The sequence below is a fragment of the Solea senegalensis genome, linkage group LG21, assembly GCF_019176455.1.
Source record: "Solea senegalensis isolate Sse05_10M linkage group LG21, IFAPA_SoseM_1, whole genome shotgun sequence".
In the NCBI taxonomy this organism is placed as follows: domain Eukaryota; kingdom Metazoa; phylum Chordata; class Actinopteri; order Pleuronectiformes; family Soleidae; genus Solea; species Solea senegalensis.
Window position 1 is genome coordinate 13,935,439 of NC_058040.1, and position 288,358 is coordinate 14,223,796.

A 288,358-nucleotide genomic window follows, 5' to 3' on the forward strand; every position below is an offset into this window, starting at 1 on the left:
TGATATTTACTCGGTGCTTCGGAAGAATTATTATTCTTTCACGTGCCGGGAAGTCTTCACTCCAGCGCATGGACTTTACCCACACACTGGTTTTATTTTCTGTCCATGACCTTGAGGAGGAGAAAATAAGCTCCATAATTCCAGGAGAGAATGTTCTCATCACACCTGCTGTCAGGCATTTATCTGCTATAGTCTGTAGTTCTGTCACAGTAGTTCTTTAGTATATCTACTTGTTTTTACTCTGTAAAGAAGAGTACCTTGCATACAAATTAATATCATTATTCTTATTCAGGTGTGGAAGTACACCTTTGTATACACAAAGACAGAGGAAGTCGATGATAAATGACTGTGATGTGTAAAAAGCAGCTGTTGTGAACCTGTCGACCTGGAGACCAGTCTCTGGGGGAACACAGTGTTTTCCTTCAATCTGCCTATTTATTGCATTTTTTTTTTTTTTGTTCCGTCAATTTCTGTTTGCAAATATAACCTCTTTGCTTTGCCTTGCTCAAAATGCACAAGGGAGCAAGGAGAAAATGATTTACTGTCTGGGCCGAACGTGGCGTGTACACAAATGTGCTCTCTTAACTCTGACACATACGAACTTAGGTTTTCCAAAGGTATTATCATTTATGAGCACACTGACTGCCGGGGATCAGGTGACAATGTTTCACCTCAATTGTCATGGGAAGATGGTGATTTGAGGCAAGATTTCAATTTTGTCTCATTCCACACACACACACACAGAAATACAGTACTAACCCATGACTGAAATCCTGTCTAATATCAGTCCTGACAATGACCTCCATTATAATTATCTCACAAACAACATCTACAGTTTCAGAATCATCTCTCTCCACTCTTGGGGACTTCTACAAAGCTGATTTTTGATCCGGGCGGTGTTATTATTCTGCCTTGGTTTGGTCAACACAAACAATGTGACATTATTTGTATGCCGTGTCTTTGAGGGAGTGTGTGTGTGTGTGTGGGCGTGGGCAAAAAAAACATCAAACTGCTGAACGAAACGTTATGTGTGTGCTTTCTTGTGTTCACATATTAAAGTTGCACACTTTAGCTTTAAAACCTCAGAAAAAAAAAAGGTTGGGATGCCTGTTAGAGGGAGCTGTGGCAGAAAATGGCCACTAGTGTAATTAACAGACTAAGAGTGCTAAGTGTTGTGTTTTCATGTGCGTGTACTCGCATTAATATGAGTGATAGTGCGAGCCACAGAGCTGTAAATGAGTCTGTGATTATTAATTATGCTGTGAATAGCTCATGTCAGTCAGCCAATACAGTCCCACCTTCAGTGCTCTACCTGGGGGGGATAAAAGAAGCCATGTTTCCTCTCGTGTGAGCACTTTTGGTCATAGTCTGCATGAGAAACTGAAAATACATAAACGACAGGTCTCTTAAATCCAGTATACACTGTGTGAGTCCCAGATAAAAGCTGCCCAGTATAAATCAATCATGGCAATATCTTTCACTGTGTCTCCTTTCCTCCAAATTTAAATATTTCCACGGTTTTGTTTGCCTCCATTGTATGGAGGCAAACAAACGCGTATATGAGATACAAAATGCGTATGTATTGATTTCTTTGGACATAAATAGAATGCCATCCAGAGAGAAATTACAGTACATGTCGTAGTCGTTTTTTTTCTTTTTATTCATATTGCACAGCGTGATTTATGTAGGTAGTTATCTTAGAAGATAGCTCCAATCTCACTCTGCAGGAGGTAAAGCAGTGGCATAATCAAGGTACAGTAAATATAAATCTATTTAAGCTGTGATGGGTAAGAGCAACAGCTTGTTTTGCTTCTCATTCAGTGACAAAAAAGCCTTTTCTCTGCTCCAAGATGAGACTCACTAATGTTGAGGACTCTGACGTGAACATGCAGCAAGATACGAGTGTTGTTATGATACAAAGTAGACACAATCAGCCATACGGGCACTTGATTTGCCAAGAAAACACACGCGACAACAACATGGTGGTCTGATGGTAAACAGGACAAATAAGAGACTACGTGAGAGACGACATGAGCGACCGTGATCAGCACATAAATGTTACACACTGGACCTTTAACGTCCACCTGACATTTGAGTGGACAGATATTCCCTTACGCACACGCACACGCACGCACACACACACACACACACACACACACACACTTTAAATGCAGGATTTCAAAGCTTTGAGAAGCATTTGCACTGGTGCAGAAAATTGGCAGGAATGTGAGAGGATTGTTCTGATATCATCAATAAGATGAAGCAGTGAAGCTTGTCACTCCAATAATCTAATATAACCCCGCCTAATCCATTAATCACACACACACACACACACACACACACACACAACACAAGATCCAGCATCATACAGCCGAGGGTGAACTTTTACATGAACAAAACATTGCTCAAGTGAGACATGAATGCATGAACGTTTTTTGTTAATTGATGACATTGCACTCCTGATTAATGATTGAATCATATGCTGCATAATTAATCTGTCCTCTAACTGTCTGAAATAGGAGTGGGAATCGCCACGTAACATGTAAAGATATGTTAGGAAATGATCAGCCCATGAATACAGCAATTCTGAGATAATCTGCATATTGCAAAACAATCATGTGACGAGACACCACAATTATGTATGTCTCAGTGAAGAATAAAAGACAGCCCTGAAAAGATAAATGAATGCATTTAAAGGAATGTACGTTCCTTTCACGGCTACAGCTTCACATCTCCCTCCTTCCTGAGACAAACACCACAATCAGTCAAAAATAGAGCGCCATATTTCCAAAAATACAATTTCATTATTATCATTGTATATATACATATATATGTTTCGTCTCACGCCTAGTCAGTAAAGAACAAAACTATTTTTGCTACAACTTTTCAGTCCACGTTTCAGCTGTGAAATTATTCCTTAATTTAGGACAGTATAATTAGCCCACATCCGTCTAATAAGACAACCCTGGAGGTAAATTAAATTTGCAAATATAGCAAACACACAAGTCCCACTGGGCTTCCGCATGCTGAAATTGAAACAAAGGTGTGTTCAGGTACAGGCTGAATTAGAAGCATCTATTTAAAATGTGCCACGGCTGTCTAAAAAGTCAACAGGATATGGACATAAAAATCTGTTTTAAAAATGAGAGTGGAGGCAAAGTCCGTTCCCTCTGGACAAAACATTTCTGCTTCAGCAATAGTGTTGCACTTATCATGAGCAATAAACCTTCAAAATGGACAAGCACAGGCCACGTCTGCAGGTTAGTGGCTGTTAGCATGCTGGGCTGCGTCATCAGCCTTGTATGAGGCCAGTGTGCTATGAATATCACAACCAAATCTTAAAGTCCTTGTAAACCAATAAAAGAATAAATACATAATCTCCTCTGACTTTGTATCACCAAAGAAAATATGTGTTACAAACTGCCTTGCCAAATTTGTCTTTGAAAATAGCTTAATTGTCAGCATGCACATTGCCTACCCTCTTTACCAGAGGTGGAAATTAATCAATTACATTTACTCTTGTTACTGTGATTGAGTAGGTGTTGTGTGTACTTGTAAGATAATAACTAGACTATGGAAAGTCCAGGTGTATAATAAATGTGTCTGGAAACATTATATTGGCGACATCTTGCATTTCTCCCCTGTATTTGAACAGGAAATGTGCAAATTTGGAGATTTTGAGAGTAAAAATGGTCACAATTGTTATTAATCATGGATTATGTCAAACATAAACATATAGAGCTGTCTCAGCTAGAGTCTTACCTTCACCTGCAGCCTCACAGCAGGAGTCTACACTTCTTCTCTACTTCATTGCCTTATCTTTAGGAAATTTGAAATAAAGTGTGTTTTTGCATTGAGGTAAGACTGTACACATTTTCAACATGAAGGTAGTAGTGTAGGAGCAGGTGCATTTACTCACGCGTGAACGGTCACAGTACATCGTCGCAGTTTTGTCACCTACTGTTTTGCCGAATGTTGTCGAGCCATGTTGTCCGACAGGGCTAAAAAGTCCAGAACAGGAGACGGAAGAAAAACTGTTTTCAGTTTTTTTACTCCATAATTTCTTTACTCCACTGTTGTACATTTCCACATATAAGTGTATATATATATGTCAGGACTCAGTACTGAGATGTGTTTCTGTTCCTGCTCCTGTTTTGTTTGGATTACAGTCCACTTCCTGTTCCTGGTTTTTATTTAGTTTTCCCGCCATTTACCTGAACCACACCCACTTCATGTCCCTGCTCTTTTCACCAGGTCAACCTGTATATCAATCCCCAGCACATGTTCCTCCACCATTCACACACAGTGGTGTGCAATTACCTGTTGGAATTCCTGGAACTAAACGTTGGTGAAAATGGATGAAAATAGCCACACACATCAGAACTGGTAAAACATTTTTTTATAAAATACAGGTTATACATAAAAGTGGTATAAAATGGCTCAGTAGCGCACCCAAAGGTGAAACCCGGTAGGACAAAGCCGAAACTAAGTTAAACCAAATTTTACGAAACTTGGTGGGAACATGTCACAGCCCAGGATGAACAAAAAAGTCTATTGGGAACTCAACAGGAAGTCGGCCATTTTCAGAATTTCAACTATTCACCTCGAAACAGGAACGGCATACGTGAGGCAAGAGACTGGCCAGAAATCATCAGTACATGCAAACTAGGTAAAGGGCATAGCACCTGCTGCTTGCAGCTTTATTTGGCTTTGGGATTTGTACTTGAATTATTTGCATGGTTTGGACTGCTTTGCTGTGAATGACTTTTCCTGTCCACTGGATTAAAGCTTTTGAATTTTCTACATCTGGGTTCTCTGTCACCCAGTCTACGTCACAGTAGAGTGTGTGAAGTGGAGATCGTCTGTATTTGCGTTACACACTTTAAGATAAATTCATTTCTTCTTACTTTCTCTGTTCAGCTGCCAGGTGGACTGAGAGGTGATTACCCCTGGATTTTTTTTTCACTTTGCTGAAATCCATGCGGATTAAAAGCATGAAGTGGACAATCTTAGAAAGCTCCATGTTCTGAGGTACAACAATTTCCCAAAATAAGATGAAAATATCAGCCATTTTATTTTGACTGTGAGGTACTGTGAGGATGAGGACTTTTGCCTCTCTACTGAACACCCTGCCTTTTCCAATTCCGCTGTGGTTTGACAACGCCATGGCTCAGGGGAGAAAGCATCTGGGCAGAAATTGTGCACTCGGTCTCAAATAAAATCATGGGCTGAGCAGACTATCATCTCTGGCTTCTATATGGGACCTGCTTTTAATGTAAAAGAAACTGCAAAAATACCAAAAGTGGGTCGGCACCCAACCTCTCTCTGCCTGGGGGAAAAGCCTTGAGGCAAGCGAAGCAAAAACTCTTTTTTTTAAACAGAATATTTACCAGTTGTGATAGTGTACAGCTAATGAATCCCCTAAAACCTTTATTCCCAGAGTGTGGATGACAGCCCCCTGGTGGGTTATGATGGCACTAATTTTCAGTTTTTCATTATCATGAAATATTTTTGATTTGATCTTTTTAAAAATTGCTGCACAAATTGTTACATTGTGTGGACATTTTTTTTATTTTATAGAGCACTTAGTGGTGTATACCCTACAGCCATGGTTCTCAAACTGTGGTACACCAGTGGTACGTGAATACTTGGTATAAAAACTTTAACAACCTCTGCTCTACACTATTGTATTTGACTGCTTTTTGTATTTTATTGCCTCCTTTAACTTTATTTTAGCACGTAAAGCACTTTGTTGCAGGCAACAGGGTTTGTTTTGAAATGTGACATTTAAATTAATTTGAACTTTGACATGGACTTTACCCATAAACAAGTTTTGTAATTAACCTTGTGTAAACAACTTCAAAAAATCTTTAAAATAAACTTTATTTAACAAGTAGATGCGTTTAAAGCTATTTGTTATATTGACCAGGCAATCAATTTCCTATTTAAATGTATTTATCACAATTTGAGTCTAGATGTCTGATTCAGGGTTTAAATTGTTGGGTGTTTTTTTTTTATGCCTGTTTATGAAGTAAATATTACATAATTTAACGTGTTGCAGTAGATTTTTGCAGTAGAGGCAACAGCAACATTGCGTTTGTATGAGACAGTACGACTTAAAAACACAGAGACGCACTGATGCAAAGTTTCTTCTTCGAGTAATTTGAAAGGATGGACTCCCTCAGTCAGGTCTGATAGTATTGCGTGTAAGACGCAGCAAACAAACATGTTACATCATTTCAACAACAAACATCACGAGGTTACTCAGTCACGTTGACCCATGCATCGCAGTATATTAACAGAACCTGGATCAGTCAACACTGATCAGGCTGCTAATGGAGGCTCAGCTGCTCCCTAATAAGCAGATTATATGATCGTGAGTATCCACTGTTCAAAGACACAAACACAATTCATCACTGCTGTGTTTTGTTTAGTTTTATTCATTTCTCAACTCTGCAGGATATATCCTCTGATCCCTCTGTTTCCTAAAAGTCAGTTTGACAATTCGGGCCCCTTTTTCATGAGATGATTTATTTCACTTTGCACTCTGTACTGAAGTAAGGAGTTTGGGGAAATATATAATCTCTTATCCTGTTTGCTCTTTTTTGGGGCGGGTGACTGCTGCAGGCAATGTCAGTGCACACTCTTGCATAAAAACAGGGATAAATATTTTATAATAATTCTATTAATGATGTTTTTGATAGAAAGTCCAAAGTGGGGTTAACTGGTGGTGTTTCCTTATTTGATTTTTCATGATCATAAAAATCTGATGATTGCTTGTTTATTTTTTGCTGCTATGCTATTTAAAATGAAAATAATGTGTTACTAAATATTAAAAAATATTAGATTCATGAAATAAACAAGTCATCAGAAAAATAGCTTTTAAGTGAAAATAGACTATTAAAAATGCCAACAAAAATCAGCTTAATTAAAGTTTTTTTATACCCTTTTTTTTCTTAAGCAATCACAGTCATAGTTTATAAAACTTACTTTTAAAATGTCAGAAAATACAGTGGAATTTGAATTTTCCAAAGCAAGTTTACATTGCCTGTTTTGGCAGGACAAGCACTCCACACCCTTATTTATATATATATATATATATATACATATATATATATATACATACACATGTATATATATATATATATCCAATTTTAGAATGAAATACAATAGAAAACAGCAGCAAATTGTCAAATTTGAGAATCTTTACATGTTATCACCTCCGAGCAGGAGTCTCCTGTATCTTGACAAAAACCCAGGTTATAGTAAAAGCCTCTTGAAAGACTCTTGGCCGCGTGGATGCCAGGAGTGTGTATATTTGCCATGGCAGCACCATGACGACCACCTGCGCCATCCTCTCGGGATGTATGAAATCATCTGAGCCTGGATTGGACACTTGACTCAGCAGAGAGGCTGCAGCTTTGAGGTTTGCAACTGCTCGTTTGCATAAAGAGGGAGAAGAACCCAAGGTGCATGAAATTTGAAATTTCAAGCGTGTTGTTTGATGTAGTTGCAGTTTCAATCGACTCTTCATTTCCACTCATTAGTTGATTTGTGAAGAGTTAAGAATCTATCCTCTTATATGGTGTGTGCCACTTAGACGAGCAAGGAGGGCGGTGAAGCCGTGCTCAAAGCGCCCCCTGTTGGACAACTTGGTAATTACTTCAAACAGAATGATGTGCTTCTAGGCTCAGTGGTTTTTAAGGTTTTTAAGTTTGAACGGATATCTGAAATGTTGGATAAAAATTGTGTGTGTCTGTATGACTGTACATGTACTTAATACCTGACCGCTGTCTCCCTCCAGTGCTCTGCTGCTCTCTTCTCTCCCATTATCTGTCTCTTGTTGTTCGGAGGCAGTTTGTTTGAGTCTGGGAGAAAAATGATAAGAGTGATATCCACACACGTGGAGCCGCATGAGCAATAGGTCACAAAGTAGAAGGCTGCTGCAACCAAAACAATCATGTGCCATTCTTCCATTCGGGGGGGAAAAAAGAGCTCATGCTGAGCTTGTTATATATTCACTTTCTATTTCCTCCCACTGATGCTGGTATCACTTTGCCATAACTGCAATCATGCCTCGGCCATGACAAGTCATGAAGAGAGACAAATTTGTTTCTCAAGCGCTTTTTAACCAAGTTTATTCGTAGCTCTTGCAGAACTGTAAACACGTCCAATCATTTCGATTTAGACCACATGGATTGTTGCACTGGCAGACCTGTCCGTCCCTCACTAACTGATCTGCCTACCTGCAGTACGCGACCGGAATAAGCAAAACAGAAGCAGATGCAGCAGCCGAAGACTTATTATGTTGACTTGTAGCCTGTTTTTGTTCGTTTTTCTAGATTTACTAGCCCTAGCTTTAATGAACTTGGAATTCTAAGCCAGACTGTCATCTATCTCTGAACAATACCGAATCATATTACCATCTATTGACTTAAACTTTGATTTGTTTTTTTGCAGCAGTTATTTCTAACAGTTTTACTAATGAAAATGTCGCCCATGTGACACAGTACTATGTATGTATACTCTACTACAGTATACATCCAGTAATGGCTTTGTGAATGAAACCAATATCAACTGCAAGTGTTAGAGAATACACCTCAGAATTACATCATTTGTGTTCTGTAGTAATTTCTTACTTCCTGAAGGTTCACACACACACACACGTACACACAGTGAGCCAGAGAGTCATTAACCTCGAGTTTGGATGCTTTCTTTATTTGAATTCTGCTGACACGTCCTCTTACTCAGAGTGACCGCGGGCAAATGGGATTGCAAACAGGTTCAAAGCTCCGTCTTCCAATAAAGCCGCCTTGCTCTGAAGGCAGGAGAGAGTCGAGTACATGGTAACCTGAACGTAGCTGGTGTGGTGTCACGTCACATCATCAAAACACAAACACAAACAAAGCTGCATCTGCATGAGAACCATCAAATAAACATTACTGTTCATAACGTAGCGGTGGACGTACGAAGCGTGGCTTTCTAGAACAGCGGCTATTGTTCTGTAACCAGTTACAGAAGGATTTGCCTATTTAGATTCTAATTGAAGTCAATTTATTCAAAATGAATACATTTTACGTTCTCGGTATCAGCAATTATAAAAAAAATGCAACTCATTGCGTTCATTTAAACTAAAGTTGGCACGTTATCTGAACTTGTCTTTAAATAACTTGTTGACTTTGATTTTGAATCAACCTCATTTGGGTGTTACCACTTGATAGATAATAAAGATAATAAATAATAAACGTGCATTTCCACATTGTGTGAAAGTACAATATAGAAAAGATATTAACAATACTACTATAAAACGTTCAAATAGAATGTACATTATAGTTACAGTTACCAGAATATAGACAGTATGGCCTTGGTTTACACTATAAACAACGATTGAACATGAGATATTGTATATATGTATGTTGCACTTGTGTATATAAGTATATTATAAAATGCTCCTTTAGACATTGAGGATGTTTCTGTCTGTCACTGAATGAGCTACCCAGAACTGTGATGGTGTCCTGCAGCGGGATGAGACCACCACCTCCACTGGGTCAAGGGAGCATCCAAGGACAGAGCTGCACTCCTTAAGACCTTAAGACCTCAACGGGTCATTATCTCATGTGATTGATCAATAATTCCACCGTAACCTTTCAGCATAAAGTAAATGAAGTGATCTGAGGGAGAACTAGACCTCTTCACCTCACGTGGTCTCTGTTGAAGAGCATAAATGGGAGGCTTTGACCAATCACGGGGAAGGTCACAGAGAGAGGCGGTTGCTCCGATTGACTGTTCAAAAACCTTGAAAATGGGAAAACAGTCTTAAAGAGAGTCATACGATGAACATCATTTTAAAAAAAGGAACTGCCAAAACATTGATATTGTAACAACTTGCAGATTAAACATGAACAACTAACTAATCTTCTAATCCTGGAACACACTGAAACTTTAGGTCTTTCTGTTAGTTTTGGCACAACGATGTGAAACGATGTAAAGAAAGGCACCTTTTCAATTATATTCACTTAGTGTTTTAATTTAGAGGAAGGTGCTTAATTAGATTCTTTTACACTCTGTTTCCAGCTCTTATAGCCTGGAAAACAGCCACAGACCATGAGACTTGGAAGGCAGTGGGGGCTCTGTTTGTTAGTTGTTAGTGAGATATAATGTACAAGTTTGTCCTCTGTCGTCGATTCTATCAGTAGTTTGAAACCAAAGTAAACAGATTAGGAATGTCTCTATATGCCTTTCTCTTTCATGGCTGTAGTTTAAGAACAATGCCTCAAGTGTCAGACTCACGGTGTGTCCTGCTTTACATACAAATGTAATACAAATGAATACAAACGAGGTTTATATCTGCGTTATCTTCACTTAACCTTCCAGCCTCCCCGACCATTCATCAAGAGGACATGTGTGCTGAGCAATGATTAAATGCAGGACATGTGAGCAAGGCCTCGGAGGTGTATGTGCTGCCACATGTGGGTGGGAATACATTAAAAAAACACTTGAGTGGGATTTTCACTCTTCTTGCTGTGTCATCATTTGTGTAGTGAATCTGCCTGTTCTGCCCTGGCTGAATGTCCATGTGTCTTCAACGCTTTCATCTGCTTTCTTGCAGTTATCGCCTTTATTTCCAACATGTCCGGCTATATAATAATCTTTTTTATCAAATGTGCAGCACACACTGTAACAAAGGGGGTTCAAGTGAGGAATAAAAGTTCCTCTGCTGCATTTAAAATGTAAGTAAATGTAAGTGTTCCCACTTTTCGACAATAGACACTTGCTACATCTTATCAAGCAAGCAAACACTTCCATATTACCTTAATTAAACATTTCATAACATTGGATTATTGCATTATTATTTTCATTACAATTGAAATTTCTTTAATGTTTTCCTTATCTGTAAGTTTGCTGGTTTTCTTTATCAATATTTGTTCATATAATATAAAATGTTTCTATGTTCCACTTCCATGTTCCGCTCAGCACCAAACATCAGTAACATTACAGTTTTAAAGTAGCATTTGAATGAAAAACCATATATATATATATATATATATATATATATATATATATATATATATATATATATATATATACACATATATATATATACGTATATGTACACATATGTAGCGGGTCCCGGCTTGTTCCCCGCTGACAGATATATAGACAATCCCTCTGAAAGTTAAACACAAATCAGCAACGCAGAGTACATGTTGCTCGTTCTCCATTCAGCTGGATTATCTTTATTTACATATTGACATTTTAACATTTTAATTACAATCCTGAATTATTTCTGTTATGTTTCTGCATTAAAACACTGGTCATAACCACATTGTTAATCACATACTCACATATGTCTGTTTCATGTACTTTCACACAATCAAGAAAACAAATATCTGTTTCAAAACAATCATTCATCTTTCTCCTATCATGCATTCAAATCTCTATTAAACATCTCTATTTCTATCTCTTTCATCAAGAGTATTTATATTGTATTTGTACATTTTATTTCAAGTCTGTACTTGATTAAACAGAATAATTCTTCTTTCTTGCAATTAAACATTAACATGACTGAAACGAAATCAAAATGGCTGACAATACTCGCCGCTATAATACCTGACCTTAAACTAGGAATGTGCATCCTTACCGAAGGCTAATCTGCACATTACCTTTATCTTTCACAGATCCGAACATATTATACACAACTAATTTTCATATATATAAAAATAATGCACAAATGCCCAGGAGCCGACAGAAACAAACACAAGTAAAGTGACTACGGCGGCGGACGCCATTTTCCCAAAAGCGCCGGTCACGTACCACGACATTTACATATTCAAAAACTTAAAACACTTGTCACACAAATTACACCTCACCGGGGATTCGTAAGAACTTGTCAAACATTTTAAGTCACATAAAAACGATAGATAACTGACCTGAAAGTTAAACACAAATCAGCGACGCAGAGTACATGTTGCTCGTTCTCCATTCAGCTGGATCATGAGCTCCATCTCCGCGACGCACTATGACACTTCCAGTCACTCTACTGGTCAGTGCTGCCACCTACTGTCTGTTCGGTGCAACAGCATGTTATTATGTTTCTATTTAAAATACAGGCTGATACAAAAACAACACAATAAATTAAATAGTGACTTTCACGTGAACTAAATAAATGATATCTCAACAAAATTATTATAGCTTATTTTGTGAGTATCACACATACATTATATGTATATATATAAAAAAATTATATATGTATATATGTACATATATATATACATGTATATTATATATAATATATAATTACAATATGGACAAGATTCCAAAATTAGTCAAGACAATAGGTAACTGTCAGTTTAACTTATGACAATATGGTAACTTGTGCTTAATGTCCAAAAATAGACATGATACGGTCTTGGCAGGGTTCTGGCCTGGTTCGGACAAATATTTTGAAACTAATTGTAATCTGGTTAGGTTTTGATCCGACTCTGTCCCATTTCTTGTTACAGCATGAGAGCGCATACTGCCATTTGTACCTCAGTCATTTACACTTTACATGTTTGTACACAGCGTAGGAAAAACAAACAGTAACCATGACAACAGTTGCTGTCACACTCAATTCTCCAGGAGGCATGTGTGGCACCCATGGTTCATGCACGGTACTTGAAATCTTGAGAGCGCTTGAATTTTGAGGTTGTGCTTTTCCAAATTTCAATAATGTGCTTGAAAAAGTCGCAGTTGGCTCATGAAGTGGAGAAAGGCGGTTGTGCAGTGAGCAGGTTGTCGAAGCAGCTTTCATGTTGATGATTATGTGGACGTTAAATACGGTCGTGCTGTTGCCTCCGTCCGTAAGCTCTTGATTGTAGATTCAATTTTAGCTTCCGTGTCTCCCACCACTGAAATGAAACTTACTTCAAAACAGCACACGGATATATGAAACAGTTAGTAATCTGCTTTTCGTTATTTGCTTTTAACTCGTTTAAATCCGTTGTAAATAAAGGTAAACACAACTGTGTAAATCGAGCTTTGGATGAAAGTGAATATGGTAAAAAGGTACAAGTACAGGTGATTATGGGGAAGGAGAAAAGATTACAGAAAGTGAACAGGTATGACTGAGCTTTAAGAAAAGAAGAGATTTACTGGGACTGGACATTAGTTCCTTTTAAGAAGCCCCGAGCCAGAAAGGTGGAGGAGCTAGATACGCACGAAGGAAGGGGGCCAATCATCGCCGAGAGGGAAACGCACAGAGAGAAGGACAGACAACCAAAATTAGCTCCTCGTCCCTCACAGGTCATTTGAGTGTCACTCCAGGCATTATTCTTATGCCAAGGTTACCAGTGACAGTGATGACACTCAGACTTATCAGACTGAACGGATCCAGCGTGTTTAACATTCCACAGAACGCAGAGGCAGTGATTTGGAGCCCGAAGACAATGCGAGTCTAATGGGGTTTCGGAGGGAGGCCAACTCACTTTCAATCAGCGTCACATGACGAAGGTAAACAACGACAATTACAGTAATTAGTGTTGGTTTAAATTTCACTTTTGCCACACTCACACTTCGCTGGAAATACAATTGTTTGTAATTGAATGAATAATAATGTGCCTTTCTAGTCTTGGTGACCACTCAGCGCCGCTTCACACCCATCCACTCACTTACCCAAGGACACAGCTGGGAATTAAACCCACAACCTTCAAGTTGGAAGACGACTCACCCTGCCACTGAAATTTTAACACATAGAAAACATATTGTGTCATGATATCACAATAAAGGTATTCATGATCGTATTCCACAGAATTTCAAAGTAAAAGTATGTGTTTTGAATATGGAACAATCAAACTTCACAATAATAACATTTAGATTGCTATATGAATCTAGTAATAGCAAAAACAGGTAAGTAAATCTAAAACGTAGTATATTTATATATATATGTATATATATATATACTTATATATGTATATATACAGTATATATGTAATTTAATGGTGATAATGTGATAATTACAACCAAATATCTATTATAAAAATGTTGCTGGCTAATATATTTAGTATTATACTATACTAATACCATTCTAGTCTATTTTCTTTCGTCAGTTGTGTTTTCATTACGACATGATAATACATAAGTGGTGGCCACATGTAATTGATCGTGGGGCCGCACGAGCCACCAATTTGACACCTGTGTGTCCAGGTAACCCCTGCGTGTGTTTTTTTAGATTTTTAATGTCAAACCAACTTTACACAGTGTCAAAAAGGACACAAAATTGTCCAGGTCACCCTCAGGAAAGAGATTTTGATTTTGATCTGATTAAATAAAGGTTAAATGAACACACACACACACAGGGAAAAAATGCAAACTTCACACAGAAAAGCCTTCAGTGGACCCGAGATCCAAAGGAACGTTACATACTGAGGCCTTTTCTGCTGCGTCATGAAACCTCACCAATAAAAGTTGCTACATTTTACACACCACAACCTTAATATTCAAATTTCTGTCCAGAAAAGTGGACAGAAATTTGTTCAGTGGCGTCTGTCACGGCCGCGATCATCGCCGCATCCTGGAGTCAACGAGGATCATCTGCTGGCAACTCGCTGGCTTATGTCAGTCTTGAAAGAGCCGCCTTGAGCCACGGTTCAGGGTTTGCTGTAATCATGTGGCCTCAAATGACAACCGTGCTCAAATCCAAGCAGAAGTGTAAAAGGAGCGATGAATCATACATTTACGATTAAGCACGGGCACACATATAGGTGGCTGTGCAGCGGCGGCACCTGTGTGAGGTTTGTCACTTCACCAACAAGTGTCCGGAACAGACACAGTTGATTTTAATAATGACATTTTAAGGCCAGCGTGTCCTCTGAAGTGTCATCAGCTCCCCCGTCTGTCACGCTGTGATTTAGAGCTGAAATCTGCCCATGTATAATTGATTTATGAATGATCTTTAGCTGCGGAAGGACGTTGGGCAACTGAAAATATCACAGTTTTAGAGTGTGAGCGGTCTGCTTTACAATGATAAAATAAATATGCACCAAAAAAAGAGCTGACAATGACACTAAACTTGCCTTTTGATCTCTTTGTCTCCTGGATTTGGACCAAAACAGGTGAAAATAAATGTTTGATTCACTGTTTTCTCCCCCAAAGAAATAGTAAATATTTCTACACCCGCATCCTGCGTCAAATTAGTGTGTATGTTTTAAAAAAAAGGAAGAAGCAGAAGAGCATTAAACCACGATATCATAATCAGGAGAGAAGACGGAAGATAGAATCTAAAATAAAAAATCTGTGTTTTCTTGTCTTTTCTTTACTGTTTTCATGTTCTTCCTTTGTACAGGATGTTCCTGTTGTTTCTTTTGTTATCTAGAAATGAATGTTACTAAGAATTGATTTTACTGCCGGAACTAAAGAAAGTAGTAGCCGCTGAGTCGGCACTCACTGACGTTCTTAACCCTTTAACACCTAACCCTCAAAATGTTGCTTATTTTAACCATAAAAGGACCAGAATATGTCCTGTGACTAAGTACTTTTGCCCATTATAACATATATCTGGCACTTATTTACAGACAGACAGACAATGTAAGTGAATTTACAATTCACTACACGTTAAAATAAGGTCTTAACTATTTCAAATGAAGAAAAACACTGCCGTTGTAAATAAACAACAGATTTTGCATGTTAAATTTGAAATTTGCACAGTATAAATTCTCCTCTCTGGTGACAAAGACGTCGATTCGCCGGCTCCCTGCAACAGCGCTAGTGAAATTACCGTAATACCCAATGTTGGTTTTGACATGCGACTTCTCAGCTTTTTGTTTGTTCTGCTGCTAAATGTCATGTGTAGCCTTTGGATGCTGCTATTATTGCTACGAACATTACTAATCCACTGGCGGTGGAAGAAAGAAAAGCAATGTTCCGAGTGTCCCATTCCACTCCAATGTGCCTGAAATGAAATGCAAAAGATGAAATCATGAGTAAGTTGTGCTGGCAGCTTGTTACGAGACTTAATGAAACTGTACGAGGCAGACGGTCGGAGAGAGAACATGTGAATAAGAGCCAACACACCTCTCTGCAGCACAAATATCCTCATAATTATTCAGTCAGTCGTACAGAGAACACTCGTAATCCTTTATGTCACAATATCCAGTGTGAGATGAGTACAGGGTGGACTTTATTGCACTTTCATTTATATTAATTTCATCTGTTTTACTGGGAATTCCAGCAGCCTTCATCTGTATCTGACAGACAAACCTCAAGGCTGTTGACATTTTGCTCTCACCTTCCATCGCAGCTCAGGCCAGTATATTGTATTTTCCTCGTACTTCAGTGTGTGTGTGTGTGTGTGTGTGTGTGTACACGACAAGTTGCAGCCGGAGTATTTTGACATTCACATCACACATCGGGGATATGGTGAACACAGACAGAGACCTTGTACGATTCCCTTACTCATCTAATCTACATTTCATATCCAGTGTGCCTCCGTCTTTTTTTTTAAAAACAAACAAAAAACAGGAAGCTGTGCATATTTTAAGGGCATTTTGGTGCAGAGAGTTACTAAATCTTGTGAGGAATAGAGCATTTTTTGTGCAGTCACTGAAAAAACTTGTCCCCATATTAATTTTAGGTGAATAATGAGAAAGATTTTCCATATTTAAAGCTGCAGTATGTGACATCTGGTGATTTGTTTTGTTGTTGTTGTTGATATTGTTGATGTTCTCCCTCTGTTTGGTGTTTGTGAACATAAATGATGAGGCAAGCAATATCATCAGACACACTTAACAACTGAGCTTTTTAGCAGTAGAACTTACTTCTGAAACATTTCACAGGTTGTGTTTTAACCTGTTTGAAGCCGTATTTCTCACCGTTTGTGTTTTATATGGATTCATACGGATGTTGTGGAGTAACATGAGCAGAGATGGGACTAAGTCACGAGTCTTAATCTTCAAGTCACAAGCCAGTCCAAAGTCATTCTTACAAGAATCAAGCGAGTCTTAACACATCTAGAAGTTTAATCTGTAACATAAACACTGTATTAGACCACACAGTGTAACGACTCGCATATAACTGAATTGTTTGTATAAAAAAGATAAAATGAGATAAAATGACAATAAAAAACAAAACTACAGATTCTAAAATGTAAAGAATACTGACATTAGGCCTACATTCAATGGAAATGTATTTCAGATATATATATCTATAAATATATAGATATATATATATTAGGTTAAAAAAAATGGCAACCAACTGACTTCCTTTGTTTGATTGGATTTTTTAACTTATTGTGATGGTAACTCCTCAATATTTGAGAAAATGGAAATATTCCATAAGTAATTTTGAGTAATTTTACTCAAGTCTAAGTGGAGTCGAGTCTTTTACCAAAATGAGTCAAACAAGATTTGTGTCCCCCAAATCATGTGACCCCACCTCTGAACATTAGATCTCAAAACATTTTATTGAGAAACAGAGAGACGAGTGTGCAGCTTAATCAATATTTTGTGACCTCATTGGACAATGTTTGAATGTAATGGACATTTGTTTACATTTAAAAGTTACTTTGTACAGTTTTAAACTTAATTAGATGACTTGGTTTTTTTTTTTGGTTACTTTTTAACTGATTTAATGAATACTTGAACAAATTTAAAATGAATAAACAGAACCGTCGACCACTTTAATACAAAATCCTTATTTAAAAGTAAAGAAATGTTCAAAAAAAGATTATTGTAAATGGATTGTAGTCTAAAGATAATGTTAAAATTCAGAGGTGATCGCTGCCACAGAAGCTTCTACGGACATTTAACCTCATTAACAGTATGAGATGAATGCGCTGGTCTGAGAGAAAACTTCTTTGGGCGGTTCGTTTGTTCGTTTGTTTGTTGTCTTGAACTTTTTTGCATGTCCAGAATAAGAATGTTCCGCTTCCATTTCTGCCACAACCCCAATTTCTCTGGTGTCAGTGATCCTGTGCCTCGCCGTGCGCACAATTTAATTCACAAATCACACAATTACAGCACTGACAGAGAAGTTAATGAACAGTGCTGTGCCACTGTGAAGGACTCCCAAGGGTATGAGCTGTTTAGCATTAGCAGCAATCAAATCGTTTGGTTTTATTTATGCCAACTAGTGACAATGGATGTGAGGTGGAAATGTGGCAGAAAGTGGAGAGTGGGGTCTCAATCGTTGCACCAATCAAACTTATAAACCCCCCACTTCAGGGCAGTGTCCTGTGTGACGATGGAACAACGATGCATTTGCATATTTGTCCAGTTTAATTTGTGTCAAAGTCATTCCTCAAAGCAGCAATGATCATCATTTTTCATTGTGAGCTATTTGACGCGTCATTGTGGTACTGTGGCTTTTTAAAGCAGTATATTCTTCAGCTCGTTGTTTAACCCTTCATGTGCCGCAGGTGCTCCCATGGTAAACTGCCGTGGGAATAACACTCAACTCCTTATATGGACATCCTGGGCCTGTGTACTCTTTATAGGTCACATATTCAGGCTTTAAAACCTTCTTATGTGTTGTTGAGTCAAAGTCATGATTTATTTTATATCACATTTTTAGGAGTGATATAAAGTGGCAATATTTGTGCAGAAGTCACAAAAAAAGACAGTTTTTATTTTATTTTTGTTCATAAAAACGAGCCAAGTGAACTTTGAACTGTGAAGTATTTCCAAAGAACCTATTTACTGCTATAACATACATTTCCAAGTAAACACAACAGCCGGGGTCAGACTCTCTACATCCCACAAAGGTCAATTTGGGTCCCTACTACGTAAATGTAGGGTGTTTTCATATGTAACTTGTTTTTCCTCCCCTAGATACTGAACACTGGTATATCACCATCCAGGGATCCACAAATGTCACACAAAATTGTAGCATCGTAACATATTACGCCCTAAATCTGAACAAAATACAGGTATGAACTATGAAAGCGCCCTTCAATCATCTCCACAGTGGTCTGTGCAGCCTATATAGGGACCAACATAAGGGTGTGGTGATACTCACCATGTTCTGCATGCGTGTAAGTGTCTGCGGTTCTGTTTGCACTTAAAAAAGTCAACATCGCTGCAGCATTCCACACATGCACACTCGAGCTGACGTTCCACTGCAGCAGCATCTGGGATTTCTCACGAGGAAATCGCCCTCTTTTTTTCCCCCTTCCTCCGAGATGTACGTTTGTATGTGTGGGCACTTGCAGACTTTCCTACAGAACCTCAAGCAAGTTTTCTTGGTAAGCACACACATCATTGTGTCTTTTGGACCAAAACAACAGGAAAGTGAGTATGATCCACCCTGAACAGGTGAAGCATGCAAAAATGACCACTTTATTTCCATGCTAACAACACAAGCACAAAGAAAAACCAGAGTCCACAGGGTTCAACTGTGTTTTTCCTTTTCTTTCTTTGGCCATTTCTTTCTCACTGAGAACATAGAAGACAACCTGGAACACAGTCATCTTTCAATCCAACATTTCTGTGTTTATATGAAATAGTTTCTGAACTGTTTTGTCTTCTCGGGCTTGGTTCCAGATGTGACTTTCAACATTTCTGTTAGATAATTATATTCACTTTAAAAGACGTGACCTTTGCTTAGGCGGAAAGTATAATCCGTCATTATCATTTACTCTGACCTGGTGACACCTACACTGATCTGTACACCTTAGCAGAAAGTATTTATAAGACATTTAGTAGTTGCAGAGCTATAATTTTACAGGCAAATCTCAATTCCACCAGGAGCATCAGAAAATGATACGGCAGATGAATAAAACTGGAGTCGTCAGAAACTCAGGAGAAGTTAATATAATGTAAATAATTGATTTTGCACATGAATAAGTAGGCCTAAATTACCAATTAGTGATGGAGTCACAATGGATTAACATTAATTGGCAATTAACATGCGGCATGTATTGTGACTGACTATGCTGTTTATATAAAACAAAAAGAGGAACTATAAATAGCTCTGATATGTCAGATTTATTCATTTTTCCTCTACTTTGTAAAGGTTGTTTTCTTTCCTTCTGCAGAGAAGCTCGTGCTGTAAAGCCATGTTGAACTGTACCTGTTTTCTTCGTGACATTTAATGACGATCACTCGGCGGGAAATCCATCACAAGTTGCTTTTTTTTTTTTTTAATCGCATGGCAGCTGTAAAAGGTTGCATTCGGGGACTTGACATGCTCAATACGGGTCTAAAAACCTTCACTCCGAGGTCACTGAGGCCGAGAAAGTCAATAACTGTGGCAGAAGTGGACGAACAAATGAAGTGGATGAGACTTAAATTTTATATCACACCACATTAAACAACTCTGGGCTTTTAGTTTGTGAGATTCACCGTTGAACGACAAGCATTTACAGTAAAGCCTTGTCGGAGGTGGTGCTTCTAGCACTGAGAAGCCCTCTGAATCACACCGGTTGTCGACTGTTCTCGACCCACTGAGCATTATACGATTATATAACACCCGGCTTTTAATCATGAAAATAAAAAGGCAATTAAAGCTGCACTGCACTGGGAGTAAACCCCGACCCCTGCCTGCCTGCTTAATTAGCTGGTTCATGTTTAGGGGGGGCTTAAAATCACTTCTCCGTTAACCACATATGTTTTATCATGGCATTCTAATTGATAATGAAAGGTCTTGTTTAAACATAGTTAAAAACTAAATAAATAAAAAAAGTAAAAGCAGGTGCCAGGAGTAGGTGAAGTGTGTATGTTTGTGCACGTGTGCTACAGAGGAAGAGTTGGAGGTCTGCATGAAGGCCACCACGTTCATTTATCACATGAATAATTCAAAAACCAGCTGATACCTGATCCGTGCATTTTAATTGTAGCCATTTTCGCTGCGACGAGATTACGCGGGGAGGGAGTCGACGCGCCGGGCGACTACAGCTGGACTCCCGCCGCCGCTTCGCTGGGGACTCATCAGCAGCAATGTGACAAAATTGCTTCCCGGCTGCCTGCATGCCCGCATGCCTGCCGACTGCTGAGTTTAGCCGTCCGCGAAATCACTGCTAAGCACGGCTGAGCCTGCCAGCAAGTATGCATTATTGATTTTCATTGAAAACAAGGAGAAAGTGTGGACTTCTGCTTCTCCACTTGTGGATTACGGTTTAGAGGATAAATTCCCCTTTGGAGCCACTTCTGGTTATGCATAATAAAAGTATTCTAGTTTGGTTTTGTTTTGTTTTATTGGTAACACTTAATTTTAAACTGCCAGTGGTTGGCCTTTTTTAATGTGCGTGTATAAGCACTCAGTCATTCATTTCTAGGATCGGTGAGTGAGAATGATCAGAGTCGGGATCAGAGTCAGGTTATTAAAGCGGCGCGTGCCATGTGGCTGAGTTTGTTTACACCGCCATGTTGGCAGGAAAACAGTTCTACAACAACAAGGACCGGCTCCAGGAGCAGTTTCATGCCGTCACTGAGCACTTTAAATCCACGATGATCGAACAATATATCGCAGATCCTGTCACGCTGAATATGATTGACCTTTATGATGCCCCTGCAGTGCTTTACACTATTATGGAAACATGCCAGAACATGCATTACACTCTGGGCGAATGATTTAGACATCTTAAAGCTTGTACACGTTGGATTCTGTCGCTGATATAGAAGTGATCACACAAGCAGAATCCGTTGCCTGTAGATTCCCATCGCTGCGTCTTCTCCGCTCGCTATATATATACTTATATATACATATATAAGTGTTTTTCATGCCAGTGATCCAACGCTGTGCCCTCTCTCAGGTTCTTTGGGGGTGAAGTAAAAATGCTCTGCGGTTTGCTTGTCCCCTCCTGGGAGACTGCAGCTTTTACACCTTCTTCACTTTTTATGAAGTAAAGAGACAAATTGCCTAACATATTGCCCCGTGTATATGCTGCCACTTATACTGAATATGTATGTATATGGATTTTGAACAGCTTCCTGCCAAAATGGTGTAGTTTTGGCTCCGGGTATTGCGTGACAGGATTGTATAAAGTCAGCTAGTGGAGCTCTATTGACCAAGTACGAGCGCTAACACAAAGACTCTTTTGACTTTTTTCCTTTTCTTCATTTCTCTGTGTATTTAAATTGTGTGGTTAACCTTTTCTGTACATTTGTTTCCTTAGTTTTAGCGAAAGACCTTTACTGCTATTGTGACCATTTCCCTTTGTTCTATTATTTTCAGGTTATAATTCCTGCTTTCTTTGTAAATTTTACGTTTTTTTTTTTATTTTACGTCTGTCCTTCCTGGGAGAGAGTTAAGGTTTTTATTCTAATTGATTTTTGCTTAAACTCAATATTTCTTGTAAGATTATTTTAGTAGATTTAATTTAGTTGTCTGTCTTGGATAAAAGTTAGTTCAAGCTTTAGTCAATTATTCCTGCATAAACTGCTCTTTTGAGTTTAGTTCCCTTATTATTTGTGGCTCACTTTCTTTTCACTGCATTTATTAGGATTTGTTTACTTTTGTCATTTTTTATATTTCAGTTATTTTCATCTTTGTGGGGCTTTTTTTTTGCTCAGTCCCTCACACTGGTGAAGTGTTTTAGTGTCCGTTTATCTTGTGCGTTGTCTGTGTCTGTTTGCTCGTGTCTTTGTCTTTTTTAATTTTACGGTCTATGCGCTTTGATATGGCTTTCATTGTTTTGTTTTTTTACAGTATTATCGCCTTGTTTTTAATGTTATAAATTCATTTCTTTTAAGCTGCGAAGCACTTGGTGTGAATTTGTAGTCTCTGCGAAAGAGTCTATAGTAAATGAATTCACGATCCTCCTCCTGCTCTGAACTGAAGCAGTTGTACAATGACTTATAATTATTGAGGAAATGATAACCACTGAAAGATGTGCTCTCACAACTGCATTATCAAAGTACAGGTATTGATTTACACTTAATGCTTAATGCTGCTCACGTTCCATGTCTGCTCTGCGGTCCTGCTGGCTGCTATGGCATGCTCTAGCACCACGGTTCTCAAATTGTGGTAAGTGGACCACCAGTGGTACGCATGCTTCCTCTGGTGGTACTTGATTGCTGCATTGAATCCAGTGAAAAAGTATGTCGTTTTTTTTTGCTAAACTCAGATTAATGACGCTGGACTTCAAGCGATGCCTCGGAAGTAGCATGGAATAGTCGTTGGTCACCGGGGGCAACTTCATTAGTTGCAAAAAGAACTATATACAAATAAATGGGAAAATTAGCATAACGTCTCACTTGATTTATAACATCAGTAAACAAGAGTTTCCGGAAGAGTTCATTGCCTCAATCTTCAGTGTCACATGATGTCAATCTTGTCAATTGGGTTTCCAATTTAAGGAAAAGTGATGATAAAGTACCGCACATACAGTATGTGTGGACGCCAGTGTGATTGACAGTTCTCAAACTGTGGCACGTGTACCGCCGGTGGTACACAAGTTTCCTCTGTTGGTAAATTCAGAAATACTGTTCTGCTGTATACCAGGGTATGTGGATCGGAGTGGAGCTGAGGAAGTGTGTAGGGAATGAATCAAATCACCTTATCTCTCGCTCCATCTAAATCTAATTTCACTATACCAGTGTGTGAAGTATATACTGTATATATGTGAGGAAGAGGAGGAGGATGAGAGAGCAAATTATCTTACTGGGAATAAATCTGCCTCCTGTGAAAAGTCCGTTTAGCTGACTTTGCTCGGCCAATTTATTTACACCACTGTATGTATCTTAACGTTGGCGATAATGATGTTACTTCAAGACAGAGCACAGTATTTTCTCAGGTGCTACTTGGTGCTAAAAAGTTTGAGAACCTCTTTTTCTTGCATCTTAATCTCCATCACTGTTAACACAGAGAGCCAAGGCGGTGTGGCTGCTGGCACACACACACACACAGAGAGAGAGAGGGAGAGAGAGAGAGAGAGAGAGAGAGAGAGAGCTGGCTGCTGTTTATGTTTCTACATCAGTGTGGACTGGACAGGTTCCTCACTAGTAATTAGTAGTTTATTGTTGTCTGGCCAAAAACAACACAATTTCCTGTGCCAGTCACGGCAGGTGCTGCCTGCTCAGGTAACTAGTCAGCGGTGACAGCGTTTGTTAATGAATTGTATTCCTCCTACAACTTATTTTACAAAATAAATGTTCATCACCACCACAATATGAATGTGATAAGAATAAGTATACGGAAATTCCATATGTTCTCCCTTGCTGACTGTACTGTGGTTTCAGAGTGGATTAGGTATCAAGTGGATATAGATTTCTCATTATTAAATCTCATTTAGAAAACACAAGTCTATTGAATTACAGTAAACAGCTGATTCAGGTATTGGTTAACATACTGTACTCTGTGAGGCTAGAGAGAAAAAGAGAAGGTGCATTTTTCCCATTGTCCCAGATTTTGATGTTGAAGCGACCTCTAGTGGAAGAAAAGAAGAAATGAGGGGGGAAAAAAAGTATATGAATACCTGTTATTGTACAATATATATGTATATATATATATATATATATATATATATATACATATATATGTATATATCTACATATATATATATATATATATATATATATATTCCCATGTCTCTGTTGAATGAATAAAACATGGAGTGCAGCCTGGAGAGAAGCACGATTACACTTTGTCCAAGGTAGTTCTTTTTTTATATGTTACATTTTATATCTAAAGATGGATTTGTATTCTGATCTTTGGAGAAAAGGGTAACATTCTCACCTTCAAATGAAAGGTCAGAATGTCATTATTATTATTATTATTATTATTATTATTATTGTTATCATCTACAGCCGCAGCCTAAATGATGCTGAAACAGTAAAGAGTATTTTTTAATGTTTGAGCCGTCCTTCTCTTCGCACAACCTTGTGTCATTTCAGGATAATGATTAAAAGACGAGGAAGTGACCGAGCAGCTGTTTTACTGCAGGATTATTACATGCCAGTTAGTGAGCAAACATCGTGCCACACCCTGATATAACTGTGAGGAGCCATCTGCCTTCAGGCTATTATGTCAAAATGTGCAGCATATCCTCACACGCATGTTAAAGATGAGACTCTCGTATTTTAAAGTTGCACAAAACACATACAAAATAACATGTTTGTCCACTTTTTCCCACAAAGGCTGATTGACTCCTATACTGTGATTTATGAAAATGACAATTCAACAATATGACGCATAAGCCTCTGTTCATTCATTCTGTGGTGGTTATAGACCAAAACATCATCAATAGTCAGTAGAGTCTTTACACTGTAATCTGTAGTGGAATTAAATCTACAGCTGTCAGACAGAGAAGCAGAAATGTAGGCACATTATTTTCCAGTAAGTCAGCACACAGAGTACAAAACTGCTTCAACTTTCTTTTCTTTTCCTTTTTTAAACACTTCATAATGGATTATTTAATACAGGTGCTTTTAGCCCGACATAATGGCTCTGAATCAGACCTTGATAATGCCTCACCTCTCCAACATTTTTAATTTATATCTACACTTGGGAGCCATTTGGATAGCAACCATTTATCCAAGGACATTTTTTTTTTTAACCACAGTTCCCTGTTTGAACAAAGTTTACAAAAGTATATTGTATATGTAGGACCAGCTTTTTATTGCATTATAGCAAATTGAGGCAGTTGTTACACTTAGAAAAATTTAAATATACACATTTAGAATATGCTATTTGTACCGGTGTAAATGTGTAAATTACATTTTCTGTGTTAAGCACTTTCATCCAATGACACTTTTGTCAGTCATGTTTTGTATAGTTTGGATAACAACCCACAGAAAATAAATATGAATTACAGTAACAAAGTATATGTACTTTGTTACATTACAACACTGTACATTTTATATCAGAAAATTACTTTTGATGCTACATTACAGTAAATATATATAATATACTTTAAGATAAGATAGGATAGTCCTTTATTTGACCCGCAGTGGGGAAATTTACATTGGTACAGCAGCAAGACAGTAAGATAAAGATAATAAATAATAAACATGCATTACCAAAAAAGAAAATAAAAAGATATCAACACTTAGACTAGAAAAAAAATAGTTAAAATAGAATGTAGAATGTACATTATAGACGTTTAGCAGAATATACATAGTATGGACTTTACAGCACAAATAAGTATATTGCACTTGTGTACAGTATATACAGTATTGCAAGTAGATTATTGATTATTATTGCACGTAAGACTTTTAACTTTTCTAAATATTGTCTAAAAAGTGACTTCAACTTCTAACAAAGTCATATCCTGAGAAGATACGTGTACTTTTACTCAAGTATCCCTTTAAGGTACTTTACACAAGACAGCCTAAAGTGAGTAACTGAAGTTACTCCTCAGTTCCATTTTCAGTTGCACCTGCAGTTTTGAAACACAGGGGGCAGCATCACATGAACGCTCACAGTGAGGTCATTTGTTTCCCCGCGGTGACGCGCCTGCCACCTGCGTGCGTGCACGCGCTCCGTCTGTCTGACTCACACACACACACACACACACACAGGTGAGAACAACAGAGCGAGGACAGACCGAAGCAGCAGGTGGAGGTCGAACGTTAACGTCACAACGGAAAGTAAGTACGGAAATAACCGTTAGAAGATGTCGACTGTTTAGTTTTGTTGTCGCTGTACAGCGGGAGCTCAGTGTTTGCGTCGCCATGTTAGCACCGAAACACTTTTTTAAACGTGGTTAATTCACTTTTGGTCGCGGCAGAGGAGGAAATGGCTGTGGTGTTCCTACAACACGAGCGACGTGTGTGACTCGTGTTGTTAATTGTTTGTTATCAAATATAAACTGTTTATAGTTAAATACACGACATTAACGTTGTTGTGACGTGTCTGTGTGTGTGTGCAGGAACAGGTGGAGTGTTTTTTCGTGGTCAAAATAATCCCCTTTATTTGAAAAAGGCACCAGCAGGAGTGGGATGACATGACGAACCTAGCAGAGAAAAGGCGCAATATGGAGGATTTTTTCACAACGGTAAAACTTCCCACAGCCTAAGTCTAGTTTTTTTTTTTCAATCTTACTTTTAAAACTAATGATGTTTTATTATATGTTGTTGTTTTAAAATGTGTACTTTGTCTTGTTGGCCCAAATCCTTTTGTTCTTAATGAGCCATACAGTATAAATAAACATGACAGCCTGTACTGTGTCTGTGTCTGTGTGTGTGTGTGTGTGTTATGTCAGGTGGCAGAGGTGAAAAGCCTCATTGAGAAGATCTCCAGCCAAGCAGAGGAGCTGGAGAGAAGTCACGGCGTCGTCCTCTCTGCTCCAAACCACGACAGGAGTAAGTCCAGAACATCTTTCCCCCTCCGTAAATGCAGCTGTAATTGTTTTCACAAAGATGAAATGTGATGCCTTCACCATTGTGCTGATGAATTCAAACATCTACCTCCTCCTCCTCCTCCTTCGGGCCATACTACACTGAAAAGACAAACACACGCAGCCTTTGACAAACAGACTTGTCTCGGTTGTAGACAGAGGGGCTTATATTTCTCAGGGTTACGTTATGGAGCAGTGTTTCCCAAATGTTTGGTATACCATGACACAACTCTAACGACTCAAATTCACAATATAGGAGAGCAAATTTGTGGTTAAAAAATGAATGAGTCACAACTTCATGTCATGCAAAACAAAGCGGTGTCATCTCACTTAATATAAGTGATATCAAAGTATCCATACAAGCCACAGTCAATGATAATGGAAATATTATGTAAACAAGCCAGTTTTCTAACAAATTATTAAAAAGCTGTTTGATTTAGGCTCAGTTAGCTAAATTGTAGGAACACAAAAGAAGATATGAGAATATATTCCACATCTTTACATGGAATATGAATAAAAAATATTTGAATTAAATATAAGGACCTCTTTCATAGAATAATGAGTAGAAGACCTATTTGATTCTGTAGATCAGTCGATCACAGGGGAATTTTTCCGAATCTGACAGAATAAGTTTATTTTTTCTCTTTGAAAATGTCTGACTCAATTATTTAAAATGATATTAGGTTTTACAGGAAAGTTCAAAAAGACAAGCGAGAAATGTCAAGTAATGCAGTAGTTTTCTTTGTGCTGGGTTTTGTCGTCTTGGGAAAAAAACCTGGTTACCATGTAAATGAAATTGGGAGACACACGATGTCTGTACACGATGGTTATTTTTGCCACTTTACTTGTTTGTAAAATACTCTGTGAGGTGAACTTGTTATTTATGTTGTTTTTAGGGAATAAAGAAAAGCTGGAGCAGCTGAACAGCGAGATCAAGAGGAGCGCTGACCTGGTCCGAGCCAAGTTAAAATGTGAGTGCAGTGTTTTTGTACAGTAGATTTATCTCCTATATTTCAGATGTATGACATAAAAGTTAGTCCAGATGCAGCAATGCTTCATACCACACTGATAGACATGTGGCTGTTTGTTAGAGCAACGAGGAACTGAACTAACTTAATGTCAGTGAGGTATTTATCATCTCTAACTGCTTGTTTTGTGTTTGTTTAGCAATGCAGAAAAATTTGTCTGCGGAAAAGAACGGTAAAAGTTCCTCGGTAATCCAGCGAATAGAGACGAACCAGGTTTGTGATCATTTTATTTTGTTAAATAAGCCATGGATGCTTCATTTCTGACATGTTATTACAAAACAATCGTTGTAGTTCTATAAAAAGTGGTTGAAAAGATGTGTTTCTGAACATTTGAATCAAGAACCTAGGGATGGACATAAATATTTGATCACTCATTTGATTATTAAAAAGTCCATCAGTTAAAGTGACAATTTGTGAGTACATTTAAAAATTGAGATTGTGTTGAGATTATTAATTCGATCGCAGCAGATAGCAGTGCATTTCATTTACACTGGAAGGTGGACAAGGGTTGAAGTTCTTGTTGAAGTTGGACCCAAACATATCTCAGGCTTGGTAGCCATCATTAGCAATACCAGTCGATGACAACACTGTACTTCCACAGGGAAAAATGTATGGCTGATGTAATCTGAATTAAATTAGACAAAAGTGGAATTTACTGTGAAAGTAGTGTCAACTTGGAATCCTGTCTTGGGGTTTGCGAGGATACTCCTACTTTCCGAGTTAGAAATTCCAGTTGAAACTTCCAACTGGGAACTCCAGCTGAAATATTCGACTACAACAGGAACACACCATTATACCCAGCCACTTCCGATCAGCAGTTTTACTTTAAATGTCCTTCCCACGCAAAATCACTACCTGACAATGGCCTGTGTACGAAATAGTAAAACTTAACTTCCCTTTTTTTTTCTTTCATTTCTGTCTCCTTAATCTGATGTGAAATCCTGTTGCCTCCCTCTCCCCAGCACTCACACCTGACTCGCTGGTTTGCAGAAACCATGCGTGGCTACCACAACGCACAATTATCCTTCAGAGACAAATGCAAAGCTCAAATTCAGAGACAACTGGAGATTGGTGAGTTTCCAAAAACAAAAACAAATCAAAAACCAAAATGTAAATACTTTCTACCTCCTGCTTCCGCTCAGGAGGTAGGAGTGTTTTTGCAGAATGGGTTTCACATCTTACATCCGCTTATATCAGCAGCACGTTTAGGAAGGAGTTTCTGCCTTTAACAAGCAAGAAGTTGTTATTCTACTCATTGCTCCACAGATAGGGAAGTATTGATGGATCAGTTCTGCTTCCCAATTACAGGTTAGACACCTAGTTTCTTTTTAAACAGGGCTGCAACAATTCATCCATCACCAACTTTTTGGACAATCGGTTAGAAAAACAAGGAAACCTATTTCCCGCTATCCTTTGCTCCGCTATTTATATTTTCCTCCTTTTTTTGTGGACCAAAACAAGAGATTTGAGGACATCATCATTTTGAGGTGTGGAAAAAGAGCTCAACGTATATCATTTTGAATTTATTCTACAGGTGAGAACTATTTATTTCTGGATTTTATGGAACACACAAGTAAGCAACTTATCGGGAAAATAAATAAGTATTTTAAATGAATTTTTTTTTTTTTTTTTTTTTTTACTATTAAGCCTCTGTTCACATAGGTCCACTACAGCCAGTTCTAATATAGATTCAGAAGAGATAACACATCTGTTACGTTACATGAATCTTTTCAAAGTGTCCTGTCTGCTAAGTTAGTGAATTATAAATGGCTTGAATTCTAAAAGTGTTGTTGTTGTTTTCTACTTCAGTCCCATAAATAAACAAGGTCTCATTTTACCTGCAGGTTACAGCCACACACACACACACACACACATCCTGAAGTGGATGGTGGCTGATGCCAGCATAGCACTTAATTGATTTTGTTTGGACAAAGTGGTTTAGCAGTAGATGTGTAGTACCGCCATCCTGTGGTGAACATGCAAAAATACATGTTATTTCTGTTGTGTTTTATTTTTTACAGTGTGAACTGTTTTTTCTTTGTTTTTGATTTTCTTCCAGTGGGAAAAGTGACAACAGATGAAGAGTTGGAGGTGATGCTACACCGTGACAGTCTTACCGTCTTCATATCTGATGTTGGTGCCATGTCATGCACAAAAATAATGACTTTTCAATATTCAGGAATGTATTTTTTTGTTGTGGATCAAAAAGAACTCACCAATGGTTTTTTTTCTTCCTTTTTTTTCTTTCTTCCTCAGATCAACTGTGATGTTCAGATTTCGAGCCAAGCTCTGAGTGAGATTGAATCTCGTCATCAGGACATTGTTTGCTTGGAGTGGAGCATCAAAGAGTTGCATGAAATATTCATTGATACTGCCATGCTGTTAGAGAGTCAGGTATGATAGCTGCCTTGTTTGGAAACGATGAATATTAATCAACATAAAGAAATAGGCCTAAACTTTTGGTGATTATTGTTGTTGTTGATGCGGTTATTCTGCCTTTGTGTGGCCTTCAAGTACCAAAACAGCATTGTTTTTATGTGGTGTCCTTTATCTGACACTAGGCTTTGTCAAGCAAAACTATCAGACCTGACTGAAGGGAGCATTTGTGTGTATACAGCAGCAATGCAGCAAACTTTTGTTTTTGTCTGACTTTACTAGAGCGATGTTGCTGTTGCTTCCCTCTGTCTTCACATAAACCAGCTCCGTGTAGCTGATGGGCTCAATCTGAGAATTTTGTTTATATTATATTATTATTATCATATATTATAAATTACACACTACTGTTTTAAGTCATAGAACAAATGTCTGACAAGTGTTTTTTCTTTTCTTCCATCAGGGGGATTTGATCAACAACATAGAAAAGAATGTGAGCAGTGCCGTGGACTATGTTGACATGTCCAAAGAAGAGACAAATAAAGCCGTGGTGTACAAGAAAAACCCATATAAGATCGCATCTCTTCCAAGCTTCTTAAAACCCTTCAAGAGGCAAACATCTTTTAAAACTGCTATGGACCAAAACCCCTCAAACTCCAATCATAATTGAGCTCCTGACTCACTCTTCTGGGGCATAAACTACTCCAAACATGCTTCATCAGATCACAGTGCAGTGCCGTGTTTGCCGCCTCTGATGCCTGTTTTGTTTTTTTCTAAAGGCAGCTGTTAGTTTTAACTTGATAATGAACTTGAATTTGAACTGCTTTTAATAATGTCCTGTAAAATGAAAAGTGCCAAGGCCGTGGACAAGCCTTGCAAACCAGCATGTGAGTCTGTCTGTGGACTACACAAAAGGAGAAATAAGTTACTGTTGTCCAAAATGATAATTATTTATTTGTTTGTTTGCTGACTTCTACCTTTTGACTCTAAACCCAGTCTCCTTTTCTTTTCACAGAAACTCTTACTCACTCATAGTTGATTTTCTTCTTAGTGGCCAGTAGATGGCGTGAAAGCTTCAGATGCTTCTTGGAAGCAATGCCACGTTCTTCCTCTGTGCAGTGCTGCTGTAGTTGTTTTGTTTTGTCTTTTAATCAAGCAGTGTGTTGTCATGTTGTCTGATACACCACAGTGCAGTGTTGAAGTTGCACTAAAATTGTTGAGTTTAACACCGCTCCAATTTAACATTCCAAATTACTCTTTAATGTTTTCATCAACACTGCAGAATTTACTGTGTAATTATTTAATTGCCAATTGTTTGATTGAAAAAAACAAGTGCTGTGTCAATGCTAAATAAAATTTTTTCTAAGTGGTACTTTTAACAGTTTGTTTTTGCTTTTTTCAAAACTCAACCTGAAGAGAATCCTTTCAGATCTGGTGCATGAGATCTCTTGCACTCACTGAATTGAATTTGCGGGGCCAATTGTCAACAGTTAGGGTCACTGTGACTGTCTGAGGAATAAAATCTCAGGAACACATTGAGATTCATTTTACACCGGTCAAAACTTAGCTTGAATTTCAAAATTATATACTTAGATTTAATAAGATCATCAGTACGAAGTGTCCTTACATTTGGAAGTGTTTCCAACTATAGGGACCCAAGTCCCTCCTTACTGTTGAAGTGGGTGGATAAATGATGAATGGACGTGACACATTCAGTAAATTAAGTCTTCAGTCCATTCAGTGACTCACTAATGTTCTGTAGACAAGACATAGAAGCCTCTCTCAACATGATAGAAGTGTTTTATCATGGTAGGAAGACAAGTCATCATTGATTTGCAGTGATGCAAGCGGAGCCAAACACTCTCACTTACTCATTGCCTACCACTTAATCCTCCACATGAAGGTCACAGGAGGCTGGAGCCAATCCCAGATGATGTGGGGCGAAAGGCGGGGTACACCCTGGACAGTCTGTGGATAGAGTATGCAAACTCCTCACAAAAAAGGCCTTTGGTTGAACCAGGGTTCTTCTTACTGAGAGGCAACCATGCCACAAATACTGTGTTTTGACATAAACCCTGCTATATGTCGTGGTTATAAGCAAACCTACTTTTTCACAGTTTTCCTCCTTTAGTGTTATCTGTCTGGGTTGAAGGATAGTGCTTAAAAAACTCTTATTCTGCATCATGGGAATGCTGCCAAGATGAACCTATTGACTCGTCTCTTCGACTCGGTCTCTTTCTCTATCTCTGTTTCTCCTCTTCCCCTCCTCCCCCCCACCACCACCACCACCACTCTGCCTCCTGGATAAGATTTCACAGCACCTTTCCACTTTGCTGAAACTACTGATTTCCGAATGAGCAGCCACAGAAGAAAAGGTGTGATATGTAAGGATGACAATGTAGTTTGAAGAAGGAAAAAAAAAAAGTGAAGGAGATATGAGACGTTAAAGGTAGAATCAAACAGCCACAAGCTTACATAAAAATGTGGTTTCTTTATTGGTTGTGCCAGGGTGCTGAAGCCCTCAAAATAGGGCCTGACCACAATTCAAAAGGGCTGAGTAATGCGAGGCCAGGCTGTCTGCTTGGATTGACAGGCCATTCCTCTTTCTATGATTTAAACAAACAAGGCTAATGTGCTGGAAATGGCTCATCTCCAAAAGAACCATTAACAATTTTCCCCCTGTTGGAATGGACTACAAGGATGGATAAACGATAGAAGGAAAGGTTGAAGGACAAAATTGGGAAGAGTCATATTTTAGTTTCGGCCTCCACTTGGAGCCTCCAGAGCAGGCTTACTTCTTGACTTTGCCCTGGGCAGCCACGGCCTCCATGGCCTTCTTTACGGTTTCTTCGTCGCCGAGGAAAGACATGGGCTTCACGGGCTTCAGGTTTGCGTCCAACTCGTAAACAATTGGGATTCCTGTGGGCAGGTTCAGCTCCATGATGGCTGCATCAGACATACCTACAGATACGGGCGGGAAAAAGAACACACAGGCAGATCAGCAGACAGAACAGCGGCAATATAACTGGTACTATACAACAGTGTCTGGAGCCTTGCAAGACATACAGGGCAGACAATGATCTTTAAAGTGACAGTCTAGGTGGTGCCAGCATAATTTTATATATGATATCTGTAAATTAAAGCTAAAGATTGTCCACTCAATATCTAAGTCCATAGAGAAAATCAGAAATTTTAGCTCACAGGGACACATGAGCTGCTGTTCCTCTGCTGTCTCCTTTGCTAAGTGTGTGTCAAGTGAATCTGGATGAAGAATTTCATACACCAAAGTCACAAAATAACACAGTTTGGTTCTTACGGAGGCAGCAGTGGATCAGAAATGTAACTTAAGTTTCCAGCCAAAAATGGTTGTTAAAATAATGTAAAAAAAATATTGTTGGCTTAAGCTGGTGCAGATCAGGTGAGACTTGGGTTGAGTGGTTACAATCCGTTTTTCTTTGTGCCTCCTTGGGCAGCCATGTTTGCAATCACTAATTTCATTACTTTTACTTTTACTACAGGAATTTGTAACATGAACTGGTTATACGTGACCTATCGTTTCTGTCTAGGATTTACTTTTGCCCTTGAGACGCTGTGACTGTATAACTCCCTTATCCGTGTCTGGCCACTGCTTGAAAAAGTACAACCTTTACATAAAGGTCGTGACTGTAACGGGAACCGAGCTCCTGACCCTCTTCCCTGTCCCTGAGTCCTTTCGTGCTATTTTTACACACTGTAATCCACTACTGTGTGTGGGAGTGGGTGTTAGTTACGGACTGATTATCTGACTCTTCTCCTTGTATGCAAGAGTCATTATTGTAAAAACTGATGTTACCTTAAGACTGCAGTGTTGTTGTTGTTGTGTGAAAGTGAACGCATCAGTCACATCTGCCTGTCACTGCAGCACTTTCTTCTTCATTCACTCTTTTATTGTCCACCTGCCGACTGCAGTATACTCACCCTCTAAGTGCTTGACGATGCCGCGGAGGCTGTTGCCATGGGCAGCAATGATTACGTTCTTGCCAGCTTTGATTTCGGGGGCAATGACGTCGTTCCAGAAAGGCAGGGCACGGGCAATAGTGTCCTTCAGTGACTCGCAGGTAGGCAGCTCACCGGCTTTCAGGCCCTTGTAGCGTCGGGACTGGAAGTAGCAACAGCAGTTGAAAGATGTCACATAACTGATTTTAAATCAATCGGCTGTGAAATAGTTTGGATTACTGACAAAGAGCACATCAATGTGTTATTGCTTGGTTGTCTCACCTCGCTGATGATTTTGTGGTAAGGGTGGTCCTTGTCCATGGGTGGAGGTGGGATGTCAAATGAGCGGCGCCAGATCTTCACCTGCGCCTCACCGTGCTTCTCAGCTGTCTCGGCCTTGTTGAGGCCAGTGAGGCCTCCGTAGTGGCGCTCGTTCAGGCGCCAGGTACGGATCACGGGCAGCCACATCTGGTCTGTGCCCTCCATGATGGTCCACAGGGTCTTGATGGCACGTTTCAGCACTGAGGTGTAGCACACGTCAAACTTTATGCCGGCTTCCTTGATGGCCTGGGCCCCGCGGGTGGCCTCCCCCAGGCCCTTCTCACTGAGGTCAGCATCAAACCAGCCACAGAAGCGGTTCTCCTGGTTCCAGGAGCTCTCGCCGTGGCGGACGATAACCAAACGATGTACGGCAGTCATGCTTGCAGTGTTTCCCTAACCCAGACACGATAACCTCAGCCCTTCTAAGTTGTGTACGCACACACTGGCTGACAACAACAGTGAACCCAGTACAGCATACCACTTGCTTTTTATAGCAGCCTGAGTGGTGGCAGTGCACAGCAGACAGGCCTCCTTTACTGTCCACCTGTGAGAAGCATTCACACGCTGATGGACACACGGGATCAGCCAATAGCACCAGAGGATGGGTGGACTCCTGGGACATGTGATGGTTGGAAGGCCAGAGGTCAGATATTAAGCCAAAATAGCAACATGACTTTTAAAGTGAGATCCGTGGTACAAAACTGTAAAGATCAGGTTAGGCTGCAAAAAGGCAACTCGTCTCACTCGCTAATGAACTACTTCATAACTGAGAGAGAATGAGAGTCCTGCTCATTCATTTAAATAGATACTATGTTGTTCTGTGGAATAACACAGACACTGTGGACTAGTGTTGCAGGAAAATCCACAGGCAAGTTGCCAAAACAAAGCTGAGTTGGCAGCTGGTTGCAGTATGTACGGATTTGCTTTCTTCTACTGTACATGTAGCTGCCAGTGCTCACAACACAGCGTCTGCAGCTTCAGGAGCACATATTAATTGTAGGAGGTTCAGATTGTAACATTTAGGAGGGTTCACTGACAGAAATTGAATAAACTACCCGTGAGTATGTTTTTATTAGTGTGTAATCCCTTTAAAATAAAAATAGGTCAGTTTCTGAGCCTTGTAAATACGTTTTTTTTATTGATTTTTGGAAGCCGCCATCTTGCGCTGCAATGTTTTTGCAGCAGCTTCGCCCACATAAAGCTTGTGCATAAACCAATGAAGAAGAAAGAGCAGAGAGAGAGAGAGAGAGAGGTGGAGTAGGCCACTGTAGTTCCACGATGCACTTGTGAAAACGTGAGCACACGAGTGCATATGATATCAGTAAAATCTCATTGTTTAAAACTTTAAAACACCTCTCAAAGGTGCTCTAGTATCATATGCACTGTATATATACATACATACTGTACATATATATAATTGTATAATACAAACCATTAGTCCTCTCACTTATATAAATGTATTGCTACAAGCAGCAACTAGCAAACTGCAAAATAAAAAAATTTTTTACTACTATAGTGTAAATAAAGTAAATACTGATTTGTCATGCCTGCACGAAATATTATACCCCACTGACAAATTGAATCAAAGTCTAATATTCTATAGTATCAATCATGAAATGTGATCTTGGGAAGCAACAGTGCAGAGAAACTTACAGGACACAGAAAAGTGCTGACGAAGCCTGGAAACAAATCCATAGCGTACTGTAAGTGCTGAGCTGTCACGTAATCAAGTCAGTGTCTCATCTTGTCCCCTTTCGAATAAAATGTATGGTCCATATTTAGAAATAAAGAGAAACACGATCATCTGATGCTGTAGTATTAATAGAGATCTGGTGTCGGCCTGTGTCGTATGATCATGAAAAGCAGAAGGTTTTTTTTATTGCACATAAACAAACAAAAGCTGCAGGAAAAACACTGAATGTGCCTATTTCAAAACAAATTCCCATTTTAAAGCTTTGAGATTTGTTGTCCACTCATATGCGCTGTCCTTGAACATAAAGTTCTGTTCAAGTGGAAAAAGATTGAGTGATTGAGACAATTAACTCCTCAGGAAAATGTTTTATGACAATATAAATCAAGAAATATCAACCAGCAGAGTCTCCCCCTAGTGGCTAACTGCTGCTCCCACCATATTTCAAGAAAATTACATCCATTTTATATACAGTAATAAAGCAAAATCTATAAAATCTCAACATCAATTATTGTTGTTTTTCCAACATTACAACATGGATATCATCCATTTTTCCCCACTCTTCCCTCAGGTGTGTGATGCAGTCAATTCTGGGAGTTCCTAGAAATCACAACAGTCATAATTTTTCATTAATGCGGATAATGAGGTGATTCAACTCTACAGAGAGCACAAGCAATGACCTCGAAATCAGCACATTAAGTGGAAAGAATTGTCTGTTTCTCTGTTCCCTCCCCACCAGCTTCCGGGGGGGTCTGAAATTGCTCCGTGCAGATTGTCAGACTGCTGTTAAGGTGGGAAAAGTGCACACATGGTGTGATCACAACTGTTACGATGACTCAGGCCGTTGCAGGACGTGTGTGTGCGCCTCTCACTGAAGTTGCCCCCCAAATCCCACAGTAACTCGTCTGTAAGTACTGGGAGCTTTTGCCGAATTGGCAAATTGCTGGGTGTGGATAATACACACACACACACAGACGTTCACACTTCACACAAAGACACTATATTACTGCAAAAGCACTACATCTTACATTTCATTTATGCACAAACCTCAAAAAGTACAAGACATCTCCAAACATAATCCTCACTGAGCCTCTGCATTTTTAACTTGGACAAAAAAAAACTTATGTAACCGAGCTGATGGAGAATGTGCTGTGTGCTGCAGAGGAAACTGAATTAATGATACAACATGACAAAAAGAAGAAGCTATAATGCCTTTTCTTTTGCTGGTGGAAAACAAAAGCAGATTTAAATCTAGTGTTTGTGAAAAGATACTGTTAATGTCTTGCAACACTAATACAGACAATGCAATATATCTTTAATTTAAGGTTTTAATTTATACAAAATGAATGAAGTTACTGCCAGATTGAAGTACAGAACAAACACTTCCTTTTCTGCAGGGAGGGAAAAAGAAATGAGCAAAATTTTTAATGTTTGTAAATTTAATAACAATTTAATTGTTTTTTTAATCTTAGTCTTTCTTTAATCAGGAATTAGAAATATCTGAAGTAATCTCTCATCAAAACAGTTAACCATTTACAGTTCAGTTAGAATAAAAGGCAACACATAAACTAAACACAAAAGCCGAGACCAAAACCACTTCAACTAAATCAGCTGCAATTTCTGTTACAAAGCCTGTAAACCTAGATTATAATTTTTATAAAAGGATTATATGGATTATATCATTCACACGTCTGATCTGCTGTTTTCTGTGTTTCCAACATGGCACCTCGTACTGTCTGCTCTGTTTGGGTGGAATTGTTTTCACTGCAGGTCTTTTGAGGTTATGGCTGCAGTTCCACTCTCCGCCACCGGGAGAGATGCTGTGTCATGGTGGTAAAAGTCAGGACAACCCCTCCTCCTCCTCCTCCTTCTCCTCTTTTTCCTTCCCTCTCTCTCCTGCAGTGATTCAGCCATGTTTGTATGGGATTTAAATCTTTAAGCTCATTTGTTTTGCATTAATTTAAGTTTCTGCCGCAAGCAAACCGTCATAACTCAGTTGTAGAGTCGTGGCATCCATGTCAAAGTCTGACGAGTCACTCGCGCAGTTTTTACAGCTTCATTATAAGTCATTTGTGCGACCGCTTCCCTCCTCACTTTTCCTCTCCGTCTCCGTCTCCTATGGCTCCTCCCGTTCTCGTTTCTTGCAGTTGCAGTGTAAGCCTGTAGAGCCTGCGTTGTCAGAGTTTGGACAAAGCGCTTGCGTCAGAGCTCGGTGTCCTACTATAAAAGCACCGGCTGCTGCAGCAGAAAGCAGTCAAGGCTTAAACCTGAGCCCTTCATACATCTCCACACACACACACACAGAGGAGAGGAGAGGGAGAGCAGCCAGTGCTCCCACAAATTCAGCCATGAGTAGCATCGGGTATGACCCATACTATCCCACCTCGTCTTACAGGCGCTGGTACGTCGAGTCTCCCCCTCGTGTGGTGGTGAACAGAGGGAGGACCCACTCCGTATACTCGTCCCACACCTCCCCACTGTCCTCATCCCGTGTGCAGTACTCCTCCCCCGGCCGGGTGCTGCTCTCCTCCTCCTCACCAGCCTCCTCTCTGGAGCTGGAGCTCAGCCAGGCAGCCCAGATCAGCTCCGAATTCCGCTCCGTTCGCACCCAAGAGCACAGGCAGCTGCAGGACCTCAACGACCGCTTTGCCGTCTTCATCGAGCGAGTGCATGAGCTGGAGCAGCAGAACCGGGCTCTGGAGGCAGAGCTGCTGCTGCTGAGGCAGAGGCACAATGAGCCGTCCCGCCTGAGGGGACTCTATGAGCAAGAGGCCCGCTCCCTGAGGGCAGCTATGGAAGAGGCCAGGGCAGACCACCAAGCCGTCCTGGGCCAGAAAGAGCGACTGGAACAAACCCTGAGTGCCCTGCAGGGCCGGTACGAGGAGGAAGTGCTGGCTCGTGAAGAGGCCGAGGGCAGGCTGATGGAGAACCGCCGCGAGGCCGACCAGGCTGCGTTAGGAAAGGCTGAGCTGGAGAAGAGTGTTGAAACTCTGCTGGAGGAGCTGGCCTTCCTCAAGAGGATTCATGAAGGTGAGGTGGCCGAGCTTCAGTCCCAGGTGCAGCTGGGAGTCCAGGTGGCTGTAGAGTCTGAAACCGCCACTCCAGACCTCTCTGGAGCTCTCAGGGACATCCGGTCCCAGTACGAGAGGCTGGCAGCAAGGAACATGCAAGCAGCTGAGGAGTGGTTCAGAGGGAAGATGGGCTCGCTGACTGAAACTGTGGCCCAGCACTGTGACGCAGTCAGAAGCTCCAAGGATGAAGCGGGAGAGTACCGACGCCAGCTCCAGGCCCGTCTGCTGGAGATTGATGCGTGCAGAGGCCTCAATGAATCCCTGGAGAAACAGCTGCACGAGATGGACGAGAAGCAGAGCGCTGAGATCTCAGCCATGCAGGTCTTTATTTTAATTCCGTTGCACCTTGTGTGTCCTTGTGTCTTTTTTCTTCTTTTTTTACTCGTATAATACTTCACACTTTGTCTTGCATGTACTGTAGGACACCATCACAGATTTGGAGAGCGAGCTGAGGGGCACCAAACAGGAAATGGCGCGCTACCTGAAGGAGTACCAGGACCTTCTGAATGTCAAGATGGCTCTGGACATTGAGATTGCTGCATACAGGTGAGAAGCAGCCGCCGGAAATCTGATTAGAGCTTTATGAAAATTCTTGAAAGGTTATTGGAGGTGACAACGTTTAAAATGTAAAGGATGTCGTGGCGTCTGTCAACTCCTCTAATCTCTCCTAAGAAACTGTGGAAACGATGTTGTCTTCAACAAGTGTGTCCCATATTATACACATGTTTTCAATTTCAGAGACATGTTCTTGAGTCATTTGTTTGTCTGGCTGCTACAGAAACATGGCAGTTTAAGATGGCGACCTCCTTAAAGCAACGCCCTTTACCTGTCATACTTATAAAAGGCTTATTCTAAGGCCTCAAAAAGTAAACAATTATTATTTTTAATTGATTGTACACTCCTGCAAACATACTTTTTGGTAGCAAATCACGTTTTTTGCCAATTAAACTCTATCTAAATTGTACACATTGGACCTTTAAATGAATGTGTTGCATCAAGGCTCAACGACTAACTTTATATCACAAGCCACAGAAATTTAGAAATGATGCTTTTCGATTGTCATCCCTGATTTGTCACTAAATCCATACTAGGAAGCTTCTGGAAGGGGAGGAGTCTCGCTTCAGTGTGGGCGTTTCTGGGGGCGTGTCCTCTATGTACAGCCACAGTCTGTCAGCGCCCCACTTTGCCCGGCCTGTCTACTCCAGCCTGAGCTCCGGCACCTCCTACCTGATGACATCACGTCTGCTCAGCTCCAGCACCACAGAGGGCCTCATCTCTGCCAGCCACGCCCACCAAGCAGAGGCCAGCCCACCTGCAGAGGAGGAGGAAGAGGAGAAGGAAGAGAAGGAAGAGGAGGAGGGAGGAGAGGAGGCAGTAGAGAAAGAGGAGGAGGAGGGTGAAGAGGAGGCTGCAGATGCAGATGAAGAGGCTAAAGCTGAAGAAGAAGGTTAGTTAATTATGTTGTTACATTACTTTATCACAACGACAGTGAATAAAACTTGAGCATTAATACAGGTGGTGATGAAGAGGAGCAAAAGGAAGAGGTGACAGAGGCTGCTGCTGAAGATGAGGAGGAGAAAGATGACACAGCAGAGGAAGAGACTGAAGGCAAAGAAGAAGCACAAGAGGAGGAAAAATCCGATGACGCAAAAGAAGAAGAGGAGCAAGTCGAGGCGGAAGAAGTAAAAACAGGTGAAGAAAAGGAGGATAAAGCTGATGCCAAGGAAGAAGACAAGGCCGCTCCAAAAACAGACGACAAAGCTGACGTCAAGAAGGAGAAAGCTGAAGACAAAGCCTCCAAACCTGCTGCAGAGGAGAAGAAGTAAACAGGACGTTTGTCTCTGCAAATCACAGTTCAACACCGTCCACATACATACAAACCACAGCTCAGTAAAACCAGTAGAGGCCTCAGCGCTGCGCTCTTTCTCCACTCTGCTTGTTAACATGGTGCTCAGTGAAAAAAAAGCCCAACGGCCATTTAAAGCAACAAATCACAGTTAACCGCTTGCCAATATCCACAGTCGTCCATAAACAGTGCACACAGTATACAGTATGTGCAACTGCTAACCGCAAACGTGAGTGTGTGACTTTCTGGTGGTGAAATAAACACTTATCAAAGAGACACGCGTGTCTGTCCTTGGTTTTTGAGTCGTGTACATCGTGCACAAATCTTTATATGTACATATATATGTATATTGACAACGTGTACAGCAAGTGGCTCTACATTCACCTCAGCAGTGGTTTATGTGTTTGAAGCACTTTCCTATCACGTTATACCCTCCCATGGAAATACTGTATTTATTTAAATCTTTAGAGGTCACATTTAACGAGGAGAATATCCCTCCCAAATTAAGAAGAACTCAGTTTATAAGCAGTAAAATCAATCTCATACACTAGAGAAGGCCTATGATTTACACTGGCCAATATTTAATATTAGCATTATATACATTACTGTGTTTGCAAATATACTGTTGCTTATACAAGAGGTTACATTTTAGACAATTACTCACAACAATAAAACTTACTATACAAGGATCCCCCCCCCATTTCTTATATGATGTTTTAAAACCACCAGTAACAGAACAGAACTTTGTACTGTTAATAAATAATGAATATATACATATACAAACAATAATAATAAATAATAAACTGAAATGTATAGCTGTATATTTGTTTATTCAAATATACAATATAATTAAATAACAATTTCTACATGATTTAAGACAAAGATGAGCAAAGCCTATATAATGAGGGCAGATATCCAAAAGAAAAAAAATGCTGTGTATTTTAAAGCAAGTTACCCCAGTTAATTATGGCTAATGACAACAAGTAAAAGGAAAATAAAGAGCATCACTTCTTACAAACTCCACAGCCTCAACTATAATTCATTCTCTTATTTATTTAGATGTATTTATTTCTTTTTATTTAACCAGATAAAAGACCCATTGACATCAAGACCTCTTTCACAGGGGTGACCTGGCCAAGAAAGGCAGCAGCAGCACACGTCATAGTTTGTTTATAAAAAAAAAACTAAAGAAAAAACAGGGAGATAACAGTTACAAAATGAAATATAAATGTGCAAGTAAATGGGCAAACAAAGTGCAGGAGTTATGGTACAACATGCACATGTTTACACTGTGATTTAAGTTGCCTTATATTACGAATACTAACTTTTGGGTTGTTGTTGAAACAGCGGCCACTGTGGCCACAAATGACAATTGCGAAAAAGACAGGAGTCATGGAGTAAAATGACTCAGCAGTGTCATTTATGATCAACAGCAAAATTCTACCTGAGGTTTGCTGATATTTGCCGCCATCAGCTGCAGGTCCTGATGGAAAAAACTGACTTTGCTGGGTTTTCTTTTGCTTTTCTTTATTATAGTTCTCTTTTTTCCTGCATGGTGACCTTACCGTTTGTCACTTTATCAGCATCTGTTGGCGCTGACAAGAAAAAATAAGCCCATACCTTATTTAAAAGCTCCTTGAAAACTATAGTTCAGCAGCACATCCATCAAATATATGCTGTACTTAAGAGAAATCTCTTTTAATCTCTTATATTTACATAAAAGCAGAGAAATAAATCTTGGCGAAATAAAACTTGACTGGACTAAATGTCACTTGACTTATTTGCATCTGAATGAAATGATATATGATGCATTCTTGGTTGATAGAAACTTTATTCCTCATAAATTATTATTCTTCAAGAAGTAGCTGATGTGGCTAAATAGAACTTCGTCTTGTCCATGACATTGTAACCAGTTAATATCGTTGCACATGATTATATTTAAAGTTTATATTTATGTTTAGTATATCTTATATGCTATTAAGGAGTATTTCAGCTGCTATTTTCCATTAATGTGCAATATAGAGGGATTTATATCCTTTATTTCAGCACAACAGAGGCATTCTGATGAAAAAGAAAATATACAGTATAAACACACCAGATCAAAAAGTACTCAAAATGTTTAAAATTGGATTTAATTTGTGAAATTTGGAAACACGTCACAGTTCACATGGTTCATTTTTATGAACTATTTTGTGACTTCTGCACAATTATTGCTACTTTATATCACGACTAAAAATGCGATATAAAATGAATCATAACTAACGAAGAAGACGAAAACAACACGTTTTTTTTTAAAGCCTGACTATGTGACCTATAAACACACACACGCCCCCAGGATGTCCATATAAGGCAGGGGTGTCAAACTCATTTTTGTTCAGGGGCCACATACAGCACAATTTTATCTCAAGTGGGCCGGACCAGTAAAAATAGTAAAATAATAGCATAATAACCTATGAACAACAAGAACTCCTTGCTTTTTTTCTCCTTTGTTTTACATTTAATGAAGGATATTTTTACAAAACATGACATTTCTTGAGAAATATAAGTGCAATTTCAACAATATCGTGCCTAAATGTACTATTTACACATCACACTGGATCTAAAATGGCACAAACATTTAGTCACAGGTATCTGGAAGAGAAAAATATTGTATTTGACATTACGTTTAGATTGTAATCGTAGTGTGAAATTTTAACAAATTCATCCTGTGGGCCGGATTGGACCCTCTGGCGGGCCGGATCTGGCCCCCGGGCCGTATGTTTGACACCCCTGATATAAGGTGTTGGGGTTGGAAGGGTTAAATATATTAGTTATGTGCATTGCATATTATGTAGAGCATATTAAATATCTTGGCTAGTAAACTGATATATATGTATGTGTACATAAATAATATGGGTGATTAGTTTAATGTGAATTTGTGTTTTTGGTTCCTACCTGCCTGTGTTGTTGGGGGGGAGAGATTTCAGTGACGGAAGTGTGTGTGTGTGTGTTGTGCGATGCATACAAATAAAAGTAGAACGTTGGAACTGTCGTGCCGTGTCAGTATTAATTATGTCAGTGTATGAACTGTAACTGTATTATTAGCTTATTTGTTTATATACTTCATCAGTTATCCTTTGTCGTTAAGTAAAATAGCTGACAACATTTGTATCTGACATTATATTTGATTATTTTCGTGAATAAACACAGTAATTATCACTCTAAATGTGAGAGTGAATGGTTGTTCGACCTGTCCACGTTGTGACCCCACTTTTCACCCAGTGACCCGCGACAATGAACACATGAACAAACACAGCCATGATGACATACGTACGACTCAGGAGAACAACAACACATGACAAAGACGACTTTTTCTTTAATTCGTAATGACATTTATTGAGCAAATGCTGCTGGGAAATCGTTCATGGTGAGTCATGTCATGGGATTGCAAACAGTAGCACCTCATTTATTTCTGTATTTAAATTCAAGTCCATCCTATGCATACAATAATGCACGAGTCTGCATTTTATATATATATATCTCTATATCTCTATATATACGTTTTTGTATTTTCAATTGCACTCAGGTAAACATAACAGACACTGATAAAAAGCATGTTTAAGGCTAGGAAGTTTTCTTCAGGTTTTCGTTAAGCTGTAGTTTGCGTCTGTTACTGGATGTGATTATGGTCGTGTGTGTTTTTTTTATTCTTTTTTTCATACTGCGGCCTGTGTCTTTCTTCAGTCGATGTGTATTCTGTCATTAAGTTTCTTTTTGGCTCAGTTGGTATCTTCATGTGTCAAGTAAGGCTTCTTCATGAGTCTCTACCCGTCAAGGACCCTCCCTCCCTCCTGCCCCCCCCCCCTTTTCCTTGTTTCCCTTAAACTCAAAAATCCTAATCCTGAACCCTGGTAATACAGCATGTCTCTCACTCGCCCACCCACATTGCATTTATTCCTTTTGTTTATAGCTTTACTCGTGTATTTCTACCATACGTACAGATAAGAGAGGAAAGTGCTCCCCTCCCCTGAGCTAGCATGCAGCGACCCCCCGCTCCCTCCCACCTGTGAGCTCACCCATGAACTGCGGAAAGAAAGAAAGAAAGAAAGAAACAGAACAAGGAGGATTAAAATGTCTCAGTCACTTGCTTCTCAACCGCGTCTGCAGCGAAGCCCGTTTTTAAAGCTTTCTCTCAACATGCATTTTTTTGAAACTTGTAGCATTAACGTTTTGGCGTCTCTCTATGATTTGTTTCGTATGTTTGAGAGTTGGTTATCTGTAATTACATCGCTCTAGCTGTATGTTTTTCTTTGTTATGTTAGTTCAGGGTTGATTGCTTGTCATCGCGTACTCTTCCTCCTCCTCCTCCTCCTCCTCCTTGTCCGCTGGATCCGCCGCGTGGTGTCCGCTCAGTTGCCCTCTGTCACCTGCTTGATGGACTGGGTGGAGTGCTTCTCCGTCTTCTTCGTGGAGACCACCTGCTCCTGCACCACATCCTCCACCTCCTTCACCGTCTCGGTCACAGTGATAGATTTGGTGACGTGCTTGGAGCCGTCCTCGCCGGTGGTGATGGTCTCCACAGTCTTGGTGATGACCACTTTCTGGCTGCCGTCGTCCTTCACGGGGCTCTCGTCCACGCCGTTGGCGATCACGTCGGCTTCTTTCCCCTCGTCCTTCTTCACTTCCTCCTCAGGGCTGCTCTTGTCCATGTCGCCGTTCATGGCAACGTCCTTCTTTTCTACCTTCTTGTCTTCGGTGGACTCGCTCGGTTTCTCAGATTTCTCTTCAGCAGCTTCGGGAGACTCAGGCTTGGTCTCTGTCTTTGGGGATTCAGCTTTAGGAGATTCAGCTCTTGGGGATTCAGCTTTAGGAGATTTAGATTTTGGGGATTCAGGTTTAGGAGATTCTGACTTTGGGGATTCAGCTTTAGGAGATTCTGACTTTGGGGATTCAGCTTTTGGGGAACTAGGTTTGGGAGAGCCAGCCTTTGGTGAGCCTTCTTTAGGAGACTCAGACTTGGGAGATTCGGCTTTAGGAGATGAAGGCCTAGGAGATTCAGATTTGGGAGATGATGGTTTAGGAGATTCAGCTTTAGGAGATGAAGGCCTAGGAGATTCAGATTTGGGAGATGATGGTTTAGGAGATTCAGCTTTAGGAGATGAAGGCCTAGGAGATTCAGATTTGGGAGATGATGGTTTAGGAGATTCAGATTTGGGAGATGATGGTTTAGGAGATTCAGATTTAGGAGATGAAGGCTTGGGAGATTCAGCTTTAGGAGATTCTGGTTTAGGTGATTCAGACTTGGGGGATTCAGGCTTGGATGCTTCTTCCTTCTTAGCCTCAGGCTTGGCAGCTTCTGTTTTCGGAGCTTCGGCCTTGGCTACCTCCTTTTCTGGCTTACCATCTGCTTTCTCATCTTTCACCTTTTTCTCATCTTCCTTTTCCTCTTTCTCGTCTCCACTCTTGGATGCCTTGTCAGAGCCTGCATCTTCGTCCTGATCACCGCCCTCCTCCTCGTCCTCCTTGGCCTCAGCTTCCTCTGCTGCCTCCTCCTCTCCTCCACTGGCCTCCTTTTCTTCAGCCTTCTCTTTGTCAGGAGAGGCTTTAGACTCTGGAGCTTTGGAGCACAAAACTGTCTCCTCAACTACCTCCTCCTCCTCTCCTCCCTCTTCTGCTTCTGCTTCTGCCTCATCACCTCCCTCTGCATCATCTCCCTTTTCTCCCTCGTCTTCATCCTGTCCCTCACCTTCCTCTTCCTTCTCTCCCTCCTCGCCGCCTTCTCCCTCTTCCTCTTCATCACCTCCTTTACCCTCGTCATCCTCTTCTTCCTCTTCCTCCTTGGTGGGTGCGCTAGCGCTTACTTTTGCTTCACTGGCGGCTATAACTTCCTCCTCCTCCTCCTCTCCTTCTCCGCCGTCTCCCTCTTCCTCCTCACCCTCTGCTCCCTCGCTATCTCCACCCTCTTTGCCCTCTTCCTCCTCCTCGTCTTCTTCTCTGGCCTGTCCAAGCGTGGCAGACAGCTCCTGTGCGATCTCTTCCAGGGCCTCGTCGAGGTCGGCCTTTTCGTCCTCCACCCTCGTCTCCTCGATGATCTCCTCCACAAACTTGTGCTGCACCTTCAGCTTGGGAGTTTCCAATTTAGGCTTGGAGATCTTGGTTGAGGTGACCGTCTGGCGGTAGGGGAAAGTGCTGAAGTGGGTCTCCTCACCCTCCAGGAGTTTCCTGGATGGACAATAAATGTGTACATGAAACATTTAAACCCAAATGTTGATAAAAAAAAAAGAGAAGAGACTGTAAATGTTACTTCTAAAGTACTTTTCCCTCGACAAATCTATGTCGGAATATACCTGTATGCAGCAATTTCAATGTCCAAGGCCATCTTGACATTCAGGAGGTCCTGGTACTCGCGCAGGTGGCGAGCCATCTCCCACTTGGTGCTCTTCAGCTCATTATCCAGCTGGTGAATTGTCTCCTGAGAGAAAACACAAGCAAAAAAACAAAGCGTGCTTGAATGGGCGTAACACAAATTATTTACAGCATATGCGGCTTTTAATTTGCCCGCTGCCTTGATATAACAAAAAAGAAAAGAAAACCATGTTCATTCACCACCGTCCTTTTATTGTAAAAGGATGGCGGTCTGCTGCTGTTTTAATAGAATCTGACGCAATACAGTATGCTGTGGGGATGTTGAATGCCTCTCCTTCAAGGGCAGCCTCCACACGCTCAGTCCAACTCCCCCCCTCCTCTCCAACCCCACCCCACCCACGCCCTGTAATCTGTTTGATGTAATGCAAGGAGAGCCAATGAAGGAATCGACCCAGGCCTCTGACTCAGCAAGATTCACGATTCAGAGAGAGCGAGAGAGCGAGAGAGAGAGTCTGCTGCAGTGTCTCCCTCCCAAACCCTTTTCCCTCACACTCGCAAATCTGTCATTCATGCGCAGAAAGTGAGTGCTCAGTGTTTGCCAGAGCAATAAACCGCTGGTAATGATCATTATGCAGCAGAAACACTAGTTTTCATTCAATCCACTCAACCCCTGATGCATAAATGTGACGATGTACTGCTATTAAGTGACTTTGCAGTGTTTTTACGCATTACAATAAACACTGCGTCACCAAGACAGAGCAGATTACTTCATCAAAAATCCCTTATTATTAAGTTTTAATGCACCCATTATAATACTTGATTATTTTGTTATAAAGACATTAAATAAAAGCTAAATGTAAAGCTATAATATGTGGGAGTCAGTTTGTTGTATTTAGTCTGTCTCTTGCTTTTTACGCACGGCTGTGCGTCTCCCCCTCACCTGCAGACTGGCCAGGTCGCTGTTGTGACGGTCCTCGATGTCGTTCAGCTGCCTCTCCAGTGAGTCTCTGGTCCCGCGCACGGACTCCAGCTCCACGGTCTTGGACTGCAGCTGGCGGCGGTAGTCGGAGATCTCGTCGCGGGCGGACTTTATCGCGTCCTTGTTGCGGTCCGCAGCCTCGGTGAGTTTGGAGTAACGGCACATGAACCAGTTCTCCACCTGCTGCAGGTTCTGGTTGGAGTGACCCTCCAGCTCGCAGCGGATCTCCCGCAGAGCCTCGGTGATGTCTGCCTTCTGCAGGTCTTTCCTCTCCACGGTCACCTGTGAAGCCTGGATCTGGGCGATGAGGTCGCTCACCTCCTCCTCGTGGTTGTTGCGGATGAAGGCGATCTCATCCTGCAGCGACTGAACTTTCTTGTCTAACTCGGACTTCACCAACTCCGAGTCACCCGCGTCCTTCTTCAGGACACGGATGATGGCCTCCGTCTCCTCCCGGATGCGCGCCTCTTCGTCAAAGCGGTCCCTAAGCCGCTGGATGTCCTCCTCGATGTGGTCGGTGTCGAGCTGAATCTGCGCCTTGTCATGGTGGATCTGCTCCAGCACGGAGCGCAGCTCCTGCAGCTCCTGGTCGTAGAGGTCTCCCAGCTGGGAGCGCGACACCTGCTTCTGCCGCAGCGCCTGGATCTCGGCTTCGATCTGCTTGTTCTGCTGCTCCAGGTAATGCACCTTCTCTATGTAACCGGCGAAGCGGTCGTTGAGCCCCTGAAGTTGCTCCTTCTCGTTAGAACGCTTGTAGTCTCCGTTCATGATGGAGGTTTGACTGTAATCAACGCTGTCGGCGGAGCTGAGCACCGTGGAGCCGTAAGCCCGGGACACCGGCATGTTCACGCTCTTCTTGTAGGATGCGGTGATGGTGGAGCCGGGGCTTCCCCTGGACCAGGACTGGGAGCGGAAGCCGCTGGAGGGAGTGCGGCTGTAGCCGTAACTGCTGCTCGTCCTAGTATCCATAACTCTCCGGAAGGGGCTCCCTATCGTGTCCACCGGGTAACTCATCCGGTCAGACTACAGGGGATGTGCGCAGGAATGAAAAGGGGGTCCTGTGGCGTGCAGGAGGCTGGTGGGTGGGTGTATGTGTGTCGGTGAGGGGTGTATGGCATTCACAGCGACTCAAACATCCTCCGTCTGCTCCTTTTATATCAGAGACTCAGAGCAACTCCAAGCAATTTTGTTCCGTCCATTGAAGGCAGTGGGAGGGAGGGCGCTTCCCCCTCAGGCCGTCTCCTAGTGGTCCGGAGTCCCGTCCACTCTGAGCCACGTGGCCTGGCCCAGTCATTTCAGCACCATGGACAGCAGACAAGGTGTTTCCACGATTCTCCTCACTGCGTTACTCAGCAGAGTGTAACACATAGGGACGTGGGGACAAAAACATAGGTTTTTAACCAGTGTTGTGGGGACATGGTGATGTTGTGAGGATATTTCATCAGGTCCTCACAAGTCGTAAGTGTTTTTTTGTTTAACCATTGTCAGATTAGTTCACACAATGATGATAAAGCATATCAGGCTATTGTACAACCTTGTCTGTTGGTGGTTTTCCATCACACTGTTTCATTTGCTCACAGTGACATCTGAATGGGAACAGACCATTAAAAGAAGAAATTCTTACTGCATAAAAGTTTTTACACATAAAGGAAATGGAAAAGTTGGCACATTAGTATAGGCTAAGTGAGAATGAGTGCAATGGGTATAGATTCAGTGGAATGTTTCTCCAGAAGCTTCTTTCCCTGAAAAATAGCTGCAATATTCCCATGCTGTACACAAGAAGAGATTTTTTTTATGTGAAGACAAATGGAGGCAACATTAGTAAAGCAGGTCAGCTGCAAACATGTTTTTTTATTGCATAAAAAAGTAAATATTGTTACATTGTCTCTGTTCACAAAGACCAAACAGAGGCAGAAGAATAACATCAACAAGAGCTAAAGTCAACAAAAGTTGCACACTGCAGCTTTGACTCAAGGGTCATAGTGAGAGTAAATGTTGGGATTGAGCATTTAGTTGAGATGGTTAAGATTAGATCATTGTAAAGATTACGTATTTACAAGTTCATCAGGTTTCATCCTCTTATTTTTGATGAATTGTTTGTACTTTACATGTTTTTATTGTGTGTGTGTGTGTATTTATTACCTCTTTAAGACCTTGTCTGGCATAAATGTGTTACCAAAACCTGGTCGTAGCAAGGAAGAACCTCATTTTGGTTTAGGGTTAAGATTTGGGTTAGGCAATAACTGGTTAGAGATAAAGCTTTGCTCTGGTTATCAAATGTGTTTTGTTGCTTTGATATCTGGACTGAACTGAACTAAGAAAATTAAGTAACTTTAAAAAGTTTTTAAGTTAATTTAAAGTGGATACATTATGTCAACACACTTCTCACATAAATTGGTGACTGAACAGTTTATCCAGCCATTGTCTTTTTTTCTGTGAGGGATTTGTTTGTGGCATGTGTTCAAACATGAGTCAAATGTGAAAGGTCAAATGAGGGTAATTTATTGTAATGCCTTGACTTGTATAATGCCGTATGGGGCCAGCATTTGCATACATGTGTTTTAATGCGAGACCACCCACTTGAATGGCGGTGGCTCGGCCTCAGTGACACGCCATTGATCTCCTATCGATCTAGTCACTTCGCTCTGATCTCAGGTCGATGTGAAACGATTACCAATCATTTGAGGGTTTAATGCAGCAAAAAAAAAAGAGCTGCATCAGTTCTTTCTGAGGACCCTTCAATTAATGCAGTTATCCACAGGTGTGAGCGGCTCTTCTTCTTACGCTCTGATTTTTATTAAACTCCTGAAACATGTTGATCAACAGAAAGAAGAAAGAATCTCAGCTTTTCACCATGGAACTGGACTTTCTCCATAAAACACATTCCACTGTATGCAGAGTTTTATAGGCCAGCCAGTTTTAGATTGCTTCACAGACAGAGAGAAAAACAGAGGAGGGAGGGAGGGAGGGATGGCGTTACAATCGCTGTGTGTGAGTGTCTGCCCATTTCAACCACAACCAAATATGCATTGTAACTAATAAGCACAGTCTCGCTCACTCGCTGCCGTTGACAGTGTCCTTCACCACTTGCCTCACATCCACATGTCCCTGTTCGGACACATGCTCACTGCAGGAATTCAAACAAACAGATCCCATTGTTGATGCTGGTCACTCAGGTTCCTGGAGGTGCTTTTGGGACGTCCTGTGAAGGGCGGTGGTGGTGTGATGCACAACATAGAAGGAGGGTGTGTGTGTGTGTGTGTGTGTGTGTGTGGGCAAAAACAGGGGAGTCATTCAGCATCAGGTCTGTGCTCCAGTGCACTGCAGAAGGGTTGGAGCGTTTTCAAAATGGCACTGCAGCACAAAACAGACGAGCCCATCCCAGTGAGGTCCCAGTCTGCCCAGACAGCCTCTGATCTGCAGACACCAGTGAGTGAGTGAGTGAGTGAGTGAGGTCAAGGCGCTGACATGTGTAGGTGACACAGTGCAGAGTTGTGTTGTTATATTATGCTGATATATAGAAAGTGCAAGGACAGGGCGACCTTTTATTCAGCTGTTATATTGTCGAGTCGCACATATGATGAGCAGCGTTTGCATTTTTACTGTGGATAATTGGATATTTGTATGACGTTTATATATCGATATCCCATTGTCTGCCTGACAAGGGTTTAAGGCAGTGGTGTTAAACTCGTGGCCCATGGGCCACATGCGACCCGCCAACCAATTTTATGTGGCCCACCACTTAATATTAAGATTTTAGTTATTTATATATGTTTTTTGTTTTTTTTACTTACATTTTGCATCTTGAATATATTTATATTTTGAACTATAGATCAAACCGTCGCATAATTACGATAATGCAAACATGTTGCCTGCGATACGCTCGGTGTTAAAGGGTTAATGCTTTAGATTTGAAATTCTGTGAAATATCACAAATATTGTTACTGCTATATCATGATGGAAAATTGTATTTTTAAGATCATATTGTCCAACCCCTACTGAACAGTTGCTTTTTCCCAAAATGATTGACTTTTTTCACTTGACCGGCCCCCTCCTGACCAGACTACAGTAGATGCTCAGTCCCACAGGACATTTAAGTTTGAAACTCCTGGTTTAAGGCCAAAGTTAGGCTTTCAGATATCCAAAGTCAGAAGTCTTCATTGTCGTTAAACGGTACAACGAAATTATATGCAAACAGAGCAACTATAGAACTATATATCTTACTAAAACTATGTACAAGGATAAAACAGATATAAGTTACTGTGGCGTGTAACCTTTAAATATCACAAATGTCTGTCACATCGGTCACACGGCCAGTGTGAAATGTAATGTTGTGATACTAACATGTGATGTGTTCCTGCATATGTTTGCACCTTAGGAGCTTGACAGTGTTGGATTAAGATTATTGCGTGTTCAGCACCCATCTCAGGTTTGTTGTGTATTGATCAACATTGATTGACATTTTGTTTCCCCAGAGGTCTTCAAAGCTCTGCCGATGCATATATTGCCCAAGAAAGGATGTCTATATAGCACAACAATGAATCTGCAGAGACATAAATATCCTTTAACAGCTTAACTTAAGAACTAAAATCACTGAAGTTGAATGCACTTTTGCACAAGACTGATTTAAGAATGGGATCTTTTGTTGTAGTAGTAATTGGTTTCACCTGAAAACAGTGAGTTGACGAGGTTGGTGTCGTTGTCTTTGTTATTTCCCCACCTAAAACAGCTTGGAGTTAGTCAGCACACATTACTCAAATGGTTGTTTTTGGTGTTTAATGATCTGTTCTGTCAATCTTGAAGCTGCTGTGGATAACTGTGGGGGATTTTTGTAGTTGATTTTATTATTCTGCCTCTTTTTGCTCTATGTGAACAGAAATGATGTTCAGTTTGTGTATATGACAAGAAAAAGGTCCTCATTGTGTTTTAGTCTAGACTAAAACCAGTAAACAAGTTAGTCCAACTGAAATTGTACTGAACTGAATTTATCGAAGTCAAACTAACACGCCCAGATAATGCAATTGGGAGTCAAACTACTACTGCATGGATTTCTCCATTCTGATTAGATTCATGCGACCATGAGTGTTCTGTGCATGCACCAGTGTTTCCACTCCCGATTTAAACCTGGAAGGAAGAGAATAAGCCGCTACACAAAAAAACTAAGACAACAGCGGCAAAAATTTTGCAAAATTCCTTGGACAAGGGCAGAGCCGTCTCACTTTACTAGCACATTGTGAAAATCACTTTTTGTGTGCAGTGTGGGAATGTCACCAATCTAAATCTAAACCCCTCAACAGTGAGAAACACAGAATAAGTGATGTTTTAAGGTGATTAACTTGATCAGACAGTGGTTTGAATTTAACATTTGCTACATTTGCAGGTCACACAATACATTAAATATTGTATGTTTGTTCACCGTTGAATATTCTAAAAGCTGTCTCTTTAACGGTGAACGAATATACGATATTTAACGCAAAAGTCGGAATCAGACTCAACAAAGGAGTGAGTACGCAGAAAGAATCATGAATTTATGAACGGAGCTTCAGACTGCAGTATTCTGCGAAAGGCGAAACCAGCTGTTGGCTCTTAAGGATGGATGGGTGAGAGTTGTAAGGTTAAAGGGAGCAGATAGTGAGGTGGGCAGGCTGTGACAGGCTGTAGATGGCTATATGGGGTGATGTTAGTGGGAGGCGGTGACGCCATGGTGGATCGTGGCCGGACGAAAAGAAAAAGAGCAACAAGAGCGGGGGTTGCATAGAAAATGAGAAAGGGAGGGCTTACACTGGGATCTGCAGTTTATCTGCAATGCATCAGTAGCGCTTGCTTTCTCACTCTCTCTCCCTCTCTCTCCTCCCCCTCTCTCTGTCCATACCTTGGGCAGATACAGCATCTTTTCTCACAGGTGATCCTCTAAAAAGGGTGGACAGATAAGTCGCCACAGGGAACAAAAACTATTACACATTCTCCTCACACACGGGGGGCGGGCAAAAGCTGGCAAAAGCCCAACAGTGTAGCTATGTCACCTCCCACACACACACACACAGAAATAATATTAAAGATGCCATCAGGCTGGACCTGTATGAAGCCTGGGTGTGTCATGATTTATGATTTATACACACACACAAAGAAATGCATGAGATTAGTTGAGAGACCTAGTTTAAAGATGCACAAATACATAAATCACATGCTTCTAATTGTACGCACATACTGCAGCAGGTACTTCCTCAACACGTTAATGGAACTCGTATATTTTCCGTTGATATCCAAGTTTAATTGGAAACCGATTTATCACGCCCTTCGTATTTCGCCCCCAAAACTTGTACTTTGAATTCAGTGCCAGATTTTGTTCAACAGATAAATGATGCAAGAGCTCTGAGAGTATCATGACCCTGCGCCGCCTCAGGACTCGCGTCGGTCTCTATGTTGTAAATGTCTCTCGCTTTTTTTTTTACGAGAGGTCGACTGATGTGAGTTTTGGGGCCAATTTTCTTTTTTTATTTTCCGTCTGTTAAAAAATATAAAAGTTGAATTTCAAATGATGCACAAAATTGCCAAAGTTGAATAAACATTAATAGAACGACATCAAAGGTTTCTGTCTCCAGTTTGCATTATGTGTCTTCACTGCAGTGCACTTATGTATTTGATGTTCAATAATAATAATAATAATAATAATAATAATAATAATAATAATAATAATGCAAAAACTAAACAATAAACACATGGAAAAGGTCATCAAAAATAACTTCAACAGTTGTTTTTAATTAACATTTCAGGGGTTGTTCCAGTGACAAGAAACGTTACTAAGAACTGTCAGTGATAGTACGTTTAAAGCACAACTGTCCTCAAGAGATTGTCTTATGTCATCAAAATGATTTTCATGTCAAACTAAAGAATTTTTCAGTGAGCTATGTCTACCGAAGTCTGCATATATTGTTTTTCAGAGTAATGCTCTCACAGCATAGCGATATTGCTCTGTAACATTTAATATGGGCTGTTTCCTGTACGCGTGCAAAGCGTTCGTTTGAGCGTGTTTGAGCCGCTCTCTTCTACTCGTCCCCGAACTATTGCCAGCACATGTTGTGAGACTTGCTTAAGATGTCAATACGTTAATACAGCGGAGTCATTGAGACAAATTTGTTTACACATGTAGCAGCTTGCAAATAAATTGACCTGAGAGGGAAGATCAGCCGTCACGTTGCTGCTGCTGCTGCTGCTGCTGCTGCTGCTGCTGCTGCTGCTGCTGCTGCTGTTCTTCACGGTCATCCAGAACAAAAGGAGGAGTCTGATATTTGGCTGAACATACACACATGACAGGGTCCACACACATGGTACACGGCAGACTACTGTCTGTCTCTCTGTCTCACATGCTGACAAGGCCTCGCCTCACAATGAGTATTTAAAGCTGCAGTCAGCAGCTTTTTCTCCTCTGGGAGAGGAAGCGAGTGATCAGCGAAGGCAAAGCAGATTAAAGTGAATTACCCGACTCAGGGTGACCACAGTGAGACCCCATATTCAATTATTCCATCAGTGTCGGGTTTCACAAAATGAAACTCATTCGAGGGAGATTATATTTTGAAAGCACAGTGACTCGGCAGTTTTTTAGCATCGACACGCTGCAGCCACTTTATTGGGTGAACCTCTTAGCACAAATATCTAATCATCATATGGCAGCAACTCATTGCATTTAGGTGCATAAGGACAACCTGCTGACCTTTAAAGCGAGCATCAGAATTGGGAAGAAATGTGATTGAAGTGACTTTGAACATGGCAGGGTTGTTATATTTCAGAAACTGCTAATCTGGGGTTTTCATGGTCCAATGAAAGGGAAAAATGTCCAGTGAGTTCCTGGTCCCTGGTTCCAGCTCAGAAGAGAATCACCAGACTGGTTTGAAATTATAGGAAGTCAGAGAGAAGAAATGAATTATAACTAAATTCCATCCGAATGAACAATATGTCAAACGTTGCAGCTAAAGGGACTAAACCGAGTGCCACTCCTGGCCTTTTATGACTTGTCCTGTGTACAAGTGGTCAATGAGTTTAAACACTTATCAGTGATGACGAGCCAATAAGATGGGACGGCCCCTCCAAGTGTCTGAGTCATGCTTATGCTCTAGTCATCACGCACGAAATGGCGTGAATACTATAAACAGACAACAGACAATTCTGTTTGAATCCATAACATAACAATAAACGATGATATCTGTCCATCCACCCAGACTTTAATCATTATTTACGGCGATAAGAAAAGCAGACGTTTTCAATTTCAGGTAAAAATATTTCACGAGCAGTTCATCGGCACGTAAACAAAAAAAAAATCCTGTGTTCAGTTCTCAGTCTTCTGTGTATCCTCAGTATCCTGGCTCACCTACACAGTTCTGACATCATGTTTCTAATCTGCAGAGTCACTCATCGCCCATTTCCTCCGCAACCCTCCTCCCTCCTCTGCCGTCTCCACCTACACAGGAGGCAGATTCACTGTCTCTCCTTTTTCTTTTTTATGTCTCTGTACCCGTTCGTCATTTCTGGACATTTTAATGTGATGGCCCTCTGTGGGTCGTCTCTTCAGTACCTGTGCCTCAGGAAATGACCTCACTGCATTGTTTTATTTCATTGCTTGTTGCTACAGTGCAGCAGACCGAGGGTGAAAAAAAGCCGACTTAAACTTGAAACTTAAATTGTGTTCAATTATATTTGCAAATGTGCTCATAGATGACAGCTGTGCTGCTACATACAGCCATAAAAGTATACGTGCACAAAGGTGGATATAAAAAAAAAGTTTTGAGCTGTTAGAAGGACAAAGAAACAGTTATACTGAAGTTTTACCTCGTTTGACTTGGATGACTCAGCCAAACATGACTCATCAGCTGTTGTACGCCGTGCGTTTCTCTGTGTGTTTGTACCACACAAGTGATACTCGGATACTAGCAAGTTTCAAAATAATATAATAATATCAACCACTACTTTAGAGCAATAACAGATAATAAAACAACCTTGCTGTCGTCTTAAGGATTAGGAAATCAAGCCAATGTGGAAGTGCCTGACACCTGTGTTCTCTTTAATGGCAATTAGTTGGCAATTTGCAAAGAGAAGTCTTTTTATATGTTAATAAATCTGTTAGAAAATAACTTGTCACTTGATTTATTACATCATTAATACTTTTTTTTCGAGGCGTTAATGGTCGTGATCACTAGTTCCAGGTCTTCTTTAACACAGCATGACGTTACTTTTCTCCTTGGTATATGTTCCATATGATGTAAAAAATGAAAGCCGCAAGTTTAATTACAAACATTAAAAAAAAAAAACATAATTCAACCAAAATCAATGATGTAAATAAATAAATAATACATTCAAAATCAATCAGTCAATTGCACAAAGTCAACAAGATTGTCACGAGTGTTGTCAATCAAACGTCTTCTCTGCTGTAACAGCAACAACATGTTTGAATGACGGAAATATACTGAGCTAAACTCGAGGCCTCAGAGCAGCTGGTGAGTTGACCTTTGACACCAATCAGGCCGATCAAATCACGTGACGGGAATCAGGTGGTGAGTTACTCGTCTCAGGTGTGGAAACAGCGATGAAGCGGTCACACGCGTGCACGAGGACAGGACTTTATTTTTCTAATTCAGTGGAAATCGAACAGAGCCCTAATGCATGATGCATGTCTACGTCAAACCAAGGGACGTCGCTCGAGGTAATCGGCCTGTCTTTATTCAGCTTTATACGGTGTTTTTGAGCACTTGCTTTTCGCCCTTCTCTATGGCCTGTCGCGAGCTGTTTTACGGCTCATAAATCAAGTCAATGAAAACACATTTTTCTCTCCTCCTCCCCCCAGATCCATGCAGAGCACAAACACAGAGATGCAGGGAGAATGTCTGAATAGTTGGTGCTGAAGAAAATCAAACTCTGTGTGTTGTGTTGTTTACACTATTTCCAGCTTTAAAAGGCCTAATGGCTGCACCGGGACGTAATTAAACAGCCTGTCTAGTTCTGACAGCGTGGTGTGCCATGTGTGTGTGTGTGTGTGTGTGTGTGTGTGTGCACTGGATATTTAAAGCCATTCCCAGTATTTCTCTTGGAGTTGTCAGCGATGGCTGAGGTGCAGAGAGGAAAGTGGAGTCATGCTGCAGAGGCTGAGCTGCAGAATCATGATAGAGCTGAGTGAGGGAAGGGCACAGTGGGGGGGGGAGAGGAGAGGAGAGAGAGCAATGGAGAGTGAATCCAAGAGAGGGAGAGAGAGAAAGGTACTAGGGTTTATACTGTGTAGATATGTCCGTGTTTGTGCTTGCATGTTTTGTTTTTTTTATAAATCTTTTCATTGCAAGTAGGGCTACGTGTACACTATTTCACAATTACATGCTTTTTTGTGTTTTTTTGTTCGGTAAAAGAGTGAAATAATCATAACTTCTCTAAGTACAATTAACAAAGTAATAGGACATGGCTGCATAGAGGTAGAACACAGGTAACACATTTATGATCCTGACCCCCCCCCACACACACACACAGTATAAAGATAACCCACCCCTCCCTCCCCTAACACAGAGATTACCAAACACTAAGAAGGAGGAGAAATAAATAAGATAAACAATCAAATGACCGGCACACCATGAAATTAGTCACAAGGCAATCGGTGCAGGAGATTAAAATGGTGTTATGAAAAGTTGCCCCTTTTGGTTGAAATGTCTCCCTTGCGCCTCTTAATGTATATTTTATTTTCTCCAGCGTACGGAAAAAAAAACATGACTTCTTTACGCTTGCATGATTTTACCATAGACGGCATTTAAACATGGACGTAGTCTTCCAGTTGCAAAACAAACTCCCTGAAGTGACTGGAAATTTGCAGACGTCATCTGCAACCAGGCTGATACCTGCTGTCAATCAACCCTGGGGTGCACTTTTATGTGCCATCATTTACAAAATGTACATTGTGTTGTATTAAAGAAGACTTGAAAGTAATGATTTAGACCATTTAATACTCTGGGAAATGTTTCCTGACATTATGAATCAGTTGAGTAGGCTAATGTCCCCGTAGACTTTGCATCCTACTTCCTGTGCTTCACTTGTTTTTACACATTTTGTTTGAAGATAACTCCCGACATCTGCACCCTTTTCTTCCGTCAGCTGCTAAAATGAATTCGAAATCTGACCAGGATTTAAACTTCAAGCACATAGTCCAATTTTGCTTGCTGATATCACTAAACATTAGTGTTTCAAACACATTATAAACACCTCCCATAGATGCTGTTCTCCTTTTACACTAGAAATTGTAATATTTCAGATACTAAAAACACACTAGACTCAACACGGGGTGAACACCGTGTCATGGAGCCTGAGAAAAGTTTATTCAAGGCCATAATAATGAATTGGAAAGATAGTAATAGAAATATATCTGCTGTAACCTTATGTTCTATTCTCAGGTTTTGTTATCAGTATAGGATTGAGTTTTTTTTGCTCCATGTTTGAAGTCTTCGTGGTCTGCAGCAGCAGAACCATCAAGTTTCGGGGGGCTCTAGAAGTAAAGTGATTGTAATTCAGAGAATGGCAGGAAGTTAAGCAGAGGGTACATTTATTTTCCAACGGTAATAGGTTCAGTAACACAGCACCAGTGTGGGACGCCTGTAGCCAATCCTGCTAAGTACCACTTAGTATTCTGAGACAGTATATAATCCCTCAACTCAGAGGGACTGTGTGTGTGTGTGTGTGTGTGTGTGTGTGTGCAGTTGTGACAACAGCATTTAAGTGTATGTGAAGAATATATTTCTTGACACGGGACAAAATTGAAGGCGCGATAACATTGCACTTCATCTGCCTTTTAATTGCATTGATGTTTGCGAGCGCTGATGGATCAGGTGCTTTGCAACATACAAGTATAACAAGCATGTGAACGTATGTGCATGTGGTTCGTAAAGACTGGCATTGGGCCATTTTAAACCTCTGCTGATGAGGTGTGGTCAGGATCAATGGTCAAAAACAGAAAGCAGGAAGATTTGACCAATGCAGCAGAGGTTTCAGAACATTTTGGCACACACTCACCGCTCTCAATGTTTGTTTGCGGGCTCTTATTCAGGGGTGTCATCCCCCAGGGCCCAGCCCCTCTTCCTCCTGGCATAATCACTTTGGCTTAGGGACCACTGTGTAGTCTGTCGTGTATTTTGGTGATTTGTGGCTCTGCGATCGCATAATCTGACACAGTGACCGTTGAAACAGACATCCGACGTCAGCCGAAAAAAAAGACAGTAATCCAAACTGAATAACAACCATGTTTCAAGCTTATTCATGGCCCTGACTTAGGGCACATTCACATTCTTCTCTTTTCTCAGAAGAAAATGTACACATAAATAAGTATATATTACATTCACTATGTAGTGTTTTCATTCATTCAAGCTTTTCCCTTTCACGTGTTACCTGCAGCCCTGCTCTGCACCGTCTCTTGCCTGACAGTGCATTATAACTAGATATGTATATTTTTTATATATATATATTTTTTGCTTGTTAGTGCAGAAACTGCTCACTGTGCTTGCTCAGACTTTTTTTTTATAAATAAAAAAAATAATACTATTATGATATGCAGCTTATGGCGATGCGTTAAAGGAGAGGCAGGGGTGTAGCGTGGATCGAAGGAGGTGACGCAGGGTGAGGAGTGTTTCCTCAAAGCAGATGACTCATTGCATCGACGCTGCACCTCGGCGTTTGAAGAATCCTGCAGTTCTCTCTCACAGCTCACACTCTCACAGCTGCTTCTCTAACTGTTCACCCTGTGCTTTGAGTAATTGTTCCATAGTGTGATTCGTTAGTGCTCCATTATTTGATTGTGATTTACACTTTGTTGTTCCCTTTATGTCAGAATATGATAATAGTAGTTTGCACTTTGAAAGCGAAAATCCTTACTGCAACCACAATTGATAACCTATGCAGACAATTTAAGAATCATCATGTAGGGGACTGTGTCTTTTCCTCATCTAGTCCTGCTCTAATTGTCATGTGACACACATTTTTCTTTTTAATAAATCATCTGGAAGTACAGAGGGCAACAATGAAACATAGCTGTCATATTAAAGTGGGCTCTGAAGTCAAAAATAGACTTTACAAACTGGCACAAACATAGTACGTCACTGTCTTCACAGAAGCCTGGTGACAAATAGAATTTGTAGTTTTCAATCAATAATCACTTTTTTTCTAAGGCAAGTGTATTGTATTATTAGAGATTTGCCTGTGTATTTCTTCTTTGGGGCCCTGGTTACCATAGCAACACATTAGGCAGCAGTGTTTATGTTTACTTGGGGTTATCCCCAACAAGTTTCCCTGAAGTTATCCCCAACAAGTAGTTACTTCCTGAATGAATCCCCCAAAACAGTAAAACAGCCACACACAAAAAAGACACTTAACAATTAGAAATATTAGACATAGGTTATTGTAGAGCAAGGGTCTCAAACTCAAAGGACATGGGGGCCTCTGAGCATCTAGTCTCGTCAGGAGGGGGCCGGTCAAGTGAAAGAAGCCCAAGTTTATGGAGTAAAAGCAACAATTCATTAGGGATGGGTGATATGTGCTTAAAAATATATATTATAACATTCCATCATGATGTTGCAATAGCAATATTTGTGCCAGTAGTTGACAGAATTTCAAAATAAAAGTGTTTGTTTTAATCTATTCATTAAAAAAAAACGTACATTAGTTGATATCATTTGGAGGGCCACATCAAATCAATTGGAGGGCTGTATGTGGCCCACGGGCCGCGAGTTTAAGACTGAATCATGAGCCTAAAAGGAAAAAAAAAAAAAAGTAATTCAGAAAAGTTCAAGCATGTATGACTAAATATATGAAGAAATGACTCTGATTGTGGCTATACGGCGGAGTAGTGGCTAGTACTGTTGCCTCACAGCAAGAAGGTCACCAAAATCGAATCCAGGTTAGACCGAGGACCATTCCGTGTGACATCCGTTTGTGTGCGCGTGGCTTTTCTCCCGTTTCCTTCCATAATCCAAAAACATGCAGAGGTTATTTTGACCGTAGATGTGAATGTGACTCTGTATGTTGGCGACCTGTCGTGGGTGAACCACACCTTTCACACTGTGTCAGCCTTGGGATTGGTTGGTGGAGGATAAATAGTTCAACATTCATTTCATATGTAAAAATGTTAAAGTGAAATTATGTTCGTCGCCAGCTTCTGACAAAAGCAAAATACACAATGTACTAAAACCCTTAAATACACAGGACAAAACATACAGTAAAAACACACAACGCAGTAACGGACAAACACACAGTGACCTTTTTATTGAGCGGCAGTCCTCCAAAAAGAGGTATTGTTTTGCACTCGTCTCATCATAAATGGTCACTTTTTTCGATGCTACTTTAATTTAAGTGCCGAAAAATCATTATACAATGTGGCCATTACAGATTTGGCAGACTATGATGTACAGCATAGAATAGGGTGTGGAGATTCCAGTAATATATCTCAGTGCGCGATAAAAAACCTGGGCAAATGTTATTTGTAGTAGTGTAATTTGAGATAATATGGATCTGTTACTGAATATGCTGACGCTACTGTTACAGTATATAGAAATGTCTGCACTCACTCACTCATGTTGAGGACATCAATACGAGTGTCAAGTTTATGTCAATTTGAAAACCAAAAACACAGACAAATCATGACACTTTCCTCCTCCTGTAATCCCACTTAGATTAGACTTGTGCTGTGAGCCAGACGTTCAGTGTCGCGGATGAGTGCGCCGTCGCCTCAGTTTTGCTCCATGAAACTTGCAGTCACGCAACCCTGACTGGCGCATACGGCAATTACAGAGGTCAACTTTGCATATTTCATGAGAGTGGAAACTGCAAACTGTGACGACTGTGTGTGGAAATGAGAGTTGGCGATCCATTCAGTTTATGCCCTGAGGTTTTTTTTTTTTTATTGTGTTGTTTTCAGAGTCAGAGGGTGGAACAAAAGCACCCATTCAACAAATATATCATCATCATCTTGACCCGTGAGATACATTTTCTGATGCACCGACACCAAATATTGATATTTTAATTCTAAAAAACACAGTCAGTGTCTCTGCTGCAGTGATGTGTGTCACAGTAATGTAATGAGAGCAGATGTTAGAGCTGCAGTGTGTAACTTATTATTATTGTTATTATTATTATTATTGTCATTCCGCTTCTGTTTGGTCTCCGTGAACAGAAATGATGTAATATTATTTCAATGCCATGTGTGTCTGAAAACAGGCTCTGACTTGACTGGGGAAGCGTTTGTTGTATATACACAGTCATTGCAGGATTTCAGGGGCGGGTGGAGACAAGTAAAAACTTCTTCAAACTTCTTCATTTCTTTCATTTCAAATTTTTACGGGTGCTTTTTCGTGTTTCTTTCAGTTATATTCAGCATGTCTCGCTTTACTGGGACAATGTTGCTGGTAGCGCTGTCTGTCTTGACGTAAAAAAAAAAAGCACTTCCTGTGTGCAGTGCTGGAATGTCGCCGGGCGACACGAGATCTAAACACCACTATACCGAGAAACACAGAAATTTGTAACAGACATTTGATAATAGTTTAAAGTTAGTTAGACTAGTTACACTAGTTTTAATTGATTGAAGAAGAAGTTGACAGCAGGACAGTGGAACAAAGGAGTAAGAAAACCTTTTACAGAAAAGTTAGTACATTTAGACAAATATTGTCATATGATTGTTTTTGCAATAAGTTGGTTATTGCAGAATCACTTTATTGTGATATTGTGTTCATGGGCCACCTTTTCACCCCTATTTATATACAATTAACTGAGATAAAGAGTGATTTGATTACATAGAATAGAATAGATACTGCTATTTAAAACCAACTCCCCTCAGTGGAACAAAAAAGTAAAAAAGACATAGATAAGAAAATAATTTGCAATAAAAAAAGTGCATTTACATTTTTATACACAAGCACAATTTAAAGTTTAAAGTGACATTTTTATTATGTAATTTTGTTCAGGTCTCTTCTGATCGATTTTCTTCAGTGTTTACTTTCAAACAGCCCCCAAAAACCACATTTATGGGCTGAGTGATTTAAAACTTAATTAATCCGTTTTATGGCTGCACAATATACACGTATAACTGTTTTTTATACAAAAAAAAAAAAAGAATTCTGATCATAAATCTGAGCAAATCCAACAGCTCAAAGTTAGTCCTCAGAGCTGGAGTTAAGAGACACAAACCATTTAAATATCCCATCACACGTCGTGGAGCACACACTCCATCACAGGCTATGAAATATCACTGGCTTTCTTTCTTTCTGAGTTGCCTGACTGACTTTGATGTTTCTAAAATGTTTTCTTGTCTCGAGGCAGACGAGACGCAGCGAGCGGCTTCATCAGCATATCTCATTTCCTGTGAAGAGGGAGAAGGACGCGTGGGAGGGGGTGCAGTGTTTTTGAATTTCAGGAGGGGCAGGTATTCCCTTGTGCATGATGATGATGAAGTTTCTTCACAGAGTGTCAAAACTTTCCAATTTCTTTTTGTTATTTATGTCCCTTATGTGTGTTGTTGTTGTTTTCTCCAGACTTTACTCTTCGGAGTGAAAGTTTGACGGAGATCGAGCTACGCAACATATCCCCAAGATTCAAAATAGAAATATACAAACCTGACATCAGTGAAGTAATATATTGTAAGTACAAATACTTTGGTACTGTACTTAAAATTCACATATCTGTAAAACTTTTACTCCACTACATTTCCTCTAACTATCTTTGCTACTCGTTACTACCAAATAAAAGCGGCTTTACACTATAGTTTTGACATTCACCCAATCATCATGAGGTTAAGTGTCTTGCTTAAGGATATATATATGTAGACTAGCAGAGTCAAGAATTTTACTCATAACCTTCCAGTTGAAAGACAACTTGCCCTACCACTGAGCTGCCATGGCTTAATCCTTACTCCTCACGTATGTAATACTCTTACCTCTAAACCTTAAGTCTTTTGATACTTAAGTACAGTAAATGTCATATACTTTAAGACTTTTACTTAAGTAATATTATTAAAAATGTGACTTTGGCATGCCTAGACCGGTTGGGGTGAAAGGAGAAATGGGAAACAGAGGAGAGGAAGGGGAGAGAAAAGGAAAGGAAATGACATGGTACTTGCTGCTGTCTAAGATTCACTATTCACTATATCACACTGTGGTGTATTGTTGCTCGCACGCCACAGTGTCATCACCACAGAGAGCCGGGAGCTCTCATCTATATTTAATTTGGGCACATTGAAGCGGTGAAGCAGGTCTGATGCAGTCAAGAACTGATGCTGGAAAACCCAGAATTTGTAAACAACTGCATCAGCAATCGTTCACATGGGGGAGGAGGAGGAGGAGGAGAAGAAGACAGAGGGGGTTATGACTCATGTTGTTTCACCTTGAGCTGAATCTGAAAATCTTATTTTCTTTTACTGTGATATAGAAAATGTTCACATATGTCGTATTCCGTGTCGTACTGTTCCTTGTGTTGTGCATCACTGCCTCTTTATGTTTGCATTGCTTCAGTGCTGCTCTGTAGGTGAACTACAGGAAAACAAAGCTGTCTTTCCAGCTTCTGTTCCCTTCCCTTGGGCTACCACAGTAAAGTGGTATAGTACGACGAGATCGTCAGCCGATTGATTAACCGAGAAATTCACGTCACGTTCCTTGCTATCAGTGTAAAAATTCCATGGAAGGCCATGCTACACAGCTATGTGCCACAGCCCACACTCCGCCTACCTAGTATAAAGTACCTAAAAGTTGATACTTGAGTAAAAGTACAAATATCTTACCGGAAAATGACTGTGGTAGAAGTTGAAGTCACCTTTTTATAATATTACTTAAGTAAAAGTCTTAAAGTACATGACATTTACTGTACTTAAGTATCAAAATAGAATAGAATAGAATGCCTTTATTGTCATTATACAAGTTGTACAACGAGATTTACTTGACTTCACCTTGAAAGTGCATACAGCTAACAACGAAGAACAATAACAACAACAACAACAACAACAACAACAACAACCAGTGTATGGGTCAAGGACATTAAAAAGAAAAAGTGACCCTAGTTAACGTGAGGTGGGTTTTCAGTTGCAGCGTACTACATTAAAAGGATATACAGCCATCAAATTCTTATTGCACAATATGAAATAGCAGGTCTGTAGCAGGGTTTAAATATAAAAAGTGCATTTCTATGAGACGTGACCCATAGCAGGGTATAAAAAATAATAAATAAGACTATTTCCACAGTATGAAGTGTATTTTTTTTTTTTTTTTTTAACAGTATATGAAATATAGAAATATAAATATCACAGTGTGAGATATGATTTTAGCAGCATATAGAATATAAATATCACAGAGTGAAATGTAATTTTGCAGTATATAAAAATAGAAATATAAACATTTACACAGTATGAAAGTGATTTTAGCAGGGTACCATTTAAAAATACAGATATTGCACAGTTGGAATGTAATTTAAGCAGGATAAAAATCTGTATATACAATATAAGTAGTGCACAGTATATAAGTATTGCATAGTGTGGAGTAAATTATTAAATAAATAAGCATTTCAGCATGAAATGTAGAGTATTGCACATGCCAGAATGTGTGAGAGTATGTGGTAGAGGTAGGATGGTCAGTGCATGTCCATGTTCAGTGTGGTTATGGCTCTGGGGAAGAAGCTGTCCTTAAGTCTATTTGTCCGAGCTCGGACACACCTGTAGCGTCTGCCAGAGGGCAGCATGTCGAACAGATGAAAGCCGGGGTGGGAACTGTCCTTAACAATGTTCCTCGCTCTGTTCAGGCAGCGAGAGTGGTAAATGTCCTTTAGGGAGGGGAGAGTGCAGCCGATGATCCTCTGTGCTGCGTTGATGACTCTCTGAAGACCCTTCCTGTCTGCTTCAGTGCAGCTGGCGTACCACACTGTGATGCAGTACAGCAGCAGGCTCTCTATGGAAGAGCGGTAGAAGTTCACCAGCAGCTTCTCATCCAGGTTGTTTTTCCTGAGCACTCTCAGGAAGTGCAGGCGTTGTTGGGCCTTCTTGGTGATCTCCGTGATGTTCGGGGTCCAGGAGAGGTCAGCCGAGATGACGGTGCCCAGGAACTTGAAGGTCTGGACCCTCTCTACACAGACACCGTTGATGTAGAGGGGAGCTGGGTCTGCGTGGTGCCTCCTGAAGTCGATGACGATTTCCTTTGTCTTTGTGGCATTCAGTGCCAGGTTGTTCGCTGAACACCACGTTGTCAACTTTAGGATCTCATCCCTGTAAGCAGACTCATCTCCCCCTGAGATTAGTCCAACCACAGTGGTGTCGTCTGCAAACTTGACGATGGTGTTACCAAGGTGGGTTGGGCTACAGTCATGGGTGTAGAGGGGTGTAAAAGTCTTGAAAAGCGTGAGTAAGGATTTAGGCATGGTGGATCAGTGGTAGGACGAGTTGTCTTTTAACTGGAAGGTTGTGGGTTTAATTCCTGGCTCTTTTAGTCTATATGTGCCCTCGAGTAAGACACGACCCCATGATGAATGGGTGAATGGTAAAATGAAAGTGTAAAGCAACTCGTCACGACTAGAAAACAATACAGACCATTACCACCTCATCTTCTTCTTCTGATTTTTATTTGATAGTAACGAGTAACAAAGATAGTTACAGGAAATGTAGTGGAGCAAAAGCAAACTTTGCCAGAAATATAAATAATAAAGTAAAGTAGAGATATGTGAATTTTGTACTTAAGTAACAAAGTGTTTGTACTACCGTTCCAAAACATGCTGTACCAAACCGTACGATAATGGAAACACAGCATTATTATATGGTATATTATGTGTTTTTATTAACTATAAATTTGTACATTTGCTCTCACTGCGTTAGTGAAAATACAGTCAGAAACATAGAAGACGTATGGCAACAATTGGAAATGAATTGAGACTCCTCTGTTTAGATGCTCCATAAATTGGTTTAACAGCATGTCAAGCCAAATAAGAAACCCTCTATTATTTATGTGCATGTATGTAGATATAAAATAATTTGGGTTTTTTTGTTTGTTTGTTAGTTTTTTCAACATTTGTTGTATTTAGTAAACCAACAAATGTTAGAATTAATAGAAAAACAGCTGCAACTCTGATTAGAACAGCAAATGTAACTCCAAGAAGGTGTTTGACATCAACAGCTGAAAATGTCAACACAAAATGCAGTCCGTGCACGTGACAGAACACTGCTGTGTCACTTCTGAACTCTCTAAATTGTCTCTCGCTCGCGCCGTCTTTCATGTTTCTGCCTTTTCACGCTCTCTCTCCATCCCTCTCTCACTCTCCAGCTCCTCTCTTTCTGTCTCTGTCTCGTTTCCCCTTTAAAAGCAAACACAGCTCTCTTGATAGCGAAAAGCAGCAAGCGGCACCATTATCAATTACTCCCCGTCTCCTGCACCAAATAACCCCCCCTGCAGACACAGCACTTTTTTCCTGGCCTGAGGAGAGAGGGAGGAAAGAAATAAAAGAGGGAGAGAGGGCGAGTGAGAGAGGAGTGGAGCAAAGAAAAGCTTGAAAGAGAGGAAAAGAGGGAGTGAAAGAGAGCGGGACAGCAGCAGAGCGATGAGAAAGACAGAGACGGGCCAATTTAGAGAGGACGTTAAAAAAATGCTTACGTTTTTAAACATTATATTGTCTTTCTTATGGTGAAATGGGTGATAAGGGAATTTGTTACTTACACATTATTGGTTGTCAAGTGTGTATGTGTCTTTGTATTTGTTACCTCTTTCGGACCAGTTCTGGCATAAACACTGACCTTGTCAGGACCAGTAGTCCTCACAGAGACCAACGCCTCCTTCTCATGAGGCAGAACCTCAATTCTGAGCAACTTGGTTAAGTTTAGGATTAAGATTTGAATTGTGGTTAAGTGAAGGTTTGGGTTAGGCATTAACTGGTGGTTAATGCTTTGTTTAGGCTGTACAAATGACTATAAAGTCAATGCAGAGTCCTCAGAAGAATAGCTGCACCAAACAGGCACCCTATATGAAATAGAATCACAGCAGCGCCGATGATCATTCCTGCGGCATCAACAAAAAAAAAACAAAATGCGTCTGCTAATAAACAATTTATGTCCATTATCCAAAGTCCCATTGATGATTTATTGGTGTTTAATTGAGTGCAGGAATGAAGCAGAAGCAGTAAGAAACAGTCAGAACGAGTGAAAGTGGAGGAAAATGATGCAGCAACTCAGGAATTTAAGTCCTACTCACTATTTTTGAACTATTTTTGGAAAGAAAAATTAAACTCTTACTCTGAGTGAAGAATTCGGCACATGGGCATGTGGCACTTCAGAATGACCCAATATGGGCTTAAGTGCTTCAAAGCTTTTCTTTCATTTTTAATGACAAACGAAGTGAAATTACTACATTTAATGTTTTTTTAGGGTATCTTACATTAAGTTCCACAAATGCTGACATACAAGGAGTCAGATCTTAATTTTAGAACATCAGAGTAGGTCTGTGTACATATGATATTATGATAAATTGCATACAATTTAACCATAGTGTATATCCTGTATGAGAAAACAAGTTATTCTTTCTGTAAAAACTACAAATATACCTCAAATATACATATATATAATACAAATATTCCCTTAAATCGTATATAGTTAAGTTTATCATGTAAATATGTCACTTGTGTCATTATAGTATAACTTAAAATTGCATTTACTGAGTGAAAATGATGTTTTGCAGTATTTTCTCTTTAAAGTTGTTAGTTTTGCTAAAAGTAGCACATATTTCTAGATTCCAGTGTCCAAACTGTTATTTTGCACAGTTTACCAAGGTAACCTTGAGCCTATACTGGAGTCTTAGCAGGCTTTCAGTTACTCTGTCATATTTTTATTCATATCTGTTTCTTTCTCTTTAACACCTTGCATCTCATTCCCCCTCACATTCATTCTGTTTCCTCTTCATCAGGCCTTTTATTGCCTTTCTTTCTGTGTGTGCGTGTGTGTGTGCGTGTGTGTGCGTGCAGAGCCAACGCCCAGTTGCTGCAGTGCAGCTCACTTCCACTTCCCTGTTTCCCAAAAACTCTGCCTCCTCCCTCTCCTCATTTGAATACCTTCTCTCCCTCTTCCTCTCTCTTTGCCTGGGTCTCTCTGCAGTAAGGCAGCGAGGGGGCAAGGGGACAGATGAGGTGAGTTTTTATGCCACTCACCGTACTCATAACTGCACTGTCCCATAAACTGATACAGTTCATATCTGCAAATAATTACATAAACACACCAATAAACACACCAAAAAAAGTTGATTTGAGCAGAGTACGAATCCTCCTGGCTCCCCCTCTGCCTCTCTGGTGTAATCTTGACTTATTAACAGTCGTAAAATATGTATCTGTGAAAGAAACGCTGCAGCAGACGAGCATTGAAAGTTATATTTCTCCTCCCTCCCTCGCCGGCAAACTCAATGAACCCCAAAAAAAAAAAAGAAAAGAAAGAAAGAAAAAGTGCATGTCATTGAAGTGGGAAGACGTAATGAAGAGGTTGTGATGTTGTTTAATTCTCAGGATTGCCCTTATTAACATTATTGACTAATGAGTTAAAGCACTTTGTATTTTGTTAGCCCAGAAAAAAGGTGTTAATGGGATGAGACGCTCTGTGCCTCCGGGGGTAATTTAGAATAAGATCAAACTTTGTTAATTCCCCCACAAGGGAAATTCACGAGTTGCAGCAGCTTAGCAGTAGATAACAGTAGATAAGGAGTAAAAATGCTGTATGTATACATACAGTAAATAGTGTATATACTGTATACAGTCACTGTGCTGTTGGGAATCCTTACAGTAATGCACTAAAGGCTGGATCCCTGACTGCTCCTTGTTTATTTTTTTTGAGTTATTATTTAACCTTTATTTAATCAGGTAAAAGACCCATTGAGATCATTTACTACGGTGACCTGGCCAAGAGGTCAGTAGCACACGTCTTAGTAAATAATCACAAATACAAGAAAACAGTATATTACAAACAATGCATTACAATAAAACAACAAAGTTCAAACTTTAAGATCACAGGCACTGGTCAATGGTCATTGAGCAGGGAACACGAGGAACAGTCAAATGATACATTTGCTAAAGAGAGTAATTGTGCAAATATGACACGTAATACAACGATAACAAATTATAAATGTATTATTATTATATATTATAATCATAATCATAATAATAATAATAATAAGACAAACACGTTATATAATTTCTGCTGCCGCTAGGTGTCTCTCGATTAAAACAATAACATTAGACCTAGTTTGAAACATTGAGACGCAGTATGGCATCATGGGAACTGTTGTCTCGCTTGGTTCTATGGTGCGTTTGCGCTACATAGGGAGAGCTTTGGTGACAGAACACACAGCGAATGGCAAGAATTAGTTGTGTATTAGTGATGAGTACACACCGTGAAATGAAAAAAAAGATTGAGTGGCTAACTAGTCTCTATTGAATATTTCCTTCCTCACTCTGATGTGAGCAGGAACGTAAAATGTCTGTAACCTTGTCTGTAACTGTAATCTACAGTAAATATTGCATTATTTTCTATTATAAATGCTTCAATTGCTCAAGAACACGTCAGCACACAGAGTTGATGAAGCTGGGGATCAAACAACTGACCTTTATATGGCATTTGAAACTCAGATATACTTCATATTCACTTGATGTTTTTTACAACTTGTTGGAGTCCACCTCCCATGACGTGATTTGGAGCAGCACATCCTGAGATCTCACACTGCATGTCAGAGTAAATCCCAAAAACCCTGAGGTCAAAGGAACTCCCTGCAGAGCTCAGAGACAGGATTGTGTCAAGATCTGTAAAAAAAAAAAAAAAAATGCTGCATTGAAGGTTCTGAAGAGCAAAGTGGCCTTCATGTGGAACAGTCTGGCCAAACCCAGCAATGAAGACAGAAAGGTCACGGAGAACCTGATGGTCACTTGGCCATGATTCTGTACAGACAGGGGAGAAACTGCCAGAAGGACAGACGTCACTGCAGCATTGCACTGTTCTGTCTTTTATGACGGAGCAGCCAGACAGAAGCCTCTCTCCTCAGTGAAAGACACGCACACCAATAAAGCATGTGGGTGGCAGCATCGTGCTGTGGAGTGTTTTTCAGCAGCAGGGACACGGGAGATTATTTAGGGAAAGCTGAACAGAGCTAAGTGCAGAGATAGCCTTAATTAAAACTGGGTCCACAGCGTTCAGGGACTCAGGGACTGGGCTGGGTTGACCTTGAGCTCACAGCCAAGACAAAGCAGGAGGCGCATACACGTGAACCACATTCACAAGACCTGAAAAGATCAAATAAAGCTCCCTGTCCTGTCAGTCAAACTGGTGTCTCCACTCCATATGTGTCAAGCTTTAGCTTTCATTTTCATCAAAATGGGGAAATGATTTACTAAATTGTCATCATGCTCTGTTGAAGAAGACGTGAAACTAGCGATTGAGACAATAACTCTTTTTACCAAACACTTCCGTGGATGCAAATTGAGTTCATTTTGCAAGTGTTGCCCCCTGGTGGCTAAATGTTATTTCTGTCCTACTTCTTTGGCTTCATTATTTACACTAGAGGACTGAGTCCATTTTTATTCACCTGGTTCTGGCAGAGCTTGCCCCATTATACCCAAGTTTCACACTGATGTCCCTGAATACTCAGCCTATGTGATATCTAAGTTTTTCCTTTAATTAATTGAATACATTCACTTCCTGCTTTGTCTTTTTTTGGAAACAAATCTAAAATAAGGTCAGATTGCTCTCTAAATGAACCTTATACGATGTAGCTGTGATGTTATAAGTGGTTGAAGTATTTTATGATCATGAGATAAAAAAGTAGCTAATTTAAGTTGTACTTTGAGTAAAATGACATTTAAAATATATTCAGGGAGGTATCATGTGTGATTTTAAGGTTAGATCGTCCCATAAAACGTAGACTATTATTAAAAAAGTGGCTGTATAGTCTGCCAGTGTGTCTAATGAAGCCAACCAGGAAGTGAGAATATATTGAATAGCCAGCAGGGGGCGACCCCACTGGCCGCAAAAACAAGCCACTTCTACACATCATTTACAACATCAGGACATCTTTTAGGTCTTTTTCAATAGAAAATGTCGGTCAGTTTTATAAATGATGTTCTCATTTCTAGAAAAATAGCACATGAGTGGAGATCAGTGTGATTGACAGCTGGTATCGTCCAGTAGGAGCCGGGTTTGCAGGTCACTTTTTGGTTGCAAACCCCAAAATTATTTAAAATAGTAGGTTACATGGTTGAGGTCACGACTGTTTTTTTCCTCTTGCATTGAACATTTTCAAGCTTTTCAACTCTTCAGGGAGTGACTGCACACTCTCCACCTCTGCATGTTTATTATATCACATGGCAACATGTCCAGTCATTTCCCATCTCTTTATCATCATGATGCAACATAAACTGAAGGCAGACGAAAAGCACTTTGCTCTGTCGTACACCGTGCAGCCACTGGAGGAGGACTAGACCTCTACACATCTCCGCTGTGCCTCCTAATTTATGGAACAACCTGCAGTTTACAGATCCACTGCAAAGCGGACACATTTACTGTAATGTAACCCTTGTAAAACTAAATAAATAAATAAATAAAAAAAGGCATAGTCAATGAGCATTGATCGGAAAGCAGCGCAAGTCGTGTCCTCAAGTGCATTTGAGCTGCTCTCTCAGGCCCTGGCAGGTAATGCAAGACTCAGAGGTCAGCGAGTTTCCCGGCAGCAGCAAACCAGGAGGGAGGCGAGGTCTGCAGGTTCCACATACTGTAGTGAACAAGACAAATTCATCTGGTGCTCAGATTCACGGGTGATTATGACGAGTCTATCATCGCCTCGCAGCGTGCCTCGTACTTACTCCTCCTCACACGCTCATGAGCGAAACCTATAGACAGTGATGGGAGGGTGAGGAGGAATCCAATAACGGTTCAAAAGCTGATAAATATGCAAGTCACACACCATCATCAGCTGCTCACCGAAAGAGCTTTGACAATGAAAAAGGAGACTGTGTTATAAGCAATGCAGAAGTGCCGTGTGTGCTCGTCTCCTCATCAGCATTTCAGTGGGGAAAGGGAGAAAGTTTGCAATATTCTTCTTCTTGACAGGAAGCTGGTCTGCAGTATTGTGGCGTCTTGGCTTCCACGGAGGTGACTCTGAGATAATTCCTGGATGCCGGCCAAGCTTTCACACACCCACCAACCTCCCTCAACCCCCCTGAAGCACTTTGATTCTCACAGAGTGGCTCAGTCTAGCACGCCCAGTTCTGCTGATCAGTGGGTCCTAATGGAGGAGCAGTCATGCACAGCATGATGTGGGGAAAGAAAAAAGAAAAAAAATCTACGCTCTTCGTGGCAGCATAAATCAATCAATGACATTTTATCCATGTAATATAATTTTTACTATCCCTTTCAATATGCAGGCGCCATTACAGGAATGTGTTGTAAAATATTTTTAACTTGAGGTTTTTTATTTTTTGCATCTGTGCACTATAAAATATTTGACTTTTACAGTAAATAAGTGGCCTCTCGTTGCAGTACTTACACAGCAAAGTACTGTGTAAGACCTCTGTACTATTATATACAATAGTACATGCTGTAAATTCTCTACTTTAACTTCACATTTTTACCATAACTGTAACTAAGCAGTGTTTTCCCAGAGGTGGAAAGAGTACTGAAATATTTTACTACTATTCTACTTTTAAAGCACTGGTCTAAACATGTACTGTTAAAGTAAAAAAGTAGCTTGTTTAAAATGTAGTCAGAGTAAAAGTTACTTAGTTACTTTAATAACAAGGTTGGGGTCCTTTCTTGTGTCGTGCGAAAGGGACAAGGGGACACAAATCTCACATGAATTGTATCAGTCAAAATGGGTCAAAGGTCACAAATGTTTTAACTTTCTCATTCACTCAGGGACCTAAATTAACATCAATTCACCTGTCCAACATTGTTTGTGTACAAGTACACAAAAAGCTGACTCAATTACGGTAATGCGAGTAAATGTAGTTCCTTACTTGCCATTATATTTTTACTACAAGTACTACATTTAAATGTGCAAATTGTTAAATTTGGCAACATTTATTTATGAAGTTACATGTTGCAGCCTTCATTTAGCATCAAAACTCAAAGGATTGTCCACTGTGGGCTACTGTGAAAACATAGTGGTCCAAAATGTTGGCCTCCACAGAGCTCACCCAGCTCTGATACTGTTGTAAAAATGACTGAACAGTAAAAATTACACTTAAACAAGTTAAGAGAAGTTCCCTGTAATGGTCAGCAATTTCACAATAAAGCACAAATGATTGAATAATATATATATATATATATATATATATATATATATATATATATATATATATATATATATATATATATATATATATATATATATATATATATATATATATATATATATATAGATATAGATAGCCTGGACACATAAAGACTGTAAACATGAGGAGAATGTGGCTGCCTGACCAGTCAAAGCTAAATATAGACATAGATATCTACAATGATAGTGAAAGCAAAGTCATTATAGAATAGAATAGACTCACCACTCTGCAGCCATTTTGGCATCGCCACCGGTCAGTTATTTCCAGTTTACAAGAGCGGGCTCCATCTAAATCAATGGACGAAAGAGTTATATCTGCACTGCAGTGCACAGTGAAAAGAAATTAAAATGGTATCAAATGTCAAATATGATTTAAGAAATGACAAGATAAAACACAAACAGGCTGTGCATCATACTTAACAATTGCTTGTGTAGTAGTTCAGTCCATTTTCAGTCATGTGCTTGAAGCCCTTACAACCAAAGCTTTCAAGGTCACATTCAATTATATATTTAATGTTTCTTTTAATCCCATTTGTGAGTTCCAATGGATAATTCTGATACGTCTAGGGTCAGGAAGGAGCACTGAGAGATGGAGATGTCCAGGCGGCAGGAGAGCAGAGGAAAAATAGGCAGCAAAAAGTCTTTCAGATCTTATGTTTATATTGTATTTGAACAATATTTAACATAAAAGGCTGCTGCTAGAATGTTTGTTTAAGTTCCTTCCTTTGACTATTTATGTGCCAGAATGAAACACACCCCAGCCTATTGTCTTCACAGTGCAGTGGCTATAAATTGCTGATAAAACTAAAAATTTAGTTTGTTTGTTTGTGTGTGTGCATATTTGCATTGGTAATGTGTCATTTCTACTGTGCTGAGCAATGTTTAGAGCCAGCAGTACACCTATAGTCAAGCTATACCATACCAGTTATTGTGCTGCTGATTTCACACAATTCTCACAGTATTTCTACAAATTGCAATTTTAAATTAAAGTGACACCCCTCACAGAACAGAGCCTTCGTTTACAGCAGCAGATTAGCAGGTTATCTCTCTCTCATGTGTGTAGAGTCATACTTTTCTCCTCAAAGGCCTGTGCGGCTGAGTCATGCTGTGTTGAAACTGTGCTGACACCTACAGTTTCAAGTGTGTAAGTGAGCTGAGTTTGTAACGGACTAAAAGGCAATCATTATAACTGCACCAGCAGCAATAGTTGTGGTCGTTAGAGGCAGTGCAGAAACCTGATAGCAGTATTTCTCTGTCCTTTATTTTAAATGACTATAAATGTGAGGTCGTATATAGGTCATTACATTAGCAGGATCATTATACGGTATATTATATTGGTGATAGAGAAGTAAAAAACAGACTCCAGCCTCCACATATTCTGTGGTAAAGAAAAAGAAAGAAAAATCATCAACTTGTACTCTCCTTACCAAACAGTAAATGTCCACAGTCCCATGTGCCGGGACCATGTGTCTATTGTGTGGAAAAATGAAAGACCTCACATCCTCTGGCTTTATTTCAGATACCACACAGTTCATGTTGGAAACAGTAACAAATGTCTGAGTACCAGCTTTTGCCCCCTGCCTTTTCTTTTCTGCTGAGGGAAGTGCAAGTCACTGTCAAGGGCAAAGACTAGTGGATGCTGAGCATCTGCTTTGGAGGTCAGAGGGACAGAGAGCATGAGATTCATAACAGCACGGCAGTTTGGAGATACAAACATTATTTATTATATTTACGCACATAGAGGCCTGGTTTTACATTTACTCAAACAAAATCATATATCATATAATGTTTTTGGCAACATGTTTCGGGAAAGCCAGTACCCACATAGCAGTTTCAAGCAAAAAAACAATACCATCGCAATAACAATTAGCTGCCACCTGGTGGTGCTATAACACAGTGAAAAGAAGGCATTTTTTTTCTTGTGCAGTTTAAGGGCTTTAAATGGCAGCAGTCCACTTGTTCTATAAATATCACATAGCACCAAAGACTCACAAATCACCTTATACTCAAACAGAGTCATCTACTCAGGTATGCAGAGCATCACATGCTGGTGATAAATATTAGACTTATTCTCCATGCTGCACCATAACGAATCAGGACTTCACAAATAAGAAGGAAGATGTTCTGTATTTCACTCATGTAGCAACTGCACTACTGTCCAGTTTCCTTTCATGTGTATTTTTTACATTCCTGCCACTAACAGTGAATAATTATTTATACACGATCATGTAACATCCCCTGGAATCTTCTAAAGCAGATTTTTTTAAGTGTGTTCTTTTACATTGTTATTAGTCTAGTCATACTAGTCCTTTGTAAATAAGGAGTCATTTCCAAATACAACATTTCTAATAGAAATTGATATAAAAATGCTCAAAACTATTTGTTTCATATCTTAGGTTTCATACATATAAATGATTTAACCTTCGAGTTCAAAGTTCAATGTTAAGGTCACAGGGTTAAATGTGTGTTTCAGGTCTGGAAAAAACAAAACATAAGAAAAATACAGATTTTTGGTTGTTTAATCAATGACCTTCATTTTTTTTTTTTACCATTATCAACCTTTATTTGTTTATTTCACTCCACAGAACAGTGTTGTCACAGACGTGAGTCGACCTCAGGTAAAACAGAAGGTGAACATTTTCGACTGCTTCATCAGTTTCCATTTTTAGCACACCACGGTTTGGCTGAGGGACTGGTGGAATCAGCGGAGTGCTGTCATCATTTTCATCCATCATAAATCTCAGCACTATCTGTTGATGAGAATACGGATTCAGGAGTGTATTAACACTGTGTGAACCAGCAGCTGGAGGACACTTTGCTTGACACGTCATCACACAGAAATTATGTAATTCTTCACTACTGTCATCAATACTGATCGCACAAGAAAAATTCAAAATATTAAAAAAAATAATAACACATTATATAACATTATTAAGCTTGGCCCCACATGGTAAGCGGTTTTAACATTTAATCGGTAGACAGGATATTCATTATACTTATATCTGCTATTCAGTTTTTTACTAGTCTGAATGACGTCACTTTTGCTATTCTTTTATATGGGGTTTGTCATTATAGAAATATATCTATGCCACTATGACTAGTCCACAATATCTTTATTTATCCTCAGTTGAAGATATCTATATCTCCTTTTGAGATATCTTGAATTAGGTTTCATACAGAATGAAATTGTATATCTCAAACTTCAATTGGGACTATAATGATGTTGTAGCTATCTGAAACTGGAAATAGAGATACAGTATCTACAGTATCCCCAAGAGAGTTGTATATATAGCTATATAGCTCTAATGCCAACCCCCAAACACATGAATGGCAAAAGATACGTAATTTTGACTAGTAAAAACTGAACTGCAAATATCTGTATTTGGCACAGATATCTGTAACGGTACCTCCAGGTAGTCAAACTTGGCGGTTAAATGCCATACTAGTTATTATGACTAGTAAAAACTTAATTACGGATATTTGTGGCGTCCTTTTGACTAGTTAATTGAATTACAGATATCAAAACTAGTCGAAACGTTTGACTAGTAAGAATGACGTCGTTGATATCGGTAGTGAATATGTCGTCGACTCATATTGTCATAGTTAGCTAGCAGTATGGGTAGCACTAGCCTGTCATGCTAGCCTGTGAGCAGAGCCGGTAAACTTTATGGCTTCCTTACTAAGCAGCGTGGCTACCCAGCTAACAGTTTCTGGAACGTTCTGGGAACGCTACCTTTTAGTTGCGTGAACGTTCCCTGAAGTTTTGCCCTAGGTTGTCCTGTGGTTGTCATGGAAAGTTTTCCTAACGTTTTCCGAACGTTCTTTAACTGCTAACTTGGCAGCATTAGGGTAAGTACTAGTTAGCTACTTAACGTGGATTGTACTGTATTATTGAACTGCAATGTATGTACTAATAGAGTGTAATACTGAGTAAAGACCTGAGGTAAATATATTTACATAATAAAGTCATTGTAAAGATAACAAGTGATTATCAAAATATGTGTTTTGTACACCTCTTGTTAATAGCATACTTTTGTATCATGATTGTTTTTTTTGTGAGAAATGATGAGCAGTTCTGAAAACAGTGCGCAAACGTCCTTGCAAAAATTGAATTTATGGCAGCACAGAGATGTCCATACACGAGACTGATGTGTCAATGGTGGTTCAATTATAAAAGTGTGTCAGTGGGTGGTCATAGAAAAGATTTGTGTCTGCCAAAGACCATTTGAATCACGTCATGAGGGCAGAAATCTTATGCAGAGCAACCCTTCACCTACTGAGTCATTTTGATGTGCATATAGTCTTCACTGTGCATGTTCATCTAATGAAAGTAACTCCAATGTGAAATTTAGAAAAAAAGCTCTGGTTACAATACCATTCAAACCTGTAAGCAAATGTAAGATGAATGTACAATGAATGTTATGGCATTTATACACTTGCAAATAAATAGAAAACAGAAATAAAGGCATATAAAATACACTCACCATCACCAGCCACATTATTAGACACACCTGTTCAACGTCTTGTTAACACAATATCTAATTAGTCTCTCATATGTGAGCAGCAAGTCATTGCATTTAGGCATGTAGTGGTTAAGACAACCTAGTGAACTTCAAATTGAGTATCAGAATGGTGGCAAAAGGTAATTTTATGTGTTTTGAATTTTGCAGTATGTCAGAAAATGATGATCTACAGTCATCTACTTACATTCGTACATTCTTCTCACCAGAGCACCAGTTCTCTTGGCGCCATGCCATGTTGATGCCAGACGGAAATGACCAGACTGGTTTGAAATGATGGAATGGTCACAGTAACTAACATAACCACTTCTTTCAACCATGGTATGGAGAAGACCATCGCTGATCGCACACGCCTGCCACTTTAACTGTCCTCTGTACCTAATAAATTGGCAGGTGAGTGTATATCCTCAGAGATGCTTTTATTGTTGGATATCCACTTGTTGTATACTATAGCCACTATATTTGATTTTACTTGCATGTGTGTTGTGTCTCGCCAGTACACCTGATTTATGAATTACTTGATATGATTGTGTCTCTTTGCAGATGGCATCTCTAAATTTAACGAGTATTTATTCTGGGTCTCATGGCATTTCCTCCTTGCTGCAAATATCTCATGTATCAAATATTTATACTTGGTTCCAGTTTACTAGAAAAACTGAAACCAAAGTAAGTAACATTCAGTAAAAGTATAGAGAGGTACAGATACATGGTATTAAATGTAGAAATAGGTTTACTTCAATTTATCAGTCACTGCAGTTTTCGTCTTTGGTTTTTACTGTCTCTGCCTACTGTTTACTCATGCACTATTGACTTGCTGCATGGAACATCCATGCATTTCCTCCTGATAGAATAGAAAAAAGGAAAGCAGTGGAAAGAAAGAGTAGGATAATGCATGCAGTTTTTATGAAGCATTCATGTTGTTGATGTTTTTTTTCTTCCTGTCTGCCTCAAGAGGGAGGAGTGTAGGCTGGTGTTGATGATAATGCATGGCACCATATGTGTATGCCACCTTAACGTAAGCATAAAATACCTAAAATTATAAGAATCATGACACAGAAGAACATGCACTGTGTATTAGATAAAACAAATAATGTCCATTTTAATTGAACATGGTGTTTTTGTCGATCTATTTCCAGGAGGGAGGTGCCATGGAAGAGCCGTGAAAAAGGCAAAACATGAGGAAAAAACCCCATCTGAAGGCATTCCGCAGCTCTGGCGCCCTCGTCTTTTGTCCCTCAGTTATGCAAGATGCAACAACACCTATTGTGAGAGAAAAGCGTTAAGCAGAGGTAGAAACTGTGGAAAAAGAAGCAGAGCAGCAGGAAGAGGGGGACATTTGACAGATACAAAGAGGGTGCGATGCAGCAGGATTTCCCACTGTGCCGAACACAGGACTGCGTGACAGGTCTGTGCAAGCACAGGGGGAGAGGGAGGAGAGAAGGAGAGAAGGAGGGAAGGTAGGATGGAGGGGGAGGGGAGGCAATTCAGCGCAGTGCAAGCTGAGTGGATGAGTAGCAGCCGCGGCACAGGCACCAGCATCAGCACCACTAGCTGTAGCATCTTTCACTGTGGCTGCTAGAGGCTGTCCTCTGCCTGCAGTAGCATCAACATAACCCACATACACGCACACATATCTGGACTGAGGCATTTCCATCGCTTGCCTTTTACAAACACAGGTCGTGGTGGCCACTAGAGGAGCGCTAGTGAGTGACGGGGGCTTGGGGGACAGCGGGACCAAGGGAGGCGGGAAACAGGGACGACCAGAGGTAGTGTGAGTCAGAGGAGGGCTGGAGCAACGGCGACTGGGGCAGCAGCAGCAGCAGCAGCAGCAGTAGCAGCGGCACCATGGCGCAAGCCGCCAAGCAGCTCCGCAAGGCCAAGGATTTCGCGGAGGCCGCCGCCCAGGAGCAGAGGGAGAAGGAGGAGGAAAAGATAAAAAAGAGGAATCGATCCAGGGACCGCAGGCGTAAGGTATGGCTGGCTGTCTCTTGAGACACAGGAGGTGACGGTGTTTCTCACACCCCTCTTTCCCTCCTCTCACCTGTCTTTCTCTAGAAGTCTCTCTCTCGCTGCATTCATTGTGCAAGATTGGCATGGATGCAGGTACACATGTATGATCATTACTCAATGGGTGTTGCAGCCTCAGCTGGTGAGAGTGTGTGTATGTGTGTGAGAGAGTGTGTGTGTGTGTGTGTAGGCCAACCAGTCTGCCACTTATGCTCCAGTGCAGGTTGTGTTTGATTCATTAGATATGTGTCTTTGGGGGGAAGAGAAATTAAACTGATAATGATGATGACTGTGCTGCTGGAGTTAAGACCAATACAGGCTGTTGAACAGGATGTCATAGTTTTTTCACATAAGAAGCATTTGGGTTTCCTTGCATGGCTGCAGCTCATTCATATTAATGCAGTGCAAGTTCAGTGAATCGACACGTATTTTTACGCATATAATCACACTGACACTGATATGTTCTGCATACTCTGAAATGGTGTTTGTAGATGTGGTGTCTATTCCCTGATATTAGAGATATTAGAGATTTTTGTTTCAATAGGGGAGAAATGAAATGGAGGGCGAAAGATGGAAGATATTAATCTATGTTGCTGTTTGGGCTCACAACATGTCAGATAATTCAGCCCTAATTATTTGGTGTTTCTAATTTACTAGTTTACTTACTTTAATTTTTTTATGTGTAGGCACACAGTATCACACCCCATAGGCACAAGAGCTCTCATTCACTCTTCCCCCGCACTCTCGCTCTCGCGCTGTGCCTTTGGGTGCAGATTTTATTGGGGTTGTGCTGCCGTGCTCTCACACTTGGCAGCTCTGATATGCTTTATATAAGACACTTGTTGAACAGTTTAAAACATCTTCTTTTTGTTTTGTATGCAATTAACCAAATTATAATGTGTAATTGAGCATGTAACACAAAGAAATCATGGTTTGTGAGAAAGACATGCACATGGGAAAAGAGGCAGCCGAGTACAAAAATAATCATATTCTGCTCTAGAGGGCTGGGGTTGCTCATGAGTTGTAATCTCCTTTTCCCGTTATTATTGTTCAGTCAGCATCAAACAGATTGTATATGTATCGTGTGGCTTTTGCTGGGGGTTTTCTGAGATCTTTCGTTGTATACTCAGTCTTTTCCCTCATTTACTTTGCATTCATGGAATCGCTCTCTATTTCGTTCATCTCTGCATTCTAATCGTGTGATTTTCAATACAGAACAACATGCAGAATGCGGCATAGTTCGATTAATAGGAATAAAATGACACAAATTGACACAGCATCAGACATTTGAAGGTTACATAACTCCTTTACAAACTCAATTACATTGGAGACACCGCAAATTGGTCTCATCCTTTGCTCATGTTTGTTATGTAACAAGGCTAAAATAAGGTTGGTGTGAATTTGACGTTAAGATATGATAATTAATGCCTTTCTTCAGGTTTTGAAAATTGAACACTGAACACACTGAGCTGGAAAGCTAACTTAAATAAAATTGATATCTATACTTTTATGCCATGACTGAGTACATCAACCAGGATGATAGTGGTGATGTTTACCAAGATACGGTTTTGTGTGTTTTGGATGGTCAATTCAAGATTGACATAATCACACCTGCTGATTCGTTGAACGGCTACAACATATGCATACTGTAGGTAGGAGCGCTCTGAATGGCTTGAATGTGGCTTACAATCAGCTTGTTAGATAACGCCTTCATAAACAATCAAAGAAACAACCAAACTTATAATTAGGCAGTGTGAGGACTAGAGGTGTTCCGATACCATTTTTCCCCTCCCGATACCGATACTTGTGCTGTGGGTATCGGACGATACCGATACCAGTGTGTTGAAATATATATCATACTAAGACTGCATGACTGTGATATGATTATCACATTATTATATGGTAAGGTTTGGCTCAGGTTAAACCCTCTGTAAAACATGAACGAATACAGCAAATTTATTTTTTACCAGTGATATGTTATTATTATTATATAGTTTTTCAGCTTGTACGTTTGTTTTGACTCTGGTCCAAACAACGCAGCACTGGCAGAGCTTCATGTTTCCATGACGACTGACCGGGAAAGGACGCGTGTGACTTAATTTTTACATGACTCCAGATTGTTAAAATGAGTCTCTGAAGTAACGCTAAACTTTAAAAACAGAGGCATACATACGCAGGACACAGGTACGCTGGTTAGTTGTCATGCTGCTCTTTTCGTTTAATAAACGAGCCGCTCCAGTTTGACTGTAGGCTCGCTAACGGAGCTAGCGTAGCTAACAACGCTAACCGAGCTAACTGGTAAATACTGCCAAACCGCTGACATGATGAGCTAACGTTAGCTCCTTGTTTACAAGTGTCGGGTGATCAGTTCTTCTTCACACCTCTAAAACAGCACAGCGCAACTGTTTCAAGAGCGACGAAGAAGAACCGTGTCAGAGCTAACGGAGCTCTAATAAATTACGTGGTATCGGATCGGTGCATGGACTCAAGTACTCACCGATACCGATGCCCACATTTTCGGCAGTATCGGAGGCATTTCCGATACCGGTATCGGAATCGGAACAAATCTTGTGAGGACTGATACTTTCGGATTTTTACCGGTCATGCATTGTAACATACCAGTGTGTTGTGTCTCGCCAATATGCTTGATGTTAAATCATTATTTTAGTACATAAAAATGACTTGACCTTGACCTATCAACAGTATTGTTGAAATGTAAAGAATTGAAAATAAATCCAAGATACCCTGATATGATATGTAATAGGCAACTTAAAATTCACTTCCCATGTTAATTTTACCATTGAAGAATTGACCAAGCTTGTGCTCATTATTTGTAGAGACTGAGTAACTGAGAAGCAAGTCACAAAGGGAGAGAGTGAGAGAGGAAGCGGCACAGGCAGCAGGTCTTAATGTCCAGGGGATGTTAATTGGCTCCATTCAATGTAAATCAAACTTGGCAACGTGGTATCTCTATTTTCTTCTACTCCCAAAGGTCATTCACTACAGTGCCAACAGAGATCTGTGATAAGTGAGGAATGGCTTGACAATAATCTAGTTAGAGAGTACAAAGTACAGTTGTGCTCGGCTAGCTCTGTTGACTAAGGTAGATGTCATATGACTGCTGAGAAGGTTTGGAATAGCCCTAAGTCCTGGTTCATACTAGATGTGTCGCGTGAGCATCACTGCTGTGTGCAGTGACCACTGAGTCTCTCTCATGTATGTGTTCCCACCAGCTGTGTGTCGGCTGCGTCTCTGTGTTTTCCCAGATCACCAATATGTTTATGACTGTTTCTGATTCCTAATTTAGACAGAGAGAAAATCTGCCCTTCTCCTGATTAAAAAATATAATATTTATGTTTTTCACATATTCAGATTCAGCCTAGACACTAAAATTAGTGTGACAGGTGTCAGGTTTATGAATTATTTTTGATAGAACACATTTTTTTTCTGCCTATTCTTGCTGGGAACCCGAAAAGTCTCCAGTCCACAGAATAGCTACATGATAATGAGTTTGACATGTATAAATCGGCAGTTAGTGTCTAATGTTTCTAATGTGGAGTATATTTTGACCAATAGAATTGATGTTATATGTATATATATACATATATATATGTATGTATGTATATATATATATATATATATATATATATATATATATATATATATATATATATATGTATGTGTATATATATATATATATTCATATATGTATGTATATATATATTTATATTTATATATATATATCTCTATTCATATATTGAAGATGACCAAGCATTTCTACTCCATTCACATTATTCCTTTCTTTGTGTTTATTCTTATTCTATCATACACTTGCATTTATGAATTGCATGGGTTTGCAATGTGCTCATTGGTATGAATCACATGCCAGTGAAAGTGAAAGTTTGTTTCCAACACTTAAGGTTTAATGCATACATTTCTGAGCCAAACTTATAAATGTCAGTCTTGAGGCTGATCCAGATGTTCAGGATTTTATATTGTTATAGCTAAAACAAAGCTTAGATAAAGGTTGTTTTTTTCATTTACCCTACTCCATTTGCCTATTTATAGTGTTGTTAGCCTTTGTTATCACACATCTTCAGGACTGGAATCACATGAAACATAAGGTGGGCCAGATTTAGCAGATCAGTACCTCAGTGTGTCAGAGTCACATCTTAAGTCAACACTTGGACAAATATACTGTTAGTAAGAGACTGGACACAATAAAGGACCTGAATCGAGACTGAGACCTAAGAAAACCTTGATCAGGACATCCATTATTCAAAGCCGCAGGACTGTTGTGACATGTGACTGGTAAACATACAGTGGGGATCAATGATGTAAAGTACACACATGTATGTATTTATATATGTATATATATTTATATACACTCTGGATCAAAATTTTAAGACCAGTTGAAAAATTACGAGAATGTACATTTTGCACTGTTGGATCTTAAGAAAGTTCTAAGTAGTGCTTCAAAATGCAAAAAGAAGAAATGGGAGTGAGACAAAAAAAAATTGAGTATGCAATTTATTGCAAACAACCATTAAACTGAAATAGGCTGTTCATCTGCGGATCAAAAGTTTAAGACCACAGTCTTTAAAAGCCTAAATCTTCGCAAAAAATGTGAATTCAGTACCATTTTCTGTCAGGTATCCACACTGTCATGACCTCCTGATGGCAAAGGCAAAAAAGCTTTCTTTGAACGTGGTTGGATTGTTGAGGAGCATCAGCAAGGCCTCTCGCAGCGTGCCATTGCTGCTGAGGTTGGACGCAGTAAGACAGTCATTCAAAACTTCTTAAAAGATCCTGAGGGTTATGGAACAAAAAAGTCAAGTGGTAGACCCAAATAAATTTCACTGGCCCTGAGCCGGAGGATCCAAATGGCTGTCTGTCAAGACACGGGACGATCCTCTGCCCATACATCATTGATCCCCACTGTATATTTACCAGTCACATGTCACAACAGTCCTGATCAAGGTTTTCTTAGGTCTCAGTCTCAATCCAGGTCCTTTATTGTGTCCAGTCTCTTACTTACAGTATATTTGCCCAAGTGTTGACCTGAGATGTGACTCTGACACACTGAGGTACTGATCTGTTAAATCTGGCCCACCTTATGTTTCATGAGATTCCAGTCCTGAAGGTGTGTGATAACAAAGGGTAACAACACTATAAATAGGCAGAGGTAAATGGAGTAGGGTAAATGAAAAAAAACAACCAACCTTTATCTAAGCTTTGTTTTAGCTATAAGCGATTCATTAAAATCCTGAACATCTGGATCAGCCTCAAGACCGATCTTTATAAGTTTGGCTCAGAAATGTATGCATTAAACCTTAATTGTTGGAAACAAACTTTCACTTTCACTGGCACGTGATTCATACCAATGAGCACATTGCAAACCCATGCAATTCATAAATGCGATGGACATTGCTTGGGTTCATTTTCAGGTCTTTGTAGCCAATGGGGGCGACTAATCTGGGACACGAAGGCTTTTACTGTAGGAGCTCAGCATGAGCCTCCTTGGTCATGCACATTTTACTGTTTCCTTCAGGCCTGCACTTAATACAATGGAGCCAACGATCTGCTAATGGATAGTGTGTGAACTTTGTGTAAAACTTGTGTGTGCTTGCTTGAGTTATATGTGTGCATGTGTGTACACGCAGTTACTGTTTTTGTGTGAAATAGCAGGGCTTCAGGGTTTTATCTAACCGTATGGATACTCAGCCCTATATAACACTCCCTTTTTTTGTCACTCCCTTTTACATTGACCCTCTGCCCATTACTGTCCTCAAGCAAAACAAAACTGAATTACTTTAAATAATATGTCATTTTGGTAATTGAAAATTGTGTCATCTGCATATACGATATCATTTCAGTGTTAGACTGAGGAAAAATGAATACCAATTTGGCTATTATAAATATCCCAAATCTTTGGGTGCAAATTAGCACCTCATTTTGGTTGTAATTCATGTCACTGCCGTTGCACAGCAGAAAGCCTCTCATCTCATCCAATTGTCCCATTCAACCCGGCGTGAATGGAATTCATTCGCCACAGGTCAGACGATTTAGAACTACAATAAGCTCCGGAAGATAACACGCAAAAGTATGAATACTGTACTCCTCAGTCATACATCTTCATGTTCATATATGATAGCTTTTCAGTGCACATGGGTCAGCATTTATGTTAGACTTTCGTCGCTTTCTGCTCAGATGCTGCCTTTGACATTTTCAGCTTCTTTTTCTTGTGTCAAACCTTTGCACACAGCGACGCAGCTCTGCCGAGGTTTAATAAAGTGTTGTATGTTGTCCCACATTCAGCGGAGGAGGTGGTATGAAGAATATGTGAATTCACTATGTTTGTGCAGAGAGATGGAGGAAATTGAGGATGTTTATGTGAGCCCATGGGAAAGGCACTCTTTAGGAAGTGCCCTAGAATCCTAGCGACTGATGTTTGTGATTCTTTGTGCAGTCTTTTTCTGTAAACCTGTACAGTATGTGAATAGATCTGCACCAGTCACTTTTAGGAATTAGGTGCAGTATGTAATTTAATAATAACCCCCTTTTGAAAAGTTGTATTCAACATTCTTGCCACTAATGTTCAGGAGAACATAATGACATGTTTGAGCAAATAGCTGCCTATGTATACATACATGCAGCTGTCAACATTAGCTTTCAGTTTAATGAGAATATAATTATCACTCATGTGTTCGATCTTAGTTTTAGCATTAATGTAGTAATCTCATCGTATTTAGCTATTAACTGTGCCATTTAGTGGATAGGTACAGTAGCATACATGGCTGTAAGGGCTGTAGTGCCTGGTATACTTTGAAACAAATGATTTATTTGGACTGTGGCTACTAAAAAGAGGTTCTAAGATGACTGTTGTCATGGTCTGGTGACCAACGATAGCCTGTGAAAATGTTTTGACAGTGTTAGAAATGAAGGATGACCACATCTCACAGTGTCTGCTGCTATTGCCTGCTATGACATTTTATTATCTACACTAACTTGCATTATTGCAAAACATGAAAAAAGTTTCTTTATTCTACAGTCTACATACATTATGCTTGATAAATTTAGGTACATATCTGTGTGAGACATAAGACAATTGTACAGTTAAACTCATCAAAGCAGTTATTTATGTGGGAAGACTTATAACCAATTGTTTAAATCTTTGCATTGTTTTTTTCTTTTCAGTAGTCTCGGGCAGTACGGTGTAAAGACTTATCATTGGATCACTTGTTTTCGTAAGATAATGATAATGGGAAGTGGGAGAGTATGGGCTCGTGCTTCTCATTCCCACTGAGGAAACGGAGAGCATGATGAACCAAGGTCAAGCCGAGCAAAGCAGCACTCAAGCCCAGCCCAAAGCAGCCACAGGCTATATTTGCCTGCCAGCCTAGGATTACACTTCATCTGAGACCAGAGCGAACCATCTGCAGTATCTACACACCATAACTGTGAGCTAGCTTAGCACCTGCTCAGATCATGTAGCTGATTTTGCCCCAGATCTGTTCCTGCTCAAACAACATAGGGAGATACCAGAATAGAGGCATGATGGCCAGTATTTATCACACCTCACAAGGGCTTATCCTGGACTGTACTCTTAGTTTTGATCTGTAGATCGGAGTAAACCTGACCGTGCCTTTGTGGAAAGTTATTTTGTGCTATTACTGTAAGACTGATCTTGTATTATTTGGAGATCTAAAACAGAGTCAATCCGAGGAAAAAAAGTAGTAAATTGTTTACTAGAAATGTGTTAAACTGATGATTTTTGTTGAATATTTGCACTGAGAAAACAATTGACAAACCTAAGTTTATCGTAAATAAATTCAGGTTTTACCCCCCCCAATCATTTTCTTTTCTCGGTGTGGATGAAACTACATATTTTTAGTTTCTATTGTGTTTTATTAGAGTGGTTGGTTCCTGTTGAACTCAAACCAACCTGTATATTGTGATGGATTTTCCACACCTGGGTCATTTTTAATATTTGACACTGTTTCCCAACATGCAACAGTTGTTGGAATGGTCAGAGAGTCAATGTGCCGATGGGCCATTAGATCCATGTGCATTCGACGAGTTGCTCAAGAGTAACGGCTCATGTGCCAGTCTGCTCTTCACAGCATCCATCACCATTGTTAAGCAAGGCCAAACAGTGTGGTTAGCCTGGTATGCAGAGGGAGGGGTTCAAGCTGTAAATCTTTGGGCAATGTTTATCGTTACCCTTGGGTCAGTTAAGAGGCGGTCTGAGGTGACTGATGTTCCCATGGCGATTACGGAGTGACTCTACACGTGGCGGGGTGATGGAGGGACGGAGAGATGGACGAGGGCATATCTTGGTTTGAGATGAAATTGCCGGCATAGATCAATAACTTGACAGGAAATGCTTGAAGGGAAAAAAAGAGGCTACACTCTCCAGTTTATATGTTGAGCTGATTTTTAACTCATAGAAAGTCTGATGAGAGTTTTCCGGATTATTCTGAGATTTGGTAGCCTACGGAGTTCCATGTTTTCATCAAAAGGGACATCTTAAAAAGACAACAGTTGTTGTTCAATTGTAATTGAACTAGATACAGTATATACTACCCAGCACTGGTGATGCATTTGGCTCATTAAGTGTGGTATGTGAGCAGTGTTAATTCTTCAGAATCATTAGAGGAAGATTGGAAGTGATGCAGACTGGCACGTTGCCACACACACACTTTTACATATACAATGACTGCACACGCACACACATACACATACACACTCTCTCTCTCTCTCTCTCTCTCTCCCCCTCTCTTAGAGCAGGAGCTGGGTATTATGTAATGGAATTAGTGCTCCTCAAGGTCTACATGGATCATGTGGCCTGCAGGAACCACTAATGCACTGATGCACTGAAGCAGCTGCTCTCAGGCACACCCTGACTCCATCACTTTCCTCTGCTGGTCTAAACGCATGTTACGGTATATGTGTGTTTGCTAATGGGCCCAGTGCTCAATCTAAAAATCCAGAAATTCACATTGTTGTGGTGGTGTGACACTTTTTTTTTATTCACCTGCTACATTTTTTTTAAACACAAATACTTTTCAAGATTGAGTTTCAAGATCAGTCTTAGGCCTTGGACCTAGATGGATTTGAGTTTCATGGTAATGTAATGTATGCACACAAAGCCTCATACATACAATAAAATGCAATTTAATATAATGCCCTGCAGTCAATACTTTTACTTCTAAGGCTGTATTGTTTTACGAGGTGAGGGGTGCTCTTATTTCACCTTGTTTACACTGACGTTGTGTGTGCTCAGTTTTAATCTCTTTCTTATATCTTACTTTTACCAAGATGTAGTCCGTAGGAGCTGCTTAGTGAAATCACTTTCTTTTCTTGTTCTGGGATTATTAGCTTTCCTTCAGGAGTGATTACTTTGCCTTGGTGCTAAATCTGACACTTTTTGAGATGGAAGTGTAAAATGTATCCTTTTTTTTTCAGATTTCAAACTGCTTTTTTTAGCAATGGTTGTCACCTTTATCCCACTGGTTGGGGCATGAACAGACAGGCGCAGGTGGTTCGCTGGGTTGCAGGTGTCCATGTCTGCCTGATGAGGCAGGTGGTGGGGGTCACAGGGATTCCTGCCTAATGGCAGATGCAAGAGCTGGCTCATCACTCAATAACTTAACCTATGCTAAAGGGTTATCTATAATCTAAGTAGTGGGATTATAGAGGAACACAGTATTGGTTTTATTGAAAACTACAAAATGTAACGTCACATGGTTCCAAACATCCCTGCCAACAACCGGCTGTCATTTTTCACTCTCTGCTCTGACAAAGCCTGCATCAGCAGCACTCATTGATGGCTGGGAACACAACAGCTCGAGGTGACGGCTGGATATCCAGACTGAATGTTTTTCCCTCAACCTCAACCAATCCTTGTCATCTTTCTGCTTCGCTTTCCCCCCTTCTACATTTCTCCTCTCCCTTTGGGTATAATCTCACGTTGCTCGTTGTTAATGTACTCCTGCATGTAGAAAAAAACAGATAAATGATAGTGATCATCAGTTCTGCATGTTTCCCTGCACCGTCGTCCATGTCTGTTGTCGACTGCACCGGTGCATTGAGTTGGAAAATCCACATGTTAAATACTTCATTGCTAATTCAATTTTAAAATCTCAATGGAAGACGGAAAAGTGTTGCAACTGTTTGTTCCCCTGTGTGCACTCTGTTTTCCTCTGTCTGTTGCCTCATTGTGGCTTTACTTACCTCTCTTTATCTATTTCTCTACATCTCTCTATTATTCTCCTTAATTTTTTTTTTGCATTTGTATTTCTGACTTGTAAATAGTATATGCTGCTGTCAGTCAAACATGCATGTTTCAGATATCAGTTCCACTGACTAATTATTCAGACTGTAAAGTCGCAGTACTGGGGGCCGGCTGCTGTTTGTGTCCATCTACCCAAGTTCTTGCTTTTAAAAAACATTTAAAGCTCCATTGTGTAACTTTTGTTGCTAAAGGCATTTTAGTTAATAAGTGAATATGATCTGTAGCATAAAAACAAGCTACTGGAAGTAAAAACCAGACATGATCTGAGCTTCTGCAATGAGCAACAGAGACACTGCTATGAGGAAGACATGTCTTCAGCAGCTTTGTGGTTGCCTCGTGGCATTTTCAACCCCGGTTGTGGGCATTGACATCAGACTTTCTAAAGTCTGAAAGGATGCTTCCACCTTTTTTTCATCAGTCATGAAACGCATCACTCGTTGTGTGGAGCTGATAGACTTTATCAGCATTGTATCAACTCATTTGACAATAGACCAGTTAAATGTGTGCTGTGCTGTGCATTTACTGATTTGCAAGAATTTGTTACTCGTGTACCACAACCAATGTAAATTAACTCCTAAAAGAAGACACTTTTCCACTCTTGTCCCCATCCATACCATCCTGATCCACCATTCATTGTCCATACCATCTATTTTGACAAACCGCATGGAATAGCATGGAGGCCAGGAGTTAAATTCAAACATTAAACACTCCCACCCAGAAAAGCAGACTATATTAAGTCCATCTATTTCAATTTTGTTTTCCCGGTTTTCAGCAACATGACATGTCACCATCAGTGAGCCATTACAATGTGTCTCGTCTATTACGGCACCTCCAGTAAACTAAGTTCCGCTAATGATTCATATTGCAGCCAACCATTAGCAGAGTCCAATAAATAAATGTTGACATAATATTTTGCCAGAGCAGTCTGTGAGTCATAAAATGTGATTCTCTAGCATATCAAGTTAGTGGGTAAACAGGAGCAGACGGTAGGTATTAATACTGCTCTGAAATAATTGGATAATCATCATTTATCATAAAACAGTGAAAAGGAAGATACTCCCCTGGAATTTGGCTTGGCCCCCATCTTCTTGTTTTTTGTTTACTTCCTGCGAGCATCTGTTACCAAAGTCACAAGAGCACAAGAGCCGGTGACTCAATCGCACACAGTGAGAGATTCTGTTTTCAGCACTGTCATTAACTTGTGTTACTTTATCGTCCCCTGTGTGATTCATTCACAGCAGCAATCCAGCTATGGTACAGTAGTGATGCTGGGAGTCGGACGTGTCATGGCGATATCACACTTTCTGTTTCACCAAAACGACTCGCATGAATCAACGCGACGCCTGACTTGATTGACTGATTGAGTGCATGCAGACTACACTCACATAAGTTTATGTTCTCTTTATTTTTAAATACTGTACGACTAGAAACAGAAATTAATATCCTTTTTTTCATATAGCACTTTTCACACAGAAAGTCCTTCCCAGATATCAGGAATATAGAATAAAAACATCCCCAAAACTAAGAAGCACAAAATGTATATGAATATGTAGAATTATGTGTGAATATGCTTTAATGAAAAAGATAAATTGACAACATGAAAGTGATAAATAGCTTAAAAGAAGTATGGAAGTTTGCATAAAACTGAGGGAAATGATATTAAAGCTTAAAATAACTGATGATGATCGTGGCCTAGTTGTAATGAAGCACCAACTCAGCTGTTATATGTTTTGATGGACCACAGGAGAGGCCAAGGTGAGAGGAAAACCATGCACATAGCATACAAATTAAGAACAGTGCCTTAATCCTATATCTTAAGAAGCTGAGGCTTCATCATCAGAATTCAAGACACCAAGCTGACCTGAAGCGTGATTGATTATGCATTGTAATTACACTCTAATTTGCATAATCAGAATTAGGTACCAATTTGTATCACTCCTTCAGTTTCAATAGGGTGCTCAGACCCCAAAAATGTGGAACAATCTTTATCTCAATTTACAAATCTGTCTTTGTGCCAATTTGTTAAAAAAAAAATTTGTTGTATTACCCAGCATGCACTGCAGAAAGATCAGGTATTATGTTGTAGATTTTTGCCCTGTGTTTCACATATCACGGTTATTATATGGTTTCAGAAATATTAATTAGACCGTAAGTGTTTAATATGATTGTCCTCTAAGACAGATACAGACTTTACGAAGAGGAACAAAACAAGTTCATTTAGTTTACAGTTTCAAAGGTGTCAGGATTGTCAGTCTGTACATGTATGAAAGCACCTATACGATAGACATTTGTGATGCATCGCCACCTGGTAATTTGTGGCTGTGACTCTGAATGAATTGCAGCTTTCTGTCTTGTCTAGCTCATATTTATAGGTCTCCCTGATGCATATGGTTTATTATAGCATGAACTTTGGAAAGAGCTCAGTCACTTCTCACTGGTACTAAAAGGGATATGTATGAGGAAACGTATTAAGTCATGAAATGAGCATGATATGTCATCAGAGATTAAAGATAAAGTTATTTTAAAATACTGGCTTCACTGAGTACAATGGCCCAGCCGGTATATTCACAATTTTAATTTTCATCTGTGGGCCACAATGTCCACTGTCCCCCTTCCAATAACACAGCTCATAGCACATAAACACAAATGCTGCCAGCAAATGCTGCTGTTCAACACCGCAAGCTGCAGACATAGGTCAGAAATGCCAAAAGTTACAAAAACCTAAAAAGCTCACTGCTACCTCACTACTTCTCAAATGTCTCAACCAGAGAAGAAGAGAGGGTCTGTACTGTGTAGTGGAGATGTCACACACTTTGTCTTCAGCTATTTAAAGCATGTAATCTCTTACAGTCATTGTTGCTTATCTCTATTCTCATGTTGTGGTAATTGTCTGCTGCTGTTGCTCGGAGCAGACACACTTTCAATCTGTTGTTGAAAATGAAAAATTGTGAAGTTTATCAAACTAAGACAAACTGTGGGATAGTTGTATGTACGGTATGTGTATGGGTACTTTGTGCATGAACACAGAGCAACAACAAATATAACCACTGCTCCTTTTTACTTTGGCAACCGTATTCTGCGTTGTTTTGGATTGGGATTGCAGTACTAGCGGTTACTGCTGTACATATTTTACATATATCCTTCTTTTATTGACATTAGCCAATAACAAAACTGCCCCTTCTTGTGTTTTCAATATACAGTGTATCAATTTATTTTGCCTTAAGACCTTATGTCCAATATCACAACCTTGAATATCTATACCATCATCAATCCAATGCAGTCATTTTTACATCTATTCACCACCGAGCCCAACAACACATACTCCCAACAATGTAAAAAATGATCTGCCACATAAAGAATAAATAAACCGCGTGCTATATGACTCAGTTATGTTATATTTCTTTTACATTCAGACATATACTGAGTATTGTATTGACCCATCTCTCTCTCTCTCATCAATTTACTCTTCTTGTAGCACTTTAACTGTCTTGTCGACTGCTCTTCATTGACTAATCCTGATTGGATTGGATTCTCACATCTTGTGTGAGACTATTGTCGTCCCCATCATGACCGCAGTGAAGGGGACGAGACCGCCTATGCCGAGTCCGAGTCAAGACAGAGTCTTTGAAGGGTCGAGACCGAGTCCGTTGGTTTTCAAATACATTTGAGTCAGAGTCAAGACCGAGTCTTTGAGGAAGCAAGTCCGAGTCGAGACCGAGTCCTTTAGGAGTCGAGACCGAGTCGAGACCAAGACCATAAAAACATGTCAGTTTTCACATTCATGATTTAGTATCACCCCAGTTAATAATCAACAGTTAGGCCTACAGACTAAGCTAGATTGGGAATTGTTTAGAGGAGCAGTCTTAACGTCTTAATATGCACTATGCTTTTACTATCATTAAAAAAATCCCTACCACATGCATCATCTTCTGCCTATTTTAAACTGCTTCAACAGTGCTGCTCTGTCATCAACATGTTAAGCCCACCCTGACTTTTTTAATCATAGTTAGGACATAACATAAACATAAAAAAAATGCGTTGGTCTCAAGGACTCGGTCTGAAATTACGAGTCCTTCTCCTCCCACTGTGGTCCGAGTCAAAACCGAGTGTTTGAAGGAACGAGTCCGAGAAAGCAGAAATCGGTCCGAGACCGGACTCGAGTACTACATCACTGCACGACCCCCCCCCCACCTCTGTGAATATGTTAATGAGTTTAGATCAGGATTCCTTAAGTATTTCATTCTCTCTCTAATTTCCTCACTCTGTATCTCTCGCCGTGCTAATCTGCGCTTTATGGAAAATGATATCAGGCTGCCCTCTGGGGACAAGCCACTTGCTGCAGAATTGACATGCTCTCTGTGTGTTAACCCCTGCTGGACCTTGTGCTTTCTATATGACCCTGGCATCAAGCGATTGTCCCATTGACGAATGGCTCCTCGTGGGCTAAAATGGCCCTCGTGAACCTGAGTAGAGTGCTGAATCATAAGAAGTTGCCTCTATCGATTGGCTTCGGGAGTGGTCACCATCCTTTGTCAGACCAGCAGCAGCAGCAGCAATTTTGTGGTGGATTGTGGCATGTTAAGATGATATCCATTTTTTTTGTGGTTTTGGTTTTGTGAGTTTTATTTAGTTTCTACAATGCATTTCATTGTGGATATAATTTCAAATACTAATGTGGCAAAGAGATGGAGCCTGGTGCTGATATCATTACTGCTATTGCTACATCATTGCTATCTTTAGAAGCAGTAGTGGTCGTATCAGACATAGAGCTATTGTTGTGAACTCTAGCCGTGCCCTTCGATCTCATCTTCTGCAGCATTTTGTGTGTTTCGTCCTCCCTGACATGACTTTCCCTCTTTCATCCTCGATCAGCCTCTCCTTGTTTCCATGGCTCTCTCAGCGTGACGCTTACTGGTATGACTCTACACCCACAGGGTGATTAGTGATGACCTGCTGTCACTTACACAGGCATACACAGTAGGAACAGCTCACCCATCTCATATAAGAAGACAGAGCTGCCACATGTACAGGCATGCACAGAAATGCAAAAGAAATATGAACAAAGAGTTTCCTATTACTGGAGAAATTACATTAAATATCTGACAACTGGTATGTTTTGGAAGATACCAAATCAAGCAATCCTGTTTCTTCTCTTTCTAAAATGGTGTGCTCCCCTATCGAGTGAGTTTGTCTACATTACATTACATGTCATTTAGCAGACGCTTTTATCCAAAGCGACTTACAAAAGTGCATTTAAACATTTGGGTACATATAAGAGCTAGAAGTAAGTAAGAGCTAAGAGTAAGAGTAAGTAGAACAAACAATTAAGTGCTAGTCATAAGTGCGATGTACAAGTTTTTTTTTTTTTTTTTTTTTTTTGTCGTCTTAGTCGAGGTAGAGTCGGAAGAAATGTGTTTTTAGTCGGCGGCGGAAGATGTGGAGGCTTTCAGCTGTCCGGATGTCGATGGGGAGATCGTTCCACCATTTGGGAGCGAGGACAGTGAACAGTCTCGAGTTCTGCGAGTGCCTCTGCGATCCTCTCAGTGAGGGGGCAGCGAGCCGGTTTGTCGATGCAGAGCGGAGTGGGCGGGCTGGGGTGTAGGTTTTGATCATGTCCTGGATGTAGGCTGGACCGGATCCGTTTGTAGCATGGAAATTTAAGTCCAATTTAAGTCCCAGTTGTGTATATATCTTTGAAATGAGAGCTTTTATTAGTTTATGTTATGTTGGATATTTGAAAGTGTGTTTTTATGTGTTTGGACAGATGATGAAATAAATTAATGTCGATCAAATGGTATGTTGTGCAAGACAGCGCTGATAAATGTTCAGATATCTTGTTGTTCTCATACGTGTGATAGTTTATCACGTTGCATTTTTATCTGCCTGTTTACACTGTGTCTCTGTCAGGGCTGAAGGATTTTATGATTACTCTGACAGATAACTGCCATTGAGATTTGATTTGCAATATAATGTGTTTTTTTAAAGACGAGTCTCAGTGCAATATTAACTGTGCTATAGGTTTTGAACGAGATGGAGCATTACCCAAGCTCTACAGTACCATCAAAAATATTAACTTAAACTGTAATCCAATAATGTGAACTTTCCAACATGCAGGTGTTACGTTTTTAATTGGCAAAGAAAATAGAACAATCTAAAATTCATTCATTGTCCACTGCGTTATGTTCCGTATGAGGATCACGGGTTGCTGGAGCCAATCCCAGCACACAGAGGGGGAGGAACCAGGGTACGCAGGTCATCAAATCAGAAGTTGAATGATTAAATTGCTGCCTTTGTCATTTGCTAATTCCAATTGTTCGGGCCTAGTGTGTGTCCTCCATTTTGTTTAAGAAGAAGGACTGAGTGATATTGTAGGGATTTTCAACCCCACCTGACGTCTGAAGGCTGCTGGGAGATCGGCTTTTACAGCTGACTGTGTTTTGCACATTTACGTTATTGTTGGTTTCTTCCATTCATGTCCTAAAATAAATTAGGATGGCTTCACCTCGGTTATATTTTGTTGATATCCAGGTTTGTTGGTGTGTCCAAAAGGAAGGGTTTGCCAGGTTTTATAATTGGAACCTCTCAGGGAGAACCTGATCCTCTCAAGCTTACACTGCAGTATTTCCAGAATCCATCTATTATGAGAAGGTTGAGAGGAGTGTATCCATTTTAAGGAGAATTATCTTCCCAGAAAACAGAGTGGTGAATACGAGTAACTTGTTGAGTGGCTTTGGGTGATTTGCTTATGTTGTGTATGCAGCACACAGTGGGCAGCGAGCTGACATGTGCACGCTTGTGTGTGTTGGAGTCTTTACATCCTGCAGTGAGGAGCATATGTCACCTCGTGTGACTGCCTGTTGACAGTGGGATTGAAGATGATGTAGCATGTTGCAAAGTGCGTCCACGCTGACATGTCTGCACATGAACTGAGTACACACAGGTGTGTATACATTTCTAGGTGCACATGCATCCACATACGGTACATGTTGAGCCTGTGTGCATTTGTGTGTGTGTGTGTGTGTGTGTTTTTGTCTTCTTGTGCCGGTCAGCGTGCTTGTGTGAGTTATGTGTCAGCTCCAGAGCTCTCTACAGTTCTGATTCATGACACGGGTGATTTGGTAGTCAGTCAGTCAATGTCATGATTGGGCAGCAGCTTTTTCCTTCCTTCCTTCCTTCCCTCCCAACCCTCTCCTCTGCCTCCAAACCATCTATCTCTCCTTCCCAGACCACAAATGCTCCGACATCTAACATCCAACCATGCAACGTTTCATCCTGCAGTGACCTTACAGTGACTTCTGTGGTTAAGAGCTGTGGTTAATTTCTTGCAGTATATCTAAACTAATTTAATTGTGGTTGAATTCATCATTTGAGTATTTACTCTATTTCACATTTCTGTATTTTGTCTGTAAATGTTATGTTACAGATATGTATATATATATATGTTTGCTACAGATTTGCATAGTACAGATGGAAAAACATATTTGCATAGCAGACATTTACTTTTTGTAGGTAAACCCTAAAATTAGGACTGGAACTTACGATTATTTTCACATTTGATTAATCAGTCGTTTATTTTCTCAAATGAATCGTTAGGTCCATAACATGTCAGAAAATGCAAATTAGTGTTTCCCAATTCTCAAATTAATGAAGTTCTCAAATATAGACAGGCTGAACATGATATAACTGTGTTGCAAAAGGGGAATTTTAGTGTAGATTTTTTACAGATGTATGTCCAAACAGCATATTCAAACATAGGTTTTATTATATTTTTTGCAGTGGAGTAACATCACCCTATTAGGTAATTTATGCAAAGATGCACGTAAATAATTAACACTTAATCATAAATTAAAAATGAGAACACACCATGCATATCTCCATCATTGTATAATGTAGATATTTTTAGTCCTTAACCTGTTTTAATTGAGGAAAACACAAACACTGTAACTTATATCTTTATGGTTTTTATGAGTCACAAATTAGAGCAACTAAACGGCTACTAAAGAGTAACCGTTTTTATATGCAGTAATAGTATGCCAGTGAAAATGTGTCCCTGAACACATTGTCAAAGTTAAACATCTACACACACTGAAAGTGCCACCGCCTAAAGGCGTTGACAGTGTCCACAATCTTGACCTGAGCTCACCTCAAAACGAGCAGGTGACAGATGGTTGAGGGAAGACGGAGTAAATAACCAAAGTGACAGTGGTGAAATGAGAAGTGTTACAACGCTGTGTCATCTGCTGGGACAGCGCGGCAGAGGAGTGTTTAGTTCCCGTTTGTGTGTGTGAACTCCACTGTGTGTATATGTGTGTGAATGAGTGAGTGCAGTCTGTCTAATGAGGAATGTTTAAAGGGGATAGAGTGTAGTGCCTGAATTCGGAGTCACTACTGATTCATGTCAACTGACTTGAGTTGTGTGAGTGACAAAGGGAACAAAGATTACACAAAGATTTATAGGTAGTTTATAGCAAGGACTGCAATCCTCTAACCTGCCCTGGTTGGCTTTGATCCAGTACTTGCGATCTGGGTTGGTGCATCTCTAATGTTTATAATTACATACAATCGATGGTTTTAGCCAAAATAACCTGCTAACAAATCCTCCCCTTTGGTACTTCTTTGCAGGGCTCGCTAAGACAGTCATTTCTACCTGTTATCAAGCAACATTATTCCGATACACAGAAACTAGGTAGTATTTGTAATGTCAGTAATCTGTTCTGCTCTTCTCAAGATTAGTGATGAAATTTAACTTCCACGTTTGAAGGGAACCACCTATTTTTTCCTATTTTCTGTTATAGTAGAAAAAACATTGCAGTCTTTTTTTCTCTCTCTGAGTTGCTTTTTGTTGATAAATGACTAGTGCCAAGAGTTCAAATGTTCCCCACCTCTGGTCAGTGAGATGGACATATTTGACAGACGCACAGACAAAATGGCGAGAATGTGTTGACTCAAAATGGGATACCCAGTGTTACAGAAGTAGCTTAACACAAATAATGGACCTTACTTCATTGTCTTTGAGCAAGACCCTCCAACCTCTTCTACTTCTGTTCTCCTGTTCTGACCATGACCTCTAACCTCTCCTTGTGATGATGGGGGAGGGAAGGGTGAAGGGTGAAAGTAAAAAGAAAATGCACCAGCACAGGAATGAATTGCTCTAAAACATAAATCTCTCCAATCACACGCTAGGATAAGTTGCGCTGACACGTGATCGTTATCTCTCGGCTCACTTTCACCCCTCCTCTGTCTGTCTTTCTCACTTTCACCTGACCTCTGCTTCTCTATATCACTGACCATAAAAGTCATGTCCACCCTAATGGATTCATTTGTCTTCTGGACTTTCGACCATGCGTCAACCACCAAAACGGATAGAATTTAAAAAGTCTTCTTAAAACGGTGGACTCTCATGTATGTGTCGCTTTAACCCTTGACTTATGCCGAGTCTGATGCTTGTTGCTAGAGGTACAGTAGTTAGCAGAGGAATATTGTACACCATGCATTGGTGTTTTGGAATGGAAACATACAAAAAACTACCTGAAAGTGCTTGTGATGTTAGATACCATCCTACATATGATCGTCTTGCTCACATTCATCAGGTTTAATGTTGAGGTGGACATGTTTGACCTCAATATTCCTTCTGACCTGCTTCTTTTTTTCCTCCTCCACCACATACCCTTCTTCCTCCATCCCTTTTCCTTTAGCTCATTATTCCTCTAATTATCCCATCATGTCCTTTATTCCATCCTTTATTTGGTACTACACTATCAAACCCCCCCCCATCCTCTCTCTATTCTATACGTCCTTCCTTTCTTCCTCCGTCTTCCCATTAATCACCCTCGCTCCTCCCTCTGCTTCACGTTCCCTTCTCTAACACTTGGTGTATATTGTCCTTATGGGGGAAAGTGCAGTTCAGTCACAGACCATGTGCCGCTAAGTGCTCTGCATTACTTATGCACACATGACTTTCAGACATAGTGGCTCCTCTTCCACTCATGTGTCTCCTCTTTCCACTTTATATTTTTAAAATTTGTTTTTAACATGTAGCAATGTGGCTGGTAATCCGAATGTAGCCTAAAATGATGAAGATTGATGCCAAACTCGTACTCCTATCGCTTGTAGAGCCTGCAGCCATTTAGCATAGAAACTACTGTAGCTGTTTACTAATTAACACATTATATTTATTTAATCTTTATCTATTATTTAACTGACAGTTATGTGAGTGCTATCAATCTCATTATCTCTACTCTTTGAAAAAAAGTAAGTCATTTTTCCTTAGCTTTAAATTTGACATTTAGGTATGGATCACACCCAGCAAATCAAACGTTGCATAGCTTTCAGTTTTAAGTTGTCACATCACTAATTCACTAATATAGATCCAGCTGAAATCAACTTCGGAATCATGTGGTGCTTTATTGAACGTCTTACCTCTGAGAGCTAATTGGACAATCACAGAAAAGCCTTCGGCCACACTGGGCAATCAGCTTAAATCCCCTTACTGTGTTCTGTCGTCAGAGAGGAAGATAAAAATGAAGTAGACTGCACAAGCACCTCTGCACCACTTCTGAAAATGTTCCCGATTACAGCAGTCCTTCAAGGAAAATGTGCTTTCATGTTATAAGAGGATGAATATTTAAAAACGCGGGTGTACAATATAAACCAGAAAAGATGTGTTAGCAAAACTTTAGAGGTAATATTATGTCTAAATAAAACAGCGTCTCAGAGGCATCCTTTTTCTCATTTACATTACGACAGTAACACAAAAATTAAACAGTCAAGTCTTATGAGCGTAGCGATAATTGCTCACAAGCAAAGTGAGTCTTTTAATGAGAGTTTAAATATGCAAAACAGTCAAGTAGCTTCATTAAACAATTCATAACTTTATCGTGCATCTTCATAGATGGATACAGTGGTCTGTATTTGTATTTAATAACTGATTTCAGATTAATATCTATTCATTGTTGCATCGCATAGTTGTTCTAATTAGTCATTACTATATTACTAAGTTAGAGTAACTAGATCTCTTCATCTCCTTGTATGTTTCAACATAATGCTGCCCTCATGTAATTTCTTCAATAGTGGACCTATTTTATGGCTTTTATTTAATTGTTTCTTTATGACCTCTGATTGCTCAGATGAACATTTAAAGCATTTTTTATTACTGGATGTCAGATGCAGTTACCAACACCTGACACTCATTCACCAAAGCCATAATAATTTAGTGTTTATTTAGAGTAACACAGTCAAGAACTAACTGTCATCACATCATAAAACCCTTAGATCAATCTTTTTATACAAGCCATTTCCTGTATCCTCTGCACCGATATCGCAAAACTTTACCACAATAGTTAGACAATAGTTAGCCATCTATAGTGTAGAATCAAAAGTATTCCTACGTGCCACTTTTCAGATGCTGTGCAGTCAAGAGAACAGTTTATTTTGTTTTTGTCCTCCACTGTCACTGTTGTCTTCTGCTGATGAGTGAAGAGGACATGGGTGCAGGCCAAGCTGTTGAAAAACTTGAGTTATTACTTCAAACTGTCTGGTGTCCTTCTAGGTCGTATGTGAAACTTAAACAGGTTTTAAAAGTTTGACTTGTGAATTACCCCCTACGACTGTACCGTTTTTTGTTTTTTTTATGTAAACATTAATATTTTTAATGATGCACCAGGTTAGAGGCATCTTTAGTCATGACTAAACTACTCTGCGTCAAATCAAATTGAGACCTTTTTGGAAATCGGTACACAGCACAATCATGTATGTGCAGCAGTTGTATGAGCTGTAATTTATATTTTTTGCTTTAAGTGAGTGTCACAGTAACAAAGAAAACCTATATTTTAACAGCCCTAATATTAGCACACAGTTTGTGTCTGAAGTTAGAGATCAAGGCACATGCTTTTGAGTTGCAGGATAATTGGCCTGACACAGGCTATAAATATTTCAGGTGCTCTGTTTTCACTCAGGGATAGAGAAGACAAGAGGAAGACCCTTGTTTAATGTGTTATTCTTTCACAGTCAAAGGAGACATTCGGTGTGTGAGTGTGTGTGCACAAATATATTTGTATCAGCATATCATGGAATCTATTAAGCTCTAATCTAGCCGTGGGTCAAAATATAATGTCCTTCCTCGTCAGGGCAAATAGTGATATTTTAATTAACAAATGAAGGCGCTCTAATCTAAACAGTCCCTGCCAGTTTCACTGGGCGTCGCTACTTCATGTCTCTTCGTGGCGGCGCTGCTCAAACAAATGAGGGAAACTTGGGTGGAAGTTGCCTGGCTAAAGAAGAGGGCATTTACAGTGGGATAATGGCGGTTAAAGCTACGTTAAGAGATGCTTCAATCCACGTTTAATACATAGACTTTATGCACTTTGTTCTCTATGTTGTGAATAAATGGAGAAATCCTGCATTTTTACTTTTCATGCACGTTAAACAGATATCGTAATGTATCGCTATATGACTGTCTTGCAATATATATTATCACAGAATTGTTGTATTGCGATATTATTGGTATTGTGGACCATGTATCGCGTATTGTATCGTGAGGTACCCTGTGATTCCCACCCATACTCTCATATGAGTTGGCCTTTGCAGACACAGAGCTGCTTGTGCAAGCATGTTGCACATGTAAGACTGATTTACCAAGAGTTAATACTCCAACCCCAACTTTTGTCTGAGAGAAAAGGACATGCATGCAGATACTTTACTTGTGGTTCATTTGGACGGTTAAGTGCTTGGTAGATGCTCTTTTGGACTTTGCCCAAACAAGCTGTTGTTTTGATTTGGATTATTTTTGATGCATGATCACACAGTCTATGTATATGTAGTATTAGTGTGAGTATTTGGAGTAAGCCACAGCAGATTAACACATATATCACATATATCAGCTGTCATTAGAAAGCTCTGTACCACTGAATAGCATGTTAATGTAAATGTTTGTGTACTTTCCATTCAAGTTATTTGTTAATGACTGAAGGCAAACTGTCAAATGCAGCATTCATTTTAATTTTTAATCATTTAAATATCCTGCGACTGTGTCTTTTCATCTACATGCATATAGGAGCAGAAATCATATCAATCAAACTCCTACACAGCTCTCAATGTGATCTCTGCCTACATTTTTAGTGCTAAACATTTTAGGCTATCACATTTTGCGTTTGTATTTTGTACACAAACAGTGCAGATACATCAGCCAACTTTTAACTGAGGTTAAAAAAAACCACAAATCTAATAATTATATAATATTACAAATACCCCAATGTCACGGTCACATTACCGCAAAGTCATATTTCCCTGACAGATGAGTCAGCAGTATGATAGTAGACCATGATATTACCACTTGACAAGATAAGTTATTAACTAAATTCATTATTCAAATACAGTTAAATCTTTTCTCCCTGTCTTAATTCATCAGCCCGTCCGTCACATGTATTATCTAAAATACCAATGAATTTTTAATAAAACACTTGAACATTATTAGATTTTTCCTTCTTTTTTTTTGCCTTGAGTCTACTATCGTTGTTTTATTCATTCACATATCATATGTCCTTTCTAATTAATGAAGTGGTGCATCTGACAACTACTGTGTGACCTTTAAGATTCTTTTTTGATTAAATGTCAAACTGTTTTTCAATCACGTCTTTCAAGTTGGAAATGATGCACATTTTTCATAAATTCCCGCTGTAAACTCCCTCCTCCTTGGCCACGTAACTTCCGTCCAAGTTTCCCCTCTCATTCATTTTGAGCATAACAGGAACAGTGGACTTTGTTCATACACACACATTTGTTTTTCCTTTATTATATACTCGTACTTCGCTGAAGAGCTTCTTCTGTCAAACCTGCAGAGCTTCATATCACTCAAATTTATACACAAATGCACCTTCTGCTGTGAGACTCCACATTGTGATAGTTCTCTCATGTACGTGTGAGTTCACTGTGGCTCCTGTCTGTTGTTACAGAAGTTGGTCTTTGTTTTAAACCCATGAGGTTTCATCACTGTGATCCATCTTTCTCTGTATTAGTGCCAACACTGACATGCGGTGTCGACTCGTCTATGCAGCTATTTTAGTTTTAGGTTGCATGCATGTGTTTATAGGTGATTTTTCGCGATACACATATGTTTTTAGCATCATGTGAACAAAGTTTTCTTTATTGCTTTATTCACAAGGACAAACAGCCACAGTTTCTCCATTTACACTTATGATCTGTGACTCTCCACCAGCATTTTGTCTCAATACGCCCAAAATATTCTGCTTCAGCACTGGCTCAGATCCTTGACTTTCCAGCCTCTGCCTCCTAATATAGTAACGTCTGACTGTTGAAATGGATTGCTCTCAGTTTTGTTTTTATCTTGACTCCCTTTGACCAATTCTTTGCTGTTTCACCCATGTTCTCTTTTCTATTTTCTCTTCCCTATTAAACAATGTAAGACAGTGAAAAGTATTATGTTCATATTCATCTCCTGAATTTGCTATTGCTGTCAAGAAGACGCTTGGGAACTGACATAAACATTGACAAATAGGTTTATTAAGTATAAGGTTAAGTTGCTGGTGTTTACGATAAAGTATCAGACTTAATTTTTCAATTGTGAAGAAAGCATTAAAAGATTTTCACTAACAAGCTTTGAATTATCCAGTTAAATAGGCTGTTTTACAAGAAAATAGGCAGCAGTGGAGCATTTATTGAGCTGTTGATTTTCCATTTTTGCCAATTTCATAAAAAGGTTAGAAAAATCAAAGGGTCTCCCTAAATGATAATTGATTTTAACACCAGCAACAGTAATAGTGTAGTAGTGCGTGCTGCATTTGTACAAGCATGATTCATGTTGGAATGTGACAACTCGAGGCCCGAGTTTAAGCGTCACGTTTCAAAATCAGCAGTGACGGAAGCTTTCACTACAATAAAAACACAACTTTCTGCCTATGACTTGTGTCAGAGGAGAGGTGCAGAGGAGAGGCACCCACCACCACCACCACCACCACCACAGACAGTTTGTGATATTCGTGGCTCTCAACCGCTCCCATAATCTAGACGGCTGATCATAAAAAACTGTAGTTTGTCATCAGAAGAGGAGCTTGCAGGAGTATCTTGCAGTGAGGACAAATCACTCACTCACTAAAAAAATATATTAAAATCATGACGATTTGACATTTTTCAATTCTGCACAGAAACACACTTTTTTTTGGCCAGTTTATTTTTGCAGCACTGCAGAATTTCATCATACTGTAATGCTATGATGTAACGCGTTTTGTCTTTACCACATAATTGCAGTGTCTTTCCATTTGAATATTTTACTATTGTGCAATTAATTGCCACCTCCATTAAATTACATTTCTGGGGTCATGGATTTACACTGTAAGTGTAAAGTTAACATGGTAACAGCAGCTTATGTAACAGATTATATTAAGTGTGTGACTCAATTCCTTGTGTTTTTTTAGTTCTCCCTTTTAAGGAATGAGGTGTTACTCATCCTGTGAGACCAGGTTTTTTTTTTTTTATATAACTTGGTTTATTTTACTCGTTTTGACTATTTGTTATGTGTTTTTATCAAATGTGTGTTTTTGTGTGAACACAGTCTTTGTATCTCACTATCAATAACCGAAGTTGTCGCCTCCTCTGGCTTCTTTCATGCCTTTTTGTCGGAGAAGCGAATCTATTTTGGGCATGGCACAAAGTATGCAAATCTCTGTGTATGTGTGTGTGTGTGTGTGAAAATATTAAATGATTTTTGAATTTGTGTGGGTCAGCCACACAAACACACAGAGATGATACGCATTGTGTATCACGACACATACTGACAGTCAAAGCACAAGGACAAGAAAATCCTAAAAGAAACATGCACACAAAATAACGTCACACTCTCTTGTGTGCATGTCACCATGTTACAGTCATCATATTCCCAGCATATGAGTTTGTAGCCTTACACATATGAATGCAGCTTATTATTGTGTGTTTGGATCATTAAAACAGGCTTTGTTTTTAACTGAAAAAAACAGTTATTATTACTACATATTAGCTTTTAAGGTTAATGCGCTTAACATAATTTTCTATATTGTGTTAATGTGACACATATCCAGACAAATCCAAGACACTTGTGTGGTCATGCCTCATCTACACCAGTGTACAAGATCATTTTTGTTCACTATGTTTCTTTAATCAGTGTTTTCTTGGCTGGAGTGGGTGTTGAGTTGGGTGTGTGTCTGCAAGGCTCACATAGGTCAGTGGTGACTGACTTGTGGACTCTAAGAGGTTGACCGAATCCTGAGGGATGTCGCTCTTTAATAACAGTGTAAATCCGATATATTTTGCTTGTAATCCGTGTACATTTTGCTACTTTCTTCCACACTTTGTTTGTGTGTTCCCATCAGCTACAGTGGGCTTTTATCTGCTTTTACAATTCTTGAGGGAACATGACCAATGAATTTTTTCCACTAACACTGACTAATGTGGACTGGATTTCCCCTTACAATCAAAACCTTTTAAGTATTTCATCAGAGATTGAATTATGAAAGTAAATAACCCCGGGTTATTGCTTCTTTTTGTGTTATTTTAAAACTTCGTTCTGTGTCTGTTTTCTAGATTAAAATGTGCTGAGCTAAAATGTGCTGAAGTTGAAACATTTATTTTTAATTAATTTATATTAATCACCTTTGTTATTAGTGCCAGTGCGTATAAAATCATATGTTATTCTTGGAGACAAGGGTGGGTTTGTCTTTTGTCACATATTGGACAATCATCTACAAATGACTGCATTTAACTCACAAACCTTCATTTTCAATTATTAAGTTAAATTTGAATTGCCTATGAAGTGCTGAGATAAAATGTGCATCTGTCTCTTCTTCAGGTTTTGTGAGCTCTGTGTGCAGTCGAAACTAGCTCTTTATTTCACCTACAGAAAAGGAAATTTATGAAAATCAGATTTCAGCACAGGCAGATTAGAGGCAGCCAGCGTTTATACTGTACAGAGTGATGCACAGTAAGTAACTGTCAGACTTCTGTGATGGATGGAACTTGAAAAGATGGAGGGAGCTGTAGTGGGACAAAATGGATTCCAGTCCAACTGCTGCAGAGTTTATAGTCTGCAGGATGTGGTCAGCTCATGTCTAAGTGTCGGTGTTGCCTCAACATGTACACACACAGAAAAGTGACCACAGCTCATGAGCAAGCACAGTTTTGGTAAGTGATTTTGTAAACAACTTTAAAGTGTTTACTGTGTGTCAGTGGTTAAAACGATGATTTAGGATGTAAAGGTGCGGCTCTTAGTGACAGTTTGAAATCTTGTCCCTCAGTTCTCTGATGCTGAGTAATGTCTTCAGGGAGATGAGATAGTGAAGAGATAAAAATTGCTGCAGAGCCATTTTAGTGTTTACAGACACAAGGACAGAAGAAAATAGTAAAACATCAAATAAGACTGTTATGCTATTTGGTGTGAATGTGGCTTTAATAGTTCTTTCTTTTTTTTCATATTGTGCGTTTGTATACAAAAGCAGCGCGTGTGGGTGGGAGAAAGAAGGTTAATTTTTGTGTGTTTTTTGTGAGCAGTATAATTTATTTCTGACACTTTTCTGGACACCTGTTTGTGTTCTCAGTCATACTCCAACCTGGTTGCAACCGTCTCGCTTTGCAAGCGCAATGTTGACATTAAACAAATCTCTTGCTGTAAATGCTGCTATATTCACCTCAGCAACAGCAACTGTTGTATGGAGCTGATAGGCTTAATCAGCAAGTGTAAACTAATTTGACAGTGGTTTAAATCATAAACCGTACCCAAAAATTGGATGAAGGTTTATCTGAAAATGAGCTGACTTCCCGCTTTAGGACATCAGTCAACATTTTCCTGAGGAGCTAATCGTCTCAATCGCTAATTCCAGGTCTTCTTCAGTAGCACATGATGTTAATGTTGTAAATTATGTTCCACTTTAGAGGGAAAATAGATGATAATGTGAGTGGACGCCAGTGTGATCAACAGATAATGTCATCCAATAAGATGCCTGGTTGCAGGTCTTGCTACTGAACTCCCAGTTGAAAGACGTCACCATGGTGCCGGCCAAAAGGCAATTCTCATGCACGCAGCTTGGTTTGAATCTAACAGACATTTTATTTTAAGTAATATACATTGAAGTAGGTGAGATGGGATTGAGTGGCCGAAAATTGAATCTCCTTTATATGATAAAGTCTAATGAAGTGCATCATTCACATAAACAAAGAGCATCGGCTTCTATTGCGTCAGCACAGACAGGAGACGAGAGAGGAGGGAAAAAAAAGGATGCCTTCATCATCCGAAAAGGGCAGGTGATGCCTTTCAACAGTGTAGTATGATTAAGCCACTTGAGAATAACAGCTCAAACAGACACATTATTCTTCCGGTGACAAGGGAGGAGCGAGTGGTCAAGAGTACGATACGTTGTGCGGTATTTCCTCCTCGGGGACGTCTCATTGTGCAGGTCAGCTGCATTAAACTACCGGCTGATGAATGAATTCAGAGGTGGGCGTACAAACACTGACACACGCTCACGAGCCACAGGCGTATTTCCTCTGAGATCAGGCAGCCAGACAGCAGAGCTCGTGGCAAAGTGTGCTGGGCTATGAATGTCTGCCAAACTCAATAGTGTGGGCGAAGCTCGCCTGCGAAGAGTCTGACATTTTAAGCCTTTTACAGAGGGCAGGTGAGCCAGTGATATTCCCTGCCTTGTGTGTTGCATTAAAGTGATGCTTTAATATTATTTTTTAGCGCGTTCACATGCAGTTTGTAACTGTCTGGGGCCTTTGTTTTGGTAATTGATAAATCATTGTTTTTCAAATCATTAAAACTGTGTATATGTTCTGGTTTATTTGCTTCATATAACAAAGAAATCATTAAAACTGAATAATTATGGTTGAGGACAAGAGAAGAATTTTGAGGACATCATCATTTTTAGGTTTGGGAAACGATGATCGACATTTTTCAACATTTTCTGACATTTTATGGACCAAACAGAAAATAATAATCAATCACTATTAGCAGCCCTACACGTGGACATGTGTTGATTTGTATCTCTGTGTACTCATTTAACAGTTCTCTTCTTTGTTCGTTTGCAGGCTGATGCATCCACCAGCTTTCTGCGTGCAGCTCGTTCAGGAAACCTGGACAAGGCTCTGGATCACATCAAGAATGGACTCGACATTAACACAGCTAATCAAGTAAGAGGGATTTGGCAACGTTCGCTAAAACATCCATCCATGCGTGTGTCTGCTTTTGTGTATGTGACGAACATTTCGGTTAACAGCACAACAAATTAAATTGCGGCTAAAGCTGACAGATGCACCGAGTGAACAGCGGAAATCATGTTATTTCGTATACAGAAAGGAATACGTATCATAATAATACGGCATACCCTCTATTTTCTCCTTCCATTTTCATGATCAAGTACCATCTGGTGCATCTTGGGCAGGAGTCTGGAGTCTGAAATGTACTTTTGGCTTTCATCCATTGTCTCTCTTCTTAAGGTTAAATGATAGTTTAGTCTGTTGTGGATGACAAAGTCAACAAACTATGGATTTTATGTCACAGTCAGTCTTTACATACCCATAACATGAGCACATGAGACGGACATCATGCCAACTTTCAGGCAGAAGGTTTTATTTTGGTTTGGCAGATTGGGGTGTGTGTCATTCTCTTTCCTTCGTGTTTGTTTGAATCAATTCTACCATACAAAGAAACACCATGCAAATGGTAATGGCAAAAGTAATAAGTGTCACCAAGAGCTAAAGGAGAGAGCATACTTACAGTAAAGGTACAGTGTGTAAACTTTAGCAACATTTATTGATGAAATTTGAAGTGTGTACGAGAACCTATGTAGCCTTCAGTTAGGACCAAAACTCCATTGTGGGCCATTGTAAAAACAAAGTGGTGCAAAATGGTGACCTTCGTTTAGAGCTGGCCCAGCTTCTGATATAAATATAAAAGACTTATTCTGGGGTAATGAAAAACAATTAGTCATACAATTAGCTGATTGGACATTCATTCATTCATCTTCTACTGCTTTATACCCCACGCGAGGGTCACAGGTGCCCATCCCAGCTGAGATAGGGTGAAATAAGTATATATATTATTATTTTATTTTCAATTTCTGCTGAATGAAAATCATTTAATTAGATCAGTAATCTGCATGCCAAAATAACACAACAGTACCTGTTTGAAGCATCACACTAAGTCAAAGATAAGATTTTTTGTGGTTGTAATTGTAGATATACAGTACGTGTGTAGTATGTGTTCTACTATATCAGTGAGTTCAGTGCCTGGCTGTTACAAGTCTGTGCACTCTCTCAACAGAAGTCAAGTCTTGGAAATTAGAAAATCAGAAATTGATTTTAAAAATCTCAGAATAGAACTCAGAATAGCAGAGCAAGACGAGGTTATGTTACGGCTCGAGTTAGTCCACTGGTTCTGTTCTAATAATCAATTTCACTTTCTTAGCTACTTTCCTTGAAATCACATTCCGGTTCTTTAGTAGTGTCTAACAGTGGCAGCCGTTTGAACATTGTTTGGCTTTATAGGTTCATTATTGTGTTGCCTTTTGGCTGCCATTTATTACAGTGTGAGCTGCTCCACTGTCACTGCATAAAATAATAAATATGGAGAGTGACTCTTGTATGTAACGCACTCTGTTGAAGCCATGAGAAGCAAAAAAAAAACATTTACTGCCAGACTGGATGAATTATTAATGCAGTGGATTAGTGTCTACCTCACAAGCATGGAAAGAATTTGATTGTAAATTACAGGAGTTTCAAAGATGTCTGGGCCAGGATGGACCTCTATATCACCACACTGTGGTAAACAGAAAGCCCCCTGCGGTTCAATGATTATGAATCAGGTTGAAAACGAGAATGGTACTTACGGACTTCATTAGTTTCCGCTGGGAAAGAACAAACATTATGTGAATGTTCTAGAGGAACTTTCCAAAGCACCAGGACACAAAATCACAGTAATCTCACTGTGAGGTAAAAGAAAATTGAAATTAAATATTCACAACCCCTGATTCACTGTCTTTGAATAAAGTGGTGAACATACATTATTTAGTATATTAGATTATAGGGTAGTTCTTTAAATCTTTGGCCCTTCTGTCATACTGTCCTCTTCTTCTTCTTCTTCTGTCTTCTACCTCTTCTTTTTCGTCTCCTTTGTATTTTAATATTGCTAAAGGCTCAAAATATATATAAGAAATGTGAAATTTCTCTTACATGATTCTGCTTCTTTTTTCCCCCCACTATTAATTTGAATGTTTATTTATCTGTGCAAATGTAGATTAACTATGTGTGTGTGTGTACTTGTGTATATATCTTTACATTTATATCGACAAACCTATCCTTGTGAGGACATTTTGACCTTGTGGGGACAGTTTGGACTCCACATCTTTAAAGGTCTTTGCAGTGTTAAGACTTGGTTTTAGGGTTATGGTAAGGGTTCACTTAGTTATGATGGTTAAGGTTAGGGGCTAGGGAATGCATTATGTCAACGACTTGTCCTCACTTTGTGTGTTTCCCATTACTCAATGCACCTCACAGAAAGAGAGGCTGTGTTGCACATTTGAATGGACACTGCAGTCTCATATGTGAAGCCCGGTCACATGCTGGAGCATGGAGCCTCCTAGTGGACATATTGGTTACAGCAGGCAGTGTTCAGTGCAGACCTCATGTGAAGGACGTGAAGCCATCCAGAAAGACAGACAGACAGTCAGACAGATGAATGGACCACTGAGGCAGAACAGTTGTCTGCCAGCCGCTCTCCTTTTGTTTTTCCTTTAATGGAGATACAGTTAATAGATGAGTGATGTTGTTCTGCACAGCAAATGAGAATTTGCTGCTCTTCTCACAGTGTTACCTTTTTCCTAACATAACACAACCTCAAGCTAGATTCACATGTACATGGTGGAGGCACCAACTGAAGCACTTGTCATTCACTTTGAATGGAGCAGCATAAAGCACTGCAGGGCTGCATTATGGGCTTGTTGCTCAGTGTTGTATGTGGCGGAAGTTGACTGTGTCAGCCAATCGAATCACATTTAACATTTAGTTCAAACACTACTCCCAAAATTTTCAAGACAAGATTTTCTCCCTGTTACTGATGTGTTTTATTGGACAAAGTGCAAACAACAATGGCATACATCACTTCAGCCTTCAGCACCAAGAGACAGACCTGCCCACTGTTAAGTGTTGATGCAGCACATACATGCAAATCCAGTTTCATTGCTTATGTTGGTCATTCTAAAAGTAGGCTTTTATGTTATGCTTGGCATAATTAGCATGAATGTGTTTTCAATTAGTGATAGTGAATTGAGTATGTATTATGACATGAACTCATCAGTCATTTTGGTGCCCTGTTAATGCAGATTTATTTTCAATAATCCTGATCATTAACAGGATTACTAGACCTTTACTGGAGCTTTAGGATGTATAATTAACTGGATGGGGTATTGCGTCTTGTATTTTTTTCCCTCTAAGTTCTGTAAGACTACTGTAAATCCCTCTGTTTCCTTCTTCAGAATGGTCTCAACGGGTTGCACTTGGCTTCTAAAGAAGGTCACGTCAAAATGGTTCTGGAGCTGCTGCACTGTGGCATTGAGCTGGAAGCCATCACCAAGGTATTTATCTCATCTCTGCGTGCTTGTTCTGTCGAGTGTTTCATGGTGAACTGAAATCAATAAAGCTCTGTGAAATCATTCTAACCACACAGGCAAGTTTAGTTTCTAAAAAAAAAAGAGAGCCTTTTAGGAACAGCTGAAAGAAATCATCCAGCTTTCTTACAAAGAATCTTGTAATATTGTGTTTCTTAACAAATTCAAACACGTATGCAATGTTTTAAAGTCAATGTGTCCAACTTTCATCAAGTAATAAAGGGTACAGTGTCTGCGTTTTGCTTCTAAATGCTTAAAATGAATATAAATAAAATTGCTCACATTTTATATACTGCCTGGATGCAATAAACAATAGATATATTTCAAAGTTAGATTCTCAGTGTCAGATATAGGCCATTAGGCTGCAATACTTCCCTCATATTCACTCTATATTCTTCTCTCGTCTTCTCTGTGTGTGTGTGCCTGCGTGCCAACCTGCGTATGTGTGTTTGACCTCCAGAAAGGGAACACTGCTCTCCATATTGCAGCGCTTGCAGGCCAGGATAAAGTGGTGGCTGAGCTTGTCAACTACGGTGCCAACGTTAATGCCCAGTCACATGTGAGTCACCCTGAACTGTGTGTGTGTGTTGCCTCATCTGGTGTATGTATGTATGTATGTGTTAGTTTGTTTCTATCTGGTATAAACTGTTTGTCCAGATATTTTCATGCTATTGTGTGTAAAGATGAGTGAATGAAGTCCTTGTCAAGATAAACACTGCCTAATTTCAAGCCTGTGTACCATTATGCCGATACATGTGTATCCATGACAACACCTCTTGTAATAATTGATTGTGGATTAGTAACTACACACAACAATGTGTTTGTGTCTGCGCAGAAAGGGTTCAGTCCTCTGTACATGGCAGCGCAGGAGAATCACTTAGAGGTGGTCAAGTTCCTGCTCGAGAACGGTGCTAATCAGAGTCTCCCAACTGAGGTACGTGTCTCTTCAACATGTCTTGTTTGATTATGAGTGTGTCTGTGGTTGCCATGAGTTGCCCCACTAATGATAAGTAATCAGAGCCTTCAACGTCATTGTCAGAAAAGCACACAATATGTGAGAATGTGGGTTTACTTTTACATGGGTATAAAAGATGTTTTCCAGTGCAAAAAAAAAGAAAGTAAGCAGTCATTTCACTGACTACTGTGTCCTAAAATACTACTATTAAAACAAGCAAATTATCTGCAATTGTAATAGCTGCAAACTTCAGGTTATCTTTAATTATTGTCTGTATAATTGCTCACGTTTTTTTTCTCCCACACTTTTATCTTTTTCTTTCAATCTTTTTTGCCACTCAGGATGGCTTCACTCCCCTGGCCGTAGCCCTCCAGCAGGGCCACGAAAACGTTGTGGCGCTGCTCATCAACTATGGCACCAAGGGCAAGGTCCGCCTCCCCGCGCTGCACATCGCCGCACGGAACGACGACACGCGCACCGCTGCAGTACTCCTACAGAACGACCCCAATCCAGATGTACTCAGCAAGGTATGAACCTATTATCTGTGTGTACCGATGCAACAGCTCAATATAAAATGACTTTTTTTTGTTTTATTGTTCTTCCTTTATCTTCCCAGTGGCTGTATAATATATGCCATGCACTTTCCAACCTTGTCTTTAAATAGTGAATATAAATAGATTGCAATTATTCTTGTTTACACTCTTGTTCTCTCACTCTCTCTCCCTCTCCCATTGCGACTCTTTCTCTATAGACTGGTTTCACACCTCTCCATATTGCAGCCCACTATGAGAACATGAGTGTAGCCCAACTGCTGCTGAACAGAGGAGCCAATGTAAACTTCACACCCAAGGTCAGTTTATCTCAGCACCCAAATTCAAAACTGACACACCTGAAGAGAATAATGAGTTTTATTTTCCCTGCTCATGTTGTTGTTTTAATAGGTCCTTTTTCTTTAGTATTGTCACATCACCATTTGTCGTTGTTTTCTACAATGACAAATGGTGATGAATGATTCAATCAGCCTCTTTACAATTCCTTTGCTTCCTTAGAACGGCATCACGCCCCTTCATATAGCTTCCAGGAGGGGCAACATGATGATGGTCAGACTCCTGCTGGACAGAGGAGCACAGATTGATGCCAAAACAAAGGTAGGAATGAATGAATAGAATTATTTGGATAATTTGAAGCTTGTAAAGCTTTAAAAAAAAAGTGAACTTGTTGAGCCCTATGAGCTCTGTGTTTTGCATTTTGTCTTTAAATTTAAATGTTAAAATTTTCTTCAGTTACTCTATTAATGTATTACTCAAACATATCAGGAAACAAGTACAAAAGGCAAAGATTCCGATTTAAATAATCTCCCCATCCTCATTCATCGTAAATCCATTCATTTTGGTATTTTGTCACCTATACATGTTCACCGACTCTGTCCCCCTCATTTGTTATCCTCCCTGCTAATGATCCTCTTTCTGTCTCTCATGTCGTTTAATCTTCATCTCTGTGTAGGATGAGCTGACTCCTCTCCACTGTGCAGCCAGGAATGGGCACGTTCGTATTATCGAGATCCTGATGGAACACGGTGCTCCCATTCAGGCTAAAACCAAGGTAGGTGACTTAAATGAAATGTTACAATCACCATGACTGCCCTGTAGCCTTTTAGCTTAAATCAAGATATCTGACCGGTCTGTTAACTACGGACTTTAAATTTGATCTCCGTGAATCATAGATTGATCCTGTTCTCTCTACGGACTATGCTGTTCTGAACACAGGAAATTTAATCTCTTTTGGCGCTGCTCTACGTACAGGATGATACATTCACAATGACAAATCTGTCTCTCTTGGCGCTCTGCGTTCTCTTTTTTATTTTCTCTACTCATTTCTCCTCACTTTATGTCCTACTCTTTGCCTCGTACAGAATGGTCTGTCCCCCATCCACATGGCAGCTCAGGGGGACCACATGGACTGTGTCAAGCAGCTACTACAATGCAGCGCTGAGATTGATGATATCACATTGGACCATTTAACCCCGCTTCATGTAGCAGCCCACTGTGGTCACCATCGCATGGCCAAAGTCCTACTGGACAAGGGAGCCAAAGCCAATGCACGTGCTCTGGTGATTAACTCTCTTCATTAGATATTTTTTCAGGGAGAAAATTTTTAAATTGTCACACTGATTGTAGCAAAACTTTGGAACAGTGATTTTTGGAAATAGTTCAGCTATACTGTACTCATCTTTAGTATAACAGAAAACTGTACGCGCGTGCCGTAGCGTCTTGTTGTGAAACATTTCCTCTGTATTTCCAGAACGGCTTCACACCTCTCCATATTGCTTGCAAGAAGAACCACATGCGGTCTATGGACCTGCTGCTGAAGCACTCTGCCTCCCTAGAAGCTGTCACAGAGGTGAGACATGTGACCACAAAGGACAAAATGTCAGAAAACTGCTGGTGTATAGTAGAGTTTTCCTGACATGACTCTTTTGACTTTTGTCGCCACCATTTTGTGACTTAATTCGCAACCTCTCGAATCTTAATTTATGCTCAAGCAACGGTATTTTCTACATCGCTACATATCTTGTCAGATATCGGTCAGATTTAGCCAATCAACTAGAACTTTATTTAATGCCTCTATAATGCATATGTCTGTATTTGTGTGTGCAGTCTGGTCTCACTCCTCTTCATGTAGCAGCGTTCATGGGCCATTTGAATATAGTGAAGCACCTGCTTCAAAGAGGGGCTTCACCTAATGCTTCCAATGTGGTGAGAACCCTGTCTTTTCTTCCACATCACTGCATTATTTTTATTTTAATATTACCAGCTGAGTCAATTATCCCATCTATGCTGCTTTGTAAAAAGGTACTTTAGAGAGAGTGAACTCACAATTACACAATTTATTACAGAAGATGATTAATTTTGTATGTAAAAATACTCTATATATTATTATTTGATCAATCGCTCTGATTATTTTTTCTTTTAGAGTGGGTTGACCACTCTGCATCTTGTAGCTCAGGAGGGTTTTGTTGTTGGATTTGTTTTAATCATAAACCCCAGTTAAATGTTGTACACATTTGTTGTTGTTTGCAACTTACAATGTGTACATTGAATGTTGTGCGTGTTTTTATTCCACCAGAAAGTGGAGACTCCTCTCCACATGGCCTCCAGAGCTGGACACTGTGAAGTTGCTCAGTTCTTGCTGCAGAATTCAGCCCAAGTAGATGCCAAGGCTAAGGTATTTATGAGCTGTGAAGTTTTACTTAAGTCATCACAACCCGAAATACGCAGCATATGCTCGTATCTTTTGTTGTCACTCTGTTCTGTATATCTTGCTGGCCATTCATTTCTTGTTGCTTTAAAACTCAAGTACACAATAACATTAGCTTACATCACTAACAGGTCAATAAGGGGCTTCTGTCTTGTTGTCATTTTCATTTTTCCTTAAAACCCTGTTGAACCTCCTTCTCCTTCGTCCAGGATGACCAGACACCTCTACACTGTGCTTCTCGTATGGGCCACAAGGAGCTTGTCAAGCTGCTCATAGAGCACAAGGCCAACCCTGATTCTTCAACAACTGCAGGCCACACGCCCTTACACATTGCTGCACGTGAGGGACATGTACACACCATTCGAATGTTGCTGGACGCTGGGGCACAGCAGATCAAGATGACAAAGGTAAGGTAGATGCCTGCACAAAAAAACAAAGTATATGTACAGCTTTATTGCTGCTTGATGCTACTTTAGGTTCAGCTTCCAAACGACGAAAAAAAGACCACTTTCAAAAATAGCATGAGATATGAGTTAACTATGAAGAGCTATTTTTTAACTATGTAAAAAATAGCTCTGTGTGTCCTTCTTTCTTTTGAGCAGAAAGGCTTCACTCCCCTCCATGTGGCCTCTAAATATGGAAAGGTAGACGTAGCAGAGCTACTTTTGGAAAGAGGAGCTAATCCAAATGCAGCTGGGAAGGTGAGACAATCTGTGCTGCTTGTAGTTCAGATCTTTGTCGTACAGTGAGAAAGCCTGACCTCACTGAGATGGATGTCAGGCTGATTGATAGAATATCATGGCATGTGTTTTATGTTTTTTGTATGTATGTGTGTGTACTTGTATTTGTTACCTCTTTATGGCATGAACACTGACCTTGTCAGTAGTCCTCATGGAGACCAAAACCTGGTTCTAATGAGGCAGACCTAATTTCTAAGGAAATGTGAATTTGTGGTTTGGTTAAAGCATTAACTGGTTATGGTTAAAGTTAAGGATAATGCTTTGTGTGGCTGTCCAAATGAATGGAAGTCATTGTAGTATCCTAAGAATAGCTGTGCAAACGTGTGTGTGGGTTTTTTGTATGTGTGTCTACTGTTTTATATATGTGCACATCTGTATGTGTATGTGTGTTTAACAGAATGGTCTGGCACCTCTTCATGTGGCCGTCCATCACAACAACCTGGATGTTGTTAGACTTCTGGTCAGCAAGGGAGGATCTGCACACAGCACAGCTCGAGTAAGACGCTCACATATGTGTGTGTGCACATATGCGTGCACAGAACCTGTCACTGACACAATTACCAAAACAGACTGAAATTAGTCTCTTCCTAAAACTTACAGTAAATAACATGGTACGTCTTTGCTCCCTCACAACACCAGTCTAGTTAAATGTAAAATTAGAAAAGCAGGATCCCGAAAAAGGCGGCGGTCTGCATCTGTTTGTCCTTGTTTCCCTCTACAGAATGGTTACACTCCCCTGCACATAGCAGCCAAGCAGAACCAGATGGAAGTGGCCAGTTGTCTACTGCAGAATGGGGCTTCACCCAATTCGGAGTCCCTCCAAGGCATCTCACCCCTGCACCTGGCTTCACAGGAGGGACGGCCTGACATGGTGGCTCTGCTCATCTCCAAGCAGGCCAACGTAAATCTGGGAAACAAGGTACAACAGAAGACTGGATCAAAAATGCATCAGTCTCAGGGGGTGAAATGTAATATGCGTGGTTATGATTGCAAGAATGTTTGAGGATGAAAAGTATGGTTGTGTGATCAGACTTTATTATATCCACCAAAACAGACAAACCTTAAAATACTGTTAAATGAAGACATACTGCTCATTGCTCTGGTTGTTTTTCTTTTAGAGTGGACTGACCCCTCTGCATCTTGTAGCTCAGGAGGGTCATGTGGGCATCGCTGACACACTGGTCAAGCAGGGAGCCTCTGTATACGCTGCTTCAAGGGTGAGTCCATGTCTACTTCAAAAATAAGTTCAATATGGCACAAAGATGTTATTGAATTATTAGGAAGCATCATTTTATATATTATACCTTTCAAACCCCATGATGCTACTGAACAACTGCAAACCCGCTTTCTTGTCCTCTCAGATGGGTTACACACCCCTTCATGTGGCCTGTCACTATGGCAACATCAAGATGGTGAAGTTCCTTCTGCAGCAGCAGGCTCATGTCGACAGCAAGACAAGGGTAATCGTCATTATTCGATTTGGCCCTTTTTGATTAGCAGGTTCAAGCCACTAGCTATTAGTGGTTGTATGTCCTTGTTTGTTTAACCACCAGTGATTAGTTAATGAATATGGGCAGACTGATGGGAGCCACATTGGTTTTATTTGGTGCCAAAATCATAGATTTTTGCTGAACTTTTTGTGCTCCCCTCCTCAGATGGGCTATACCCCTCTCCACCAGGCAGCTCAGCAGGGCCATACTGATATTGTCACCCTGCTCTTGAAACATGGTGCCCAGCCCAATGAGATCACATCGGTGAGACACAGACTTAATGCCTTATTGTCTAAGTCATCTGCAAGCATCTCCAGTTGGTATGAATTTTCGCCTGCATATATTGAGTAAATATTCTCAATTAATTAATGTGTTGCAAATGACCACATCTATAATTACACAAAATACCACTGGATTATGGATTATATTATGATAAATGTCTCGCTTTGTTATGTTCCTTGTGTTTTTGTTGACATCTATAGGTTTGCATTTTCATTTTTTTCCTTTAAATTGTATTAAACACTTTTCTTTGCATTCCTTTGATGTACTGTTTACTGCTTTTCGTGTCTGTACAGTGACAAACGTTTAAAAAGTGTATCACATTATGACATTTCCATTTACTGTATCTGACGAGATGGTATTATATAACTTACTGCAAATATAGATCAAACCGCAGTATTAGTACATATTTTGTGTGATCTCTCTCGTCCTCTGTACAGAATGGGACGTCTCCTCTCGGCATTGCAAAGCGGCTGGGTTACATCTCGGTCATTGACGTGCTGAAGCTGGTTACCGAGGAGTCTGTTTCCACGGTGAGCAACACATCATGCTTGGTTTGCATGGTGACACTAATGCGCACAGAAGTAGCCTTGACACACCGTGACTCAGGTGTTCAATAAAATAATTTCCTTGTCTCGATCAGGTTCGGCTCCCTCCACTGTTTGCAAACTGAGTCTGTGTTTTGCGTCTGTTTTTCTGCTCCATCTCACTCTCCAACATGTCTCACTTCCAACCTCCCCCTGCTCTTCACAGATCACTACAGAGAAGCATCGCATGAGTTTTCCTGAGACAGTGGATGAGATTTTGGATGTTTCAGAGGATGAAGGTATGCTTTTAGATTTCATTACATTAAACACATCACAGATACAGCTTTGATCATTTATTTTCAGCTCTGACTCTGGTCGGAGAAGACTTTTTTTGGAGATATTCTGACATATCAAAATTTATTTAAATGTACATGTGACTGTTTATAACACCTTTCCCCATTTGTTTTGTAGGGGTTGCCCAGCTAACGTTAGGTAGGACTGTGTCTGTATCGTGGCTAGTGACCTTGTGCCTTCATTGCAGTTGTACTTGTCATTTTCTCTGTGCGTCACTAATTGTCTTTCTTATCAGTTCCTCTGAGTCTGTTCTCAACTCCAGCCCTGTTTGCTCTTCTCTCTTTGTCCTCTCTACTGTTGTTCTCTTCTGCTCAGAGATTTATTTAAATGAAAAAATTTACCTCTTTTTTTCATCGGCATGTAGTCACAACATTTTCTTTATTTCTTTGCCGGTGTGCAGTGCACATCTGTTCATAGTCTCATTATTAACAGAAGACCAGTATCTCAGCATTCAAATGATAAATGGCCTCCTTCTGATTCAGCAGCATTGCAGTTATTCCTACATTTAACAGCCTAATTGATCACTGGGCTGTTACACACGCCGAGACCCAGCTGTGGCACTTCCACAAACACAAAATGATTGTCTGTGCCTTTGTCTCTCTGCTTTAAAGAAATCAAATCAAAACGTAATTTAAAAAGTTTTCATACACACGCTTCATATCCAATGTTTGCTTTGTGATACATTTCTTTTAATTGCTTTAAAATCCTATCCCCAACGATACTTTTGATGTGTCCTGTCACTGAAGCAGAGCCGGTGTTTTCCATGGTAACTGGACACTAATCACCTGTTACGTCCAGGACAAGTTACAATCGGGATTTGTGTTATATTTAAATATAAAGAGAGTTAAATAGACTTTTTTAGTGTTAATTCAAAACTGCTGGTCTACTTTACTGTATGTCAATATCACGTTAGAACAATGCGATGCAACAGTGTATTGAAACAGTTTCAATGTTACTTGAACACTGTTCGATTTACTCAGTATTTTGGGATGGGAAGATGACCTATAGCTAATGTACACTAGCAACTATGAGTGCTGAAAAACACAGAGGCATATCAGTGTTAGCACAGTGATAAGGTCAGTCGCGTTTGGTTAAAGGAGGTTGACCATAATGTTATTTATTCATAGGCAGACATAGAGCCATGTGAGAGCCCTGGTGTCACATGACCAAACCTGGGTTTATGCTGTTGCTGCTTTGACCTTGTTTTGCCACTTCTACTTCATACATTCCACCCTTAATCATTTCTCCAGTAGTGCCTCCAGGAACAAGGCTATGCTCATAATTATGTGTTTTAAATATCATTTGACCTGATTATGATTTCAATATCTTTCTTTCTTAATAATTGATGTATTTTCTCCCACACAGAAACAACCATCACCACATGTGATTTCATCTTTAATGGGCATGCTCACTAAAAACAAAAACAAAAAAAAGCTGTCTCAGGTGCTTCGCAGTTTGCCGCCCATGCACTGTCCTAAACTGTGTTGATATTCACTGTCTTACCAATCTTCTTCTTCGTTTATTCCTTTGGTTTCCATTTTGCTCTCAATGTTCTCAGTGTGACTCCATTGCTTGGACTAAATACCTGTGTGTCTGAAATTGCTTTGTGACCATCTTTTTTCTGTGGTTTCGTGAAGATGAAGGGAACTACTGCTTCTGCATTTGATGAATTTAATGAAGTGACATTATTTTGATTGAAGTAGCCACAATTCAACATACTGTCACTTGTAAATAAATCATTAAAATTAGTCACTATGTGCAGAGGAAAAAAATAATTCCCATCGGCTTAGATTAAGAAACTCATGTTTTATGATCGAGCAGAAGAACTACAGTGTTGAATTCAGCGTCATTTTGCCCTGTGGTCTTGTCCTTTTCTCTCCTAGTCCTAATTGTTTGTGTGCTTTGCCCATCACTGATTCTCCCTTTTCCCTCCTTTTCCCAAATTCCTCACCTTGTTGTTTTGCCCACAGGTGACGAGTTGCTTGGGATGGATGGAGCACGCTACTTGAAGCTTGACGACTTCAAGGATCAGGATGATGACTTCCTGTCCCCCAAGAAGTCTCTAAGAGACTTTGAGGGTGGCATGGGTACCACGTAAGTCCCATATGTATATTGTGCATTACTCACAAATAAATAAAGTATGAACGTAGAATAACTTTGTTCTAGCCATTGAATGTCTGGCATAGAACATTTTTGAATTATAACAAACATCAGGATGAGATGAACTAATTTTTCTTAGAGTTTTCTTTTATAGAATTATAGTCACATATTCTGACTTCTTCTACCACAGGCCGTATTCTCCTGCTATTCCCAGGATTCCTTGTGTGTCCCCAGAAACAGTTCTCTTAGATCAGGTAGGCTTAACCATGATGTTTAGCACATCCATGACTTATTTTGAAGCCTGTGTCATGTTATCAAAGACAGATATTAACTTGTAAAAGTATATTTTTTTCTCTCATTCTTTTTATTGTGCCTTTTTTTTCTTTCCCTCTCTGTGCATCTCTTTTACTGTCATCCCTTCTCACTATTCTCGGTCTTAAGCTTCTCGGTCATGGTGATTTTACTGCTTCTCAAATTTTCATTTCTTTCTCTCTTTCTGACCTCAGCACACCCCCATCCCTCTGTCAAAGGAGTATGATGAAGACTCTCTTATCCCGAGCAGTCCTGCTACAGAGACTTCAGATAATGTCAGCCCTGTGGCCAGCCCTATTCACACCGGGTGAGCTAATAAAACATTTAGCACCCTGTTGATCCTCATATTTTATTTTATTTGTGCAAAATTGGATTTTTCTTTTATTACTATCTTATTATGAGGACTTCTTTAAAGATTACACAAGACCTGGTGTTAAAAATGTAATTTAAAAGGACAGCATGAACACAAGGACACCGGAGGTAAAGTCAAAGGAAAAATGTTAGGTAAGTGTGGCTGCACAGTCGTTGCTGCACTTAACAGAATCATCTTTCTTCCTTTATGGTCACTCGTCAGCATCATGGATCATCCCTGGCCTCAAATCATCAGCAGTGACAAATCATTAGTGATGATGATGACCCAAGACTGAACCACAGATACTCAAAAAAAAAAAACCTCAATATTCGTTACAGGTGGATGATTTTATTTTATGTTTAAGATCATGAAGTACTGTGGTCGTTCCACTTTGTATATGGTGGCAACTCATAAACCGCTTGTTATTGAGGTTAATGCAGCATGATGTGAATTTATTAAGTCTGTCCAGTCACAATTTATGCAAAGCACAGTGAGTCAGCATTTGTAAAGTGGAATATGAAGGATGGTGTATGGAAAATTAGAACTCATGAGAGGAGAGTAGTTGCCCCGGTGCACACAGCAACACACACACACACACATACACACACACACAGGTTTGTGCAGCTGTTCTTCGTAGGACACTGCATTGACTTGCATTCATTTATGCAGCCTAAATAAATCATTATCCCTTACTGACTAACCCTTACCTTAACCTAACTACAACTCAAGTCTTAGCCCTAAACTTAACCAGTTCTTCAGAAATTAGGTTTTGCTTTGGTTTTGGTCTTAATGAGTGTGCCAGAAAAGGTCCTAAAGAGGTAACAAAGACAAGTGCACACACACATACATACAATAGAGTTATATACAGCATTCTCAGTCAGGACATAATGCTCTCTCAACTACCACAACTAAATACCTAATTGAGGATCAGCCAAAAATGTCCTCATGAGAACAAAAAACCCTCAAAAAGACAGGTTTGAGTCTAAATTTGTTCTCACAGCTGACCACAGACATGTACACATATACACAGCTTAAGTGAACTGAACTCATCAATAGAAGTGCCGTGTCACTGTGTGACCCCCAGCTTCCTGGTGAGCTTCATGGTGGACGCTCGAGGAGGCTCCATGCGTGGCAGCAGACACCACGGTCTCCGGGTCATCATTCCTCCTCGCACCTGCGCTGCGCCCACACGCATCACCTGCCGCCTGGTCAAACCGCAGAAGCTGACCACACCTCCTCCACTGGTGGAAGGGGAGGGGCTTGCTTCCCGTATCATCTCTCTGGGGCCTTCCAGTATGCAGTTTCTTGGGTGAGTTGAAGTTGTTTTTGTAAAGGAATTTAAAAAATACTGAGTTGACGTGAAATGAAAATATGTGAGCATTTATAAATATTCTTAGGATGCAACAAAAACATTTAAATCTTAAAGCTTGATAAAATTTGATTTTACAGATTATACTGTATATAAATTAAAGTTTGTCATGGATATTCTGCCATCTAGTGGACGATGTTAGCTCTACATATCTCATGTATAGTTTTACAAGCTTTGTTTCTTTTTGCATTTAAATATTAATAAAGAACAAGCCTGAAAAAAACTAAATAAAGATTTTTAATGCAAGCTGTCGTTTCTACCACAGGCCAGTAATCGTGGAAATCCCTCACTTTGCCTCAATGGGCCGAGGGGACCGAGAGCTTGTGGTCCTCCGCAGTGAAAACGGCTCCGTTTGGAAGGAACATCGCAATCGCTATGGCGACGAAGTGTTGGAAACTATCCTGAATGGCATGGATGAAGGTCAGTTTGACAATAATCACTCTCTCTGTGAGACCTTGCATAGTCTTAGTCTTGATATATGATGCTGTGGCTGCAGAACAAGGACAGGTGCTTTTTATAGGAGGATTGTACAAAGATTGACATAGACGAACAGTGATGTCGGCTCACTCATGCTCATATTATGGTTCTAATGGTCCATAATAATGCTCTTGTTTCCTCTGTCCCCTCTATAGACCTGGAGAGTCATGATGAGCTGGAGAAGAAGAGAATCCGTCGCATCATCTCTACTGACTTCCCACTGTACTTTGCCGTGGTTTCCCGTGTTCAGCAGGAGAGTGACCTGATCGGTCCGGAGGGTGGCCGACTGAGCTGCACACTGGTGCCACACGTCGAGGCCATCTTCCCCGAGACGGCCGTCACTAAAAGAGTGAGACTGGGGCTGCAGGTAAGCAGAGGATTTTCAGTATATCAGTGGATAGGCAAAGAAGGAAAGATATGACAAGGCAGAAATAAACCATATTCAAATCCCCACGTTTCATAATTGCTTATCTGTTTATTATTTTGCTATTGAAGACAATCTGGTGTTTTTTTTATGAATCACTGAGCACAGATGTTGGAATTATACAACATCTGATTTTCAATCTGTGATTCAGTGGACTGTGCCACACACATTTACCTGCCACATTTTCTGTTTGTCTTGTAATCTTTATGAGCTGAAGTTATTTGACATGTTATGACATGTTGTTATTATGATTCATCTGCTTTGACTGGACATTTGTGAATTTATAATGACCCGAAATTAATTGGAATAAATTCAAACACTGATATAGTTAGTGTTCATATGGTTTGTTCAGATTTTTGTTTTACTATTAATAACTATTAATGATATAATCTTGCAGGATAATACACTCCTTAACATGAAGTGGTGTGCTGTACTGCAGTGTTTCTCAATGTGCTTTACTTGTAACGTGGTGTCTGTCCTGCCAAACTGGAGCATTTGTCAAATGTATGGTCGACTCACTCTTCGAGATGTCTACACACACACACACGGCACACACTCATACTCAGTCTCTTTTCAAATTTCACCTCTGCTATTTTGACAAATTATGGGTTCGCCATTTTCGTTTTTTTGTACACTGCGTTGTACTCTGTTTATGTTGTTTGTCAAAGTAGCAAGCTGTCATGGTGCTGATGTTGTCTGAGGAAATTGCATGCGTGCAAGTCTTGCTTTGCCTTATGCTGCTATGTTTATGTTTTCCCTGTTTTTTTTATCCAGCCATTCATCACTCAGTTCCCTGATTTAAGTTGTGAGCCACACTGACCGAGCTGATGCACTGATCTGAATTGGGTCAGGTGTGAAATTTGAATGGGTTGCATGTGTGAGTATGGCTGTGAGTTTGATGTTTCTGTCTCCTGCACAAGAACTGTCCTGTTTCGTATCCTCTCTGTGCTTGTTTTTCCTGTTGGATGACTTTTATCTATTTTAGCTTTTATACTGTGCTTGTGCTTGAATTTTTATCTTGCATATTTATACCTCTGCCTTCTGTTCAACTCCTTATATCTTATTCTTTTTTTTTTCCCTTTTTCCGGCTTAATTCCTTTTTTTTTTGCTCTCACCACCTCCACTACAGGCACAGCCAATCCCTGATGAACTGCTGACTCGACAGCTTGGAAACCAGGCGACCTTCAGCCCAGTGGTCACCATCGAACCACGCCGACGTAAATTCCACCGTCCAATCGGACTGCGCATCCCATTGCCACCATCCTGGAAGGAGAGTCCCAGGGATGCCGGGGAGGGTGATACCACCAGCTTACGCCTCCTGTGCAGTGTCATTGGTACAATTGAATTTGTAGATTGACTTTTAGTTGAGTTTTCGGAGTTTTGACCTTATTTATCAGAGCACAAATGACTCAGTGTGGTTGTTGTGCCTCAGGTGGAACAGCACCAGCTCAGTGGGAGGACATCACTGGAACCACAAAGCTGATGTACGCCAATAACTGTGCGAGCTTTACCACTAATGTGTCTGCAAGGTGAGCACCTCACCAGAAACCTGGATAAGTTTTCTCCCCTGTCAACCTGCAACATTTCGTCTCTTTTATTCCATCCAGATTCTGGCTGGCAGACTGTCCCCGCACAGCAGAGGCTGTGACCTTTGCCAACTTGCTGTATCGGGAGTTAATGGCTGTGCCATATATGGCCAAGTTTGTTATTTTCGCCAAGATGAATGAAGCCCGCGAAGGACGCTTGCGTTGTTATTGCATGACAGACGACAAGATGGACAAGACGTTGGAGCTGCACGAAAACTTCACTGAAGTGGCTCGCAGTCGAGATATCGAGGTTTGAATTGAAGCATACCATATGAAGAGTCAGAGAATTTTAGTTGTCTACTTTTATGCAATTAGCTCCTAATTATGTATATCATCTATCATTCACTTATTTCATATATTGGTGAATGACACTTCTAGTTAGTCACATAAAAAGAGGAGATTTTTGTTTGTACTTTGGTTAATTATATGCTGTATATCTCTCTTTTATGTAGCTTGTACAGACTGTATCCAGGAAATCTGGAGCTGCTTGGTGCTGGAACAGCAGCAGCTGTGTTTGGCACATGCAGACAGGTGTTTAGGCAAATTTCAATATCAGACAATCAACTCAACTTGTATTTATAGACCAAATTTAAAAACAACCAAGGTTGACCAAAGTGCTGTGCAGACTGATGTCAAAAACATACAGCAAAAAAACCATACAGTGCATATAAAAGCACATAAAAGCAGACAAACGGGAGTCCAGCTCAACAATTAAACGCCAAGGAGAAAAGGTAGGTTTTTAGACAAGATTCAAATAGCTCAAAAGACTGGGCACATCAGATGGTGCCGGGGCAGGGAATTCCAAAGCCGAGGAGCCAACCTTGGCACTCTGACTGGAGTGTGTATGTGCAGCAGTTCAGTCAGGTGCCAGCCCATTTAATGATTTAAAAACAAACAAGAACATTTTAAAATCAATCCGAGTGTACTGGTAGCCAGTAATCATGTTTATGAGCAGCCAAAATTGCAGCTAGTATCACTGACACTGCTGGTTTTGCTGACATTGTTTCTGAAGTGTTTTCTACCTTACAGGGGAGTCACTTTGTCTTTATCAAGTATGTTAATGACACTGATCCGTTGTTGTATGAGGGTCGAATCATTATCACATGCTTTTCTGATTTATCTTGTCACCTGTACCATTTGTTTCCCAGCTGTTGGAGGGCATGCCGCTGCACCTGGAGTGTTCTGGGAACCTTGTGCCCATCAGGAAGGCCACGCAACAGCCGCGCAGCTTCAGTTTCCAGGCCTTCAGAGATAACAGACTGCCTGTCTCTGTCAAGGTCTGTCTCTGTCTCACTGCTCACATGCCTGCTTCTCTGTCACTCACTATTCATACACAGTACTGTGCTTGTGATCGTATTGTTGTTGGGTTCAGTGTGTCCTGTTGTTGTTAGTCAGTTTCCCTCCTGAGCTCTCACCTGCTGATCACCCAGACAACCTGTTCACATGCTGGTTTTTGTGCGTACTGTGATATCTGTGAGCTAAACAGTGTGTCTCAACATTAGCATGTTAAAAACTCAGATAACAGTGCTGTGTTTCCTTGGCACTTACTTACCATCACAGAAACACCAAACTACATCTGAGAAGCCATGCAATTGTTTATTTAATTACATTCATTAAAGTCCAAGCAGTGAGTCTTAGTTTGGCGGTACAGTATATGAATAAATGTTGTTTTTGATAACTTTTGCTATTTTTCACATACATTACACTGGATGATGTGTATGTCTCTTCATCTTTTAAATTGTCAAATATTATTTTTTTTATTTTTGACCAAATTAAAAGATAATTTTACTTTATGTTTTTATTTTCTTCTCTTCTCTTGCACTGTATCTGTGTTTCCATATGTATGTGCCTCTTCATATTTGTTCATTTTTCTTTTCTTTTTTCATAATTCAATTTCGGGTACTTTATCTCCTAGTCATTGTGTTTCTGTCCATGTCCATCCCTTAATACTTTTCAACATGAATACGTTGATGAATATACTTTAATTGTGGTTGCGTATCTACCTGTCAAACCCACTCAGGTAACTGTTTGCATGTCCTGTGACTCCCTCACTTTCTTGGCTTGCACTCCTATCTTGCGGCCTTGCCTGTCTCTATGTGTCTGTCTCACTGTCTCTCTTTCTTTCTCTCACGGTCACTCTGTAACTGTCTGGTCTGACAGACGTCCAGGTAAAATGTGCAGGTAAATCTCTCCTCCTCGCCTGCCTGTGGACTGCTTCCATCCCTGTTTCCCCCTGCTTCTCGTCCCATGTTACTGCGCCACATGATCCAAACATTGTGGAGGGATCTAATACCTTTTTTGATCTGTCTTTATTTTCCCTCCTCTTCCTTTCTCATTCACTTTCTCTCTTAACCTGACTCTTCCTTTCACTTGTTTCCTATCCTCTTTGCTTCATCACTCCTTTTGCCAACCTATCCTGTCCTCTGTCTTCTTTCTCTATATCCCTGCTGTTTTCTCTGTCCATATTCTCTTTCCTTTGTCTCTTCCTCTCTCCATCTGTCTTTTCTTGATACCAGGTCAGAGATAGCAACAAAGATACCACTGGCTTTTTATCCTTTTTGAGGAAGTGCACCAAGTATGAGGACACACAGCACGTCCTGTGTAACCTTAACATAGCCATGCCACCTTGTGTCAAGGTAAGGATTTACAAGATCACATTTTACTAAAGTAAATTAAACTAAATTAAACACACTAGTTGATGTCATCACTTGTAGAACTATCGATTGGCTGGAAGACAGACTGTATATTATATTCTTTTTATTATTATTAATGGTAAGTCTCTCATAATTTGGCCTGGGCAGTGACTGTTTAAATAGGTCAAGTTTAAAATCTATTATAAGCGTGGCAAATGGTTGCATATATACCGAAATTAGCATACAATTTGACCTTAACAGAAATCTGTGAAATGATCATGCACGCCCAAAATCAGGTGACACAGTTTAGATTCTGTTTGAGCAAGTGAACAGAAAAAAAAGATTTTGACTTTTATTTGGCTTGTGATTTGACTGATCGGTTGATAGTCTTTGGTTTTCATTATTTGTTATCATTATTTTTTCATTTACAGAGTTGGAAACTACTACCTTACTGACATGCCAGATATAAATCTAAATGTAGGAATAATGTGACTTTTGTTCTTGTTATCTAATCCGAAAGGTTGCTGGAAGTGAGGAGCGCAGAAGAACTTTAACCCCTCTTGCCCTGAGAGAGCGCTACAGCGCTCTGAACGAGCCTGGAGGAGGTGAGTCATCCACCGCCTGATCCTCATCCCTCTCCGGATATAAACGCGGCGGAGATGGACATTGAATGTTGCACTGCCCTTTTTACCCAAAACCCTCTGCTTCCTACTCTCTATTTTCCCTTATCTGTCTTGGGTGTACGCATGGCACACAGACCGAGCCTTGGATGCAATGCACTGCTCCTCAGTATGACCCAGACTTGCAGACTTGCAGTGCAGTTGAAGCGAATCTGGCTGAATGTGCGACCAAAACACGAGCAAAGATTTCCCAAAATGGCTCCATGGCACTTGGCTAAATAGCCTCTTCTTCTTTCCTCAGTGTCCTGGTAGCTATGACAACCAATGAATGACTAATGTGATTGGTTTTGCATGGCGCTGGTGTCTCCACTGCGACCTCCAATGGCATGGCAGCAGATGCTGTTTGCGTTAGCAGCGTAGCTTAGCACTGGAAATGAGCAGGAACTCGCAGTGGAGCTAGACAGAGGAGCCCTGATACTGGCCTGTGGTTAATAAACAGATTCAAGATGTCCATTCTGGTCATGTGGCACCGATAGTGGGTGGGATTGAAGGGGAAAGGCCTTTTCTGTCTATCAAATACACAGCGCTGCTACATTGCACATCAGTCCCTCTGTAACAGTTTCTGAATGCTACTTTGATTGCTGGGACTAGCACTGGAATGATATTGTAACAGCGTCTGGCACATATGATGTGCTGACCACAAGGATTAACTGGACAAAAACATTGTTGTCCTGGAACTGATTATTTCCTTCAACAGAGCAGTGCCTTTGTCAAGGTAAGTATTCTAGGAATACAAAAAAATATAATACTTATTACTTGTACTTATTACTTTTTACCTGCTAAGTTCAAAACACTGACAGCTACTTTTACACATGTATATGTATTATGGCCCAATAGGTAGGTAGAGGTGGCAACGGCTAAACAAAGGGCATATGATGACTTGTATGCTATGTTGGAAAGTAAGGAGGGAGAGAATGATTTATACAGGTTGGCAAAACAGAGAGATAGAGATGGGAAAGACGTCCAGCAGGTTCGGGTGATTAAGGATAGAGAGGGGCATGTGTTGACAGGTGCCACCGAAGTAATGCGAAGATGGAAAGAGCACTTTGAAGATCTAATGAATGAGGGAAATGAAAGAGAGCAAAGGGTAGAAGAGGTGACTAATGTGAACCATGAAGTAGCAGAGAATAGTAAAGATGAAGTGAGGGGGGCATTGAAGAGGATGAAGAATGGAAACGCAGTTGGTCCCGATGATATACCTGTGGAGGTATGGAAGTGTCTAGGAGAGGAGGGAGTAGAGTTTCTGGTTAGATTATTCAACAGGATCTTAGAGAGTGAGGGGATGCCTGAGGAATGGAGAAGAAGTGTGATGGTGCCCATTTTTAAGAATAAGGGAGATTTAAGAATGCTGGTAGAGAAATACAGAGAAGGTCAGAGGGAGCTGCATTGTGCCTTTGAGGTGAGGTGTGCTGTAGGTGTGACAGAGAAGTTCAAGGTGGAGGTGGGTCTACATCAGGGTGCTGCTTTGAGTCCCTTCTTGTTTGTGGTGGTGATGGACAGACTGACTAATGAGGTTAGACAGGAATCTCTATGGACTATGATGTTTGCAGATGACGTGATCTGTGGTGAGAGCAGAGACCAGGTGGAGGAAAAGCTCGAGAGGTGGAGATATGCTCTAGAAAGGAGAGGAATGACGGTTAGTCGCAGCAAGACAGAATATATGTGTGTGAATGAGAGGAACCCAAGTGGAACCATGAGGCTACAGGGAGTGGAGATAAAGAAGGTGGAGGATTTGAAGTATTTAGGGTCAACAGTCCACAGCAGTGGAGATTGTGGAAAAGAGGTGAAGAAACGTGTTCAAGCTGGTTGGAATGGGTGGAGAATGATAAAAGAGAGTGATAAAAGAGTATCAGCCAGAATGAAAGGAACGATAAACAAGACAGTGGTGAGACCAGCGATGCTGTATGGTCTAGAGACAGTGGCACAGAGGAAAAGACAGGAAGCAGAGCTGAAGGTAGCAGAGAAGAAGATGTTGAGGTTCTCTTTGGGAGTGACGAAGATGGATAGGATCAGGAAAGAGTCAATCAGAGGAACAGCACATGTTAAATGTTTTGGAGACAAGGTCAGAGAGGCCAGAATGAGATGGTTTGGTCATGTACAGAGGAGGGATAGTGAGTATATTGGTAGAAGGATGCTGGGGTTGGAACTGCCAGGCAGGAGCTCTAGAGGAGGACCAAAGAGAAGGTTTATGGATGTAGTGAAAGAGGACATGAAGTTAGTTGGTGTGAGAGAGGGAGATACAGAGAACAGGGTTAGATGGAGGTTGATTCGCTGTAGTGATCCCTGAAGGGAGCAGCCGAAACGAGAAGAAGAAGATGTATTATGGCCCAATAGAGTCAGAGCTACAGTTTCCTCAGCTCAGTAGAGCTACTCATACTTTTTCTTGGAATGCAGTCTTTTTCAGTTTTCAGTTTTAGGTGTTCCTTAACGTAGTGTTTTTGTCTCTTCAGCCACAGTTAATGCCATGGAGAGGACAGAGATCAAAATTAACATCATATCTGAACAGCTGGGTTTGAGTTGGGCAGGTTAGTCACTTATAATATTGTATGTGTCTTTCTTTCCTCCTCTTCTTCGTGTGTATTTATTCACCTGCTTGCTCTCCTCTTCGCAGAGTTGGCACGAGAGCTTCACTTTGGTGTGGACGACATCAACAGGATCCGTGTGGAAAATCCCAACTCTCTGCTGGACCAGAGCTCTGCTCTGCTCAACCTGTGGGTGAGCAGAGAAGGCAAGAGGGCCAAGAGTAAGTGCAACATTGTCCCCGAGGCCGGTTTCACAGTGGATATGTGTACAGTGTCTGATCTAATAACTAGGGCTCTTCAGTATGAAGCCGTGCATCTGTCTGTGCTGCCCTTTTAAAAATATCCATCATAAAATGAATTGAATCAAGGAACTGAAATGCTATAGTGCTTTTACTTAGAAATAGGAGCACCATGTGTTGTTTGTTATAGATACGAGGGATTTAGGTGTTGAAACTGATAAGACTGATAATACACAAGAGGTCTGTCCCCAAAAAGAAAAGCACGGCGTGCTGATGCGCAGCGCACAGGCTGTCGAAGTTAGTCTTTAGCTGCCTAAATAATTTAAGGCAGCTCCTTTGTGTAAGTATTAGTGAAAATGTGTGACATCTAATGTGAGACTGCAGATTTAAACAAACAGAGGACTCCCATATTCACTATCATGCAAATGAGAGAACTATGGTGGCCTTTGCATACCAGAAAAGATGGAAATACACTTTCACAACTCTCTCTACCATTTCCTTTTTCTCTTACATCTGTCTAATTTATGTATGAGACAAGCCATTTACGTTATTGCGTGTGTAATAAGCTTCTGCTTCAAAATGCAAAGCTTAAGTCCATTCAGACTGCTGTTGGCTGAAGATAGCAGCCTCCATAAAGCAAGGCCCTTACCTTAAGTCCATATAAAAGGCTTATTCAAAGGCTACAAAAGGGTTTCTGCCAATCAACCCTCCTAAATTTTAATCTCAGGTCCTTGGAGTATTTTTTTCACCACTGCAAATAAACAGCTACAAATCACAGATGTTTAACTTCCCATCTTTCCAGAATTTGCTTCTTTATCTCCTTCTGCACTCTGTCTCCCCCTCTCTTTTACCGTTGCTGTGTTCCCATCTCAGTGGAGAGTCTTTACGCCGCACTGAGGAACATTGACCGTGCGGACATCGTGACGTCTCTTGAGGGTCAGGCTCCGCAGCCAGCACCCGGTTCTTTAGAGGAGGGAGCATGTCGACTCAGCAACCGTGACTCCACGCTGCTGTCGCCGAGTGTCATCAATGGTAAGACGCACTTAAACACGTCGCAAACCACACACACATCATGCCTTGTTCAAACCAGTATGTTGATCAGCGGTCAGTGGATTTTACCTTTAAAAGAAAGTGATTTCATATATTCAACCATATAAATATGTGACATTTTATGAATTGTCTCCGCTCTCAGTAAGAGAAAGGATGAGTGAGAATACTTAGTCATCAGTGTATAGGGGCAGATATAAAGCTCATTATTTCATATTATTTGATTATTTTTAGTTGATCTGTAAGGATCAGAAGATAAGATCATTACAGATTACACCCAGATTATTTTGGTCAGTCAAAATAATTCTATTTGAGTAAGTATTTGAGCGAATGAAGCCATATTTACTCAAACAGAACTAGTGGTCATCACATGCAAGTAAAGACAACACTATATGTTGCCTTGAGTGTGGGTAACAGCATTTTTACCTTGTTTCTGTTGCTCCACAAGAGATCACGGACACAAGGCCACCGCGCCTAGTGCACAAGCCACAAGTTATTAGACCCCCGTTTTTCAGAAGGGGTAAGTTGAAGGGGCTGCATGGTGGTTTGCTACTCATGTAAACAAAAGCAGTGAGGATGCTGATGATGATGATGGAGCTCAAATCATGTTTTAATAAGGTCTGAGGAATGGTGTCATTCGCTCACCATGAACCACCAGCCTTTTGCAGCATGCACCGAGGGCACTGTGGCATAAATCATGTTTTTTCTTTTTTTTTCGGTTTCGTTTTTTCACTTCATATTTGAGCCCTGAACATGATGGTTCTTATTCTTCTTTTACAAATATGAGAAATGAGGATATAACCCCCATTCACTCTTACTAACAGGGATTTTAGAAGTAAATCATACTTTTTAACACGTTAATCATGTTAATCAAACATGTTTAGTTTACATGTTGGGTGTATTTGTTGCTGTGTGAGGGTGTGCACACATGCACGCACGTGTACTCATGCACATATGTGTGTGTATACGTGTGTGCGTGTGTGTGTGCCTGGGATGGATACACAAAGGTAACAAAAGTACACAGATGTGCTCTGGGCCTTCATACCTTGTTTCTATTCCTTCCTCTTTCTTTCTTTCTTGCTGTCTTTCTTCCTCTTTCTTTGCCTGAGAACCAAACACAATCTCATGCTTGAGTAACGGCAGATAATAGTTTACATTCTTTACATTCAACAGACTTCTATGTTTACATAGACATAAAAAACAGTTATCCGTGTACGGAATAAGCCATTTTGACATGTACAGAGCTGTCTAACTGTCCGCCAATAAGATTATAAAAGGCAGTTGTCACTGCTCTCTCTCAGATATGTCTCCTCTGCTTCGAACTCACTTTGAATGGAAGTTTATGAGAAAATTATCCTTTAATCTCTCTTGTTTTATAACATCAGCAAATATTTGCCTGAAGAATTAAGGGTTTCAATGTCAATTTTGTAATTTATGTCTCGATAAAGAAGTCAGCCAGTCAGTCATCATCTACCGCTTTATCCTCCACCAGAGGGTCGTGGGGGGTGCTGTGCCAATCTCAGCTACAGTTAATACTGTAAATGATAAAGCACAGCATGTGAGTGGACACCATGTATGATTGACAGCTGGCGTTGTCATCCATCAACATGGCGCCTGTCAAATCATGAATCTCAAAACATTCAAAAGAGATTATTATGGGTGAAGGGTGAGAACTGGATGCCAGGGAAATGGAAGAAATGTGACTTCCATTTCTCTTTATTAGTACACAATGTATATTTATATAAATGGCGAGCGAGCAAGAGGACATTAAAATCAATCAAAGCAAATTTAATTTACTGCCTATTACTACAACACGGAGGTTTTTTATAAAGCAAACTAAATGTAAGAACATGAGAAAACTGTGTCACCTCCAGCCCGACCAGTGTTTTTTCTTCTTATCAGTTTTGGAAGGATAAACAGTTAAAATAAAAGTACTTTGGTAGACATACTTTTGAGGGCTGCTATTTGTTTCTCTAAAAGACTGCATTACCCACAATGCTCTACGAGCAAGTCAACATTGGCATAACCACCCCTCTCGATCGGAATGAAATGTATTCTGAATTCAAATTGTCGTCTTTACCTTGAACATTTTTACCCTATCGTTAAGTGAGTGCAGCGTCTTTGCAACCTTGGAATTCTGCCTTTTTTTCAAGACAAAATCTCTTTCTCTGTCTCTCTCACTCTCTTTCGCTCTCACTCTGTCTCCATTTCTCCCTCCTTCTGTCAGTCTCTGTCTTTCTAAACCTATGACATGTCATATCTGCTGCCCAGCCGCCCTGCTCCTTCCTCCCTCCTCCCTTCTCTTGCTCTTCTTCCTCACAGCTCTACCTGTCCGACCTCTGACCTCATATGACCTCATGTTGACCTCTGGGCCTCCTCTTCTCTTGTCATCTTATTTACCCCGCGTTCCTCCCACGTTCAGTTGAGCGTGGACCCTCTCCTCCTCTCTCAAACCAGCTCTGTGTGTGTGTTTGTGTACTAAGGTTTGTGCATGTGCATGCTGCATGCTTTGCTGTTTGTATGTGTGTGTGTGAGAGAGGATATTTTAGACTATCTTTTAAAAAAGCTAAAGAAAGCAACTGAATTTATATATAAAAGTTGAAAATAATTATTCTCAGAACTAGCTAAGAAGATGTTTGTCTGTACTGTGTAATGTATGTGTGAGTGTGCACTTTCTTGTATGAAATAAAATTTGCTATTTTTGATTATTACATCGTTATGTGCATGGCATGCTTTCAATGTACAACTTTTCTTCACAGTGTAAAATGTTTTTTCTCTTCACTGGGTGTAATTAAGTCTTGTTTTACATGCTATATTAACAAAAACAACAACACAAAATATGTTTCCTTTCTTGTAAAATAAGTGGTGTGTTAGTTTTTAATGCTACACTATAACAAATAACCAGCTGCCTAGCTCATAATATTGTTCAAAGCACAATGTTGCTGTGATGTTGTGTCTTCGTTCATGGGCGAAATATGTCATTTTGAATTATTAGATTCAGAAAATATTGTGGGTTTGTATTTAATGATGCTCCACATTTACAGCTATAAATTCAAACGTTTTAAGGATTTTAATTAAACCATTTTTGCCCAAGTCTGATGACAGACTCACTGATGACATTATCTGGATGTTGTTTGCCAGCAGGGATGATAATGTGGGGTGTGTTTGTGTCATTATATGTGTATATTTAAGTGTCCCCTGTGAGACAAAAATTGTGTGTCATCATTTGTATGTAAATATGAGTGAAGTATTGTCTGTGTGTGTGTGTGTGTGTGTGTAAGTGTGTGTACAGTGAAGTGAATAGCGTGCTGTGCAGTGTGTCTGTCCGTGGTTGGTGTGTATTTTTGACAAACTGTGGAGTGTATTTGTGTCTCACTACGTCCTGTGCGTTTCACACACTTGTGTGAATGTGTGTTTTGTGTGTGTTTGTGTTTAAATGGCGGGAGTGAAGGGAAAGGTTAACCCAGATTCATCCTAACACTCATTCTAATCTCGACTCATTACTTCAACCCTGTTCAACTCATTCTGACGCCACCTCCCATCATCCTGGCCCTGTACCATCCCAGAAACACACACACATGCCGACCCACACTATCGCCCATAAACTCTGAGCCACATTTAACAACACAATAAAAACTCATTAATGCTTGATATTGTTGTCTTAAGCTGCAATAAATATTAATAACTATTAAAATATGTTAGAAGTCGTCAGAATAGTTGAGGAATACTTTGGTAACTTGTTTCACACAGTATTTATATTAAATTACAATCACATTTTGGATATTTATAGGTAATTTATTAAAAATACACACGTTAGTTTGTGTGTTCAGAATATGAATTGAAGTATTTAAAAGTTTAGGTTGAAAATTGACAGTATCATGTTACTTTATTGTTTTGTTTCTCTACAGTATTTTTTTGTCATATTAAAAGATAGATATATCTCCAGAGGTTAAAAACTAATACTGTATTGGTGGTTTTGTGAAATATTGAATTTTGCAAAAGCAAATACATTGTCTACCGTTATATAATTTAGATTAATCCAGAAAATACTGTAAATTAAATGACTGAAGTTACATTTGAAGTCTAAGCTCACAATGAACCTTGGATTCTTCTTCAATATCAGTGAATTTAATTAACCTGAAAGCAGTTTATTTTACAGTATTCAGAAAAATGTCTAAATTAAAAATCTTCCACATTTTCCTAAATCTTTCACAAATATCACCTACGAAAATCTTTACATCACTTTGTTTACCTTGTCAATTTAACATACATATTTGAACTTAAGTTGGAAATGAAACTATGAATGACCTCAATTCTTTTTGGGAATAATAGAACTCTCAATTGTCCTTATACTGTGTGTTTCTTTATTGTCATGGTAACACAAACAATAACTATCTTTAATAACTAAACTATCTTCTTAGATATATATTATTTTTAATTAACCAACAAATATTATATCCCTTATCATTTAAGTTCATTCACGTATACTGTATAAATCAACATCTAGTCCTCCTTGTTAATATTAAGTAATACATAGGCCTACTTCAGCTTTTATATTGGTTTTGTTTTGTTTTAAATCATACCATCATATTTCAGTCAAGACTATAAAAGGGGACCAGACACAAATCAAATAAACATGACACTTTGTTTAATGTGTCTGCGTTTCTGTATGAGTGTGAGCGAGCACATGCAGTGATCGCAGAGAGCGGATGCTTGGTATGCACACAAATGAAAGCATGACTGATGTGCAGCTGCAGGAAAGTGTGTGAGAGCAACAGTAACTTTCAGCATTTTCCTCCACAGAATCTGTGACATGCCACCGACTCCCACCCAGGGAGTTCTGCCACGGGTTGGAACGATAATAGAGGTGTTTGTGTAAAAGCTTTGATCTTTGTATCACAGCAGCTAAATTTCTTGTTCAAAACAAGATAGACTGAATACTTAATAAACTCAATTTGTGATCATAACACAAATCTTTGGAAATCTATATCGTGCCAGCCCCATCAGCACATACAATTCCTACTGACTCACCTGTTTCCTTCTCTTATCAAGAGAAACCACTATGCAGTATACAGTATATGATCTGTATATGCACTTTATGGAGGCAAAGTCTGCATCGTTCACCTCACAGTGGATGAAAAACCACAACCCTTTTCCCCACACTTCACTTTTACTGCTGTGTTCCAATGTCAGTAGCATAATCAAACCCAAAAACCGATGGAAATCAGTCAATGTCCTGACAAGAAGCTGAGTGTTATTCTATTCTACCCTTTAAAGCAACACTAAGTAATGGTTTTCATACCCAGCAAGGTCAAGAGTGAATTAAAGATATATTAAATAAATAGTCTTTTGTGTGGAGAAACCAGTCAGAAAAAACATTATTTTCCTGTGTCTGTATAGATGCTCACTCATCCAGGTTGTAGTTTTTGAGAAGTAATTCAATCAGAATCAACAATTCCCATGATCCCACGCTGCCTCCTGACACCATCAAACTACTGTAGGTTGTTTTGATTGACAGGAATAACATACTCGACTGTGTTTTCAACTTTTCAGGGCAAGGTGTGCAGTCACACTATTAATTAAAGTACCACTTTGCACAAACAAGACGTGAGCTTTGCAATCCGAAACCTTTGCTTTTTATAGTTTTTCAACCTCCTCCTCCTCTACCAAAACAAAAGCGAAGGCAAAGAGATTGGCATCTGCTCAAATTCATCGCCTTTCATATTTCAAAATGAGTTTGCCCAGTTGTGCACGCAGGCCACCAACATGAGCTTCTCCCTGCTTTTTCCAGAGTGTTTTTCCCGTTAATTTCCCTGGTGTGGGATCTAATAAAGTTGAATCTAATCCAGGAGCAACTGTGCCTGTCGCAGCACATCTCTCCGTGATCTGCCCCTTAGAAAGCAATCACAACAAAAACAGGAAACTAAAAATACCGAGAGTAAGGCATCCTTCTCACTGTCAATGGCACCCCCAACGTGGCAGTGACATCAACGCATTCTCCAGCAGTCTGTGTGGCAGCTTCTTTTATAGATCTCTGTAGAAACCTGTAGAAAAACTGAACCTTTGACCCTGAAGAGGGCGCTGCTGTTTAGCAAAATTACATAGTGTTGCTTTAAAGTGGAAATATATATATTGACATGCATTAATTGAGGGTCTTGGAATAAGAATATAGTAATATATTAGTATATTGGGACAGAGCTGAGACCCACTGTTTCCCTGACAACCTGGAGAAACAGTTGACCCACCACCTCCCCGTCCTCTCCCTGGCTGTGCCTGCGTGGTGTTAGTCTTTCTTTTGTCTCGCCTCTGTCATCCCTCCAGGTTACGGGCTGGTGCAGGAGGAGCTTCTGTCCCCGGCCTCCATGCAGTACAGCTTGCCCTCTCCTCTGGGCGCGGAGCCGTACTGGCAGGAAGTGTCCAGCCTCGAGTGTGCGCCCATTGCCACCACAGAGGAAGACACGTTAATGGAGATGTCAGATGTTCAGGTGTGGCCAGCAGGGGTCAGTCCCTCGCTGGTTACAGTGGAGGACTCGTCATTGGATGGCAGCAGTCGGGCCGACGACTCGGAGGGCGCCACGCTCTCCCTCCCCTACAGCTTGGGTCGCCCGAGCAGCGGAGCCAGCGGGGCCAGCGGCTCCATCATGGAGCTGGAGGAGGAGGAGGAGGATGAGGAGGAGGAAGGAGAGGTTGAGGATGAGGAGGCGCCACAGGAGCTGGTGGGTGCACTGGCAGAAAGGGACAGGGTGAGGGCAAGTGGCGCTGTCCCAAAGGTCAATCTGAATGGCCAGCTGGGAGGTCAGAGGTTGGACGGGAGGAGAGGGGACGCCTTTGCGGCAGGAGGAGGAACAAAAGGAGGAGGTGAAAGGCTGGGTTCAGTGGAAGGGATTTCTGTTGTTGCAGGCCAGCAGGTGTATGCCCAGAGGTGTGAGGTGTCAGGGCTGAGTCGGGCCACAGAACACAACGGAGACAACCGGTATGTCAACTTTAAAGCGATAGTTGAAGTTTATTGAAGTGTTATTGTCCGAGGTACTGACTCATAATTGGTGTTGCCGAGCTGTGCGAGCAGGCCTGCTCTCACTGACAACATGGCTGCCAGCAGAGTCATCTTGGAACTTCTAGGATAGTTAAGATTAGAATAAGCATGTTATATGTACTGAGACAAGGGCTTCATTTTCTACAACAACCCAAACTGCCAGAGTGTGTTCCATATTTTATAGTGGAGGCTTACAATGACATCCTTTCTGGTAAATGGTAAGGCCACTGTAGTTCCCTAAAGCACTGAGCAGAGGAGTCATCCATTTTTTACAGTCTGCCGTCTCATAATTCTTACCCTCTGGACCTTATATTATATTTTAGCTAACCACCTTTTGCTGTTCAACAGCCCTTTGTGACTGGAAACTGAAGGTTTTAAACACTCACCAAAGTCCATAGAGGAACAACGGTATTTTTAGCTCTTGAGGACACAGGAGTTGCTGATCAGCTGCTCGTTTACTAAGTCTGTGTCACTTAGTATTAGAAACAAAGTATTTCAAACACCAAAGTAAATAAATAATTTGTCTGATCTCACTAATGCAGGCAGCAGTACAGCAACAACTCCTGTGTGCCCTGCTGAAAAATCACTGACCAGATACCATTGATTTCAGTGGTTGAAATCAGTGTTTCCTTGTGTCTTCACTGGCAGACATGTTTTCACTGAGACCGAGCATGTCTTACGCTTGTTCTAGGTGCACGTGACCAGCAGGGGCTGCACACAGTTAAGGCATCATTGACTATGTATCAATACCAAACCAAACTGTAGTCAAATGTCCAAATGGACACCATGTGTCATGTGTTAATCCTTGTTCTTCCTCCTTCCACTCCTTTTCCGTTATCGCTATTTTTCTTCACAGGGTGGTGGGAGGTGGAGCATTTCAACCCTATCTACCTGACAAGGACTCCCTGCAGAGCTGGGTCGGCTCAGTGTCACCAGGACGTGACACCGGCGGGCCGGGTCTGCGTGTGGCTCAGGAGGCGCTACTGACTCCGGTGTGTGACACGGGTTACTCTCATGTGCTGCGTGGACACACACAGCCCTTTGGCAAGGGGCTGGGCTTCTCTCACCAGGAGGCGGGCCAACATACTTGGGAGCAGAGGCGGGTCCAGGTCAGGTTGCTACGCCAACCACCCGCCGCTTCCTGTGCCTGAAGGAGGAACATTTTTTGTCCATCCTGTTTTTTATCTTTTTTTGAATGATCAGATGAGAAGACATTCAGTTTGTTTTGTTTTTACTCATCAGCAAAACATTTTAGCCTCACTTAACAACCGTCATCAAAATTGATTATTTTGATGGAGTCACAGAATCAGACCAGAATAATGTGTTGCATGGTGCAACACATGGGGAATTTCTGCGATGACGGATAATTTCTGCTTTTGTTTACATCCTGATTTCAAACTACTTTGATGCCAATACCAGTTTTAAGGTTTTATATTTATATTCAAATTATGTTTCTTCATTACAGAGAGGGGAGAAGGAGGACTATGCTGCTGCTGAGACACCGTTTGCTGATGAACATGGAACCACGCTCGCTAGAAGGGTAAATTTGTAGTGTTACATTTACATGCCATAGTTTCACACAGAAACACTGTAAACTCATTGTGAATCAGTCGCTTAGCCCAGTGCAAGAGAGTTTCAAATTAACCACCAGTGTTGGTGATTATCAGATACTATTATATCAGTTACTGAAGTCTGTATGTTCCTGAAATTATCCTGAGGGTAAATAAGTGAGAATTCAAGCTTCTCCTTTCAGCTCTCATAGTCTCTCGATAAAATCTAAAGCCTGGTTTATACATTGACGACTTAGTTGAGTGGAAAACAGGGGCACATGAGACCAAGGTGGACAATCTATGGAATGGAATAATCATGAGCACAACAGAGAGTGTTTTGTTCCAACATTTGAAGACGAACATCACATGACATGAGAGAAAATCTCACCGGTACATGATAGGAGAGGAAATGTTCTGCCCATTTTTCTCAAGTCAAATGATGGGGCATAAATCAAGTTTGAGTGAATTCATGTGAGAACATGACAGGAAAAGCGCCAGATAATTCACAGTGAGCGCAGGCTTAAAACTCTATACTCTATTTTTTGTTGTATTCTCTAAACTCTTATAACTCCACCTGTACCTGGATGTCCCAGATGTTCTCCCACTTTCTCTAATGTCTTTGACCCAGAAAATCTTCCACTACGTTCATCATGGGTGAACTGCAAACCCCACAAAATGTTGCCGCCTAAATTTTCCTTACATTTTCTGCAGTTTATGTCTGAAAACAATCTTGAACCATGAAATAGACAATATTTCTAAACACTGATCCGGAAAATATATGATGAAAAACTGTGGTGTGTAACTTTTGAATAAAACCAAATATCTGTCAGGCCTATCAGCTCCACACTCTATCTGGTTTTCTCAGTATAGTGAGTTTCTCAGATTCAGGTGTATACACACAAACACTCCATCAGTCAGGTCGGATAGATTGCTTTACTAACCAAACAAAGGCAGAATAATGATCATCAACATCAACAAAACTGCAGCTTTAACAATGTTTGTTTTGTTTTCCAGGACAGGAAAGCCACTGCCAAAACATCCTCATCAAAAACACAACCAGACCGCAGACGAAAATGAGCAACAGAGAGGAGAGGAAGACTCTGACAGAGACTAAAAAAAGTGCAAACTACAAAAACAACAAACACAAGAATCATCCTCAACCTGTGACCATACAGAATCACAAAAGAAAAAAAGGAGGGGGAGGAAAAAAGAGGAGTTCAACGTGTAGTTTTATAAGATTTGTAAAGAAAAATGTCGACTAGACTAAGGCATGATTTTTTTCTACAAAAAAAACAAAACAAAACATAAATGTCAGTAAAAATAACCAAGAAGAAAAAAAAAAGCAACAAAAAGTGCTTCCTGTGAACTGTAATCGCATGATGACTGCTGGTGCATGCCCTTTGACTCTTTCAACTGTCATTATCTACAAACTGAAGGGGTACAAGGTTCGGTGACTGACTCACGTGTGGGTCATGGGCCGTTTTCAGGACCTAATTCCCGTCCAAGCGGAGTGGATTGTGTCAGCGAGTTGAGTCCCGTAAACACAACAGCCAAAAAAAAAAAGAGTCCCTCAACGGATGGATCTGTATACAGTTACGCCTCTGCTGAGCCTTCCAAACACTTCTCTCACTGGACCCTTTCCCCTGTTACTCTCTGTGTGATATATGCACTCTATGCTACGTGGACATGTGTCAGATTGTGTATGTGTGCGTATGTGTGCGTGTTTTCTTCTCTAACCGCATGTGTTTCTTGCTTCTGATGTGGCGCTGAGCCCCGCCCCCCCCATGATTGGCTTACTTGGCCCTGTGATGTCACGGCGCAATCAGCGCCGGAGTGAGAAAAGCCGCCGTGCTTCCTCCGCTCGTGAGTGTTCCTGTCTGTGTGTCCTTTTTGGTTCTCTTTTGTCGAAACAACGCTCGCTTTCTTGGTAAAACCTTTTTCTTTCTTCAGGGCACGCGTCCGCCTCACTTTTTCGGCTTTGTTTGCCGTGGACACATGGTTTTCAGACACGTGGAATGTTTTCGTCAGAAAGCAGCCGATGATGCTTGATTGTACTGTGCAGCAGCTCTGTCACACAAAGATCAAGTTTTCTCTCCCTCGTGACGTTTTCTGCCTTCATCCACCGGTTCCTCCCAGTAGCGCACGCCATTTTGATGCACATCCTTTATCAGTAGCCTCAATCAATATGCAGTAAAATCACAGGGCATCTCCATCTGCATCTGTCATGTATGAAAACTTTGTGAGCTCCCTACTTTTTCTCCGCAACGGGTGTAGCACCTTTGCCGCGTCCAATTTGTTTTGGTTCCTTCATTTGAAACTTTAAAGTGAACGAAGTGGAGAAGGATCTGATTTGAAGGATTTCTGGCAACATCATGCAGCATGCATGAGTGTGATTGTGAAAGGATTAGGTAGCACTGTGAACGTCTTACTAACACTGACCCCAGACTCGTGAACTGTGAAGACACACTCACACACACAACAGAGAAAAAAAAAGCATATAGACAGACAAAAGCACACCCACAAGCACATGAATATTATGTAATTATATATCATTGCCTGGTCAGATGGCTCAGATAGTTTTTTTGGAGTATGTCACAGCAATAATACCAAACGAAGAGTACACAGTAGAGTGGAAGCTGAGTAGTTTTGTTCATCTACAGTATAAAAAAGGCTTTGTTGCAGAAAAGAATGGGTTAAAATGATGAAATCCCATCTTGGTAGCGGTATGGGAAGGATTTTCAACATATAACGTAGCAAATCATAAACCAGGACGTGTCAATGTACATATGTTACCCTGCTGCTGCTGCTGCTCAGAGGTGAAAACCAACACACTCTTGTTTTATTTTTTTCTGTGTACTTTTAAGTTTTAGTCGATGTTAACCGCCAGATCTTTTCCTCTCTGTATGCAGAAAACTGAAGGCAGCACCACAGCATGTGAAGGAGGTGACATCATCGTAGCACACACACACTTCCTGCAAAACAAAAACGAAACGTGTATCCCATAAGTACTGTAAATGCTACTGTAGCCTGAATGAGTGAGACACCGAAACTGATGAATGAATGAACACCAAACACATGATATGAATGCACACAATATTTTTCATCAGATACAGTATATTGCACATGTTTTAATCACATATCACACATTTTCCACTGTTATTCCACTCAGGTTTTCAGTTCTGCTCGGCCAGAATCAAAATGTTTTTAAGTTTCCTCTCGGGGGAGGAGGGAAGAGCGCGAGACACAAAAAATGAATCAAGCTGGGGGGGCGTTTTTGGGGAGGGGGAGATGGGGGTGTTTGTTGGTTCATGTATGACGAGTTTGTGTGCACATGTGTGTCTGTGAGAGTGGGAGTTATTGGATTCAAATACCAAAAAAAATGGTCATTAAACACGTTGCGTTCAGCTTCAGGGGGCAGCAAAGGGACACTTGTTTTTAACAGTAATGAACAAAACCAAAATGGTATTAGTGAAGCATTCCAGGGTTCCCACAGGTCCTTGAAAGTTTGTTCATTTAAAAACAAAAGTTTTTGAAAATTGCCATTAATAGACATGGGTAATTGAAAGTGCTTGAAAGAAGTTAAGTTGACGCAAGACCATGCAGAGAAATGAGTGAGTACAAGTGAAATGGTAATTCCAAGATCTCGTGTCTCACCAAAGAAAGTTAAAAAAGACTGACTTTGACCAAGATCCCAAGGATGCAGAGCGTGCTGCAAATCAATAAAAGCAGCCCTCCCATCTTAACCTGTGTTAGCACATTTAGTCCTGGAAAGTCCTTGAAGTTGACATCAACCAAGGTGTGGGAACCCTGGCGTTCACTCCAACTACAAACAAGCACACCTAGTAGTTGTAACAAGTAGAGATAGTGTCCCTGCAAGACAAAACAGCAGCTCCGACAGTGTTTTTATTTCAGTAATTATTCAATTTAAACACTTTATCTCATAAAGTCCATACTGGTTATTCAGTACAGTCACTTAAGTGACACATTCTCCTTTATTCGTTATCTTGTTCTGGTGTGAGCACAAGAAAGAAGCTGAATTTTTGGCATTTTAAAGAAAAGACCATATGACTAGAGCTTTGTATTTAAAGGTCCAGTGTGTAGGAATTAGTGACATCTAAGGTGAGACTGTTGGGGAACTATGGTGGCCTTCGCATACCAGAAAGGACGTCTTTCACAACTCCCTGACATTTCGTTCTTGGCTGTTTTACGCATTGTGAGCTGTTCTTTGTTTATGTTTTTTAAAAAAGCATCCTTACATGCTCCTGTAGAAAGCAATACCCTCGTCTGTTGGGCGTAACTGTTTTTGCTTAATTTATTCTCGTGCTAATTCTCTATATTCTCCTTGTTTTAGTCATTCTTATTTCATAGATTTTGTATTACATAGTTTAAATTTTTAAAGCAGTTGAACACATATTCAAACATACTTATGTGTCATATATTGACTTTCTGCCCATTTTAAATGTTACGCACTGGACCTTTAAGACATTATACTTAAGAATTAACCCTATTTTTGTATTTAAATGACTTTGATTTGAAGCCGCCCTTCTAAATTGATGTCTCTGTGTGAGACGGTGTTATTGAATCAGGCGGTCAGACACTGGTGACAGTCTTTAGTCTTCCCAAGGAAAACTTCCAATCAGCCTTCAGATTTAAAAATGTTTCCCGACATCAAACTGGAGGCCATTCTAAATTTTAAATAAACGTGTCTTAACGCCATCTCATTTGTCATTACCACCAAATCCATCAAAATGTAAGTATAACTTACATATTTTTCAAGCATTATCCTCATGTTTACTGCTAAAAAGATTATTTACAGATTTGCAAACCAGGAGTCATCTACATTGGTTTTATGTCCGGATATAATTTGAACGTGCATTGTCCGTGATCCTGTATGTTGCACTGTATGAAAAATCACTATTTTTATGTTTCATGGATATCATGTAAGGGTGCGTGAGTGTGTGTGTGTGAGTGAGATCATGCTTGGTTTTACACTTACTTCGGATCCGGGGGGAGGGGTAAGAAAAGCAAAGATTTTTACCCGGCGTGTGACTCGAGAGGACATGTAACCCTGCAACGATGTATTTTAAAAACGAGTATTGTACAATTTTAAGTGTATCGAAAGAATAGGGATCACCTATACTCCTTTTAGTATGGATACATGGCAATGTAAACGCAATATCATATACTCTATCCTAAGGAATGCAACCGCGCACATGCACACACACGTAAAAAAAAGAGAAACGATGTTTTTATGAAAAATATATGTATAAATATATGACAAAATATATTTAATTAGAATGCTATGCACCCTCATAGAGTTGTTATGGATGTTCTTTAAGCATTATGTAGACTAGGCCGACGCCCATCTCATGGGGAATGTAGAGGCTTCGTAGCTATGACCACTTGTTTGCTTTTCTTTTGTATCGTCCCTGGTCGAGAGGAGAGTTAAACCGTGAACATGTATACAAGCCTTTCAATCAGAGTCGTTCTGACATGAAGATATGTATAGATCATCTTACCCCGTTACACCAGCTCAAACCATTTACAAGGATTAATAAACAAAGATGTGACAAACGAGCAAACGTCGTGCCTTGTTTTGTGTGCGAAGAGACAAAATATGTGCTGCCTTTGTTCATTTCTCCTCTTCATTTTACAGGTTTTGTGCAGTTTCGCGAAAAAAGGTACAGCGTGTTTGCAACATTTATTGGTGAAGTTACATGTTGCTGTTGAATATCCCTCACTTGTGTTGGAGAAAACTCAAATGATGTTAAATTTGTCCACCGTGGGCTACTGCGAGAACATGGTGGTCCATTCTGGGGTAATGAAAAAATTATGGCCAAATTTTACACATTTGACCTTTTAAATATCTAAATAGTGATTATCTTAAGTTATTTGATTTTAATTTGTAGTTAAAGATTGCTCATTTAGTGCATATCTGTTCTGTGGAAATGCATGTTTGTTATTTATTATCTTTATCTTTACTGTCTGACTGCTGCTGTGACAATGTAAATGTCCCCACTGTTATCTTAACACAAAAGTGCAAATTAATACTGGGCCACTTTTGGGTCATTTTACTGCCCTACTGAGGTTATTTACACACACACACACACACACACATTTGTTGTAAATAACACATCTATATTTAATGGCTCCAATGACTTTTGGCCCCTTCTTACCCAGATTTGTAGATTATCTGAGTTTGAGTCCTCTGCACTAGACTTTTTTGTGAGTTGAATTAGTTAAAACGTGATCAATTAAAGCCTTGAAACACACTTTTTACAAGTTTAAATGTGAAAAAGTATACAAGTTATTTGAGCTAGTGGTTCCAAGTATCTGTAAAAAGAACTACAACTTCCAGCGTGTGTGACGCCCCCCTCTCTCGACCAATCACAGCTCTCCTCTCCACGTGTTGTTTTGTAGGAAGTCCTCTCTCTCTCCCTCTGTGCTCCTCTGACTTGTTTTGGATTTTATTTACAACACGTGGAGCCACGGGGAGAACTTTATTTTTATTTTCCCCTGCTGTCTGTCCAGTTTGTCAACAGTTTGCTGACTTCTTCCACACTGACAGCGACTCCACTCGCAGCTGTACTCCGACTTTCAGAGACCATGTCCGCGGGAGGCCGCACCACCAAGAGCCGGGCTATCCCCGCTGTCAGGCGGGTCGCTATCCACGATGCAGCGCACATGCCCGTGGACTATTCCACGACCCCCGGGGGAACTCTGTTCAGCACCACGCCAGGAGGTAACGACCCGGTCAAGTGACATGTGGCATTTAATGGCTAAATATGACACTGGGATTTACATGACACATTTCAACATCAGCGTTTATTCATTTTAGACTACTTTTTAATTGTGTTTTTGACTTGTTGTCACAATAACAAGGCTAGTTTTATTTTTAAATCCTTGTAAAGCTACTTTTTTTCACAAAAAGTTTTACTCTATGTGCTTTTCAAAGTAGAATATTTATTATAATCACAATTGTTTGTTGTTTTATATTCTATATGTTCTATAATGACCATACAGTGTAATTATTTCTCAATAACCTTATGGGGACACATCCAGTAACTGAAATGAAACATGTATGTAGGTTTAAAGTTTTTATAATTGATTATTTTTAATCATTTGGTCCATAAAATGTCAGACCTGTGTTTCTGAAATGTCTTGTTTTGTCCACAAACCAAAATGATTCAGGTTTAATGACTACTTTGTAATATGGAGCAAAGAAACCAGGAAATAATAATAATAATAACATTTAGGAAGTTGAAAAATTAGAAAATCTTAGTTCATAGTTGACGATTTGGTTCGTAAACAATTAATAGTCGAGTAATTGTTTCAGTAACACATTTTTCAGAAAAAAGGTCAAAGGTCAAGTATTGAGTGTGAGCTGCCCTTGAACTATAGCATGATCCTGGTTCTCTAAAATCTGGAGTGGAACCCAGAATTAATGTTACTGGTTAAACCTGGGCTTGTCCTACTATATCTGCTGTGAGGTTTAAAAAGGTTTATTATGCCAGGTTTATTCAAGAAATGCATTAAAATACTCCATTGACAGCTTGTTGAAATATTTATATTATGTGTATATATATATGACCAACTTTCAGTCACATCGTTCTAATCTAAATGAGAGTGATCACAGAATTTGACAGTGAAAGCTAATTTTAAGAAAAATTAAAGGCTTAAGAGGAATAAAGTGTTGAAAGAGTTAAAGGGACTTGACTTTAAAAGGTGAAATAAATGAAAAATAAATGCATTCAAATATAAAATTGGGTAAAATGACTTGTGACAGTTGAAGAGTCATTTTTTTTACCTTTCATTTTGAATTTTGACAAAGCAATTACTGAATCATGGGTTTTTGTTGTTGCAAATAATAATTCAACACAGATTAAAGACATATCAAATACTCTGGGGTTTATACAGAGGTTGTGTTGCAGTATAGTGGTTTAAGACCTGCAGCGTATGTCGTGTTGTTTCTGTTAATGTTTGATTGTTGAACAGTTCTGCACATTTCACAGACCTTTGTGATTAGAACCCAAAAGGTTATCACAATAAAACAAACTGGTGCTCATGGTTATTGTGTTAAATGTCAAAAGGTTCAACTGAGGGACAGTTGAAGGGGAAAAAAAATGTCTGCAGTTGTAACTGTACTAAATGAATCATAGGTTCTGCGATTTCAGCTTTTTAAATCAACCAAAGCTCTTCTGTGACACTGAATTCACTTTGTCTGTGGATGAATCAAAACATTTTGAAGAAATATAGTGATTAGTTGCAGGTTTTGCAAGTTGCAAAATAAAGTTAATAGTGGTTTAAACTTCTTAATGGGCAAAAAAAGTGTTTTGTCTCATGTATAAACCTTATGTCAATATCAGTTGCACTGTTAAATTATTATATTGCAATGATCTTTTTAATTTCACTGACTATATGTTTGTTTCCCTAGCACTTTCTGACTGCAGGTTTGTATATATTCATATTTTATATACTGCTGCTTCATACTCTGAAGCACTCGTTTTGTTGTTTTTTGATTTTAAAAAACAAGTATTCATTTTTACAGACGTATGCTGTGTCAGATATGATGTTTTGACTCTTAATTTCCATGGGCATTTGTCTTGGTGCTGCTGCAGCTTTAACCTTTAATGCAAATAAGGAATAGTGTGGTTATTGTAAGGACTGTACAGTCAAATATAGGTCTGTACCCGCTCATATTCTATTTATAGACCTTTTAGTACTTCACGCTGTCGTCGAGCTGCAGCAACATGTTTACTAGATGTGGCTTACACTGAGCCACAGTGGGTAGATTTAAAGTGGGGGAAAAGAAAAGCAGTTTATTACTTGTTTTCTAAAATGTTAGAAAGTCCAAAATAATTTTATATGAATAAATATGGTAGTTCCAAAACAACAACAATCCGAGTCCAGCATGAAATAAATTATGAATTGATAATATGAATCAGTCACGTCATAGGTGTAAGTTTCACACTCGGCGGCTACGTCCACTCGTCTGACCCACTTATTTTACTCCGTCTGTGGGAATCGTTGAGTCTGGTGACCAAAGTAAAGTGTCTCTGTGACTGTGGGAAAATCCACACACTGTGCACGTCTGTATTATATACAACTGATAATGTGTCCTGTTAGTCAGCTCTATGCTGAAAAATCAAAAGTGAATGAGGTCACTGGACGTGTGTTGACGTCAGGAGAAAAAAAAAGTAGGTCATAGGTGACGGCAGTAACAGATGTAAAAGTTATTGTAGCTCACTGAGGAACACCTGTGGAATAAGTGATAATGACTTGTTTTAAAAACAAAGCACTAGGTCAGTGGTCGGCAAGTAAATTTGGTCTCGAGCCGCAGCTTAATTATTGGGATAATATCATATCGCAGTGAATCCCACACTTGAAGGTTGAAATTTTGGTTTTAAATCATGCAGACATGCACACATACAGTAGCTCACTGTTTGTCAGTGTTGGTGAGGAATTTACAAGCTCATCTGGCACCAACAACTATGCCATGTTCAAAGTTGCGTAAATCACCTTTCTTGCTAACCACTACAACAACCGTGTGGCCTGGTACAATACAGTTACAGGTAGAAATATCGCTATAGCTATTCTCATAGAGATAACTTCCCTTCCGCCACTGCCTACCGCAGGAACCAGAATCATCTACGAAAGGAAGTTCCTCCTGCAGTGTCGGATGTCTCCGTTGGCTCTCACGCCTCCAAAACTACCCGACATCCCAGGAGTCACCACACCACTCAGACCCAACCAGTCCGTCCACAAGAAGCAGCCCGAGCGGACGCCCAGCAACGACGTCTCTGAGCAGAGCCTGGAAACGGAGGACATGGCAGGTAAGATGTGGACGGAAGAGTGGAGTTGCAGTTGTTTTGTTTTCTGTTCTCCGCGATTCTCTTACTTCAACGTCTTTTCTCTCTTCACAGGAGATGATGCCCAGTTCGAAATGGACATCTGATGAGAGTCGTCCACTGGGTTTTTAACATAGTTAAGTGGCGGTGAAAAGACGGGCCTAGTTTTACTAAACTGCTTAATCTTCTTTCAGATTTATTCTGGGGGGGGAAAAAACATGTTTTTGTTTATCTTTGTAAAAGCTAATATGTGACATTCAAGTCACACAAGTCAGCGTTTATTAACATTCATGTCTTATGTGATTTAACTCATTATGTTCAGTGTTATACAAATATGTTAGGAACAGTTAGAGGCCAAATCCAGTATTTTCATGTGTAAAATGTATTACATTTTATCTTAAATTAACTGAAAATAACCTTTTACTTACTAGAGTCTAGTGTTCTTAAACTGGTGGCCCGTGGACCACATGTGGCCCCCTAATCAATCTCATGTAGCCCGCCACTTCAATGTCTCTTTTTGATATTTATAAAATTCCTTTTGCTTCATAAATGTCTTTTATTCTGAATTTTATATCTCGTTCTGTATCAAAACAAACACTGTTATTTTGAAATGGTGCTAATTTGTTACAGGCATTCAATACAATCAATATTTTAGATTTAGAAGTTAGACTTATTTTCCCATGGACTTTAATTCAAACGGAATGTTTTTGCAACCAGTAAGGTCGCCCCCTAGTGGCTGTTCAATATAATTTGGGTTTTTTCCTGGTTGCCTGAAAGAAACTGGAAGATTTCATGCATTCAAAAAATGGGCATTTAAAATGTATTCCACACACTATTAATTGTTTAATTTACTGTTAGATGTGCTTATTGGATCACTGACAACACATTTTGTCAGTGAGATGTTGATAGAACAGGAATTATTGAAGTTAGAGACACAGCCATAAAATAAAATAAAAAAATCACTGAACTCTTTGTTCAAGGTAAGAAATAATTTATTGTAATACTGTACATAGTGAACACATAAATGGATCAATGTGACCCAAACATCTTAATAAAGTTAAAGCGCTTGCTTACACCATTTCCTTTGTCATTTCTATGGCATTTAAACATCTCAGCTTCATACATAAGTCCTCTCGTGTACAGCTGCTTCTACAGTGCTTCAGTCATCTTATCTTCTAACAGTATGAATAAACTCATCATATTCTTATATCCTTAATTTTAAAATGTCCCTGCATCAAAGCAGTAGCATCTGTCCCAGTGTCCAACATCAGAATGTCTCTGTAAAGTGCCTGTGGACGCTCGGTATGTAGAACATCCACTTTGTGTCTGGTTGTGCGGCTGCACACTCCTCGGTTACAGTCCCCGCGTTTTTCTCCCCCGTTCAACCTTTGCAGGTCTGTCGCTCAGTGGCAGCCGCATTCCTCCACCACCATGTTCTCGTGGTGCCTCATGACCATCTGTCCGTTCTCGTAGTACAACATGGAAAGTGGGGCCAGGCGCGTCGGCACACATGACAGACACGGCACCTTGTGTGGGTGATGAAGATTCAGAAGACTCTGGAAGAAGGAGAAGGACATGTGATTAGAGCACATTCGTCAAGTATTACTTTACACAGTTTTTGTCTTACGTGAATGAACTCAGTCTTACCTGCATGTATGCGTGGTTGGTCGGGGTGAAGGTCTCGTCTACTGGTGTGGGACAGCTCCCCTCGCAGCGATGGGCGTTGTACCGTTTAGGATAAACGATCCACTCACTCCAGCCGAGCTTCTCAAAGTCCACCCACATGTCCACCTTCCTGCACAGAGGACCCTTCTTCTCCACCTCTGCTGGCTTGTGAGCAGGAGCAGCTCTGGTTTGCCTCCGCCTCTGCTCCTGGGTCCTGTGGTGCCTCTTGCTCCTCATCCTGGAGCTGCTTGAATCATCCACCGCCCGCTCCTTGTTCAGGCCGACATACTTGGAGTGCTCTGCTGTGCGGATGATGGTCGGCGTCCTGTTGGTGTTCTGCCTGGAGAAGACCACCATCATGACCCTGTCTGTTGTATGGTGCTGGACCCCCTCCTGCTCTCCTTCTCTGACCTCCTCCTCCGCATCATTCATTATCTGCACAGTGTGCTCCTGCTGCAGCCAGTGGTGAAGCATCTCTGTCATGTTGAACACCTTCCAGGAGGAAGTGGATGCCGCAGAATTGGGGTGAGCCCTCAGGTGACCCAGGAACAGCCTCTTCTGTGGGCAGTGGGAGTCAGAACACTGGACTTTCTGGGAGTGGTAGATGTCCACAGAGGCTCGGGAGGACTCGGTGAAGGCGGGCAGGCGGATTCGAAGCTCAGCCAGCTGGATGTCGTCGCTTGCTGACATGGAGGACATGTCAAAGGTGACTGACCACCGTTTTCCAACCTGGTGGCAACCTGGAGAACACGAGAGTGAAGAAAATTGATTAGAACACCAAATTCACATGAATCTCATCTGCACATTGTGGCTTTTATCCCTACAATTGCATAAGCATTTCAAAACATTCATCAAGCAGAGTTTGATTAATTAGAAACATGATTAAATTATAGTGACTGAAATAAATCAACACACATCCACTTTCTGTAGGCGTGTGTTAATGCAAAGTCAGGAATAATGATGCTAAAATCAATGTGGCATTCAAGGACTGTAGATTATTACATCTCATCTCTCCATATGAAGGAGATTATTCATGCAGAACTTTCCTAATCCAATATTTCAAAACAGAATGTCATATAAAGTCTATACCATAATACCAAACCTCATTCAAAAAACACATGATTTGCTTTTAATTTGCTGAATACTCACTTTTAGCGACGAGGCTGATGACAGAGTCGGAGTCGTGCAGACCCGGGTTATCTTCGGCCCTGATCGGGCTCATGGGGACAGCAGCCCGGCGGTCCTCGGTCAGCATAGTCCGGTAGAGCTGCATCATGTAGAGGGGGAGCTTGGTGCTCTGCTGCCGCTGCACTGTGCGTCTGGAGCTGATGGCGCTGAGGAGCGCGTCGGGACGGTGAGCCATAACCAAATCCACCAAGAAGAAGAGAAGCGCAAAGGAGAAATCCAAAGTTAGTCCCTTCATAATTCCACTGCAGGTGCTGTTGTCTCCTCCAGAGGTGAACTCAGAGTGGTCCAGGTCAGATCCAGATATCTGGATTTATACTGGCACACCTCTGAACTGACGTCCTTTGAACACAAGTGTCAATCCTGATGGAGGGGGCGTGTGTGTGATCCACGGCAGCGCGCTCCAACACTGTGCCAATGTCGTTGTGTATCGAAACCAGTTGGGTCTTTGTAGTGACGCAGGTGTGAAACGATGCGGTGATTGTTGTCGTTTTGTTCGCGTCAGATCCCTTTGATAAGGAGCCGTGACAGTAATTTTGGTTAAGGAGATTATACAAAGCGCACAACTGCGCTGTGATTAATGGGGAACCGAGGTAAAACACAGGCAGGAGTTAATCAGAAATGACTTACTGCGGCTGATGACACGGGAGGAGGAGGGCTCGTGAAGGTCAATGTGAGACATAACCCTTATTCAACACTAGTCCATTTGTTTCCTCTAAACATTTATTTGTAAAATATAAAAGAAGTTTCAGCAGCCAATATGTGCCCCATACTCCAAGCTTATATTGCTTATAAATGTAGTAGTAGTAATAAAATAATAGTAGTAATAATAATATTGTACAAAGAGCAAAAAAGACAGAATTGTGACACAATTGGGAAATAAAAACAAATCTATTTAAAATGATTATTATTATTAAATAAGATTTTATGAAGACGGTCAAATAATTTTTGACAATTAAATATGATACAGTTTTATTGGAATGATGCAACAACAATATGTAGAAAAGATTGTGAGGACTAATCCTGCACATCTCTTTATTTCCTATACCGTTTCACATTCTGTATATTATTTTAATGCATATTAACATTTCTCGTTGATCCTCTAAAATCAACAAAATAAATAAATAATTATTTATTTTTTTCCCTTTTGGCTCTGAAAATCCTGTTTGTTGTTTTTTTTAGTTTAGTCTTAAATTTCTTTGAAGTAAACAGAAATCAAAAAAAAAAGAAAAAAGATATTGTGTTGGTTTATTTATTAGTTTACTTTGTACTGTTGTGGGCACCTTCAATGAAAATAATACACGATGATTGACAGTTGACTTGAAAGAGACATGAATAATGGCGTGACCTGATCGGTGGTCATTTATACAACAAAGTGCACACTCGACCTCCACAAGAGCAACACACAGCTGAAGGAAAACTACAAGGCTTTTGATCCTTTTCTGATGAACACGATGAATAAAGCAAATGCAGAAAAAATGACCCATTAGTATTAAAGAATTCCTGTTCTTTGATAGTTCCTTGTTGTAATATCATCAAACAAAAAATATTAGTTTCAAGGGGTAAACTGATGTTTAGGATGAGTGAGATGAGAGAAAACCTCTTTATAAATTCTATAGAATACAGATGTATAGAACTGATATATATTTTTTTTTACTTGATGCACATTTTGCAGGAGCTTTTACGCACTGAATTCTAATGCGAATAGCAAAAAATATTCCAACAAATTTACCCAACAATGTTCTATATCAGTTTAAACTTTTGGCATCATGTTTTATTAAATAGGAAAGAAATAAACATGGATAATGAACGTGCGTAAAAAATGCCTGTCCTCGTTGTTTATGTGTTCTCAATTTGTCCATGTATGATATGTTGGTTATGGTATTTCCCCTTCTTGTATATGTTAAATGATGTATTTGTAAATTATAATACATGTATTTGCTGTAATCAAGGACAGGATTAAACAAATGTGATAATCCCAATCTCACTGAAATCCGTGATATACTTTTATATATTGAATAGATTTTCACTGAAAACATTCATAATGAAATATAAAATATATTTTCTCTCTATTCTGTGTTTAAAAACATTATAAACAGGAACAATGTAATGTAAAATATTAGGTATAGGCACAATTTAAGGTTGTCGATAATAGTTAAGAGTTTAGACATATTTATCAATACTTCACTTCCATAAAGTAAAATATAATAATAAAAGTACATAATATTGCATTCAGAAATTGCAGTAAGGTAAGTAAACAAATAACAGATGACATTCAAAATTCACCACTAAGTAAATTAAAAAGTATGGCTGTTACCCCATAAAACCAAAACGTCAACCAACTGTGTAAAATAAACATTTTCTCCAAAAGTACAAAGAAACACACTGATTTAGTTCTTATTTTACGAATTTAGCAAACAAAAACAAAAAAACAACACTATTCACTAAAGCATTTAAGTTGTTTGCGTAAGTGTGGTCATGATGACAGTCGCGCACCTGCAGCCGCTGATTAAAGCGTTTCCTCTCAGGTGACGCTGTTTGTCTCGGGGAGGTTCGCGGGCAGACATGGACCTGCACTGCGTCATTTGCCTGATTCTTGCGGCTAACTTGAGAGCTACCGCAGGTAACAACCTTTTTATAATCGTGCTTTTGTGTATAATTTGTGCTACTCTGTGTGTGTTTCAGCGTGGTATTTCCACTTAATTTAATCACGCTTGGGTGGCTGTGTATGCCATTTTGATTTGGGTTAAGATGGCGGAGTAACATGGCGTCCACCTCTGTTTTCATCAAATGTAAATGTAGAAGCCTTCAATTGGCCTTTATTGGTTTTAAACTCTACATTGGACAATTAAGGTGAAGTTAATCAACCCAGAATGATGGCTGATTAAATCTGTTTAGTTTACTAATATAAGTTCAACAGTTAAGTAATTATACAAATGAATAAATGACATTTAAATGAGCATTGTGTAGATTACCATTTCTTTGTGCCACATTCAAATTTGAAATGGCAGGGAGTGGCTTTGAAGTTGATTTACCAATTCGTCAGATGAATTAATAAAAGCTTCATCTATTGGAGTATGTAAGGGTTTTGACCAACTACAGTTGCTTTGTTTGTGTGTGTAGTTGTAGTTTGTGTTTGATTCAAGTTTTCCAGATTTTATGTTTGGTTCTTGATCAGTTTGACACTGTAGGCTGTAACATCCTACAAGGTTGTGTGGTTTTCAGACTGTAACTAGACTTTAAAGACTTTAAAACAGATTATTAAATGTGTTAAATTCAACATTTAATTATATACAAGCTTGTCCAGTGTTTGAATTACAATTGTCTACGTGTTATTGGTTTAATGTTTTGGGTTTTTTTTATTCATATATTTATTTTCATCATCTTGTTCTTTTTGTGAACTATATATCAAAACAACCACATTTAAATGGTGCGCAGTGCCATCATGGCTATTTTTGATTTGCACTTGTATGATGAATTATCAAGATATAATTTTAATTTAAAATCACTGAAAAGTTCATTTTCCCCAGACCTGGGGGCCAGAACTTCACTGGCTCCCAGGTCATTTTGAGTGTGAGGCCCCTGCTTTAAAAAAATCCTTCTTGTCAAGTGAGAATCTGTGGGACTGGCAACTTTATAACTTTACTTTCCTGCATTACATTTGTGTCTGTTGTGAAATACTGCTCAACTTCAGGGTTAATTTTCTCCAGATGCAAATAAATCAAAGGCACACTTGTACTGTATATTCACATCCCTCTTTGCTCTGTTGAAGTTTCTATTTTCCACATGAATTTCTCTGAAGATTTCACAAACATGACCATTATTGCGTGACCCCCAGGAAGCAGCATTCAGTTGACAATTAAGTGTATTTGAAGAAATCTAAATCTTATTAAATCTTCATGTTTTTTTGTAAATGGAGAGTAGATCAATGACTTGACATGTATTTTCGATTCTGTTTCTAGTCTGTGTTGTTGTTTGTCTGACTTCATCTTCACTCCATCTCTAGGCCAAATAACCAGATGCCCTCGAGGCCAGTGGCAGTGTGATGATGGAAACTGTATCCCTGATGTGTTGAGATGTGATGGAACCGGAGAATGTCTGGATGGATCTGATGAAATGGAATGTGCAGGTCGGTATACTTTATGGTCTTATCCAAAAACACACCTTAGCATAGTTTATGTCTTAAGGAGAGACTTAAATATTTAACACCACATTTTAATGGTATTGCCAGTGAATTTAGATTAATTCTAACATAATATGTTGTATAAACACCTATTTGATTGCATTCCATGCCCTTCTCTCTGTGAATTTTTAGTGTATTAAATTTATTTGTATTAAGAACTGTGTACCAAATACTTTGAGTCCAGTTAGAGCTTTCAAATGAAGCGACTCGCCTATTTCCTTCTGTAGTCCACAGGCAGGTGAGCAGACACACAAGCTCACAATAGCATGCTGAATAAAGGCTGAACTGAATATGATATCACTATATAATATACACATATAAAGTATAAAGACAGTATGTGGATCTTTAAAAATAGGTATAAAATGATCAAGAGCTGGACAAATCTCTTAATCTGTGGAGGAGTGGCATAATGGATTATTTTATGAACTAATATATTAGAGGACACAATTAACCTGTATGTCATGCTGTTTTTCCCTCCAGCACCCTCAGGCTCCCCTCAGTGTCCACCAGGTCAGTTTTCTTGTTTGGACTCTGTCGGCTGTGTGGACTCGTCTGCCCGCTGTGATGGAAAAGCCCAGTGTCCCTCAGGCTCAGACGAGGAGAACTGCCCTGCCACTGACGGCTGTTTGGACTCGGACTGGACCTGTAAGAATCGCATGTGTGTCCCTAAAGGGCTGCGCTGCAACGGAGTGAACGACTGCATGGACAAATCCGATGAAAAAGACTGTGGTGAGGAAGATGAGTGGGTTAAATTCATCTGTGGCTCATTTTGAAAGATCTACAGCTTTGTTTCCCCAAACTTGTTTTATGGAGCCCCACTTTTTTCAAAGATGACAGGTTACATAATAAATCACAAGCCTTGAAATGCTTCCCAAAAATACATCCACACCCAATTTTTGGGAATGATATGCTACAGTATGCATAAGATATTTGGTTGCTTGTGATCTGCAAACCTTACCACTAGATGCCACTAAAGCCAGGTAAAATCAAATTTGTCTCATGACTTGTAAAACTGAATAGGAAAAATTCCTTACATCATTTATGGGTTATTCTGTTATATCATGCTTGAAAAAAATGTATGTGTTACAGGTGTGTGTGGTGAAGGCAGTGTGCAGTGTCCTGATGGGACATGTCTGTCCCCTGAAAAAAGGTGTGATGGACAACTTCAGTGCTCAGATGGCAGAGACGAGCCTGTGACGTGTGGTAAGTTTATCGCTGATTAAAGTGCAACGATGGAAAAAGCTTCCTGTGCATGGATTTCTATAAAACCAAGCTTCACATTTTGCCTCTTGCAGGTCGTGTATGCTCCGTGAACAACGGCGGCTGTAGCCATGTGTGTGTGGACGAGCCATGGGGAAGTCTGTGCGCCTGTCCCGTTGGGTATAAGCTTGCTGCCAATGGAGCTATCTGTGAAGGTGTGTAGGGCAAACCCCATTATTGCCTTTAAATATTTATTGATGTTTATATAATTTTCTCTTAAATTTGTAGCATGAGCAAAATGACAAAAAAAAGCAGCGGTAGTGCAAAAGGCGGGTCGATACAGGGTTTTTTGGAATTCCTGTGAAGCTAAAACCAGCTCTTTCTCCCCAGATGTGGACGAGTGTGCCTCATTTCTTTCTCCCTGTATGCATCACTGCACTAACGCCATCGGATCCTACTACTGCCACTGCAGAGAAGGCTTCAAGCTGAGTAGAAACTCCATTTGTCTTGCAACAGGTACTGAGGTTTTTCCTTTTGCCCGCATCAAATAATTATCTCACATTGTGAGTCAATAAAAAAAACACACTACATACTGGCACAGTTCAAATGCTGGTTAACCAGTCATGAATTTAAGTGCACATTGTGAATCTACTTTGGCTGTAGTTTCATCCTCTGAAAAGATCAAATCAGAAAACAAAGGCCATGAAGTGCACATGGACAATAAAGATGACTGTGATGTTAATTGTAAGGCTTTTGATGTCACTGAGAAGATGACAAATGTAAGACAAAAGCATCACTAAGATCATAGATTGAACTTCAAAAACAGTGGAGCTGACATCAAAACCTGAAACTGTCACTTGACATGCTGGTGTTACAAAGATATTTTCCATAAACCAAATCTGTAAATGTTAAACATGTCCAGGCAATTCTACCAGACTGCTTATGGTGCAGAGGAAAGCGATCGGACTGTTGAATGTAACGTCTCAGTTTGAAGTTGTCCACACTCCAGTGTTGGATGCAGTAGCTTTGACCTACGACATCGCCCCTGGTTGGTTCTACTGGGCCGACGGCCACGGCAGCATTTACCAAAGTGATGGACGACAAGGCTGGAAAACCTACACTGGTCAGTCATGTGCTCCATGTGTCACATTTATAAATGTAGTGTAGCGAGTAACTGGACGGTGATTTAACAGCAGATTTTGTTATCTCTAGCTAGGATTTACATGAAATAGTGGGATATTTTTCGTCTCCACTGGTTTGTTTTGGCATTTTTAGTATTGATTTGTTTTTAAACATCTTTTTTTTTACCCAATGTTACAAATAAACGTTAAACATTTTGTGGCATAAATAAATTCACGTTTCAGTTCACTAGATGGTGCCAAGTGCTCGCTTTCACTCGAGTAATTGTGTGGCTATATTGCAATATATGATTTCGCAAATACTCAGTATTTTGCAATATCCTAACTATAACTAACCTAACTAAAGTAAATTCAGTTTCCTATAGCTAACTTATAAAGATACAATGACTTTGAGCCTTTGACTTTCTTTTAAAAAGAAAAATACTGTGTCTTCATGTAAATCATAGTAACAATGATTAATATCAAAACTGGGAGTTACATGTAAGTTAAATCTAAATCTTATACTTTATTAATCCCCTAAGGGAAATTATTTCTCTGCATTTGACCCATCCTAGAATTAGGTGCAGTGGGCTGCCACACTGAGTAGCACCCGGGGAGCAATGGGGGTTGGGTACCTTGCTCAGTGGTACCCCAGCCTTTTTGATGGGTGGGGACTTGAACCGATTATAAGCCAAGTTCCCTTTCCACTTGGCCACGGGCTGTCCGAAAATAAGGGATAAACTGATAGAATGTTATATGCATTATATGTAACATGCTCCTGAGGTATAGAAAAATTAAGGACTTAAATGTTAAAATGCAACTTTTAACTTCAACTAGCAACCATGAATAACTATGTAGTGCAAGAGTTGAAGAGTAGAAGATGTGCAATAACATGGGGATGCATAGCTGCCTGGATTTGGGTGTTCTATCATCTTTGATCATGACCTTGAACAGTGAAGCTTTAACCACAGCCTTATGTTTCATAAATGTCCCTATATTTCTTTTAAACAGGTGAGCCTGGGATCAAAAGTCTGGCTTGTGATTGGCTGAATGGAAACCTTTACTGGACCAATGAGCAGACAAAGGCCATCTACATGCAGGCAACAGATGGGAACAGTTACACCACTGTGCTCAGCAAAAACATAAGCCCGTCAGATCTGGTGCTTTTACCTGTGGAGAGGTACAATTTAAGTTTTCATCTCTGTTAGTGACACAGGATTTAAGTGTATACTAATTTAATTATTACACTTTGTTGAGGGTTTGTTCTTTTGTGACTTTGTTGAATTGTTGAGTTTCTTATTCCTTAAACGATTTTCTTGTGTTTTCTAGCATGATGTTCTGGATGAATGAAGGTCCAGGTGACAGGGTGACGATAGAGAAGTCGTGGATGGATGGATCAGGCAGGAGCTCTCTGGCCGTCCTCACTGCTCAATCTGCCCACAGCCTCACTGCCGACGTGGCTGCCAGGAGGCTATACTGGCTCAGTGACTTCAAGAAGGTGAATTAATTAAACAAATAAAAACATAGTTAATTGAATGGAGACAGAAGTATTATATGGATAATTGAATTTGGAATTACTGAGGAAAACGATCTGTACCGCGTTATAATTATTCAGTCCATAGAGACAGTGAAGATCGATGGGACTGGACGTTACTCCTTCTCAGGATTGTTCAGCAGACCAGCTCTCAGCCTGGCTGTCTTTGAGAGTTTCTTCTACTGGGTTGATGACAAAGGACTGTGGCAGGTTCCGCAGGATCGACCCAACCGGAAGACATTTCTTTGGAAAGCTGAATTTCCTCAAATATCCATTTTCCATGAGCTTCAGCAACCTCGAGGTATTTTGCATATGCATGTCTGCAGTTTTGCCCACATTTAGTCTAGTCCATTTAAAATCTGAATTATTGGGTGGAAAATTCAAAATTGCCTGCATCAGATTATATTGTTTGGGCCTTAAGATTGTCTATAGCATAGTATTCTGCATTTAAAACAAATGTACTGCTTTGAGCTGGGTGTTGCATAGTCACCGTTTTTGTTTTTTCATCAGGTTCTTCTGCCTGTGTGAGGACTCATTGCCACCTCTGCCATCTAACTAAAGGAAACCCTGCTGGATTCACCTGCGCTTGTCCAAATCTCAAAGTGCTGTTGCTTGATGGGACATGTGAATGTAGGTTTATTAATAGGATTTTTATCAAGACACACTATGCATCACGGTGCCTTTATCCAGAGTGGTAAAGTATTTATGTCTCCAAGGTTAAAACTAATCCATTGAAAAGAGGCCGGCTTGTTCATGCTTCTCCATTTTGGGAAAGTGTAGTTTACAAAATTGAAAAACAGTTGTACAGATATGTTCTTTACAGTCCTGTGAAATCTTGGTGAGGATGAATTTATTCAAGTCTTTTTTTTCTTGTTTTGTTTCCCTAGATCCAAGATTTGTATATGCATCCAGCACCAACATCAACCTGGTGGAGTTCAGCGGTGACGCGTCCACTGACACCCAGCTATTTACCACTAATGACGGCATCCTGTCTTTTGACGTGGACTGGTACAGAGACTGGCTGTACTGGGCCAACAACACTGGCCACATCCAACGGACCAGTTTAACCCAGGTCAAGACTGAGGTGGTACCAACACCTTTGCCAGGTTTGTGCTTTGAGTGAGACATTAAGGACTATATTCACATCAGTTACTCTTAAAGGTCCAGGGTATAATATTTAGGTTTGTTTTTTGGCAAAAAAGTACTACTCAACAATTTAATTCTATCTGAAAATGCAGTTTTTAAATGACGAGGGGGTGAGTGGTGGAGACCTATGTTTGTGGCAGTCTGCAGTCTCACCACTAGATGTCACTACTTAGACACCAAACCTTTACAGGATTATTCACTTAATTCAACGTTACAAATGGTTAATTTCAGCTCTTTCTGACACAGTGGTGCTGTCTTGTCACTTTCCAGGTATAAGCATTCTTTCTCCTGACTCGTCTCTCTCGTTTTTCTTTTTAAGTATGTCTTATAAAAGTAGACCAGAGGAGTGGGAGCGTTTTCTGGGTGTCATGTGACCATAAAAGAATCGGCACCACCACAGCTGAGGGTCGCTCCCCGCAGCAGCTATACCGCACGACTAGGGAGATAGGAAAATTTCACCTGGACTGGCTGAGAGGTGGCATCCTCTGGCTGGAGGAAAACCAAATCCTCAGCATGAGCATGGTGGGAGGCAAAGCCAAACAGCTGCTGCAGTTGGCAGGGAGAGTCGAAGGCAACATCGCCTTTGACCTCCGGGCCACGAGTCTGCTCTGGAACTCAAAAACAGCAGGTTGATTTTTCTTTTTTTGTCAGAATAAGTGACTATTAATAGTTTTGTTGTAGTTCTTAAGAGGGAGAAGAGCATATTCCAGCCAGATCACTTTAAAAAGACAGTATTCATTTCAAGGTCAGATTTTTTTTGCATTGTTGACCACAGACCACAGTTTCATGCCAGATTTTTTGCTTCTTCCTTTTTTTGTTTACAGGTTTGACGACTTTGAGTTTGCTGCAAGAGCGAAGCCATCAGGCAGGAAGAAGATGGAACATTTCGGGCTCAGTCGTAGCTGCATTTGAGCCCTTCCTCTTGACCCTTTCTGACGACATCATGACTCTGTGGGACAGGCGTCAAGGCCGAGCTGTCCAGAACACGCCAGTGAGAGGTCGCGTGTCAGAAGTTATCGCTGCACTTGGGGACATTCAAGCAGGTCAGACAAATGTTACTCTTGCATAGAAAAACTATTCAGAAATGTTCTGTTTTATTTAGTATTTTCTTGCGTCCTTTTGAATTAGTTTGATTCAATGCTAAAGGTTCTTTGTGTGAAATTCTCTGACATCTAATGGTGACACTGTAGTAGATTATATCAGAGGCCTCCTCTGCTTATCCTCACTTTGTTGTGTTTTATGGAACTATGAAGGCCTTTTGTAAAGCAGAAAGTTCATTCTTCGTTTGTCTAGTAAGCTTCAGCTTGAAAAAGTGAATTATCTCAGTTATCTCACTAAAACCTTTTTTCATTAAAACATTGTCATGTATATTTTTAATACATAGTTTTTATTGCAAATACTCCATCTATAGTAATTGCACTGCAGTACAGATGTAAAATGAAGATTGGAGAGACAGACGATTAGTGTTGTTCAGTAACCGGTTACTAAAGTGAGCATTCTTTTTATAGTTATCATGATATTTTTTTTTTTTTTATGAGATGAGGAATAAAAGAAAATCTGGCAAGAAAATATCAGCATCAGTTATCAGCCAGCAGCTGCCCTTATGTCTAAAAATTGGCATCAGCCTGAGAAAAACCCTCGATATAAAAACACAATGTGATGCACTTTCTTAGTGTTTAAAAGCCAACAAAAAATCCTCCCTTATTTGATTAAAGGTTGAGGTGACTGAGCTATTTTGGCTTGCAGCAGCTTGTAGAAGTTGTATGATGTTTGTTTTTCCTTTGGCACACTTCTGTAATTATTATTATTATTGTATTTTTCCTCATTATGGTGTCTTTCCTCAGTGCCCAGTTCCTCGGTCTGCAGTGCACCGTCTGTGCCATGCAGACAATCATCAGTCTGCCTTTCACAAACCCAACTGTGTGACGGCAAACAGGACTGTCCTGATGGAGATGATGAGAAATTATGTGCTACCACGTGTCCATCTACAGGTAAAGTCTCAATATGATATTAAAGTTCTTCTATTTTCGATCAACAAATCAAATCCGCAAATACATTCACGACAGACTTATTTGACTTATTTTTAACCCTTTTTTGATATAACGGTCTCAGAGGATTTCATGTGCCGGGACGGTAGCCGCTGCCTCGCCAGGGATCTTCTATGCGACGGTCGCTCTCATTGTCGCGATGGCTCAGACGAGGTCAACTGTTCGACCGTAGCTTCTCCTGCAATTCAAGCATATGTCCTCAAGTGTCGCATAGGCTCAAAGCCCTGTAAAGATGGCACAGAGTGTGTTCTAAGCAGCCATGTGTGCGATGGAGAGGAAGACTGTACGGATGGATCAGACGAACTAGAATGTGGTGGGTTTCTTTAAAATATCACTTAGTTGCTCTAAACCATAAAATTTAGTTGTATAATATTTTAACCGGATGATTCTTATCTTCCAAGATGTGGCTTCAACAACACCTGACATCTCTACATCTAAAACATCCCCTGCTACGACTGCGCCGCCCTGCAGCAAACCCTCTGTGCTCTGTCTCTCTGGTAATCTTTGCATTTCTCCGAGCCAGTTTTGTGACGGCCGTAAAGATTGTCCTGATGGCTTTGATGAAAAGAACTGTGTGAAGAGATGTCCCAACAAATGTAAGTCATGTGTTGTTGGAATTTCTTATTCACAATAACTTATTTGACGATGTCCTCAAGTCTCCTGAAACTTGAACTGATTTTTTAAAAATTCTATCAATTATCTTGCAGACGATTTTCGCTGTAAAGACCGACGTAGCTGCATCTCCAGGAGTCTGGTGTGTGACGGTCGCTCTAACTGCCACGATGGCTCAGATGAGCTCAACTGTCCGATTGCAGCTGCCACTGCAGCGCAGGCAAAAGTCCTGAGGTGTCGCTTTGGCTCCAGACATTGCAAAGATGGAAGTGAATGTGTTCTCTTCAGTCACGTTTGTGATGGAGAGCCAGACTGCCGGGATGGATCAGACGAAGAAGGATGTGGTGAGTTTTTATCCAGAGGTTAAAGCTGCTTTGCTTTTTTTCTTGTATCACAGCTAACTCTTGGTGTAAAACCTGTAGATTCTGAAGATGCCACCACTCCTCCAGAAACCTTCTCAAATAAATCTAAATTTGTGGAACCATCTACTGAGCCTCGCACCATGCCACCCTGCATCAGTCCTTCAGTTCTGTGTCCAGGTTCTTCTTTGTGCATCAATTTGACACAGCTATGTGACGGAAGGAGAGACTGCCCTGATGGATCTGATGAACAGTGTGTGAAAATATGCCCCTACAAGAGTAAGTAGTCGGTTATGAGCTTTAAACAAGAAGCTAGGGTTTTAGCTGCAGCAGTGTAAGATATCAACATCTCAAGTTAATCTGTAGATTGGACTATGCAAAACAGTTTGATCAATAGAATTGAGTTTGATAACTTGTTGCCTTTCACAGCTGACTTCCGCTGCAAAGATCGCCGCAGCTGCGTTTCAGGGAGTCTGGTCTGTGACGGTCGCTCTCACTGTCACGATGGCTCCGATGAGATTGACTGTCCGGCTGTAGCTGCTCCTGTAGCACGGGCAAAAGTCCTGAGGTGTCGCTTTGGCTCCAGACATTGCAAAGATGGAAGTGAATGTGTTCTCTTCAGTCACGTTTGTGATGGAGAGCAAGACTGCCGGGATGGATCAGACGAAGAAGGATGTGGTGAGTTTTGGTTTGAGAGGTTAAAGCTGCTTTTCAGTTTGCTGTTCTTTGATCACAACTTGAGAAATCTAGAAATCTATCTCGAAAAGAAACTTTCTTCAGTTAACTCTTGGTACCAAACTTTCAGATGCTAAAGACACTACCTCTACCACTCCACCAAAAAATCCTATAAATGGACTGCACAAACCTGTGGAACAATCTACTGCGTCTCCCACCATACCAAGCTGCACCAGTCCTTCAATTCTGTGTCCAGGTTCTTCTTTGTGCATAAGTTCGACACAGCTATGTGATGGAAGGAGAGACTGCCCTGATGGATCTGATGAACAGTGTGTGAAAAGATGCCCCTATAAGAGTAAGTAATTGGGATATGGGCAGCTAAAATGATAGCTTTCAGTGGCTTCTTAGCGGTGTGCATTAACTCAACATAGGTTTGAACTATGCACTTGTTCTTGACTTTGAAGGTTGTTTTTGCCTTTCACAGCTGACTTCCGCTGTAAAGATCGTCGCAGCTGCGTTTCAAAAAGTCTGGTCTGTGACGGTCGCTCTCATTGTCACGATGGTTCGGATGAGATTGACTGTCCGACCGTAGCTGCCCCCGCAGCACAGGCAAAAGTCCTGAAGTGTCGCTTCGGCTCCAGACATTGCAAAGATGGAAGTGAATGTGTTCTCTTTAGTCACGTTTGTGATGGAGAGCAAGACTGCCGGGATGGATCAGATGAAGAAGGATGTGGTGAGTTTATATGGTAGTCTTTATATCTTATTCTAAGGCTACAAAAACTAAACTATTTTTTTATTTTAAAGCAATTATACACTTATACAAACACACTCATGAGTTGTGTGTTCAATATCTGCCAATGTTGACTGACATTTAATTTGTAGAGACTGCAGATAATGTCATCTCAAACAAGTCCCCTTCACCTGTCAAACCCTCGACTCAACCCACCAACGCGCCCCCCTGTTCCAGTCCGGCATTTCTGTGTCCTCAGTCGTTTGTATGTATCAGCCCATCACAGCTATGTGATGGACGTAGAGACTGTCCCGATGGATCTGATGAGAACTGTTTGACCAGATGCCCTTATACAAGTAAGTGTGCAGATTATGGATTGACGTCACACCATTGCAGGGAAAGTGGGTTGTTATGATTGTTATGAAACTTTTCCTTCTCAGCTCAGTTTCTCTGCAAGGACCGTCGGAGCTGCGTCTCAAAAAGTCTGGTCTGTGACGGTCGCGCTAATTGTCACGATGGGTCTGACGAGGTCGACTGCCCAAGTGCACCTGCTCCCATATCTCAGCTGAGTGTTTTGAAGTGCCGTGTTGGCTCGCGGTCGTGTAATGACGGCACAGAGTGTGTTTTATACAGCCACATATGTGACGGAGAGGAGGACTGCAGGGATGGATCTGATGAGCAGGGATGCCAGAAAACCTGCCAAAAAGGTCATTTTCATTTTTAAGACCATGATGTGAAAGCATAGTTATTTTAACCTGTTATATTGAAATTTAGACTCTTCTCCTGTATCCTATTCACTGATGACATCACTTTTTTTTATCAAGCTCAAGCACTAAAAGAACATGTGGAAATGAAAGTGGGGTCCATCACTGTACTGTGTAGGAATGGACATTTCAAATCTTCATTCAAATTATTTGTCAAGTATTCAAATATTTAAAAGCTAGTAGAAAGTAATGCAGGGTTCTGTGTGTTGAGCTCAGTGGAGCAGCTAACAAGATGCGTTCAAAGACCCTGATAGATGTCATCACTTCTGTGAGATCTACAGTGTGTTGAGCTTAGAGGAGCAGCTTCAATATGCTTTCACGAAACCTAGAATTTCAACACACCCGCAGTAAACGAACTTGAAGCTTGCTTCTGCTGCCACCTTGTGATAATAAATACACCACAAATTAGGTAAATTAAATCATTGCAATCAAACTTGTGTCTTTATAATATAATTACCAATAATCTCTTAACTGATCATCTTTTATAATCGATTGAATAATGAAATATTCCTACGGTGACACTATTCCATTCCCCTCTGCGCTACCCCAGGTGAGTTTCAGTGCTCCCATGGGAAGATGTGCATCCCTGCAGCTCAGGTGTGTGATGGTAAGTCACAGTGTCGGGACCAGTCTGATGAGGTCAACTGCCGGGAACAATCCAAAAGCTGCGAATTTCGTTGTGCCGATGGCAAACGCTGCATCCCGAAGAAATTCCTGTGTGATGGTGAAAGAGACTGCCTGGATGGCACAGATGAAGTGGGCTGTGGTAAGTAAATTCATCTTTGGAGATAGAAACCTAATAAAACAATTTGACTTTGATATAAGCTAGGCAGTCTAGCTTCTAAGTCCTGAAACGGTTGCATGAGTTTAACATCAGTGCAGTTTTTAACTCTCCAGAGTCCACCACTGCTGCAATAACAACCAAGCTTCCTGCCTCCACTTCCACGTCTGCTTGCATCTCTCCGTCTGTCCTCTGTCCGAGTTCATCGCTGTGCATCTCTCATAAACAGCTGTGTGATACACAGCAAGATTGTCCTGATGGATTTGATGAGAAAGACTGTGTTTTCCAGTGTAAAAACAAAGGTGAGCCATTACCTGGATACAAAAGTAGGTACACTCAGTTGCTGTAATTTGGTTGATTCCTGATAAATCTACTTTCATCCCTCACGTCAGATGACTTCTTGTGCAAAGACCGAAGAAAGTGTGTCTCCAGTATGAATGTGTGCGACGGTCGTTCCCACTGTCCTGACGGCTCAGATGAGATGCAGTGCCTGTCAAGTGATCCCATACCGTTCTGTAAGAAAAATTGCAACAGTAACATGGAAAGCACTTTATTTATCATTTTCAATCCTAATAACACCCATACCTATCAACCCAATTTTGATCCATGGTAACACAATGAACTGTCTAGATGCAAAATACTTTACAAACTCAAAACACCACATCGTAATAAGCCATATGTTATAAACTCAACTAGTTTTCATCATCCTCAAAGCCATCATGCATCGCTGTGCCAACATTTTAGTGATCAAAGCTATCAAAATACAGATAATCAATTTACACATTTGATAATTTAGAGAAAAAGATCTGTTTCACCTGTGTTCGCAATATCTTTTCATAATCTGTTAATCTGTCATTTTTCCAAGCCTCCAATATGCCCAACCCCAAATCAGCACCTCTGAAGTGCCGCAAAGGTTTCAAGCCCTGTAAAGATGGCCTTGACTGTGTCATGTACAGCCACGTGTGTGATGGCGAGAAAGACTGCCAGGATGGGTCAGACGAAGAGGGATGTGCTGCTCAGTGCAAAGCAGGTTTGTTTTTCAGTCAGTAGGAAAAGTAGAACCATTTGATTCGATAATATTAGAGATGAGGTCTTTGATTTTCTTCAGGTGAGTTTCGGTGCGCTCATGGGAATAGATGCATCCCTTCTGAGCAGGTGTGCGACGGTCAGTACAACTGTCAGGACCGCTCTGATGAAGTGGACTGTTCAAAGCAAAGTGAAGGCTGCCATCACCGCTGTGACAACAACACTCGCTGCATACCAGAGACCTTCCTGTGTGATGGCGAGAAAGACTGTGGTGATGGATCAGATGAGGAAAAGTGTGGTATGTGACGTTGACCTTGGTTTGCAGCTCCGGAATTATCATAAGACTTTGTTTACACTGCCATGTCGGGAGGAAAATCTTTTGAGAAATGCATGTAAAATAAACAAAATGTTAAATTAAGAGATTAATTCTGTACCAGATATCAGTGGAATTCATTAACTGTCAAGAATCACTTCATTAAGTGTTTTCTATGTCAATTATACAAATCTGGTAACATGATCTCCAGTTAGCTTTTTTTCCAGCGATTTTTGCCACAAAAACTTACCATCTTCACTTTTATGAATACAGCATACAAAGAGATAAGTTGCCTAAAATATTTCCTGTTAAGTATGTATGTCAGTAGATTTTAACAGCACATATTCCTGCCGAAATAGCATTGATGTGATTCCAACTGAATGACTTACCAGAGCTCTTTAATCTTTGGATTTCTGTGCCAGGTTTGGTTTCCTGTGCGATCAACCAGTTTCGCTGTGCTAGTGGCAAGTGTGTGTCTGAGGCTCTGAGATGTGATGGATACGCTGACTGCAGTGATCACTCTGATGAAATGGAATGTGGAAGACCCCCGCGCTGCCTTACACAGCTGCGATGCTCAAACAGCCACGAGTGCTTGCAGAAGGAGTGGCTCTGCGATGGTGAAGACGACTGCAAGGACGGGTCAGACGAGAAGGTGATTTTTGCTAATGGAAAAAGAAATTGCTTGAAAAAGCATCATATATAACTTGGGCTACTCATTTGTGTTCAGAACTGTGTGACACCACCAGCACAATGCAGGGAGTACCAGTGGCAGTGTGGCGACAGCAGTCAATGCATCCCGGTGTCCTGGAAGTGTGATGGAACAAATGACTGTCACAATGGTGCAGATGAAAACAAATGTGAGCATATTTTTTTCAGCATCTTTCTACTCATAGCTATTTACATTTAAGTATTTAGTAGACACTTTTATCCAAAGCGACTTACAAAAGAGCTATCTGCCTTAATAAGAGAAAAAAATTGAACATGAAGAATATCCCAACTGGTTAAAATAGTTTTTACTCACTGTAGATGACCTGCAGCAAATCTATCTCTGCTTTCACAGGCACCCAGAAAAAATGCCCGTCGCACCTTTTCCAGTGTGGCATCGGCGAGTGTGTGGACATGGACCTGGTGTGTAACGGCTTTACCAACTGTGCTGACAGGTCAGATGAGGGTGTGGGATGTGCTCGACGCAACTGCTCCAGCCTGTTGGCTCCTCACTGTGACGACCGCTGTGTCAGCACCCCAAATGGAGCGGTCTGTTGCCCTTCAACAAATTTTGACCTCTGTATGCTTTTTATGGACTGATTCTCATTCCTTTTTGAAAAAATGCCCTTTTTTCCTCATTTTTGCAGAGATGTTACTGTGCGGCAGGTTTCAGACTTCAGTCCAGTGGTGTGTCCTGTATGGATATCGACGAGTGCAAAGCAACACCGTACGCCATGTGCAGACACATCTGCATCAACACCCGTGGGTCTTACGTATGTAACTGTCACCCAGGCTTCTACCTGGAGCCTGACAACAAAAGCTGCAAGACAAAAGGTCCTTGAACAAAGACGTGGTGTTTTCTTGTTTTGTTTTTTGTACAATTTCTGGCTTGGGCAATAATTTTAATCGGTTCTAATTAAATATAATTCATTTTGCTCTTATTCTTGGTGCTGTCATGTCTCCATCTCTAGACGAACCTTGGCTGCTGGCGTCGGTGCAGTCTGAGCTGTTACTCCTGGGCGTCCACAGCAGCAACCTACGTCTCCTCTCGTCTGCCAGTCGGCCCGTCTTCTCACTGGATTATCACTGGAAACAGCAGAGAGTTTACTGGCTGAGCCCCGACTATCAGAGCATTCGCTGGGTTGACATGAAAAACTCAAATAACAAAGGGACACTTATCAAAGGTAAGAGCCATCGCAGGATTGAAGTTAGTTAGTTAATAGTAGACCTGTTGACACGTGATGACAGGAAATATTCATTTGAAATCTGTCACAGGAGTGAAGTCTGATTTTATTGCTGTGGACTGGGTCGGTAAGAACCTGTACTGGGTGGATGGACTTGTTGGCCAGATACTGGCTGTGAAGCTCAGCGACGCTACAGTGAGATCCCAGGACTACACTGTGGTCCTGGGTGAAGATCTGGAGCAGCCCAGCTCATTGGTCCTGCTGCCCCACAAAGGGTAGGATTAATTGATCCTAGAAGGGCAATTCATTGTCACATGTCAACAGAGATTGATAAAAGACAATAAAACAAGTAGGAAAACAAGGTAGTCAAGCAGAAATATCATTTGAAATGACCACTGTCATGTTAGTAATGTAATAGTAGAAGAAATTAATGATTTGGAACTTCTGTCTGTTCCCCTGGAAGGTGCATGATAGTGGCAGCCTTATTGTTTTACTGTGAACTCGGACGACAAAACAAGATTAGACCAACTGATGTTTTTTGCCTCTCTTTGCTGGACTGCTTATCTTTGAGCAGACTTTGGCTTGCAGGCTGTTCTTATCTTTAATACACTGTATATAAAAAGTTAAAGACCATTATGGACTATTTCATAAATTCTACAATCATTCTCAGCCTGATGCTGTGGTCAGAGATTGGCAGCACCCCACAGATTGAACGGTCGGGCATGGATGGTTCAAAGAGGAAGGTGGTGGTGAGCCAAGGCTTGAGTTGGCCTGTCAGTTTGGCCTATGACCTGCTGGACAACAGGGTGTACTGGGCCGATGAGAAGCTGCGCTGCATCGGCTCAGCTTCTCTGGATGGAGACAACGTGAAGGTAAAGGTGTTTTCATCGTGAATCTCAAAGCAAGCGCTGTACTGAAAATGTTCCAGAGCGTGTGATCGCAGCTCGTCTCGTCTCACTAGATTCTTCAGTTGGCTGAAACTCCGAGCCCTTTCTCGGTGGCAGTCTTCAATGACAAAGTCTTCTGGTCCGACACGAAGAGAAGAACGATTCGTTCAGCTGACAAGAACACTGGGAAAGATCAAAAGGTTCTACTGAAAAGACCAGGGCAACCATTTGGACTGAAAGTGAGCAATTGGCCTCTTTCAACAAAGTGTTTCATCCACAAAGAGCATTTGTTTACACAAATACAGTTATTTGCCAATTAAGTACACATGTCACCTAATATAGTGCAAAATTTAATTGGATTTCTATGAGCCTTCATTCATGTTTCCTCCTTCCACAGCTGATGCATGCCCTTTCCCAGCCGTTCGTGTTTAGTCCCTGTGATCAGCTACACTGCTCCCATCTCTGCCTCTTGGCCCCAGTGGTGAGAGGCAGGTCTGGAGCTCCAGGAGCTCCGGTGGTGGGTGACCTTACTGCAGTATGTCGATGCCCAAAGGGGCTGCTGCTCTCCAAGGACAAGATCACCTGTTCTCTGCCCACAGAGTCAACTTTCATCCTGCTTTTGTCTAGCAAGACAGCCTATCAGGTCAATCATCTCATTGTGGTTTTTAACAAATGTGACTTTACTTTACTGCTCTCTTGTCTTAATCTTGCTTGTTTTCCTTTATTTTGTCCTCCTGCTACTTATAGATTTTCTTGCGCTCTATGCATGAAGAGGGTGTTTCCCTTAAGAAAATGCCTAACAATCGAGTTTTGGCTCTCCCCGGAGTCACTGAGGCTTCAGGACTCGACGTGTCCATTCATGAGCTGTTAGTGTTTGTGGCAGATGCTAATCAAGGAACTGTGGATGTGTTGAAACTTGGCAGATCGAGGCAGGGGCTGACCCCTGCTGGACAAATCCTAAAGCTGAAGGTAAGGAAATTAAAGGCTTTTAAATTGTCTCTTAAGATCCTGAAAACCTGTTGGGGGTTTTTTTCCCTGCCCAAAAGGATGATCCAGTCGTGGCTCTGGCAGTTGACTGGGTGACTTCCAACCTGTACTGGAGCAGCACCAACAGGCCCCATCTTCATGTGACCTCCCGCCAAGGCAGTTACACCACTTCTCTGCTGCAGGGATCACTGAAGGTGCTGCTCACATTTTGTCCATTTTTAAGCTTCTTTTCACACCCAGCCAATCCATTTTTTTTGTCCCTATTTTTGAGCTTCTGCTCTCGTTTTACAGTTTTTCCCCTGTGTTTGTCCTTTCAGGGCACCACATCCATCGCACTGCATCCTCCCTCAGGACGACTCTGCTACACAGCAACATTTGTGGTGGGTGGAAACAGCGAGGCCCAGGTGAACTGCGCCTGGATGGACGGCAGGAACAAAGCAGTGCTGTGGCGAAAGTCGAGCCTTCCCACATCGCTTGTGTTTTCTAATACAGGAGCCACAATCTACTGGGCTGATAGAGGTATGTAGATTTAAAAGAAAATCAAATCGATTTGCTTGCTCCATGTGTCTTATTTCTCCTTTTGTCAGGTGAGGGAGTAATCAACTCTATTAGTGTGGATGGATCAGGATATAAACAGTTCAAAACAGGGCCAGGTCTGCTCATCTCCTTCACACATGCCGAGAACTACCTCCTCTGGGTCACCCTGGACAAAGGTAGGGCTATTTTTATTTTACAGGCTTTTTTTCTTTTTTTTTCTTTGCATGACGGGTAAGATTGGTGACCTTAGTCTTTCACTACTCTTTTTTCTCCCCACTCTTGGCAGTTTTCTTTGCGTGAGTGGAGCTGTGCTGCTGCATTTGTGTAATAAGATTCCACTTCAATGCAAATTAGCACCTTCATTCAGGCTGCTGTAGAAAGAGGCAGCCTCCATAAGGCAATGCCCTTGGCTTAAAGTTAGAATATGTAAAATGTATGCATAAAAATATCTAAAAAATAAAAGAAAACGCTGATTCCCATGCTGCTTCATGACATCAGAAGTCTTTTGTTATTGCTTTTATGAAGAGACGCTGAGCAGCAGAAATTTACAGTGTTGTATAACTTGTGTATAAACGTCCCCAATGGCTACAAAAACAAAGATTTTTACCTTAAGCAGTCATACAGTTTGCAAATATACAGATAGGAGGTGTATTAAGTTTCCTCAAATAAACCTTCCCAAATATTATTATCTTAATCATTTTCTTTTTTAAATGCTTTGGTTTGGGCTTGGTTTGTTCTCCTTCTCTTCCACTGCTGAAACCTGTTGAGTTTTGCTCAGTTGGGGAACTCAATTCCTCACCTTCACTTCATTTGTCTTTTTCCCCTTCAGGCAGCAGATGGCATCACAGACTGATGTGACTTTGAATTATTCAGTAACATAATTCTTATCACTCTGCTCTGTTGGACAACTTTAAGCACTTCCACTTTAAATCACCGGTACACTTTCCTCTCTCCATTAAACCTGCCATTAAACTGTCTTTTCTGTTAAATATCGAGTCACAAGCATTTAATGTTTCATCAGTGTGACTATTTAATTCTAGAGAAATCTAGAGAGTTACTTAACCTTGGATTTTTGCTTCATCTTTTTTTTAACCTGTGATTCAGATGTAATCAAGCTGTGGTTCACTGATGGGTTTCAGCCTAAACAACTGTGGTTTGAGACAAAGACCATCGTGGAGGAGGTCAAAGCCTACAGCAACATCAGCCAGACTGGTGGGTATCAAGTGTGTCTCTACAACTAAATGTCACCTGCTCTTAAAATGCATTATAACTAATGCTCACTTGAATAGGTTTGGCAACAGAAGAAGGTTTTGTAAGGCTACACCCTGCAGCAGGTGTGTTTGTGATTTTAAACACTCTGCAATGGAATGAGAAGACAGAACTGTATAAAATAACAAAGCAAAACAGAATTTCAAATCAGTGAAAATGGAGGCAAAAACTGAGCAATGAGACTTTGTGTGGAATAAAGTTAAATCCTGTTGAATTTGAACTTTGTTCCTCGAGTGACAAACCTGCAGCTACAGTTTGTGGGCGACTTCATTACCAGAAAAAAGAAATTCATTTGGGCAATCACTATATTAAAATGTGGGACCACAAAAGTTAACATGCTTAGTTAATATCCCGGCCAAGATGATGGTAAAATACTTTAGGATGAGAGTGAAGGATGACTTATTCCTACCACCAGAGACAAAAATAAGTGTTATATACACAAAATATCACATTTGTCATAAAATGTTTTACATCCAGTCTTTTTAGGTCTAACTTATTGCACAGTGCAGCCATCACACACACAGACAGGTGTCAGGTCATGACACAAAAACATTCAGTCTTCAGGAAATAAGAAATCATTTTTGAATCTTCTCCAGTGATGGTGACTTGGTGTTTACAAGCGGCGTAAATAGAAATGTGAAATCCAAAACACGCACGTATTACTCACAGCTTGGACTGGCCACAGGGTGTTGTTGGCAACCTGTCAACTGTGCAGTGCTGATTTATCAGCTGTTGACTAAGACCTTTTTTTTTTTTTAACATTTAACCATGATGTGTGGAGATTTCTGTTTGGTTGACCACATTGTGGAAGTAGCTTGTGAACAGGTTTGTAATGCTCACAAACCAGCTTTGTGGCACACTGCTCAGCAAAGGTCAAACCAGTTTGTTAGTCATCTGCATGAATTAGTCAACGCTCGTGTAGTTTTACCTCACCTTTTGTTTTCTTTTTGTTTGCGGAGAAAGTGGATGAAATGTTATAAGGCACCCCACTGCAGAATTAATAGAATTAGCTTGGACTCGGTTAGAGATGAATAGTTAATGGAGATGGAAAATTAAAAGCTTGTCGCCATCTTTGCTGCCGTGGGAAAGACGGGTGACAAATGAAGTTTGAAAATATAGGTTCATGCTGTTCCCTCCTGATTATTTTCCATGACCGATGACGCTCAATGACTATTTACCTTATTACTACCTATGCTAGGGATGTTTTACTGACATTATCAACCAAGTGCCAAGTAGAGGCTAATTTCTAATTTTAACATAGACACCCATTCAAATTGTTATTTATGCAACCAGCGGAGTCGCCCCCTCTGGGTTAGTCAATTATTTTCACTTCCTATTTGGCTTCAGGAGGAACCTGGAAGGCTGTGTCAGTTACCTTTGTCTACACTGTAGGATTCTGAGTATGTCTTTATTCAGGTTAAGTTCCAGTGAGTAAATGCTATTTACTTTGCGGTATCATAGTCCAACGATTGTGTTATCAAAGTTAATATCAGAATCAGAAATCGTTGGATTTGGCTCAGCATACAGTGCAAAGTCAGACTTATCTGTAAAATATACAACATAAAATAATGTGTTGCAATTCATGTAAACATAGTTGGTTAACTACTAAGAAAATCTAAATGAAGAATTGCAGGGGGGTGTGTGAATGTAAAATTTAACTCATGTAAATACAGTTTTTGGTAGAAAAACACATTCCCACAAGTAGCCTTCCCAATTTGAATAACATCCTTTTCCCAATAAAAGCCCAGTAATGTAAAACAACACACAAATCTTTGTGTAATACATGTCGGGCTTCATGTACGTGACACATGCAGAAGCCTGGTGCTCTTTCCCCACACACACACAATTATCCATTGACAAGTGATGTCACACCTGTTTGGCATAATCTGGGTGTGACTCAGTCTTTGACTGGAAATGTTCTCACTGTGTCTGCGTAGACAGTTGTTATACACTGCCTGAAGGCTTTGATTTGTATTTACAGCAATAAAAGACTGTTGAGGTCCCATGATCTGGTGGGTATGGTTACCACCACATCAATGATCGACTTCATATAGTTTATATATTTTATATTCACCCACAACAGAACTCTATTTCTTGTGTAAACGAGAAAGACAAGCAGCCACATGCACTAATGATTTTGCAATGAATTAATAAATTGTTATTTTGAGACTCGAGGCTCCAAATAAAATGGGTTCCCTTGTTGCTTCTCACTAGGACCAAAAAGGTGGAACACTTAACTCCAGTTCTGAAGTTCTTTTCTCTGGCTTTCCATCTGTCAAATCATTTTTTATTGCTGCTACTCTATGAAGCACTAAATAGTTTAAGCCCAAGTTTTCTGACCTGCTGGCTCACTATGAACCTTCCAGGCCACTAAGGTCATCTGGGTTAGGTTTGCTCTGTGTCCCCAGAACCAGGACAAAACTGCCTTCAGTTTTTATGCCCCAAATATACCAGAAGAGTGCATCAATTCATTATTTTAAATCTAGTCTGAATACTTATCTGTTTGCCACTGTGTTTAAATAAAATTAAAATTATCCTCACTGCTGCACGTCAGCTGTAACTGCAACTTTTACTCACTTTTAATTTCCTTTTTCTCCCGTCTTGCTTTTACCTCTCCATTTATGTTTTTTCGTGTTTTATTATGTCTTTGATATCTTTAATGCTGTTGGTGCTGTATTTTTAATTTTTTATTGTAAAGCACTTTGAAATGCCTTGTTGAAATGTGCTACATAAATTAACTTGCCTTGCTATATCATCTTAGATAAAGCTTTTAATTTAAATTAAATTAGTAATTGTCAATGAAAACTAATAAATACACGTCTTTTCTAGGAACAAATAGCTGCTCTAACAAAAATGGCCAGTGTGACCACCTGTGTCTGCCTTATCCTGGAGGGCGGACATGTAAATGTGGACAGGCCTTCTACAGCCTCGATGCCACTTCCTGCGTCCCACTGCCCGACTGCCCGGACGGAGAACAGTCCTGCTCCGATGGAACCGAGTGCATCAGCTTCAGCAAGTTCTGCGACGGACACTCTGACTGCTCGGACCAGTCTGACGAACAGGCCTGTGAGTTTTCAGACGGATGGAGGAGAAACAGGAGAAACTGTTTACAACTCTGGCTCAGCAGTCAGGAGCAACTTGGAGTTAATTGTCTTGCCCAGGGACACATCAGCATGTAGACCACCACTGCACTGTTAAAGCTACAGTACAAGAGGAGAGGTGAAATATTGAACAAAATGTGGAGGATAAAGCGGTAGAAGCTGGCTGGACTGATGGAAGTATGAGTCGGCTTAAAGATGATCACATCTAAACAGGAGTCAAATCTAGAATCTGTGGTCTGATGTTTTCCTCTGTACCACAAGGAATTTAGAAATTGATAAATAATAATGCAAATGTAATTTTGATACAGTTAACATTTTCAGAAGATTGACCTTCAGATGACTAAAATACTTTTTTGGTTTTAATGCATTATCACAGATACTGTAGATACAGAGGGCGGTTCGACACAGGTTCTGCAAGTCTACATGCTGATGTGGGCAAGAAACTCAACCTGTGTTGCTGCTGCCAGCTTCACCGATCATAGCGTGTGAATGAACATGACGTGTGATACAAAAAGAGAACCACCGTAGGATAGTTTCTCTTTTTTGTACAGTTCACTCGACACAGATCACTTTCGATATTTGTGTCAAGTACTGGTTGAACAGGTGTACCTAATAAAGTGCCCTCTAAATGTAGATCCATTGTCACCAACATGGTCTTTCTCTTCAGGTCCAAACATGGACTCTTCCAGGATCAAACCCACTGACAGTCGCACTACCCAGCCGTTAAACACAGCTCGCCCTAACAGCCAACAAGACTCTGTTCTTCCAGTTAAAAAAGACTCTGTGTCCTGTGAGCTCCAGCACTGCAGCGGCCACGGCAACTGTGTCTCCGAGGACAGAGTCACTCGCTGCCATTGCTTGGCTGGTTACACGGGAGAGTTTTGCCAGGAGACGGAAAGTGGACACAGCCACGTCCCTGCTGTCCTGGGTGTCTTCTGCCTCGTTGCTCTGTTGACAGTTGCTGTTTTTATGTTTGTGAAAAGGTATCAAATGATTTCTTTTGCATCCTCTAGTCCGAAACACCTATGGCATAAACATGTTTGACTTGTGTTCTTTGGCGTCAACAGGAGAGCCTGGGCTTCCCTCAGGAACAGATCCATGGACAAAGAAACTCTGATGGCCAACATGGGCCTGCCATCTGAACACTGTGATTCTGACTCTGAGGTAAAAAAAAACCTTTCCTGACTTTTCTACCCGCTGCAGCAAAGGGAAACATCTTGACTTCTGATGCTAAATGATGGCCACTTGGAAGTAAAATTTAACTCTTGAAATATTATTCTCAAGTATGACATTAATTAAAAATACAGAGACGGATCAGTGATTTAAATAATTTGTTTAATAACACAATAACTCAGATTGCCATTGTCCTTTTGGCCAAAGGGTCAAGGGATCTGATTATGCCTCATCTTTGGGGAATTAGAGATTATCTTTCTGTATTTCACAAATTACATTATGGATATTCATATACATTTTTCTTTTTATATTAATGCTATTTTCTATTGTATTCCTGTTTGGACAGACGAGATGATATCGCGCAAATATTATTCTTTTTGGTGTCTCTGCAGGGCTTTTACGTCTACAATTGAATTATCCTTTTATCCTCATTTCCTTTTCTTAAAGTGCAACAACTTAAAGTGAAATGTATAAGTAAACATTCCTAGACCTTTTTACGGGTTAGGGTTAGGGTTTTTCGAGTAACTGGTTGTTCTAATTATAGGTTTGCTGTACATGGTCGTTATTGAGCAACATTTCTGATCTCTTCTTCATCAACAGGAGCTCGAGACCCCAGTTGACGTCAACAACCCCCCGCTTTTGTTGAAGTCCCTCCAGCCTAAATAGATGAACTGTGGTATTGTTATTGATCAGATATCACAAGTCCTATCAGAATATACATCTTGGGTCCTGAATTTCAACCTGTTGATGCAGATTATTTTGTAATAAACACAATTTGACGTGAACCAATAACCAGACTCTGTTTTAAATTCACTTCTGACTGAATTGTTGGCTGCATATGAGACTTTTCCAGATTAAATATTCTGAGAACAATTTAAACTGTCCGGACTGCCAGTTCAACTAATTAAAATGAAGTTTTTAGTACCCACACTTTGAACAGACAGATATTTCAACACATCTAATCCTTCCACATTAACTTCATCTGTCGGTGTTGTTTTACTGGAGCTTACTTGTCGTATCAGCTGTTGAGCGTGTGCAATTGTTTTGTCTGTGTGAATCAAACATTCCAGACCAGGTAGGAAGGAAGGAGGGCAACCTCAGTCATGTCTCTACCTGTAAGCAGTTTTTTTCAAACATGACATTATTCTCCTTAACTTTTCATTAACGTTTCCATTCTCTCCTCTCAGCTCAGGTTGCAGCAGCAAAGTGTTGTCACTGCCCTCCACGACAGTCTGGAGCCGTAACTGTGACCCGATACCAGATTAAACCAGACACTTCCTTGTGACACACTGGTCCCTTTTCTTCAGCTACATGTAGTTCCATATTTGTCAATGGATGATTCTGTGTTCATTTACTTCCGCCTGACAGTCGCCCAAAGCTGATCTTCACATAGATACTAAAGGCTTGTGTGCACATGTTTTTACTGCTGTTTACTACAGAAATTACACAAACGACTTACATTTCCCATCTTAAGAGCAGGGATGAGCCGATAACTCTGAGTACAGAGTGTCGTTATCGGCCCATTACTGGTAAAAATAAATGGATTGGAAAATGAAAAAATCATATTCTATCCAAATTGTTTAATTATCACACGCTTCATTAAACACAGATTCTGAAAACCTAAATAATATGTAAGAGCTTTTTAGCTGAGTCATGTATTTCTTTATATGAGAGCAGAATCTAACACATGTTAACTTGATGAGACGTTAGATTACTGTATCAGACCTATTTTGATAGAAGGTTCTGTTTTTGTTGGAATCGGACGATATTGTATAGGAATGAAGGGTATGTTCTGCAGCTAATTAGGTTTTTTTTAACTTTAATAATCAGCATAGTGTACAATTGGAGAGACCTCATCTCAGGGATGTCGTGCATGAATTCCAGAGACTGTATTTTTACTGTAGTTGTGATAATTAGGTATTTTCTGCACAAAAGTAACGTAACTGTATATCATGTACAGTACAGCCTTAAAATGTTTAAACTGTTCATGGAAAAATATCTTGAAGATTCATGACAGACCAATACACATAACATGATCTTTCTCTCTCATTTTGGTTTAACTTGACATTTTGCTTATTTTCTGCTTTTTTTTTTATTCTCAAGATTTAAATATTTCCTCCACCATGAAGTTATGTTTTCACCAGCATGGGTCGACGGATCAATCTGAACGTTTTGTGATGGATAGGACATCAACTAACTATGTTCCTATTAAAGTAAGGTAAGAATCTTCCCACTCGGACACCATTAAACATTATCAAATTTTCATGAAATCCCTATCTCTTATAATGGAGATCGTTTTTCCTCCACTCCTCGATTTGTCTATGATTTTATTCTGGCTTTAATGTCTTAGTTGTGTATCTTGACTTTGTGGGTGTGGGTATTTATGTGAAACGCATTGCATTACCTTTTATTTATGAAAAGTGCTATGTAAAGACAGACTAACTACTCTTGAGTCAGAGGACTAATCGCACACCAGAGGCCTTTGTTTATGTAAAATTATGTGAAACTGCATCTGTTAAAAGTACAAAATAAAAAGATGTAATATAACAAATATCATTAGTCTGAAACATGGTCAGAAAGTGGATTCATACCATTTTTTACATTTGGCAAACCTTGCAGTTTAATCCATACTATTGCTGTGTTGATGCTGGTGATTTGTTTCCCCTGACCATGTGATTGTTCTACATTTGCCAGTGACACAGCAATTTATAACTCAAACTTGTGAGAGAGAGAGAGAGAGAGAGAGAAAAACACATAACCCAAAGGTGTTTTGTCTTCTGTACAATAGATTATTTCAGCAAACAGTGCTTAGAAATGCATAACGAAGGATTTACACACACATACAAGTTATATGTGAACGCCTGCACATTACACAGACATTGACACTGACGTGTGAGCTGTATCCTGTTCTGACTTGCCTTCTCTCTCTATCCCCCACTGGACAGGCCAACACACACCCACTGTTTTTCATAAAACTCGTCCTCAGGTAAGGGTGTGAGAGAGTAAGGGAAAGAAAGAGAGAGCGATCGGGCATGTCTTTTATTGTATTTCTCAGGAAAGGTGGAGTGTCTTTGTCACATTTCTAGCTGCCGTCGTTCCTACGAGTCTGCGAGGCAGCACTCACATGAAGATTACTTTTCCCACAGATGAGAGAGAGCATTAATCTGGGTGAGTCAGAGATTATCTGCAGCAGACAATTATGAAATTTGTAGTTGCTGCATGAGGTTTAGTGTGTTTTTTTTTGTGTGTGTGTCTGTGTGTGTTCATGGGAACGAGGAGGCCAGGTATTCATAGGTTTCAGCTTTCTTCCTCTTCCTGCCTCTTCTGTGACAGATACCCTCACTGATAGAGGAACTTCACATTCTTCCCCAACATCTGGACAAGAATAAACTACAACTCCACGGCATTTGTTTCAGGACACCAGGGCTGCATTCTTTCATCTTGTGAGTACATGATTTTGTTTTATCTTCCTTTTTTTAATTATTATTGTTGTGTGCCCACCCTGTGCTGCTGTGACGTGGGAAACCTGAACAGCAAGAAAAGTAGAGTAACTAAACACCATTTATTCCATTTAACTATTAACAAACTGTCTTAAAATGTTGTTTTGGCTTTTCCACACCTCATTATACATATCTATATAACTATAACAGATCCTAAAACCTGCTCATTGTTTCACAGGTGATATTAGAGGAAAATGTTTGTGTCACAGCCACAAAAAACTTTTATTTAGGGGACACAGCATTTTGATCCTTCGCTGTGGATCTTCCTTGAGTGAGATTGATTTTACAGATATGTCCGGAACTACTAATATGTACATATAATGGCCACCAGTTATTTACTACTTTTACAGAAATGTGCATATAAACAGTAAATACAAAAATTTCATTTATAGATGATGGGGTAACGTGTCAAAAATGTATGTACAAAATCATCAGGCAGTTCTATACAAGTGTATAGAAAACGTTTTAGAATGTCATCTTCATTCATACCTGAAAGTAGTGGAAGTAAATATAACTATTTAAAATCAATGACAAAAACATCACAACATAATAATTGCCATTGTTACATGTTTATCTGCCAGCTGCAGTTTATGGTCATTTGCATGTTGTGATTTAAAAGTAAAATCTGTTTAAGGCACCCACGCCAAGCAGCTCACAGTAAAACTTCAACATACCATTTACATTACTATTGTTGCTCTGCCGTCACACTGTGTTTGAGTTGTATTGTTGTTGAGCAAGACTTTGTGCTGTTAAATGTAAAGTAAAGCTATGGTTTGACGTTTGACTGTGATGGATTTTCTACACAGAAGTGGTTTAGAGCACAAGTCCAGTCAGGCTGGAACAATGTGATCCAGTCAGCGCAGAGTGAGCGCTCACAATGTTGGGTCTGTGCTCTTGCTTTGTCATGTTTACCTTTGTCTTAATGGGTGTGCCCTTGCATTCATCTGTCTCCTTTCCTATTGTCATTCCCTTCCCTTAGGAGTCCACACTTTTCCTTCATTCCCTCCCTGTTTTCTGCGATGACCGCCCCTTCTATTGTTCCCCGAGGCATCGACCCCAGCCTGTCCACCTGTGGAGAGCAGCAGTGCAACAGCCATGGCACCTGTGTGCCTCCATTGGGCGGAGGAACCGCCAGGGAGTGCGAGTGCGACCTGGGCTACAAGGGAGAGTTCTGCGACGACACGATCCACGGGTCGCTGAGTCTGCCGCTGACCCTGGGTGTGCTGGGCGCCATCATTGGCCTGGTGATCTTGGCGTTCCTTATTGCTAAGCTCCAGCAGTGTCAAAAGAAGAAAAGCAGGTACTAAAACATCATGCATGGAATGTATCATTGTTAATGTTGTTTTTTTTATGGGACAGTTACAGGTCCAGTATTTAACATTTAGCAGAATTTATTGGCAGTAATTGAGTTTACTACCCCCCACAGTATGTTTATATAAGATCAGCATATATTTTGCGATGCAACAGCCGCCGTAGTTCTGTGACATGTTTGTGAAATGTTTAAGTTTGCAAAGGAATCAAAAGATCTGCAGTCTCATCGTTAATTATTGGACTTTTAAAGGGGCTTTGTGTAAGCAGAGGTGGAAAGAGTACGGAAATATTCTACTCAAAGTATCACTAATTTGATACAATTTTACTTAAGTTAAACAAGTTAAAGTACTGCTCTAAAAATATACTCAAGTTAAAGGAAAAAAATTTGCTTGTTTAGAATGTACTTTTTTAACAAGGTTGGGGGTTCTTTCTTGTGTCGTGCAAAAAGGAGAAGGGGACACAAATCTCACATGTATTCTTTTTAATTAAAGGCAAACCTTTACAAATTAAAATGCTGACAAAATTAAATATGTAAAAACATAATGTATCTGTCAAAATGGGTCAAAGGTAGCTGATGCTTTAACTTTCTCACTCACTCACTTTCTCACTATTTTACTATTCTACTAATTGCTGAGCCCATTATTGCAGCGTATATGTGTCGTATGTTCACGTTTAATGATAGGATTTGATGCAGCTCCATGTTTTGCTCTTATGTCGAGGAAACATGATTAACCAACGGATGAGCAAGTTTTCTTGTTCATTGTTTGTCTTGTCTTCTCCTTCAGTAATACTTGAAGCAGCGCGGCCTCAGGCGAGGAGGGGAATACGTAATTCAAAAGGTTTGGTTTGTTTCACTAAAGTGCGAAAGTGTGAAAGCAAACTCGGACCGGCTGAATGTTGCAACCCCCAGTTGAACCGAATCGTACCCAATCGTACCGAGTCCAGCGGATACTATCAGGCGTGAAAACGACCTAAAACAGACCTGAGGCTCTCGTGAGATCCTGTACAAACCCAAAAGACAAATCATCAACTCTGCGTTAAATGACAGCATGGATCTTTTATTACACCAATAAATGTCAATTATTGGTGTAATTGACAGTCATTTGACAACACGGCCTGTACAGATATGCAAATACCCACAACAACACAACCAGGAAGACAAGTGTGCATCATGTTTGTGGATTTCCTTGTGTGTATGCAGCTGATGTTATTGTATTTGGTTGTTGCGTGTACTTGAAGCGTGTGTTCTGTTTTTTCTTGGGTTGTATTTGCAGTGCACGATGAGGATCTTTTCTTAATTTGTCGATTAAAATACAAACATTTTCTCTTACAAACAACGCTGTAGTTGAGTTATTCCCTTGAATATTCAGCGTCCGGGAACTTTACCGGCAAACAAGAAGAGGTGTGTGTGTGTGATTTTCTTAATGACCATAATAATCACTTTGCCTTAAGTGTCAAAGAAATTAACAGCAGACACTTCATCAGTGTGAAATTCAAAGAAAAATACGCCTCTCTGTGACTGACACGTCATCTTTTGTCCCTATTGTGTAAATACACAACAATTCTGTGGCTGTGAAGTCCACTAAGCCGAAAATGACAGATTTGTGAGAGAGGTGCTTGTTTAGATTCACGTGACATGTTCAAAAGCAGCTTTTCAGGAAACGTTTTAATTATCTTTTGCTGATAAACTGTGCTCCCTCGTGAGAAAGTGTGTACGTATGTCTTCCACTGGTTCACACACACACACATACAGTAACTGGAACTTGTGTCAACACAAGACGAGGAGTTGTTGGTAAATTATCTGCATGTTGTTTATGTTTGTTTTTATGTCTGTCAACAGGAGACGTGCGGCAGAGAAATTTGCATTTGACGTGGTTGTGTGAAGAGAGGTGAGAAAGTAACTGAAATTATGTTTTATTATTATTTTTCCTCATATTCTGTATATTATCAGTGTGCATTATGGAAGGTAAAGTGGGCAAATTGTACATTTTACAAACTTGCATAATATGTTAGCTTCATACCTGTGCAAACCCAACTGTTCATTTTTATATATTGTAAAAGTACAGTGTGTAAAATGTAGTTGATAAAGTTGCATCCTGCAGGTAACTGTTATTATTTATTTAAAAATTTCTGCCAGATAATTTCACCCATATTTTACACACTGGACCTTTTAGGGCAGTGTTTCCTTTCTACACTTTCTACATGTGGACATGTTTTTTTTTCTAAATGGCAAAGCCATGTCTGCTGAATTAATTACAACTTCATTTTGTGCACAGTTTTCAAAACAGTGATTCCCAAAGTGTGGCTCTCAGCCCCCTAATGGGCCATGATGGTACTGCAGTAGGAAATTCATTATAAATACATGTGTTTTTTTAACTGCTTTAAAATATGTACATTAGATTTTGAGAAATGCTTTTTATATTATGACATTTTATGTGTAAGTATCCTGTGTCACTCAGCATACAGGCCAAAGAATTTCAGTATTTGCACTCAATGTTAACTTGTTCATTTTGATTCTTACATTGTTGTTTATGTTGATGGATAATTATGCACTTTGTTGCGAAACTAAAACTTTAAAATATGACGTGGAGCCCAGCTGTGATGGGCTGAAAACATGCAAGTTCAGAAATAAATATTCATCCACGTTCACATGAAAACAATAATATACATGGGAATTATTGATCCTTGTCCTGTGTGTTGATCAGAGTCATGATTTAAGGTTTAAATGTGGACTTCAGAGGATTTTGTTTGGATTTCAAAGTGGGCCCTGACTCTCTGATTTAAAACATTTCCACATAAATTGTATCTACAAAGTTGGGGAAATTTGGACCCCACAACAACACACTAACATGTACTTAATTTATATGAATAACTACTAAAACAAAGACATTTAAAGCAATTCTTCTCTGCTTCTCTTCTGATTCTCCTCCAGGTCAGACATGACGACGTGTGACTCCATGGAGCTTCTGAAAGCTGTTCTCCTCAGCGCTGAGCTTCCACCAACGTTTGTTCAAGTATGAATCTGACATAGATGAAACCAGGTACTCTTCCACCACAATCCCCCATCATCGTCATCATCATTATTATTATTGTTGATATTATTATTGCTTCTTCAACTGTACGACTTATACTTCAGCGTATATGAGGAACTCGTACTGAGCTGATGCACTGAACTTTGACTGTGTGTGAGAGACTTGACCGGTGATCGGTCTGTGCCGTGCAGAACTGTGGTCAACACACTTCTGACATTTTTCCAGATAAGGGAACTGAGAAAAGGTTTCATGCGCTTATTGTGATGGAACTTAAATGCTTCACCTTTTTGTTTTTCACTCAATGATGGATGTTTTTGTGTCCACATGCTTCGTTGATATGTTTGAAAACTACTGCCCATTAAGGGCAAAGTTCATTTAGATAGACGTTATTTTTCGATCATACAGGTAGGGAAAGCGTTTAAACATTTGGGTTTTTTTAAATAAAAACAATCGGCCCTTTGCACGGCAGCCATTTTGAGATGTTTCAGCAGGAAAAGCACATGCGTCACTGATGGTGACAGCGTAGGAAGCTAAAAATTTCGTTCACTGTGATTCATTTTAATGGCTGCTGTGCAAAGTCGTTTGAAAAACACTTTAGAAAATAAAGGTTTTTACCTCTGCCACAGAACAACCAAATCTTTTTATTCTTTTTATTTATTTTTGTATTGATTAAAAGTTACTTTTTAATTTAGTTATCTTATATTATAGCCTTATCAATAAAATGTGCTTTAATGACTTGATCTCTGCAAACTGCAAAAGCGAAACATTAAATAGCTTGTATAGCTGCTGCCGCATTGGCACTAACTGCACCATTACCCTCCTGCAACCTTTAATGGATACATTTTTCTTTCTTTTATTTTATTTTTATTTTGCCTTTAGAAAGGCAGAGAGAACTAAAAGGAGTTCACATGCGGGTTCTTCAATCTGTGTTTAAAGAGATAATTTGCAAATAAAATTTAGATTTAAAATCAGGCAGAACAGAAGAACAATCCTTGTTTTTCCTTCCTAATTTATTTGCCCCAATTTAAGCTCCGTACCAGTGCTGATGCCTCAAAAATGACTGGTCCTCACTGAATAATCCAGTAGATCAAAGACTGTTTTTGTTGTTGTTGTTTTGTTTGTACAACCCTGACTGAATTACTATTTTATGTACCTTTTTTGTATCTATTGAAGCTTTGTCATTCTTTTGAAGAGTTTTAACTACAATACCAGCCTTTTTAAGGAATGGTTTAAAAAAAAAAAAAAAAAATTAAAAACTGAAAATCTACTCTTGCTCAGAAGGTAAACAATGACTGATTTACATTTTTTTGACACTATGGGCAGAGACGTGACTTAACTTATTATCCTCATTGATCCTGAACGACACTAGTGTTTTGTTTTAATGTGCACTGACCAGTACTTTTATTTCAACTATCGAGAACAAACCGTCAACCAACCGAAACTAAAAAAGAAAAATGCACACACACACACACACCTTCTCGAATCCTGTTCTGCTTCATTTTAAAATTCCTCTCCCGTCATAGACGTTTGGCAGGAGAAAAATCAGCCATACTGTCATTTCACTCAGCTATACTTTATGAATGGGTTATTTTTAGCTGCTTTTGAGATAGTGTCTATTCATGCTGCACATTTCTGGTGACATGCTGTATTTTAAGTAGAAAAAGTAGAACAAGCTACAATTAATCTGCAGAAAAGTTCGTCTTTATCAGTACTCTTTTGTTCATATAAACTGAAGTCGATGTTAATTTATCATATTCCTACACTTATTTCAATGTACAGCTACACATGTATAAATAAAAATCACTTACTAACATGATTGTTTTGGTTTTTTTGGCAAGAAATTTGGTAACATTTTGTAAAGAAAAGTAAAACTTTTGTTTTGATTCTCAGACTGAAACGTGTCTCATGTGTTGTATTCTTATTCTAACATGTTGTTACAGTGTTCTGCTGTGAGGTGTCGGTGTGTATTAACAGTGAAGATGCACACAGATGTCACAATGTCTGTGTGTGTTTTGTGCAAACACACAAACATTAACATTAGTGTCTGTTTAAACTTCCTCTGGGATCCAGTCACATGATAGTTTACTCCACTGTGCATCTGTTTCAACAGAGAACAGCTATGAATCCATCGTGTGGAGAATGTTGACATCGTGGGGGGGGGTCAGTGTGTTAACATGAGAAATGACTCCCCCCGGCCGCTTTATTAGGTACGCCTGTTCAACTTTGTGTTCAGTCGATCACACGTCAGCGACTCATTGTATTCAGGCATGCAGGAACGGTCGAGACGACCCGCTGAAGTTCAAATTGAGAATCACAATGAGCAAGAAAGATCATTTCAGTGACTCAGAGGTTGGCAGGAGTTTTTGCAGAAACTGCTGATTTAGTGGGATTTTCCACACACAATTTTCTCTAGGATTTACAGTGAAATGGTCCTAAAATTAGAGAAATCTCCAGAGAAATTTAACAATAATGGCCATTAGATCTAGCAATGGCTCAATATTACCAGTATCAGTCATAATATACTGTTATAATGTTTTAAACCACAAAGCTGATAAAAAAAAATACTGATGCATTTACCACCTAACCATTTCAAGCTATTACAAAGACCTAAAACAAATAAGGTCTCATCATTGTCACATTTGAACTAAGTACAAGATCTTGAGCTTTGAGCATTTTGATTGAATTTCACTATGTAAAGCTTGTTTACATATGTTTTAAATACCATTGCTCCTCCACCTCACTGTAAATACATCCAGAGAAACACAGCGCTGCAGCAGATCCACCAGAGCAGCATCAAGTAAGTGGAATCTGTACAGTCAGATTCTGTAAAACATCTTGTAAAACATGTTTAAATGTCTTTTTATTGTATGTTTCATACTTTTAGACTCTGTCAATTCCTGTCATAAAAGCCCTTCTAGGGGTTTTCAAATGAGCATCTGCTACAAACACTGCGATGCATGCATTGGACAACTGCTGTGTTTGTATCTGCCTCTAAGTAAATAGATGAAGAAATTCTCCAACTGTGTAACAAATACTCTTCTCCCACGAAGAGGAAATAAGCAGCTCACAACATGATTCAGGTAATGTTCAGTTGCTGGTTTTTATTTTACATATTTAAAGTCTGTGCACCGTGAAGCATGCAATTATATATATATGTGTATATATAAATATGTATATATACTGTATATATGTATATATATATACATATGTACACATATACACTGTATATATGTATGTAGATAGATAGATACATCTTTCGTTTATCTTTCAGATATCCCATACAGTGCTGTCCATCTGTGAACGCACCTCAAGACTTGTCCTGTGTACCTAATAAAGTGGCTGGTGAGTGCATTAAAGCGGTTAAAGGAATTAAAATGAACTCATTTTAAACATTATGGCTCCAAGCACATGAAGCGATACTCCTGTTTGAAACTGTTGAGGACTCTCATCAGGTTTGGAGACGGATACATTATGACTTTAACATGAAACCAGAGCTGTGCACAATAAAAACAGTGAAGTAAACTACTGGTAAAATATATAATCCAGTATTTTTGCTGCTTGACACAAGCTCCCACAATTAATTAAACTGCTAGTAAGTTAATTTATTACATACATCTGTGCTGATTCATTGTTTTTCTACATTTCAAGCCACTCACACTTCTTTTATGAGACTGAATGTGTGCAATAAAAATAGGTACTGTCACTGCTGTCAAGATGTTTTTGGAAACAATCAGCATATCGGCGTACATTATTTATAGTTTATCACACCCTAAAGACAACATCTCACACCACCACACCTATGTGATGTTTTATGAGTCAGTGAATACTTGTCGTGTTCTTGTCTTCTTTTTTAGACACAGACGTGTGAACAGAGGGCTTTGTAAAAAACCTGAAATACAGAGATCAGCATTGAACTGAATTGACCGTCACATTTCAAGATTTGGTCCTTTATGTGGCTGCAGAGTCAGAATCACACCAACTCTATAATAAATAAATAAAACTCATGCTCTATCAGTTTCATCTAAACCCAAACAACCCAGTGTGGAAAACACTCTTCCATCCAGGTGATGTTGAGATTATATGTGAATTTACTTTGAGAGCCAAACATAATCTGTGTCACTCCTCAATCACAACAACTTTGTCGACTTATTTTGAAAAGTGCAAGTATGACATAAAAGTAGAGCTGCAACGATTATTGATCAATAACTAAATGAAACGGCATCTGCTGTATTTCTATTTTTGTTGATAATTGCTTATTGATCTTAGAGGTGTTGTCGTTTTTTAAATAATTAAAGTTCCCAACTACTTAAATAATCTTTTCTGCTTTCTTTGCTCCATGCAACACAGAAATAATCATTAAAACTATATCGTTTTTGAGAACGTCATATTTTTTTGGACGTTTGGGAAACAACTGATCCACAGTTCAACTTCAATCATGGAAAAAAAGAAAAACCTTGTGATTATCAAAATATAGTTATTGCCCTTTCATTTTAATTTAGTTATTGATCAAAAATGGTTGCAGCTTTTACTTTTATGCCATTTGTGCACTTTCAAAATAAGTTGACAAAGCTTTGCAGTTGTTGTAATTAATAGCAGTGATACAGATTATGTTCTCAAAGTAAATCATGCCATAATCTCAACATTTTATAGTCAAAAGAAAGTACTCCATTCATTGAGAATCGACAGTGTACATGTGTCAAATTATGCTGCAATCAGACATTTACTGTACGTGACGTTGTTGCAGCTAGGACGGAGATTGGAATGGATTAATAGGCTGGTATATGTTGTATTTCCTTTAAATTAAACATTTGTATCACATACTTTATTCCCACTGGTTCCAGCTGATCCTGTCGCATGGCAGCGTCGACTCTGATTGGCTGTGGCACAAAACAAGTCCTGCTGCAGCTCTATTGATTTCTTTTCTTGTTTTGAAGGTCCAAGTTCAAAAGAGGAGGAGGCAGGGTGATCACAGCGTTGCCTTGTTTTATATGTTAAGCCAGTTTAAACACTGCGAGCAATGCTGTTCGACAAGTCGCTTAAAGAAACCAGCCTCTGGAACCGGTCGGGCTACATCGTGTGTATGCGTACAAGGTTAACACAGAGGAGGCTGGGTGGTGTTAAAGAAAGGAAGACAGAAAAATATCACCGCAAACACTGAGCTGTCTGTTTGAATAATGTCCATAATGACTTCTCCCCCTTTTCTGTCCTTTCTAATGTGAGAATGAACAGTGTGGTGGAGCAGAAGCCATGACATCATGCACTTGTGTTTGGATTATTTCAACTAGAAAAACCTGCAGCAACATCTTCTGTCACCTCTGCTCACCCCTCTACAGCTCCTGCAGTGAAATCTTTAAAATGCTGTCAGCCAAAAAAAAACAAAAACAGACGCCCAGTCATGGATTTTTTTTCAGAAACACGTTGGAACAATTTTAATTTTTAAACAGCACTTGTGTCACAGAGCAATGAGGGCAGTGTGGATCGCTTCACGGTGATGGCCTTCATTGTAAAGTGCATAAGAACAACAGTATTTACAAAACAAGAATTAAACATGCATTATTTAGCCAGTGAGAACATGAGGCAAAATATCAAGATTACAAAGAAAGTTCAGCATCATTTTCCACATAAAAATAAAGGACAATTTCTGTTTTTTTTACAAAATCCTTCCCTGTGTAGAATCTCTTTTCCGCCGTTCTAATATTTCTGCAGTGATAACAAACATCTCGATGTCAGCAACCACTTGTAAGTGCAGTCGTGGCTCCTCACTCGCTCATTTCACACCTCATCCTTTCATATTTGATCGTTTGACACCCATGATAATCAATCAATCACCAATAACTGTACTGTGGGTGGGTAAAAGTATACTTTCTGGTATTATTCGTGACTTTTAAACGATGTAAATCCTGAGAAAGTTTCCACTTTCGTTTGTTTTTTGCTCTACATTTATTATCCAGGTTTCAGATCATGTTTTAAGTTATTTAATTTAAGTATTTGATCACCTGATACGAGGATAGGTCAGTAAAATATATTTTGCAGTTGTTTAATTACCATTTATTCCTCCTTTTTTGCTATTATATCAAGTTATTTTTGTAATAACTAGACGGCTGTTGAAAATGAAGTTAGTTATTTGATCACTTAATATCAGGATAATCAATCAAAAATGACTTTAAATGACTGGTCAGGCATTTGAATATTATAAAAAGCTACTATTTGATGACAGTAATATAGGTTTTGAGTTGTAACCAACAGTAATTTGGTGTTTTAAAGTGTTTTTTATTAAGCTAAATACCAGGATAATCATTCAAAAGTAACAGTAGGGAGATTTAACGTATACTTTATGGTATTTTATAAGACTTCTCAGTACAAACACCCTTTGTTTTACTGTAATGTTTTAATTTGTTGGCCTTTTTTTTCCATGTCCCTGCAGGTGATTAAAGTCTTTACTGCCATTTAATTAAGTTGTTTGATCACTTAAAAACCCGGATTATCCATCAATGGTGGCTTTAAAGTACTTAATGGTGTTTATAAAGACTGAATATTTTATAAAGGCACACAGTTTTCCTACACTAATTTAGATTTGTGGGTGGTAAAAAAGCCATTTCTCCCCCCGAGACTTTGTTTTTCTCTACATGTCCATGTTAAAGCTGTTAGTCCTAATAATCTGATGCATTTAAGTGTTTACATCTACATATAAATAGATAGTTATTCTAGCTTTGGGGTCTGTCAGGTCATTATTTAATCACCATTTCTTCTTCCAGGAACATTTGTTCATTCCTTGTTGCTTCTTTATGTCCCAGTTCAGGTTGTCTCTCTTTGGACTTGGTCTTTGTGGTGTCTGAGTTCAGATGTGGCTCCTCATAGGTCCGCGTCCCCGGGTCTGCCGCTGTATGAGGTGTTGACTGAACGGACTCCCGGACTCTTGGCTCGGGGGAAGGACACGTCGTCGTCCAGGGAGTCTTTGGAGTAGGGCACGGTGGTGCTGGGGTTGCTCCTGCGGTCCAGGCTCGGGATGATCGTGGGTCTCGGCGGGGGCTTCTGCCTGAACTGGGTGCCCCGGGCATCCTCCACGCGCACTTCGCCGCGGTTCCTCCCGCCGCAGCAGCGGCAGATGCCGATGAACATCACGAACCCGCCGAGGATCTCGAAGATGCCGCCGATGTAGCCCAGCACGATGCAGTAGCCCACGCGCACGTCGATGACCGGGGACACCGTGGTGACGTCGTTGAGGATGTGGGTGTACCACGCGATGGGGATGATGGTCATGACACCCGAGAGGAAGATCAAGAGTCCGCCCAGACCTGCCGCGACCCAGTTGGGTCTGTCCTTCCAGCAGCGGACTCCTGGTATGGCCACGGCCAAACCGACTAGAGTCACGACCAAGGACGCGACCATTAGACCCTGCGCGACCTCGATGATCTCGTTGCCGAAGTAGGTGGTGTCCTCCAGGGAGCACTCGCCCCTCGGTGAGGACGTGGTCCTCCTGCAGATGTCCCAGATGCCCTGCTCGATGTACTCACTGGTCGGTCTGTTAGGGAGGTTGTTCAGGGTCCTCCAGCTGGGGGCCACAGTAGCGGTCAGGTCCAGGACCCATCCGCAGGGGGCCATGACCATTCCGAAGATGAGAATCCCCGGTGTGCGCAGGGATAAGCGGATCCATTCCTGCGCGGTTCTCCTCGGCATGTTTGCGGCTGCGGCTGTAGATAGTGAACTGTACCGTCGCAGACTTTTGACAAGCTTTTAACAGCTGTTCAAAAGAAAACAAGTCCGACTGAAACCTGTATGTCTGGGTGTGGGCGTGGCTTCAGGTAAATAGGGACAGGTGTGGCCGTGCACGCGCAGCCAGGAGATTTTTTTTTTCATCCTCACCTGCAACAGGTGAAGACTCAGAGGAAGAGTTTCGACGAGGCTTTTATTATGCAAATATACGTGTGGAAAAAAGATAGAGAGATAAACTCTTCCAGTCACTGAGAGATCACGTTTCAAAACAGAAAACAAAATCCTTTTTGAAGAAACTTTAAAGTTCAATCTGAAACTGCACATTTTCACCTCTTTATTCACTCGCCCAAGTTGTTCCTGATCTTTCAAATTCACGTTACCGTTAAAATAAATTACATGCGACACTTTGCAGCAGTTTTATTTGTCAGATTAGGATTTTTTTTAGCTTGTTTTTGACTGAGAATTAAGTGAAAGGTCACTCACTATCCTTTTTTAAAACATAAAGATGGGCATGCATCAACAATAGCTCACTAAACTGCAAGTTCTAGTCTTATGATTATGTTTTGTAGTAGTTTCTCCTCCACCTCAGGATTTTCAAATCGAGTGAAGTATTATATTCCAGCCAAGTTGTTATTTCTCTGTAAAGTTGTTAAAAAAAATCTTGTAATTAGGGTTTTTACTCTGATAATACTGTGAAAATAATTTAGGAAAACGAATCTGCACACTTGAGGAGTAACAAATGCACAAAAACAAACAGATAAGGCAACATGTTCTGCAGAAATCTCTCCCAGATTAAGAATTTCACCTTCACAATAGATCAGTATTTAAATTGTTCTTGTTCTGCAAACTTTTTTCCTGTCCTGTTTTTAGTCCTGATACTAGTGTTAAAATAACTTGGTCATACACATTACAAAAAATTTTACAGCACCTAAATTAAAAATAACAGGAAGTTGTGTTAGCTAAAAATAAAACAGTAGATGTGAGGGTTGGGTCAGTTAATCTTTTACTAAAAGGTTTGGTCGGCCCAATAAAAGCAGAAAAATATTTTTATGGAGAGGCGATCTTTGATTAAATAGCCTCAGCTTGTGAAAACACTGAATAATTTGTTGTTTTTGAGAGTCAGGATTGAACTGTAGACGTGGAGATTTTAGATTTTGAAAGAGTGTGGGAAGTGTTTTTGACAAGAATGTTGTTCTGCTGGAATCTAGTCCTGCATCTTTGTCTCTCTGTGCTCTCTTCTTCTTTTTCTCTGACTTTATTTTGTATTTTCTTCTCCACCTTCGCTCTCATGAGGTTTTCTTCTCTATTGTGGATTATTCATGAAGTCTCTTTTCTGGGAATCCATCAATCCCATCTTTAATCTGGATTCATCTGGCCACCACTGATATTTACTGCAGTTGTTGTGATGGTGTGAAGTTGCCAAAGTAGTCACTTTAGGTCTTTTATCTAATAAAAGTGAAAAATGTTGTCTTGCACAAGCCGTACATGGTCAACTTTAAATATTTTGGAGTGATTTGTCTTTGTAGACATGTTGTTCTTCAAGTTGTTCTTCAGGCCAAGTTTAAACTTTGTCACACAAACAGCCGTTGGAAGAACAACGTCAGGTATGTCAACCGACTGACCGGACAGAACTCTGCATAGTTATCCACTGTCATCACACACACAATCACTGTCCCACACTGAGTCACTACTACAGCAGGTGACAATTAGATCAGCTGATTTACTCGTGTGCAAATGTGTGCTAACATGTAATTATATGTATTTTCAAAAAAGACTGACTTAACAGCACCAAAGTATAACATCCATTAACCAATTATATACATATACAATGACATTTTGACCTAAAATACCAACTAACTTTTCAGATTATTTGACCTTTAACATCTTCTAAGGGGGAAAAACACACACACCTATTTTCAATGTTTTTTTAATTTTCTTTTACACTTTTGGAAAATCAGATGTCATTTTGTTAATGAACGGTAATGAGAGTCATTATCTGTCTTGATCAGTTCATGCTGCTTGTTATTAATCATAATGATGTTGAATTTTTCAGTGTAGATTATAATTTGTGTCATCTTTGCTCCAATAAAATATATTTTCTATAATTCGTTTTGCTTGTATTGTCAGAATCCTCACTGTCTGAAGAAGACTTGAATGTTTTTTTTTAATTATTATTACCCATTATTTCCACTAGATGTCAGTATTGTTTAACATCAGACCAGCTCACACCTGTAACACCAAGTGCATAATATTTTGAAGTTTAATGTCAGTAAAATAAAACATTTGTTTACAGGCCTTTTAATATACTCAAACAACCATGTTTTGGATTTATTTTAACATGAACAAAACTGATAATATGTGGATGAATGGGTGTTCATAGTCATAAATTCAGTTTCGCCATTTATAAATAAATCAATAAATTATAGATATTTATCTATATGTTTGTTTCCTGAAAAACACTTTTAATGTTGGAACCATTTCATAGATAGTATTCACAAACAGATAGATTACCTTTTAACTAACTAAAAGCTACTATTAACTCATGTTGCATAATATAAGTGACTGGTGGTGTGGTGTAAATAAATAAATTAAAGTTAAAAAGGCACCTTTTTTAATTTCAATTTGGTAAACACAGGAATTTGATCGCAGGGCTCCCTCTCGTCTTTCTAAGTTGCGTAAAAAACAAAGAAAATAACGCATATATGTATATATATATATATATGTATATATATATGTATATATATGTATATGTATGTATAAAATACACGAATGGATTAATGTGAACAAATAAACTGAATGAAAAAAATCAACACAGTAGTTTTCACATGATCCCTGCAAACCGGAAGTTTGTCTTTTCTCGACAGGAAGCTGTCAGCAGTGTTTTGTTGCTAGTGGGGACTGTTGTGTTGTGAAAATGGCGACGCCTCGTCGCTCCTCTCAGCAGCAACAGTCGAACACACTGCTGCCCTCTCAGCCCCGCAGCTCCTCCATCCCCGGCAGCCCTTCCAGCTCTCCGCCGGCACCCGCCGACGATGCGACTCCGCTTCCCCGTAGAAGCGCGGCGGAGAACACGGCTGACGGCGAGGCAGCCCCGGCCTCTCCCACCACCACCACCTCCACCTCTCCATCTCCGGCCCTCTCCTCCGCGAGCAGCGGCAGCAGCAGTAGTGCTAGCTCCCCGACCACCACTGAGGGTAGCGGGGCAAGCCCTGGCTCTACGCCGGACTCAGGCAGTGGTAACCCGGGCAGCAGCAGCAGCAGTAACAGCAGCAACAGCAGCAGCGGTGTGGGTGCTAATGCAAACGGGGCGTTCAGGGAGCTGTTTGAAGCCTGTCGAAACGGGGATGTTTCAAGGGTGAAGAAACTCGTGGATGCGGTGAACGTGAACGCGAAAGACATGGCAGGACGTAAATCGACACCCCTGCATTTCGCAGCAGGTAGCATTTACTAAATAAATCTAATTTCATATAAACTAAATTCGTATTTTTCAGGCTGTTTGTTCACTTGTGGTGATGCGTTCAGTGGGTGTGGGAGTAAACAGACAGTAGCGTTTTTAAAGACACTGCTCATAATATCAACTACAAACTTTTATCACATTAGTGTTTCATTTTCACAATTATCAAATTTGCACATTAAAACAGTCACTTTGTTAAACTCAATATCTTTAAAAGCAAATTTCATGTTACTGTAAACATAATAAATGAGATATAAATGCATAACACTGTGTGCAAGGCAGAAAATAAACAGGTGAAAGTATTTAAGAGAATGATTAAGGGTTGTACACATCATTTTCAGTTTTAAAAAAAATATATGAAGAGAAAACAAATAAGACAATATGCACCTGTAACTTAACAGGGCGTTAAATTTTACTTATGTAAATGTTTTCACTTTGATTTATTTTTTTTTTGTTTTATGTTGTTGTCATAAAGGGTGTAGTCGATGGTAGGTAAGTGAAAATGACAGACCTGTCTAAGATTTGTTGTGTTCAGGTAATAATAATAAGAATTGTATTCTTCTAACTGCTCCTTTTTCAATCATTTAAATATGTATTATGAATATATATATACATACATTTCATATTGTATTACTGGACACTTTCATGAAAGGAACGAATAAATGATTGAATAAATACTCAAAAACCAAAAAAGGATGAAGATGATTTGAATTGCATTGGTTGAAAGTTTACTAGAGTTCCCACAACAAAAAAATAACAAATGAGTCACACTCATAAATTGTACTGTCATATTTAATGTATAAATTACACTCAGGGAACCAACTTTTCTAAATACACCTAATGTTAAACAGACACTAGTACATACCTATATATGTATATATTCAGTCAGATATTTTGTCTAGAACAGTCAGGTTCCGATGTAAATGTTTACTTTTTATTCACCCAGTGAAATAAGCTGAAATAGTGCATAAACTTTGCAGAAATATCCATAACTTGTAAATGTAAACATTGCATTTAGTTTTAGACACAGACAAGGCTTGAATCAAATCAGGAAAGTTTCCGTGGTTATTTAAGGTGATGTTCAACTCTCTTCTTTCAGCTTGGGCTGCTTTTAATTCTTTAAACAGTACAGCAAAAAAACAAAAACATACACAGCTGTTTTATATCTCTGGCTTTTCTAATCCTCGGCAGCTTGAATGAGAACAGATCCTCTTAAGTCCCAGGACACGGTTGAAATTAAAGAGAGGTGACATGTGACAACACTTTCCATGACAAACGTGACACATTTTTCACAAAATTAGTAGAAAGTAACGACGGAACTAGAGTAAAGTTTTAGAATTTCAACATAAAATAGGAATTAAACGAGACCTGTAAACACGTTTGGTGAATATCTAAATTATTTTAAATGATGTTTTCTACTTTTCTTCTTCTAAATTAATCAGATCAACTTTTCTTTTTCTCCTGTCTCAGGTTTTGGGCGGAAAGATGTGGTTGACCACTTGCTCCAGACGGGCGCCAATGTGCACGCTCGGGACGACGGGGGTCTGATCCCGCTTCACAATGCCTGCTCCTTCGGTCACTCTGAGGTGAGACTTACTCACTCGACCCCGTGTTATCTGTTCGTGTTGTTTACTCTGGATGGATTATTTTGTCACAGTCCCCCCACTGTGCAGTCCAGGCAAAGTAACACACAAATCCGTTTGCGTTTCCTGCTTCTGTCAACTTCCTGCTTTGTCAGGTGGTCGATCCTAAACCACAAAGTGTGCAGTCATGGGAAGAGACCACCGTGAGAAGACGTTCATTTTCATTGCTCTGGTCATCCCCTGATCCTGATGATGATGATGATGATGATGATGATGTTTTGGATTATCTGTAACAGATGTGCGGCTGAGGCTTTGTTGTTCTCAGTTTCATGTGTTTGAGAGGTTTTGATTGAGAGCACTTAACGTCATCGTCAGAGAAGTGCACAGCACTAATGTTGCTTTGTGATCACACGCCAACAATTTGCATCACGATGAGAGTGAAAACACTCCAAACTGAAACCAGTCACTCGGCAACTACAAAGCGGAGGTTCTTAAAGTGCTTGTTTGTCTAGTTTTTGGGCTTTTATTTTATTTCTGCAAAGTAGATGCAGTGACCTTGTTCTCACACAGTGGAAACACTCTGCTGGAAATCGGATAGTTAAATGGACGGTTGAGGTACTGAGCTGTGTTGTTGTTGCAGACTGTCAAGGCTAAGAACTTGCATTCTCTTTTACATCCAACAGAATTCTATCCACAGCTTTAAAGCTGTTAATAATAAAATACTTAAAATATGTGTAAAATAACCCTGTTCTCTGACAGTTATCATTGATCAGGCATTTTTGGTCCGGGCCATGGGTCCCTCAGTTACACATCCACATCTTTCGTGAATATTTCCATTGTTGACTTTATTATTCTTCCTTTGTTTGCCTCATTTACCTGAAAACAGGCTCTGTCAAGCAAGACTATCAGACCTGACTGAGGGAGTGTTTGTGTGTGCTGTATACAGTGGCAGCACAGCAGGGGCGGGTGGGGACAAAAGGCATTTAATAGTGATACATAATATACTGTACATACATAATAATAACAATAATACAATATCAGATTTTTAAAGCACTTTTCAGATCACACAAAGATGCTTTAACAAGGAAACAAAAGAGAGGTGATCAGTAATAAATAGAGCTGAAACAATTACTCGATTATTAAATTAATCATCAACTATTTTGATAATTGATGAACCGGTTTGTGGTTTTTTTTCAATATTGAGACAAGCTTTCTGATTCTTCTTAAATCTGGATATTTTCTGGTTTCTTTGATCCATGTTACCAAAACATCATTAAAACTGAATCATTTTGGTTTGTGGACAAAACGAGACATTTAAGAACATCGTCATTTTCAGGTTTTAAAAATATTTTTCTAACCTGAAAAAAGTCTGCTGGATTTCGTCTGTTGGTAGCTATAACCACGAGGATTCACAACACTTGGAAGTATATCCAGCCTAGAGAAGAGTAAAAGAACAAGTGAGGTTTTTATAGTTTCTGGTAAATAAAAAGTAAGTTTTAATATTCTTCTTTCTTCCAGGTGGTGTCCTTGTTGCTGTGTCAGGGAGCCGACCCTAACGCTCGAGACAACTGGAACTACACGCCGCTGCACGAAGCTGCCATTAAAGGCAAGATAGACGTCTGTATCGGTAGGTGCACAAAAAAAATGCGCTCGGTTCATTTTGTGTTTGACGAAGTAAGTTATACTTAAATTTCTGTGACGAGAACAGAAATGGAAAACTTGAGTGCTGTGTGTGCAAGGGAAGTACTTGGTTCCTCTCAGATTTGGTTAAACGTGCTTTTACAGACATAGTATGTAACATTTCTTTAACAATGACCAGACTTGTTATATCTTTCGTTTAGTGATGTACTTACATTAGCCCAAAGTTTTTTCAAACACTCTTTAAACCCATATATATATATATTATTTCTATTCAAGGTAACAGACTGTTTCACTGTGCCTTTAATTATGCTGCGTTCCATTAACATTGGAAGTCGGGGGTCACAACTGGGTGTTACGTCACCTCCGCGTTGACCTTGTTCCTGAGAAATTGCTGCCAAAGGTCTCCTGGCAACAATTCCCATGATCCCTTGTGGTTTTTAAAACCAAACTAGGTGTGTTACATACTGTTAATTTAATTTAATTTAATTTAGGATGTGGTTTTGATGCTTTGGTACATTTCCTCATGTTAAATCCTGCTTTAGTTTTGTATTTGTTTGAGCATTTTATTTAAAAGTCTTAACCCATATTTCTGTATTATCACACAGTATTTTTTTTTTAGAAACAATCACAAACCACCCACTATTGTTTCTCATTAAGCTCGAAACAGCAAATAACCCAAGGCCTGCAATCACCGCGTTAGAGTGCTTAATTCTTAAACTCACACGGGGACAAGAGAGCATTGATTTCTCCGTCCTATATTATATGAGCTCCCACCAACGTGGTTTTAAATTAAATAGTGAAACGCCACCGCAGGCTCGGTTAGCAGCGGTCGCAGTTAATCTGAAGAATAGAGGGGATGCTGTGTGTTACTGATCCCCCGAAGTAGAAAAGACGCATCTTGACAGTAAACCCATGCGAGCAGCCTTTTAGGTGATAATCTTCATGATCCTAATAGAACAGCATTGCTCACTTTGACTAATAATAATAATAATAATAATAATGATAGTAGAAATACTGGAGGAAATCTTCACTGATGGTCGCTTTCATGGGGCTTTGAGTGTTGAGAGCAACCGGGAGGAAAAAGTTACATCAGTCACTTTATGTCTGCAGTACCTGCTGCATAATGTCTGGGCCCTGAAGGACTGCACGGCAGCAGGGGGCTTGTTGTTGCTCTGATTATCACCGCACACAAATTTCATCTTGTTATCAACAACTGGAGCAGGGATTGATGTATAAATCATTTTAAATGACATGGAAATTTAGGCCTTTGGTCTTTTTTGTTGTTGTTATACAATGAGCATATTTAGTGTTTTTTTGACTTCCTTTTCACATTAATGGAAATGTCACATAATTATTTTGTGAATTGCAAATGTTTTGTTCCAGCTTTGCTACTAAATCCTACTCACTTGAACTTTTAAATTCACAGTACATGGTTAAATGTATTTCAGAAGCCACCTCCACTCGTCTTCATTTGCGTAATAAGCTTCTGTTTAGAACATAAAATTAGAGGTCGACCTATGTTTATTTATTTTTTTTAACATGAAATTATAACTGACAAAACAAGATTAGATTAATCAATATAAATTATACATGTTCAAAAGGGGAGTGGGAAGAAATATGGGTTTATTTTTCCTCATCTAATGTTGATAACTCAGGATATTCACTGGCTTTTGTTTTTTATCTGATAACATTTAAATGTTCAATGATAACATTAATAACTTAAGTTAATTAGTAATTGAACAACATTAATGCTTATTCTTCCCAATCTACATTTTATTTTGCGTTGTGTACAGTTCATTCCAATAAAAATAATGGATAAACTGCGTTTTTAATACATGAAATAGGTCATCAAAAATAAAAATAAATAGTTTTGGATGAAAAATAAAGAAAAACTGTCAACATTTATTGGATTTCTGTGAGCAAAAATGCATAATTTGTAGTAATTGGCTAATCAGCCCAACCAAATTTTTGGCCTACCTCTACACAAACCCCCATAAAGCAAGACTCTGGCCTAAAGTATGCAAAAAAGGCTTTTTATTAGGTTACAATAACCTTTATTTTAAAGCTATTTTACACGTTTGTCTACATCTGGATAGTGTATTAATTTTATGCTTATAAATCCTCCCACATGTAAACATGTTTCTATGATTGGCACACATGCTTAAATGCCTCCAGTCAAAGTTATAAACTGCTCTGGTGTCGTAAGATGTTTTGTTTTGAAAATAGCAGGTCATTTTGAGGATGTCTTTGCTTTAAAAACGCTCTCCACGGATGGTGTTTGGGCTTTATTTGTGCTAATGCATCAGTGTTGAGGTGAAGGACGCAGACAAGCATTGACAATACCGTGGCTCTTCTTGGTCCAGTTGTGAGCACAGACCACGAGTGCCGCCATTTAGCAACACTTTCTCCCCCCAGAAAGTACCACTTGAAAACACTTTGTGAAGCAAGAAGTTGATAAATGCGTTTTTACAGCGCGGGTTCAAAAGGTAAATATTTTCCGGACACATTTCCAATTTGTGGCATAATTTGAAAAGCCTGACTCCTTCTCTGCTCCTATACTTCTTTCGCTGCCCTCTGGCACAAATAGAGACTGCAATACACATTTCCACTTATCATTTGTCCAAGTCCTGAATGTGAGCATTGACTGCAGCAGTAAGGGTATTTCTCTGAATTGTGATTAGAAAAACAGACTAATATATATAAGGCAGGCTTTAAGTCCGTATTTTTAATGACTGGCAATTTTGGGCAAGTCTGCCTGTTTAATTTCCATTATATATAGAAAGTATCTGCAGTCATCGGCTGCCAGGAATGCTGGATGTGTCTGAAACATGCTGTTAAATGTGGGTAACAGTCTAGGAATATGTGGCAGAACTACTTGCCTGGACTATAAAATAGCACCGCATTTGAAGATACTCTTCAAAATTATGAGCCAAAGTTCATTTAGACTTTATCAGGGCATTGACATTATTGATTCGCTGGAAATCGGTACTGGGCTGTCTTGTGCCTACACAGTATATTTAGCTTTGAAAAACTTCCAAAACTTACTTCTCAGACGACATTATAGACCTCATGAAAAGGAGCCTCCTCCAGAGTCAGGGTGGGAAGTTCTTTAGAGCAAACTTTAGCGTTCACCCGCAAAACGTTTGAGTCCCCTCCTCAGCTCTCAGACGGCCTCATCTGGCACTTGGAGTAGGGTCATGGAGCCAAAGATCCATGCACGGCAGGGCTTTCTGAAGCACTTGTGGCATGTTTCCACTTGCCTTGCCTCGGCATGGTTAAGTAGCGTTTCCACTAGCATAGTACCTTGTACTAGGGACTTTTTTTTAGCACCTACTCTGGTGAGGTTCCAAGCGCACTGAATACGTGCTATGCGTGACGTCGCCAGATTGCCGGCTACTGATTGGTCAGAGTGCCGTCACAGGAAGAGACGTCCGACACAGAAATCAAGCCAAACAGTGCCGGACTGTCGATCCGTTAAAAAGACTTAACAATCCTAAAAACGCGGGTTACTCTCCGAAAATGACCAGGTGCTCCTAATTCTAAAGCTTTCTAGTAGAGGATGACTTAAATGCAGAGACTTAATTTCCCTACGGGGATTACAAAACAAGAACCAGGATGGAAGAGCATATGTTTTGCAAGTGAACTTAAAAAGTTTACGCTTTAAACTCCCGCACCCTTACCCTACGGGGTCTCTGTAGGTTTGTTTTGTTTGAGTTGAAACAGAGAAGAAAAACCTGACATAAATGTTTGTCTCGCAAAGGAAAAGCAATGCATGTCAGCAAAAAGTCACGTGACCCCCGGTGGCTTATTTATTGGACAGGCGTTTGGTCAACGGTTGCCCTGCCAGTTTGGAGATTTAGCAGCTGGATACGAGTCTAAAATGAAGGCTGGAACGACAGCTCAGCATGATGGGATCACCAAAAAAAAAAAACTTGACCTGTATCTCTTCAGGCTCAAGGTCCAGAGAAAAATCTAATCAACAAACCTTGGGAGAAGAAGATCTTGAAAAATGAGAACAGCCATCATTTACAGTTCATTTTGTAGTTAAACTGTGTTTGTTCCACTTTGTGTTAAGGGTTAGGGTTAGATGAATAAGCCTCTCATCTTCACGCGAAGCCTCCGCCTTCCTCGGTACAGCTATAGTGTTTTGCTTTAATGGCGTTCATGATGACATTCCCACACTGCAAACAGAGGGATGCATGAATTACGTCATGAACAATAAAGTCCAGGCACAACAGCTACATTGTGCTGGTGAAGCGAGGCGGCTGCATACGGTTTGACTACGGCTGTAAATGCCAAAGTGGATTCTACCAATAAAAATAAACATAGTAATTCAGTAGGACTTCACAGTTGTATTTTAGTGGAGATCAATATTTTTTCTTTTTTTGTTTTCTGATCGTCGGATATTGAAAGATGCATGATCCGCCAGTGGAAGACAAAGCAAATAAAGTGTTCTCTAAAGAACCAGCCCGCAACAATATAATTCCTTTATCTTTATTATATAAGAATGAGGTTTGACTTTTTCCGTGTCAGCATCTAAAAACTCTTTGCCCAAGTGTTAACTTGTGCAAGAAGATACTACTTAAAAAAATCTGAAGATATAAATTCACACCCGGCTGAAAGTAAAAACAGCCTGTTTAATTGCTGTTATGTGCCGCTCTGTCATCAGCAGCACTTTGTTTCCGTGATGCAATCAGTTTTTGGTTAATGCTCACGCTTTCCACAGCGAGTCATAAGTTGCAAATCTGACGGTGTCCTGAAAACTAATCCTGTCCAAAAAAAGGGATCTAGGTTGTCCTGGTATTTAAAGCTGACAAATGGGGGTTTGGTTAATATGAACTAAAATGTTACCATGATGACAAATTTTAGTTAAAGTTAATATCGATGTCAAGAAATTGGAGGGAGCAAAAAAGAAAACAAATATTAGATCAAGTGTTTTTTATATAGTTGCGATACATTTTACTGGGAACCAGGCTTGCATCACACTGATATGTGTGTTGGTAGATTCTCAAAGTGGTATTTAGACAACTCCTTCACAGACTTCTCGACTGGCGTATGAAAGATTGATGCAGAGCTAAATCATGTTTTTGTTGAGTGGGTGAATAACACGAGGTACACACACACACACACACACACACACACACACACACATACACGCGGGGGCATGCATGCACAACATCCTGAATTTTAAGAAGTGCGCCTGGCTATCTCCGCTTCTCCCGCTGTGTTTCAGCAGGATGGTTCACAGCGAGTCAGAGGGCAATGTGCGCCGAGAACTGTTCGGCAATAACAATAGTGGGGAAGTGAGACGGAGAGGGAGGCAGGTGGAGTGGTGACATTAGTGCCCTCACAAGAGCTAATTTACAGGAAGAACTGAGCACCGGCTGAGTTTATTATTCAGCTCATACCTGTGGGGTAGTTCATCTCTCCTCTCCTCTCTCCTCTCCTTTCCTCTCCTCTCCTCTGCACCCACTCTTATGTTTTCCTCTCCCTCCCCTCTTTTTGCCCTCTACCTCTCCCATCCTCTCTCTGACTCCCCACCACCACACCATTCCAACCTTCTCCCCTCCTCTCTTCACTCATCTTGCTCTCCGCTGCATCGCTCAGTCAGTTGGAGAGGCGAGAGTCTCTCCGCTCGCACTGCCTGCCCGTCTTGCTGCTGCTGCTGCTGCCGCTGCCGCCGCTGCCGCCGCTGCTGCTGCTGCTGCTGCTTGGATTAGTCTCCCCCTTCCTCACTCATTTTTATTTATTTTCTCAGCTCGAGCAAAGGCTTCCCTCCCTTGTTCCGTGGAAGTGGGATGTGTTTTGTAACCAGTCACGTAGCCCTTTTGTAAGGTCCTCTGTTTCTCCGGCGCTGTGGTCTCAGCGTTGCTTTTCGCAGCTCCCGTTGTGACATGTCTGTTTACATCAGCAGCATGGCTCGCAGGGCAGGGGCAGCCGGGGGCAGCCAAGGGAGCAGCGCTAGCAACAGAGGAGGAGCAGCTGGAGGAGGAGGAGAGAAATGTGAAGTAGGACTTGGAGGACGGCTGCCAGTACAGCACGGAGTCAGAATGACCAGAGGAGGAACAGGGGGGATAGCAGAGGAGCAAGTGGGAGAGAAGGGTCCAGGGAGAGCAGTTTATGGAGCAGAATGTGGTTCAGTAGCAGCAGCAGGAGGAGCAGGAGGAGGACTAGGACTCGGAGGAAGTGTGTGTCGAGGAGTTTGTATGTCAGTTCAGGAGCTCAGCTACTGTCTATGTCTACCCTGTTGTTGTACAGTGTTGCTGCAGCATGGAGCCGACCCCAACATCCGCAACACTGATGGCAAGTCCGCGCTGGACCTGGCTGAACCCTCTGCGAAGGCTGTGCTCACAGGTCAGTTTACTCCCTATGTATCTGCCAGTCGCTGCACTCACTCCCACGTTTCTGTCTCACAAGACTCTCTCTTTGTGTGTTGCTGTTTGTTGACTCTGTGCTGTTGCACCCTTGTTTGTCTTTGTCTTGTTTTGTTTTTGGGAATGTTGATGATTCACTGTTAGTAGGTTGATTAACAGAATTAATTAACCAACAACGTCTGTTACTTTTCATCCGTGTGTCATTTCTCTGGACCTCGCACACGGTGTAGTTACGACGGATACCAGTAGAGGGCACACATCAACACAGATCACTAATGTTATCGGCAGATTGGCCTCTAAGCTTATAATTACTTACCTGCATAGCAGGTGTGAAAGTGCGGCCACTTCCTGTTACCGTCTTTGTTTTTACAACAGATATAGTAACACGAAAGAAGAAATCCTTACCCTAACGCTAACCCCTAACACGTATGTGTTTTAATAGAATAACTACTAAAACGATATAGAACTTAATATATATATATATATATATATATATATATATATATATATATATATATATATATATTATAGTTTTGTCAGGAAGTAGCCACATGCTGCACACACATGCATAGAACAAATCGTGTTTCAGGCACAGACGGCGTGGTGACAGAGCTGCACGGCCTGATGCTACTGCTTGTAGATCACTACTTTTATTATTATTTAAGAAACAAAGAAGCTCAAACTCTCCTCTGGATGTGAACCCTGTTGAGTGGCGGAAAAGCGAACACGCTATGTTAATATGGTAATATGTGACACAAGCGACTTTTTCAAGCAACGTCCTCATTGTTTAATCAGGATCGCGTAACTGCTCATTTATGTGCTGCTAATTTGCAATATTTCAAATTTGAAACGAAAAAGACGGGATTTATTGGTACTGACAAATAAGGTTTAAGAAAATAGGAATAATGTCACCGAACCCACCCACCTCAGAATTTTTCCACCAGTCGTCCTTTCCTGTACACATGTTGGTCACTACTTTTCTGTTTTTTCTCTGACTCTGCTTGATCAATGAGTGAGCTCATTGATCAGCTACTCGCTAAACGAGCCCCTTACAGTGTTAGCTTTTATGTGCATGCGTTTTATCTTGTTCCATGTTCCAAACATTGACACAACTAACCTGTTATAATAACTGTTAGGTTGCCCAAAACTGCAACACTGTACTTTACCATTCCATTCCCTCAGATACAGACGGTGGGAAACACTTCCATCACCATGGTCATCATCAACATTGTCATTATTGTCCCAGTTGGGTTTATCTGAAGGCCTGTTGTAGTGTTTCTGCACATTCTCACTTTCAAAGCTCGATGGATTTTTTTTCCTGTCAAATTAAACCTCCTGGCGTTTTTGCTCGAGTTTAAAGAGCAAAAACGCCAGTAAAACGCAAGAGAATCAAAAGTTCAGCTCATATAAAACTTCTTGTGACCAACACGGGACACTAAAAGTGTGCAGTGAATCTCGGACTAATTTACGGGGTCTTTTATTGTTACGAGCTCTTAAAGGCAGCAGGACTCATTACACCTGTTCATTGGTGGGAGCCACTGGGACTGCTTGTGTTTGCTGCTTTTAATTGAGGAGCTAATTTGAAACATGTCCTTTCTTTAGATGAATTATTTTGTGTGTTTTAATTAGACATCGAAACGTACTGAGACAACAACCTGTTTTCTTTTTAGTCTGGTTTTGTTCTTCTTGGCAAATGAGCACTTCTCATTTTTGTATACTGTTCATACACCTCTCTGTAAATGTCTGCTTGGCAGACGACTTACTGAGGGCACCAGTGTGTGCAGTGCTGACTTTGACGTTGTTTGAGTAAGAAATGCAAGAGATACCGGTCGTATCACAACAGAAAAAATCAATTAACAGGTGTTGCCCAAGTGTCATATTAATGATTCCTTTTCTGATTTGTAGGAAAAGTTGAGAGACTTGAATTTAATTTGTTTGTTTAGTTTGCATAAAAAAGAGGATTTTTCACATTTAAAAGTCTCGCTCTGTGTTCACTGTCGCTCACTTTTCCTCTCCGAGCATCAACACTGGCTCTAAATCAGTTTCGCAGCACCACTTCTGTGTTTACACTGGGTTACATCATCAATTCTCCTTGTTTGGCCTGTGCGCTGGATGAGACAGACCTCAAGATACGACACTGCGAGACTGTGCAATGTCAAAACATGAGTGGGGAATCTCACTGCAGCCAGCCGGTGAAGAATTATTGTCCCCGGCTGCAGGAATTGAAATGAGGTTGTTCGGTGCCAGGATTATTGCACTCTGCCGCATGTGTCGCAGTTAGCCCCCCTCACCCTATTCTTTCTCAGTATTAGACATGGTACACGTTTTACAGTGTAATTGTCATGGTAGTACAATTTATGTGTGGTAAAAAATAAAAGATTTAGCTGAGTACTTTAATTGCCCTCATTCTAAATGTGATAGAAAATCAACATGGTGCACTTAATCAAATGTGTGTGTGTGTGTGTATATATATATATATATATATATAGAAAGTAATGACTCATGGCAGCTAATAGGCGATTTATTAAGTCATATCAGTGCACACAAAACCAGAACTCAGATTGCCCACTTGAGATGTGCATTATGCCCATTAGAAGGTCACAAAACAATAATCACCGGGAGAAGATGGTGTTTTAAAATGTACAAACTGTGGCAGAGTGTTAAATTTTAATGAGAACGTGAACAATGGTACATTTACAGGAAAGCGTTCTCTCTCCCCCGTTTTTAGTATCTGCTAAACACACACAGAGGCACCTGCTGATGCATTCGGGTGAAAATTAGCAGTTAACAGGGAAACGAGTCGATCCATAACAGGGGGCTCTCAGACGCTCTGCTCTGTCATCAGTCTCTTTCTCTTGCAGTGGCTCGTTCTGTTGTTCTGATCCATGCGGCTCAGATCTGAGTGGTATGCAGATTCTTGTTAGTGTCATGAGTTATGCTTCCAATGACCGGCACTAATCCCCTTAAACTTTCATCCCGTTACATTGTCTGCTCACCTAGTGCCAACCTGTAATGATACAACTTTCATAAAGATACTTGCCAGTGAGGCAGTTAAATTAGTGATCTCATAAATGCCTGTGTTATTGCCCAAATGGTGCAGTTTAGATAGAAGTGGTGTAGAATTTAAACATTTCTCAGAAACTCCATAAATGCAGTGTCTGTAAAAAGTGTGACTTTGCTCTCCAGTGACACTCTGCGCTAGCTCTTTCTTCCCTGTCCTATATGTTCATTGTACATGATTTAGAGGTTCTGCTCTTTTCCTCATTTCTGCTGCATGCCAGTGCGGCGTTCAGCCTCAGTCTGCGGTGATGGAAGTTTATATTGACCTATAAATTAGCGCGCCTGCTCTGCCACGTCCAACGCGCCGCGCCTAGAAACGACTCTGTTCTCCTTTAGCAGCAGATGTGACAAGGAATGGCAGATAATTTGTTTTTACTGAGCCCCAGAAGCCTGTCACGCTGCTCTAATGCGTGAATTTATTTGTTTTTAATTTTTGTTTTCCTGAACATGGTGAACACCTTACTTCCTAGATTTGCCGCTTTACATGCACAGAACCATGAAATCCTGCAGATTGCTGCTCTAATTTATTGCAAACAGGATACACTATTAATTGCACTACACCAGGAGGCAGATTAATTTGCATAAATGCATGTAATCAATTGGGAATTTCATTATAAAAAGCCTTTCTAGTCTGATTTACAATGTTTTCTAGAAAAAGGTCTAGTGAAGATGGATAGATTTAATCATTTACATGTATTTTTATAATAATAATAACAATAACAATAACAATTATTTTCATAATTGATTGATCGATATGTTGTTTGGTATATAAAATGATCAAAATAGTTGCCTATTAATCGTTGCTTTAAAAGATTAGGTGACTAGTTGTTCGTTGCAGTCATACTTTTATCCACACTGAACCAGTTTAACCTCCAAATCCAACTTCTGGTCCCTTCATTAATTCATGTCAAGCAAACATCTAACAGATTCTTCCAAGGTTCCTGTATCAACGTGAGAGCATTATCAAAAACCCAAAGTATCCCTTAAGCGGGCTGCTAGTAAGTAATTGCAGAAAACATGCAGTAATGATGTGGAAAAAGCCCCAGAACCGCTAACTTGAGAAATGAAAAGGTTCACCACAAGGATTTTTCTTTACATCTGTCTGTCCTGTCATTGGTGATTGATCTCCCTCTGGCTGGAAACCAGTGATTAGGACACTTTCATCAAGTTGTCTATGTCCTTGACGATTATTTCTCTTCTCCCCTCATCTCTCCTTTGTCTACTCCCCTCACTCATCAATTACGCCGCTGTTTAATGAGCTTGCAAGTACAGCACATACTCTATCCGCCCCTCATCCCCTCACACACCAGCCCTGGTGTCACATCATCCGTACGCTTTGTCCTCTTGCCCCCTGCTGTCTCCAATCCATCGCAATCTCTGTAACAATCAGACTCTCCTTTTTTTTTTCCCTCTCTGACATTTGTGATCTATTCTCCCTCTCTCTCGCTGCTCCTCACTTGAAATGTCTCACTCTGCCTTGAGTTACCTCTTCAAGTCTGTGACAGTAACATATTTCTAGTATCATATTAGTCTGTAAAGTGGTCATGATGAATCACAGACCTTGAGTAACCCTGGAAAATGTTACTTTACCCCCCCCCCATATTTATATATGTAAATAACACCCAGAGCTAAGATATTATCAGCTAATAAATAACCAAAAGACAAAATAGATCAATCAGTAGCTCTGGCTGTTATCTCACCATGGATGGTGAGATAACATACCATATTTGCCTTCAGCACACATTGTATAATTTCCTAGCTGTAAAACCAACTTTAGATGTGAAAGTCTGAAGAGTCTATAGCTTGGGGACAAATTACAAAGAAGGAAGGAAACAACTGATTATTCATTCCTGTATGCATTATTGTTGCATAATAAAAATGAGAGAGAAACACTGAAGGGAATAAATAGAGACAGATGAGAGACAGGAGTGAGGAGAGAGTCCATTAGCTCCTATTAATTACCTCTAATTGGTATTCACAGACGAGCTGCTTCTGAGCCTCGGAGAGATCAATTCTCTGCCCTGGACTCAAAACACACATACACACACACACATGCAACACAACACAACAACAACACACACATGCACACACTCATCACACACATTCTTATTCAGATCTATGTTTTCTAAATGTGTTCCAGATTGCCTGTTTCTTTAGACACCTGTACAATGACTTATTGGTATAAAATATCTAAAGAGCCACTTGGAGCAACTCACTGACTCAGTCCTGGTCCTGGGGCTAGGAAACATCTAAAACATGCAGGGCAGTGGGTCCCCAGGACCAGGATTGACGAACCCTGGAGATGGCCACCTGAAGTTCATAGCATCAGAATGGTGAATAATGGACTTTGGTGGTGGTTGGACTTTGAATATGGCATGGTTGTTGTTGCCAAATGGGCTGGTGTGAGTATTTTTAGAAACTGGTCACCTACTGCCTGTGAAGGTTCTCATTCATCCATCACTCGGCACCAGTTAGGATGGACAGGCCACGTCATACGCATGCCAAACAGCCGCTTCCCAAAACAAATGCTCTTTGGCTAGCTGACGGAAGGGCAATTCACCCAAGGAGAGCAGAAGAAGAGATACAAAGACGACCTCAAGACCCACCTGAGAAAGTGCTGCTTCAACCTCAACATATGGGAGGAGATTGCTCTTAGTAGAGATTTGTGGAGTAGAACAGTCCATGAAGATCACACATTGGCCCGTACAGCCACCCGAATACTCACGAATGACCAGACCATCCGAAGGAAGACAATCTGACTTGGTTCGAGTGATCACCAATGATGATGACTCATCTTCAGTAGTTAGCTTTAGGCAACTGGACTTGTTTGAGTTAGGTTTGAAGACGTTTCACCTCTCATCTAAGAGGCTTCTTCTGTTCAGAACTGCACTGCAGCGGAACTGAAGAAGCCTCTGGAGTAAGAGGTAAAACATCTTCAAACCTAACTCAAGCAAGTCCAGTTGCCTTCAGCTATCTACTGAAGATGCTAATCTACTGGGATTTTCACACAACCGTGTCTAGGGTTTACAGAGAATGGTTTGAGAAAGAGATAATACCCAGTGAGTGCCAGTTCTCTAGGTGAAAATGGTTTACTGAGCTCGAAGGAGAACGGCCACACTGTTTCAATATGATAAAAAGGTGTCAATATACATCAACAATAATTAATTACAACCAAGATATGCAGAAGATCTCCATATGCACAAGTTGAACCTCTAAACAGACTTTAAATTAGTTAAAGTGTTAATGAGTTGGAGGAGCCAAAATGGCATCCAGTAATATGAATTTGAATTTGTTGAAATGAAGCTATTAGATCATCACCTTCCCTATTCTTGACCTTGGTAGCGATTACTCAGCTTTATTTAACATGGTTTATACCGTTGTTCTAGGAGTCCTCTTGGGTGCAGTGGAATTAGCTGAGTTGTCGCTTGAAGGACTGGATGGAAGGTGACTGGACAGAGAGTTAGCTGTTGTGTCTTTGTGCTAAATCTGCCCATTCAAGCAACTGCCGGTTTTTATTGTCACACCAGTGGAGGGTAATTCCAACATGAGGATACCCTTGTACAGCATTTTTTATCTAAATTGGTATTGACAAAAAATAGACTCCACTATGTTGTGTCTCTTCATCGCTGATGGCAAGAGCCAGAGGCATTATGTTTTCAGCTAGTCTGTCTGTCCAGCCCAATTCTTTTATCTCAGAAACCGCTTGATGTTATATATTCGAATAGCTTTGGCTCTGATATTTCTTTGGACTCCAAGAAGAGCTGATCTTATTTTGGCGGTCAAAGTTCGAGGTTGCCGTGACCTCGTTGCTTTCCTGTTGTTGTTGAGGATTCCCTGCAGGGAATTTCATAACTCCCACGATGTCATTGTTTGTTATTTTTGTCATAACTCTGACTCTCATTGGGAAGCAATTTAACAGGGATATCTGATTGCATAAAATCACGAAATGACAACTTATGTCCAAAAGTTAACTGTGATTTCATAATATTCTGTGATTTATGCATTTCTGGACTCTGTTCAGTGCCATTACTTGGGAACAGAAGAGGACATTGTGACCATATTTCTTGCAGCTAGACTCTTGGTGGAGGCTGTAATTCAGGTCGCTGTATAAATTGATTTGCTCTGAGGTCAGATATAAAATTAGGACACCTCTAATGCCACTGTAAAGATAGCCTTCGATTCTTCTGCCTTGTTTTATTCCTTTTGATGTGGTATCACCGACAGATACACATTTGTTATAGGTCAGAAAGTCCAAGGTAATATCTATGTAACCTTTTACTGTACCATTATCTGCTGGTAGACAGATGGTTAAAGGTCCAGGATTCCTCAAACAATGGGACAGTGTTCAAACAGTGGACCTCAGGATTTATGATTGAATTTGAATATCATATATCTTTTACATAAAACCATAGATAAACAGCATTAAATAAACTGGTAAATGTGTTTTGTACACAAACAGATTTTTCTCCTGACCTTCTCTTGACAAACCCCGATTACTTTTGCTAAAGCAATAACTCAGATGCACAAGGAAAATCAATGGCTTCATCTTATAAATTCTTCTGAGTGCGGTTTTCACATTTTTCCTCAGCATTAGATGCTGATCAATTGCCTGAACTGAGTAAAGAAAACATTAGTCTTAACTTAATGACCTGTGCGCAGTCAACATTTGGCCACACAGATGGATTTAAACTCAGAGATTTCTGAAGACTCTGGTTTTATCCTCACAGATCGATTTGATCCCTCCACACACGTTCTACATAAACGTGAGTCACTTACACTGAAGGAGGAGCAAAGCTAATATTATGTCGTCTTGTTTGCACTCGTTGGATTTGGTCATTTTCTGTGTCTTTGTAGATTTTTTCTTTTTGTATCTATTGGTTGTTGTTTTGGGTCTCTGTTGACATTTAGTGTTTATTTGTAAGCATCTTGTAATTCTTTGTTGTTTAGTGTCTCTTTGTATCTGTTTTGTGTCTATTTGTAGTTTGTTTTGACTGGGTTGGTTTGTTTTAAATCTCTTTGTAGTAGTGTTGCCTCTCTGCATTTGTTTTGAGTCTTATTGTAGTTGTTTTGAGTTGCTGATAGCCGCCTTTATAGTTTGTTTCTTTTGTTTCTGCGTTTTCGGAGTTGTTTTGACTGCCTCTGTAGTTAGTTGTGGTCTCTTTGTAGTTATGGTTGTTTCTAGGTCTTAATGAGTTTTAATTCTGCTCATTTTGCCTCTCCTTACAGTCATTTTGAAACTTTTGTTTCCCCTTTCCCACTTTGTCTCTTTCAAAGTCAGTTTAATAGCTGTTTGAACAAGAAGCCTCTGAGTCTTTGGGCCTAGGGTCTGTGTTCCTCAGTAAATGCCGCCAGTTAAATTTTTGAACCTTCATCCTCTCCATCGTCTAACATGAAGGCGAAGTGTGGGGAACTTGAATAATGTGCAGCAGAGTTTAACAACTCTTAACAAGCTTTATTTTCAAGAATCTCCCTTGTCGTCTTTCATCCTCAGGATGGTGACGGACAGCGGTAATACGCTGTCACCACTTAAGAAAGTGTGGCAGCAAAGACATGCTGTTATTAAAGGAACGGACAGAGGAAAAATATACACTGAGCCACTTTTTTTATAGTGTCCCTGTCGTCTTGTCATGTGTGGAACTGGAACTAATCTGATTTTATTTGCTGTCGGATTGGTGCCTGTGTCCAACCTGTGCCGTAGTGTTCATGCTTGTACTTCTCAGCTAAATCTTTGAGGAGCTCTTGTTTCCTGGTTTGCTTTTGCTGTGTGACATAAAAGAAAAGTTTTGTAATAAGTGGTACTTGAGTAGAAATTGTGTTTGCACGAGTGTCTCCATTTGAAATAAGTGTTCCTGTCATACTGAGTCTTTTAAAGGCATGCTCTCAGCAAGGACTTCCACTTTATTGTGAATAAAGAGTAAAAATAAGCTGTTGCTTTTTAAGAGAAGTCTGTGGTAGGTTAGCAGATTTACAAAGGCTCGCGGAACATGATGGGAGATTTAAGAGGGCGCGAGATAAAGCGAGTCGATAAATGAGTGGAGGGGCGAGAGAGAAAGCTGTTGACTAAAAGAAGAGAGGAGAAATCTAAGGTGTGATGGATGAAGAAATGCAGAGAGTGAAATGGCAGCGATGATAAAGAACTTTTAACTGTGTTGAAGAACTTAAAAACTATGGGCAGGATCATTTTTTTCTCTGTGGAGGGCAGCATTGCACCTCTGTTATTATTAGTAGAAGAAGACAAACAGTGGGGGAAAGAGTTTGAGAAACAGGAGTAGAAGGCAACTATGATCAGTCTGTAAAATGGCTTCATATGACAGGATCTACAATGATCTTGTACCTGATTGTGTGTGTGTGAGAGGGAGAGAGAGAGAGAGAGAGAGAGAGAGAGAGACCTTGTCAGGACCTGCAGTCCTAACGGAGGGGTTGAGTGTGAAAGAATGGAAATGAATTCTGTGTCTGCAAAGCTTAAGTGTGTAGCTTCCATCCCCTTATCAGTGACATGCTTATTGATTACCGTGATGACTACTGTTCGATTGGTCTCCAGTGATGAATGAGCCCGGACCTAATTTTCTTGTAGACACACACACACACACTTAAAGATCACTACATGATTGTTTTGCTGTCTTGCGGTCCAAAAGAAAAAGCACAAAATGTCCTCCCACAAGAAGCAAAACAGATTTATTTATTTCCTGTGTCGATGTGTGTTTGTGTTACTGCCACAGACTGCATTTGGGACACGATATTTAACTAAAATCTGTCATTTGGGGTCAGTTTGTCCAATTTATGGGTCAGTAGTTGACGTGTGGGTACGAGCTGGGCAACCTGTGGCTATGGTTGAGGTTAGGGTAAGTCCTCAGGAAGTGCACACGAGTATATGTGATGTCCCTAAAAGTGATTTGTGTGTGTATGAGAGCATGTGTGTGTGTGTTCCAAGGCTACCTCATCTCCTGAGTCGTTTTCCTGCAGCTGAAATTGCCTTGTTTTCCACATGGCTGCATAGCTCCAAAATACAAAGTTAGTGGAGACAGTTGGCCACTGTGCAAGAGGAGACTGATAGTGTCTGCTAATAGACTTGAATGTTGACTTCCCTACTCACATATGGAGAGGGAGGGATGGACTGAGGGAGAGAGAGAGAGAGAAATTCTGCTTATACACAATTCTTTGTCAATCACTGATGAAAACAAACAAAAAACAGTAATTGTCAGTTTTACAGTTGTGGAGGAAGGTCATCATGACACACAGGAGATGTTCGGTTAAACACGGCCGTAATTTCCTTTTATTATCGGTCATGAGTAGTTTTTTGTGGACTGTATCTGAAGTGACTGTGTTCGGTTGTGTTTCTCCTCTGCCTCTCTTATAAGAAACAGAGTGATATCATCTTTTAATTCACCGCTAACTTTGTCTGTTGCTGTTGTTGATTCGTAGTTGTGCTTAACAGAGGAGTGAGGGGGAGTGTGCATCATCAGTATCTCTCTATCAAGTGTTTTGTAATGTGTTGTGGCTTTTCAGGCATGCTAAGTAGGTTGGCGATACCATCACCAATTAGCATTGTGGTGGTTTTTAATCGTTATCCAGGAAAGATCCTAACAGCCCTCAGGAGTAGCAGTCAGACTCACCCGGACTCTGTTCAGACCTGGTATTAACATCCCTTTATTAAATTAATTAGGTAAAAACTGTGGGTGCCAGGGCTGGGTATTGATTAAAAACCAATTTTATACCATATCAATATCGATACGTCGACTTTTGATACTGAAATCCATTAAAAAAATGCAGAACATATTTAGGTAGGTTAAAAATGTTTTAATTTTGTTTTCTGTTCCATGTTTGTGTATGGAAACACACAAACACACACACACACACACACAGACACGTGCATAAGTTGAGTCTTGTTAAAGTACAAATGATTCAGTTTGTGGTTTAGAGAAGTACAAACATATAAACACGTCCACATACTTGTGTTTACTACAAGGAGGGAGGTGGGTTTGTGGCTTGAAAACCACAATTAATCCAGTGCCGTTCTCTTTAGTGCAACCTATAAAGCAATTAATCAGAGTGTAAGTGATGAGAGTGTGTGTGAATTTAGCTGAGCCAGTCGGCGAAGGCTCCAATCCCTCTTTTTTTTAATTTCCTTTCACCTCCCATTTATTTGTTTTTCCGCGGCTGTTGATTGGCCTTAGTGTGCAGAGATCCACTTACAACCTCAGCAGTTGTGACCTTGCGTAGGTTAAAAGTGGATTGCTCCGCTGCTGAAACTGTTGACTCGAAGCCAGTAGTTGTTGTTGTTGTTGTTGTTGTTGTTGTTGTTGTTGTTGTAGTCGTTGTATAACAGCGGAAAAAAAAACTGCTTCTACATTAAATGATATTTGATTCGAGAGCACAGACGCACAAAGAAACGAGTGGACAGCTGGGCACCGAGGCGACTCATGGTCCGGTCAGCGTCAGTCAACATCATCTGTGCTTGTGCAATTCATACACGCGGTATAGTGAGTGTAATGGCTTTACCAGGTCCTTGCAGAATGGTCAATTTACTTCTATATACAGTGTGTGATTTGTTGACACATGTGCGTGACCCTGGAGTCACATTGTGCAGGTGCTCATGCTACTTCATGCACACACACACACACACACATGCTCTCAAGCATAAACCATTGAAATTCAAACTGTGATTGCTGGCGTTCACTGCTCTCTGCCAAGAGAGTGACACTAAGACCTACATGCACACAAACAAACGCGTGCACACACACACACACGCACACACACACATATCATCATTCAGGAGGCAGCAAGTCTGTTCTGAGCTTTAACCTGCCCTTGTCTGCTCTGTTTGGAGTCAGCAGGATTGTCTCTGACGCACACACACACACACACAGGTTTGTGAATCTATTCTTCTTAGGGCATTACATTGACTTCCATTGGAACTTCCAATGGAAAAGCATTATCCCGAACCTTAACCTACATCTAACCACAATTCAAATATTAGCCATAACCCTCCTTGAGGGTTTGTCTCATTTGGACCAGTTTTTTGGTCTCCATGAGGACTCCTGGTCCTGACAGGTTTATGGAAGGCCCTAAAGAGGACACAAACACATTTTTGACCAGCTGTCTTACTAAGGACACTCGTAGACATAATGCATCACCTAGCTCCTTACTTTACCTTAACCTGCACAACTAAGTACCCTCAACCTAACCCAAAACCAAACCTAACTCTAAATCTAACCCTGAAACCTGGTCTTAATCCATAAACAGCCTTTTAAAGGTGTGACGGACAGTGAGGCACAGCCTAAGTGTCCTCGTTTCCCCAAAATGTCCTTGCTTTTTATTGTTTGTAAGCCATAATGGTTCTCACAACACTGTATATGTGCATGCGCGCACACACACACACATCCTTTGAACACATTCTTTGCCATGGAGGAGCAAAAAGAGCACAACATACTGTATCACACATTAAAAAAGAAAAAGAAAAAACAATTATTCACCACTAAAACCAATGATTCTATTAAAGAAGTGGGTGAATCATTTAGAAAATGATCAATAATCAGTTAATTGTTGCAGCCCTAATCATATATTCATTAGGTATGGAAAGGAAATGTGGATTTATGACACAGATGCTACACATGCAGTTGAAAATGAATAGTTGCATTTATCCTGCCATTCATTTGAATAGAAGCCTGGTCTCATTAGCCTGAAATATTGGTGATGGTGAAGTGATGAGACCTACCAATAGTTGGGACTTAAGTGTATTTCTCTACGATTATATAATTTTTGCGAAACTATAATTTCTTTTGGGTTCATCAGTTGAGCACATACTGTATGTAATTGGCTTTTATTCCTGGCCTTTAATGGAGGTGTCCTTGAGTGTTAATCAATACTCCCTTGTGCCCCCCGTTTTGCTACAGTGGTCACCGCGTTGTCACTCTGAGGACAATGAGACTGTGTCCGCAATCACTCCGTCAATTGCTCATTCACCACCACTTCCTCTGTAGGTGACAGTTTACTCAATAATGGGCAGTAAATTGAGACCTGAATGGCGTGTGGGTTTCTCTGATAGGTTTTGTTTAACGCCCGCCTTCTCGTCCTAGAATGAGAAGAAACAACTTTTGACCATTTTATGTCTAGGGTTTCTGTTTAAAAGCAGGGTTTCATCTATCAGCAGAGATGGTAGAAAGCCAGATGACTCATTCAGTAAATAAAATGGGGACCTCAGCGCCACCACGACGTGACCTACGATCATTAACAATTCACTTTGTTCATTTGAGCTAATTTTATCGTCAATTTCTGTCAACAATGTTGGGAAAACTCACACAAGCTTTAAAGGCTTATGTAGGTTGTTGTGTTTGCTTCTTTTCATACTTAATTTGTTAAAACTAAATACTATTTTTCACAAAATTGGGAGACATTAAAAGAAAAAACCCAAAAACATTGATATCTAGAAAACCTTGTGCTGCACAAATGCTCAATATCACTGACCGCTTCACATATTCCAGCAATAACGGATATCAGTAGTCCATGAGCCCAACATCGTGGGTTTATACCAATAGAGATTAAAGTGTAATGACGTGTTTAAAGTCTGAATGAACTTCAGACAGTGGTAGAAGTAGGAGAGTTTCTTGCAACTTTTTCTTTCCCATTTTCTCTGGCATTTTTTATGAAAGTAAGATCCCAACTAAATGGTGCCGAAGGTGGAGATTAAATATGACAAATATGTTATGCTGAGCAAGCTGATTGCATTGATTAATACTATTTATGATGACACAATGCAGACGGCCACAATGACTCCGTCTGTCATGACATTTAATGGAAAAACCGATTCTTGTCTCAACACGTGAGAACGACACCATCAAATTCACTTTCCTCATCTCCTTCTCTCTATGATTTTCTGTTTCCCTTTTTTTAATTCACGTTTTTCTTTCTCTCTCTCCGTCTCTCCTTTACTTCTTTCACTCTCTGAGTGACTTTTTCGCCTTCGCCTCCCTAACACCAATTATACTGTGTCAAATCCATGCATGTCAGTTTCCAGATCCCTAATCATCCCTTCTCTCTTTCATCTGCAAATCCTTTGTTCCTCCCTCACCCCCCCCCCTTTTTCCCTTCCCTGTAACCTTTCTTCTTCGTTCCTCACCCCACCCCAGCCCTCCGTCTGCTCTGCGTACATGCAGCCCATCATTCTTATCCTCCTTTCATTTATCTGTATTACATGTACCTCTCTATCTGCCTTTGATTTTTTTTTTTTTTTTTTTTTTAATTCCCTATTTCAATTTTATACCTGCCTTCCTCTCTAGCCCCCCGTCTCATATCCAAAACTTCATTGCATAATAGTGCTGCCAATTTTTCATAGTGGTTCCCATGTCTGAATTTGCCCTCAAGTCACTCGTCAGTAGAAGTCGCGGCGGTAATCCTCCCAGGACGGACCTTGTCATGCCATTTTTCTGTGAACACTGCACTTACAGCAGTAACCGCAGTAACTGTCTGTCACCCACGACTCGACGACTCGACATCAAACTCTTAATATTGCAGATAATAGCGATATCATGTTGTATATGTCACTTTCTCCTTGACGAATAGCTCCCAAACTTTATATAGCAACGATAGCTGCTTCACAAATGCAGCCTGAAATGAGTGGGTCTGACGGTAAAGCAATAGCACAACATAATTCATCTAAAATGATTGGTTTATTTAAAGTAGAGGCAGTATATGAATCAGTTGTTACTTCATGATTAGCTGTGAATGAAAGGTACACTTACCATTTATGGGCGTTGTTATTTTCAACTCTTAGTCTATTTGATTAAAGAAATCCACAGAGTGACATTTTCACCATTATGGTTTCTGATCCATTCCTGAAACTAAGCAAACGATGGCAGGCGAATGTTGTGACATTAACACTTTGAGATTTGAAGTTGTATAGCGGGTAAAATGTCAGAAAATGTTGAAAAATGTTGATCAATGTTTCTCAAACCTGGAAATGATGGTGTTCTCAAATGTCTTGTTGTGTTTGTGTCCTCAAAATATTCACATTTAAGAAGCTGAAAAATCCGAAAGCTTGTTTTAATTATTACACTCAACACTCAAACCAAATAAGAATCGATGAAACACTGCAGCCCTAGTTAGTTTAGACACAGATTACTGATATGGAGCTGAATGATTTTATGGCTGGATGTCGCCTCAGTCTTCTCATCTTGAGGTCTAATGATCGTTAAAGCCTTTTATATGTTTCCTTAATTAATCGTGTAATTGTCACAGTGGTGCTGACGCTGTTTTTAATTGTATTTTTAATAGTTTTTGAATCTGTTGTCAGTCATAAGCACGATACAAACCTAGCATGACATCAAGGTTTTTGCTGACATCATTCGTACAAACAGTGTCGACTGCCAATAAATGCACCAAAGGAGTCACAGTGGTGACACTATTTGTTGAAAAAATAAACACAAGCAGCCTTGAATTCTCTCTCTCCGTCAGAAAACAAGGGTATGATTAAAACATTGGCATGTTTTGAGTTTTTGCCCTTTTCTTTTCTTCCGTTGTTGTACAGAAGTGATGACTCTCTGTTGACCAATCAGCAGACCGCAGTGTGTCCAGCTCCACCCTTAAGGTGCTTGGACCACTGTGCTAGGTTCCCCAACAGGAGGATGCTAGAAAACTAAGACGTCGTACAATGATTTGGTGGAGACAGCATTAAATAAATAATAAAATAAATAAATAAATCCAGCATTGTTCCACGTTGCATGTCTGAAAAGGCATTTGTGTATAAAGCCACCCATGTCTTGTTTCCCAGGCGGAGAAGACATATGGAAAGGTGTGACTGTAGTAGCGAGGGGGGCGGGCTAAGAGCGGGAGAGAGCGAGACGGGGAGGAGAGAGCGAGGGAGGGAGGCAGGGGGAGGGGTTTGTTTATTTCTGTTGTGGTGTTTTTTTTTTTTATGGTAACTGCGCCTCCTGAGCCCACAGGGAAAAAAGGAAGGGGGGAGAAAGAGAGAGAGAGAGAGTGAGAGAGACAAGGACAGAGATGATGGGGGATGAAGGGAGATGGTTAGCAATATGAGCTGCTGCCAAGAGAACAGGAGACCAACACGGCGAGCGAGAGAAGGGATGGACCGACACATGAACGCATAGAGCGCGCGTCCGTCCGCCGCCGCCACCGCCGCTCACCACCCAAACAATGAACATGCTGTGGTCGCTGCCGGCAACACATCGTCACGGCAACCGGAGCCAGAGGGGTGCGCACTGAGCGAGAATGGCAGAGAAAGGGTGGGGGGAGGAAAGATAGGAAGGATCCATCTACTGGGGAAGATTCCGTCTGTGTGTGTGTGTGTGTGTGTGCGCACTGTAGTGTGTGTGTGTGTGTGTGTGTGTGATTGTTCTCTCTGCTCGATGATGTGTGTCTGTGTGTGGTCGGTGTGTGTTAGCGGCCGGCTGTCTGACACTATGATCTTCTGTAACCATCTAGGTGAATACAAGAAGGATGAGCTGCTGGAGGCGGCGAGGTGAGTAACAGACTCTTTGTTTTCATTTCCTTCTTTCCTCCTCTCTTTCTTCCTGCTTTGTCACATCCCCTCATATCTTTTCCTCATCCATTTTCACCTCTTCACTTCTGTCATCTCATTTTTCCCTGGTTATTTTCCTCTCCTCTGATCCTGTTTTTTCTCTCCTTTTCCTCCTTCCCATTTCCTTGTATCTCCTTGTCTCCTTTTCTCTTGTGTCATACTCTTATTTTCCATTTCCTTCTTTCTTCTTTTCTCCCATTGTTGTCTCATATCTTTTTTTCCCCATGTGTCCACTGTTGATTCCTAACTATCCCTCTTTCTTCTCTCATCCACTCACGTTTGCGCCTTGTTTCTCTTCATCTTCTCCCCTTTATTGTTGTTGTTGTTTTTGCTGCTGATTTTCTTCCTGCTCAGCTTCTCTGGCATTCATTTCCTGTTTTTTTTTTTTTTAATCACATTTGACTTCCCTCTTTTCTCTTGCGTCTTGGCTTTGATTTTTCTCTTGTATTTTCTTCCTTTTTCCTTCTTACCTTCACTTTAATTTATGCTCTTTCCTTTGCATCCGTCTCCTCTTTTCTTCCCTTTTCTTCATTTCCATCCTCTTATTGCTCTTTCATGTATTGTTATTCCTTTCCTCTGTAAACTGTTTTCATGTGAATTTATTATCATGGACACAAACACGCACATATTTACACAGGTTTATGCAGCTTTTCTTAGAATGGAAGACTCTGCATTGGCTTCCTAGTCTAAACAAAGCCCTATCCCTAACCTTAACCAGAACCACAATTCAAATGTTAGTCTTTTGCATGTATACGTGTGTTTTTCTCTGTGTTTACATGCATGTGTGTGCTTTTTTGGATGGAGGTGAGGGGGTTGTTGGCTGTGGAGGCAGTGAGTGCTCAGCCACCCACACACACACACAATCCCAAATGAGTGCTATGATTTTTCCACATGCAAGAGACAGAACACACACACACACACAGGGAAGGAAGCAGCTGGTCCTGTATCACTGTGCTCCAGTGTATTATGGGGTCAGGAAACTGTTAAAGTGTGAACTGTGAACCCAGTGTGCTGTTCTCACAGCTGAGCCACTGATGGGCTCATCACCAGTGTCATTTATGTCGCATTTGGTCAAATAACTCCCACTCACAGCTTGTGGAATATTGTTATTCCTCTGCTTTATTTGTGGCCCAGATCACTTCCCTGGTATGGCAGGAAGAAAATCAGAGAGCAGAGCTGGTGTAATGCTTTTTCTGCAGGGGCCTTTACACAACAATTTATTATTTACACTTCCCACAGGCATGGGGCATGACAGTAACATTACTGCTCAACACTGCACTGTATTCTTCAACCAGTCGATAATTAGGTTTTTCTCTGAGAGCTGTGTGAATAAGCCAGACTGGTTAAGTAATGATTATTGTTCAGAGTGATTCAAAAAGACAATTTGAAATCTGATTTAAAGAGCCAGAGTAAAGCCTTCAGACTTTCACAAGCATTTTGGTTAAAAACTGAATCAGCAATCTAAATAAATACAGTGCTGTGCAAAAGTCTCAGGACACCACCACGTTTGTTGTTTTTATGTCTGTCAAATTCTGTGATCATTGGCATATGGATTGGAATGATGTGACTAAAATTTGGTCTCATATATTAACAAACTCAGACAACGCGTATGTAATTCTCAAGCATGTCTTGAACAAACCTGGAGTAATAGACCTTTTTCAAGGTAGATATTTCTCAGCATGGAATAGTAGGACAAACACAGGTTTGTCACGCCATTTACTTTAAAAGTAATGAGAGTAAGGGTGTGAGGGTAGTTAGAGGGTATTTAGGGTCACACTAAATACTTGACACTTTAACTCGTAGAAGCTGGGTTTTTTTTTTTTGGAAAATATGGAAACAAGTGCATACATGTTTCCATATTTTCTGTTCCCATAAAGTGATAGAGAAAAAATCATACCGTATGGTCATTATAGTATTACTACAGTAACAAACCTCATAGTGGCCTAAGACTTTTGCACAACACTGTATATTATTTCTGGTCGTCTGAACAAGGCCAATGAGTTTAAAGCTGCTAAAATGAATGCTTTGATTGATTTTTGTAGCAGTGGCCTCTGAAACCACGCCTGGAAAACAACACTGTTCAGCTTCAGATCTGAACAGGTGAGCAGTTCTCATGTCCAATAAACAAAGCCAGACTAGGGCTGCAGCTTAATATTATTTCCCTTATTAATTGTCAATATTTGCTTCCGTTGGTTGATAATGTGTCTGGTCCAAAAAAATGTCAGAAAATTGAAAAAGAAAATGTTGATCATTACTTCCTAAAACTAAAAATAAAGACACCTCAAAGTCGTGTTTTCTTCGCCAAACAAAGATTTTCTCTTTTATTATTTCCTTGGTGAAGAAGAGCAAAACCAACCACAAGATTGTTAACATTTAAGAAGATGAACAATTACTACATGGTTACTCGAAAAGTTTGCGATTGTTTTAGTAAATGATTAATAATTGATTAATGGATGAGTTGTTGCAGCTCTATGTTGGAGTCCAACTCACTGAACAGAAACATTCCTTAAAGGTGGATTTCCTTGTTTCCCAAACTTCTTCTTTGTGGAATCACTTCAAACTTGCAGCACATTATGAATTGAGACAAGAGCTAATTTTGTGTGTGACATAACATCACACCAAAGACTATATATTGCGTTTCCAATCGATATTTGTTAGATAAAAGAATCGCAATCCCACTTCATGCATACATGTATTTTGCATGAATTCTTCACATTTATTTAGTGACCAAAACAAAACGTCTGTGGGAATGACTGATGTAAAACCAGCAATCCAAAAACCAAATTTGCTGTTGCTGTACCAAATATGTCAACGTTCAGAAATATTTCCTTTAGTTTCCTTTGTGAATACCTGCAACGACTTCAGTCCTCTCAAATTCAATTTCCATGCCAGATTCCTGCAGTTTCCGCCACTGTTCATTCTCTTTCGTTTACACATTTTCTCCCGAGAGCTCGTAGCCACTCTCCAAAGTTACTGTGTGCATAAATATGCATTCAGGGTGAAGGGATTAGAATGAAGGAGACACCATTATAAGTCAATTTGCCTTCAATAGGGTTGGGGGGGTTTCTTTTATGGTAAAGCAGTTGTGTAATATTGATTCAACACACAGCTTAAGTTATTTATTATTTGTAAAGCTTTGAGATAACATGAAAGTCTGGATTTAAGAAGCAGCTCCTTTTAAAATGATTCACAGAAATGTGTTTTTCTTTCTGTTCACATATTTAAATCCACATGTATTCAGACATGTTTGTGACTCTCTGTCCTTTCTCAACCACTGTGGATGATTTTTATGAGAAAATACCTCACTTTAGAAAAACTAATTGCAGACGCTAAACCAGCTCACATTTACGGCTGTTAACTGCCAGTGTTTAATATTAATACTTGTATTACTGTGTTCACAGTTTCACAAGATTCCCATTAAAATGCATGGAAATGAATCACCTGTGTCCTGGAGTTTTGTGGGAGTGTTTGAACTGATTGGAAGCAAGTCCATGACAACTTGACCAGACAGACATGTGTGAACATGCATACAATCCCTTCACCCTGTTAAATCCTCACGATGTTTGTTTGCATCTTCTTATTGGAAAGAGAAGTTGTGAACAGCGGATGTAAAGGTGGAGAGGAGGGTAAAGGTGGACCTGTCTGGATGAGTTGAGAGTGAGAGGCAAATAAGAAAGAGCAGATAATGGTTGCAGGAGAGTTGGAGGAAAAACACAGAAGCACGGGAGGGAGAGATGGACGGCTGAAAACTGTAGAGGATGTGGATGTTATCGAGTGAAAAATCTATAAACAAAGAAAAGGAAGGAGAGGCCCAGCAGAGGAAAACAAAAGTTAAAAAAAAAAAAAGAAAGTGAGAGGGAGCGAAGGGGAACATAGGAGAATGGAAGAATAATCCTTTTCTCTCCATGTGACAGCCTCTTCCTTTACGGCTGTCATGGCGATGATGGGTGGGATTGGATGCTGCCGTGGCAACACTTCCCAGTGGTCATCCACTGCCAGGGCAGCATGTCTGAGAACCAGGAAACACAAATCAACAACATAAACAAAATCTTAACTCCTCTGTAGCTAAGCTAAGTGTTCGTGTCTCCATTGGATTCCATGTAGCTTGTTGCTGTCACGTTTAGAAGAAAGCAGACACACACACACACACACATTTTTTTGATCCATCCCCTAAACCTTTCTTTACATCGCTCTGTTTCTGCAGATGAAATTTCTCAACCCTTCCCCTTCCAGTCTCAAGCTCCTTATCTCATTCTGCCTCATTTTCTCCCCCACACTCTCCTGCTGAGCGACAGTGCTAATCCTCTATGGTGGTGAATGTTTCCTGTGTGTAATAAGTGTGTCTCTTTGTGTGTGTGTGTGCGTCATAATTTTGCAGGAGTGGGAACGAGGAGAAGTTAATGGCTTTGCTCACTCCGCTCAACGTAAATTGCCACGCGAGTGACGGTCGCAAGGTAAGAGCAGACACAAGCATGTGCACGGGCACAACAACAAGCTTAACGCTATATTTTTTTCACCCCAGGAAAGACAGTAATGTTACAAAACCATTTCTGAATGTGCTTTAAGGCTTTATTTATTTACTTCAACCAGGAAAATAAAACAAACGCTGCTATTGGCAGCTGCAGGCTTGAGTTGAATCAAATAATCTGACCTCTCTCTATACCAGACGGCGGCAGCAGCAGCAGCAGCCGCCTTTTCTGGTTGTCAGTGTCATTAAGATAAACAGCGAGAGACGCAAAGCAATTCAGTAAATGAATTTGCACTCTTGCTGAATAATAACAAAAACAGTATGTTTCCTTGCACAGTTACTGTAGCTCAACCATGCCAGTGACTACATTTTTTGATTCTTAATATGCAAGTTCTAGGTGGGAATAGTGTGTCTGCCTCCACTAGAGTAGATGGAAATATGCCCCCTTTCACCTTGTCAATATAAAGCATTTTTGGTTGACCATGTGCAGCACCTCTCTCTGTCTTTTCATGCAAACCTCACACTCAGCGATGGCTATTTTCTTCTTCCTGAAACAAAAAAGAGTTGAACTGCAAATAATAAGTCAGTAGTTGTTGTTGTTGTTTTTTTGTCCCTTTTTCTGTTGATTGGTGAATATATGAAATGGGAAGAGGCTCTGACTTGGGAGAGCTTTTACACAATAATTAGTTTTGCATAGAGTGAGGAGCAGACAGCAGTTGTCAGAAAGCAGGTTTCTCTCAGTGATTGTTTGCATAGTTATTTTGGAAAGTGCATTATAAATAACACTCGACAAATAACACTCGACAATCGCCAAGGATGGAGTACAGGTTTTTACTTTACCTTCTCTTTGGGGTTACCCATGAAAAGCTTGGTTGCACACTGGCAGAAAATGTACAAGAAACATGAGAACTTGACTAGATGAAAATCAGTAAAACCCTGTCTGCTGTCCATATCCTACACTACTGTGAGATGCGGCTGAATTTCTGATCACGTGACTTCACACAGACGCAAAAAAAAGCCCTTTTCCCAGTTTCCACTATTTAAGTAACAACTTAAAAATTTAAAAGGTTGAATGATTTTTTTTCCCCGAGATTCACATTTTGGGGCAGTCGGTCTAATAGAAATTCAGTTAACTGTGTTCGGAACGAACGGTCATCTCGGAGCAGTTCTCCTGAAACAACCGTGGTGTGAAGGAAAGCCAGGCTAATTAAGAGCCATTCAAGTGTGGATTCATTTCCAGTGGCGTGATGCAAAAACAATTTGGACACTTTTGAGGGAGGTTCATTGAACATGAATGAGTTTCCTGTTGCCGGTCATGTCTTCATTGTGTCGAGTGTTTAATTACCTTTATGTCATACTTGCTCGAATAATCGTAGATCAGCGTAATGACCAGCAAACGCTGTGTTTGCAAGTTAATTCTGATTCTCATTAGGGTGCACAGTGAGACTTTAGGGCATCAGAAAAATGCTGGGCGTGCTTAATGGAATGCTAGGTAACATTAAAAAAGTATAAAAGTACATTGGCCAACAGAGGAAAGTGCTGTATTACATCGCTTTGGACTTGGAAAAAAAAAAAAAAAATCTGTGAGCACAGCATCCCTTCACGCATCCTCAGGGAGAGTTGAGCCTCAGGCCGAAGCAGCTCTGCTGCTTGTGATTAATCCTTTGGATGGAAGACTAGAAGGAAAATCAAACTACTCTTCCAGGATTGTTTTTTCCATCTTTGGTTCCTCACATCTTCCGTGCCACTGCCTCCACCTGTCAGGTAGAGAGTTGCAGATCACCGCTTTCCATGAAGGCCCCACAGCTATGGGTGCTACTGGTTAGTTGCAAGCCGAGCACAAATTATGGATCAATGGCTTCATTTGCTAATTTACAAAGGAGACCGCTGCTGGGTCTGTGCATGGAAGCCAGTGTCATTCATGCAGAGCCCACAGCACGTTGAGTTTAGAGATGCATTCAGCGAATGTTGTCAATTTCTAGGATAATTATAAAATGTTTTATAAAAAATCAAAATCACTGCAATTTCTCAAATCGCTGTAGGTGCAGTATTTTTTGAAGCCCAAATGTGTAACTACTGTTTTAGATTAAATATTGTTTCAACAGACTTGGACTTCTCACAGATCTGCACAAATGCCACACAATTATTTTAAATATGTGATTCAGATTAAAAAAACAATAAGAATAAAAATGACCATTCACTCTTATATCACTAATTAGTCAAAAATAATCACAATAAGGTATTTATTCAAAACTATAAATAAATGTCTTTCATTCTGCAAAAACAGAATAATTTAGGTAATTATTTTGGTCATTGGAGAAGTATGGAAACACACTTAAGTTTTTCAATCAGTGCTGTCATTTATTAAACATTATTTAATTGTATATATATATATTCCTGCAGTGTCATGAGAGTGATTTGGTTTTTAAATGCTTTTATCACTTTTGGTCTTGCTCTTCATCTAAAGCCCAGACTTGCGACATTGTTGCAGGTTGAGACACTTCAACAAGCCACTCTGTCATGAACAGGTAGTTTAATTTCAGTGATTGGGTAATTTACTTGTCATAAAGAGCCTACTGTTTTTTATTTGTTCCTATGACAACTGTGGGGAGGGGTGTGGGAGACAAAGGGAGCTTCTTAATCAGCACTTTTGGTAAACGCCATGAAGAGCCTTGAGGAGGCTCCTCCCTATAATTAAACGTGCTTCAGTGCGGTGGCGGAAGATGCTCAGCTGCAGCTTGTATCCGTCACATCACCATCGTACCCAGGATTGTGAGGGAACAACCTTTAGGCTATTATCAGTACAGGTGTCTTGCTTGGAACATGGTGGCCCAGAGGGAAAAACGTGTAATCTGAAATTGTGTGGCGCTGCTGCGCGGACAAACACGAGAGATCATTGAAAGTTGCTGAAATGTAATGGTTTAAAATGACATGAATGTATCCATGTCTATGATATGAATAATGTGCTCAGACTATATTTTTCTCTGAAATGACCTCTTCCACACACACACACACACACACACACACACACACACACACACACACGGGTATGTGTGATGCATTACAAATGCTCAGATTGAAAGCAGTCATGCACAGCAGATGAATGCATTTTCACACCAGTGCCATTTCATCCTCATTATTGTCCCGGAATAATTTAATGGGGTGATGGGGATTTACTTCCCCCCTCTGCTTACAGAAAACCATTGTCACTTTTGTTTAGCAGAACATGCTTCCACTTCGTCATTGTTCTTTCTTTGTCATTGTCCAAAGACAAAATCACTGGTCTGGAAAAGCTGTTTTTGTAAATCACATAAACACATTAGAAAAAAACAGGGTTTGACCCACATATCAGTTAAATGTCCTATAAATCATAAACATAAATAAGTGTGTATTTGCTTTAAAATAAGTACAAGCCTTGTAAAAGTACTTAAGGTAAGGGGCTTACTGTTGGGAGGCTGTCATCTTCTACGGTGGCCCCTAATGAACAAAACAGCAGAAGCAGAGCTTGTTTCCCGTTTTGAAGCAAAAGCATGTCACGGATATGAAGGACAGTGACATTCTTAGTGGTATGTGAAGGCAACTGTATGAAGAAGTGTGATAATCTACAGTCTCAGTAGTTGTCAGTAAATCTTACACACTGGACCTTTAGGCCACATCCACACGAAACCGGCACGAAAAGTAAACAATCTATTTCTTTGCCATTTTCAAAAACTTCCCCCGCAAACATGGCATCATTTCAGGAAATGTCTCCGCCCACACTGATCCCCCCCAAAACCTAAATTCACCTGTTTCTATGTGGACAGCCCCTTAATGTAAAAAGAAAAAAAAGAAAAAGCCACAAAATCACCACAAAGACACTTCTTTCAAATATAATCACACACAAGACAGTGTGTGACTTCACTCCAATGCCACCTCCTCCTCCTCCTCCTCCTCTTTCTTCTTCTCTCTGAATTTAATCTAAAGTGGCACAGGCTCTCGCCTACACCCACAGCCACCCACTGCCCCCCAACCCCCAAAGTCCCACACAGATCTGGAGCGGCGTACATTTTGATTGCAGAAGCCTTTTTGGTGAATTAAAATGCTCTGCTTGTACACAGCACACACACAGGAGGACAGAGAGGGAGCAAAGAAGATGAAGAGAGAGCAAGGGAGAGCATTGAAGTTCTTGGCTGAGAAAAATATGTGGACACCCCCAACCACTTAATTTTGAACTAGAACATTTTCTTCCTTGCAGCTGATTGGAAGGTAATCCACACAACTAGGTTCCTATAATGAGGAAGGCATTTAACCAGCGGAGTTGAGGGACTATTTATGTGATTAGGGGTTTGTGGGTGTAATTTTCAGGTGTCCACATACTTTTGGCAATGCAGCGGTTTCAACTCTGTGCCAGAAAAAGGTCTTTTATTTTTCTTTTCGAGCTTCTTTTTTTTCTTACTGCACTTCTGCGGTACGGGCAGTATGAGCTGTATTGTGTGTGTGTGTGAGAGAGAGAGAGAGAGAGAGAGATGATCAGAAGATTGAGGGCCCGTCAGAGTTGGATATTGTTAGCACATTCGAGTGGAGAGCTGCCTCTATTGAAACCTACCGCTTCCTCCCACATACATTTAGCCAAGCGCGCACACACAGGTTTGTGCAGCTCTTCTTTCAGGGACACTGCATTGCCTTCCATTTATTTGGACCTCAGCCTCAACAAAGCGTCATCTCCTACCGTAACCCTAACTTACTTACCTTTACTCTTTGACCTTGTCCCTCTCCTTTACTCTATTGGCACTATTCTACTCTATAGTTCTAGCACGACTTTTGTTTTGTTTTTTTACATTAGGGATAATATTTGGTACCTGGTACTTCATTGAGCCGAATATGACGGACTGACGGCCCCTGATTGGTCAGAGAGTGTCGTCACAGGAGTCGTGAACACAGCGTCAGACAAAGGAATCAAACCGAACAATGCCGAATAGTAGATCAGTTAAAAAGATAAGAAAAAATCCTGAAAACATGTGTTAATCTCCAACATTAAGCCAATCTCAATATTTATCAGAGGAGTCTGGTGTATTTAGCGACAGCACTGCTGAAATCACAACTGTGCTCCGTTCTTCCAGGAAGTACTGAACTAGTGTTTTTAATTCACTGATTCTAATGATTCAGTACACTCCGAAAAACAACTAATTTGTGTTTGTCGCATGCAAAAAACATTCAAGACATGAAAGACATTCAAGCTGGGTTTTATCGTCCACCCTCACCCTGGCAATCCAAATCTTGACCCTGAACTTAACCAGTTCCTCAGAAATGTGGTCCTGCCTCATTAGGACGAGGTGTTTATGCCAGAAAAAGGTCCAGAAGGGCCGTTCTGTGTGGGCAACACAAGTCATCCTAACTTCAAACTTGCTCCATCCATGCCACACATCTCACATCTCGAACCTTCAAATGGGCCTTTGAATGATGAGGCAGAAAATGAGTGCAGCCAGCAAATGTCCACACTTGAAAAGCCTGCACTTGTGTTCTCTCTCACAAACACACCCACACTCGCTGGATGTGGACCGACATGGATGTAGAAATCCATCTTTCCTTCTTCTGTGCTTCGTCTACCCAGCGTCTGTTCTGTAAACCCAGTTTTCTGTTCATCTTTCCCAGAGAAAACATGGTCGGTGTTTTCGTCTCTCCGTTGAGCTCCATCTGTTGTAAATCCGTGTTTGCATTTGTTTTACGAGCGTATTTGCGAACATTGCGAGCGTCAGATCTATATTTTACCAGCGAGAATCGTGGCACCCACTCGCGTCCTAGCTGGCACGCAAATCAAAGAAAATGACAAGTGGAGAGCAAGACCGAGATTCCAATTCAGAGAGAGAGAGAGAGAGAGAGAGAGACACTTCCATTGAAGCCTTGTTTAAATGTTGATTAAGCGATCTTATCCTGCTGAGAGCACCAGGGCAACTGGCATCATTCCCAGCTGCTGGAAAACATGTTTCTCCTAAAGGAAGCTTTTCAGGAGTAGAACACAGAATAATTAGCTTAGAGGAAAACTTGATTTTGAACTTTTCTTTTGGCTTATGACACAGATCCATTGCTATAATAAAGGTTATGAGACAATTCAAAATTGAACCGGATAATATGTAAGTGTCAAGCTTAGAGGTTGACCACAAACAGGATTTCCTATGGCTGATGCAGATCTTAAGAAATCAGTGCAGCTGATGGTCACCAAATGATGCAGAGTTAATTTTTTTTGCTGCTACGTTTGGGTGGTTTGTTGTTTTTCCACCATCTGATAAAAATGCTTGACTTATTTATTTAAAAAGACTTATTTGTCACTCCAATTTGCATGTTGTGTCTGCACTGCAGTGCACTCTTATATTTAAAATAAAAACAATGAAATATTCAATACATGAGACATGTGATCTAAACTAAATCATTTTTGGACACAAAAATTGAATTGAGTGACTTGGTTACATATATCCACTTCCTGAAAATAAAAAATGTCTAACTGACTTAAATAAGTGATAATGTCTGATTAATTAAATAAATTAGCCATTTTTTAAAAAAAACAAAAAAACAATTAATTACTCAGATTAAATCCATTTTCCTCTAATAAACATACTTTTACTGTAACCTTTAAAAACATATTTTTCCTTTCACAACCATACCACTAATGAAATTACCTCATATTTAATTGTTATTTATGAATGTTTTAATAGCATCAAACCGACTAAACCACAGATTTCTAAGTAACTAGCACCAGCACGTGGACAAAAGTGTGCACCAGTAACACAAGCGTTGACTAAAATTCGCCTGCAGCAGAGAGGCAGTTGGTAAGCCGATTATTTTTTATCATTGAATAAAAACTAAACTGTGAAGATTTGCCCTTGGATCAACAAATGACATTACTATAAACACTTCAAGTTGCCCACAAAATGTTTTTCTACTGTTCAGGATATGTGCTCTTAGACCCCACCCGCCTCTGTGCTGCCGCTGTATACAGTCAGGTCCGACAGTATTGCTTGACACTGCACATTTTCAGATGAGGCCGCAGCATATAAATTATGTTACATTGATTCTGTTCACGATGAAACAGAGGCAGCAAAAAAAAACAAAACAAGCACTTAAGGTTACGTAGTGCATCTTTAATCCCTCATTTGCAGGTGTCCCCAGTGACCCCCCGGTCTTAACAAATGATCCCGGTCTTAACAAAGCTGACTGTACGTGCACAAGGCCGTAAGAGTGAATGTAAATTCTGCTTCATGGGGTGTTTTTTTCTTCTTCTTCTTTGCAAATGTAACCCGATGCCCCGCCTGAGAGGCATTACACCTCTGCTCTTTTCAAACACGGAGCGAAAATATCCACAGGCATTTGTTAACCGTTCAGATGGCAGATGACAAATAGCGTGTGGGAAAGTTTTAATAAACTTCTGTCAGTGACAAATTAAGCGTCTTGCTTCTGTGTAAGCCCGTGGCATATTGTTGTCTGAGGAAGATGTATACACTTGCAGCCTGCAGGTTTGATGCTTGTTTATCACAGGGAATCAGATGTCACAGTCTGTGGTTACCCAAATTAAAAACTTTGAATCAAGTGCTGAATTTGTGATTCATTTGAAGTGTTCTAGCACAGAAGAAAGAAGGCAGTTCAGATGTGATTTAATAAATCATTATCTTTTAAGAACTCTTATTTTTTTTTTTAAATACGATGAGTTTTCTAATTGTTACCTCTATCTAGACGGTTATGGCTTGATGGTTTGATGTTTGTATTTGTTGCAGCATAACTTAAAAAAGTTAAAGGGGCATTCCAATCAAATTTCCTGGAGATGTACAGTATTTTATGGCCCAGGCTTATGTCATATATGTCATGTTTTATTGTTTTAACACCCACTTTTGCAGTTAGGATGAAGAAATATTTTATTAAACTCAGTTTCTATTTGCATTCATGCATTCTATTTGGTGAATGCATGTATCTGGACGTGAACCCTGGACCTAGGCTTCAAAGTGTGACTCCTTAGCAGCTGAGCTAATGGGGAATGCACACTAAATTTGTCAGTCAGTCAGTCATCATCTAACCGCTTTATCCTCCACCAGAGGGTCGCGGGGGGTGCTGTGCCAATCTCAGCTACATCGGGCGATAGGCGGGGTACACCCTGGACAGTTCGCCAGTCCATCGCAGGGCCACACACAACTAGAGACAAACAACCATTCACTCTCACACTCACTCCTATGGTCAATTTAGAGTGTCCAATTTACCTAATCCCCACATTGCATGTTTTTGGACTGTGGGAGGAAGCCGGAGAACCCGGAGAGAACCCACGCACACACGGGGAGAACATGCAAACTCCATGCAGAAAGGCCCTTGTTCCAACTGGGGCTCGAACCCGGGTCTTCTCGCTGCAAGGCGAGAGTGCTAACCACTATACCACCGTGTGGCCCCACACTAAATTTGTTATGGTGGTAAATGTTGGCCGAAATGCCAGGGCCGATTTCCTGTCCCAGTCCTTCACTGGCTGTAAATAATACATTATAAAACTGAACTGAAACTGCGGGCTGTATAAAATCTGACTGGGTCGGACTGCCTGTTCTATACCATGCGTTCTCAGTCAATTAAATTCTCATCCTTGCAATCCGTCCAGCCATCCTCTACTGCTTTATCCTCAACATAAGGGGAGCTGTGCTAATCTCAGTGGACATAGGGCAAAAGGTCAGGTACACCCCGGACAGATCGCCAGTTAGAGACAAACAACCATCCACACTCACAGTCAATTTACCTCATCTCCATATTGCATGTTTTTGAACTGTGGGAGGAAACCCACGCACACACGGGGAGTACATGTTACATTACATTACATTACATTACATTACATTACATACAGTACATGTTCTGACCAGGTCACAAACCCAGGTCTTCTTGCTGCAAAGGCAAGAGTGCTAACCGTGTGGTCGCTAGTTAATCTTTTGTTGGAATTTTACTTTTAAATTAAATTGAGATGTAGTAAGGCATATCAAATTCCTCACAACACAGATGAGTAGTGTATATGTATTAACAATTATGGCTCCATAGGATTGATTAATTGCTGTTTATTCCTCATAACTATCTGGCTCAGTGAGCACTGACATTTCACATTCATATCAGTCTCCGTAACCACACTCTTTCCAACTGTACCAAAGTGTACATTTTCCCTAAAGTTAATTTGTGCTAAAAATGATTGCTGTAGCATAAGTTAAAGCAAACAACTCTTATCAATTTATTTCTGTTGGCTGACTTGTATCCGTTGCTTCCTGGGATGCATCACAGTCTCTCCTTTGCCTCCGTGTGGGAAGCAACATTCAGTCGTAGAGAGCGACTCTTCACATTCGGCATCACTCTCATGATATACTAATAACAACACAGCTTGCTGCCATAACTATCTCCACCTCCTTTTGTGCTATATTTGGATTTGTTGACTCAGTGCTTTACATATGTTTATAATTGGGGATTAGCTCAGCAAGAATTGTCACGGCTGCTCAGTGTCACATAAAAAAGCCCACACTGTATGTTGTTCAATATGGTTTAAGGTTTTGACTTGTACACTTTGACATTTTGTATTCTTCTAAAAAGACAGTATATAGTGCTATACTGCTATAAGGATATGGGTTATTTTTCCTGTCAGTCGATGCTGAGAAATATGATACTAAAAACAAGATTTTCGTCTGAGATAGAAAGTGGCTTTCTGTCTGGGCGCTTCCTGTTGTTCCCAAGCAGTGTTTTCCCAATCGCTTTTATATATATATATATATATATATATATATATATATTTGGTGAGCTGCTCAGCTTTAAACCTCCCATGGAGCTCTCACCTTTGCCTCTCGTCTGGAGAGCAGAGCAGGGCAGATAAACAGGTGATAGCTGAGATATCACTTCATGTCTCTGTGAGTCTGACTGTGAGTGCACACAGAGAGCTTAGGATGAGACGACTAGCTGTAGGTTATTTATCTTTCAACCTGTTGGCTGGGCTGAACTGTCAGCTGCTTGATGTGTGTGTGAGTGATTGTGTGTTTGTTTGTTTGTGTCTGTGTGTATTTGTGTCTTTGTGACTTACAGAAAATGTAAAAAATGTAGGTACACTTTCTGGGGCCGTGTAAGTGCTCTTTCAGGGTTCGGCACTTTGTTGAGATGGCCAAGGTATGGGTAAGGGGGCTAGGGGATGCATCATGTCCTCTCTAGGATATAAAAACATGTGTTTGTGTACTTCTGTGTCTCAGGCTGTGTTCACTCATGTGTTTGTCAGGCAAATAGCAGCTAGATTTGATTATTTGAAGGTTAAACCATTTGACAATATTCATATTTTCTTGGCATCCTAGTCCTACTTTAAAACACTCGATCTATAAATATTGTTGTTTTTGAACATATTCATCAAGTAATTTACATAACATAAATACAAATAAAGTGTTTCAAAAAAATCAAAAAGCAAACTTAATTAACCAATAAAACCAGATTGGTTGTTTTAGTTTTGTTCTGACACTAAAGATCTCAGGTACATTAGTCCAAGAGAATATCATCCCTCCAAAATGTTTTATGTCTCAGTGAAAATTGGTGCTTTTCCATGCCGCCTCACATTATAACAATAAAAGTACAGTATGTAATCTCTGCCACTGGGAATATCTCAGTCAAAACAATAACAAAAGACTTGGTTTGACGATGTCGGGAAGCGGCGTCGGATCATGGGAATTGCTGTCTTGTTGCTGTCTTGTTGTCTCGTTTGCTTCTTTCACTCATCTATTATTGGAGAATTCACATAATACAATGAAAAAAATTAAAGACAACAACAATACACTGGCTAATTATTTATACCAAACGTTTCTGTCCTCACTGTGACATCTCATAGGGGGTTTGCCTGGAATAATCGCCGACACGGGTGGTTGATGTCATTAACAGTTGGTTAAAATTAAATAATCTATTACCTTGAGTAGAAACTCAAGTTTCTAGTCATTTAAATAGTGTTGGAAACATTTTGGACAAAGGTTGCGTTAACCTATCTGGGGTAACTGTTCGTCAAACTCACTATTTTTATAATCAGCCGATTGTCAGCAATGTACTGGAGCAATGAAATGGACGTGCATCTCATTTCCAGTAGATGTAGTTTGTACTTTTGTCAGGCAGCTGATGGATTGCAAAGAAGCTCTTCACCATTTCTCACAGGTGAAGATATTTATGACCTCGGCGCTCATTCGTTTGCTGATTGATGCTCTCGCCGACGCTGCAGATCACAGTGCTGCCCCTCCAGTTTCCACACTGTGTGTGTGTGTGTGTGTGAAAGGTTTATATATTTAGTTTCAGTGCAGGTAGACAGTGAGGGAGCTGTTTATTTTTTATTTTACAGGCCGGCTTGCATGATTTTGCCTGCAAAAATAAATTAAATTGTAAGTCACCGTATTGTTTGTGTTTGAGGAATTCTCCAGAATCTCTGGTGATATCTGTGGTGTTGTGATGAGGTGTCGGGACCCAAATGAAGCGCAGTGTTTGGAAGGTTCATGTACAATTGAGGGACAACACCAGTGACACTATTCCATTATACACTTCTAGCATTACTCGGCTCGGCTCTACTCGGTTTGGTATCAGGCGCGTTGTTTTCCATAACTATAGTACCTCCTCAACGTGGGCACGGCTGCACAAAACTGTTGTGACGTTATTTTAAACATGACACAAACACAAACTAGTGAAGAGCAAGGCAGTTGCTTTCAGTGTAAAACAACTGTGACACAGTCACTAAACTGAAATACGGCTAAACGGGTGGGGATTTGGCTCACGATCACTGGTCTTCAGCTGTGCTGTCGCTAAATACACAGACACCAGATATTGAGATTTTAGGAATTTTCCTTTGCTAAATGTTGGAGATGAACACGTTTTCAGGATTTTTTAGTCCTTTTTTTTAAACTGATCTACAGTTCGGCATTGTACGGTTTGATTCTTGTGTCGGACGTCACACTCATGACTCTTCCAGTGACGACAATCTCTGACCAATCAGTAACCGGGAGTCCGTCGACATCACATTTTAGTATCGGCTCAGCTCGTTTGGAACCTCGTAGTGCCATAAGGTACAGTGTAGTTCACAGGCTAAGAGGTTAGCAGCTCTGCAAACTGAGGTTATACAGTTAAAGGTCCAGTGTGTGTGATTTAGTGACATCTAATGGTAAGACTGCAGAGGGCAACAAATACTCCCTTGCTCATGCCTTCCTTTTTTAAACGAGTCAAGGAACTGACTTGGTTTATGCATCGAATTATGAGCGCGGAGTCTTTCTACCTTGTTTGCGTAGTTAACTTCCATTTCAAAATGTGAAAACATCAACGTAAGATGGTTGCCTCCAAAGCGCAAGCGTCTTTCCTAACATACATGCATATCAAAGCACTAAGGCAATTTATTTATTTAAAACAATGAAACACTCATTCAAAGCCAACAAACAAACCTCAGTGCCATGCTTGTATGCATGCAGACACATGTGTGCGCATGAACGCTACATCCATGCCAACTGAGCTACGCAAAATGGCCCAAATTTTACCATTCACCCTCACAGATATATTATGTCTCATTGCTATGGCAACTGCTGACAGCTAGCAGTCACCGTTGTCATGGGAACAACTTGACAGGCTCCTAAGGAGGAGCGAGGGGGGGGGGTTTGGGGGGTTAGAGAAAAATGGAAACAAAAAAGGAACCAACACAGTAGCTGATTAAAGACCACATGTGCTTTTAAACGATGATTTAAAATGCGTGAATCATATTTAACTTCAGGTGACAAGTCTAGTAAACTTTATAACGTGCACTTTTTGAATTTGCAGCCACCATTTAAATGTTGTTTTTGACGGCAAATAGGAATTGAATGAGAGAAAAACAACAAAACACAAATGCTATCAAGGAAAGAAAGTATTTTCTTTTCCATCCAAACCTGAACATGCCCCTCTGCCCAGATTCTTGTGCTTCATTTGTTTTTGCTCCCACACTGCGCTCTTTCATCTCCTTCCCCTCCTCCACCTCTCAAAGACGGCTTTTAGATGATTAAAACACAACGCCGAGAGTAATAGAGTATTTTTTATTACTATTGTTCTCTTTCAGCTTGCCTCTCCAGGTGCCGATTGAATCTGTTTGAAATATAGTCCACTAGGTTTCACTTTAGGGCAACATATTTCATTGAGTCTTAGGTGACTTTAAAGGGAGGAAGGGAAAAAAACAAAACAAACACAAAGCAGTTGGACAGGTGCAAAACACAAACTACATCTAGTTAATTAACTCGTAACTCCCGTGTAGTGAATGAACAGCCACTCTAAAAAATTAATGGCATTACAAAACCCTGCAGACAGAAAACAAACAAATCAAATAAAGAAAAGAGCAAACCCTCAAGTTAATTATTAATTACAACACAATAAAAGCCTCTTTGACGTGAAGATTTGTGAGTATAGCCATGAATTTTAACACCAAGACCATGTGCTTTAAGAAGTGTAGGAGTTTGACCTTCACGTTATGTCTCCAAGGTCATTCTCATTCTTTGGGTCGGCACTGCAATGACACAAAATTTGCCGCATATACATATATTTTACGACACTTGTAACAGACAATACCGGTTACCAACTGTAGGGGGACCCGAGAACAAATCCTACATTGTGTGACTTTAACACCTTTCCCATTGTTTTTGGTTGTTTATTTTTCACGCCTGTGTCACCTCGGAGTAAAAATATGAAGTCACAAATGTTATTTCACTTAGTTGCGTTATTTTAGTCTGTGCTATGCTTTGCTCATGTTTGTGCCCTGAATGTATGTGTTAGTCGGTCAGTTATTAAAAGTCTTATTTGTTTTAAACATGTACTATAAGGCGGGCCACGTGGTTGGTGTAGTGGTTAGAAGATTCAGGTTTGAGCCCCGGTTGGAACAAGGGTCTTTCTGCATGGAGTTTGTTCTCCCCATGTTCCTCCCACAGCCAAAAAACATGTAATATGGGAATTAGGTAAATTGGACACTCTAAATGGACCATAGGTGTGAGTGTGAGAGTGAATGGTTGTTTGTCTCTATCTGTGTGTGGCCCTGCGATGGACTGGCGAACTGTCCAGGGTGTACCCCACCTATCACCCGATGTAGCTGAGATTGGCACAGCACCCCCCGCGACCCTCTGGTGGAGGATAAAGCGGTAGAAGATGGATGGATGGATGTATTATAAGGCCAAAGGAGGAGTTATTTACAATTACATGACTAAAAAAAGCCGTTTTGCTTCATAAAATGGCAGCTCAGATACTTTTGATTATTTACACAAATGGCATGTGGGTGCCGAGGTCAGAGGGTCATAATAAAAGTTTCAACTGGAGCTGGTTTTTTTTTTTTTATGACTTGGCTTCTGTGGGAACATGTCAATAGTCGACACACACACACATTGAAGAAAGATATTGACAGTTTGAGGAGCTTAAACTACTCAGTCTGACCCTGGCAACATCATCATGGTGATGCAGCAGCGCGTGTGTGTGTGTGTAATGGAGAGGCTGAAGTGATGACTCACTGGTAGACAAGATGCACTTAAAGCTGTAGTGTTGTTGTTTTTTTTGTTCTTATTTCTTTTGTTTAAATGTGTCACTCTTTATTTATATTCACAATGATTTGCAAGAACAAGAACATCGACACAGAATTGACAGTGCATAATATGAAGCGAGGGTTGTGACAAACTGAGCACTGTGTACTGTTCCCTGCAACGCTGTTGTCACATTCTGTAAATACGAGTGAACCATCTGTCCTCCCAGCTCTGCCTCGCTGCTGCTGCTGCTGCTGCTGCTGATCCACTGAGCTGATACAGCAGCAGATATCGCTGTTAATTTTTCAAGATGTCCTCTAAACTCTTGGCAAAATGGCACATGGACCAATTATGGACCCTTCATTGCCAATTATTGTGTTTGCTCTCCTGTATGAGCTCACGTTATTTTTCACCTTTGAGTGACTTATTGGTTTGTTCTCTTGCCAGAGAATAACCAGGCCGCGTAATTTGTGGTATAATTTTCGTCCCATTGTTGGTCAGTGATGACATTCTTTTTTAAAAAGAACGTTTTTCCTTTCTGTATCATTTTCCTTCATTTTGTACTAAGCCGTTCCCCAATGTAATGGCTAATCCTGATCCAAATAAACTAAAAGAAGAAAATAACTCATGTTTTTGTGAGCTTTATAAGAAAGAATTAGCAATAACACTAATGTCAAAAGTGGTCAAACCTCTGTTTTGGATCCTGTCGTTTAATCAAACTCTATTTTTGTTGTTGTTCATGGTGACATTGGTAACAGTTGGCATTGGCAACAATGGTGTGCCACTCTGTAGCCGTCACAACATCTTCACTCTATATACACACTGAATATTATTTTAATAATGCATGATTCACAGCAACTGTAGTAGGTTTTTGTGGAGGAACATTGGAGGTTCGGTGTTTTCCTGGAATACAGATTTGCTCCTGTTATGAATGCAGCTCAGCCTGTGAGTTCTTGGACAATCACACACGGTTTTTTTTTTCTCACATACATACAGTTTGAAATTATCTGCACATTAAAGTGCAATTTCTCTACTTTCAGTTGAGTCGGGTTTTCATCAGCTTAGACAGAACTGTGTGGGAAATTTGACCCTTTTAACAGGGACTGCGTTCAGAACTCTTTTGTCTGTCGGTCTGAGCAGCTGTGTCTTCCTGTGTCACTTTATACGCTGAACTTAAAGCACCGTGTTAAAAAGGGCTAAATCGCCCACACACTTCTGTCTGCGCCAGTGAAGACCTGCTCGAGTCAAAGCCGAGACTTGGCACTTTGATGTGTTATCCATTATTCTATTTCAAAGCAAATGCATTAAAGCGCAGAGCCTTAAAAAAACAAAACAAGAAGGTGCAACTGTCCAAATACTGACTGTCTTGACTTTACATGACAAATGGAAATAGGGATTTAATCCTAGTCCTATTCATAATATAATTTCAGTGTCAACACCCTCACTTCATTTCTACTCCAGTATTTTCACTAAGGTCTTTGCTGAGAGCAAATCATGAAAACAGTGCACGGAGACGTCATAAAGGATTAAGAACTGCAGCTTTTCACTGGTTTTATGGTGGACATGCAGTTAGACTTTGTGACTGTAGAAGAAAAAAAATCCCATTTCTCCTTGAGAAGTCCTGCCTTCCAGAAATATTCCTGTTGCTCAGCGGAAAAAAAACCCAACCCCCAAATGTCCAAATGTGTGCTTCCTCCTTGTATACATGACTAGTCATAATGAAATCATGGGGAAGAAGAACATATGGGCTAAACATTTACTCTTTCCCCCCCCCCTCCCTTCTCTCTCTCTCTCTCCAGTCCACCCCGCTCCACCTGGCAGCAGGATACAACAGGGTGAGGATAGTTCAGCTGTTACTACAGCATGGAGCAGATGTCCACGCCAAGGACAAGGGGTATGTACGATAAAGGAAAGTGAAAAAAATGAGATTTTAAAAGGAAGAGAAGTGGAAAAAAAGAGCCCAGAATTTGAATAAAGCAGGATGTTGTTCATCATAATTAGCGCTGCAACGAACGATTGTTTCCTGTCGATTATTTTCCTCAATTAATGGAATAATCGTCTGGTCCCGGAGGTGTTGAAAACCTGGATATGACGATGTCGTGTTTTGTCCACAAACCAGAATGAATTTGAATGATTTATTTGTTATATGGAGCAAATAAAATATTCACATATAAGAAGCTGAAAAATCAAAAACACTCAATCTGATTAATTGAGTAATTGATTCAGCCATAATTATAATGTCAAACCAAACTAAAAGACATTTTTGATCGTGAGTGCAATGTTTTTGCCAATTATGGGATGTTTGCTATCAAATTGTGTTGTCTTATAAACGTCTTTATCGAGTTGAAGACATGAAAATGCGGTGGAGAGATAATGCGTTCTTTTTTCTCTTGTTTTTGACTCCTCCAGTGGTCTGGTGCCTCTACACAACGCCTGCTCGTATGGACACTATGAAGTTACAGAGCTTCTGCTTAAGGTAAACACTATAACTGAAGTAAAGAATATGAGTATATTTGTGTGATTCAGTTATTACATTAACAAAAAAATGATAGTCGTTCATCTCAATGGGTATTTTTAGTGTTTCCTTTAAAGTTTTTTTGTTTTTGTTTTTTGAGATGCTCCTGAAAAATCTCCCTGTACCTTTTTGTGTTCTTTCCTTCTCTACCTGCTTCACGCCGCTCTCTCTCTTCTCCTACTCCACTGATCCCCGTTTTCTTTTTTCCTTTCAGCATGGAGCGTGCGTTAATGCCATGGATCTGTGGCAGTTCACTCCGCTCCATGAAGCGGCATCTAAAAACCGAGTGGAGGTCTGCTCCCTGCTGCTGAGCCACGGGGCCGACCCGACCCTGCTCAACTGCCACAGCAAGAGCTCCGTGGACATGGCGCCCACTCCTGAGCTGAAGGAGAGACTCACATGTGAGTGTGGCATTTCCATAAACAGCAGCCGCTCCGTACGACACCTCTAAATGCGTCATGGTGCTGAATTAATGAAGAGATGATATTTTGGGGAGGGTGTGTTTGCACTGGTCGTGGGGGGTGGGGGTTAGTGTAAACTCTCTTGTTGTTTCCTGAAGCGGAAAACAAAGAATTATGAGCGTGAAGCGAGACAGATGCCAGTATCTAATAATCAGCACATTTACATGCTCGGATAAGCTGAGCAGAGCAAAAGTACATTCTTAACTTGTGCACGATTCCGAGTGTTTGTACAGTTGTTGTCGTGTGTAGCCATGAGTTCAAAAACACAATGGCAGAAGAGAGCAGCGGTCGGCTGGTGTGGGTTTTTCTGTGGCCGATCTTTAAAAACTGTACAATGTAGATTTTGCTGACGGTTAAATTCAACCAAGCAACAAATATTTATTGAACGACGACCATGGTTTTTCTCTCCAGTCTGCATTTTTCTGTCTGTACTTTAATCCACTTGTGTTTTTGAGAGCAGAATTATGATGTAAACATACATAAATAAGTAATTAATGGTCAATGCCGATCATTTAAAAATGACTAATCGGACGATTTATTATTTGGGTTTACCTCAAAGAAATCTTATTTGGTTGAGTGGTGGCACCTTTGCTTCAGAATGACAGGGTAGAGCCAGTTTTAATGAGCTTTTTCGCTTTCAATACCCTTAAATAAATATTGTCTCTTGTTCTATTTTGAAATGAAGTTGATATTTTCATCTTAATCTTTCATCTTCTTCTTTGTTTCAAAAAATTGACAAAAATGTACATAAAATCTATTCATCTTTTTCGGGCATTGAATTACTTTTAAGGTAAATGAAACAGATCATTTACGAATGCAACAGAGCAGTTTAGTAAAATGAATTTTCTGTGTTTTTCTTCAGTTAAAGCAAAAGTAGTACAGCAAGTCTTTGTCTCTGCCTGGAATCTTTTCACCTGAACCTTCCAATGAGAGAACGTGGCCTTGAATTTCAGCCTCCTCTTTGCCTTGAATTCATATTTTTTTGTTTTCTCGACAGTAAGAACTGATTTCATTCGCATCACCTTGACAAAAGTGAAAGGTGTTGAAGGTACCAAACGTGACATTGGAGCGAGTAGAGCGTAACGGTGGCCTCTTAAAGGAATAGTGTGACATTTTAGAAGAAGCGGTTATTTGTTTTTCTGCTATGAGGTTGCCAGGCAACTGCCTTCAAGGCCAGGGTGTGCCTGCTGAGATAGTCTACTATATAGTGTATATTTCTGCAAAACCAAAACTCTACAAAAAAATTTGTACACGATGAAAGAAATAGGCTTTTTGCTAAGCTGAACTAACGGTGTCATGGCTCCAACTGAGAGATAAATTAGACTGAAAGGGGATGTATGAAGTTTAAAATCTCCACAAAAATGTGAGCCAAAAAGCATGTCCGTCTTCTGTTCCTTTAAACCGTGGACTTTAACCTGAAATAAAACACTGCAAATACATAAAGTTTCCTTCAAAGTTTGGGAGCCACTGAGCAGAACACTCACAGACATGAAAAATGCGTTCCGAATAAATTGCTAAGAGGCTTTTTCCAATACACTAGCTATTTTCTATGTTGTTCAATTTGTCGCCCCTTAACCGAGAAGATGCGACATCTGTGGTGCCCTTTCCATTTGTCTGAATGTCTGATTATGAATGCATGAACGCCGTTGCTCCGACTCAAAGCAGAATCCTTTTATGCTGCTTAAAATGCTTCTGAAACAAAGTAGTTTGTTTCTGGTAATTTTTTGGTCCTCGAGGGGATAATCAGTCGTTTCCGCTCCGTGTGCTGTTATAATGCACTGGGGGGGGGTGGGGAGAAAAAACAAAAAAAACAACAACAACTTTGAAGTAATGTAGGAAAATGTGTCTGTGTCTGTGTCTGCCTGTGTGCTCTCAGATGAGTTCAAGGGCCACTCGCTTCTCCAAGCTGCTCGAGAGGCTGACATGGCAAAAGCTAAGAAGACCCTGGCGCTGGAGATCATCAACTTCAAACACCCACACACACATGAGACCGCGCTGGTGAGATAAACACACAAACACTGCACCGTACTTAACAATGTCCACACACGTGACCATACAAAGGCGACGTTTCTGTTTCTGTGTCGTAGCATTGCGCAGTGGCATCGCCTCACCCCAAAAGGAAACAGGTGACAGAGCTGCTGCTGAGGAAAGGAGCCAACGTTAATGAAAAGAATAAAGAGTAAGTGTTTACTTTTACATATATGTGTACAAATAACAGTGTAAAACCATGCTTTAAATAATTGTTTATTACCTGAGAAACCAACTCAAACCTATTGTCCTTCTTTTTCTTGTGCAGTTTCATGACTCCTCTTCACGTGGCTGCAGAGCGAGCTCATAACGATATTATGGAGGTGCTTCAGAAACACGGTGCAAAGGTAAACTGCCACCATTTATATTTCTTGTAGTATCAATTTATCTCTCTCTCTTTTCTTCCACCTAATCATGATTAAATACTATGATAATCTGTTTTATATATATCTATATGTGTACATATATATATGTATATCCACCCATCCTTCAATTTGTACATCAATCCACTTCTCTACACATGCTTAAATCAAACGTTTTTATTTAATATACTGTAGGTTTAATACAGTGCACAGCTCCCATTATTACTTTAATTATCTGAACCACTTTCTACACTGTTCATATTTGTGTCAAACCCTCGGCTTCAAAGAGTCAGTGCGTTTACGACTTTAAAAGTGCTATTTTGGTCAGAATAAGACAATCATTCGGTTTTCTTAATGTCATCCAAACACGTTAGTCCGACTAAAATAGGGCTAGTCTTAGTCGGACTAACATACATGGATAATGCGACTCATAGTCAAATTACTCCTGCATGTACACGCTTAGTCAGACTGGAGTCGGTCTTAGAGGGAGGCGACGTATAAACTGCAGTACTGTTGCCGGACGAGAACAACATGATGGCGTCGGTGAGAGTGAAATAGAGACCACAGCGTGATCCTTCTCACCATTTGCCGTTTGTTTTTCTGTGATGTAAAGGTCACTTCAATACGCACTAGCTTATATAGAGATACAGCGCCATCTACAGAGGCGGAGTCAGACGTTGGTTTTCTCCTCCGCATGTACAGTATATCAACAGAAAGTAGGGCAGCATGCAACAACAAGAGTCACTTTTCAGTAAAAAAAAAAAAAAAGTCACTTGTCACGTTGTCATTACCAGAAAAAATGGTGTCTTCTTGAACTTCACCGTGTGATCACTCTGGTACTGACCCGTGTATGTACGCATCATAACTGTAACATGGAGCTGAGTGTGGAACAAAATGTGATTAAATGTCCTCCAATATCCACACTCCACCTACACACTGCCATCTCTAACAATATACCTGTTTATTACACCACTGTAGGCAGTGTTGCGAATCCACTGCTTTATGACTGTATTGATATAATATTTTTTTTTGCTTTAGGTTATTTGTCAGATTAGGTTAAAAACAGACTTTTGTGTCTGTTTTTTAGTGTCTCAATTGATTTGTCCATTCGATTATTTGCATCAATATCTCAATATATGTCGTGATGAACTTTAACCACAGCTGAGAACATTGTTAATGTTAAGTATTTAACAATAAACATCATATTTTTCATGAACAATGAGGTTAAATGTTGAAGGAATTCAAAGCTTAAACAAGAATATAATGTTGTTTTCTGTGATTCTCTGCATAACGTTTAAAAAGTGCCACAGTTTAAGGACCAAAACAAGGATTGTTTCATGAATTAGCACCTAAACGTGTTTGTGTTTTGCAGGTGAACGCCTTGGACACGCTGGGTCAGACGGCGCTGCACCGCGCGGCGCTGGCCGGCCATCTTCAGACCTGCAGGCTGTTGCTAGGATACGGGGCCGACGCCTCGCTGGTATCGCTGCAGGGTTTCACTGCTGCTCAAATGGGGAATGAAGCTGTTCAGCAGATTCTCAACGGTATGCTACCTTGTGTGTGTGTGTGTGTGTGTTTGTAGGTGGGTGGGAGAGTGGGCGGTCTGTTGGTGGGCAGATGTACAGGTGTTGTGCTCTGGTTGCTATGCAGCAGCTGGCAGTGAGGAGATCAAACGGGATTGTTTTGTAAAGGTCAATATTGATATTTTCAGACTGGATGGGTGCATATGATTTTTTTTTTTTTTTTCAACCACCGTGTTGTTCTGTTGTTCTGTTGTTCAGGAAACTCAATTGTTCTGCTTACAGTCAAACACGCCATGTGTGTTTTTGAATGAGTGCTAAGTAATCTTTTTAAAAACCTGCAAAGTTTGCATCATATCAAAACACTGGGCAGTGGCAGATGTAACTACATGTGCAAAAGGAACCTCTGTGTCTTTGTGGAGTGTTTACCTTTGGTGCTCACACGGCGCGGATCTGTGCCGCAGGTGCACCCAGGGTAATTTGCCGTGGGGATAATACACAACTCCTTATATGGACATCTTGGGCGTGTGTGTTTATAGATCATTTATTCAGCCTTTTTTTTACAGTTGTTGAGTCAAAGTTATGTGTAATTTTATATCACGTTTTTAGTAGTGATATAAAGTCATTAAATTGGACCGTTTTTCTTTTCTTTTTCTTCATAAAAACGAACCAAGTGAACTTAGAACTATGACGTGTTTTCAGATTTCACAAATTCAATCCGATTTTAAAAATTTTGAGTACTTTTTTGCTCAGGTGTGTTTATATAGTTGGTGAAAATGAAAGAACTTTTTCATCAGATTGACTAGGTCATGCTGAAAAAAGGATGTAAGACACTATATGTTGCACATTCTTATACCCTCTGTATATACTGTTCATTTAAACATAGTAATTAAAAAAAGCAGCCGAAATGCTCTGTGTCCTAAGGGTTAAGTCACTTTCACATTAATTCACAACTTTTAATAACGCATGTGCAAAGTTTTTCTAATCCACGACGTTTCTCCATGTTTGTGCGCCACAGAGAACGTCCCGGTGAGAAACTCCGATGTGGACTACAGACTTCTGGAAGCTGCTAAAGCCGGAGACCTGGACACTGTCAAGGTAATTTGTTTGCTTCACATTGAATTACTGGGGAGTTTTTAAACCATTGTGGTCATTCCTGGTGAAGTTAGAGTCTACAACGGAATCACTAAATACGATTATAAAAATGTTAAAATCTAAAAGTTCAATCTTAAAACAAATCTGTTTTGGGTACAGACACGTATTTAAAAGTCTAAATTAGACAGATCAGTTTGCAAGTCACAAGTCGTTCTTCCAACACTCAATGTTGCCTTAATTAAAAAGAAAGAAAATAGACATGAAAGAACAGAACATTTTCTCAGTAGCCTCCGTGTGCCTGATGACACCGATCCTGTGAAATAATTAGCTCTGAAGGAGCAGAGATCTTTTTTAAATTGCCTCATTAAGGGTAAGGATTAATGTAGACTCTTATTAAGAGAAAAAACATCTATGAACGTCACCCGGGCTCTGTAATTAAACATGTCACAATGTTGTTGTTAAAAGTGTGAATACTTGTTAATTGTGAAGTCAGCAGTGAAGGAGATGATGTCTTATATTGATGATCATTGACATTGCACCTTAGAGGAGATCTGCTAACATGACTTTTATTTTGAAATTAAAGTGGAAAAAAAAAATGTGCTGACCTTTTATGACGGTTCTCGCTGTTCTTATGGAGTCCGACTTTTATTGATTTGCTTTTTAAATGCTAGTCGGATATTTTTTTTTTGATTTTCCGTTTGTGAGGGCACACTGGTTTCGTGAAAAAAATGGAAGTAGTCTTTTTCACTCTTTTATTTCGATTTCCACTCAAAAGAAGTCGAGGTGTTCATGATGTCACTGGGATATTGTCAGAACCTGGCAAGAACCTGCTAAGTTAGCAGACGTTGACAGAAGCCTTTGGATGTCGGGAGAGAAAATGTGCACGTCTTCACACACTGACACATCCTCTTCAGCTGGATAACCTCACCTGTCTGTGTTTGTGAGGCTTTGGCAGGTTGCTGAGGGATTTCAGGAAAAACAGACAAACATCTCTGCTCTGGCTTTCTGTCAGTCTCTGTCACGGACAGGTTTTTGTTTTTTTGTTAAGAAATAACTTTTACTCGCACTGTTTCCTTTGTTCAAATGTTTGAAAGATGGTCACTGGTGACGGCTGTACGTCTTTCTCACAGTAAGAGTTTCTGCGTCGTCAAGGGATAAAGGTCTTTTAAATAAGGACTAGTTTCAGAATCACAATTTTCATTAATCTGTTGATTATGTTCTCGTTGAAACATGACAAATGTTTCCCAAACCTCGACATGATATGACATGATGTTCTCATTTGTCTTCTTTCACAAACCAAAATTAATCAGTTTTAATGATTTCTATGTTACCTGAAGCAAAGTAAACAGAAAATATTCACATTTAAGAATTAAAAAACCAACAAACATACAAATCAATTATCAAAATAGTTGACAATTGTTATTGTCAGTGTTTATCACCTTTTCAAAAATCATGTTCTAACAAATATCAGTTTTTACAATTCAGATATTCCCCCTTCTACACTCACTAATCTGACATGATTTATTATTACGCACTGATCAGTGTTGTGATGCCTCTTCTGCGGCTTCACTTGCTCAGGCGGTTACGAAGCTAAGCTGACGGGCAAGTCCGCAGATTTGTCGCAGATTTGTCTCTTGCTTGCTGTCTCATCCACGGTGTAGGTGCTAGTAAACGATACCACTGTTTTGTGTACGATACCGATACCTTTATCACAAACTCCAGTATCTACCAATACCGATATTAGTCCGATACAGTCATTTTAGACCATTTATGAACTATCATTTCAAAGACACAATTCTTTAACTGTGTAACAAATATTGTTCTCCCAAAAACACGTGCAAACATGACTCAGCTAAAATGCTTCTGCTTATTTACATTGTTAGTTATCTGTCCGATATCTGATCCAGTGATTCTTGATACTGATTCCCATCCCCACTCAGGGGGATGATTTACATTTACTTTTGTCCTCCATTTTCACAGCAAAAGTTTAAGTTAAGAAGTCAACCTGCCTTATCAGCGCCCTCTGCTGGCCCACGCTTTAATTACTTCACACAGTGTGATGGCCTTCAAGGATGTATATTTTGAACTTGAACGGGTTCTTAAGGTTTGAGTTTTCACTTTCCTCCTATGTTCAAATGGCTTCTTTTTCTAAGCCAAAGATATTCAGTTTATTAGCCTGAATAACAAAAATTCTCACTTCTTTTGTTTATTAGTTAAGCTGTCAGAGACATCGTACAGCTTCTTGGCTGCACCACAGATAGCTCTAAGCTCATTTTCATCTGTTGAACCCCCGGGAAGCAAGCGGAGAACAACATATCTGCAAGAGCAGTCAACAGAATAATAAAAACACTTTTCCTAAAGAGAACGTATTCACAATAAATGTAAAAAACCATATCACAATGTTAAAACGCGACACAGATTCAACTCAACATCCTCTCTGGCTGGAAAAGCTGGAACCAGCAAACGTTGTCATATCCATCTTCATTTCCACTCACTTTGGCACAGATGACACTTTTTAAAGTGTTTTTCTGTGGAAATCCATTTCTCTTAAATTGCAGCTGAGGTGAGCGATAATGGCTGTAGATGGAGGTATGGGTTCACTGCTGAGATATTTCTTTTTTTACTTCCTGTACAGTGGGGTCCTCCTGGTGAGTTGTAGAAAGGAAGAAACTTTAAAATAGAATCTCAACCTGTGTTTTCTTTGCCGGCCTAAATGAAGGTGAAATTGAGTCTGAAATGTATTGGAGCCATTATGTGGGCAGCAGGTGTCGGACTCAGTTCAGCATTTTCTTTTCCGCCCTCAGTTATTAACTGACTATTGTTACTGTTGCTCGCTAAAACCCTTTTCCCATATATTTCATTTCGCTGATGTACTTTTTCATCATACGTCTTGGCAGGTAGTCTCTCTTCTCTTTGTTTTTGTTTCTCTTTCGCCGGCTCTGACGCATGTCTTTCTCGTTTGATGTCGTTTTAATGGAAAACAAAGGAATTATTGTTACAATACATAAACATTGGCATATCAAGGACATGATGATGTATGTCAGACAACATTTTTCGCTGCTCTTTAAAATGAATATAATATATATTGACTGATACAAAAGTGGCCGAAGCTGCATTTTCATATGTTGAGTTATTTTATCTAATTTTCATGCTAATTCTGTTCATATTTTCTTATTTTTTACCTCCTTTTCTTACTTATTCTGATTTTTTTTGCATTTGTTTTCTGTAACAATGATATATATGATACAAATTATGTTTAAGGCAGGTTCCAGTTAATGCACATGTTAATGGCACAGCAGCACTTAAAAGTAAATGCTAAGCTCAACATAGAGACAAACAAGCATCCACTCTCACTGTCAATTTAGTGTCCAATTTGTCCCAAATCTACATGTTTTTGACTGTGAGAGCAAGCTGTCATGCACACACAAGGAGACCATTAACGACCCTAACCACTACACCAACTGTGTGGTGGTTAAATTAAATCAAAATCTTGTAACTTGTCCTCGTTGCAGCTCATTAATAAAGAAGACGGAAAAAAACATGTATATTAATTGCAACTCTTATCCAGAATTTTACTCTGCCACAGATTTAGTTTTGTGTCTTTTTGATCGATTAGCTGTGAAAGCTGAGGCTGGATTTTGATTGATTTTTTTTCTCATCTTTTGTCTCTCTCTGTGTCTCCAGTCGCTGTGTACGGCTCAGAATGTGAATTGCAGAGATCTGGAGGGACGACACTCCACTCCCCTTCACTTTGCTGCTGGATACAACAGAGTGTCAGTGGTCGAGTACCTCCTGCACCATGGCGCCGATGTGCATGCCAAGGACAAAGGGTGCGACACTCATAAATAAATGTTAAAAAAATGAGTACAGGCTGTTTTGAGGCTTCACATTTGTGTGTGTTTTCTTTTTTACTCTTACTCTGCAGTGGTCTGGTTCCCCTCCATAACGCCTGTTCATACGGCCACTATGAGGTGGCAGAGCTGCTGGTCAGACACGGCGCCTCGGTCAACGTGGCAGACTTGTGGAAGTTCACGCCGCTCCATGAAGCTGCTGCAAAGGGCAAATACGAGATCTGCAAACTGCTGCTAAAGGTCAGACTTGCGCGGGTCCTGCTCTGTCCTTTTTATTTAACGTTACTATAACTTAACGGTACTGTGAGTTCAGCTGAAACCGTCACAGATGATTCTGGCATTCAGTTAATCATCTGGGTCGGTCACACGTCTCGTGTCACATTTGAAGATAGTTTCTTGAACTGTGGCATATTTTAGGGCCTTTTCTCATTGAAATTGCAATTTGAATCCAAACAATTAGAACTTTAATTGTTCTTTTTTTGAGGATTCTGTGTCCTATGCATATTTTTAAAATAAGAAAATACATCTTTCAATAGCTGTAAGTTCTCAACCTTAATATTAGTGTATATAGTACTGTAGTAAAAGGTACAGTTGGTAGAATTTAGGATCTCAACAGAAATCATTACCTTAAAATCAGGATCACACGTGTGCCACAAAATCCTACAGACTCCTCGTCAAGTATTTAGATTTTTTTGTCTGTCGTGTGGTGCCTCTCCCTCATGTTTTACATCTTTTTACACAGTGAATATTAAAAATTGAAATCATACCACAAACGAAATTGCAAATTTCACACGTAGATTTTTATTAACCTCCCTTTGCGCACACGATTCATCTTGGATCTTGGGAGTCCACCGTACGGACACATTTAAAAACAATGAGCAAACTGTCTGCGGTCGCTTCTGCATAACTTTGCAGTTCACAGAAAAAACTTCAGTAAACATACACTTTGTCCTCATCTGCACGCAGTTTGAGACTTTACTGAGTGTGAGGAGAAACGTGACCCGACTTTTAATGTGGAAAAACATTGACTCAGAAAATAGCAAATATCAGAATGGTTGTGATATAGTGTTAAATCATCACTTTTCTGAACTCAACTGGGGAAACAAGGTTGAAAATATCTAGTGTTTATTACCTGATGCGCACTTCTCTTTTAGAATTCTGTGTCATGTGTTATTCTCACAGTCAAACGTGTTTGTTTATTTATTTCTGGTCATAAACACCTCCAGACACGGTTGCGTCACAACTGTGTTGTTGCCATATGGGGCTGCATAAATTAATTCAACACTGCTGAATATGCACACACACACAGTCTGGTTTCCTTGACTCCAGAGGACATTACATTGACTTGCAATCATTTCCTGGAGATGTACTGTAACTATGACTAGCCTTTGATCATCCTAATCATACAACATAATACTTTATTTAACTTTTTGTCCCCATAAGGAAGACAAGTCCCCATAACACACAATGTTTGGATTTCTATCATCGTAAGGACATTTATTGACAAAAACTAAATGTACTGACATTGCACAGAAATATTAAGGTTAAACCAATATTTAAAAGCTTACAAAAATCTAAAAATACAATAAAATACAAGATTAAACATTTCAGTAAAAGCAGTCTGTCCAGTGACAAGTAAGAAATGTTCCTGTGTCAGTTAAACCTTGCAGTATACAGTCTTCACTGAACTGCCCTGTGAGTCCAGCGCAGCATAATAAAACAAAATGCAAAATGATGACTTGACGACGTTACGCAACCAGAGACCTCACTGAGATTAATGTGGCCTGGGTGGGAAGGTAGTGAAAACCACAGATGTGTTTGCAGTAGCACTTTTGAGGCTCGCCACGATGGGGTGCAAACAAAGCGACGACAGTAACAGTAATGACGCAGTGGGTGTGAATGGCTGCGGTGAAAGGTGCAGTGGAGCTGCTCAGGATCAAAGTTATTGTTGAGTGAAGTGGGCAGTGTGGAGGAAAGTGGCAGCCCTGGGACACGGGGCAGCTCAGACTAGAGCTACACATAACTGAGGAACAAAACGTGCACTGGCTGGTGTGTGGCTGTTGATTGATTTCCCAGAGGCACACGATTTTGTAAAGCTACAAATTGCAGTATTTTTTTTTTGGTGCTGAATAAACTGGCAATTCTGAAAATAAAGCAACTGTTTCTTCCACGATGCTACCAATACTTTTTGCTGATGATACTAATCTGATTTTGACTCACAGTCACTTTGATTCTTTAATTAGTGAAGCCAATTCTGGCATTATTCAATTTTCTGAATGGTTCCAGATAAATAAGTTGACATTAAATGTAAAAAAAACAAATTTTATTATATTTACGGGAAAAAAAAAAAAATATTGTAAATCCAGCGCTAAAATCACTATTGGGGATAATGATATAATCCAGGTTTCCTCCACCAAATTTTTAGGGGTATTAATTGATGAGAGGTTGTCATGGTCCGAACATATTAAACTTGTTAATAATAAAGTGTTGAAATCCATTGGTATCATCAGAAAAATTCGTGATTTCATATCTCAGGAAGTTTTAAATATACTGTATTATAGCTTAATTCATCCACATCTCAGTTACGGTAATATCGTTTGGGCTAGCACTTATCCTTCTAATTTACAGAAATTATTAATCGCGCAAAAGAAATTTGTTAGATTAGCCACCTTCTCTAATTATTTGTCTCCATCTGCCCCTCTGTTTAAGAATCTTCAGATAATGTCAGTCTACGATATTAATATACTTCAATCATGTGTATTTACTTATAAATATATTCAACTTTCCCACTTGCTGCCCAAATCCTTTCATGAATTCTTTACAGTTAACTCTCAGGTCCATTCTTATAACACCAGACAGACTGATAAACTTCATCCCCCTTTTTGCCGCACTACTCATACTCAGTTTTCTTTTGCTCACAGAGGCTCCATACTTTGGAATTCCCATCTTCATGTTGTTAAATTATCTTCATCCCTCAATACTTTTAAGTTAAGACTGAAAGCTTACCTGTTAAATCAAAGTTCCTAATAGTTTTTTATTTTTTTTTCCAGTATATTTCCAGTATATTTGTCATTGGATCATTATCTCTTTACATGCTTATACACTCAGTTAAATACAATCATTTTATATTTATACATACCCATGTTTTTATTTCTGACTTCTTTGAGTGTCTGCTATAAAATGGCACTTGTATTGCTTCCTTTTTTGTTGTTATTTGTTGTTGCTTTCTCCTATTGTTGTTGTTGTTGATTTATCCTTTGAATGTGTATATTTCTTGGGGAGGTGCTTCTTATAAGCCCATGTAGGGTTTTTTTAACCTCTCCTGCACTTACTATTCTTCTTTAATTTCTGTTTTTTGTATTGTCGTTTTTTTTATGGTGCAAATAAATAAATACAAATACAAATACAAAGCGCGAGAAGGAAAAGGGGGCACAACTATTTGTCAAAGTTGTCGACAAAATGTGACAAATTTAAATGTCAGTAATTGTCAGTTATGTCACTGCGTGTCTTTTTCACGCTGTGGAGCTGAACGTCGTCTTTTTCACTGAGTGAGTCATCTTGTTGTTTTTATTTGTTTTTTAAAAAAATATCTGCTGTTTACGCAACGTCTGAGCGAACAGCTGAGGTCACAGATTTGTATGTGACTTTTCCACGTGTGATGTAGAACCAGAAATACATCCACATGCTGCTTTTCAGGTTCTCTGTTGTCGCGTGTGTCTGCTCAGGTGCATAGTGAACCGTGTTTGTGTCCTCCGTCGTCTTTGCAACACAGCATAATGTCACGCTTGTCTTCTTCTCGGCGGGTTATTGTGAACTCTAAAGGGTTTTAAAGGTGATGTGATTAGTCAAATAATCGTCTCTACGAAGTCTTACTTCATGCACTTTGTCTTTTATTTGTTGTCCACATCAAGATGCTAACTGTACAGTATTTTCAGTGCCTTTGTAGTTGGTCAGCATGTGCATTCAGTGCATAACCAGTGATGCCATCTGTCTCAGCAGCTTTGTTTGTGTTCGTCTAACATAAGGTCAGCATGACACTGAGGGAAACAATTGATTCTTCATCCTCAGCTGTTCTTTGTTGTTTTCTCTTTTTTCCCCTCCCTTGTTTCATATTATGCAAGGGTTGTTATGTTAAAGCTCGAGTAGGCAACATTTTATACGTCTTTTTGAGCAAATATTCTGTAATACCCTTTCAGCATAACAATGCTCATCATGTGATCTGGCTCCTGTATCCACCTTGGGGTGCGTAAGACAGATGGCAATAGCTTTGTCGCGGGCTACATGAATATGGGTAAGAGTTTCCTCTTTCATTTGGTGGTGGGTGACTGTAACTACAACTGTGATAAAACAGCAGCATCGGGTAGTGACAGGGACATCTGTCAAAAGTTTTTCTAGCAGTCCTGCCTTCTGCACCTTTAACATATAATATGTAACATTAAAAGATATAAAAACAAAGAGACTATGTTGAGGAGTTTCTCAAATTAGCCAAAACATTTCCAAATCTCTTTAAATCCATAGAAATCAATATTTCTACTTAATTCACTTCAATTTTGTTTGTATGGCGGCCAAATCACAACATACATTATCTCAAGGAAGAAACTTTTACAATATTATAGTGAGAAGAGAAACCCAACAATTCACACAATGAGCAAAACACTAGGCATCAGTGGAGAGAAAACACTCACAGGAAACTAACAAGGAAGAAATGTGCCTCGACGGGTTGGGGTGAAAGGAAAAAGGGGGGAGAGAAAGGGAAAGAGAGAGGCGAGATAGAGACTGAAGAGAGAGAAGAGACTCTGGGGCAAACCTTCTTGAGTCACACTGATAGATTTTCCTTGGCAGAGGTGTTGAAGACAACAATTCCCATGGTCCCACGCTGCATCTCAACATCACCAAACTAGGTCTTTTGTCATTGTTATGATTGAGAGTCCCCTAGTGACAGAAATGACAGAAAAATGTTTTCCTCAGTGTGAGAGGCACAGAAGCTGCTTCAGACAAGACTTTTCCCCTGATGTGTTTGCTGGTTTGTCTCCTGCAGTGAGATGTCTACAGGCGGCAGTTAAAAGCGCAGAACGGTGACCGATCAGACCGATCAGCCACTCCGCTTAAATTGGAGTTCTCATCGTGGCAAATTTCAGCTTGATATTGAGCTTACATATGCGATTTCCTGTGTCCTCGTTTCCCCTTTCACGCATTAGAACACACACACACACATTTATAGAGACAAGATACATCGTGTTCCTCTACGATGGTGTTAATCTGCCTTGGCCTCAGGATCTAACTGTTCTATCTTTTTGAATAAACTATTCTAGGATCCAGCTGTAGGTTTTCCTTTGTGTGTTGTCTCTCTCTCTCTCTCTTTCTCTCTCTCTCTGTCTCTCTCTCTCTCTCTCCCTCTCCCCCTCTCTCCTCTCCTGTCCTGTCCTGTTTTGTGTTGGCGAGTATGTGCATTAAACTCTTGCTGCTTCTATTCCCAGTGCTCTGATCGTGCGTGCGATATAAAAAATGTCCATTAGCATTTTCTTTGCTTGGGAAGAGATAAAATAATCGGCTTTGGATCTTGGCTGGACGTCTGGAAGGAGTGCATTGTTGTCTTGTAAGAGACCAACTGTCAGTCGAGCAGGGAGATGTCTTGTTTGGATAATCGGTGGGTGAATTATGGACTTCACTAGAGGACCGCTTTTGTTTGGTCGGCCATGTTGGCTGCGACTGATCATGTTCAAAACCTTCTCCTGAAAAAAATGGAATCATAGTATACTGTATCAGACAGTTTTTATGAATGTTTCCTGCCCTAGAATTGTGCTATTTCTACCAACTTGAGGAACAAATACAGTTAAAGTATTGAAGGTTGTATTTATCAGTGTTTTTTGACTAAAAATACTTTTTTTCTGTTTCTTTTGAAGCCTTTTGTTAATTTAAAGGCTCATATTTGTGCTGCATCCTGTTTTGAGAGGCATTCATTTTGACCCAGCATTTTATTTATAGTTTTCTTACAGCACAAGCCCAAAACTTTGTTTTCTACACAGGAAGGATGTATTTATTTTATTTTAAATAAAAGAATCTGTTGTACATGTTATGTACCACTGTCTTATTCAGTTTAGATAGATATCAGACTGGCTGGCATGTGAAATGCATTGATTTTGTCTTAAGAAATGAATCATTCAGTTTTGGTTTAAGGGAGAGAAGGACATTACAGTTATCTGTATTATTGAATCACAATATTTATTTTCAGTCTCACAATTAACATATTAGCATTGTGATAATTTTAACCTGTTTAACTGAGGATTGCATTATACAGTACATTTAAGTACTTTTCAGTTTTTCATCTGTTGATGTTGTGAAGCAATTTGTGATGAGAGTTTTTTTTTTTTTTAAGTGCTCTATAAATAGAAATGCATGGGTGTTAATTATTATTACTGCAAATACACCAGTCAGGCCTCAGATACCTGGTTCTAATGTTGCAGCTAACTGCTTTATTTATTTAGAGGTGCATTATTTTGAGTCACACAAATGCAAACAGCATTAGCCCAAACAAATGACACACATCAGTGACAGACTAGGCTCATGCTTATATTTGTCCATTATTTCTGAAGAAGAAAAACAGATAAATTAAGGAAAAATATACCATATATACATAAATACATGTTTGATGTATGTGCAGTATCCGTGTCTGTTTTTTTGAGAAACTCCTTTAGCAAAATATCTGTCACATTTCTACCAAGATCTTTTGAATGTCTTATCCAAACAAAGTCAAAGTCGGCACCGGACACAACGGTGCACTTAGTAAGTCTCCTGCCAAGTTTGAAGCCTGTCATGTGACCTGCGACATCTATTGTTAAAGCCATGTGAGAGATGCACAGCGGAGCTTTTTTCCATCGGTGGATATTCAGGAGAGCGGTGCCTCATCATCCACAAGTTAGACCGTAACCTAGGAGACAAGTGTGCAAATATCTGCTTCCCTTTGCCCGTCTCCAGGGTGTGTGGTGTTTTCCACTTCACTGGATATCCTGTTTTCACCTCTCTCCCTTCCTTTGTCACTCCCGCTCTTCTCCCCTCTGGAGAACTACCTTCATCCTCCTCTTGTTCGTCACTTGTCATCTCGTCTTGAAACTCCCTCACTGGTAATGCACCGACCAGGGACTTTGAGCATTGGTAATTTTTATAGGATTTATGTGGATGGCAGTTTCCGCTGACATTTGGGGTTGTTTATTTCTTTCTCCTTTTTTTGCCTTGACATTTCAAAGGGAAGAACTTTAAGATGGATTAACCTCTGCATTTGTTTTGTGCTCCTCCTCTCCACCTCTCCCCTGACTTCATATTAACCTCTTCCATTCTGGCTTCTTGTTCCCTGCAGCACGGAGCGGACCCCACCAAGAAGAACCGAGACGGGAACACGCCGCTGGACCTGGTGAAGGATGGGGACACTGACATCCAGGACCTGCTCAGAGGAGACGCCGCTCTGCTCGACGCCGCCAAGAAAGGCTGTTTGGCCAGGGTGCAGAAGTTATGCAGCCCTGACAACATCAACTGTCGGGATACGCAGGGACGCAACTCCACGCCGCTGCACCTGGCAGGTAATGTGCGCAAAGAAACACAGTTCATTTTGAGTAGTAACTGGTAAATGAAGTGCAGATTAAAATAATTGAAGGCCCAGTGTGGAAGAATGAGTGAAATCTAATGGTGAGATCTTCATTTACTTTGTAAATTTCTGCTCCAAAATTCAAGATACACATTGAGGTTAATGTGGAAACATGGCTGACCGAGATAAAGCAAGGCCCTTAAACTATAGTACATATAAAAGGCTTATGTCAAGGTTAAAAAAAAAATATAATATTTCTTAATTTTAAAGCGATTATGCACTTAAACAAACATACTTATTGGTAATGTATTCGATTTCTGCCATTAAACCATCCTAAAAGTTACACTCTTCAACTTTAATAACCACTCAACAGGCCTTACAATATGATTCACACTCATCCATTCACATACAGCTTTTTTCCATCACACATCATTCACACGTTGCCAGGGGCTCGGCCGTTAGTGGCAATTTGCGGTTCAGAGACCTTCTCCGTGAGCAGTTTGACATGCAGACTGGACAAGCTGCCCCCACGCCTCCCTGATTATGTAAAGCTCACTTACTAGACACATTAAAATGAAGGATAAAGCCAGAGGCTTTTTTCGATACCGTTTGGCTGAAGTTTGCAGGATTTAAGTGACTTTGGACGTGCTATATGCGCCGGTGCCAATCACTCTGGCTCCTCTGTCTCGGTAAACGCTGGCCTCTTGGGATATTTCGGCTCAGCACGGTGCCAAGAACAAGGCGTCGAGCAAATCCAGACAGCTAGCAAGTCACGGGGTCAAAAACACTTTGTTCAAAGGCAGACAAGCTCTGGCAATTTAACAATTCATCAGTAATTTTGAGCCAATATTAGGCAATTATAGACATAAGGTTAAGCACACAGGTCACATATGCGAAGAATTGTGGAGCTAACATGCCAGTGCTGTTTTTTTTTTCTTAACAGTGTGACACTGAAGGGAATTCATTGTTATTTTAGGAAGAGATTGATTTTTCTCAGCTTTTGCATCGCAAGTAGATGCATCACTGAACTGCCAGACACAGCTGTGGGTCAATAACATCTCAGTATGTTCCACCGCAGCCCCAAATGTGGTTCTCGCATTCACTGCAGGACCTCACTTCTCCCACTGACATCTTAAAGTATGTGGGGAGCTGTAGTGGCAGAGGCTCGCTCTTCTTGTCTTTTTCCATCTTGTGAAACAGTAAAACTCGTTTTTTTTTAACGTGAGGCCACAGAATGATACGGATAAGTTTTAGTCAAAGAGTTTATTAAATGTTGTTTATTTCAGAACCCCTGTTGTTTGACTGGTCTGAAGCCTTTTTGCAGATTCCCCGTATCACCCAAAATTTGATATCATAGTAGAGAATCCGCTTGTTAGTTTCACCACCCCAGCCAGTTACTGGTTAACTGTTGACATGGTAACAGTGTCACACTTTTCTTAAACACGATTACAAAGTGCATCACGGTGAGAACAACAAAGTAAAAACAGAGGCACGGTAAATTATGAGGTAACGAGGCGGCGAAAGAACAGTAATAAAATAAAATAAATGGCTTTAAAAAGATGATTCAATTAAATATGAAAACACTCAGGGGATAGTTCACGCTGAAAAGGCCATTCATGAATTAAGACCACTTTAAATGTTCCTGCGTCTTCTGAATCATCCACATCTGGTGGGTAAACTGATTTGATATTGTCTCCTGAAGCACATTCTTAGCTTCTTTTTTTTTATTGATAATTTCTTGAACAGACTTTTTCTTTTATAATGTGTGTGTAATGTGTGTCTTAATAATAGGATGCCTTGTTCTCTCTCTCTCTCCCTCTCTCTCAATATTACCTCCTCTGTTACTGCCTGACTACATTTTTGTTTCTCCTCTTTTTCCCTCTGTGTTTACTGGTCTATCTTTCTTTATGTCCTGCAACTCAACCCACACTCCTCTCTCTAGCTGGCTACAACAACTTGGAGGTGGCAGAGTATCTGTTGGAACACGGAGCCGACGTGAATGCACAAGACAAAGGAGGGCTGATACCTTTACACAATGCTGCTTCATACGGGGTAAGAAAAGCTTCTCTCTCTCTCTCTCTCTCTCTCTCTCTCTCCCTCTCACAGACACACACATACAGTATATGTGTGCGTGCCTTCAGATCAACATTATGCTTTAATTTCTTTTGATGACTGATTGAGTCAGTATTGATTTAAGATGAAGTATAGTTGATACTACAATAATCCGATCATTTGTTCATTGATGAATTAAGGCTCTGCGTCACTGTTTCTCAGATGTGAGGATTTACTGCCGCCGTTTCAGTTGATATTGTAATAAAGTAACATTTTTCACTGTTTTATGAATTTTAATCCAGTGATTAAAACTACAGACTAAATCCAAAGATGATATTAATTTGACTCTGTTTGTTTTGATGCTAATTCGTGTCTAATCCAACTTTTGTGACTGTTGCCAAGTTTGATCGCTTGTAAATTCTCATCTATTTTGAGATCCATTTCACATAATATTATTTTTTAACTTGTATTTCTTAGCTGATGGGATTTATTTATTATTTATCTGACTTGGAACAAAACTTTTTCCCCAGTGCAAATGATCACTGTTCTAAATCTCTGTCACTGGTGCTATTACACATCTCTGAAATGGAGCATGTCAACTTCTCCCTTCCGTAGTCCGTAGTTGTTTCCCAATCACACGCCACTTGAAACTAGACAGCGTTCGACTTCTAAAGGAATCAAACGCATGTTTGACATAAACAAGCACCATATTGTGTTTGATGCTAAGACACGAGTTGCCAACGTACAGTGAAGGGGAAAAGGAGAAAGAAGAGAAAGAGTACAGGCTTTTGTGGGAATACTAGAATCATAATGCCCGTTAATAATTCATGCTTCAGAGGATCCAACATTTATTACCCACATTTTAGATGTTTAATCATTTTTAAAGGCTTTTTTATAATTGTGTTTTATCCCTTTTTTCACTCTCATCCCCGTATTCTTCCTCCTGTCTACCTCCTCCTCACGGTCCAGCATGTGGACATAGCTGCTCTGCTGATCAAGTACAACACGTGTGTCAACGCCACAGACAAGTGGGCGTTTACTCCCCTTCATGAGGCGGCGCAGAAGGGACGGACTCAGCTCTGTGCTCTGTTGTTGGCCCATGGAGCTGATCCCACTATGAAGAACCAGGAAGGACAGACGCCCCTTGACTTAGCAACGGTACAAAAGCTGTTTTGTTTTTTTTACACTATTGATGCTCATTTCTTTAGGTATAACCAGCACATGGGAAATCATTAGTTTGACTGATGTACAGTTGGTTATAGAGTTGAAGAGTGGAGACACCATTAGGATAATCTGTAGAAATGTAGATAATGATGTAGGTAGCCTCCCTAACTCCCTGCACCCTAATGAGGCAACCACATACTGGTCTTTGCTTGACAGGTGGTACTTAAGTTAAAGTCCTCCCCAGAAAACAACACATTACTATAAGTGATGGGCATAGGAAGTGAAAGGAATCTTATAATTCTCACAGTGGTGCTCATTTTGCCAACAAAAAATAATGCTACTCAGCTCCTTTTTCCCTTGTTTTCAGTAGTAATTCATGTAATTAAACAGATAGAGATACTCTGGGGTAGAAGTGAATGGTTTGTCTTCCAACGAGAAGGTCGAATTTCAATCCCCGGCTCCGCACGTGTTCCTGCACTAGACTGATAACTGACTTAAGATTTCTCCAAATTGCTCCTGGTGGCTGTGCCGTCAGCGTGTGAATGGGTATGATACTTGTGTAAAATGCTCTGAGTGGTCAAGAGCAAGAGGAGAAAAGTGAAATACTGTGTGGGACTGTGTGGAAACGTCCGATGTTTCCGATTATCAAATCTTATCTGTGTCACTCAAGTGTGGTTGGTTTGGGTGCTAGATCAGATATATATCTGATATGCAGCCATGTGACATGAACAAGAATGGTGATATCTGAATCCTTGGCTTTTTGCTTATATTTACTGTATATATTCTAGTTCCTCTAGAGTTAAATCTCACTTAGAAATCCACTGTGATACTTTCTATTTCTGAATTTTCCCTTTGGGGGATTAGGTGTACAGCTTCTTTTACATATCTCCTTCTCCGATCTCATCTAGTCTCACAAATATGACCTTTTCTGTCATTGTTGGTGGTGGCTGGATAGTGTAATGAATCAGATTTGAAGTGGATTTGCAGAATGTGGCTGGTCAAGTGAAAGTAGCCAATGACCAAACTGTACAGCATGAAGAATGTAGAAATGCCCACTGTGATGCCTTGTTAGTAGAGGGACTGATCGGGTTATTTGATTTCCTGTCACATATGAAGTGCAAGTATCTGTCCCTGATCATCTGGTGAGAGATGATCGGGACAAAGTGCTGGCATCACAAAATGTTTTTTAGCAATCTGAGGATAAGACTCAGCATTTTTGCTACAGTTGTAAATTAGAACATTTACACATTAACATACTTTCAGAGCCATGCACGATCAAAACCTGTTTTATGTGGAAAAAAATAGTGTTTAAATCATAGAATACATACCATAAACACCTCATCTTGTTTCTCTGTGTGTTGCAGGCTGATGACATCAGAGCATTGCTGATTGATGCCATGCCTCCAGACGCCCTGCCAAGCTGTTTGAAACCACAGGCCACTGTGGTAAGAAACTACAACACTTTAACAGACAGAGCGAGACAGGTCCTGTTTGACTTCACATCTCTCTCTCCCTCCCACTCTCAGGTGAGTGCAACTGTAGTGAGCACAGGTGCTACAGGGGGCGTGGTCATCTCTCCCTCTCCGTCCCCATCATGCCTGTCCGCAGCCAGCAGCATAGACAACCTGACTGCGCCCCTTAGTGACATCACAGTCGGGGGAGCCACTGGAACCGCAGACGGAGCGTCCGGGTCAGAGAGAAAAGAAGGAGAAAGTATGTTTTCACACGTCCTAAATTAGGCCAAATAAAATGATGTTAAAGTAAACGTGAAACATCTAAACACTGCTGACATCACTGTGTCTGTGCAGCTCTGCTCGACATGACCATCAACCAGTTCTTAAAGAGCCTGGGGCTGGAGCACCTCCGAGACATCTTCCAGCGAGAACAGGTACAAAGACACACTTGTAGATGCACCTTAATATTTACAATCACAACTGAATTTTAAGCTTTAAATTATACCATAAACAAAACTTTTTCTAACCGTAAACAGGAAAATAAAGGGGGGACTCTCATATATGTGGTGGAGGCTAAACTACTATACTATACTATAACTACTATATATATATATATATATATGTACACATATACACATATAAATCACAGGCAGTTGCTAATCTTTGAAAAAGGTGACGCTCATTTCAGGCTGAAAAAAAATAAAAAACTTAAAACAGAAATGCTAAAATAAGGTTTTTATTTATAGTGTATATGTATGAATGAAAAAGGGATATATCACCGAGCAAATAAAGCACACAACGACCCTCGTAAAATCCACACAGGACTGAGGCAGACGCTGTCAATCAAAAACTGGTTCCGCCTTTCAAACAGTAGCCTAGGGTCTGCACCCGCCCACTGCTCCATTGACTCTGAGAGAAGCCGAGCTTCTGTGGAAGTGACGTCTTTGCCGCATTTGTCCAATCACTGTCGAACTCACCGCAGTGAAAATACAAATATTAAAATCACACAAGACGATCCGTCATCCACGATAAACAGCTGATTCTGAATGAACTACTGACACGTTCTAGCGCACGTTTAGTATTGAAACATAAATACAACACAGTACATTATTTGACTTCGACATTTTAGAGGAAGCTGAGCTCTTAGAGCAATCGCCTCTGATATAAAATTAGTTTGAGTGGGACAGAGAAGATGGTGACGCACTGTTGGGCGAGAGCAAGGAATTGATATGAAAAGAGAGGGGGGGTTTGGGGAGAGAGATGAAGAAAATGGAGGGACTCCAGGAGACAGATGGAGAGACAGAGAGAGGGTAAGTCTGAGACAGAAATAGAACCTAAAAGGTGACAGCTGGTGAAAGGCTAAGCATAGACAGCAATGTGGGAGAAATGAGGGGGGAGTATCAGTGCGTCTGTGTGTTACATTTATTATTGATCCCCCTAAAGGGAAACAAGTCTGCGTTAATATTCAGATGAAGAGTGAGATGTAGGTGAGAGTCAGCGGGGGGTCATTGATATTGATATTAGTCATGACAAAGTCCATTTAGTTATTATTTTTATAGTGCCATTGTAAAACCAAAGTTTGGCTTATTATGTGTCTGTGACTAAAGTGAAAACTGAAACAAAAAAAAACAAAACAAGTTCTTGTGTTAAATTCTAATTAATGTGACACTAATGCTATTTCAGCTGTAATATTTATTTACATATCTGCTGTGACTCCACCTCTTCCCTCTGTAAAGCGTCAATTACGACCTTTTATCACAATTTAGAAAAAAGTTAAAGACGTTTACGCTTTAGTGGGGACCAAAGCAGCTGAACGTGTACAGAATAATAACGTAAACGTGCCACGTGTAGTGAAGCAACATCTTTACCATTTTGGTGGCAGTTGAACGGCATACTGTACACAAACATGGAGTCAGTACGTGTACATGCACAGTTTAATCGAACTAAGGCCGGATTCCGACTAAGACAGGCAATCGGACAACTTGCAAATGTCAGGTGGTGTATGTCTGACTCTAGCAAAGTGAGCTAGCAAACCACAGGCAGTAGAGTATGGAGCCGTATTTTTCGACACGCCTCAACAGAATTATAATTCTTTACTCATTACTTTTTCACATGTTCTCAGTCATTGTTTTGTAACAAGTATAATGTGTGAATATCTGTGTTTCCTTCACTCAGTTTTCAACATCAAAGCTTAATCAAACACCACGTTAGTGGAATTATCACATAACGATGGATACAGATGGATGTCTAAGTTGAGGACTATTTAGTGGGGACAGTTTTCTCTGCAGCTTTTTTTTCTTACAGTGAAGATGAAACTGTAAGATGTCACCTTTAAGTGTCAGCTTTTTCAAATATAATGTTTCACACTGGGTTTGAAATGAAAAAGAAATATATATATATAGAGAGAGAGAGAGAGAGCTTTGTTCCTCAGTATTTAGGACGTGATGATGATTCACACCTGATCACAGCGACACAGAGGGAGGGAGGTAAAGGTTAATGTTTGAAAAATCAGACTTATCTCTGCCTCCAGGACAAATCTCCTCTCTCTTCTCCCTGAACAATCTAACCCTCATAAATTTGCATATCAATGTGTTGATTGCCGTCGTCTTCTTCTTCTTTTTCTTCTTCTCCTGCAGCATCTGTTTTCATTTGCCACGTGTTTGTCAGAGCTGTTGTCTTTGTAACAAAGCTTAGGCAACTGAATTCTGATGACGAGCATAACCTGCTGGTGTCCCAGCGCGTTTCTATGTTTTGTGTCCACATATGTAGATGTTTAGATGTAGATCTACTCTCTTTTTTTTGACGTTATTGTTGTCTCTGGGCAGATTTCGCTGGACGTGTTGGCAGATATGGGTCACGAGGAGCTGAAAGAGATCGGCATCAACGCGTACGGTCACAGACACAAACTCATCAAGGGCATTGAGAGGCTGCTGGGAGGTCAACAAGGTCAGGAAAACACACACAAAATACACAGATGCATGAATGAATCAATCAATTGTTATATTAGTGATGTAAATATGAACATATGTGAACAAATTAAAGCCAAAATGAAAAATAAATACATTTAAAAAAAATAAATATTTTTGAAAAGGACCGATCAATACATCATTGACATGAACATTTCAGCAATATTATGACTCAATGCAATGTAAATATGAACAATTATCATTATACAGGAATTTTGAACGTGACAATCACAAGAATTTACACACATTCAACCAATTATCACTTATCACAACTGAACCAAATTTATATTCCTCTTTAGAAAAGTTATTTTGTACTTTATATTCATAGTCTGTTATAGTTGCAGCTTAAATTTTTTTTTTATTATTTAGTCCGCCTTAAAATAGCTCCGTATATCAGTAAATAAATCTCTGTGTTATTTGGAAACATTGTTCCTGCCCTTCGAAATGATATCAGATCCATATATATCCTACATTGTTTACCACACATATAGCTCCTTTAGCTACTGTAGTGTGTTTGTTTTTTACATAATGATCTTCCTTTTGTTTTGACAAGGTGAGAACTGCAGTTAAAAGTGTACTTTTTATGTATTTCCCCTGCTCTGTGTACCCGCCTGTACACAGACTGTGTCACATAATCAAACATCGAGTTCTGCTCCTGAGTTAATTGTGTTCGTTGTGGTTCGGAAATCCTTTAGGGACTGAAAACAACAAACCTTTTATTCACATGATATCGATATACTGAGCGCTTGTTTAATTTATATAAAAGAAAATTATGAAGTGATATGTGTTGTTATTGAATTACTGCCCAACCCTAGTGCATGGTATAAATCCTAATATTTTGTTTCTAATTTTACTGTTTGTTGATTTTTCTTTAATTACCCCAGCATGGGATCAAGTACGTTTCTCATCTTTAATTGGCACCTCATAATCAGCTTAATTGTATTGAAATTAATAGTTAATCTCAAAATAGACATTTTGAAATGTTTGAGCTTCACGATTTAAGTTATCCTGATTATGTAAGAATGTGATATTTAGTAAATCTGTTAATGTGTGAACATCTTTGATGGAAAATACAGAAACATAACGTACTAACATACATAACAAATCCAGACATGGTTTTTACAGCATGAAACTGATTTCCATGTGTGTTTGTAGGTGGAAACCCGTACCTGACGTTCCACTGCTCCAGTCAGGGCACCGTGCTGATCGACCTGGCGCCCGACGACAAGGAGTTCCTGTCTGTGGAGGAGGAAGTACGTAAACACACGCGCTCACACTTAAGTTGTGTCATATTTTTAAACATCTGGTTGAGGAGGACACACACCAGCTCCATGTTAGTCTCACTGAAGGATACTTCAAAGCAACTGTTGTCGTTGTAGCCCGATCAAACAAATCAAACAAAGGAAGTTACTTTATAGACAGGATTTTTAGATTTACTTCATAATTTCACAAAACATAATCTTTAGAAAAATCATTTTCAGCTGCACCAGTTTTGTTGCCTTTTCTGTTTATGGCTGTGTATTATTAATTTAAAGATGAAGAACCAGGCTGCAGTTTTAACATAATTATGCAATCAGTTTAAAATGATACAGGCAGAGAGTGAGTATATGACAAACAGAAGCAGCAGAATTAGAGCTGCTGTGTCGTTTATTTTTAAGTGTTTGATCCAGTCTTTCTCCCCAAAGTTGCTTTGTGTTTACACAATGAACATTTAGACACACTACGTGTGATTAATGCATTTTAAAATGTATGGCCCATGTAATGTTGGCCCTTAAATGTGATAATAATAATAATTTATTATAATTTTTCAAATTTAAAAGATAATTAGACTAGTTTTTTCTTAATATCTTAAAAATGACATAGATAAACAAACTTTGTTCATCCTATTGGGGAAATTGAAGTATCCTGTAGCTCACACTGAATTACTGGTTTAAAAACAATGGATAGGAGGAGACAAGGACAAGAAGTCACTAAAACCACTAAAAACATGTCTCTCTGAGACAAATTTTGCCTATGTTTATCAAAATTTAATTTATTTAACGGTTGTCAGTCATTAGGAGGATGAAATAATTGCCTTTTTTTCCAACGTTACAGCAAAACTTCATCATTGATCTACTTTTTGCCTTATTGCATTGATTCAACTTTGCCACAGGCATCAATTTATCTTCCGTATTCAAATCTCATTATAGTTTTTTTTTTTATTATTATTATTAAGTGCATATGTCACACCTGAAACATCAGATATCTTTATAGAATTTAGAGAAAGACAAATTGAAAATTACTGGTAGCTTTTCGGCGAGGTGGTCACTGGTAATCTCTCTGCTCATTTTTCTCTGAGCTCCGGAGGTAAAAAAAAAAAAGTCAGTCTTTGTTATTCAGAGAGCTGCTCGAATCAATCACATAATCTTTTAAAAGCTTTGCATGCGTGTGTGTGCGTACGTTCGATTTTCTCCTGACTGTGTTTTTTCTTCTCGTCTCCGCTCCTCAGCTGCAGAGCACGATCAGAGAACACCGCGATGGAGGCAACGCAGGCGGAGTCTTCAGCCGGTACAACATCATTAAGGTGTGTGAGTCAGTTTCCTCCTTTAATGGCCACAAATAAAGATCTGGATCCTCATTAAAGCTACAACCGTTTGTCAATTCTGAACATGGTGTCCTGTTTGACTTTCGTAAATTGATTTTAATTGTAAATTCCTCAGCAGACGTGACGTGAAATATTTTCCCTCTTTGCAGATTCAGAAAGTGGTGAATAAGAAGCTGCGGGAGAGATACTCGCACAGGCAAAAGGAGATCGCGGACGAGAATCACAACCACCACAACGAGCGCATGCTCTTTCACGGTAAGTGCTTTGACTTTCTGACCAATTTGAGACCAATTTGTTTTTGCGTTTGTTCGCCGTGCGTTGATCAGCGCGAACATATATGTGATAAAATGAAGTTAGGGCTCCTCATTCTTTCAACTTTACTCCCAACACCGTCACCATTTTATATCAGTATATCTGTGTATGATCGTATATATGATCTCTTTGTTTTGTATAGACCGTTTTAAACCAAGTTACTTATTATCATCACAGCTGTAAATGTAGTGTAATGGAAAAATTGCATGTACAGCTGTGTACATATATACATCTATATATATCTACATATATATAGATATATATAGATATAGATATATATAGATATAGATAGATAGATAGATAGATAGATAGATAGATAGATAAGCTTTATTTTCAGACTCAAGGTCCAAGACACACAGTACAGAAGGAATAAAAATCACACAATAGAATAATAATAATATATACACATATATATATATATACATACATAGAGAGAGAGAGAGAGAGAGAGAGAGAGAGAGAGATATGTATGTATGTATGTATTCAGATTTAAAGAATCAGTTTTGCACGGGGGCAAATGTGATGTGTATTCTGACTTAAAAAATACTGCAACATCTGATTAATTCCAGGTTGGAGTCTCCTGTTGCGGTGCTAAGTGTAATTTGTCCAGGACGGTGACAGTAGTTTTCCTCCTCATTAACTTTTCACATCTCCCCTGCAGCTTCAGTCACTTCCTCTTAGTTGACAGGAGCAGAGCGCAGCTCGCTGTTCTGCCTCAAGATTCGGTTGTTCCCGTGTTCTGAGATAAACTCTGCGTCACGCTGCAAATGTTTCCCCTTTCTCGCAGTCTGACCGTATGCTCGGAACAAACCGCATGAATCATCCGCGTGCCCTTTTTCACTGAGGACACGACTCTCAGGACAGCAGCCCACTGCTGCTTTTAACTTAAAACGCTGTAGTGCTCAGAAAATCTGGTTTATTTTATGATTTCTTTTTTTGCCAGGTTCTCCCTTCATCAACGCCATCATCCATAAGGGCTTCGACGAACGTCACGCCTACATCGGCGGCATGTTTGGCGCCGGCATCTATTTCGCAGAGAACTCCTCAAAAAGCAATCAGTACGTGTACGGCATTGGCGGAGGCACGGGGTGTCCCACACACAAAGACCGCTCCTGTTACGTGTGTCACAGGTGAGGCGTTGTATTATCATTATTATCATCATCATTATTAGTATTATTATGAGTTTAAAGAGTAAAACAAAGTTGATCCAGACTCTTGTGCACTGTCTGAAACTTTTATTGCGGCAACGTTTCCGTGCTCGACCTTCCTCAGGCAACAATTTTTGGAAATAAAAAGCTTTTTATTGGCTTAGTGTTTTATTTTTATCGCTTATATATTGATAAACATGTTTAATACTTGACATTAATTATGTGATTAAAGCTTTACTTTGATGTCACTGGTGATGACTCACACACTTGCAGTCATAACCTACTTAAGATGGCTTCTTATTTACAAAAATACTTTGCCTGATAAAGTTCGAGCACCAAAACATCACAGCGATAAAGAGTCTTCTTGCTTATTCTTAATTGTTTAGATTTATCTATTGACTACAGGTCCAGTGTGTGATCTAGTGGTAAGACTACAAATTGCAACCTCTCTTTTCCAAACACATCAGGGAAGTACGGTGGCCTTCACATACCTGAAAGGATGTAAACACACATTCACAACCCTCCACTCAAACACTCTTCCACTGTCTGTCCGATTCATGTGGGCAGAGCCGACATTTGTCATTTGTGCACTTCAAAATGTCCTTGTAAGGTGACATTCTTGTCTAAAGTACATCTAAAAGGCATGGACAAGCCTATTCTAAGGCTAAGAACACCAAAGTGTAGTATATGCTACACACTGGACCGCACTGTGTATAAAGATAAAGTATAAAGTATCATGACTATCTAATATTTTTACCACTCAGACAATGAAAACTATGTGAAAGTCCACTCACTGCTCTGTGTTTCCTCCTCTCTCTCTCTCTGTCTCTCTGTCTCTGTCTCTCTGTCTCTGTGTTTACAGGCAGATGCTGTTCTGCAGAGTGACGCTGGGCAAGTCCTTTCTTCAGTTCAGTGCAATGAAAATGGCACACGCACCTCCTGGACATCACTCTGTCATCGGTCGACCCAGCGTTAACGGACTGGCGTATGCGGAGTACGTCATCTACAGAGGGGAACAGGTCAGTGAATCACGCACGCACGCACTCGGACAACAAACAACAAATAAATAAATAGACAATTTTCACCACATCTAATGGATTTCATTTAAAGCTGCAGTCTGTAACACCTGTTGTTGAGGTTGCTTGTTTGGTGAACAGAAAGGATGTAACATCATTTGTGTGCTGCGTCCGTTTGCTGAGAACAGGCTCTGTCAAACACCTGATTAGGGGAGCGTTTGTGTGCATGCATCAGCAACACATGACTACTTTGTGTTTTCAGTCACACTCCGACCAGATTGCAACTGTTCTCTTTACTTGCACGGTGTTGCTGTTGCCTCCGTCTGTCTTGACCAAGTAGCAGCCGGTCGTAACTCCCATTTTGCATTCAGGCCGACGCCACGTTAATATTTTGCAACCAGAATTCAGAGCCATTACCTGCAACTCGGCTCGTACCAGCTGAGAATCACTTTTTGGTGTCCACTCATGTGCCGAGCTCCATCATCTGTTTTCCTACTGACAAAATGTCCTCTTGAAGAAGAGCTGAAACTAGTGATTGAGACCATTAACTCCTCAGGAAGATGTTAACTAATGTGATAAATCAAGTGAAAGGAACGCTCATTTTCCTGTAGGCTTCCATTCAAGTGGAGTACTTGCTGTGTTTTTACTTCAGGAAGAACCTGGAAGACTATGTCCATTGTCTCGCCGGGTGGCACGAGATCTAAACACCCTTATACTGAGAAACGCAGAGAATGTTGTGGCTAAATTATGATGATATGAACTACTTTCACAACTGTTTAACAGTTTCAAATTGTTCAACAGGGGGTGGAGTGGTCCAGTGGTTAAGACCCTAACTTGTGTACCAAAGACATCATGGTCGCAAGTTCGATTCCACCCCTGGCTAATTGTACTTGATTCCATTGTCAGTCGCTTTGGATAAAAGCATCTGCTAAATGACATGTAATGTAATGTAATGTAACATCTGTGTTCCATAATTTCAACACTTCAAATCTTGTTTTTGTTTTCCAGGCTTACCCAGAATACTTGATCACATACCAGATCGTGAAGCCGGAGACTGTGGCCGCACCTGCTGCCACGGCGGAGCAGAAGTCCTAAGGTACAGACTGTTGTGGACTTAAAGAGGACTAAAACTGGACGAGCGGGTGTTTGTATCAAAGCCTCCACAGAACACAAGACGCGACGGCCAGTGGAAAATCCCAGGAAAGAGGTGGACCCGTGTGTACGGAGAAAGACGAGACGATGGGGTGTCTTTGAGATTTTGGGGTATGAAACAGAATCCAGAGCAAAAAAAAAATCCATACAGTTTAGTTTGTCTAATTAATTGGATCTATTTTTTTGCGGGAGAAAATGCAAACGGCTGGATCAATGTGTCTGGAAGTGATCCAGTAAGCTTAATTTTAAATTTGCCAGCTTGTGGCTTGATCTTTAAAACAATTAAGGAGAGCAATTAGAACCCGGACCACAGTCCAAAGCAAAAAAACAACAGCAGCCCCGCGTGCGTGTGTTTTCTACTCCCAGATTTTAATGTGTTGTCTTGATGTCGTGTCCTCTTTTGGCTTTGTGCATCATCGACAGCAGCACAACAACGCAACACTGCTGCTTCCAGAAACAGCAGTTGTCTGACCGAGAGAGAGAATAGAAATCCAGCATTTTCTCCTCCAGCTTCACACACTTTCACCAATGAGCCTCATCTACACACAAACAACAACAACAGAACACTCGTGTGTGAGCGTGTGTTCACATCCTGTCCTCGGCAAACACACAGGGAACAATGTAATGAGCCTGAGCGAGAAGAAGTAAAAGAGATTTTCTGTGGACAAATGAGTCAGTAAGCAGAAAAATAAACAGGAGACCCACAGTGAGAGTCCACTGCTGACTGTGGACTTTTCCACTACAGTTCACGACCAGGACCATTTTACAGTCAACTCATAACCAAACATGTGACGACAAACATGGACATAAGCAAGCAAGCAAGCAGCAACCGCAGCAGCCGAGTGTGATCAACTCAGGCACCTGTCGATCAAGCCATCCTTTCCTCAACACACCACGCAGAGCCTTAAATTAACGCTTCACGAAAGATTTCTCTCCATATACAACTAATCACTCATTTCATTATAGATTAATCTGAAGATTATTATTTCAATTTGCCATTTTAGTTGTTTCGTCCACACAATGTCAGAGAATTTGTTTTTCCCCCAGACATCGTAATGGTGTTGTCCTCAAATAACCAGAGAAACCATAAGTGTTCACTTCTAAAATGGTACAGTAGGCCGGGTTTTTGTCTGTGACCTTTCAGCCTCGAGCGCTAACGACTGCACCTGCTCCCTCCGTTTACAGCCTCGCAACGTGATATGTAGCAACGTGGACGGGTTCTGGAACAGTCACGGGTTCAGAGAGAGAAACGAACACCTTTACTGGATACGAGAAAGGAAATCACACAATTAAAACCTCGACAGTCGAGAGTACCAGAGATGAAGACACTGCCTCAGGTCTGAGATGAGTGAGCTCAGGTCAGGGAGCAGTGGTCCAAAAACAATTTTCTGCCACTTTATCCTCCACATGAGGGTCTTGGGAGGCTGGACTCAGTCCCAGCTGACACAAGGTGAAGAGTAGTAGTAGTTCACCTAGGACAGGTCCCCAGTTCACCGCAGGGTCAACACACAGAGACGACCTTTAGCTCTCACATGAGGAAAACCAACATGCAAACTCCACACAAAACTGGGATTCAAACCGGTGACCTACTTGCTGTGAGGCAACAGTGCTAGCCACTCCTTCACCTCCATCCCAAAACATGAGTTGCATTATAATATAATATGCATTATAATATGCAGATTAAACTCAGCATTCAGTTACTTATCGAGTCTAAGCGAGTTATGCTTTTATTTTGAAAGGGGCACTTATTTACGCACAGTGAATCATTTCTGCCACTAGAGGGATGATGTTTAATGACATCAGGAGGCAGCGAAGAAATCATGGGATCTGTTGTCTCGTTTGCTTCCCCTGAACAAGCGGTACACAGCGTTAACTAGTTGTGATTGATTAGTGACAGATAAACTCACTAACTAGTTAATACCGAACGTTTTCTTCCCCACTCTGGCGTTTAACATGGCGGGTTACGATAAAGCGGCTTTAAGGACTCGAAAGTTAATATTCTGTGAAATATATAGCATTAGCTTCATTTTCTGTAGATATTTTTTTTTATACACAAATGTTACATACTGTGTCTTTAAACCCTCAAATGCATCATCAGTACAGTTGCAGTTTGATTTAATCCCTAAATTAAATGTACTTTACAACAAAGAATGTGAACAAAGGTTCAACTCTAACTCTGGTGGTCGCTGCTTGTTTCAGGTCAGCTCACAGGGAAAAGAAAAACCACACCAAATCCAGAACCAGAACCAGGGACCAGACTTATGTAGTTACAAGAAATGATTGATAAAGATATGTATTGTGTTATTATTGTAATGGTGATCCTCGCCTCCTCAGCGCAGCTCAAACATTCACATTTCTCTTCTCTTCCACATGAATCTGTTACACCTTGTGTTTCTCATCTCGTGTCGCTGCCTTTCCTTTTCCTCTCCGAACGTTGATGCCCCCTAGTGGCGCAACAGAAGAGCTGCAGTATTGAGTTATCTCTATATCTATATATACACATACACTACTATTTATTTCTGTTTTTATTTGATTTGTCTTTATTTTCTCTCGCCGACTTTATTCCATTCAGTTTACATTCATCTTTTAAGAAAAATGTGAAGTGAGATATTTACTTAACCAGAAACCTGCAGCTCGACTGAAGTGGGCAAAACTCATCTGTTGTACATAAATGTTTCCTTTTATATGAAGAGATATATATCTATATATATATATATATATATATAGATATATATATCTGTAGGAATCATGTACGACAGACGGCAGAAAGCACTGTGGTCTGTAAAAGCTTCAACTGATGTTTTTAACTACTCTGACCATGTTTTTCTTTTCCGTTAATAGTTTTATTATTGAGTATTATTATTTATGATTATTGTTTGTTTTTTTTTAATTAACAACACTGTAAAACTCACACGGGACCACGTACGCATTTCATTTCTTTTACTGTTTTAAAGAGCATTGAAAGGTTGAATGAAAATTCCTTGAAAAGTGCAGGCGAACGGAGAAGAATGTGGCCTTAAAAAGTTTATATATATATATATATATAAAAAAAAAGACATTGCCTTTAATTCATCTGGAAACTCGTGACATGATTGTGCTTAGATTAACGAGAGTGTGGGGGCGTTAACAGACTAGAGATTGGCGAAGCTGCTTTGACTTTTTAATTTCTTTTCACCCTGCACTTCGGAGGGTGAAATGAAGTCGACACGGGTTCAAACAAACTGTTTAACACTTTGAACCCGAGCCTTAAGTGAACAAAAGTTGTCCGTCCACTCTAAATATCTGCTAAAATTAACGATTATATAAACTGTTTTTCAAAGCCGTCTGCCTTTTTTTTCCCCTCTTCCTCCTCCTCCTCCTCCTCCTCCCTCTCAGCTCTGCAGCCCACGCTGCAGATTTAATATTTCATTCCATTAACGACAAAAACGATAACAATTATTTCCGCTCCCTTCGCTTGTCAACAAAGTAGCAAGTGATTCCTTTTTGGGAGGGAGAAATGAAGAGGAAATGAAATGAATAATTAGACAGAACAACAACTGATGACTAAAGCAGAATTGAGGGAGGGGGTGTTAAAAAAAAAAAGCTAATAAGCTTGAAATTATATTGTAATAATGAGACATTTTCAAAGGGAAAAAGTGAAAGAGTTGCAGCTCGGGGACACAGTGTGTCCATGCGGCGTTTCCCTGTGTAATTTATGTTTTTAATGGCATTTAACAGAACAATGAAAGCTCAATTTACAACAGTCAGATTGTGGAGTTTGAAAACTTTTCTCTGTTTATTGAAGTCTAAGTCTTTTGGACTTAGTTTGAAAAAAAACCTCTTGCGTCGTCGTCGCTGAGGTCAGCGGTGCATTATCGTTTAAATTTACATTTTAAAAACTACACTGTATATAAACTAACACCCGATGGGCTCTTTTTATGGATGATTTTCTGTTTACTTTTCTTGTTTGTCACTAATTTCCTTTTTTTTTTTGTATGTGATGAATTTGAAACGTGTTTCAGCCACTCGGTCTCTTCTCTACTCTACTCATGTGTGTGTTGAGGGGTCAGGGGTCAGGCGGGGGGGAGGAGGAGGGTCATCCTTTTGTGAATAAGAGTGTGAGCAGGTTTGTTTGTGTCACATTCTGACCTGCCTTCTACATTTTCTCACCTGTTACATTTGACCCGTTGTTGTACAGATGGTTGTACAGAGCTAATGTGGAACTGAAACTCCTCACACTTGTACAGAAAACAAAAAAAACCTTAATAAAACAACTTAAAGCATCTGTTTTGTTGTACTTGAAGTCTTGTGGTCACTAAGTAACGTTTACTCTATTACATCTGGATGTTTTTGACGCAGTTTTTTTTCTCTATTAGCAGGTTTACTAACCTTAAGAAGAAAATCTTGATTAACAGAGGGCAGCCATCTTGTGTCACCATGTTTCTACAGTAGCCTATAAGGAAAAACACGCCACAGTGTGCATTTCCTGTTTTGAAGCTGAAGAAAATGCAAAAGAAGTCAACTTTTTTTAAGAAAAAGACATTGAAATAATCTTATTTATGATATTTGACATCATTTAAAAAAAAAAGTGTTTGTTTTGATATGGAACGATGCACACATCACAATATAAATATACAAAAAAACATACAGAAATAAGTGACCAGCTGTCACTCACACTGGTGTCCACTCATGTGCTGTGTTTTTTTCGTCCATTTCCCACTAAATGTGAATAATCATTTACAAAACTGACGTCACGGTCGACTGAAAAAGACCCGAAAACTATTGATTGAGATGATTAATTCTACAGGAAAATGAAGTTGACTAGTTCCATGGTTCTTAAACTGTGGTACATGAGCTTCCTCTGGTGGTACGTGGGGGAAAATCAGAAATACTGAAGTAGTATGTCATGAAAAAATGTCATGCCTTCAAGTCAGTGTCTGGTGGACAAAGCTATTTGACAAACATTGAGAAAGAGTCTTAGTTTTTAAGTGTTTTACAAAGATAATTTACAAAGATCTGAACATTCATGTGCTTTTCTGGAATTGAATTGGAGTCAATGTCAAACACAACCAGCTATTCATCTTGAAGTTGTTTGCTTTTCTTTTCGTCATTGTCTTGTGTAACTGAAAATGTGGGTGAATAATCAATAATAATAATATTGATATAATATAATGAAGAAATCTTTAGTCACCTACAAGGGCCCGCACAATGCTGCTTGCAGCTGTTGTTAATTTATTAACAGTCACCATTTACATTTACTAAATTAGTCAGGATTGTATACATGTGTTTTAAATGATTGAGGATGTAGATTTTATCAGTTACATTTAAGTCACACTTCACTCATTAACTGTCGAGCGACAAACCACCGAGCAAAGGCTTTTTATGTTGACATAAAAAAGGACATTTATTTTCCCATCTGACATTAGAGAAGGCCGTTAAGCATCTTCAGTACAACCTGTTTCCCTGTTGTGTTCTATTGATCTTCTGTTTGTGCCGAGAGATAAACGGGCTACGAGTGTGAAATCGTTTCGGCAGCGAAGACAATTTATGCACACAGAAACTTCTGAGATGAGATTCACCAGGGCCCAAACACTGACGACGTGAGGAAAAGCAGAATCATCGATATCTGCACACAAGGAGAGCGCTAATCAAAGGGAGAAAAAAAAACATTGTCTTCTGATTCATAAATAAAAATGTGTGTATAATTATTTGATCATTTTGGTGGAAACCAGAAAACTAAATTTCCATTTGTGACGTGACCAAAGTGCTTTACTACCACAATTAAAAGAAACCTTCAATGTTGGGTACATGACTTCACTATTACTTCATTATTACTTCATTATTAATTCATGAATAACATCTTAATTAATGCCATTCATGAGTGTTGTTGATTTTGAATAATTAAAATTTTTAAAATGTGAAAATATTCTCTTTTTGAAATATTGAGTGAAATATTGAGTTATTTGTCTTCTTCTTTTCTTCTTCTTCTTCCTCAAAGTAAATTTTTGAGGCCCTGAACATATCCCAAAACTCACCAATTTTTGCTACCACATCAGACATGGTGAAAACTTACGTGTATTAGTGGTTCGGGGAATGTGCGTCAAAAAATGAAAGTGGGTGGAGCTAAAAACTGACGCAAAAAAACTCCTATTAGGTCATCTGATGTTGGGTTCAACTTTTAATGGTGTTGCCATGGCAACAATTCAAAGCCAGATTTTTGCGACAAAAAAAAAACTGTCTCAAATGTGACCAAACTTGCTAGGATCGATGATAGTCCGGCCCAGAAGACGTCTGTATGAAAATATTCAATTTCCAAAACAGTGCCCCCTT

General features: G+C 40.0%; 11 protein-coding genes across 20 annotated transcripts; 7 read left to right on the top strand and 4 right to left on the bottom strand.

Annotated features, from left to right (window-relative positions):
- The first annotated feature begins 26,414 nt into the window (after window positions 1–26,414).
- Window positions 26,415–32,030, top strand: LOC122758345 (syntaxin-2-like). Of its 2 annotated transcripts, none has more exons than XM_044012459.1 (9): window positions 26,415–26,501; window positions 26,783–26,908; window positions 27,116–27,215; window positions 28,147–28,221; window positions 28,418–28,491; window positions 29,241–29,349; window positions 30,338–30,411; window positions 30,535–30,672; window positions 31,115–32,030. In XM_044012459.1, exons 2-9 carry the CDS (start codon window positions 26,858–26,860, stop codon window positions 31,319–31,321), a joined length of 828 nt encoding a protein of 275 aa, XP_043868394.1. In that variant the 5' UTR covers window positions 26,415–26,501; window positions 26,783–26,857; the 3' UTR covers window positions 31,322–32,030. The 2 variants fall into 2 exon arrangements, with proteins under 2 accessions (XP_043868394.1, XP_043868395.1); XM_044012460.1 differs by having other exon boundaries at window positions 26,416–26,501; window positions 26,836–26,908.
- nefla (neurofilament light chain a) lies at window positions 30,100–41,830 on the top strand. The gene is made up of 5 exons (XM_044012458.1): window positions 30,100–30,152; window positions 38,925–40,029; window positions 40,130–40,254; window positions 40,800–41,155; window positions 41,224–41,830. Exons 2-5 carry the CDS (start codon window positions 38,986–38,988, stop codon window positions 41,532–41,534), a joined length of 1,836 nt encoding a protein of 611 aa, XP_043868393.1. The 5' UTR covers window positions 30,100–30,152; window positions 38,925–38,985; the 3' UTR covers window positions 41,535–41,830.
- pgam2 (phosphoglycerate mutase 2 (muscle)) lies at window positions 33,123–35,414 on the bottom strand. Its single transcript, XM_044012462.1, has 3 exons — window positions 34,909–35,414; window positions 34,609–34,789; window positions 33,123–33,612 (listed from the first exon to the last, which is right to left on the bottom strand). Exons 1-3 carry the CDS (start codon window positions 35,323–35,325, stop codon window positions 33,443–33,445), a joined length of 768 nt encoding a protein of 255 aa, XP_043868397.1. The 5' UTR covers window positions 35,326–35,414; the 3' UTR covers window positions 33,123–33,442.
- Window positions 41,831–45,496: 3,666 nt separating the features above from the next.
- nefma (neurofilament medium chain a) lies at window positions 45,497–50,014 on the bottom strand. Its single transcript, XM_044012973.1, has 3 exons — window positions 48,840–50,014; window positions 47,881–48,005; window positions 45,497–47,755 (listed from the first exon to the last, which is right to left on the bottom strand). Exons 1-3 carry the CDS (start codon window positions 49,890–49,892, stop codon window positions 45,943–45,945), a joined length of 2,991 nt encoding a protein of 996 aa, XP_043868908.1. The 5' UTR covers window positions 49,893–50,014; the 3' UTR covers window positions 45,497–45,942.
- A 32,526-nt stretch (window positions 50,015–82,540) lies between these two features.
- Window positions 82,541–151,169, top strand: LOC122787049 (ankyrin-1-like). 7 transcript variants are annotated; one of them, XR_006362537.1, is made up of 43 exons: window positions 82,541–82,689; window positions 112,091–112,192; window positions 115,534–115,632; window positions 116,126–116,224; window positions 116,501–116,599; window positions 116,962–117,147; window positions 117,372–117,470; window positions 117,670–117,768; window positions 118,124–118,222; window positions 118,533–118,730; window positions 118,922–119,020; window positions 119,278–119,376; window positions 119,747–119,845; window positions 120,088–120,285; window positions 120,481–120,579; window positions 121,016–121,114; window positions 121,340–121,537; window positions 121,737–121,835; window positions 121,980–122,078; window positions 122,274–122,372; window positions 122,828–122,920; window positions 123,141–123,213; window positions 123,386–123,406; window positions 125,239–125,362; window positions 125,559–125,622; window positions 125,875–125,987; window positions 127,117–127,341; window positions 127,667–127,821; window positions 128,034–128,245; window positions 129,432–129,636; window positions 129,735–129,831; window positions 129,910–130,138; window positions 131,037–131,165; window positions 132,405–132,524; window positions 133,042–133,126; window positions 135,652–135,726; window positions 135,813–135,944; window positions 136,836–136,994; window positions 143,331–143,982; window positions 144,899–145,034; window positions 145,508–145,582; window positions 146,607–147,455; window positions 147,543–151,169. XR_006362537.1 is itself a non-coding variant. In XM_044053600.1 (42 exons), exons 1-42 carry the CDS (start codon window positions 82,564–82,566, stop codon window positions 146,667–146,669), a joined length of 5,631 nt encoding a protein of 1,876 aa, XP_043909535.1. In that variant the 5' UTR covers window positions 82,541–82,563; the 3' UTR covers window positions 146,670–151,169. The 7 variants fall into 7 exon arrangements, 5 of the variants coding, with proteins under 5 accessions (XP_043909535.1, XP_043909537.1, XP_043909536.1 ...); XM_044053600.1 differs by having other exon boundaries at window positions 146,607–151,169; XM_044053602.1 differs by having other exon boundaries at window positions 143,910–143,982; window positions 146,607–151,169.
- Window positions 151,170–152,014: 845 nt separating this feature from the next.
- Window positions 152,015–156,518, top strand: LOC122787050 (eukaryotic translation initiation factor 4E-binding protein 1-like). Its single transcript, XM_044053606.1, has 3 exons — window positions 152,015–152,334; window positions 155,228–155,425; window positions 155,516–156,518. The coding sequence occupies exons 1-3, from the start codon at window positions 152,199–152,201 to the stop codon at window positions 155,545–155,547; spliced, it is 366 nt and encodes a 121-aa protein (XP_043909541.1). The 5' UTR covers window positions 152,015–152,198; the 3' UTR covers window positions 155,548–156,518.
- A 325-nt stretch (window positions 156,519–156,843) lies between these two features.
- On the bottom strand, window positions 156,844–158,468 carry ndr1 (nodal-related 1). The gene is made up of 3 exons (XM_044012915.1): window positions 158,255–158,468; window positions 157,088–157,845; window positions 156,844–156,996 (listed from the first exon to the last, which is right to left on the bottom strand). The coding sequence occupies exons 1-3, from the start codon at window positions 158,466–158,468 to the stop codon at window positions 156,844–156,846; spliced, it is 1,125 nt and encodes a 374-aa protein (XP_043868850.1).
- A 2,357-nt stretch (window positions 158,469–160,825) lies between these two features.
- Window positions 160,826–163,696, top strand: LOC122758648 (low-density lipoprotein receptor-like). Its single transcript, XM_044012916.1, has 4 exons — window positions 160,826–160,913; window positions 162,297–162,419; window positions 162,954–163,202; window positions 163,563–163,696. The coding sequence occupies exons 1-4, from the start codon at window positions 160,856–160,858 to the stop codon at window positions 163,694–163,696; spliced, it is 564 nt and encodes a 187-aa protein (XP_043868851.1). The 5' UTR covers window positions 160,826–160,855.
- A 77-nt stretch (window positions 163,697–163,773) lies between these two features.
- si:dkey-88l16.3 (prolow-density lipoprotein receptor-related protein 1) lies at window positions 163,774–185,411 on the top strand. Of its 3 annotated transcripts, XM_044053728.1 has the most exons (43): window positions 163,774–163,888; window positions 164,064–164,189; window positions 164,596–164,796; window positions 165,803–165,971; window positions 166,121–166,289; window positions 166,407–166,626; window positions 166,836–166,955; window positions 167,213–167,431; window positions 167,791–168,099; window positions 168,296–168,514; window positions 169,316–169,462; window positions 169,584–169,832; window positions 169,921–170,115; window positions 170,227–170,475; window positions 170,554–170,769; window positions 170,920–171,168; window positions 171,296–171,520; window positions 171,650–171,898; window positions 172,048–172,251; window positions 172,336–172,602; window positions 173,210–173,425; window positions 173,542–173,742; window positions 173,833–173,955; window positions 174,306–174,470; window positions 174,549–174,764; window positions 175,202–175,431; window positions 175,507–175,636; window positions 175,840–176,033; window positions 176,132–176,318; window positions 176,456–176,668; window positions 176,760–176,943; window positions 177,339–177,540; window positions 177,630–177,794; window positions 177,953–178,198; window positions 178,303–178,524; window positions 178,602–178,736; window positions 178,860–179,061; window positions 179,130–179,255; window positions 180,184–180,291; window positions 183,178–183,414; window positions 184,117–184,432; window positions 184,517–184,613; window positions 185,223–185,411. In XM_044053728.1, the coding sequence occupies exons 2-43, from the start codon at window positions 164,099–164,101 to the stop codon at window positions 185,286–185,288; spliced, it is 8,148 nt and encodes a 2,715-aa protein (XP_043909663.1). In that variant the 5' UTR covers window positions 163,774–163,888; window positions 164,064–164,098; the 3' UTR covers window positions 185,289–185,411. The 3 variants fall into 3 exon arrangements, 2 of the variants coding, with proteins under 2 accessions (XP_043909663.1, XP_043909664.1); XM_044053729.1 differs by lacking the exons at window positions 170,554–170,769; window positions 170,920–171,168; XR_006362543.1 differs by lacking the exons at window positions 183,178–183,414; window positions 184,117–184,432; window positions 184,517–184,613; window positions 185,223–185,411 and adding an exon at window positions 179,909–180,015 and having other exon boundaries at window positions 180,184–180,244.
- Window positions 185,412–198,123: 12,712 nt separating this feature from the next.
- On the bottom strand, window positions 198,124–200,245 carry cldn23.1 (claudin 23.1). Its single transcript, XM_044053673.1, has one exon. The coding sequence runs from the start codon at window positions 200,140–200,142 to the stop codon at window positions 199,318–199,320; it is 825 nt and encodes a 274-aa protein (XP_043909608.1). The 5' UTR covers window positions 200,143–200,245; the 3' UTR covers window positions 198,124–199,317.
- A 2,805-nt stretch (window positions 200,246–203,050) lies between these two features.
- Window positions 203,051–286,311, top strand: LOC122758024 (poly [ADP-ribose] polymerase tankyrase-1-like). Its single transcript, XM_044011806.1, has 29 exons — window positions 203,051–203,615; window positions 205,103–205,218; window positions 206,734–206,842; window positions 213,115–213,210; window positions 229,728–229,764; window positions 234,203–234,278; window positions 250,590–250,684; window positions 251,200–251,266; window positions 251,520–251,706; window positions 253,643–253,764; window positions 253,854–253,945; window positions 254,063–254,141; window positions 255,529–255,700; window positions 256,695–256,774; window positions 260,456–260,601; window positions 260,697–260,862; window positions 267,977–268,196; window positions 270,144–270,253; window positions 271,223–271,411; window positions 272,782–272,862; window positions 272,944–273,130; window positions 273,226–273,305; window positions 275,697–275,817; window positions 276,993–277,090; window positions 278,326–278,400; window positions 278,571–278,676; window positions 279,677–279,863; window positions 280,744–280,900; window positions 281,906–286,311. Exons 1-29 carry the CDS (start codon window positions 203,093–203,095, stop codon window positions 281,990–281,992), a joined length of 3,861 nt encoding a protein of 1,286 aa, XP_043867741.1. The 5' UTR covers window positions 203,051–203,092; the 3' UTR covers window positions 281,993–286,311.
- Window positions 286,312–288,358: the final 2,047 nt, after the last annotated feature.

Excerpts from the sequence above, each read along its gene's own strand:
- LOC122758345 (XM_044012459.1), top strand. The coding sequence starts at position 26,858 with ATGACGAACCTAGCAGAGAAAAGGCGCAATATGGAGGATTTTTTCACA. Across the intron at positions 29,350-30,337 it reads TCAGAGACAACTGGAGATTG|TGGGAAAAGTGACAACAGAT; the intron begins GTGAGTTTCCAA and ends ATTTTCTTCCAG. Across the intron at positions 30,412-30,534 it reads TTACCGTCTTCATATCTGAT|ATCAACTGTGATGTTCAGAT; the intron begins GTTGGTGCCATG and ends TTTCTTCCTCAG.
- pgam2 (XM_044012462.1), bottom strand. The coding sequence starts at position 35,325 with ATGACTGCCGTACATCGTTTGGTTATCGTCCGCCACGGCGAGAGCTCC. Across the intron at positions 34,790-34,908 it reads ACCACAAAATCATCAGCGAG|TCCCGACGCTACAAGGGCCT; the intron begins GTGAGACAACCA and ends TGCTACTTCCAG. Across the intron at positions 33,613-34,608 it reads CATCGTCAAGCACTTAGAGG|GTATGTCTGATGCAGCCATC; the intron begins GTGAGTATACTG and ends CCGTATCTGTAG.
- nefla (XM_044012458.1), top strand. The coding sequence starts at position 38,986 with ATGAGTAGCATCGGGTATGACCCATACTATCCCACCTCGTCTTACAGG. Across the intron at positions 40,255-40,799 it reads ATTGAGATTGCTGCATACAG|GAAGCTTCTGGAAGGGGAGG; the intron begins GTGAGAAGCAGC and ends AATCCATACTAG. Across the intron at positions 41,156-41,223 it reads GGCTAAAGCTGAAGAAGAAG|GTGGTGATGAAGAGGAGCAA; the intron begins GTTAGTTAATTA and ends GCATTAATACAG.
- nefma (XM_044012973.1), bottom strand. The coding sequence starts at position 49,892 with ATGAGTTACCCGGTGGACACGATAGGGAGCCCCTTCCGGAGAGTTATG. Across the intron at positions 48,006-48,839 it reads GCGACCTGGCCAGTCTGCAG|GAGACAATTCACCAGCTGGA; the intron begins GTGAGGGGGAGA and ends GTTTTCTCTCAG. Across the intron at positions 47,756-47,880 it reads ATTGAAATTGCTGCATACAG|GAAACTCCTGGAGGGTGAGG; the intron begins GTATATTCCGAC and ends TTGTCCATCCAG.
- LOC122787049 (XM_044053600.1), top strand. The coding sequence starts at position 82,564 with ATGGCGCAAGCCGCCAAGCAGCTCCGCAAGGCCAAGGATTTCGCGGAG. Across the intron at positions 120,286-120,480 it reads AGCAGATCAAGATGACAAAG|AAAGGCTTCACTCCCCTCCA; the intron begins GTAAGGTAGATG and ends TCTTTTGAGCAG. Across the intron at positions 123,214-123,385 it reads GGATGTTTCAGAGGATGAAG|GGGTTGCCCAGCTAACGTTA; the intron begins GTATGCTTTTAG and ends TTTGTTTTGTAG.
- LOC122787050 (XM_044053606.1), top strand. The coding sequence starts at position 152,199 with ATGTCCGCGGGAGGCCGCACCACCAAGAGCCGGGCTATCCCCGCTGTC. Across the intron at positions 152,335-155,227 it reads GTTCAGCACCACGCCAGGAG|GAACCAGAATCATCTACGAA; the intron begins GTAACGACCCGG and ends TGCCTACCGCAG. Across the intron at positions 155,426-155,515 it reads GGAAACGGAGGACATGGCAG|GAGATGATGCCCAGTTCGAA; the intron begins GTAAGATGTGGA and ends CTCTCTTCACAG.
- ndr1 (XM_044012915.1), bottom strand. The coding sequence starts at position 158,468 with ATGGCTCACCGTCCCGACGCGCTCCTCAGCGCCATCAGCTCCAGACGC. Across the intron at positions 157,846-158,254 it reads CATCAGCCTCGTCGCTAAAA|GTTGCCACCAGGTTGGAAAA; the intron begins GTGAGTATTCAG and ends CGTGTTCTCCAG. Across the intron at positions 156,997-157,087 it reads CCAACCACGCATACATGCAG|AGTCTTCTGAATCTTCATCA; the intron begins GTAAGACTGAGT and ends TCCTTCTTCCAG.
- LOC122758648 (XM_044012916.1), top strand. The coding sequence starts at position 160,856 with ATGGACCTGCACTGCGTCATTTGCCTGATTCTTGCGGCTAACTTGAGA. Across the intron at positions 160,914-162,296 it reads TAACTTGAGAGCTACCGCAG|GCCAAATAACCAGATGCCCT; the intron begins GTAACAACCTTT and ends CTCCATCTCTAG. Across the intron at positions 162,420-162,953 it reads TGATGAAATGGAATGTGCAG|CACCCTCAGGCTCCCCTCAG; the intron begins GTCGGTATACTT and ends TTTTCCCTCCAG.
- si:dkey-88l16.3 (XM_044053728.1), top strand. The coding sequence starts at position 164,099 with ATGCATCACTGCACTAACGCCATCGGATCCTACTACTGCCACTGCAGA. Across the intron at positions 167,432-167,790 it reads GGTACCAACACCTTTGCCAG|TATGTCTTATAAAAGTAGAC; the intron begins GTTTGTGCTTTG and ends TTTCTTTTTAAG. Across the intron at positions 180,292-183,177 it reads CAGCAACATCAGCCAGACTG|GAACAAATAGCTGCTCTAAC; the intron begins GTGGGTATCAAG and ends CGTCTTTTCTAG.
- cldn23.1 (XM_044053673.1), bottom strand. The coding sequence starts at position 200,142 with ATGCCGAGGAGAACCGCGCAGGAATGGATCCGCTTATCCCTGCGCACA.
- LOC122758024 (XM_044011806.1), top strand. The coding sequence starts at position 203,093 with ATGGCGACGCCTCGTCGCTCCTCTCAGCAGCAACAGTCGAACACACTG. Across the intron at positions 260,863-267,976 it reads TCTGCAAACTGCTGCTAAAG|CACGGAGCGGACCCCACCAA; the intron begins GTCAGACTTGCG and ends TGTTCCCTGCAG. Across the intron at positions 275,818-276,992 it reads GCTGCTGGGAGGTCAACAAG|GTGGAAACCCGTACCTGACG; the intron begins GTCAGGAAAACA and ends GTGTGTTTGTAG.